The sequence below is a fragment of the Chelonoidis abingdonii genome, chromosome 8, assembly GCF_003597395.2.
Source record: "Chelonoidis abingdonii isolate Lonesome George chromosome 8, CheloAbing_2.0, whole genome shotgun sequence".
NCBI lineage: Eukaryota > Metazoa > Chordata > Testudines > Testudinidae > Chelonoidis > Chelonoidis abingdonii.
In genome coordinates this window covers 76,102,100-76,390,457 of record NC_133776.1, presented here as the reverse complement: position 1 = coordinate 76,390,457, position 288,358 = coordinate 76,102,100, and the positions used below count along the sequence as shown (strand labels likewise).

Here is a 288,358-nt window from a genome sequence, read left to right as displayed (position 1 = left end):
TGCACCGGCCCTGTATGCTTCACAGCCTTCCCCTCCCACTGCATCCACCTGGAGGAGACGTCGAGGGGGCTTCCGGTGGGATACACTACAGGATCATCTGCAGTGGACCTCACTCACCTGAGCAGCTGCTGGGGCTTTGGTGAGCGTTTGATCCTGTGACCCTCCGCACACACCTCCAGCCACCACTCCTGCAAACACTGGGCAAGGGGCAGCCCCATCCCGCACCCCCAGTGATGCTATGGCGAGGGGCAGCAGGAGAGGAAGAAAGCCATATGTGATGACAGTCACCCCCAACCCCAGCACCCACCACTCCCTCCCAGAGCCCTCACCCTCTCTCCGGTCCCCAAACTCTGTCCCAGAGCCTGCACCCCTTCACCCATCCTGCACCCCACCCCATGCCCCAGCCCAGAGCCTGCATCCAGCACCCAAACTCTGTCCCAGAGCCTGCACCCCTCACCCTCTCCTGCACCAAGAGGCCCTGTCCCAGCCTAGAGCCTGCTCCCAGCACCTAAACTCCATCCCAGAGCCTGCACCCCCACCTCTTCCCACACACACTCTCCTGCTCCCAAACTCCCTCCCAGAGCCTGCACCCAGCCCTCCACATGCCCTCCCAGAGCCTACACACCTCCACCCATCCTGCACCCCGACCCTGTGCCCCAGCCCAGAGCCTGTACCCAGCACCCAAACTCCATCCCAGAGCCTGCACCTCACACTCTATCCCAGAGCCCAACCTCTCAGCTGTCCTACACCCCAATCCCCTGCCCCAACCCAGGGCCTGCATCCCAGACCGCCTCCCCCACCCAAACTCCCTTGCAGAGCCTTATGCAAGTGGGAAGTAGAGTTCGGGGAGAGGGGGACTCTGAGCATTCTGGGCATCAGCACCACTAACATTTCTACAAACCTGCCACCCCTGATGCTCAGAGGGGGGTGAGGAGGTGAGCGGTGCGTCGGTGGATGTAGGGGGGCATCCATTTTCAGTATTTTAATTTTTGGTATTGCATTAATTGACTGCTGTGTGCATTAATATAGTGATCCCCTGGGTCTTTAAATGAGGCTTTATACTTGGGGTGGGGGGAGGAGGCAAGTGGCGAGTCAATGGCTGGAGAGGGGCAAATCTCCCAGATTCAAAATCTGGGACTGCTTTTCTCTGGGCTGAGGGTTGCCCCAATGCTGCAAAGAGGGTGTTACCAAAGGAAGGTGCTTGCTCCTAACCCCCGAGGCCATCAGTTCTGCTCTTCTCTAGTCAGCCCACTTGACAAGTTTGATTGTCCTTGGTCTGGCTCCCAGTCCCTCTCCAAGGGTTGCAGCTGTCTGGAGGTGCCTGCCTTCCATGCTTTCCTCAGTCACACCTCATTCATTCAACAGGGCAATTGATTACAAAGTGGAGGAAAGATCTCATTCCACTTCTAGCAATGAGACATTTTTCTTTTACTTTAATTATACTACTTAGGGGCCACTATAACATATTACCAATGTTCAATACAAAGTCATAAAAGTTATACAAAAATGTGTAATGCAGAGATTTATCTACAACTGCATTGATTGACTGCTGTGTGCAGTAATATAGTGACGCCTGGGTCTCTGAATGAGACTTTATACTGGGGGGGGCGAGCGGCAAGTCGGGGGCAAGCGGGTGGGTAAGCGGCGGGTGGGCAAAGAGGCGAGCAGTGAGCCAGTAGGGGTCCTAGTATGTTACATGCACTATGATGCACACCTTATATGTATTAGTTGATTTTGTACATGGAATTTATCATTAAAATAAATAAATGTTCTATTATCATTATTATTCTTGTTATTAATGTATTTTTCTTTTTTTTACAAAGTAACTACTATGAAATTATATGGAGGGTGGAGGGCGCTATTTTATATTCTCGACTTGGGCACAAAAATAGTCAACAATAGTACATAGGAATTACTAAAGAAAGCTTGAACAAAAACAAATGTAGTTCATCCATTCAAAAATAGGAAAAAGGGGAATTTAAGTTGAAAATCATAAAAAAACCTGGACTGTGAAAATACATTAGCATTATACATAGCTTTTCAAACATAGATAATAAACAGGTTGCTTAGCATAATTTCAGCAATGCCCTGTGTAAAGATGAAATTTATAATGCTTTTCTTTAATACTTGCAATGTAATTAATATAATAAAAATTACTACTGGAACACAAAAAGATATCTTAAAGTACTATCTGGTTTTGATCTCATTCCAAAAGCAGCCCCTAGCTTTTATAAGGTTCATCTATCCAATTCATAATCCGTTTATATAAACAGTACAAAAATGATATATACATTTCTTATATAAGAACAACAACAGAAATCCCAGGACAGATTGCAAAACACTTTTAAATCTAATTATTTCACCTGTTACAGTTCTCCACTGCAGATAATCATCAGTGCTCATACATTAAATCAGTCCCGTTTACATCACATTTATGAAGCTGTCACACATATACAGAACACTTTTCCAGATTATCTTTTCTCTGTATGTCAACAGCTCTATGGTGAAAGCGGAACATGCCACTAGTGAACGCCAGAAAAGAAAATACTCTCCTATTCAGTTTGCAAATCTGTTTAGAAGCATAGTAGCCCTTGTATGACTCACTTCAGGAAGTCCAGCCACATAAAGGGATTTTGAATGTCAAGGGTTTGCCAGTCTCTCAGCAACAGTTGTGTAAAAGAGCCTGTGCATCAGTGACCCCACCCACAGTGTAACCAGTCAGTGCCTCCCCTCACACTGTAACTAGTCAATCACCCCCCCCACACACACACACACAGTAACTAGTCAATGAACCCCCCCCGCCGGCACACACCCACACCTCAGCAGGAAGTAGCAGAGGTCCACGTCCACAGGAGGGGGAGCCGAACGAGCCCTCGGCCACGTCCCGAGGGCGGGAGGGGAGAAGGGGAAGGAGGACTGTGTACCTGCTGAGGCGGGTCGCGGCTCCAGATGACATGCTGGTGGCCTGGCGCATTCTCCAGCGGGGACACCGGCCTGGGGGAGCACGGAGGGAGCTCCAGCACCTGCACCCGCTTGCCCCCGGGGCAGCTATAGGTCCTCACCCGCTCGTACACCACGTTGCCGTCCTGATGCTGGTGGGGCAGCGCCTCCGGGCACTGCTGGGGCCAGCTCGGCAGGGGCTCGGGGCACGGCCGGGGTCGGCTCTGCAAGGGAGGCGGCTCCGGGCACTGCTGGGGCCAGCTCGGCAGGGGCTCGGGGCACGGCCGGGGCCGGCTCTGCAAGGGAGGCGGCTCCGGGCAATGCTGGGGCCAGCTCGGCAGGGGCTCGGGGCACGGCCGGGGCCGGCTCTGCAAGGGAGGCGGCTCGGGGCTCGGTAGGGGCTCGGGGCAAGGCCGGGGCCGGCTCTCCAAGGGAGACGGCTCGGGGCACGGCCGGGGCCGGTTCTGCAGGGGAGGCGGCTCGTAGCACGGCAGGGGCTCGGGGCACTGCCGGGGCCGGTGGTGCGGCAGAGGCAGCGTTTGGTAGCAGGGCTGGGGCCGGTGGTGCTGCAGGTGCAGGGGAAGCGCCTGGGGCTGCAACTGCTGCTGGCCACCGTACATACTGCCCGCGGGGCGCCCACCCGGAGACGGGGAGCTGGGCACAGCAGAGCGGCAGCTGGGACGCGGGACAGCAAGTGCGAGCGAGCTGGACCGGGGCGGGGATTAGTAGCCGCGCGGGCAGCGCCAGCACTGGACACGCCTTGGAGCGGCAGCAGCTCACCTGACCCCGCAGCAGGGAGCGGCCGCGCCGCCTCCGCGGGCAGGTTGCCAGCTCGGCCTGGGGCGGGGAGCCACACCGCGCCCCCTGTCACAGAGCTGCCGCCGCGGGCAGAGCCACAGCGACCTGGAGGGGAAGCCGCCAGTTTCCCTCGAGTTTAGAATTGTTCGCTCCAGAGTGGGAATAGTAATTTTAGCCTTTAAAGGCGCTGGAAAGGGGATAGTGCTATCACCCGTTCCCCTTCTGTTAAAAACAGACTGTACCATTGATGCCAATATCAGGGTGACAAGGAAGGAGTTAGTATTAAATAATGAAAATATGTGGAGTGAAGGAAAGCCTAGAATATATTGTTAACATTACTTATAATTCATGGCCTAAACTAAATTTTGTTACAGGCACTAGGTACAAAAAGAGAGGTTAGATAAACATAAAAATACTCCTGCTGGAAAATGGAAGGAATTCAGAATAGTAACACCTGCACAAACCAGAAAGACACAAAGCAGACTGCTCTCAAAAACAGACCACAGCTTACCTTGGTCTGGCTACTGCCAGGCCCAGATCTCATGCTTCACTAGGAAGACCCATAGGGGCAAGAAGGAGCAGGAAATTTGCAGACCTTTGATAATTAAAATTGTGATTTATTACTTTAAATACAACTTTCAAAACACCACAGTTTCCAATAGAGATAACCAACATATTTTCAAATAGGAGTCTATGTATATTTGTGCAGAATAATCCCTTTATATACTTGTTGTCATCAGCCTTGGTTGAACATTTCCTGCAGCTGTAATAAAGCAAAATGAATTAATATGATTCCTGATGTGAGTCCACCTACACTTCCCCTTTGGTGTCTTAATGTGTTTCCAGTTTGGGTTGAAGGGAAGGGGGAGTGTAATAATCATTCAGTTATCTGCTACTGAGTCACAGCCAGTTAAATCACTCACCTTCTCACCCATTCACATTACAACTTCTGGCTACTACAGCAATTACTTATATAGAAAAGTGATATTAGGCAATCATTTTAATATATTTGTAGCTATTTTTAATACAGTTTGGGGGTCGGTGTCAAGGAAGAGAGCCAGCATCGTGTAAACAGCTTGCTCTTTAGGGATAGACCGCCAGTAAGTTCTCTGTTGATTGTTTGGGAGTCAATAGCCTAAAATTTCACTCCATAGGAAAGAATGTATGTTCCACTGAATTTCTCAATCCAGAATACTTTCTCTGGAGCTCCGTTTTCACATTCAATAACCAGATGGCCCTGTCCCCTTTTCTTGCAAGTTAGTGCACAGGATAGTAAAATATTGTATAAAATCTCAAACATATATATATATATATCATCCTCTGATGCTCCAGATTGGTGCACCGTCACCCTATAAGCTTACTAGTTGCTTTCGGGTCCCACAAGATAAAGGTTGTATTATTACTAATATATACCGATGATGATTTTATGATGAATATTAATTGTAGCTAGAAGTAGCTGAGAGAGCCTTCAGACACATGAAAGAACAGTCAGACCGATTGAAATAACTGTTTAAGAGGCCTTTACCTCAGGAACCCTGACTTACAAGCTCCTCAACTCAAAGTCCTCAAGCGATGTCTCTGAGCCTGGTCAAGCTCGTCTTCTGTAGCCTGAAAGAGAGATGAATGTTCTGATGGTAATCCATGCAGCCAAGAGGAGAGAACAGAAGGAGCAAGGATTTAGGAGATGTTGCTCATCCCACAGGAAGCACTTGACAGACCTAAGATTTTCAAAGCAATGAACAAAAAAATTGAGTTATCCACGGAACTCTCATTCTTATTAACGGGAATTTTGTCTGTAACTTCCTTCTTAGTTACAGTATTAAGTGCCCTTTCGTACTAGAAGTTGTGTTTGTTGTAGAAAACCATTTGTTTCTTTTGTTGGCTAATGGAGGAGGATGTTTTCCTAAGTTTTTCTAAAAGCTAAAAAAATATGCAACAGAAAAGGATGTAGAAGGGCCTTCAACGCCAAAATCTACAGCAGAATTCATCATTTGTGAGACAAAATAATGCAAGAGATTTGCTGTTGTGGCACGATATTCAGTCTGTACTCATAAGACTGATAAAAAAATGTTAAGACAGAAATAATCTTTTGAATGCTATTATTACCTCTACCAGTGGCCACTCATAAGTGAAGCTATGGTCACTTTGCATTGCTACAACCCTATGTCCCCATTTTCCACAGCAGGGCACTCTGCTGTTTTTCATGTCAGCTAAACCAGTAAACAAATATGGCCCAATGTATTTTTAAAAGCAGCGCTACATATCATATGCGTAATTCTGAACTGTAATTCTTCAGTTATGATTAATAATGCTCTTTGTCAAAAGTGCAGCAACTATAATTGCTGTTCTGCCTCTCCTGGCAGCTCCTTGCACCATCTCTTAGCTCACTTTACAGTACAAATAAGCAAAGCAGTGAGTCAGTACACCCGGAATTTTGCTTTCTTTCATCCCTGCATATATAATAAGTAGTATTTGTTCCTTTGATTCCAGACCAACATAAAATCTAGTGATTAACAACATCTTTTAGATGTTGCCAGATATAAGGAGGTTGTTTAAAAAAGATTTAGGGCCAAGTTCATTCCTGGTTTCCAGTCACTGACTCCAATTGTTTTTCTGTTGATGCATTTTACTGAACATTTTTCTGTGAATTCAGAAAAATGTGACCCAGGTATTGTGAAAGTAAGCTTGTGTATAAAATCAGATGTCTTCTAGAATGTTTACTTATAGAAGAATTTAATAGGACACACATCGTAATGATATTCTTAATTTCCAATATATCTGAACTCTATAAAACTACCATTTGGGATAGAACTGCCACTTTCAATAAAATAAAAATAAAACATTGGTTCACTTGCAGTATACAAATTAAGACTCTTTATTCCATATAATGAAAGAAGAGAAACAGTACTATGAAAAATGGGATTTACATATTTCAGCTTGAAGTCTTCACTAATATCCAAGTTGAGCATAAAGAACGTGGGTTAAGGTCTTTGCACATTTATTAATGAACATTGGTTAGTTAGCTATCCTTTAACATTAAATTAAAAATCAACATATGAGGGTTATGTGAATCAAACAGTACACAATTTCTTCCCATCTCCCCCTCTTTCTCCCTTCTGTCTCATGCAATTTTTCAGCAGGTTTTGTCTCTCTTTTTGTGTTTAATTATTATATATTGTCTGTTATGATGACTTAATAGCAAATAGTAAACACCACAAGCATAATAGCTAATGGGCATACATCGTGCCTAGTGTTGGTTTCACCTTTCTCCTTTTGGGATGGGGATTCTGCAATCATGGATGAGGATATCATTTTTGTTTGATTTATATGTTGATTCTTAATTCAATAAAAAGTGGGTGTTCGCAGGGGGTGGGAGGGAGGAATAAGGAATCCTTTACTATGTAACTGATGTAACCATTCAGTTTCTAACACATTACAATACTGATTTCTGAGTTTTATTGGTTTTTAATATTCTCAGAAGAAAATGCACCGTTGGGGCTCAAATCAAAAAGGTGCTGATCACCCTCTGTTCTATGAGCACCCTCATCTCCTAATATCAGTGAGATGTGACACACCTCACATATAACATATGAAGTAAATACTCAGCATTTGAGGGCTGAATCCTAGATTTCCATGAAAAATTAAGGACCATTATTTACCAAACCTGATAAGAGCAATAAATACAGAACTTTATATTCCACAGCAAGAAAACAGAACTTTATCTACCTTAAATCTTCAACATAAAGTAAGTGGTAAACATGTTGCTGAATCTTCCTTATTTTATGGTACATGAATGTTATTTGAATATATACCACTGTTTATGCCACCTGGTTTTAATTTACAGTCCCAAGCTATCCTAGGAAAACGCATAATGAAAAAGGGCCTGCAATTATCTGGAACATAGTAGGGCAATTGTTAAGCTAAAAAGCTTGGCACTGCAATGGGAGAGTTTTATGCCATAAAATGGTATTATGCTTATTGTGACCTGAGAACAGGAAATGAGCTCAACCTCATAACAGTAAATTTGCTTTTCCCCTCCCAGAGAGGTTGTTTGATGAGCAATTCAGGTATTGTTATTAGACTTAAGGAAGATGGAATCATTAAATGTTTTGGAACAGCTGCTGGTACCATTGATTTCAAGAGGAACAACATAAAGCCTTTAAAAGTATTTTGTATACTTTTAATTTATACATTACACAGGGAGAATTATGTCAAAGAAGCAGCAGTAGTGTCATTTTTTTTTTAAATTACTCTTCTGAAATCATTAGGCAAATATCTTTTATACCTAAAACTTTAAAATCTGGACAAAACTACCAGAACGAAGTAAACAAATAAACAAAAATCCAAGGTGTTATTTTTATGGGCTAATTTTGCTTTTTATTTTCCCAATAAGTGGAAAGAATGGTTTAAAATAATACTTATTTTACATGCTTCTCTGTATTATTGCATTCACATGATTCCACACTACAAAATCAACATGGTGATGTATAACAGATGATAGTCATTTAAAATCACAACAGTAGAATTAATGGGCCAGATCCTCCACTGATATAAATCAATCAATTTACAACATCTGAGGATCTGGCCCAATGCATTAAACAGGTTATGGGTTATAGTAAGTATACATATATCTGTTATAAAAGTTATAGAAATAATTTAATTTTCAAACAGGGCTTCCCACCTGGAGTTGCATCAACTTTGTTGTAGTCCTTTATCTTGTATATCTAATGCTTTTTAAAAAAACAACTTATGTAAGATAGCTTATGCAATTCTGTTTATCTTTAATGTTTCAGTCATTAATTTTATTGTATTGAATATTTTTCTAGGGTATATACTTTTGCATTCTCATATTTAACTGTTAAAAGTAAACTAGTATATTTTGGCAAATAATGAAGAAATTTTTGTGTTAACTTTTCAAAGACCAAAATTCACTTATTTTGTTCTGTAATTCAACAAGAAGAGTTAGGAGTAAATTCATGAAATTCTTTGATTAAAATAAATCTTTGCCCTTTCCTGCCATCTGGGGGTGAGAGGAAGAGAAGGCTCAGATTTCGGGTCAGTGGCTGATTGATGACACAAGAAACAAGGGACCAACTCTTGTTAGTCTATAGTTAAACTACAAAGAGAAGGAAGAAGATGCAGAACTCATTATGATGAGCTGTCTAATCCTCCCACTTTAATACACATTTGTTTCGTCAGCTGATTGAAATTAAGATCCACTGCAACAGAACACAGTTTTGGCATGTGGGAGTTGCTTCAGCCAACACCCTTTAGCTGGGTAAGAACTTTATGCAAGATTAGCAACTTGACATCATAAACAACACAAAAAAAAAGAGGAACTGACATTTTGTTTATGAAAGTTCTATCTGACAGAAGAATTTATGGCCGTGAAAAAGTCTTTATGAAGTCTAGGTTTTTGTACCTTTTAAAATATCTTTGCAGCAGGAAATCTGTCTTCATATGTGTTTGTGCATCACCTAGTACAATGAAGTCCTGATCCTAACTAGACTTTAATATAATAAAATAATGATAGCGGCTAATGTAGCTTTCTCCCAGATAGAGTGGTAAGCTTTGTATATGAAATCTGAAGAAAAGTCTCCTCTTTTTAACTATTTTCCCAGCCCCAAAATAAATTAGGGCTTTCAACTTGTTCTGATTTTCTAAAAATCAAGTATGCTGCTGCTTGCATAGTTTGCAGAGGTAACTACCACAAGTTCACATGCAAACTGGTATTTGCATGCACAGTGTAATTGCCTGCACAAAATTAATAGAAGTAGTACTACTGCTGTAGCACCAAGAGCCTCCAATCAGGGCCCCATAAATGACTAGGCTGCCCTCATCCCACCTTGTGTCTGGAGTTCCTCTGCGCTGCCCTGATCTTTATTCTGCCCTCCATTCTGTTTTACAGATTTCACATGCTTGCTCAGCCAATCACCACCCTTACTGGGGGCTGGGTTTATTCAGACAAAATGAACTCGAACGTCAGGCCATGTCTACACTATAAAATTAAGTCAACCTAACTTAAGTCGGCATACTGCCAGCACAGTAATTACTTTGCTTGTGTGTGTCTACACTTTGCTCCTTGTGTCAGCCATATGCATCCTCACCAGGAGCACTTGTATCAATTGTACTGTTAGTGTGGGGCATTGTGGGGAGGCTTCTGAAAACCAGTAACAATCAACATAAGCAACACAATGTCTACACCAACAATGCATAAACCTAACTACATTGACCTTGACTCTATGCCACTCAAGGAGATGGAGTTAAGTCAGCATAGCTTGGCAGTTACATCGGCAGGAGCAAAATTTAAGCGTAGACATTTCCATATTTAGATTGAGGTAAGCTTCCTTGTGTCAACCTAACTCTGTAGCATAGACCAAGCCTAAAACTCAAAAGTTCCAAAAGTCTGTCCTGGGGCCTGTCTCTGACCTCAGAGCCTGAGTGACTGAAAGATCCTTCACAGGGTCCTTTTATCAGTTCTTCAGAGGTGATCCATTCTGGGTTCAGCATACAGCTGCCCTGCTCAGATATGCCTCCCTGACAAACTTTCCAGAGTCAGCCTTCTTCAAGAACTGCTTCTGCTGTTTTAAAAGAAACCAGCTGCTTGAGGTTCCCTCCATGCACCAAATGTCTCTGGTTAACTCATTTAGCAAGCCTGTTGCAGGCAGCTCCCTCACTCTCTCTGCTCTCTCATCATATGTCTACACTGCAGTTAAAAGCCCACGGCTGGCCTGTGCCAACTGACTTGGGCTCACAGGGCTCAGGCTGTGGGGCTGTTTAATGGTAGTGGTGTCTTGGCTTGTGCTAGAGCCCAGGCTCTAGAACCCTGGGAAGTGGGAGGTTGTCCCAGAGCTCAGGCTGCAGCCCAAGCTGGAACATCTATACAGCAATTAAACAGCCCCATGAGCCTGAATCAGTGGGCATGGGCCAGCTGCAGGTACCTAATCGCAGTGTAGACATACCTGTCACATACCGACTCTACTCTGTGCAGGCCTCTCAAGGAACTCACCGTGTGTCTCACCATATTCATTCATCCTGGACAGAGTGGTTCTTGCTGGGACTATGCTCTGTATGAAAACGAAAGTGCTTTATGGCATGGTACATTACAGGTAACACAGACATTTGAATTTTTCATTGTTTGGAGCCATTGAAACACTGCGTGGTAATTGACGAGAAGAAAGGAAGTCCCAGACAAATAATAGTGCAGGGCTTTCACCACCCATTGTATTTCTAGACACTCCTTCTAGAGGACCAAATACCAGATTTCACAGTCCAGGAGTTTCCTACCCATATTCACAATAGGATGTTCTTGAATGTGGAATTACTGGGACCACCCCTAGGACCTGGTACGGGGCATCCATTTGTAAAATAAATTCTTGTGAAAAATCAGGGCTACGCAGTACTGTTTTATTACAGAGAATCCTTTTAATGTCTTGGAATGCTTGGTCACATTGGAGAGACCAAGTTACCTACCAAGGAGCTGCTTTGTTAATGAGATCTGTAAGAGAAGCCACTAGAGATGTAATCTTGGGTACAAAATCACCTGTAATACCCTGCCAGCCCAAGAAGTGCCTAAACTCACTTTTTTGTTTTCAGAATGGATGTGTTAGCTAGGGTTCCACTTTGACGGCAAAGGGTTACATTTTATCATTCCCTAAAAGATACCTTAAGTATGTGGTAGCTTACTTCACTAATATGCATTTCTTTGGGTTTGTTGTTAAATTGGCATCCCATAGGGCTTAAAGGACTGTGGCTAAGTCCCTGAGGTGGGTTGGCCAATCCTAATTATAGCCTACCATGTCTTCAAGTAGGCCACTGCGTAGGATTGATGTGGTCCATTACTCTTTGAAAGGTGGCTGGGGCTTCACGTAAACCAGAGGGCATATTAATAAACTGAAAAAGGCCTATGAGGGTCAAGAAGTCTGTCTTGGCACAGAAATCAGGGGAGAGCAGATTTGACAATAGCCCTTAGTTATGATGCGTTGGCCTTAGCTAAGTTGATCGAACAGGTCATTAACTTGGGACATCTGGTGGGCATTGATGTTAGAGTTTGCATTGATTTGGTGGAAGTCTATGTAGAACTGAATAGTCCCCTTCGGTTCAGGGATGAGGATCTCTGGACTACACCAGGGACATCTCAATCCTGCAGTCATGCCTAGCTTTAACATCTTCTCCTGTGTGAAATGGGACTTAAACCCCTCGAGGATTGGATAGGTCTTTTGACTGGACTTGGTTCTAGGTTTTATATGAATTTGATGGGTAACTAGGGAGGTTTGTCCTGAAAATGGGGGGAAATACATCCTGATATGCTCACCTCTTTGGCCTTTGGACAACCACTTCCCCCGTGGGACCCCTTTAACTCCTACCTCAACCAGTTCCAGGAGCAGAGTCTTAAATCTTCATCATCTCCTTCTGGATGGATAAAGTGTGCCCTCTTGGGCTTTAGCAGACTTTCATAGTAGATCTGCTTTGTTCATCACTGCTCTGAGCAGCAAACCCTATAATCAACTGGACCTACCCTCTGAACGAGTTTATAGGGGCCCTGTCCCATGGATGGACATTTTTCTCCATGCTAGGAAGCAGTAGGACAACTTGGTTGCCCAGCTGGAATACCCTCTTCCTAACTCCCTGATTATACAGCTAGGCCTGGCTCTCTTCGGACTGGAATAGGTTGGCCCAGACAAAATACCCGAGACACTCCAGCCTCTCCCTCATTTGCAAAAGTTAGTGGAGGACGTTCAATGAATGGGTAGGCTGGGTGTCCAATGACACCTTGACCAGATCTAAGATATCCTGGGGTTGTCTCCTGTAGATAAGTTCAAAAAAGGAGAAGCCAGTAGATGCCTGCAGCACTTCTCGTACTGTAAATAAAAGGTACAGCAGCAACTGATCCAGTCTCTGACTTCTGTCCCAATAAACTTTCACAGCATTGACTTAAGGGTTTTAATAAACTATTTGACTAAGTCATTGGTCTGAGGATGACGGATCAAGATCCAGAGCGGTCAAACCTTTAAGAGGGACCAGACCTGTTGAAGCAGTTGGGACATAAAGTTTGTCCCCTGATCAGTGATCAATTCTGAGGGGAGACCTACCCTGGAAAAGATGTGCAGGCACTCCTAAGTGAGGGTGAGCATGAAGGCATTCCATAAGTAAACAGCCTCTGAGTGCTTTGTGGCATAGTCAACTGGTACTAAAATAAATTTGAGGCCCCAAGCACTCTTCTCAAAGTGTCCTATGATGTCAGTCCCTACCCTTTCAAGCAGGGTTGTTATAAGGAGGAGAGGAATCAAGGGACCCCGGCCATGTCTACCTTCTTGCAGTCTGGGCAGAACTGGCAAAAATCTGCTACTTCCCAAAAAATTCCCAGCAAAAGGAATTGGGCCAGTAGTGTCAAGCATCTTTGCCTTACCCAGATGTCTGGCCATCAGGACAGAATGTGCTAGTCTCAACAGTTGTTGTCGAGCAGGCTTGGGAACGTGGAACTGGATTCTGGCTCTTTCGCATAAGGCTGTTACTCCACCTAGTAAGGAATTTCATTGCATAACTCAAAATGGGGAAATAGTTGGGTGGAGTGTTCCAAGGTGGCTTCCCCATAGATTACAGCTACCTGGTTGAAGCATTCCTGGAGGGTCTGATCCTCATACTGAACAGTAACAAGATCAAAGATGTCATCTGGAGCAGGGTTTCTCAATCCGTGGGTTGGGACCCAAAATTGGGCCACCAGAAAGTTTCAAAGGGTCATGTGGCAGCTCCTGTGGTTCCTGTTCCATGGGGCTGGATGGCCTCCCTGCTCCAGGCACTACAACCTGTGAGGTCCAAGCACCATTCACGTTTGGCCCAGCCTTTTTCATGACAGCATTCCAGATGGGCCAAATTTGAGTGGGTGGCACTGCAACCCCATAAGCCAGGTCACAACTCCACTCACACAAATTTGGTCCAATCATGGGGGTAGAGCCAAACCTGAGCAGTGCTGCAACCCCGGAGGTTGCAATGCCTGGAGCAGAGAGCCAAGCCCAGATAGCTGCATAGTACAGGAGCTGCCACTGTGAGGCGAGTGCTGGGCAGGATCCAACCCCTCTGCCTCCAAACTATTTACTGGGTCGCAACAGGCCATAAAATTACAAATAGGTCTTGAGCTCAAGAAGGTTGAGAACCATTGATCTGGAGGATAGTATTCTAGGGTTGGTAGGGTCTTTGCCTCCCTTGTGGGAGGAGATTGATCAGAAGCATTTTGCCAGGTCCCTTCCATGGAGTCCTCTTTTTGAACGGACACTCTTCTGACCCCATGGGGGTACCCCAGCACAGGCCCAAAACAGACTCAGCCCTTGACAGTTGCCTTTTGAAAAAAATCAAGCCTTTAAACAAATACATCAGTAGTAACAACACTGAGTCAGGTGTAACTAGTCAGTAAAGGAACTTTCTGATTAAAACAGTTATAAAAAAAAATCTCAAAATAGGGAAACAAATATAGTCCATATAAATACATTAAACAGGTTCATGTAACTATGGTATGCACCATGATACTCAGGCAAAACGCTTGTAATATAAACGGATATTTTAAAACAATTATGGTATACAGCAAACACAAGGATGTGATAGATAAATGAATGCTGCTTTTTGTAAAATCTCTGGCCAAGACAAACCTTGGTGCCTTGAATAAGGCACCTAAATCAATGTATAGACTATGGCCTGAACCAGCCCCCGCTGAGGTCAGTGGAAAGAGTTCCTTTATTATTTTTTTTTGGAACAGAATGTTTGATTTTCAATTTCAAAATGACATTTCAATTTTTTAAAATGTATATTATGATACAAAATAAAATTAGGTCAAAATCAGAATGAAATATTCTGACCAACCTGAAAAACTTTTTATCTAAAATTTTGCTTCACAGAAAATATTCAAATTGTTTTCATGCCATTTCAGAACAGAGATTATTTTTTAAATCATTGAATTTCTCATGCGACAGAAAATCCAGTTCCTGCCCAGCTCTGCCTATTTACTATTCTTAGGTTTAGTTTGTTCATGTAGGCTCCTGCATGTTTTATTGCTACATCTGTGACCTTTTATTTTGCCACTCTAAACACACCAGAATTCAAGAATGAAAAATGGTCAAGGCAAAACTAATCCCATACCAGGTTTAATATAAAACTAGTCATTGCCTCTGGCCATTAATTTTTATCCATTGTTAAAGATATAAGCTTTAGGAGGTGGATGGAAGGCTTAAAACCCAAATACTAGCATTCTATCTTGCTTCATTTTTCCCTCAGTATCTTGCCTTCAGCATGAGTTTGTGAAAATGAAATCAAAGGCAGGATGATTAATTACTGTACTGGATTAGAGATGTAAATGCATGTGTATCACAGAAGAAGGAATCAAAGCATCCCCAAGAGAAAGGCAAGAATCTATTCTGCTATGATACCAAGTACCCAAATGTCATACATTTGTTTTGGTGTTACCTCTCTGGCACTAAATTTCAGAATTTATAACAAATTTTACTGGATTATCAAACCTAGGCTGTCCCAGTAACATTTCAGAAATTATGTGTGTGTGCGTGTGCACATGCACGTGCGCTGCATCAGCGGGACAAGGATTCCTCCCATTCCTACTAGTTATGTTTTTCCCGCCATTGACACAATTCCCAGGTTGCAGCCTGATGCTCGCCAAGCACCTCTGTGAAGGATATTTGCCAAATTTCTATTAGAAAAGATGTCACATTACGCCTCCCTATCATGGAAGAGCAACAACAGAAACAGCCCATCTGCTGAATGTGATCAAGATTATCCAAAAGTAGAATGATCGTTCTTCATAATGAGAAACATTTGACTCTGTATCAAAGTGGAGATGATAACCTAGATTATCAACACACAGAATAGCTGATTGAGGTTTTGTAGACATTATAGTAGAGAAAAAGAAAACTTTCTTCCCTTTCACCACAGAGATGACATATGAATTCACAAACTATTTATACTGTGATCAATCAGATTCACAGTGCCATTTCCAGCATTCTAGCCTTCATTCATGTGTCTCATTTCACAGGTCAGCTGAACATCCAGATGACCTATGAGGATGGCACAGAGCAACCTTTCATCCCCATAGTTGAAGACACAAGATGATCATGATGTTCCTCAAGCTATTGTTAGATGGCCCATTGACTGTATAATATTAACATCATTTTTCAGAGAGCTCTGAAATCCTAGTGGGTGCATCACTATCCAGGTTAAAGCATATAAGAATCAGGAAGCACATGACACAATCAATAATTGTGTCACTAAGAAGTTTTTCCAACTGTACGAGAAGGAGAAATGTAAACTGGAGTCACCAGTTCAAACTGGTTTCACAGAAACTCCACTCACTAAAGATTAAGGAGTAATACTAATTTGCAATCATTATACAGACGTAAGAGCCTAAACCTGATCTCAGATACGTGATGCACGTTTCTTGATGTCTATCTAGTAAACTGATTTCTCTCCACCCACAAATTAGCTGAATTTACAATATAATTACACACTACTGGGTTGAAATTGAAAAGCGACTCCCATCTGCTGTAACTCAGGACAATATTTGGACTGAGTAGGCCATTTTGCCTGTTGCAAACTTAACAGAATGTGCTGGTCTTTGTATTCTGACAAAAGCTGTTCAGTAAACACAGAACAAAGACCTCTGATTTCACTACTCGCCTAGACCTGTGAAGGGAAGCTTATTCTGCAGTCTCAGACATGAGATATACTTGAATATACTTAGCCATGAAAAAATATAGAACAAAACTTCCTCAATTCAGCAAAAGTTTGAGATAGGCTTCATGGGTGAGAAGCTAGAGCTCGGAGGGGGCACTCTCAAAGTTTACATTTGGAATTAAATAATTCAGGGGAAAATATACTTTAGCTTCTTAAAGTTAACAGCCTCTGAGTGCTTTGTGGCATAGTCAACTGCCTAAGAGAGTCTTGAAGTTATTAATTTAGGTACCCTCCTCTGTGATGCAGACTCCTCCATGTATATCTTTAGGGAGGTGCTGAGGTGTGTGGAGGAACACTTGGCTGGATTGTTTAATTGAAGACATGGTGACCTCAGAAGCACTGGATGCCCCAAACCTCTACACAAATGGCCTTTGCTTCTAGAGGATCCTCAAGTACAGCTGTGCAAAGAATAGATATTTTGGTTTGCTGGCAATTCCGATTAATGTTTTAAAATTTATTGTCTGTTGAATGAAAACTGAAATTGTTCCAACTTTTTGGTGACTCAAAAATTAAAAAAAATTAATTTGAGGTTGTCACGGAGTTACCGGGTGATGCTCTGGAACTGCTCCCCGCCAAGCCAGTCAGGACATTGGGGAGTCTCTCACTTGAGCTAGACTTGTTCGGGGCAAGAAGCTCCACACGTCTTCCTCCTGGGTCTCTCCTTGGAGATTTCGGGCAAGCCTCTGCCCCTCATGTGCACTTCCCAGCAGTGAGCCCGCCGCGGGGTCCTGGGAAGTCACAGGGTTCCTGCACCCCGCTTTGCAGTCAGACATAGAATCTCAGCAGCCATAAAACAAGGTTATACGATGAAGGCAACAGGGTCTAAACAGAGCTTGCAGAATACAGCGAACCAGACCCCTCAGATGGGTCATTTCTAGGCGGGCTGCGAGCCAGACACCCTAACATCTGCACTCAACTCCTCGTCCCCAGCCAGCTCCAGACCTAACAATCCTCCAGCCCTCCTCTCTGCTCAGCCCCTTTCCTGACCAGGAAGGTCACCTGATCTCTTTGTCTCCAACACCTTCAGCTGGCACCTTTGCAGAGGAGGGGCCCAGGCCATCAGCTGCTAGGAGACAGAGTGTCAGGCATTTAGGTGCACTGGCCCCTTCCTCTGCAGCAATCACACACCTTTATTCCACCACCTATATATTAAGAACTGCATAGGGGACACTGAGGTACCAACACAGTATTCAGAGAAAACATTAAGAACATTCCCAGTTCATCACAGGGGTCAACTAAAATGTTTTGTTCAATCCAAAATAAAATGCTCATGTTCGATTTTGAGCCTTTTAAAATTTTTTGATTGTTTTAAAAAATAAAATGAAAGGAAATTTGAAACAGGTCATTTCAAACTGAAAAATGTAAACATTTCATTTTTAAAATCTCAAAACAAAAGGTTTGAATTTCCTTTTTTTTTTTTTTTTTTTTTTAAGATTGAAGCAAGTTAGCGAAACCAGCACTATTTACAATATGTTTCCGCGGCACCACATCTGCATTTTTTTCTGGAAAAAAAATCAAAGAAAAAGTTTTGATCAGCTGTACCCCCAAGTTTGATGTGAATCTCAGGAAAGTCATGTGTCTGGGAGGGCCAGATATCTTGGCTGTTCTGTAGAGGAATTGCAGGGAATGATCCATAAACTGTAAGGGAAGTTAGTGGTGTTTCCTAGCTCCTACATGGGAAACTGGGCACAGGGCAGATTTTGCTTGCTCACTTCTTGGTCCCCTTTAACATGCTACATGCAAAGGGAAGCATTCAGATAAAACCTATGTTTTAGAAATTTGCTCCAATTTTTTATTTGGATGGAAAATAGAAAAAGTGATCACGTTTGTATTCGACATTATGTTCCCCAATCTCCTTCCTTGTGATGAGAAAACACAGTAGCATATTCTGGGTGTAACTCCCAATGTTCTAAGAAACTGGGTTTACTATTTTCCCTTTCTAAGGGCTGGTCTACAGTACAGGGAAAAATCGATCTTAGATACGCAACTTCAGCTACGTGAATAACGTAGCTGAAGTCAAAGTATCTAAGATCGAATTACTCACCATCCTCACGGCGCGGGATCGATGTCCGCGGCTCCCCCTGTCGATTCCGCAACTCTGTTCGGCTTGGTGGAGTTCCGGAATCGATATAAGTGTGTTCAGGGATCGATATATCGTGTCTAGATGAGACGCGATATATCGATCCCCGAGCAATCGATTGCTACCCGCCGATACGGCAGGTAGTGAAGACATAGCCTAACAGATGCATGCTGCCTGGACTTGCCACAGGCCAGCAGTATCCAGTGCATACCCTTCACTAAAGGAAAATCAAGCAAACAAAAATTGCCACCAACATGAGTCCTGTTTGACTCAGTTGCCTCATGTCTCCCAGGCACATACAGGTGTGAAATGCAAGGTATTTCCTTTACTTCCCCAAAGGCATAGGACTTTCTCCATGCTATGCAAAAGAGATTAAAATAATTAAAATTTACCACTGGTTTCATTTCTATGCACTGCCATAATGAAGCTCATTCTCATGAAGTACAACAGACTGGCTTATTCCCCTGTCCTTGGAAGTAGCCCTGCATTTAGAATGAGGAGTAAGAAGAGAAGAAAACTATCAAGATCTTTTCTGGCAATATCCTGGAAGAATGTCTTTCTTATGAAAAAATAATAAGAGGAGGGAAAATAGATAGATAGCAGTTTTGCTGACTGTGTGAGTGGGACAGGGAAAGAGTTTCAAAATTCCCATTCCATGTTCACACCCAAACAGATACAGTAAGATTTCTCTCTTGCTCTCATACCCATCTCCTTCATAACAGTAATGAATGAGAATAGTGTTGCTGCGGCACCAGTTCACCTTACCATTTCTTACCCAAGAAGGATAATCAGATGCCTTTATGGATATCTAAAACAAAACCTTATCTTGCACCTACTGAAATCAATAGGAGCAAAAGCAAGCCTGTGCTCTGTGAAACTCTGTATAGTTTGTAACAAAGAACATCTTACTAATGCTTATTTGCTAACCATGCTATGGCCCATGTAACATTTATCAGCCTGATCTAACTGATCAGAGGTATATATTTGCTGAAAGAGGAATCCTTTTAAAGATAAATCTTAAAAATATTGTTGTTATAGAACATAGAAGCCATTACTTCCAAAAGTTGTTGAGTCGGTAAAAACTTTACTCATGCAGTAATTAATAAATTAGCATCTTTATTATAATTTCACCATTTTATAGCTCCGCTTATGTTATTGGTATTGCAAAATGAACAACAAAGTATAAAAGTTGTGGATCTCAATGTTCCTTTACGCTCACTAAACACTACAAATTACAATTTATGCTTTATGTTCTAGGCCTTATTTCTCACATTTGGATCAATTTTCCACTACAGTCTTCTGAAATTATCTGGCTTTGTGGTAGCTCAATATATGGACAACATTTTAGACAATACCAATTTTTAAAAAAGATCTTCATTCAAAAGTGGTCTTATCACTTTGTGTTTTTTATTGCCAATAACTGACTTGAAGTTGCAATATAAGGAGAAGTAAATGAACCAAGAGAAGAAATAATAGTAAAGATAAGCACATTTTACAGAAAACAGAACAGTATAATATCTGCAAAATGAGAGAATGATTCAATATATTGAAAACTGTATCCAATTGAGTAATTTCACCCAGATATTCTAATTTAATTTTGTAATTTCAATTTTGTAGCCTAATGGCACTGGAACAGTAACCAAGTCAAATAATTACATACTCTCCTTGTTTGCCATAAAAGAATGTTCAATAGCAGGTTATCATGCTGCAAAAGTATTAATAAGTAACTAGATAATTTTGATTTGACTCAGATTGATAGTTTTGGTGTGTGGTCTTGTTTTCTGAATTTCTGTTAATTTCCATTAATCTTGTGAAAATACTTTATAGAATGAATTATGAGCTTAAGTCAGGAAGAGGGTGCTTTGTAAGGTGGAGCTAAATTTCAGTGAAAGCAGAGCATGGCAGAGTAGTCTAGAGTACAGTCATCACTACACATAACAGCCTGAATTTGCTTTGTAATTAAACAGAATATTCATTTGCAAGAGTTATTAGCATTAGAATACATTAATCAAAATAATAAAGGGGACACATCAAGGTTACATGCCTAATATTCAATTTACTTTATTGTATGCGAAGTCTTCTGTATTCTGAACACCAAACAAACCATTTTAATGAGAGGTAGGATGGTTTCCTGCCTATATAGAACAGCTCACTATGAATGTTTCCACTTCTGGCTCATTACCTTTCCTTAATAATAAATGAATAGTGATGATGAGAAGAATGACATGACTTTGCATTTATATAGCACCTTTTATCCAAGGACCTCAAAGTGTTTTTTTAGAAACAGCATTTAATTGATTAAGCCTCACAACACCATGCAAAGCTGGCATTATTATGCCACTTTATAGAAGGGCAAACTAAGCACAGGGAAGTTAAGTGACTTGCCCAATGTCATAAAGCAAATATTGTAGTTGCAGATGCAGAAATGGAATTTATGGCTTTACAGGCCTGAATCTTGTTCTCTCATCACTAAACCAGTCTCTCTTCTCCACAGACCTTGAGTGGGATGGAAGGAACTACTAGTGGCTCAGGTACTTCTTTCTTCTGCATTATGGTAGGATTTATTCTGTTATTCTAAAATCCATCCTTAATAAATGGGAATATTAAATATTTACAATCCCTTTAATTAAACCCCCCCTACTCGGAAGTTTAAAAAAGATGAGTAGAAGGCGACTTAGACAAACACAGCTGCTGTAGAATTGCTGCCAACCAGAGGTCACATATGTAGAAAAAAATCTAATAAGTGCTATAATTTAGGGTTTTGCCACATGGCCAGTGCTTTAATGAGCCAAATGGAGATCCTTTCCCATCCCCATATTTTGTTTTATTTACAAAACATGTTCCTGATTTGCTCTAGGACAAAACACTACCAATATTACCAAACTCAAGCATTCAGACCTCCCCCCAAAAACTCTCATGATTTTTACACCAATGAATAAACTTGAGGTACTTATAATTTGCCTCTGTTTTCTGAGCCATGAAGGTGCACACACTTCACATTTTTGAGGTTTTCTGCACAACCATGAGGGCTAAAAATTTACTTTAAAAAAAAAGCTGATATTTTCACATATAATCTCTTGATTCCAGTAGGTGGGGCTTTAAGAAGAATACCGAATATCATGTAACATTTTAGAAACTAGTTTAATTTCACAGAAACACTGGGAATCATAGAAATTAAAGATGGAGAAGAGCTATCACAAATCTGAAAGACTGACCAGGGGGGTGGTACCAGACTTCTATGGGGGGACAGGGCAGAGGAGAGGAGCAGAGCAGCAGACACAGGGAAAAACAGGTGCACTTCACTATTCATTGCAAACATGTTGAAAGGTGTTGCTATGCTTGGAGAATCCTTAGCTACCTGTTTGAAGGAGTTTTAAGTCCTCTTTTTGCACTGCTGGAGTTGTGTAAAGGGGATTGAGGCAGGGCTATGGATTTGGTCCTTCGAGAGTACATTAGCTGCATTGGAGAAGAATGGACAATCCTTTAGGCCACCACAAGGAGCTCATGCCTTTGAAAAGGAAGGTCTGACCAGACTTCTTAAGAGGGTGAAGATAATAACTGCGATATCAGTCATTAAAAGAAAACATCCCCTGAACTTTACTGACAACCATGAAGATACAGTGTAAGCAGCCTTCTGAATCTTGATAGTTACCTGACAGAGGAGCAAACTCAACCCTGGAAGAAGCAGTGAGAGCAATCACAGACAGTTGTATGCACATTCATCTAGACTAAATTTGGCCCAGAGAACCTACCAGAACAGTCCAAGCAGACAGGAAGCTTGCCAGTCAGTTCAGGGTCACAAAACACCAACTAGTTCAACAACCAAGAAACACTAACTCCTAGTCTTAACATTCCTCCTTCCAAAATGGTAACCTCTTATCAGAAAAGATTTTTCTCCTATAAGAGCTAATTAACATCTCCATGTACTATTGGAATGACAAAGAGATCCTCTAATGAGGCTGATCTCTTGTCTTTGGGCTACTCAATCAACTAATTATCACTAGCCCCTTCCTAACCATCTCCAGGTCATTTAGAATTATTTCCTGTTTTATTATGTGCATAACACCCACAACACTCCATTTTTGCTGGATGCTATTTCTCACATTTTGCACTGATGATGTATTTGTTAATTAGAACAAACCAATATTGTTCCTGGAACTGTGCCTATAGAAACTAGTGCAGTAGTTTGTTTATGTTACATATAATTATGTGCATGGTGTAACCTGTCCACAGCCACTGCAGAACAAGTTGCAATATCAAAAACATAAATTAACCCCTCAGTTAATCATTCTGTTTGGCGTACCTCCCTGTCTTTAGTGGCTAAACCTCTGAAGACAGACTGGATGCACGAAAGCAAAATTCTTAAATTTGAATGTACAAGACTAGATGGCTAGACTTATATTTAGGCCCCTAAGAGTATGTCTATACTGAAATAAAAGACCCACAGCACAAATGAGCTGGCCCAGATCAGCTGACTCAGGCTAGCAGGGCTCAGGCTGCAAAGCTATAAAATTGCAGTGTAGGCATTTGGCCTTGGGCTGTAGCCTGGGATATGAGACCCCAGAAGGGTGGGATGGAGTGGAGACTGGGCTCCAGCCCAAGCCCAAACTTCTACATTGATATTTTAAGCCCTGCATCCCGAATCAATTGACCCAAGCTCTGAGATCCAGTGCTGCAGGTTTTTTATTGCAGTGTGAACATACCTTAAATGGCCTGAGATTCAGAGTTACTGAGTACTCACAACCAGTGATTTCCCCAGGAATTGAAATTAGGAGGGATGTTCAAATTTACAGTGGGAGGTGTCAGGACCGATGAGACATATAAAAGAGATATGTATAAAGTAAATGTTTTGTTAAGATAATGCAAATTTAACATAAGGACAAGTTACACGAAAACATATAACAGGTCTAGATTTCTAAAAACATATACATTTTTTTAAAAAATGTGTTTAATTTAAATTGACTTTTGAAAAGTAAGCCATCATGGGATAAGAGGGAAGTCCTCTCATGGATCAGTAACTGGTTAAAAGATGAGAAACAAAGGGTAGGAATAAATTATCAGTTTTCAGAATGGAGAGCGATAAATAGTGGTATCTCTGAGGGGTCGGTACTGGGACCATTACTGTTCAACATACTTATAAATGATCTGGAAAAATGGGTAAACAGTGAAGTGGCAAAATTTGCAGATGATACAAAACTATTCAAGATAGTTAAGTCCCAGGAATGCTAGATTTGTGACTGGGAATGCGAAACTTATTCTGTTAGTAGGTTCAAGATTTTTAAAATGCATTATTTGTAAGGCTTGTTATCTCACATTGTTGCCTATCTGGAAAGGTCATTATGTTGGGAGTTTCTGTACTAAACATTTTTATTATTTATAATTAATTTTACACAAGAATGGCCCATACTGGTCAGACCAATAGATCCCATCGAGCCCAGTATCCTGTCTTCCGACAGTGGCCAAAGGCCAGGTATGGTGCTCAGATGGGATGAACAGAATAGGTAATCAATCAAGTGATCCATCCCCTGTTGCCCATTTCCAGCTTCTGGAACACTGTGCTTAGGGACACTCAGAGCATGGTGTTGCATCCCTCCCGCATCCTGGCTTAATAGCCACTGATGGACCTATTCTCCTGGAGTTTATCTAGTTTCTTTTTTTAATCTTTTTATAGTTTTGGTCTTCACAGCGATCCTCTAGCAAAGAGTTCCACGGTTGACTTTTTGTGTGAAGAAGTATGTCCTTTTGTTTTTTAAAACCTACTGCCTATTAAATTTCATTGGGTGACTGCTAGTTTTGTGTTATGTGAAGCAGTTAAAATAATATTTCCTTATTCACTTTTCTTCCACCACCAGTCAAGATTTTATAGATTTTCTATCATATCCCCCTTAGTCGTCTCGTTTTAAGCTGAAAATTCCCAAGGTCATTTTAATTTCCTCCTCCGGCTCATACCCCTACATCATTCCAGTTGCCCATTTCTATACCTTTTCCATTTCCAATATATCTTTTGGGGAATGGGTGACCAGATCTGCACACAATATTCAAATGTACATGTACCATGGATTATAGGAGCAAATGATATCTTCTTCTTATATATCTTTCCCCTTCTTAAAAAAGCAAAGGGTTTCAGAGTAGGAGACTTGTTTTGCCTGACTATCTGCGCAGAAAAACAGGTACTTGTAGCACCTTTAGAGACTACAAAATTATTTGAGCAAGAGCCTTTCAATTGGGCTACAATCCGATGAAGTGCGGGCTGGAGCCCCAAAGCTTATCTCAAATATTTGTTAGTCTCTAAGGTGCCACAAGTATCCTGTTCTTTTTAAAAAAGCAACAGAATGTTGGAATCATTGACTGCCGGCTGCACAGTGAGTGAGTTTCAGAGAACAAATATCAACAATGACTCAAGATCTCTTTTTGAGTGTTACAGGCTAATCAGACTCCTTCATTTTGTATGTCTATCTCTTTCCAATGGCATACTTTGCATTTATCAACATTGAAATTTCATCGCCATTTTTGTTGCCCAGTCACCCAGTTTTGTGAAGATTCCTTTGTAACTCTTTGCAGTCTTAACAAACAAAATGTTTATTTAACATGCCCCTCACTTTTCCCTCCACCCACACCACCAGAGTGTTGTCCTTGGTCAGTGGAGACTCAGAGTTCAGAGGTGCTTTCACGTGAGTACACCTCCCAGGTGGGGGGCAAGAAGCACTTGCTGTTCCTCCAGCTGCTCACTGTTTGCTCTGGCACTGCTGTTGTTGTGCCACTGTTCACTCACCACTCTGTTGCAATGGCCCTGCACAGTCACCTTCTGCTGCCACCTGCCACTGTGACCTCTGCGAGTTGGTCTCTTGAGGTTCCACCCAGCTCTCAGTGATTTCAGCTGAGCTCTCAGTGGGGGAACCTTGCTGCTAGTGCAGTCTGGGCTGTCTCTTACACAGAAACACTGTACCCACAGGAACACTGTCCCCACAGCAGGACTAAGCACCTTAGACCTGATCTATCAGTGATTTTCAGCTGCAGTGGTCACTTAACAGAACAAAAGACTATCTATGGAGCCTAATCAGCTCTGTCTTTAAACAGTGGAGAGGACAGGTCCCACCACTCTCTCTTGATGCCTTCAATCAGCACAGGCTAAGTACAGTTCTACTGCCTTTACTCATACATAAAAGTAACAACATTTATCCCCCCACCCCCCCACATTCAAGTGATTTGTAACCCAACCCCAGCCAAAATCTATCACTTGGGCACACAGCTCTGTTTGCTGGAGACTAGGTAGATTAGGTGTGAATGTAAATACAATCTGGTCCTGAAGCCTTTCCCCCGAGCCCAGCTCATCATTAGCTATGGGTGGTATGTGTCTTCCTCAACCTCGGGTCCTCTACCAGAGGCCTGGGAGTTTGAGGGTTCTGCGCAGTATCTTAGCTCCTAGCACTGCACTCTTCTGGACAGAGAGCTCTGATGTTGTTCCTGGGATCTGTTGGAGCCACTCACCCAGCTTAGGAGTCACAGCCCCGAGTGCTCCTACCACCACTGGGACCACTTTGGCCTTCACTTTCCACATCCTCTCTAGTTCCTCTTTCAGGCCCTGGTACTTCTCCAGCTTCTCATATTCCTTCTTCCTGATGTTGCTGTCACTTGGCACTGCTATATCTATCACCACCGCTGTCTTCTGGTCCTTGTCTATTACCACGATGTCTGGTTGATTGGCCAGTACCTGCCTGTCCGTCTGGATCTGGAAGTCCCACAGAATCTTAGCCCTGCTATTCTCCACAACCTTCTGTGGAATCTCCCATCTGGTCTTGGGAGGGTCTAGCCCATACGCTGTGCAGATGTTCCTGTACACAATGCCAGCCACTTGGTTGTGCCGTTCAGTGTATGCTGTTCCTGCCTGCATCTTACATCCTGCCACTATGTGTTGGACTGTCTCTGAGGCCTCTCTGCACAGTCTGCACCTTGGGTCCTCTCTAGTGTGGTAGACCCCTGCTTCAATGGATCTGGTGCTCAGTGCCTGTTCCTGTGCTGCTATGATCAGTGCCTCAGTGCTGTCTTTTAGTCCAGCCCTTTCCAGCCACTGGTAGGATTTCCCAATGTCAGCCACCTCAGCTATCTGTCGATGGTACATCCCATGCAGGGTCTTGTCTTGCCATGGCACTTCTTCTGCTTGGTCTTCCTCCCATGTCTGCTGCTGCCTCAGGCATTCTCTCAGCAGCTCATCTTTGGGGGCCATCTTACTGATGTACTCCTGGATGTTCCGGGTTTCATCCAGGACAGTGGCTTTGACGCTCACCAAGCCCCGCCCGCCTTCTTTCCGGCTGGTATACAGTCTCTGGGTGTTGGACTTGGGGTGGAAACCTCCGTGCATTGTGAGGAGCTTCCGGGTCTTCACATCGGCAGCCTCCATGTCCTCCTTTGGCCAGCTCACTATACCGGCAGGGTATCTGATGACCGGCAGGGCGTATCCGTTGATGGCGTGGATCTTGTTCTTCCCACTGAGCTGGCTCTTCAGGACCTGTCTTATCCTTTGGTGATACTTGGATGTTGCTGTCTTCCTTGCCTCCTCATCGTGGTTTCCATGTGACTGTGGGACGCCAAGGTACTTGTAGCTGGTCTGTATGTCTGCTATGTGGCCCGCTGGTAGTTCCACCCCATCAGTCTTGACTACCTCCCTCTCTTCACTACCATCCGGCCACACTTCTCCAGTCCGAATGACATCCCGATATCCTCACTGTAGATCCGCGTCAGGTGGATTAGCGAGTCGATGTCTCGTTCATTCTTAGCATACAGCTTGATGTCATCCATGTAGAGGAGGTGGCTGATGGTAGTTCCACTCCTGAACCTGTACCCGTATCCAGTCCTTGTGATTATCTGGCTGAGGGGTTTAAGCCTATGCAGAACAGCAGCGGGGACAGTGCATCACCTTGGTATATGCCGCACTTGATGGCCACTTGTGCAAGCTGCCTTGAGTTGACTTCCAGTGTTGTCTTCCATAGTCCCATTGAGTTCTTGAGGAAGGTCCTTAGTGTCCTGTTGACTTTGTATAGCGCCAGACATTCACAGATCCACGTGTGCGGCATTGAGTCGTAGGCTTTCCTGTAGTCAATCCAGGCTGTGCTCAGATTGGTCTGTCTAGACCTTGAGTCTTGGGCGACTGCTCTATCTATGAGCAACTGGTGTTTTGAGCCTCTGGTGTTGTTCCCAATGCCTTCTGAGCTGTGCTCATGTACTGGCCCATGTGGTCCTGTAGCTTGGCAGCTATGATGCCTGATAGGACTTTCCATGTTGTGGGGAGGCAGGTTATTGGCCGGTAGTTGGACGGTTCTGTCCCCTTGCAGGGGTCTTTCATGATCAGCACTGTCCTTCCTTGTGTTAGCCTTTGGGTGGGAGCCTGCTGCTAGCAGCTGGTTCATCTGTGCTGCTAGGCGTTCATGCACTGCTGTTAGTTTCTTTAGCCAGTAGGTGTGGATCATGTCTGGTCCAGGTGCTGTCCAGCTCTTCATGTTCTTGTTCTTGACCCGCTGCTGGATGTCTTCTACTGTGATGGTGACTGGTTTCTGTTCTGGGAGATTGCTGTGCTCTGTTCTCAGGTCCTGCAGCCACTTTGCACTGGTGTTATGAGTCTTCTCTTTCTCCCATATGTTCTTCCAGTACTGTTCAGTTTCTGCTGCTGGTGGCTCTGCTGTTATTGTGTTGTTGCACTGCAGTTGGGAGTACACCTTGGATGGTTCTTTGGAGAACAGGGCATTTACTTTTTTGGCCTCTGCTTCTCTAGTGTATCTCCTTAGCCTGGTAGCCAGTGCTGTGAGCCTTTGTTTAGCAGTCTCTAGGGCTTCAGATGGAGTCAGGCCCTTGTATTTTTTCAGTAGCCGAGTCTTATCCTTAATCTCTACACCTTCTGTAGTTCCACCAGCTGACTAACTTCTCTCCGAGTCGCCTTGATCTTATCCTCCAACCTCATTTTCCAGGGTGGGTACATACTGTTGTTCTTCTTGATCGTGTAGCCAAGCATCTCCAGGATTACAGAGGCTGTAGCGTATACCAGTTCATTGGTTTGAGTTATGGTGGTAGTAGGGATTGTCATGAGGGCTCTATTGGCATCTTCTAACATACTATCTGATGGTACTTCTCCACTGAGCCTTGGTAATCGGTCTCGAGGATTGACTGTAGCTAGTTTCTCCATGATCTTATGCCTCATATCAGCTGCTGTGCTCTGCAATGGAGGGGGTGGCAGTGAAGTTTCAGCTTCAGGTGTGGGCTGCACATCCACTTGTTCTTCCAGGTCTTCTTGAGTCTGGGATGTAATGTGGAGTTGGTCTATCTCAAGCTGTGAGAGCAGCTTCCTCTTTTACTATGTTGAAGCGTTGGGTAACTAGCTGTTTCTCAGTAAGTGTGGATGTAGGTCTTTTGTCCATCCATAGTCCCCTCATACAATGCTAGATTGTGACTGGAATGGAAACTTATCTTGTTCCTAGTAGGTCAAGATTTTTAAAATGCATTATTTGTAAGGCTTGTTATCTCACATTGTTGCCTATCTGGAAAGGTCATTATGTTGGGAGTTTCTGTACTAAACATTTTTATTATTTATAATTAATTTTTACACAAGAATGGCCCATACTGGGTCAGACCAATAGTCCATCAGCCAGTATCCTGTCTTCCGACAGTGGCCAAAGGCCAGGGCTTCTCAGATGGGATGAACAGAATAGGTAATCAATCAAGTTATCCATCCCCTGTTGCCCATTTCAGGCTTCTGCAAACATGGCTTAGGGACACTCAGAGCATGGTGTTGCATCCCTCCCCACCTGGCTTAATAGCCACTGATGGACCTATTCTCCTGGAGTTTATTCTAGTTCTTTTTTTAATCTTGTTTATAGTTTTGTCTTCACAGCGATCCTCTAGCAAAGAGTTCCACGGGTTGACTTTGTTGTTGTGAAGAAGTACTTCCTTTTGTTTTTTAAAAACCTACTGCCTTTAATATTTCATTGGGTGACTGCTAGTTTGTGTTATGTGAAGCATTAATAATTATTTCCTTATTCACTTTCTTCACCACCAGTCAGATTTTTATAGATTTTCTATCATTATCCCCCTTATCGTCTCTTTTTTAGCTGAAAATCCCAAGTCATTTTAATTTCCTCCTCCTGGCTTCATACCCCTACATCATTCCAGTTGCCCATTTCTATACCTTTCCATTTCCAATATTATCTTTTTGGGGATGGGGTGACCAGATCTGCACACATATTCAAATGTACATGTACCATGGATTTATAGAGAGGCAATATGATATCTTCTGTCTTATATATCTTTTCCCTTCTTCTTAAAAAAGCAAAGGGTTTCAGGAGTAGTAGACTTGTTTTGCCTGTATCTGGCAGAAAGAACAGAGTACTTGTAGCACCTTAGAGACTACAAATATTATTTGAGCATGAGCCTTTCATGGGCTACATATCGATGAAGTGGGCTGGAGCCACCAAAGCTTATCTCAAATCATTTGTTAGTCTCTAAGGTGCCACAAGTATCCTGTTCTTTTTAAAAAATGCAACAGAATGTTGGAATCATTGACTGCCGCTGCACAGTGCAGTGATGTTTTCAGAGAAACAATATCCACAATGACTCCAAGATCTCTTTTTTGAGTGTTTAACAGGCTAATCAGACTCCTTCATTGGTATGCATATGGATTTTCTTTCCAATGGCATACTTTGCATTTTATCAACATGAAATTTCATCGCCATTTTTGTGCCCAGTCACCCAGTTCTTCTCGTGAGATTCCTTTGTAACTCTTTGCAGTCTTTTGGTCTGGACTGAGGTAGATGGTGGGATGGAAATTGTTGAAATCATGGTGGAATTCCTCAAGGGCGTCTTTCCCATGTGTCCAGATGATGAAGAAGTCATCAATGTAGCGCAAGTAGAGTAGGGGCGTTAGGGGATGAGAGCTAAAGAAGCGTTGTTCTAAGTCAATCATAAAAATGTTGGCATATTATGGGGCCATGCGGGTACTCATAGCAGTGCCACTGACTTGAAGGTATATATTGTCCCCAAACGTGAAATAGTTGTAGGTGAGGACAAAGTCACAAAGTTCAGCCACCAGGTTTGGCATGTAACTAGTTCACAAAATGGGGAGGGGGGAGGGGTTGGGGAAATTCAGGGGGGATGTAGAGAAATCACAGCTCACAATTCACCACTGATTTCAAGCCAGTTTCACTGGGAGTTGTGGATGCTTAGCACCTCTGAAAACTGGGCCACTTGTTAAAGTGCTTAACTTCAGGCATGTAAAGTTTGAAAATGTTGACAAAAATGAACATAGGAAACATAGGTGCAGGATGGCACTGACTACATATATCTGAATGAATCATAGCATTCAATTAATTTAACCTACCAACCCAAATCAAATGGTAAAGTTTAGTTATATTCCAAAACAAGCCTCATCTTATTATAGTCTTTGATTTAAGTATTGTATCAAGAATAGTCATTTATGATTGTAGCACATACATCTAGGAAGGAAAAACCATTTACAGCTATAGGACTTTCTAAATTAAATGGAATGGAGGCACATGTAACGGTTTAATTTTTGTAATACTTCACATAAATACTTTGCATCTCTTTCATATATTAAATATGTTACATTTTTCTCACATCAAATATCTAAACAACTGCTTGGCAAAAACTGTATATAAATATTTACAATAATTTTCTATTTATTGTATTATTTAATATTTTCTTATTCTTTTATCTAAACTCAGTACATTATCAAAGGGGACATTATAAATTAACACAATATTTTTAAATACTTTATTACTCAAGATTTCAAATATCTGTTTCTTAATAATGTGATGAAGATAGACACACTTGATATACTCCACTTTATAAGGCTTTTATCACCAGCTACTATAACATTTAGTGAATATTTTTAAATAATATTTTATATATTACAGTATATTGAAATTAACCCTTTCCATGTTTGAAAGTTATAGGAGAATCCTAGATTGAAATTTTTGTCTCTTTGAAACAGACTCTAATGGACACATTTTCAAAATGTGAACTCTTTCTGTGTACACAACTTTAGATGCAGTTATTTTTGTGCACATGTACTACTGCTAGTGTAACCCACACACCTTCTGGGTGTAGTGTTCTGGCCCATCTAGTGGCACCAAGACCATTTAGAGAGCAATTAATAAGTCTGCTCTACACCCTTAGCTAACAGCCAGTTGGCTTCTAGCTCATGCAGTAGAGGCTCATGCACTAAGCTACGATCTGTCGGCATTACACTTGCACATACAGATGATTCACAAATAGGTGCCAGGTAAAGCCTTCTGCAACTCTGGTCTGAAGGATGCCCCCCTGCTGAAATTATCCTGATATCTGGAGCTTCCTTCCTTCCTTTCATTAGCACAATCAGTAACTATGGTAAGAACATGGAAGGAGATCTTTCAAAAATTTGCCTTAGAAAATTTCCAATTCTGGTAGCAAACAGATTTTTTTTGTCTGGAAAAAAATAATCAGAATTTGTATTTCTGGGGATGAGAGGGGGGAGAGAGGGGAAGGGAAAAGGGAAATTTAATTCATTCTAAGTCCTTCTGACTCTGGCACTGGCCCCATCTGTCTGCCCCTACTCCAGTTTCTTCCATTTCATCTCCACCACTGTCTAAGGCTGTAGCTACCTCATATGACCCATGTCCCACTGCAGCTTGGACTATTGTCTTTAACTACTGTTTTTTGTGACCATTTGATAGTTGGACCCAGACCTGATCACCTGTACATAATGGCATCAGGTCCTTGGATCTTCTTGTGTATAATCCTGGCTACTTAGCTTGGGAATCTTCTTAACTTCATCTGTGTACTCTTTACTGTCATTACTCCACCAAGTTGCAGCAGGCTAACTCTTCTGGAAAGCAGAATCGTGATTCTCCAGCCTATCAGTCCATGAGCTGGGCTTCTATCTAGTCTCTGGGAGAATGTATTGCAGTGATGTTTTCCTATTTGTTTTGCTTTTACCATCAGTCTCTTTGCTGTCTTTACTACCAACTTTGCCTTCCCGCTGCTTTGTGAGTACCTGGGGGGGAAGATGTGTGCTCAAATTCCCATTTATTGCTGAACTGCTTGAATTCTGCTACGGTGTACTGTGGCTCATTGTCTGAGAATAGTGTGTTAGATATACCATACCTTAAAAAATGCTCCTTCAGTTTTCTGAACACAGTTCTTGCCTGAGTGTCCTGCATATAGTCCACCTGGAGTAGTAATCTGCTGTGACATGTAGTACAGATCATTAAAAGTGAACAGGTTTTTTCTGACCTTTTTCCAGGGTCAGGTAAGGATTTCGTTGTAGCATCTCCTTCTGTTGTAGATGACTATGCTGTTTGCACACGTCACACTGTTCCATGTACACTATCAATTGGGCATTCATTCCTGGCCAGTAGATATACTTCCTGTCTCATGTCAGTTGATTGGCTTATTTTGCAAGAACCAACTGCTGTGCAGCAGAAGCTGTCTATGCATTGCCTATGCTGGACCTCCTCTTCCCCACCTCTCCACGTTCCTGCCTTATCTTCTTCATTGTTACCTTGTTTGTAGTAAATAGTTCCCTGGGTGTCCTCCCTCTTATCATAGCTTGTTCAGACATCCTGGTTTTTTTAGCCCAATGATCTATTTACCTGCCAAATTCCATTTTTCAAGAATGGGGCCTCGCTCCATTTGTTAATCTCTCATGTTAGGCCAGGCCTCAGCTACAACTGATAGACTCTAGCTACTGTTCCAGAGAGCCATCTGCATTGTACTCTGGAAGGTATGCCCTGCTCAGTGTACCTGGGCATTACCTTAGCCTCACCTCACAGTGCTACAGTCTCAGCAACAGGTATTGCAGTCCCTTGGGCACACTCACCAGTGGATTCTTCCTAATGCTTTTCTGATGGCTTGTGATCAGCCTGCATGTCCACCTTATGCCCAAAAGTGAACTGATGGAAACATTCCACTCCAAAGGTCACAGCCAGTAGCTCCTTTTCTATCTGAGCATATCTCCTTTTAATATATGTCAAAGCTCTACTAGCGAATGCTATGGGCTGGTGGCTTTGCATCTTTGATGCTCCTGGGGCCGCCATCTGAGGCATCACACTGTAGCACTAGCAGTTCCGCAGGGCTATAGCACTTTAGGATTGGGGTCTTTCTTTCTTACTTCATTTTCCAAATGCCTGTTCTTGGGTCTCCGACCATTCCCATGCTACATTAGTGTGTTAATGGTCTCAAGGGTTCACAGGCTTCCGATAGGTGTGTACAGAATCTGGAAAGGCAGCTGGCCTTCCTTATCAGTCACTGCACTCCCTTCATATCTTTTGATTTGGGCACTTCCCTGATGTCTGTTTCAGCCAGAGTCCCTCAAGAGTTAACAAATATCCAGTGTAAGGGACTTCAGTTCTCCTCAGCTTCAGCTTGTCTGCATTCAGCCTAATATTCCACTCCTGGCATCTATTTTGGAGTTCCTGCAGCCTTGGTATTATAGTCCAGGATTACCTCTTCTTTGTTAGCTCCTACAATTAGAATGTCACCAATGGCAACCTTGATGCTTGGGAATACTTCTAGTGCCTGGTTAAGTTTCCACTGGAACACCTCTGGGACTGAGCTGATGAACATTGCAGGGGTATTCATCCTCAGCAGTACCTGGCAATGCAAAAGTTGCCAGGTGACTGGATGGCTTATTTAACTCAGTATGCCAGAATCCATTCTCAACATCACAAAAAGCAAATGCTTTTGCCTTGAATAGATTGGACAGAATATTCCTCAGTCAAGAGTAATGCAGAGTGACTTCTTTTCAAAGCTCTGTTATGTGGTTTTGAATCAATGTAGCTCCTCTGCTTATGGAGGTTCTCTCATAACTATTAGGCTTCTAAGTATCAGAGGGGTAGTCATGTTAGTCTGTATCCACAAAAATGATGATGAATCCTTAAAAACTAACAGATTTCTTTAGCCATAAGCTTTTGTGAGTAAAAAACCCACTTCTTTGGTACATCTGAAGATGGGTTTTTTACCCACAAAAGCTTATGTGCAAGGAAATCTGCTAGTCTTTAAGGTGCCACCGGACTCCTCGTAGTTTTTACTAGGCTGCTGGTTCACTCTGTGCTCATTTCAACAGCTGTTGTGATGCCTCTTCTTTTCAGGATTGCCAGTTTTTCTTCAGTGGTTCCAACAAACCTCTCACTGACTGCACTGCACAGTTTATTTCTAACTTTAGCTTTCCCTCTGGGTGTCCTGAAAGAGATATTGTGGCACTGTACTGCAATCAAATCCATCGCTCTCACTAGCCTGCTGCCCATCAGTGGGTGATACTCCAGTGTAACAGCTATTATAAACTCCAACCAACCATATCTCTTATTCTGTGGGTTTTTTATTGACAGCCTTTAATTTGCCCACTAGTTTCAGAATAATTTTATTGTACGTTAACAGCACTTGGTCACATTTCTCCACAATTCATCTGGGATTGAATTGATCCAATAGCATAGTTGCAAACATGGGTATGGAATGACGATCAGCCTTTTTCGGCAGTGCATTTATATTGAGTGTCTTTGGATCTGTTAGTCATATCCTCCATCATTGCATGTATTGCTGCTTTTTTCTTCCTGGGCTAGCTGCGATATTGCGATATAAAGTGGCTCTATTTTCCACACTCCTTGCACTGTTGCACAATGGCTGGGCATTTTTCTTTCTGCCTTTCATAGTACATCCACTGGACCATGATACCCGCATGCATACATTCTCAGTCAGTCTGTCTCCTGGCTTCCTTTAGTTTCATCCTATGTATTTGCTCTGTACTAGTGGCTATCATTGTTGTGATGCTTTCCCTGGACAATTCACTGCACTTCTTATTTGGAGACAGTATTCTAGGGATACAGGGGGGTCCCTGTATACATTGGGTTGCGTTCCTGAAAAAGGCGATGGATACTGAAACAACGTATACCCAATAAGAAACAATGAAATAAAGAGGAGAGGAGGATGCATTCACAACTTCACCACACTCACCTATGACAATGCTCTTTTCACCTAATCAGTGTACCTTTTTACACTGACAGGCTATAGAGTACACATTTTACCCATAAAACATTGAATAAAATAATGTAGAATTCTACTAACACCGTTCAAACACATTTTAATACAGTAAATACAGTACAGTAATATAGTATAAAACAGTGTCAATTATGCTAAACTTAGGTAGGGGTTTTCTTGGGCTGGCTTTTTCATGGCTGGCTTTTTAGTTGCAGAAGTCTTAAAAAAGGATTTTATTGATGTCTGCTCTCCTGCATGAATCTTTGAATGATAGATCTCCCTGTAGCAAGGCACTGCATCATTGAGAGCCCTGAAGACTTTGGAAGACTGTTCACAAAAAGGATCACCACTCTGTATGATTTCCATCATCTCATCCAGCAATCCAAAGAAACAGGAGAGATTCTTTGTCATCAGACTCCTGGCTTCCTGCCCTACATCGTCGTCATCATCGTCCTTGCTTTCTTCAGATATCTATAGTTGGTCCAGCTCAATCAGTTCCTCATTTGTCAGTTGCTCAACGTCCTCCGTAGATATAAGCCTTGAATGTGGCCGGTGGACACAAGTACAGAACTGTACTGTACAATAGGGGAATGTGTTCCAATTCACGTCTGTCCTGATCCCTGCAAATGATGGATATACTGATCAGGACCTATATAAATTGGAATGTGTTCTCCTGTTGATGAGCGATGGATGTCTGAAACAACGAATAAGGATAACGTTTTTCTCAACAATGTCTTCTGTAAGCTGGAATCATGTGTTTCTCAAAGAATCCTGTCTCTAATTAGTGAGTCTTTTATGTCTCCAAAGTTAAATGTGGACACCAGAGTTCTCAGCAATGTAAGTTTCTATACTCTCTTCTGTATCTTAGTTTGGGATTCAAAAAATCCTGTATCTCTGTATAGTTTCATTCTTTCTGGAGTCACAATACGCCTGATGCACCTTTTGAGGTGTTCCAAGGTTTCAGGTATTAGTCCTGGCAATAGTGTCTCTCTCACTTCTCATTCTTTTTTCTTCATTTTTATCTGCTATGGTCAGCTCTCTATATATAGAATTTCTTGCTTCCATGCTTGTGCAAGGTTTTTTGTCTGAAAATATAGCAACCTTGGTGGTCTGATTCCTTCCCTGCTGCCTGTTTGCTCTGTTTCTAGCTGCTGCTTTGTCTTCCTGTTAATCACACACTCTTCCTTGCTCTGAGTCTCACTGCTGCCTCCATGTTTCATGAACCACGTCCTGGGTAATAACATGAGAGGACTACACGTGCTGACTTTTGTTTTTGCTGATGGGTGTTCCTCTCTGCTCCTCTCCCCATGCAACTGGTGCGCAGGGCCTCAGGGGAAAGAGGCTGGGGCATGGGCAGGGGCTTGGGAGAAGAAGCTGAGCTTGGGAGGGGCTCAAGGTGGAGCAGCAGGTGGGGGCAGGCCCTCAGCAGGAAGAGGCTGAGACAGTGGAGTGCATGTAGTGGAGCCACGGTCCAGGCATCAAGACTCATAAAAGATTAATCTGGTCTTTTAGGTCGTGAGGACCCACTATTTTTTTCAGTAGGCGCTTGAGCCCTGGAGCACCCAGAGAGTTAGTGCATATGAAGAGGACCAGGCCCTTTCAGAGAACCACTTCCAGCTTTTGAGGTCCCCAGCCATAATAAAAATAAAAAATGACAACACATGGTCTAATCTTGTGCCATCAGAACCAAATATATTTTTATTAATATTTATGAACATTTTTAACCCTTTAACATGACAAAATCTATATCAGTTAACAAAAAAATTATGTCTTTTACCAAATCACATCTCTTATTTGCTTAAATTTGCAGCTCTAAGCTGAGACTGTGTGTCACATTTTGGTCCGATAGGTATGTGCACAAAAACAAGTTTAGAAACCTATAAAATGCCAAAAAATTAACAAGTGTCTAAATTTGAGGCCCTCTTTGAGCTTGAGGCCTAGGCCAAATGGTCCTCCTGGTCCTCCCCTCTGACTGACCCTAGAGAGGACTTCAGGCTTATAAAATTAAATGGCACTTTACAAACAATTTACAAAGGTGCTGCTACTGCAGCTAGCATTCATGCCATGTGCAAAAAAACTAACTTTCTGGTGCCTCCTCCAAACTCTTCTCTCTTGCAATCTGTGCTCCTCTCTACAAGTTCCATGCAGTTGCTACAATAGTTACAGATATAATGTGTATCAGTCTGAGAAACCCCATCTTATAAATCATTTTTTAAATTTCACTTTTAATGTGCATGATGACATGAATGGTGTTTCTTTGAAAATGGCTCTCAACTTTCCCATAATTATAATATATTCCTAACAATGATAACTTATTTAATTTTAAATATGTAGAAAACTGTAATTTATATATGTTTCACTGGATAATTTTTCAAAATTATTCTCAAACATAATATTGTTTGATAACCTCCTGGGGTATTATGAGAATTATTTTTATAGCAATTAAAATGTAAATATTTTTCTGCATATTTTGGGTATAACCAAAACTGTTAGTTTCATTTGGCAAAAATTAGGATTACAAGTAAAAGGTTCCATCTAAAAGGACATATATTTCATTGAGCGTGCAGGTCCTTTTGAGGGACAGATCCATTAGTAAAATGAGAATGTATATGTGATTCTTATCCTATGGTGAAATGGCTATATGTGACGATGGACCTCTCCCACTGAGGTTTTCACTGTAACAAATTTTAGTTTACCCAAAGGCAGACTTTGGGCTTCATTGCCTATATTTGATTGCCAAGATCAGTGTTTTGTGTCAAAATGCTTTAAAATCACATCATTATGTCTCAGGTTATATACTCACCCTGCATGTATATATAATTCCCAAAATAGACTGTAATTAAATATATTTTCCTGAAGTATTCAAAGGTTAGGATCAAAATCACTTGCTCCTGGCAGAACCACACATAAAACTCCTCCCCTTATGAGTGAACCACATGGGGAATTTTACAGTAATATTTAGTAATGAAATAGTGTACAGGATGTGCCATATGTTATTTTCAAATTAGTCATATTAATTTGGCCTTGTATCTCAAGGATTATTAAGACAGAAGGTAATTCAGGGTAATCATTGTATTTATGAACAAGTAAATAAAAGGCTGTTCAATTGATTCTACACTTTTTATAATTATGTATTAGTTTTAATAAGATGTGTTTCTGGAAGTTATTTTCTTTGATATCTTTATGACTTGTGGTTCTAATGTTGATTAAAGCAAGCTAAGATTTGCTAATCAAGACAATACAAGTGTGTACAAATTTGAAACTAGTTAGATGGAGTGTCTCTAATATCTATGAAAACAGATTTTTTGTAGTTTGCAATTAATTTTCTGAACTCAAATTATCTGTAGTTAGGTCTCATATGAAATGAAATTTGTTCCCTGTATAATCTGGACTTTCACGGTTTAAAAATCCATTCCACCGAAGACTGTGCTGTCACTGGGGTCTTAGAGCATCAGGAAAAGTTTCATAATTTCTGAACAAAAATATCACAAGATTAAGCAGAAATGTGTTTTGACCAGGCCATGTCAATGATGTTATCAAATCAGTGTCAGCTTGTTCATGCACTTGGCACAGGTGATGGATGAAGCATATAAGGAAAGTTACCTTACTGTCCTTGCACATCCCATGCTAATACCAGTGACAACATGATTTTTAAAACTTAGTTCTGTGACAGACTCAGGCCAGTGGGGTACGGGAGTCTGGTAGCGGGCAAATATACTGGTCACTGGATGAGTAGTTTTCTGTTCCCTGAGTGATCAGAGAAGGAGCTGCACTAGAGTAATCAGGAACCTGCTAGAACCAATTAAGGCACACAGGCTGATTAGAACAATCAAGGCAGGCTAATCAGGGCACCTGGGTTTAAAAAGGAGCTCACTCCAGTCAGGGAAGTGGGGAGCCAGAGGAGAGGAAGTGTGTGTGAGGAGCTGGGAGCAACAGGTACAAGGAGCTGAGAGTGAGAGGGTGTGCTGCTGGAGGACTAAGGAGTACAAGCATTATCAGACACCAGAGGAAGATCCTGTGGTGAGGATAAAGAAGGTGTTTGGAGGAGGCCAGGGGGAAGTAGCCCAGGGAGTTGTAGCTGTCATGCAGCTGTTACAGGAGGTACTATAGACAGCTGCAATCCACAGGGCCCTGGGCTGGAACCCGGAGTAGAGGGCAGGCCTGGGTTCCCCCCAAACCTCCCAACTCCTGATCAGACACAGGAGGAGTTGACCCAGACTGTGGGGAAGATCACTGAGGTGAGCAAATCTGCCAATAAGCACAGGACCCACCAAGGTAGAGGAGCAACTTTGTCACAGTGCTTACAACTTAATTAGAAACTTTACAAACAAAAGGCAAGATATTGTAATAGAAATACATAACTACAACTCAAACTCATAACTGTGATTCAACTCAAACTGTGAGTCAATTGTATTGATAGATATTTAGATGGAATTGGCAAATCAATAGAAAAAAATCTTATTAAAAATTGTGTTTTCTAACACCACCACCTAAAACATTTCCCTTTAACTTATCTTCAAACAATTATGTCCCCTCTCTTTAATTAACCTTGATGGAAAAATTTGCCCACTTCTGAAATTAATAATATTATATAGGAGAGGTGGATATATATAAAAATTATAAAATAAAATACTAGCTAATTTCACATGCCTTAGTGTACCCATTGACCCACATCATGGCTGGTGCTTCCAGGAGTCCAGGCTTCCAGAGCAGTAAAGACCAGAATACTTATAATATCCTGGGATCAGTCCATCTCCTCTCTCTGAATGTCAGAATGTTCACTGGGGGAGGGGGCTGGATGGTTCAGAAGACTGGAGACAGGATATGGAGCCACTCTTATCAGATCAAACCAGCAGTAGTCACCAATGATCAAAAAGGATTATTGGATGGCTGATAATTATCTGTGTGGACTGAGCAGAGCTGTGAAAAAGACATACCTTTTCAGGAAATTTCAAGCTGAAATTTTTGTCCTATAAAAGATCCATCCTTTCAGTTAATTTAATGCCTGACATTTAATTCTGAGCAATGGTTATTTTTCACTTCAGAACATTTAAAAATGAAAGCAAGTCTCTTTGCTTATAATGTTATGCTTACAATATTTTGAGTACAAATAGAAATGGTACCATATAATAACCATTTTCAGAATGTTGGCAAGGCATGGGAAGAAAAAGAGAAAATGTATCACACTGCTGGATGATTGTATTGATTCTAACCCCAAATCCTGCCTCTGGTTCTTTTCCCAAAGCTGATCTGGTCAGCGTTCACATGCATCACAGACCTAACATACATTAGAAAACATTTGCCAGTATAGTTGCCAGCGTAGATGCAGCAGGTACCGTCTTTTGCCAATATAGCTTATGCAAGTTCCCATTCAGAATAAGATATACAGGCAAAAGCATTTTTTGCCAGTGTAACTGCATCTAGAGTAGGACTTTTACTGGGTTGAAAGTATTGTAAAAAAACTAATCCACATTCCTAACCCAACCTTACTATACTGGCAAACCTTTTAAGGGCAGACTTAGCCTAAATGAGTGGTCTCATTATTAGCAAACATGTCTGGTGCATGTGTGGATTGCCAACATTTTTGCCAGGTCAGCATTCAGCAAGAGGGCCCTGAGGTGTATTGTGGAAATTAAGGCGGCAGCAAGAACACAGAGATAAACAACAATCAACATCAATTACTAACAGCAAGATAAAAAAAAAAAAGGCAGAGTTTAAATAAGTATATTCACAACTATATGCAGAGACCATAATCATCAGCAGTAGTAACAGCAAAAGTCACAGACAACCCAAAGCATTACTGATTTATGACCAGTGCACCGGATACTGAAAGTCTTGGGAGTAATAATCCTCATCACCTGTAACAGCTGTGATAAACTCACAGGAAGAGCAGAATGAAACTGACTTCCTGGCTTTGTTTCCCACTAGGATCCAGTTGACTATGTAAAGTTACAGGACTACTGAATTTGACCTCTATTCTCAGTCATTTATGAGCTGCACTGAACTAACATCTTAAGTACATAGTGAGGGTTGAATAGTTTACATGCCCCACAGAGCTACTTTTATTAGTGCTGGCTTTAATATTTCCTTGCTCAATTTTGAGTTCCATATTGAAACATGATGATGCTGAATAAAATAAATAATTTTTATTTTTCCTTCTCTCTCTGGACCTATAGAGGCCTTCATTGGTGTTCTCAGCTTTCCATCCCTTAAAATCTCAGTACTCTCCCAAAACTCTATAACAGATCTACCTAATGACAATTTCTGTCACCCTCTGAGTTGTTTTCTTGTTGAGAAGGACCACTGATTGGCCTTCCTTTGGCAAATGGCAAGCCTGCTCATACTTTCAATGTCCCCTCCCCTGCCCCGGCCACAATCAACCTCAAGGGCAACCCTCGGCTTACAGCATGCCTTGAAAGACAACAAAATCTGCTCTGACAGGACCTATGGATCAAGCAAATTCCAGAGCATAAAATCCCATACTGATAATTCTCCAAACATTCAAATATAGGAGCTCTTACCAAAAACAGTCCAGCTCAGCTCACTTTTGGTGTGGACTTCTCAAGATCCTTCTACACTAGAGAGAAAAACTTATTTCCATCAATTTAGGGGCCTTCTACACAGGGGAAACACTTTGGTCCTTATGCCAAAGTTAATTTTTTTTCCACAAGCATTGCCAGTCATCTTTTGAATGGATCTTTTTAGAGCAAAACTTGACAATGACTCCACCTGTACTGATTCAGCTCACACTAGTGCATGTGTGTGCCCAAGAACAACAGTCATTGCAACAAAATCATTTCAACTGTTCCTTTCACATTCATCCTACAATACTGGGATCCATACCTTTTAGGGAACTGCGCTGTCCCTGCTGCACTCAGCAAATCCCAATTCTCTTCTCCTGCTTAAGCAGAACTGGCACCAACTAAAGCACTCAGTTGTTTGGGTCTCACCTTCAAAAGTACTCTAAAAACAGATGTAATACACGAATGTAATATAACATAAATGTTAATCAAACATAAATGTGATAGGTAAAGAGATGATTTAAAAATCTGGCCTCGTCATCTTCTCCAAAGGAAAAACAAAATATATTAAAAATTATAATATATTAAAAACAGCTCACTTAAGAGAAATATTTTACAAGAGGAATATAGGAGGAAAACTATAATTAATGACTGTTCAACTAGAAATACATACCCTAGACCAGTGGTTCCCAAACTTGTTCCACCGCTTGTGCAGGGAAAGCCCCTGGTGGGCAGGGCTGGTTTGTTTACCTGCCGCGTCCGCAGGTTTGGCCGATCGCGGCTTCCAGTGGGCGCGGTTTGCTGCTCCAGGGCAATGGGAGCTGCTGGAAGCGGCGGCCAGTATGTCCCTTGGCCCACACTGCTTCCAAGAGCTCCCATTGGCCTGGAGAAGCAAACCGCAGCCACTGGGAGCCGCAATCAGCCGAACCTGTGGATGCGGCAGGTAAACAAACCAGCCTGGCCCACCTGGGGCTTTCCCTGCACAAGTGGTGGAACAAGCTTGGGAACCACTGCCCTAGACCAATCTACCAATCCCAAAAAAAGAAATCTGGAACCTCAAATTTATCAGGTGATGCTCCACCTATCATTAGCTTTCACACAACTTCTGAATAACTGACAAAGGTACTGCAGGGGCAACTGCCACTTACATGGCAGGGGAAAGTGGAAAACTGGTTGGTGTAAAGGGCCTTTCCCAGAAGGATATTTTCCTTCTACATGAAAATTGATAGTACACACAAATTGTATACAATGTGTGCAAATGCAAATACTTATTTATGTATGCAATTATCTGACTTGTATAGAGCATCTGGTTAATGCATGCCTAAATCAAACACTCTTTTGCACACCTAATTTGTCTGAAAATCTGGCCTTGGTGTTTAATCAATAATCCTATTTTCACCAGGTCACTTGTGGGAATTTCTCTGGTTTCTCTAATGCTGTGAAGTTAATATTATGCAATGTTTTAAATACGGTGACACATGCATCCACTCCCAAAGTGGTACTTTAAGTTCAACAGGAGACTAACCAGGGCCTTCAATCACTCATGGATATTAAAAACAAAGGGACAACAGGAAGAAACCCTTTTCTGTACAAACAGTACCTTGAACATACAACCCTTTGCATCACTGTAACATTTCTCTCTCACAAAATATGAGAGAGATTTGTTCAGAAATGCTCTGACTGATGTATATATCTGAATGTCAATTAAAGATCATTCATAGGGAGTCATATTTTTAAACGTGATTGTAGAATGAAACTTTATGCTGATTTTACATTTTTTGATCTTAAAGAGAATGAGAGGTACATTCTTAGAGTGGGATTTCTATACCTGCAAGTCTAGAAAAGAGGTAGGAACACAAAATCCTAGATGTATGTGTTCAAAAACCACTCATATGAAAAGTGATTCCTTTCAGCAAATCAGTTTATAACTAGGGATAAATATAATAGCAAAATATAGTTTGATGAATCAATAATAGCAGCCTGAAAGAACACTAGCCTGGCATCCACTGAAAGAACTAAGCAATGATGATAATTAATTTATTTGGTAAATATGTGACTAGAATAAGTACTTCCATAAGAAATCCATTATAATACTATAAAAACAACGAAGAGTCGGGTGGCACCTTAAAGACTAATAGATTTATTTGGGCATAAGCTTTTGTGGGTAAAAAACCTCACTTCTTCAGATGCATGGAGTGAAAATTACAGAAGCAGGCATTATATAATGACACATGAAGAGAAGGGAGTTACCTCACAAGTGGAGAACCAGTGTTGACAAGGCCAATTCAATCCGGGTGGTTTTTTTCTAGTTCTTTCTTTGCTCTGAAAAATAGATGAGGTATGTTCTCTCTCTTAAAAGGAAATAAAGTACTAGACACAGATGGTCCAACCTGCTACCAAAATGACTGGAAAGTTATAGCTGTTCAACAGATGATAATTTCCCATCCTGCCCATTGGAGGACTGATGTCAAGCTGTCAGCAGGAAAACTCAAGCCAGAAATTCCTACTCTGTATTTAAAATGGGGCTTATGGTAGAACGGTTGATACCAAGCACATCCTGAGAAAGGCCCTACACCTACTGGGCCAGAACTTCAGATTCTTAGATTCCCATTGACATCAGTGCAATTTGCACATGTCCAAGAGCTGCCTTGTATGTTTTAGACTCATCTGGCTCACGCAGCATAAACCAGACATACTGATGCACGTCATGTTGATGCTAAGCGATACCTCAGGAACTCTTAAGGTCTGAAGCTCCTGCTCAAAGTGCCACATTTTGGGCAATGATTCATGTTAGTCCATCCTTGCTCCCAGGACCAATAGGTTAGCACTGTGTGAATTCATCATCACTTCAAGAAAAGTAATATTAGCTACTTAACAGAAACAGACTGAACCCCTTAGTAAAACGAGGTAATTCATTAAGGGGGTGTCTATACTGCAATCACAGAGTGTGGCTGCAGTTTGTATAGACATACCAAGCCTTGCTTTAATGTAGCTAGGTCTGGTATTGGAGCGGTAACAGCACTGGCTTCACCATGGATTGTAAAAGCCCACCAGGAAGCCTACGTAATTACTCATGGGGCTAGGCCGTACTGAAACCCATGCAGCCGCTGCTCCATGGCTCCAGTAGCCAAGCTAGCTACATTAAAACGAATTCAGATATGTCTACACAAATTGAAATCATACCCCAGGATTGCAGTATAGACATTGTGACAGGGTCCCCATGGGCACAACCTGAACTGTGGGACCAGTGAGCCCTCCAAGCCACCAGCCTCGGCTGGCTTTCACACTGTAATGCTACTGTCAAGCTCCAAGCCTCTGACAGGCACTGCATTCACACAGCCATCCATAAGCAGGGACACACCCAACTGAGTTACACGAAAGATCTCCCAGCCAATAGGAAGGATTCAGCCAATTCCCCCCAGCTCCCCAGCCTTGCACCCCAGAAATATACCATCTAGCTCTGCTCAAGACTCCCTTATGCAATGTAAGCTCATTAATAAGTTTGCCACTTCTTCATAGGAAAGTGGATAAAAATGTTGGCATACTGTGGGGCCATGTGTGGGTACCCATAGCATGTGCCACTGGACTTGAGGTTAATTGTCCCCAAATCTGAAATGGATTGTGGTTGAGGACAAAGTCATAAAGCTCAGCACTAGGTGTGCTGTGGCCTCATCTGGGATACTGTTCTTAACAATACACCGTTACCTCGATATAACGCCACCCAATATAACATGAATTTGGATATAACGCGGTAAAGCGGTGCTCTCGGGTGGGTTAGGGCTGCACACTCTGGTGAATCAAAGCAAGTTCAATATAACATGGTTTCACATATAACGCGGTTAGATTTTTTGGCTCTCAAGGACAGCATTATATCAAAGTAGAGGTGTACTATGACCATTAGTGCGCTATTACAGTTGATACTGGGTAATTCAATTAGATACCAATATGACCTAATCTTTTGTGTTAATCTGGAATAAACTGTTTGCCAAGATCAATTACTTGTAAAGAAGAAAGTATAATTTTTGTTGAATGAATTTGGAAAAAATAAAAATAAATGATCAGATAACAGTTATTCTATGACGTGACATTAACACATACTACACCTCTACCCCGATATAACGCAACCCGATATAACACGAATGTGGATATAACCTGGTAAAGCAGTGCTCGAGGTGGCGGGGGGAGAAAGGGGCTGCGCACTCTGGCGGATCAAAGCAAGTTTGATATAATGCGGGTTCACCTATAACACAGTAAGATTTTTTGGCTTCCGAGGACAGCGTTATATTGGGGTAGAGGTGTATCTACCTGATTAGAACTCATTTACCTAATCACAAACCTAGGGCTCTTTTTAGACACTGAAGTTGCACCTGTTGGAGTGGTTTAAAAATGCTTTTGTTAAAATGGTGCAAACCCACGTGGGCACTTTTATATTAGTCTAAAACTAGTTAAATTAGTTTGTATTGTAAGTTTACAGATTCTAGCTACACAGATATAGGTCAGGCTTAAAAATGATTTAAGAGTGTCAACATAGACTTTTACAGTGGTTTAAACTAAATCAGTTTAAAAATAGAACTTTGTAAATAGTGCAATTCTGTGTTTAGACCAGGTCTATAGAAAGGAATTAATATTTCTAATTATGGATGACTGATAGTTGGTCCATAGTTAAATTTAGATCAAGCTTTTTTCCCTTTGATGGGAACTTAAAAACCTCTCTGGAGTTGAAACATTAGCTTGATTTAAAAAATGAAAATCAAAACTACTTTTTAAGAGGCCCAAATTTTTTTAGGGTATTTTGATTACTTGCAAGTGTTCTTGGAAAATGAAGTAAATGGCCCAAAGTCACTTTTCAGAAATGTTGAAGGGTGTATCTCATGAAATTTTTTTATCCATTTTACACAAAAACTGTAGCATCCTCTGACTTCAAAATTTTCACAGACTTCAACATCCATCTTCTTTTATCTATAAATCCCACAATCATTTAGCACTTCTCTTTTTGACAATTTCCAAATAAGTGAAAAGAAAACTATCACATCAAAGCCACCAAATTTCAGCAATATTGGCTTATGGTTCCCCAGCTGGGAAAGCGCCTGGCCCTCTGCAATTTGAGAGAGAGACAGACATCCCCATCAAAATACCCTTTGACGAAGAGACAAGCACACTGGGCTGGGAGCCAAGAGTCCCTGCTTCATAGCTATTACTGAACATAGGAGGGCAGCAAGAATAATTCTCTCCATTTTAGAGATGAGGTGACTGCACAAGGAACACTTTTGGAGACACTGGGAACAGAACCTGCATGCTTATTATGACAGAACCAGTTTTCATGTGCTTAGCTACACTTCCTCTTACAAAGATTAGTACAAATCTATGTGCTTGGTTATGCAAGGACTGCCAATCCTCACAACTTTATCACAAATCTCACTCTTTTTGGGTTTTGTTTTTGGTTTTTTGAACTTCTCATGAACTATTGCAGTTTTCTAGTGAATTTTCACTACTTGGCTACTCCCTCCCCATTTCTCTCAATGGACTGATGTCACATGTTGCCCTTAGATTTAGGCCATCGCTGAGTACTTTTGAAAATCTCACCATTAATCTATTTGTATTCTGTTGCCCTTAGACAAGATGGCCACTATTTCCCTACAGTTCTTGCATGTGAAAGTGATGCTGCTGCTCCTGAGATGCTATACAGCCTCTTACTGTGCCCATTAGGACAGAAGCCAGGTTGCCACCTATGTTTTCCATTAGAAAACTGAGGGAGAGAAGGAAATACAGAAAGAAGAAGGGAGAGAAGAGAATATGAGTGGGTTTGATGGAGACCGAGGGGGACCACAGGAGTTTGGGAAGTCATGACGAGGCCGAGAAATGCAGTGGAAAGTGCAGGAGGACACAGACTGAGAAAGGCAGGTGAATATGAAGGTACAGGGGACAGAGTGAGGAAAGAACAAGAGGAGATGAGGGATGGGAAATGTGGGGGTGCAAAGCAACGTTGGGAGCAAGGAAATAAGGGTGGGATAGAGGATAGAGGAAATATAGGGGTAGGTTAAAACGGAGGCATGTAGAGGAAGAGAGGCTGTTGGGGGCAGTCTCAAAAAGAATGTTAGTGGGGCAATTGACTGGGTAGGACAGAGAAAGGAACAAGGAGGGAAGAGAGACAAGTAGAGATAAAGAAGAGGATATAACAATAGTTGACTACATCATAAGGAATAGCAAAAGATAAGTAGAGGAAGGCCTGCATTTTTGTATATGATATAAAGGTTGAACTTGAACCTGAAATAATCACACACAAATTGAAGGTAAGTGAGTGACTGTTTTCTTCCTGGAGGCTCAAAACTAAAAAAGCAGGCCAAAAATAAATCTAATAAAATATGATTAAGAGAATCTCAGCATGATTTTTGAATGCATCAAGTTTTTCTACAGTGTGCGCTCACTGTAAGTGAATAGGAAACAATCCATATGCATATAAATGAACAATAAAAGCTAAGTCTCAGAATATATGCTAAGCACATTTGGATTTTAAACATACATTTTCAGCTCAACTGCCTTCAAATATCTCTTAAAATGTAAATAATAAAACGATTGTCTTTAGTTATCCTTCAAATTTTAAGAAAACAAATTATTCTGATATCTGGATATAATGCAGCATATCTGGTCTACTATGTAAGAAGCAGAGATGTATGGGGCATCATGCTGTAATAACTTTGCAGCTAAAAGTCCACTGTACAACATTTCAGAAACTATAGTGAACAATGCCCCTGTGTGTAGGAGAGTCAAGTTTAAGCCCCTCCCAGAGAACATCTTTTTACCTGAATAAGTTATGGTCTATTCAAATTGTGCATTTTTCCGCAATACGTAAATGATCATTTTGGTTCCAGATTTTTAAAATAGCAACAGATAGCAAGAAAGTAAGAAAACAGCTCCCTCTGCTGTTTCTTTTTTTATGTGTTTTCAAAATGTGCCTTGTTAATAATTTTCTCTTAGGTGAAAAGCTGCAAATACAAATGTGTTCAGGACCACATCAAAATACTCTACATTGTTCATTTAAAATATGTTAATGGTAAAAGTATGCCTTTTTAAAGCAACAACACATGACAAATGTTCACATCTCAGGGTCATAGGTTAAAGTAAAGTTAGGAAAAAAGTGATCATAAAGTGGGTTGAAAAGTGTAGGCGGGAGAAACAAGATGAATCTCTGAGAAATAGTGAGGAGTGTTTTTGGAGTGTGTATGTCTATTAACATAGTATAAATGATGGAGATTCCCAAATGAGGCTGCAGTTATCTAGCTTGTATTTTATTACATTAGTCTAACCTTTCCAAACTACTACAGCCCTCTGAAGAGTCTGATTTGTTTTGTGTAACCCTAAGTTTCACCATGGAATTCCACCATGATTTTAACAATTTCCATCCCACCATCAACCTCAGCCTAGACCAATCCACACAAGCGGTCCATTTCCTAGACACTACTGTGCTAATAAGCGATGGTCACATACCTACTACCCTATACTGGAAACCCACTGACGTCTATACTTACCTATATGCCTCCAGCTTCCATCCAGGACACACCACACGATCCATTGTCTACAGCCAGCTCTAAGATACAACTGTATTTGCTCAATCCTCAGACAGAGATAAACACTGTGATACAGCATGGCCAGAGGGCAGCAGGAGAGGGTTAGAAGGGATCCTTATTCCCTGTAAGGAGAAGAAAGTTTGCTATAGATTAACTAGAGCACCTGAAGCCAATTAGAGCACCTGCAGTCAGTCACATGATAAAAACCCTGCTTCAGTCAGACAGTGTGGGAGTTGGAGCAGAAAGGATTGGTATTGGAGCAGAGAACAGTTTGAAGAGAAGCAGAGGAAAGTTTGGAGAGTGCTGCGGTGGGCTAAGAAGTCCAAGACCTTAGGTAAGGGGCACTTGGCTTGTGCAGAGGGGGGCTGGAAGCCCCCACAAGCTGAAGGGCAGGAGAGGGAAGTAGCCCAGGGGAAGGAACCGCCAGTTCAAGTGGTTCACCACTATCGTCAGGGCCCCTGGGCTGGGACCTGGAGTAAAGAGCGAGCCCAGGTCCCTCCCTCTCCATTCCCCTCCTTAAGGACACTAGTGGGACAATTAATATTTCAATTCAGGGGCAAGAAATGGCACCCTGAACCCCCCAAAGAAGAGAGAGCGCAAGACCCGTCATAATAGTGCCGGCAATTTGCCCAACACCTACAAGATCTCTAGCAATCATTCTTAAAACTACAGTACCCGCCTGCTAAAATGAAAAACAGATTGACAGAGCCAGAAGAGTACCAGAAGCCACCTACTACAGGACAGGCCCAACAAAGAAAATAACAGAATGCAAGCCATACCCCTCACAGCCCCCAACTAAAACCTCTCCAGCGCATCATCAAAGATCTACAACTATCCTGAAAGATGATCCCTCACTCTCACAGATCTTGAGAGACAGGCCAGTCCTCACTTATAGACAGCCTCTCAACCTGAAACAAATACTCACAAGCAACCGCACATCATACAACATAAACACTAACCCAGGAACCTATCCTTGCAACAAAGCCCAACGCAGCTCTGTCCACTATCTATTCAAGTGACACCATCATAGGACCTAATCACATCAGCTACGCCATCAGGGGCTCTTTCACCTGCACATCTACCGATGTGATATATGCCATCACATGCCAGCAACGCCCCTCTGCAATGTACGTTGGTCAAACCGGACAGTCTCTACGCAAAGAATAAATGGACACAAATCTGACATCAGGAAGCGTAACATTCAAAACCAGCGGGAGAACACTTCAACCTCTCTAACCATTCAGTGACAGACTTGACAGTGGTAATTTTGCAACAAAAAACTTCAAAAATAGACTCCAAAGGAGACTGCTGAACTCGAATTAATATGCAAATTAGATACAATTAACTGAGTTAACGAGACTGGGAATTGTTGGGTCATTACACTAATTGAATCTATTTCCCTATGTTAAGTTCTCCTCAACCTTCTATGGGTCATCTTAATTATCACTTCAAAAGTTTTTTTTCTCCTGCTGATGATAGCTCATCTCAATTGATTAGACTCTTCCTGATGGTATGCATACTTCCACCTTTTCATGTTCTCTGTATGTATAAATATCTCCTGTCTGTGTGTTCCATTCTATGCATCCGAAGAAGTGAGCTGTAGCTCATGAAAGCTCATGCTGAAATAAATTTGTTAGTCTCTAAGGTGCCACAAGTACGCCTGTTCTTTTTGCGGATACAGACTAACACGGCTGCTACTCTGAAACCTAAGTTTCACCTTACTTAAAAACTACTTGTGACACTTCCTATTTGTGTCTGTTTTTGTAAACAACAGTCTATTAAAAATAGCTTACTTTCTCATTTTTACCATTTAATTATAAAATAAATCAATTGGCATATAAATATTGTATTTACATTTCAGTGTATAGTATATAGAGCAATATAAACAAGTCCTTGTCTCTATGAAATTTTTGTCTATGCTGAGTCTGCTAGCGCTATTTATGTAGCCTGTTGTAAAACTAGGCAAAAATCTAGATGAGCTGATGTAACTCCTGGAAGACCTCTGTGTACCACCAGTGGTATGTGTGTGATGTTACACTCCATATTCTTCATAGAAATATGGTTATGATATGAATATGGCATAACTAAGATTTACTTTATGCAAAATGGCTCATGTAAGATATCATTGGAAAGGTTACGGTTTGCTGAATGTGATTATCCAATTTGTATGCATGTATCATTTCTGTATCTGAAGTTAGGAATATTGACTATGTAACAATTACAACTGTGTGTGTACTTGGGGAAACATCCACCAGACAGTAAGCAATCAGCCTTAATGGGCCATTAGAAAAAGACAGTGAGTCTTTGAAGATGTGGATCTCCCATCTGTTTGGAGTTCCTTCCTGTGGACATTGCAAATAAACCTGGTTTCATAGCTGCTTTGACACAGCAAGGTCAGGTGATAAGATCACTTGATACAAAATACCACCTTGGACACTGCTGGTATTTTTCCTCTGTAGGAGGATGGGGATCAAACAAAGGTTTCCTGCCTTAGGTAAATCCTTTTTAAGGCCGGGGAGGGAGTTAATCTGGACTCTCTTCCATTGCCTATCCAAGAAGAAAGACTGCTTAAAGTACATGAAGGGACAAAGGAACTAACCTGAGGGGAAAGGCAGGGGTGAGTCCAGATTGAGACAGGGGTCTTGTCTGTAAGAAGAAATAACTGCAGAGTTTCAGTAGCTTAGAGTTCCAGTTTGCCTAAAGTAACATTTAGGATACGAAATTACTTCTTGAAACCAGTCTCTAAGATCTGAAGCTTAGTATGCATGTTTTGTTTTGTTTGCTCAGTAATCTGCTTTGTTCTGTTTGTTATCCATTATAATCATAAAAATCTGCCTTTTATAGTTAATAAATTTGTTTTGTTTATTATTAAACTCAGTTTGTGCAATTTCTAAGGGGGGGCGCAAGAAATTTTGCATCTCTCCCTTCACATTGAGGGAGAGGACGAATTTTTATGAGCTTGTACTGTGCAGATCTTTCTATACAGCGCAAGACAGTATTATTTTGGGTTTATTCCCCAAAAGCTGTATGCATGTGCATGCTTGGGTGAATCCTCTCACAGAGATCTGACTTCAGTCTGTGTCTGCAGCTGGGTGTGACCCTACCTGTGTGTGTGTGTGTGTGCTACAAGAGGCCGGAAAGCCTAATTCAGCAAAACAGGGAGAGGGAATCCAGGCTGGTGGAGCAGGAGGCACTGAGTGAAACCCCAGGACATCAGGTGGCATCCCAGATAGGAGGTCTAGCCCATCACAACGTGTACGCCTGGTTGAGAAATATTGACTTAGTCCACACCCAGCTAAGTTGTTACAATGGTTAAGTACTATCACTGCTAATACTTTGTACCTATTTCTAGTTCGAATTTGACTCTCTTCAGATTCCAGCCTTTGGAAATAACGAGTGCAATCCCCAGCTGGGTCATGTGGAAAAGTAGTGTTTACATTGGAGCACACACAAAAATAAACCCCACTTATCAACAGAATACAGGTAGGTGTATGTTGTTATGTTCCTAAACTGAAGATGTCAGGGCTTTTTTTTTTTCCTAAACATTTGGAGCAAATTTTATGCCGGTGACAGGTGATAGATAGAAAACTCTGTTTTCTTTATTTATACACAGAACAGATATAGCTATTTAAATAGTCTGGTAAAAAATATGTTTTGTTCGGGTTTTATTTTATTTTATTTTAAAATTCACCTGCCTGAACTTCAGGTATCTTCAGGATATCTGAAATAGAAGCCTTTATGGACAAGCTAAGCAGTTAGGCAATCAAAATTTTTGCTTCATATTCACACATTCTTATGTGAATCAAATTATTAAATTTTGTCTGAATTCAAATTTATCAGCCAAAATTCAGCTCCTCACTTAAAAGGAAATTAAATAGCCTGTTTAAACAACCTCTTGTTAACCAAAAGTGCCCATTAAATGAAGGATGATATCCTTTGATAGCAATGTTTATTACTGTGTGTTACTCCCCTGTTCATTTCAAACCTAGTTTTTCTTCAGATCTCTTTGGTTAAATGGAATCATACTGTTATTAGTAACTTTCCCTTTTCCAAGCATACTGAAACGCTTTTACTACTGTAAAACCACTGTAGTGGTAACAAACTGAAATCACCCAGAGGAGCTAAGACTTATAGAATTATGTTGCCCAGCTCAATTCTGAACATAAACTAAAACTTAAAATTGCGAGTACATTTTCAGAAAATTCATTCCATTTTCAAAGCGTTAAGTGTTGTAAGCCTGGTGAGGGTACACAATATTATTTATAAATAACTGAGAGATCCAAATATATGATTTCAGAGAAAAAGCTATGCAACTTTAACTAGGGAGCAATTACTGCACATAAGCAATTCAAAAAGAAATATAAACAAGTGAAAGTAACTGCTGCTTAAAGAAAGCACCAGTGAAGAATGTAGCAAGTGTCTACACAGTACAGCACTACACAGGCATAGCTGCAGCACCACTGCTGTGCCATGGTAGCACCTGTAGTGTAGACAAACCCTAAGAAAAAGAAACTGGAATTGTAACAGCAGCTGCTGACATTTGGGAAGAGGTTTTGGCAGAGGTTTCTCCTTCTGGGAGAGGACTTTCACAGAGAGAGTTTCAGTGCTCACCTTGATTTGCTTTACTTATACCATGATCAAAATGTGGACTTGTTGGAAATATGCTGATGGGCAAACCATTTCTGATAAAATGAAAAACTTTTTAAATTTTGGTCATTTCCCTTCCACCACTCAATACTGCACACACCATTTTAAAATACATCTGTTTGTATCAGAAACAATGAATTTCCTTGAGTGTATTTCTGCTTTCACTGAAAAAACAAGTAGTTCCAGCAATATCATAATATAAATCCTAGCTTTATAAATTACTAAGGTGAAATCTTGTCTCCATTGAAGTCAAAGGAAGTTTTGCCATTGACTTCAGTAAGGCCAGGATGTTATCCCAGAGGTTAAGATAGTTTATTTTAAACTATTTTATGATAATGCTTCAGGTGATTTTCCAGATCAAATTAAAGCTTGTTTTGAGTCTTACCATGCCTGTCAAAAGAGGAAAAATAAAAATTACAGCAGTAATTTCTTTCTTGATGAAAGGCTAGGACATCTATATATCCCATAATAGATGTGGGGCATTTGTTCCTTAAACCAAGATCCAAATATGTAAGTTCAGAATAAACTACCCTAAGCACTATTTAATTTCTTGCCTTTCCTGGTGTTAAAATGACCCAATGAAAAGTATTTCACATGCAAAACTATATTTTATCTTGAATCACATCAAATATGTAAAAAGAAATTCCAGAATTTTAGATGTTATGAAATGATTTACACATTCCAAAGGGCCCCTGGGCTGGGACCTGGAGTAGAGGGCTGGCCCAGGTCCCCCCACCCCCACTGATGCAATTGCAGTTCCTACTCAGGAAAGATTCCCTTTAACTTCAGTGCGAGTTTATCATGCATTAAGATGGCAGGAATGAGTTTTTAATATTTTACATGTAATTTTATTTTGGAATCCCAGTCTCCAAAGCAAAACTTTGCACGTGAGATGAGACAAAGGTGAGTTTCCTAGGGTATGGCTACACTTGCACTTCAAAGCGCTGCCGCGGCAGTGCTTTGAAGTTTCGAGTGTGGTCCCAGCGCTGCACGTACTCCACATCCTCTATGGGTGTAGCTTGCAGCGCTGCATCTTGCAGCGCTCAGGGAGGTGTTTTTTTCACACCCCTGAGCACGAAAGTTGCAGCGCTGTAAAGCGCCAGTGTAGCCACGGCCCTAGTCAGCTATCTTGTCTCTCTCTCTCTTCCCCTTTTTAAAAAAATTGCAGTTTTGAAAGATCTGTATCCAATATGCCTAGCGTGAACTCCACATTTTCATCAGCTGCAATATCTGCAATCACTCAATTATGCTACTAACTAGTACGTCATAACAGAACAGATTTTGGTTAAAGTGAAGTATAAGCATTAAGGCGGCATCTCTTCCACAAGTGTAAGCAGGCTGATTTTTGCTGCTCTCAGTTTTCCTAAAGTAAAGTAATTTAAAAAAACAAGCACAAAGACATAGGATTTGCATTGCACATTCAAGGGTAGAAATATCTGAAGAGATGTATCTTTAGTAGTTATATAGGTGGGTCTCATTCTGCTTGATAGAAAACTTCACCTCTGGATAGCCCCCACCCACTGAAACCAATGGTAAAACTCTCACTGATTTCAGTGGTGACAGTTAGGCCCATCCTTGACTGCTTTTGAAAATCTCACCTTCAATTTATTTCTTTACATTCCAGAAATATGTTAAAGATTTTCTTTTGCTGCTACACTTTTCCTGTTTTCTTGGCCAAGTTACACAGGGAGTGCATGTCCAATAATCTTTGAATTTATTTGTCCATGAGGCAATAGGGAATCTTTTCCAACACCATTATGTTCAATTAGTAGCATTCTACAAATGCATTTTTTTGGGTCACTTCAAAGCCAGAATCAATCTCTGTACACTAAGGGCCAAATTCCAACATCACAGGCATGCGGTTCCCACTGACCTCAATAAGAGCTGTATATGTACACCTAAGGCAGAATTTGGCTCAGTTTTTTAAAATACATTTAATACCTTTTATCTATGACAATTACAGAGAAATCTTAGGCCTAGTCTACACTGGGCCTTTCATGGAGTTGCTGGAACCATTACAAATTCATCTTAAATACAGTTACTGAAAAAACAACCACCATTTAACCCTATCCATACTGGCCAGCTAAACAGTATCAAAACCATTTAGCTGGAACTATATGCATTGTGAGCTTTAAAACAGTGTGTCAACATTGGTTCAAGGCCCAGCATAGACAGTGTGAAATACTCCAGGTTGTCCCTGATCTCCCCAGTGAATTCTGCCATTTTCCTTGGAAACTGCCATAACCATAGCTACCAGGCTCTCTGATTATGTGAGATATAATAAAGTTCTCCATGTGTCCAGTAACTGGCAAATTGCAAATATAGGTCACTCATAATTAATGTTTAATTATCACAACTTTTACACACTGAATTAAAATGTAAACAAACAGATCTATAAAGATTATACAAAAAAACCTATATAGAAAGCAAATTGGTCTCTAAAAACTCCATAAACATCAGCAAAGTTAAGCCAGCAGAGAATTTGCCTCCTATCTGTAAGCCTCCATGTTTTTCCATACATATAACACATATGGACTATGTTTTCTTTCTAGCCTTTATTTATTTTATTTCTTTGGACTTTATAGGAGAAGCCAAAGCTACAAACAGTAATAGAGTCCAAAAGAAAAGATGGCAAAATTCTAGAAAATTCCAGTGTACTTATTCTCCTCTGCCATTGAAAGGCATGTAAAGTAAAGCAGTGGGCTTACAGTACAAGTTAATAGGATGCATAGTATGAGTCATAGATAATCTGTTTACTTCAGACAGGTGCTACAGAATGACAAGACTGTACAATGTATGCAGTGTTATTGTAGCTGTGTTGGTCCCTGGATATTAGAGAGACAAAAGTGGAGAGGGCAAGATCTTTTACTGGATCAACTTCTGTGAGTGTGCAAGTGCAGCTTTGGAGCTTACACCGGGGCTCTTCTTCAGGTGAAGACTGTGCAAGAAAGTTAAAATCCAGCCCTTCCCAGCAGGTGTCAGTATAAGGCAGTATAAGGCAGTGCTGGTTAATATAGGAATTAACATTACAATTTAAATACAACCTCTGAATCACAAAACAATGTTTAAAAGCTGCTTTTTGGCAACACACCATGACACTATTAGGGATACAAATGAATAGAGGCATTTCCTGACAAAAGTAAGGGAGAGGAATATACAGAACTTCAGTAGGAGATTTGCATCTCTAAGTCAAAGGTAAGTAGTACAGATCATCCAGAAGATATTGTTCCAAGGATGTATTTAGGGCCAGATTTTCAGAGGGACTCAACCAGCCTCTATAGTTCTGCACAGAATTCTCCAAGGAATTCAGTCAGTGAATGTTTTATTTATTTTAAAAATAGGAATATGAGGCCCTGAGCACAAGAACACAGTTATTAAAAACACACATTATTGGCATGCCAGCTAAATAGACCCTAATAATCAAAATGAATGTCACTTGCTCACAGTCAGATTCATCTTGACCTTATCTTTGTACCAGAAAAAACAGAGGCAGTTTAGTGACTCAATTGACTGAAATTAAAGGAGTATAAGCATTAGTCACCACTACCCTTGTTCTATATTACACAGAAAAATATTAAAATAAAGTTAAGTTGCAGAGTCAAGCACTCAAAAACAGGAAAAATCAGAATTAAGGTTATACACATGCATTATCATTCCATCTTTAATTCCACAACACACGCTATTTTTTCCACAGGCCCCCTGCCTCACTTGACACACAGTGGCGCTCAGCTAATGAGGCAGCTATTTAATATTTTTCTTTTAATCCTCCGAATTCACTGTGTGGTCCCATTCTTTCTTTTCTGCAAACACATACACGTTACTCAACAGATTTAGTCACTTCCTCAGAGTCTTTTCTATGGGGCTCATCACCACATTTTCTACATGTCTCACAAATGATAATCAATCTATCTTTTCAACTTCCATAGTAGATAAAATAGCATCGTTGTCCTCCATTTTAGAAAAGGGGAAACAAACAAAGTGATGTGCCTGAGACCAGAGTGATCTACAACCTATCCTGAAAGATGATCCCTCACTCTCCCAGATCTTGGGAGACAGGCCAGTCCTTGCTTACAGACAGCCCCCAGCCTGAAGCAAATACTCACCAGCAACCACATACCACAGAACAAAAACACTAACCCAGGAACCTATCCTTGCAACAAAGCCCGTTGCCAACTCTGTCCACATATCTATTCAGGAGATACCATCATAGGAGCTAATCACATCAGCCACGCCATCAGGGGCTCATTCACCTGCACATCTACCAATGTGATATATACCTCATGAGCCAGCAATGCCCCTCTGCCATGTACATTGGCCAAACCGGACAGTCTCTATGTAAAAGAATAAATGACACAGATCAGATGTCAAGAATTATAACATTCAAAACCAGTTGGAGACACTTCCATCTCCCTGGCACTCGATTACAGACCTAAAAGTCGTAATTACAACAAAAACGTCAAAAACAGACTTCAACGAGAGACTGCTGAATTTAATTAATTTGCAGATTGGACACCATCAAAACTAGGCTTGAATAAAGACTGGGAGGTGGAATGGGCCATTACACAAAGTAAAACTATTTCCCATGCTTATCCCCACCGACCCCCCACCTTACATCTCCTTGTTAATTGCTGGAAATGGGCCATTTTTATTACCACTACAACATTCTTTTTCTCTCCTGCTGGTAATAGCTCACCTTAACTGATCATTCTCCTTATAGTGTGTTTGGTAACACCCATTGTTTCATGTTCTCTGTGTGTATATATATCTTCCTATTGTATTTTCCACTACATGCATCCGATGAAGTGGGGCCGTAGTCCATCAAAAGTTTATGCTTAAATAAATTTGTTAATCTCTAAGGTGCAACGAGTACTCCTGTTCTTTTTGTGGATACAGACTAATACGGCTGCTACTCTGAAATGGGTGTATACAGTGACCAGACAGTCCTCTTAAAACCAAACTATTGTTTAATTTTAACAGTAGGAATAAAGCCTTTAGAGAAAAAGGGTTTTACAAGAAACAGACTTCCCAAATCTTCTTGTTATTGTGGCCTAAGAAAATCCAACTGCAGACATCCCAGCAGGTACCTGGGTGAGTCTGGTTCCCCAAACAGCACTCAAACTTCCTCAGCCCGACTTTCTTTGTTCCTGTCAGTACCCAGGCTTCAACCCAGCTGCTCAAAACCAGTTAGAAAGTTCTGTAGGAGCTCAAACCAGATCCTCAAAGCCAACAGTTCTTCCATTATCCCATCACCAACTTAATTGTTTGCTGAGGGGTGACTTGAACCACTGTTTTGGTTTTCTGGTTGTTTCTTACAACCCTCCTATTTAACTAAACCAACATTTTCATGCAATAAACATCTCAATAACCAGGTCACATACAAAATTCAGAAATTATTACAGAGCAGCTCCACTTCTGTCACACCAAGTATGGAATTATTTGGCCTGAGATGATATAGGCATTTTGGTCTGTTTATAGTATTATGAGATATTGCTATTACCAACTTAACACAGCCCACTGAATTTTACTGAACTTTTACAAGTGATATGCTTTTCAAAAAGCTATTTCAGGTTTATATAAAACTTTTTATAAATTATTTTGACAATATAATTTAATTAGTTCATGTAAATTCTGCATTCTTAAGATAGCATTATGTTCCATGTTAAGGTGATTAGCAATTTGACTAAAAGAAAATTTATTAGTATTTGGAACATCATTTGTAAGCATAGTTTTTAAAATGGTAATATTCTAATTATTTTTAATGAAATTAACGTGTGTGATTACATTTGGGAAGAAAATTATGAGATAGCTGATTTGGGGTATTTGTGTGATATATATCTTGTACTTCGCCGTGTTAAATCTATATTTAATACATTGCTCTTGCAATATGCGATTGTGGTGGTGATAGTCTAACCCTCATTTTCATGGAAGTGTTGATAATTTTTGCTGAAGCCTGTAGACAAAAATGATTTTTTTCTCTGTAATGTACAGCATATATTAATAACGAACAAAATAATAATGTAATTTTGTGCTCCTCTTTTTTCCACTTAATAACCTAATTCTATTACTTAAAATTCGGGGCAAATTAAGTTTTACAATGTCATTTTAAATTTATGGAATATGATCTAACATTACTCACTACTTGCCACAGGTAGCAGATGACAGAGTGAATCTAGTGAAATGTTCATTCCTTGAAACCTTATAAAGTGAGCTTGGTTTCTTATTTTAAAATGCCAAGTTTTATGTAACATTTGCAATTTTTTGTGTGCAATTGACTATTTTTGGCATTTTACTGCAATAAAACTCTAGGTACACATTGTAGACCAGACTTTCAGACCAATTAGGCATGCAATTACATGTGCAAAAGGCATGCACAATTGTGCAGTTAATTTGTGCATGAAATTACTGTGATTGCACATACTAATTGAGTAAATGTATGTGCAAATGCCAGTAGTCATTTGTGCTAGCAATTATCCAATTTGCATATACAGTCATGGCATGTGCATGAATAAATTAGGCACACTCTTGCACACCAAACGGACCTTGGTTTTTTTAATCAGTAATCCTTGTTTTATTAGATCACTTAGCCAACATATTTTGGGGGAATTCCTTTGCTATTTTATGCTTTTCAGACAAAACAATGGAATGGTCTACATAAACGAAGCAGTTCCTTTGATTTCTTAATGAAAGGCACAAGGAAAAGAAGGAGAAAACCCTTTTCTGTTATGTGCAGCAATATGGTTCTTCTGTGAATGAAGGACAAGCTACAGAAAGTTTGCATATTCTTCATGCTGGAGAATGCATTGCTTTAATACCTCTCTCCTATAAAGCATGAGGGAATCTTCCTCAGATACACTGGGACTGATGTACACTTCTGAATATCAATTGCAGAGATAATTTGTAAGAAGTAATTTTTAAAAGTGAACATGGACTGAAAAAATGATCCTCATTTTACATTATTTCATCTTCATATAAACAGATATGCAAAGCATATCAATAGGATGTGATTTCCATGTTTGTATGCCTAACTTAAAATGAAGCACTTACAGCATAGTTCTCAGTATATTCTGCTTAAAGAGAACCTTTTCCACTCATGGAGAACAGGTTCCAGTTAAAGTTGATAGCAGGTCAAATCATAAACAAATTAGTTCACAAGTCACGTAAATGATTTTTTTTTTAAAAAGTGTCAGTTTCTTTGATAATCCCAGCCTAAAGAGATAATGAGCAGGATGAAGAAAGTCAAAGAAGTCCAGTCAAATTAAGAAGTGAAAAGCTATCATTAATACCATACAGCGTTGCTACAGATAAGCATCAGGAAACTTAAAAAGAATTTGTTTCTATGGTAAAACAGCTTCTGTTTTGTTATGAGAAAGTAAATCATAATTCTATTATGTATATCAATGATATACCCTCCCTTGGAAAATCTGTTCAGTTCTGGTCAAAATCTCTCAATAACATACAGAAGAAACCAAAGGGGTCCAGAGAAGAGTAACAAAAATGATCAAGCTGTGGAAAGACAGTTATATGGGGAGAGATTGAAAATAATGGTGCTGTTTGGTTTACAAAGGAAATGAATTAGAGAAGACATAATAAAGGGAGATAAAGCAGTGAATGTTCGAAAGAAGGTAAATTCATTGTTTCTATTTACTTTTTTGTAATACAAGAACAAAGGGACATTCAATAAAATAGAAAAGAAGCATTTTAAAACTGATAAAATGGAATATATACATAACACAACCTGTGAAAGTCATTGCTACAAGGTATCATTGAAGCCAGGAACTCAGAAGTATTAAAAAAAGTTTTATATGGATAACAAAAACATCCACAGTTCCACTGAATAAGATTATTTATTTTCAAGGCATATAAATCCACATATTTCAGATCATAAGCCAAAAAATTAAGGGCTTATCTTCACTTAAAAATTAGATTAATAGACTCTAGGACTGGAAGGGACCTCGAGAGGTCATCGAGTCCAGTCTCCTGCCCTCATGGCAGGACCAAATACTGTCTAGACCATCCCTGATAGACACTGATCTAACCTACTCTTAAATATCTCCAGAGATGGAGATTCCACAGCCTCCCTAGGCAATTTATTATTAGGTTATATTAGACTATGATCTTGAGGTCATGGTAACTAAAAAACAGTGACTTGGCTTATAAGAGTTCTTAGAGATATTTTGTCCACACAGATCCCACTCTGAGTGCACATATCGCATGGCCATGAGGTCAGGTTCCTTTGGGCCGGCAGTGTCTACTGGTAATGAGCATGCACCTTGCATGTTCTTGAGTCCTTCCCCATAAGGCATAAAGAGCAAGGTGGCCTCAACCATCACTCAGTTCCGTAGCTAATACAGTATCCCAAAGACTAAAGGGCTCCATGTTAGTGAGGAAAGGGCCCAGGTTGTGGGATCTGTGCCGTCAAAGCATCTTGACAAACCAAACAGTTACTATAAGGTAAATAACAATTTTTATTTCTTTGAGTATTTGTCTACATGGACCCCACTCGAAGTGACTGGCAAGCATTTGTCTTTCTAAGGTCAGAGGTGGCAGCAGTCCTATTTAAACAACTACTGTAAGATTGCCCTGCCAAACTGTCCATCACATCTAGAGGCTGTTACTAGAGAATAATGCTTTATAAAGGTATTCATGGAGCTTTAAGGTCTTGACTATATGAACAGTTAAGATGCAGCAAACTGAGGTATAAATCTACTTCACACTAGCCTGCCAAGCTCTAAATGTCCATGTGGACCCTGCTGTCAAGCACTAGACATTCCTAATGCACTTTGATCTACTCCCATTTCAAAGCGACATAGACCAAAGTGCACTAGGAACCTTATAGAGCACAGCAGCAGAGTCACTGACTTATAGATTTTAAGGCCAGAAGGGACCATCATGATCATCTAGTCTAAACTCCTGCACATTGCAGGCCACAGCACCTCACCCACCCACTACTGTTATAGACTCATACCTCTGGCTGAGTAACTGAAGTCCTCAAATCAAAATTTAAAGACGTTAAGGTACAGACAATCCACCTTTTAAACCTGCAAGTGACCCGTGCCCATGCTGCAGGGGAAGGCAAAAAAAAACCTCCAGGGTTTGTACCAATATGACCTGGGGGAAAATTCCTTTCTAACCCCAAATATGGCAGTCAATTAGACCCTGAGCATGTGGGCAAGACCCAACAGCCAGTCACCCAGAAAAGAATTCTTTTTGCTTACTTAGAGCCCTCAATATTTGCTGCTAGTAGTCACAGATTGGCTATATTCCATTGTAAGCAGTCCCACTGTACCATCCCCTCCATAAACTTATCAAGCTCAGTCCTGAAGCCAATTAGTTTTTTTGTTCTCCAACTCCCAGTTCTTCTTGGAAGACTGTTCCAGAACTTCACTCTTCTGATAAGAAATTTTCATCTTATTTCAAGAATAAACTTGATGGCCAATTTATATCCATATGTTCTTGTGTCTACATTGGCACTTAACTTAAATAACTCCTCACCCTCCCTGATATTTATCCCTCCAAAGTATTTAGAGATAGAGCAATCATCTCTTCCCTCAGCCTTCTTTTGGTTACGCTAAACAATCCAAGCTCTTTGAGTATCTTCTCATAAGGGAGGTTTTCCATTCCTTGGATCATCGCCCTCCCTCCCACCACCTCCTGCATGCCGCGGATCAGCTGTTCCATGACATTCAGGAGGCGCTGGGGGAAGATGGAGGAGTGGGAATGGGGCACGCTCATGGGAGAGGAGGAACTGGGTGGGAAGAGTTGGGGTGATGGTGAAGTGAGGTGAGGGGGAAGAGGCAGGGTGGGGGTGGGGTGGGAAGGGGTAGAGTGGGGGCGAGGCCTGGGGCTGAGCGGGGCTTGAGAATCCTTAGAAAAAGGAAGAAGCCGGCACCTTCAGAGCATATGCATTGAAGACAGGCATTTGCCAAATGGAGGGAGGAGACTGTATAGATTTGAATGAATTTGTCCAGCACTCTTGTCAATATCAAATCACAGTGCAGTATTGGGGCAATTGCAATCAGCAGTACAGAAGATGACAGTATTGATAGACATAGACGTGATAGAAGATGGAATGGTACTGAGTTGTTACCAAAGTCGTCATCAGATTTAGAAGGCAGAGGCTCCCCTCAGGTAGATCTTCCCTCTCTTTTTAGCTGGTGGCAGGGATAGCGATCAGTGCCAGAATAGTTTTAAAACTATGCTCTTTCCTATTATGGGCAGCGGGAGTCACTGACTATCCCAATGGGGATCTGTACTGGAGGATCAGCAATGTTGACGAGGTGCTAGGTCTCTTTGAACCCGAGAAGACTCAAGATACATTAGTGACCTTGTGTGAAGGCACCTCTCTGGTGCGTCTATAGTAACATAGAAGCTCTAGGTACAAGGTCGCAAAGGACAATGACTCAGTTCCATCTCATTGCCATGAGTAGTGAGAGAAGGAACTAAGTGGCAGCTGAGGAGGCCTCACCCTCACAGCCTCAGGGGAGGGGACACGCAGTGCCCCAACAGACACTGCTGGTCAAAAAGAATCCAATTTTGTGCATATGGGGCATATGAGCACCTAGAGTAGGATCCCTGTGGACAGAGGTAGCCTCAGAAGAACACAATGTTAAAAGTTACTGTGTGTCACGTTTAACATCATGGCATGTGGACAAGGGGTTTATCCATAATTATGAAACATGATGTTAAACATGACATTTCTCAGTTTATGCTGACTGCAAGGTCAGTGACTGGGTATATCTAGACTAAGAAAATGTGTGTTTAATATGTGCTAACTAAAACGTGTTTGCTATCAAGTTTCAAAACACCATCTATTGTTCCAGCGTACGCTGCACCTTAGTTAACACTAGTCTTCATGGTCATGTTCTAACATGACCTTATTCTCTAGTGAAGAGAAACCTAGTGATGGAAGCTAGGAAAAGTCTCCTAAATGCCACCCACCTGCCTCAATGGGTGGGGGAACTTGATGGGTCCAGCCATAGGCACTAACTCCATGGGTGCTCCAGGGTTGGGGCACCCATGGGAAAAAATGGTGGGTGCTGAGCACTCACCAGCAGCCTCCCTCCACCAGCTCCTCCCCCTCTCCTCCAGCACCTCCCACTGGTGGCCCCTTCATTCAGCTTCTCCCCGTCCTTCCCAGCACCCCACTGCCTGGCATGCAGGAGGCGCTGTGGGGGAGAGGGAGGAGAGAAGGTGGGGCACACTTGGAGGCAGAATGGGGCAGGGCTTGGGGGAACGAGTAGAACAGAGTTGGGGCGGGGGCTTGGGTAAGAGTTGGAGTGGGCATAGGACCTGGGGCAGAACCAGGGGTCAAGCACCCCTCAGCACATTAGAAAGTTGGCGCCTCTGGGTCCAGCAGTGAAGGGGGATAGTCCCAGCAGCAAGGGGGGAAGAGAGAGAAGGAGACTCACCAAGGGACATGAGGAAGCTCCTCCCCTCAGGAGTACCTGGCACACATTGACCAGCTGGGGGAAAGGGGTGCTGATTGGCCAGCATTCCCCAGCTCCCACATTTTAACCCAGCATGGGGGCCATATAGAACCTCTTTTGGTGCCATTCCAGCAGCCCACCTTTACCCACCTGGACTGGAAATGGGAATCCAACCTGACAGATGCTACTAGTCTAGCCACTCACCTGTTGGAGGGTCAGGAAGGAATTTTTTCTCCCATGGGCCAATTGGCAGAGAACCAGGGAGTTTTCTGTCTTCCTTGCAGTATCTTAAAGCCACAGCCTGTTAAGTAGGAATGTGCTTGGTACCTAACTGAGATACTTGGGTTCAGTTGCTTATTCATCACAATTTATGGACAGTTTGCAGTGCAGTTAAAAGAATAAAATTAACAGTTCCCAGAGGTAAAAGGCCTGGGACTTGGGCCCATGGATGAGACCTTGTGGCCTTCATAGACAGCAGTCCCTACACTTCTGCACCCTCTGTCCCCCTCATGGGGAGGATGGTACTAGAATTCAGAAAGCTGAGACTGGGGGGGATAGACTGAGGAGAGTCTACCCCATGTTATAGGTTATATAGTAAGGAGCCCTGTAACCCCCACACTTGAACCAATTAAATGCCTGGTATAGTAGAGAATGGGTGATGAGCAAGTAGTGCCTATCCCCTGTGCTAAAGTTTAATAAAAGTTGAAGCCTTCCACTTAGTTCCATGCATGTGTCTGTCCTCATTTTGCCACTATTTGTGCATTAAGGACAAGTTGTTCCATGACAGCCCAGTGTGAGGTTTCTTGCCCTGTCCTTGGAAGCCTTTGCCTACATGAAATAAAAATATGCCTCTCATTAGGAGAAAGTGACTCCTTTGCCACTTGTTGACATTGAACTTCAGAAGTTTCAATTTTTTCATTGCCTAGTTTAATAAAATAAATGGTGACATCGTGCTGGCAGCCATTGAAAAAGCAGTGATCATAATCAATGTGTTTGGTAATCATGTGGCTGTAATAAATACTTCCAGAAGAAATCTTTTGTAATACTATACACCATTAGTGAATTATTACCGTAGCTAGTGGATACTTAAATGAATTAGATACCCTAGTGGCCTAATTTTGTGTGTAAATCTGGGATAACAGTTTGTCATAATCAGTTACTTGTAAAAAGGTGACTGTCATTAAATGGATTTGGAAAGTCTGATTAGGTAGTGGTCATTGAGAGAAGTGATATTAAGATATCATTTTATATCTTAACTAAATAGTTAAAACTCAGACTTAATCACACAGGGTTCCAGTCCTGCATCAAGTGAAGCAAAATGGAATTTTACAATTGATTTAAATGGGACCAGGTTTGAGTCCCCTGGTGTTCTTCTCTTGTACTCTCTATACCCCCGCTTTCAAAAAAAATGGTTTTTATATATAAACACAAACTCCCGATAAAAATTATTTAAAATTGGTTGAAAAGAAAAAAGGAGTATGTTGCTGTCTAGTGTTTTCTTTAGATTATGTCTCAACATTTCATTCCTAAATAAAAGAATGACAAGAGGGGGAAAAAACTGCTCAAAAATAAGAATTAGCAAAATGCACAAAATAATCTGTATGGACAACGCTCATTTCCAGGTTCAGACACAAGAACAGAGCAGAAAGACTTAAAGGCCTCTCTAATCATATCCTCTTGCTTGATCTATGAACATAACAGCAGACACTACTTTTCAGGAAAGCTTACTCCAAAAAACATTTTATCCATATGAACTAACTCACACTGACTAGAAATATTTTTTCAGAAATCAGTATATTTACCTCTATGTAAGAGAGAGAGGATCGGTGGTCTGAGTTTATTGATGGCCCATAAATATATACATCTGTTTTGCAGGCATGCAGTAATTGATCACAATTCTTTATAATTAAAAAACATATCTACAAGACTATATCTCTAAAGCAATAAAGCAACAAGTATGAGGTCACACTTCCTCCAGATACTACGATATTATTATTTATTTGGATAGGTTTAGTTTATCCACATAAAAGATCCCAAATGAAATGATTTGTGTAAATTCTATAAAAAGAGAAAAGAATCCATTAATATCTTGCAGTGAGATAAGAACCTCAAGAGGAAGGATGATACAGTGGTTAGCCTGCTAGCCTGGAGACTTAGGTTCAATTCCCTGCCCTGCCATAGGTTTCCTGTGCGACAGTGTGCCTTAATAACCCACCTGCAAAATGTGGGAAACAGTATACCCTACCTCACAGCATAGTCATGAGGCTATACTAAAGACTGCAAGGCACAGATCCAGTCATGATGGGGACCATGTAAGTGCTTAAGACAGATAGCAATCTCTATTGAGTTTGAGCCAGAAAGGGTTTTCCCCCTTGAAGTTAGAAATTCCTGATTTTGTAGAGAAGGCAGTGGCAATGTGGACTGAGCAATGCTCTGGAAATCAGAAGATTGAGCTCTCATGCTGATTCCTTCTATGACTGTGGGCAGATCACAATCCCCTTGTCTAGTTCTGTAAAATGGGGATAATACTTGCCCTAGTATGGGCCATGTGTGTACAAAGTCTATCGCAGATGTGTACTAGCAACAGTGTTATGAAATGGCCTTGGACAATTGGCCATGGTTTGCAAATAAGCTCCTTGATGTTAATGGAGTGAAGGGGATGTTTTGATTTTTGATGATAGATTATATATGACAGATAAAAATGGAGGGACTGTAGTTTTGTTACTTGTTGATATGCATGGAACTTCAGGATCTCCTGTTATTTCATTGCCTTGCATCTATCACGGCTATTCTCTTCCAGGGCAGAGAAAAATGATTCAGCAGAAATTGAACTTCCTCATTGCTATGCTGCAAGAACTCATACTCATTTTCAGGCTGTTCACTGCTTCAAAAGATAGTTATTGTTAGCTTGGACCCTTCTTGAATCCTGACATGCCCTGGTGAGGACACTCCATCAACTAAATCACAGTTGTATTGGTCTCATGTAAGTGATACCCTGCTGTCCTCATATCCTATTAGGCTGCTCCAGGAAAATGTGTCCAGTGTCACTTATGCCTTCACACTCTGAATTTTTACTTGTCTGCAGTCATCAGTTGTAAGAAGTCCCTCTATTTTGAAGATGGCAGTATTCTTTATGAATAGTAAAGTAAAAAGCACCCAAAAATATTCACTCTATTGGTTACATTTCCATTTTTAAGAGATAAACATTACTATAAAAATCCCCTAAGGCTTTTGTCTCTTTGATTGCCTTTCTTTTTGTTTATAGCTTTAAAGAAGCATGACATTAGTCTCCTGTTGCAGCAGAAGTAGTTGATGATGAGATGGGAGAGACTTTATTGTTCACTTTAGATCACAAGTGACTGGTTGGTTTTCTGCACATTGAATACTCGTACTCAGATTCCTTCTACTGAAATGATGAGCAATAGATACATCTAAAGTAAAAAAGCTCTATTCTAGTGATCATTTACAGCTACAGCTTCAGTGAGCAGTTTTCCTGGGAATTTGAACTCTTAGGAGAGTCCTAATAGTTACAGATAAAAGATTTGAACTAACCCCTTAGGTTCAATCATAATCTTTTGCTTGGAGTTCAATTCATTGCTTCAGGCAGAGGATATGGAGGTTTCTGCTATAAGGGAATACAGTGGGAACCTGTCATGCTTACAGGGCTAACTGCACTTGTGTCCCGTTTGTGGTCTCTGAGTGCATGCCCCTCAGATGTTTGTTCTTGTGCCTTTATCTATCCCTTTGTGGAATTTCACAGTTCTCCCACTCAGAGACCAGGGCCTGGACTACAGTACCCTGTATATTAATCATTATTACTCAGAGGTCCAACTGAGTTTGGACACATATGGGTCTTCCCCCTGGAGTCTGATCAGTAGCATAATGTGATAAAAACAGCCTTCTTAAACAAGAGTACTGTTTATTTACAAGTAGAAACAAAGCTTTTAGAGAAAGGATTTTAAAACAGTCTGTGTGTCTGTTTTACCGCCCCAGAGTGGCAATTTAGATCAGCCTAACTTCTACAGGCACTCCTCGTGGGGTCCTGTATCTCAGTGTGGTCCCCCCCACAAATGACCATCACCTTTCTCTTTAGAGAGAGTTCCTTTTAATTCTGCCAGAGTTCTTTTGTACTTCGGGGTTCACTGGCCTTTTCCTGTCCTGGCCAAAGCCACTTTTGCAGGTTGGCTGGAAGTGAAGCTAAAGTCATCAAAGCTAATAGTTTTGATACTGTCCCTTAACAACTGTGAGGAGCTTAACTGCTGTGAGGGGCTCTCTTGAGCCATTCCTTTCCTTTGTGCCTGATTTCCAAGACAACCCTCTATTGAATTAAACCAATATACTCAAAGTATACAAAGTATTCATAAACCATCATAGGACATCTCCAAATCTGTCACAGATCCCTACCACCAAATACACAATCACAAATTAGAACTAGAAGCTGGTACTTGCATACTATAATCAATCACTGGTCAAATACCAAAATAAGGTGATAAAATTAATAAATTATTTCAAAAGGCGGCAAATAGTATAGAACAGTGAATAATATTTAACAAGCTGTAAATAGCAGTGATAAAATGCATTAGAAATACCATAGATTAGACGGGATTAAAGAGAAATGTCACTGTGCAAAATACCAAGTAATATGTGAAAAGAAAGTACCATTAAAAATCACAAATGACTTCCTGCTAAAAAGCGCAGAAGGAAAACGCTCTATATATTTCAGAAGTATTGAAAGGCTTCAGAAACTGGTTCTCAAAAAGTAGCAACCTGCCACAGAATCAGAATTGGACACCAATAACAAATGAAACACTGGATCAAAATCTACTTTCAGTCACTTGTGTACATAAGAGAAGAATTTGAACCTTGATGTATTAATTCTTACAAAACTTGTACACACTGATATCCAAAGTAAGATTATTGTAATTGAAAACATTAATTCAGTATACTGAGGAAACTCTGCATTATATTTTGAAACAAACCTGTTTTTCTCAACCATCCATTTATCCCATTGAGCTACTATTGTTGTTTAAACTGTTTTATGCAATGAAGTAAATTTGTCAATGTGCACTCGGAACTGATGGATGCTGTTTTGGTATTGATGAATAAAATAGTACATTTGTGTCTGAGGATTGTGCAGTATTTTCCTACATTTAAAAATATGATTTCTTATTCCTTCATCAGAATACATATGAAATTTCTGCTGAAAAATGTTGTTAGCCAAACCCCACCAAGATGCCAATAAGCATCCACACATTTTTGTCATTCCCTTTGAGGAACACCATGCAGACAACACAGCCATCTGGCCAGGGAGAGAAAAATTGTGTAAAAATGAGATATGCGTCTGTAAATAAAATATTGATGAATGAAGCACTGGAAACTGAGATGAAAGTGAAGCAGAACAGACAAGTAAATCATTCGGATACTTATGTTGATGCTGAAATTATGTTCCTCTACTTTGTTTTTTTCTGCTGACAGCAGTGCAGGTGACAATACTTTCAATTTTGCTGCTTGACACAAGTGTTGAGGATTTGCAAACAGTTTTAGTTTTGCTGCTGAGAAAGCAAGCTTCACTCAGGAGAAAATGGAAGAAGTTTTGTTACTTCCTTTTTAATTACCAGGGAGGCACTCAAATACCATGGTAATGATAACCCTATAACTACATAGATGAAAAACTTCAACTTCAGATTCATTTACAGTGGAATCTGGGATGGTTTGTGTTTGAACTGAGTGTAGTTAAAGAAAGAAAGAAACCAAACTTTCCTCCATAACTCAAATGGACATGAACTTTTCAAGGTTCAAAAAGAGTTTATGCTCCTTCTCCTCCATGATGTCTTTATATTTCTTGGTCTTAGGCATGGGGAGAAAACAACAAAGAATCTAATATTTCCAGGCTAAATAAAATCAAGAAGTAGAAATCCCACAAGAAAGTCTTATCATGCAAGATTCTTATCCCTTTTTTATATACCAAGAAGGATTAGATACGCTTTGGACAAGCATCTGAAATTTTGGACACACAGCAAAACTAAACTTCCAAAGCTTTTATTGCTTGACCATCACTAGAATTTTGGTATGCCAGTTTAATGTCATTGCCTATATTGCCCTCTACACTACTGCTTGTTTCTCAATTTCCCTTTTAGGGACAGTAGGAAAAAATTTCAAAATCCTTCTGTTCTCTTCTTTTATTCCCTCTTCAAATGTCAGTTTGTCTTTTCAGCCAGTTAAGACTGACTTGAGGGAGAAGCTGTAATTAATTTTCATTTTTCCTGTAACATATTTACTGCTGTTTCTGTAACAGAAGTACAAATTCAAAGATAAAAGGACAGAAAGATAGAAGAACAGTATAAGATTGTATTGCAAGTTATCCAGAGAAAAGAAGAGACACTTTTCCTAGACTTTTTCTGAATGGGTGGATTGAGGAAGGAGAGGGGTTTTTTAAATGGATTGGTAGTACGTTACCAGTGGACACTGGGTTGAGATTCTTTATATATATTTTCAAAATAAATTTATGTCCACATATAACTAGAAGAGGTGGATTTTACAAATCAAAAATTAATTAAATACAAAGAACATAGAAAACTGGGATTTTAACAATTGGTATATCTAACTGTGAAATGTGAAAGTCTCCGAACGTGCAGTACTATTGGGTCCATATTTTCCGAAACAGCCCAAAACTCACTCCCACAATTTTCTACATGTAATGTCCAAATGAAAATTGCACAAACAAACTGGTAGTTAGACATTGCACAAAACTAGTGTATGCTCAAAACTGTGGGCTTATTTACATGGCGAGTTAGAGTGCAGAAAGCCAAGGTATGAATCTACAGTACACTGGCTTGCTGTGCACTAACAGGCCATATAAACCCTGCTGCTGCACACTAAAATCTCCTTAGAGCGCTTTGATGTGAAATAGAAGTTTAATGATACAGTCAAAATATACAAAGAAAAACCTGTGATGGAGACCTTGACATATTTGGAGAAAGTTAAAGGAACAAATGGAGAAAACTAGGATTATTAGATAATCCACTATAACCTTTGAGTACTTATTTGTATTTTAAATCAACAAACCTTTGAGAAAATTCAGTGATAGGTTAATATTTCTAGGAGGTTTTTAAACACTAAATTCTCTCAACACAACTGGGATCCAAGAGAGAGATGGAGTAAGGGCCTAACCTAATCTCCAATGACTTTAAGAGGGGATGGATTGGGCCTTAAAAAAAATTGTGGCCATTATTTTACATATGGGAATCCCTTCAGTTTATATTAAACATGCCCTTCCCCATTTTTCTGTGATTAACCTGCTCACTTCTAAACTGGGACCACAACCTTTAGATAACTAAGGAAAAGTGTTGATGAGCAGGCAACAAAGTCATCTTCCCTCACATTTTACATAAATGATGCTGATGTTTGTTATTACATGAAACTTCTTAGTTGGATCTACAACATCACTATATAAAGAAATAAATGCCAAAAACTCTTCTCACTTCTGAAATATTTAGTGTAGGTTTCTCTCTGCTTATTTCATTGTGTATTTGGGTATCATATGAAATTAAATCTCAAAGCTGAAAAAAAAAAACCAAATAAGCCCATCAAAAATAGTACCATTAGTTTGTGAAGCTTTTCACATGCTATAGTAACCTAATTTTAACTTAATTCAGTAACAATTATGCAACACTCATTTTACAATTCAATAATTTCAGTCCTATTTCTGGGTTTATTGAATGTCTCAACATATTGGGTTGGAGTTTTGTATAAACTGCATACCCAGTGTCAGCTTATGTAAAATGTTGAACTTTTTATGAACACTGCTTTCATATGCTATTGATTCCCTTATCCATCTGAGATACAAAACACAAATAAAAATAATTCTAAATGGGAAAATATATATATTATAAGAAATCTGTTGCCACCTAGGATTGGACAGTTATTAGTATTCGGCACAGCATGGCACTCAAAACTTCAGAGTAGTAGAATTCAGATCTTCCTGCTCCAAAATCAGAGACCTTTACCACTAGAGCTAAAGGAGACTTTCTCCTAGTTATCAGCAGCATAGCACTTCTGACGCAGCTGCAGTTTTGATTCTATCTAGTAGATGACTTTGGGACACGTACAGATTAGATCATTACACTAAAGTTTTAGGAGGAGATTTTCGATGACAGTAATAGGAATTAGGTGCCAACTCTACTTTCAATAGGAGTTGGGCACCTAGCTTTTGGGCTTTTGGAAAAAAAAATCTCTCCTTTAAAGCATGTGTGTTAAATGATCCATTCACCTATTAGTTTATTAAACTACAGTCTCACTACAGTCTTTGACTTTGATCAGGCTGTCACAAACCAGTACCAAGGAGCAAAGTTAGAAGGTAGAACTGAGGAAAAAAGCCCACTGAGCAATACCACATACCAACCAAGATTAGATTCAGTGACCCTTGTGGTCAGGAAGAAATTGTACAGTGTTGTGAACACAGAAGATTCCTTATAGAGGAAATTGAAGACAGAATAGTTATCCCTGGATAACATTACTGACTTAACATAGCCTGTCACCAAAAAAGGTGACTAAATTGTTAGGAAAGGGATAGCTTTATACAATGCCCAGGATAAGTATTTGCCAGTTGAAGAAATACATCAGATTTATCTGTAAGATAAATCTATTTATCAAAATATAAATGTCTTAGCTATGTAATATCAATGTATGTTCACATCTTATGTAGAGAGAAGAGACATAACTGCTAAAAAATTCTAAGTGAAGGGAGATAATTTGGCATGTTTGATGGCAGGTGTTTAAAAGAAATTATGGAGATAGGTAGAAGCAATAAGAGATTTTGACAGAGTGCAAAGCAGCCATGCAGTAATAGCAGACATTCTGTATGGGAGACGAGGCCCATTTTGTGACTCCTGAGTTTACCAATATACTTCTTGTAGCTGGAGAAGCAAATGAGGAAAGCACAATAGATGGACTATTGAACATGGCAGATAAAGTGATGGACATCAAGTGGTTTAAGATCTAGATCAAATCCAAAACACATCCATGTGTCTCTAGAAAGTAAAATGAACTTGGCTGTAGCCTGAATCAAACTGTCATCTGCGGCATTACCTATCAAAGAGAGAACACTGCATAATCCTGGAGCAGCAAAAACTAGCGACAGGAAAGTGGTCCTGATGCAGTAACTTTGCTACTGATAGGAGAGCCTGGGCTGCAAAGTTCAGATATAAATTAAAAAAAAAAGTTTTCCAGAACTTGGGAATGTTCAGATATGGGATTTAGGCTGACTCAAACTGTAGACATGGGAATTAAATGTTAAGTTTGCATGCAGTTGCAAAACTTTCCTAAAGTTTGAAGGTGCTCTGTGCCAGGATTTTGGTTCACACCCATTTTTAGTAAGGAGAATTCTACCAGTATTAGAAGAAATAATTTAAGATTTTGGCCAGAAATTGGAAAACAGACTAAAGTACTGTAAGTTAGCGATACTATACCTCAGCTCAAAAATATACTCAATAAATGACAAATGCCCACATGAAAGCAGTGGATAATAAAATTAGATATGTAGGCATCATTGTATCACTTAGACTGGGGGAGATGTTTAACTTAAATATTGAGCTACTGTTGCCGGCACAAAGTGCCCGAGGGGGGCAACAGCAGGGGGGTCCGTCGCCTGGTGTGCACCACGCCAATAAACACACCAGGGTAGAGAAGCAAACCAAGTTTATCTGAGATCTCAAAGTGGTGCTGGGAGACTTGACATGCCTCAAATCCAGCACACCTAAAACAAGCAGTCTGTTCCTTTATATCTATGAGAACTTTTCTCGCTGACAAGCAAGCCCCCCATTTCCCCTCCCTCTTCTGTCCGGCTGCAGCATTCTTTTCTCACACACTTGTTTGTCTTCCCCCTCCCTCTTCTCCTTCCTTCCCCTGTAGCAGTTACGTAAGCGCAGGTGCATTAAGTAATCTTGGCCACGGCAGCTCATTAGTAAGTTTTCCTTCTGCAAGTTATCTTGTCCTTCTGCTAAAGGTGCACAGGCCTCATTATTTCTGCTTTATACTAGTTTGAGCTGTATGGCAACTGATAAGGGACATTGCACCTGGCCTTTTCTATTTATTGGCCTGTTAGGTCAATTAGAGTTTAAACATGGAAGAACTTCTGCTCATCTGAGGCCTAAACAGGGAGACTGTATATCCTTATTGCCTTTTACCTTTTAAGTTACTTAGGATTATCCTTAGTGACACCAACACCACTAGTACAATTATTTATAGTAATCTAGAAAAGTAGACATTGTCATTGACTTTGACAGGTAGAATTTCTGTATTTAAAATGAATATCCTGCCAATGTCTTTGTATTCTATTTCTGTGATTCCCTTTACATGTCCCAAAAATTCTTCAATACATTAAAAAGTTACTTAAATATTCTTATGGTTAAATCAGAAGCCAAGTATCAGAACAGAATGGCTGCAACATCCAGTGGAGATGGGAAGTCTAGTGCTACCATATGTTATGTTACCATAGGGCAGCACAATTTAGAGTTGTACTGGAATGGATTGCTAATAGAGAATATCCCTCATGGATATCGATAGAACAGAAACTGGTTAACCCATATCATTCTATAATTCTGTGCTTGACTCCTATCTCAAAATTCTGGAACCCATGAAACATTAGCTGCTACACAAAACTGCTTAATTAGTTGGGCATCCATGAGGCACCTGACCAAACAAAAAGAACAGATCTTGGAAATATAAAAATTAATAATAGTACTTTCAAACCTGGGCTGAATAAGGAAGTCTTTAGATGTTGTGGCAAATATCACTATAAGTAGAAGAATTTCTTTAGGGATGGATAACCCTTAAAACAAGCAGATGTAGTTAATATATGGGGAAAAACACAAAGAAAAGTATGCTCAATATGAGTTTACACAGATTGCTTAATTTATTTAAAAATGCTGGAAAGGAACAAACAAAGCTATCTGTATTAGAATGTTTTACACACAGGCTTGAAGTTTCAGCAATGAAGATTCTGTCTAGAATGTATAATCTCGTGACTGTTTTTAAAGGACAAATGGCACAAAGCTATTAAGTTTCAGAGCACAGACTGTAAATAACAGCCAAAAAATGGAATCAGATAATGCAGACAATATATACCGGCTCTAAGACTAACTAAATAGTGCAAGTTTAGTACTATTTAGTTCACAGAATGTAGGTTTGCCCCTGATATCTGTATGAAATGTAAACAGCCAGGACATCCTTTATACACATGATATGGGCTGCTGGATGGCAAATAAAAAAAATGGAAAATGTATACTATTCATAAGTCAATTTATAATATGGATAAATACATCCAAAGATCAATGAACTTGTGTTTCATCCACTTCAGTTTATTGAATCCTGAATTCTATGTGTAGATTAGCAAGGTTCAAAGAATATATCAATGTTTAGGGATAGGTTTGATAGTTATCAGGGAAAATAAATTGACCTAAGCTACTAAGCAAGCCTAACTCTCAAGCCATCACCTTTTTCTATAGCTATTTTAAATTATACACAATTAAATTTAAGGATCCACAGCTATAAATCTTTCTACTTTTGTAGCTTATTTTATTTGGATACTCACTAGACATCAATGTTTCACATTTACAGAATGGTATATGGTTAAATTCTTTCGAAATATAGACAAGTGGACAGAATTAGTAACTTTCTAGATCTTACAATTTATAATACTGGTATATTTGTTAACAATAAGTAGAATTAACGTGATCAAAGTCACAAATGCACTGTTGCAGCAAAAATGGTGGATTCATAATGAGACTACCTGGAGGATCACATGATTTTGTCATGAAACCATGACAAAATAATGTAAGTATTTTTTATGTGCCCAGATTGGACCAAAAACACCAAAAAGCAAGATTGTATATATAAAGAAGGATTAACTAAGCATGTTTTCAACATAGCAATTCCAGTTGCATCTATTATAAAGTATGTGCACTATATTGCACATCTAGTGACAAACCATAAAGTTCAGCACTTGGATCTAGTATTTCAGTCCATCCTAACTCATGCTATGTTTGTGCCGGTCAACTGTATGCTAAAATAATTAAATGACTGTTGGCCTATAGGATAGCCAGTGCTCTGCATTACACATCATCTTTGCTCTTGAACTCTGCAGAAGCCGAGAACAAAGTTGTGTGTTTAGAGTGCTTAACTATAGAGTCCACTGTGTGCAAACAAGTTAATAGAAACCACGTTTCCTTACTGTGATATTCAGACAATGCAAAGGAGTCAGTGTAACATCTTAAATAGTGCATATAGCCTTACTCAGGGATCTCACTGCTGCAGTGAATTCCATCCTTAAATAGAATTACAGTAACTCTTAAATATTAACAGTTCCCTATGAGTCAACAAAATCACAATGTACAGAAGCTTTTCTGAATAATTTTACTCTATAGAACAGTGAATCAAAGCCATCATATCATATAACTGACACATACAGCAGATAGTTGTGGATGACATCAATAGAATCAGTTTACCAATGCATGAAATGCCATATCCACAAAAGAAAAATGACTTGAGCAGATGTCTGTCAGTTATTCTGTCTGCTTATTTGTATATTCTTCTTTGGATATTTCTTTATTCATAATGCTACATTACAGTAAATATCAAATATTATTGCTACTTTTCGGATGCTACATGCATATTCCATTTATACTGCAAAGTGTCACTACAGAACACATGTAGAACATGGCAAGGTGATCATCAGAAAAGAAACTTATGTTCTCATGAAAATTATGTCATCTCAGAAATTGAGGATGGACAGCTATCAGGTATGAGAGAAGTCTAAGCCATTTTTGTCAAAATTCTTTACTACTAAGTTCTTTATGTATATCTAGGACAGAGAAAGTGTTCACTCGTGCACATGCTCCCCCTACCCAATGACAGAAGCTTGGAAAGCCAAAGTGCTACTCTTCATTTCCTATTGCCTCCACAATCCTAATACATTAAGTCATTTTTTAAATAATACTGTGAAGTAGAAGAACTGGATTCTATTCTCAGCACTCACACATACTGAGAGAGAGATTTGGGGAGCTGCTAATTCTCTCTGTGCTGAAGTTTCCCCATCTGTAAAAATGGGATAATGATACTTCTCTATCTCACAGGGTGTTAGGAAGATAAACTATTGAAGTTTGTAAAGTGCATAATAAAAATTATAGAATCAGAGTCATATATGGTGACCAGATAGCAAGAGTGAAAAATCAGCACGGGGGTCGGGGGGTAATAGATGTCTATATAAGAAAAAACTCCCAAAATTGGAACGGTCCCTCTAAAATTGGGACTTCTGTTCACCTTAGAGTCATAGGACTGCAAGGGACCTAGGGAGGTCATCTAGTCCAGTCCCCTTCACTCATTGCAGTGCAGTTTGTGTAACCTGCTCTTAAAAATCTCCAGTGATGGAGATTCCACAACCTCCCTAGGCAATTTATTCTGGTGCTTAACCACCCGGACAGTTAGAAAGTTTTTCCTAATGTCCAACCTAAACCTCTCTTGCTGCAATTTAAGCCCATTGCTTCTTGTCCTATCCTCAGAGATTAAGAACAATAATTTTTCTCCCTCCTTGTTGTAACAACCTTTTATATACTTGAAAACTTGTGTCCCCTCTCAGTCTTCTCTTTTCCAGACTAAACAAACCCAGTTGTTTCAATCTTTCCTCATCAGTCATGTTTTCTAGACCTTTAATCGTTATTGTTGCTCTTCTCTGGACTTTCACAATTTGCCCACATCTTTCCTGAAATGTGACGCCCAAAACTGGACACAATACTCCAGTTGAGGCCTAATCAGCGCAGAATAGAGCGGCAGAATTACTTCTCATGTCTTGCTTACAACACTCCTGCTAATACATCCCAGAATGATGTTCGCTTTTTTTTTTTCCCCAACAGTGTTACACCGTTGACTCATATTTAGCTTGTGGTCCACTATGACCCCCAAATCCCTTTCTACAGTACTCCATCCTAGGCAGTCATTTCCCCAGTTGTATGTGTGCAACTGATTGTTCCTTCCTAAGTGGAGTACTTTGTATTTGTCCTTATTGAATTTCATCCTATTCAGACCATTTCTCCAGTTTGCCCAGATCATTTTGAATTACAATCCTATCTTCCAAAGCACTTGCAACCCTCCCATTTGGTATTGTTCACAAAAATATTGTTTGTTGTGTATAAAAATAATTACCACAAAGGACGTTCAAATATTCAGCAGCACTAGAGGTTTACTGTGTTGGCCATCCCTGTGCTCCTTCCAACTATGCCTCAGCATTCAGATCAGAACAGGGTCCAGAAGAGAGGCAGCCAACTCTCCAACTTCAGCAGGAAGGACAGAGCGGTCTTATAGGGTGAACAAATTCAAAAATGTTTTAAAGCGCTCTAGCACATATTCCTTCTATGGCCTTGGTTAAGTCAACTAACCTCCTTGCCTCATTTTCTGGGGATACTTGTACTGACTACATGAGGTAAATTAGATAATTATAAACGTAGATTGCAAATAGTAGCATTATTAATCTGGTAAAATGAGAAGGGAAGAGAGCACTCTCTAATACCATGAAACAGATACAAAAAGGATCATTTCCTTAGAGAAATGAAGTGAAAAGGTATGTCCTTGACTAGCCTTTGATTAGCTGTTTGAAGAACCTAAGGCATATATTATTATCACAGTACCCAAAACTTTGCTGGGCACTACCAAAACAGAAGAGGATATGATCCCTTCCTTGAAGAGCTCACAAACTATTGTCAGACATGATGTAAAAAGGAATTAACAAAATAGAAGGCAAGGTGGGAATGGGGCTGGAATGACAGGGTAATATCCATAAAACAACGTTACTTAGTGAAGGTTTGAACATAGTATGGAGGAGTAAAGAAGTCTTTTTCTGTTTGGAAATGAAATAAAAATAAATGTCTTAGTTGACTAATTGATTGGATCTAGAATGGGCGGGGGAGGAGAATAGCAGCCTTGCAAAGCAGCTCAGGAAGGGTGTTTCATGCATAGGAATCTGCATACAAGAAAGCTCAGAGATGGTTGTGGAAGAAATGGACAGAGTAGCAGGCTGGTGTCATCAGCAGAGAGACAAGAACAAGGAAGGGAAGGGAAAAGTTGCAAAGGGTCTACAAGGGAAGTGTAAGTAGCTTGAACGTAATGTAATGAAGAACAGGAGCCAGTGGAGGGATTGAAAGAGGGTAATGATATTAGCTCAATGAGCAAGGAATATGATCTATTTTGCTTGGACTGCAGGGCGTGATGTGGGCATCAAGGAAGGCAGAGAGGAGGAAAAAGTTAAGTGATCAATCTGAGCAACAATGAGGGCACTGATAATGTTTTTTACTATTTGGACGGAAAGAACAAGTCAGATCTAAAACTTGGAGGAAAATATGGCCATTTTAACACATCCTGGATGTGAAGGGCAAGGGAAAAGTATTGTTCATGTGCATGTAGCTCTTGAGGTCTCAGTGTGCTGGACGCTGAACAAGCATACAGAAGGACATGTGGTCACAACCCAAAACATACTATGATCTATGTGGGCCAACAGCTTATGAGCCTGAATAATTAGGAGGATGGTGATATGACAGTGAAGGAAATGCATGGAAAGGATTTTTGAAGAAAGGACCGTGGAATTCAGTTTGTCATATTAAGTTTGAGCTGATGGAAAACATCCTTGAGCAAATATTGGAGAGACAGGCTGATATGCAAGACTGGATAGAGGAAGACAAAAAAAATTAATGGAGACTTAGCTTTTTTAAAAGTCATCATGAGATATCATATCTTGTTATAAAATCATGTGCAATAGTGAGAAATATTGAAAAACGAAACCACAATTATTTGAAACATAGGTAAAATACCCCCCTCTCAAATGCTGCGTGTGTACTGTAAAAGAAACTAGTGTAGTGAATGAGATGTAAATAAAGGGCATGAAAAAGGAAGGAAAACATGGTTTGAACAGACCAGCTGCAAATGGAATGTTGTTATGGGAAAAAGCATGTAGGTTATCATGGCAATAAAATATATTTTAAATTTAACACTGATATGAGAAAGCAAATATGCATTTATATTCTTACATGCATTGAGCAGGAATGAGTAAGTACAGGATTTGATCTTGTTTGCTTACTGGGATATCTTTTTCCTCCAAACAACAATTAGCACATGTGCAAATCTTTGATGCCATAGAACTTCTCAAACCACTTTTTTGTTTTGTGTTTTTTTCTGAAAAAGAGACTTTGCTTACTACTCTTTTAACCTGTGGGCAGTCATGAAAATCTGCCAGAGTACTTGTACGAGTCAGGCCTTTCATCTCTTTAGTGTGTGAAAAGTATACAGCTACCTTTGAGGCAGAAGAGGAATAATTTCAGTCTGGCGGACTAGTGGGCAGAAGACCAAATAAGGAGATGAAATCACTGACTTTCACTTCACTGGACCAAAACAGAAACTAAACAATTAGACTGACATCACACATCACACTGTCAGAAAACTGTTTTGATGACTTCAGGAAATTGCTCTAAAAATAAAATGCATAGCTTCAAAGAAGATTGTAGAAATATAACATTCTACACTGAAAGATTTTGTGAATTTATTTATTCTAAAAAACTGAAAAGTTTGGCCTCTGCTTCCTTTCCTTCCTTCTCTTTCTTCATAGTTATTATTGCCTCATTATACAGTCATTTGTACAATGTTCTGGTAGACATTTACTATTGCATAAATTAAAGTCGCTGAATCTAGTTTTGCCTACAGGTCTTTATGAAAATACTAGCAGCATTTTTATTTGAATGTCAAAGTTTGTCAACCATTAAACTGATTGATTTTTCATTATACAATTCAATAGAAAAGGCAATCTCCAGTCTGTGTGCAACATTACTCTGAGAAAGAAACACTCATCTTTGTAAAACCTTCCTGCTTATGCTGAAAAAATTATATTCTCTTCACAGAGAATATAAGCTATCTTTACACATTAATTGTTCTGTTAATATGCCAGAGAAAAGAACAATCCTGTAATTCAATGAAAATGAATGAGTTCACATGGCATAATCCCAAAATTTACTTTTCCTTTAAAAGACTTATGTGGTTTTAAAGATAAATGTCTACTGACTTCAGTAGGTACAGGATCAGGCCCTTAAACTGAATATACCATAGTGCTCATAAAATGAACCAAACTAACAGCTCCAAAGAATTATGTTCTCTCTTTTTCACAGAAACAGCATGGATAGAAATAAGGTTTTCCCCTCAGTGATAGTTTGTCTCAAAATCCTGACCTACCAAGTTGAGAAGATAATTTAAAATTCCAGGTGTATTTAGTTCTCAGCCTCTTCACCGGTACTGCTAATAAGGAAGGTAGTAATGTTGGTGTTTTGTGATATTGATAAAAGTCCTCTAGAAAACAGACTAAGATCAAACAAATTTAATAACTTTCTCCAAACATCCATCTGATGCCAAAAAAGCTACCATTAACTGACTTCGGCCAGATTCAACCCTCAATGCTCTTTAATGCTGCCTTGAGCCAGGCCTGATAGCAGCCATGAATTTCTGGAAACAAGTTCCACATTTCTAGCTTTTTAATTGTAAGCGTTTGCAAACCCACAGGAACACTTCTGACGAGTGACATCTGTCTGTTTTTGAAATGTGTCACTTCTCTTTGTGATTTAAAGAAAGTTATACTATGCCAACCCTGCTACTTTCCAGCAACACTTTATGCTGCTGCAAGAAGACTCACTAACGGTGTCCCAAACTCGCTCCTGGCTTTCTGGAATAGAAGCATTGAAGAGGCCATACCTCACATTTAGGGTTCCTACCTTGCCAGTATTTGACCGGCCTGGCCGAGTTTTTTTTAATGGATTTGCCAGTTGCCAAAAAAAATAATTTAAACTGCTGGGTTTTTTTTTAAATTGGGTCTAAATATTTGCATCATCATCACAATTCACTGAGATATGTAACGTTAAAAGTTTGTGTCCAGATAAAGATGCTGCAGTGTTCCCACTTCCACAGTTTAAGCACTAACAGATCAAAACTGCTGAAAATACAGAAGCTGTGTGCCCATCAACCTGCAGGTACAATGTGCATGTATGTGAAAGAGAGTTTGAATCACGTGAGAGTGATGAGACATGCAATATTGTCAACCTTATCTATATGTATTATCTCTCTACATACTATAAGTGGTGGTTGCGGAGTTGCCTTGTGGTGGGCTTGCCTTTTGGAGGAGGAGGTAGCTCAATTTTTTCATTTCAAAGGTGGCAACTTTACTCACCTTTCACCTCAATAATTCCAGAAGGGGCATCGACATTTTTTATATGGGAGCATGGGGAAACATCTGTTCAATAACACTGGGCGTATAACTTACTTTTTTATATATAAAAGACTAAGGAGGACAAAATGAAGGAATAATGGAGGAAGAGCCTAAGGGAGTTTTGTGTGTGATAAGTTCTCTCTTACTTACTGCTTATTTCATAGTTGCCTGATCAAGAACTTATGGAAACTGCGGCATATCAAGTTCAAACCTGTAAATAATGTGAGAAGTTCAAGTATTTTTAAAAGTATTCCTATATTTACAAGTAAAATAAAGACTCCTATCTTTGAAAAATGTCTTTCTGCACATCATTATGGTTGGAACTACCACAGTTCCAAAACTAAATAGCTACAAAGAAATACGCACTTTAAAAATACTATTGGTTATCTTTTACCTGTACTTGATAGCATTCTGTAGTCTCTAAAACTACTGAAAAATGTTTTCCAATTAAACTAAAGTATCCTACATCAAAAGTTGCCATCATTTGTAAGGCTCATATAATTTAAAGAATATTCATGGGATTTATAAATGGCAAGAACTCATTTCAGCCAGTCTTCTACTGAGTAGGAACACATTTATTCAGAAGCAATAGTGTTTTAATCTTTATTTATGTGCTCTGATTAGGAGGTTCATGAAAAATAAAAGGAAACTGTAAAAGAGTGTGTGTGTAAATGTATTTCCAATACAAAAAGCAGACAGTGTGCACAAGCACTTGTCAGTCTGATATATGGATTTGAAAATTTATAAGCAAGCCTAGCCCAATCTAACATCTAACCATTTTTCTGTAAATTCTGTTAAGATATAGCTGTTAAATATTTGTTTCTTGGCAATAAAAATAAGTTTGTACTAAGGAGAGCATTTATTACAATGAAGGGTCAAATCTGGCTAGATGATCCAGTGGATATGGTACTGCACTGGGAGCCAGATCTGAGTTCTATTCCTGGCTTGGCCATTAACCTGATGTGTCATCTCAGGCAAGTCACTTCTCCTGTCTGTTTAGTTTGCAATGTCTTTGGGACAGGGATGGCCTCTTACTATGTGTTTGCAGAGCACCTAAGACACTGGAGTTCCATTGTCTCGCAGGGTCTCTAGATGCAAACAAATAGTTGCCTTGCATAGAGTTACTTGTCCAGGCACTACTACAAAAGTCAGCTGTGTTTAAGAAAACAGTGCTATATACAGCTTCTCCCCTGAAGAGTTCACAATCAAAAGGAAGGCAAAAAGAAGAAAGGAGAAGAGAAATCTCTGTTACAGCTGTGCAACCCATTGGCTTAGTCAAGCACTGAGTTAGACCCAACATGTGCACTTCACACCTTTTCTGTATGGACAAAGCAATTGTACTTTGTGAAATTCAGTGTTCATTATTTTTATTAATAAGTATGTTCAAAGGTGCAAGACAGCAGGTATCAGTTTGTGGGCAAACAAAGCACTTTGACTGTGGGACCAGTGTCTTTGGCTGTGAAATATTTACACAGTAAATTACTATAAAGGTTGATGTCACAGCCAAAAAATGAAGCAGAGGTCAATATGTTAAGAGTTTCTCCCAGTCCTCTTTACTTTTCTTTTTTCCTTCCGCCTTTGCTCCCCCTGCTAGTGTCTATGGAATTGCCTCTGTGACCCCCTAGCAGATGAAACCATGTGCGCGCTATCCCTCACCACTGTCAACAGCCAAATCTCTCCCTTCTCCAAACAGGGTCTCTCCCCTACCCTCGTCTTTGGCAGATTCTGCAGTTCCGTGGCAGGCCTGTTCCTGGCTTGGTCTTAGGATATCCAGTAGCTGTGAAGGAAGCAGCAGAAAAAAGAAGTCCAGATGGCACTCTCCTTCAGGGTTCAACTCTCCCTGTCCATGCCCAGGTCACATCTGCCTCTGCCTCTTAGCACAGGCTCTCTGAAATAAAGTCTGAAGCATTCCAGCAGCTCTATTCTGTAAACTATGAAAAAAGCAGCTCATAGGCAAGACTGGTTTGCACTGACATTACCACCAACCTATCCAAAAATTTTCTCCTCCCCACATGAAGTCTGCTCTCTTCTCCTTTGTTCCCCCTCCCATTTTATTCCTCTCTCCTCTCTCTCCTGAAAGCTACTCCTTCTTCCTCTTACCCAATCTCATTTCCTGAACGCAGTTACTCCTTCCTCTCACTTTCTTCCATGAAAATTGTTTCCTCATCTCTTTCCCTCTCCTACTCACTTTCAATTCTCCAGGCCCATTGTGTGTCCTGATCCCACATACTCTCCTGAAATTTCATACTGCAGTGAGTTCTCTTGAAATTCCTGCACGGCAGCTGGTGTGAAAGAGAAGAAAGAGGAATGAGGGACAGCACTTCAATAAAAATAATTTGATTGAAATTTTTACTGGTTCTCTCATTACTTAAGTATTATTCATTTGTCTGTTGCCTGGTATTAGACAATCCCTTTGATCATCTTCTGTCTGAATCTGAAAAAAAAAAAAAGAGACTTGTGGAACACCCAGTCAAAGCACGTTTAATCAGACTGGGTCATGTTACAAGGTGTAGAAAGTAAAGTCTTAAAACAAAAATTATTCAGGGTGTAAGTAGTATGGATTATGAAAAGAGCTACAAAAATTTGACCGTTCTGTGGGAATGTGGGAAGACGTCAGGAAAGAAAGGATGTCAGAGATAAAACACTATTTACAACAGGCTCCTCACAGAGCTTTAAACACCTTGTAAATTACAGTTATTTTATTAATAGGCATATCCATCCTGTTCACCACCACAGTTACAGAGTTAGCAATGTTCTATGTCCTTGAATTCTTGTTAGAAAGAAAAAAATGATTTGTGCAAATAAGATGTTTACAAGAGCTACTCATTCTAAACCATGCTCAGGAAATGATTGTGTAGAAATAGAAGAAAGGCAGAATGTCTCTACACAGATGTGCCTAAGACAGGGAACAAAGTCAGCAACAGAAGAAAACTCTGCAAGTCAATTCCAAACAGATATCCGTGCTTGAATGAAGGGGCACATATATGAATTCAGAATGTATGGTTTGGAGCAGTGGTTCTCAAATTTTAGCAACCCGAGGACCCCTCATTTTAATTTAAATTTTTTGTAGACCCCTCCAAGCTGGCTTTTAATTTTCCGTGGGGGGTGCTCAACCTCCGCTCAGCCTCTCATCACACCGCCACTCCACCTCTTATCCCAAAGCCCCACCCGACCTCTTCTCACCCCCATTGCACCCCTGCCCCTCCTCATCCCCACCTCTTTCTGCCCTTCCCTGCTCCTCCCTCTCCCTCCCAGCACCTCCTGCACACTGCTGAACAGCTCTTCTGTGGTGTGCAGGAGGCACTGGGAGTGCAGGGGAGGAGTTGATCAGCATGGCCGGTGGCCCCGGACATGACTCATGGACTCCCTGGAGTACCTTCGCAGACCCCAGTTTGAGAACCGCTGGTTTAGATGATTAAATATAAGTTGATGGATATTATCTGGATTTATAAACACTATCCTAGAATAGTATGCATTTGATTAAATCCTCATTCTAGTGAACTCAATGGCAAAACTCCCACCGACTTCATTGTGGCTAGGATATTATCCTTTGGTTCTCAGTTTTCAGAGATTTCTGTGCAATGCTATCCATTTCCCTATTCTTACTTGAGGAAAAGTTTTACACAAATAAAAAAAGCATTTAATGCATATGGCAATAATTTTCAGGAAAACATTTGACCACATTTGACACAGATAAAAAATATATTAGGTTAGAACAACTTTAATACTATTTTTAATTAATTTGCACAGTCAGAAGTCCTTTGCTACAAAAAATGATGACATTCTTCATTACCTTGCCGTAAATAGGTGACTTTATGGATTATCACACAGAATGTTAATGACTTTAGTATTAAGTCATAACTAAACGATGAAGCAATACATATTCCAAACTGTCAGCAAAATATACCCACAAGCAAGACATGTTTCAGTAAAAGGTCATTTTGTTACACTTAAATTACTTCTGTTTTTATTAAGCACCAAAGTAGAGTTTCAGGAGGTCAGTGAAAACTACTATTAAGTACAGAACATGTTAATTATAGAAAATGGAACTTGGCCTGCTGAACATCTGCTATCCCATCACATATCATTACAGTTATATTTGATTTTCCACACAGAAAATTGTTTTCACCTGTCCTCATCTGTTTACTGTAAATATTTGCAGCATATCAATAGCACTTACTACCCTAAACAACACTTCATGCTGTTGAATTGGTGCTGCAGTTTATGTCAGAAGTACTTTCCACCATTTATCATGTTTTAGAAGTGTACATATACCTACATTCAGGTATCATTCGAAGATAACATCAGCATATGCTACCTGGACTAACTATTGTCAGCCAGATTTCTCAATTATACTAAGTGTTGTAAACATTCTGGAGCTCATCCTAACAGAGATGAGATCCTAACAGAGCTGAACATGCCATCTGCAGACTACCAGTCAGGAAACCTGAGGTTCTGTTTCCCACTTTGCCATTCACTCATAGTATGATCTTGAACAAGGCACTTGAGCTATCTGGGCCTCAGTTTACTCATCTTCAAATAAGGGTTAATGGTACTTACTCACCTTTGTAAAAACATTGAGATTTTTAGGTCAATATTAAATATTGGAGGGAATATTAAAATAATACATTAAAAGCTCCATTTAATAGTTTAAAACCTTTGTGACAAATATATGCATGTTCTTTTTTTTCAGAAATGACCATATAATTTCAAAAACTAGTTGTGCATTATTTTGCTTGTACAACTAATTTATTGTATCATACATATACACACACACAATTGTCTTCTTTGACTCATTTTCCATTTTGCCTCTCCTGGCTTTTCTGGGTGAAATTGACATTGCAATACAGGAATATCAGGTCATTGAACACCACGGTTTTTAAAACTCAGCACAGAAAAAAGATTATAATAATTCAGAGAATATAATTTATGAAAGCTTTACACGGGCTCTTGGTAAGGTATTTCACTCAGAAAAAGGCATTTATGCATGATTTATTGATTTCATTACTATATTTTTTCCTGCTGACCTCATCTACCCAATAAATGCACAGTTTCTCTCAACTCATGATCTCAGAAGAAGGTGGCCAAAAAAAGCATTCCCATTCTAAAAGGCATTTCATGCCTACTGTAAATAATTTACAAAAACAGAAGGGTAACATTTGCAGCATACTGTTGCCTTGTGCAGCCATGCATACATTTTACTGTGGAGTGAGTATAAGTATTGAAAGCTTCAATTTGTGTTTATGGAAGGATGATTAGAGGTTTTAAGAAGGCTGTCTTACTTCCCCTGAAGAGCTGTCATGCCTAAATGTTTACCTGATGCAGGAAGTGGAGTAGATTTTCAAATTCAATCATTGCCATGATGAAACAGCGGTTCAGAAGTCACAGATTTCCAAATTCTTACAAATTCTACAGAGCGACAGTATACCATAGCCTACAAATGCCAAATCCAATTCTTCTACTATGGCTCCTTTAATGGAAAACAAACATGACCTCTATCAACCATAAAAGCACTTTCTCTACTCTTTTGTCATTAAAATTATTCAGACACTACAGATAATAAGTAAAACAATAGAATTGTTTGCTTTGTACTGTGACAACCTTTAATCCCCAGCCACACATACGATTTGGTGGATCTTTTCAACAGAAAAGTAATAAGAATAATTTAGTAATAACAAAAATGTAAATTTAAGAGTTTACATTTTCCAGTTATCACCCTGGATCCTCTTTTTATATTGAGTGAATGCTTAAAAGGTGGTTATATTAGACTATTCCTCTTTTTAGTATATTACTATTGTTATCTTTAATAAAGTAAATAAATTTCCATCCACGGTAAGGGAAATTAGCCTGAGATTCTTATATAAATTTTATTTTTCTTTCAGCCTGGTTTACTTTAGAAAAAGCTAAAATAAATCAGACTGAAAAAAATTATAGCAGAATCACAATTTAAGCATACAAAGGGAAAAAAAAACCTAAAATATGTTGAATAGGTAATCAGGTTCTTAAATAAATATAAACTAATCTCTCTTACCCAATGTCTGCCTTAAGAATTGGAGTTTCTCTTTATTTGTAGTCTCAGTCAAGCCTATAGCCTAACCTGAGTTTCCTTAGCATTGGCATAAGACCAACAAAATATTTTCTGGTACTGCCTATTAAAACTTCTGATGCACACAGTACCATAATACAATAATTATAACAACCAATAATACAGGAACACGCAGGCAAATGAAATAGATATATTTGTTTAACCCAAAAGTAGGAGTCAGGAGAGCTGAATTTCAGTTCAAACTCTGGCACTGACTTGAAATGATACTAAGGTCTCGGCAAATCATTTAACCTTTCTCAAGTCTAGTTTCCACATTTATAGAATACATATCCACAAAGCATTTCAAGATTTGGATTTATGTGGGTAAAGAATAATGACTAATGATTTCAGAGGAGCAAAGAAGGAAAGCACAAACCAGAAAATATTATTAGTCATTCCCCATTCATCCCTAAACCCTAGAATAGAAAGATCATGTGAAATGTGATGTCCAGTTATTAATGTTAATTATAATAGGTAGTAGGGCTGGTGGTTTAGTGCCAAAACAGAAATCAAACATTTGTTTCTATTCCGGATCCCTGCCTAGTTCCACCAAATTTGTTCCTTATATTTGTTAAACATATTTTTGTTCTCACAAATGTTTGGAGGATGGCTGTTCTCCATAGGAATACTCACATTTACATAAGAACAAAACTATTTCTGTACAAGCATTCTCTATTCATTATTTGCTATATGTTTTTCCACTATTCTTTAGTCATGCTTTGTCTACTTAAACTTAAGCAGGCCAGGAAAAGAGGGGAAAACAACATGAGAGTAAACTAACCAATCTTGTGTAACAAACAACAGTCCTAGCAAACAGTCTATGATTAATCTATAGGAACAGAATTATTTGCCCATTCTATTCAGCAAATGCTTATGAATATACACATTTACAGAAATAAACAGAAAAAAACCTGGCTAAATTCACTGTCTAGTTTATTCACAATAAATGATTCAACCATGACTAGCAGTGATTTTCACCCTGGTGAAAAGTTCCCAGTGCTGAAAAATATGTTTAGCTACAGTGACCTGTCAGCAGGCATCTCGTCATAATTAACTAGTCTTCTCCAGAGTGAAGTCAAGGAACGTTTGGGCTGGAAGCAGTACAGCATTTAAATGTCACAGTGGCCACTATGGAGCATCTAAGGCAATGGTTCTTGACATTTTGGGGCTCAGAACCCATTTGTAAACCTTGATGGCCTGTTGCGACTCAGTTAATAGCTTTAGTGCAAAAAACATTTGCCTTACTATATATTTCTTACCAACAGTATACACATTAATGTAATAGGCACTAAATAAGTACACTGTGCACACTGTAGTGGGGGCTCCTGCAGCTCCTGTCCTGTGGGGTTGGCTGGGCTCCGTTTCCTGCTTCAAACATGGAGACCACCTGAGTTGTTGCACTGCTCAGGTTTGGCCTGGCTCTCCTGATGGGGGAGTTGGCCAAGCCAAATTTGTGAGAGTGGCATTCCAATCTGGCAGATGGGGACGCAGTGCCTCATTCAAATTTGGCCTGGTCAGCATTCCCGTGACATCATGACAGAGGGAAGCAGTGCTGCAGCCCCATGCGCCAAGGTGCAATGAGTGGGGCTGGGAGTCAAACCTACCCAGTCTCATAGGACCAAAGCACAGGATGAGTTTTGCAACATACACCCCCTAGGGCATCCTACACAACCCTTGGGCACATTTCCATAACCCAAATTTGTGTCACAACCCAAAGGTTGAGAAACCCTAATCTAAGGGAACATTGAGTCTAGAGCAAAGTCTAGATAGGACCAATAAAGAACTTACCTGTAACTCTGCTGTCTGCAGATGTTCTCTCACAGGATTGTCCCTTTTGGGATCTCAAGTGTTTGGCACGAGATTCACCAGAACTGAGGCATCTATGCAGCAAGCTAGGGACTTGACTGGGGTATTGCACCAAGCTGGTGTTCTCACAATGTAACTAGCTGATGGCCTCTGAGCATGGTCTTGAGGCATCAAGGCACACAACTATCTAGATGCTCTGTTGCTGCATCAACAGGTTGTATCATAGAATCATAGAATATCAGGGTTGGAAGGGACCTCTGGAGGTCACCTAGTCCAACCCCCTGCTCAAAGCAGGACCAATTCCCAATTAAATCATCCCAGCCAGGGCTTTCTCAAGCCTGACCTTAAAAACCTCTAAGGAAGGAGATTCCACCACCTCCCTAGGTAACCCATTCCAGTGCTTCCCTACTCTCCTAGTGAAAAGGTTTTTCCTAATATCCAACCAAAACTTCCCCCACTGCAACTTGAGACCATTACTCCTTGTTCTGTCATCTGCTACCCACTGGAACAGTCTGATCCTCCTTCTGGAACCCATCTTTCAGTAGTTGAAGAAGCTATCAATTCTCCCTCCATCTCTCCTTTCTGCAGACAAAACTACACCATTCCCTCAAGCTTCTCTCATAAGTTATGTGCTCCAGCCCCCTATAATTTTGTTGTGCCCTCGCACTGGACTCTTCCCAATTTTCCAATACTCTTCTTGTATGTGGGGCCGCCAAAACTGGGACACAGTCTCCAGATGAAGGCCTCACCATGTCAAATAGAGGGGAATGATCACGTCCCTCGATCTGCTGGCAATGCCCCTACTTATACAGCCCAAAATGCCATTAGCCTTCTTGGCAACAAGGGCACAGTATTGACTCATATCCAGCTTCTCATCCACTGTAACCCTTAGGTCTTTTTCTGCAGAACTGCTGCCTAGCCATTCGGTCCCTAGTCTGTAGTGTACTGAAGTGGTGGATCACAGGACATAGGGTTAGACACACAGATTGTATCTGACACAGTATCATTAACTGGCCTAACTCCATGTTCAGGAAACCTAGAGTGATAGAGCAGAACGTAAATGTAAAACTGTGTGATGCTCCCAGGCAACAAGATGAAACCTTATGTCTCTAGGGAGTTGGAGCAGCACTGACTGGAAGTCTGTAGCTGAAAACATGCACATTCTGGCATCTTGGAAAAGTTACTATTATTTGTACTAGTAAATGAAACCCGGTCTCCTGGCTCTCCCCATCCCTGCTCTAATCACTAGGCTACACGGACTATAATGGAAGTATTAGTTTTTGCCTATCCTTTATATTAATAACTTTAAATAAATATTTGCCTATTAAGAGAAAAACAGAGACCAGGTAAAAACTAGAAATCCTAATAAATTAATCAGTTTAAAAAAATGAAATGTCTGTAAACAGTTTCTCCCAAAGATTGAGAAAGCATCTCTATAAAACAACCATTTGATCATTGTTATAAGCACTGGGAGTCAGCCATTGTCTTAGAAAATGTTTACATAAATACATAGATTTGGGTTTGACATACATTCAGGATGGTATCTTCCATCTTTTTTGTCAATGTATGCAACTAGCTTAAAATGTGTGTTAGAATTATGACATGAGGAGTATTTTCTATTAAAGTCTCCTTTGATTAGACCACCCATGCAGTCAACAAGTGTATCTTCTTGATACTTCATTGTCAATTTTCTAAATCTTAAATGCCACTGAGATTTACAATATACCTGCAAGCTTCCCATGAAGATTTTGAAGAACCTGTCCCTGTTATAAACAGGGACTGGCAGCCTGTAAATAAAGTTAATGGTGGAATTGCTAGCAAGCTTTACTTCCACCAAATGTAATTTTATTGCTAGATCTGAAGCTGTATTCATGAATTCCATATGGTTGACAATTTCCTACTTCTTATAAGACAACTGGAGGTGTCTAAAATTTGTTTGCAATAAAAAAAAGTTGGTTTTGAAGTATGTTCATAAATAACTGTGTATTTAGTTTCTATATCACATTTTTCCCCAATTATTAAACCACCACTAAAAAGAGCTGAAAAATATTAACCAATCTCTCATGTTGGTCAGCCACATTTCCAATGTCACAGATGCTCCCACTTTTCAGTAAAAATGCTTACTACTACCTCTTTTAATGAGAACACAAACTTCTCATTACCAAAACTGTGAAATACATTTTGGGGGGCAGGAGGGTAGGGGGAAGACCTCCTTGTCTTTAGACCTAACAGATTGCTATATTTTACTGATTGCAATATTTTTTCTTTACATTATTTAATAAACTTTCATGAGGACCCAAATGATGGAAGACAAACAACTAAAACCAGAAAACATATTGATGTAAGCAGGGTCTGACTAAGTGATGAGCTGGGATAGAAGACTTCAGGAACTGACCTTGTTTGCGTGAACATACCCACTCTGCTGAGGTGCACAGCGTAAAGGAGATGCTTTGCCCGAATGATCATTTTTGGCAGGTGCTGGATTGCAAGTCCCTTTATTATCAGGTACAGGGCTAGTAAAGTGGTGTAATCTTTGTTGTATAAATAAAGGGCAGCAGAACTGTTCTTGGCATGAACTGGTTGAGGTGTTCACCCTATACTCAACTGTGCTTGCTAAACTGGGACTTGTAGGAGTGCCAAAGTCCAGTGGAGACAAGAGGAACACCTGTCCTTGCCTTCTATCTGGTGGGGTGGGCTCTGGTAAGAGCCGTAAATGCCACTTGACCCTTCTTCCCTCCACTGTTTAATGGCAGAGCTAATTAGACTCCATTAAGAGTCTTTTGTTATGGATCACTAGAGATGCTAAGCCTTAGGCCTGCTGTGGGACAGTGTCTCTGGTGGAAAAGACTGCTCAGCCTGCACTAGCAGAGAGACTCTCTCACGGAGAGCTGAAATCACAGAGAGCTGTGCTAAGTTGTGGGACCTCAAAACATCCCAGAGGTTGCAGTAGAGAGGGTAGTAAATGATAATGGAGCAGCCACCGGCAAAGCAAACCACGGTATAACAAGCAATGGGAGAGTGAGCGGCAGCAACGCAGAATGAACAGCACAGCAGGTTGGGATTTGAACTCACAAGAATGCACAATGCACCTCCGGGTCTTTGCTGACCAAGGACAACTGTGAGTGGTGTGTGGGGAAGGGAGAGGAGAGTGGCATGTTAAATAGACATTTGTTTTTCAGACTTTCACACTGCAAGGCAAGAGACTGAGGAAAAGAACAATGCCCAATGTACTCTGGGGTGGGTGTTTTGCTCGTGGTCATATTTTTGAACCAGGCTTGTGGTGTTTTCCCAAATTAATGCCAGGTTCCTCTCCCCCTTTATTAAAAGTTTTCCTTTCCATACACATACTCAGTGCTTGCGAACGTGGATGTATTGCCTCTTAGAGGCACCCAGAGGTGGTGTGTAATTCTCCCAGATTACTGGGTTGGGGCTTGAGCTAGTTCTGTTATCCCCCCCACCATAATCCTAGTCCTCGTTGCTGATGACTCCATCAGACAGAAGGGTTACACTAAGGATATCCCAGATATAAGAAAAATATTTACCAAGAATTCTGCTTCTTTGAAGGTTTCACCTCATAAGATTCTTGTTCTTGGTCTCAAGCCTCCAGCTTCTGTGCAGTAGAGGAAGATCATGCTATAGTACAAGTCAGCCTTTCTGGCAGAGAAACGCTCAAGCCAGGACTGCAGACACAGAAGTGGTCTCAGAATTGCAGCATTATGAAGGGAGGTGGAGGGAAAGGAGGAAAGATGAGGCCCTGCATAGACCACCCCAACCTTCCAGTGTCCCCTGGACCCACAACTGTGTAGGGGTGGCCCCCCTCCTCTCCAGTGGGACTAGGACCCATGCAGGCCTCCTTCCCCTTGTGGCTGGGACAAGGACACTATTCCAGAAAAGAGACAGCCCCCGGGCAAGCCAAACTCTCAAGTGGGCAGAGAAGCAGCCTCTGTAGGTTTCTGCAGCAGGGACCTGTGAGCACTAATCAGACTGCGTTCCACCGAATTCTCCGTTTTCTCCGCCTGCACTGACTGGCTGTGGGTGCTGGCTTCCTCCCTCACAGCCTCTTTACCTCAGCCTCCCTCTACCTGCCTGTCATCCTCTCCTCATTTTGCCCCTCCCCTCTTCAGCCAGGGGCACTCTCAATCCATGTGGAGCCATTCCCGCCACAGCCCTCTCCAGGCTCAGCTCCTACCTCCCAGCCCAGCCCGCCGGGTGCAGTGTCACTCCCCATTGCGGAGAGTAGACATGGGTGGCTGGAAGCAGGACAAAGCCAGGTGGGCCCCTGCAGAAAGCCTAGTACAGGAGCTGGCCCCACAGCAGCGGCAGGGAAGATCAGCCCTGACTGCCCCACTATCTACTCGGTTTTGGCCCGCCTCTGCTTTGTCATGATGGGGAGTGTGGGACCAGGGCCAGTGCAAGGATGTTTCACGCCCTAGGCAAAACTTCCACCTTGTGCCCTCTCCCTCCCCCCACCCCCGCCCTGCTGTTTGTCTCCTCAAGCAAACAGCTGTGAACATTCCAAAGCCTTGGCTCGCTCGCTCGCTGCAGCAAAGAGCAGCTGTGTTTGTNGATCCCCCACCACTCCAGCTCCAGGCACGAGCACCCTGAGCACACTGTTGTGCTTCACTTCTCCTGCCTCCCAGGCTTGCGGTGCCTAAGCTGATTGGCGCCACAACCCTGGGAAGTGGGAGAAGTGGAACAGCTCATCCCTGCCCCGTCTCCTCCTTGAGCACACCGTGGCTGCTTCACTTCTCCTGCCTCCCAGACTTGCGGTGCCAATCAGCTTAGGTGCCACAAGCCTGGGAGGTGAGAGAAGTGAAGCAGCCATGGTGTACTCGGGGAGAAGGCGAGGCAGGGATGAGCTGGGGCAGGGAGGTCTGCGTGCTGCCCCCCCCACTTGCTGCAGGTGGCCCTCCCCACGCTCCCCTGCACCAGCTTCCTCCGCCTAAATGCCAGCAGCAACCGGGGTGGCCGAAGATCCAGCCGCCACAGTCACTGCCGAATAAAATGGCACCCCCCAAATGCCAGTGCCCTAGGTGATTGCCTAGGTCGCCTAAATGGTTGCATTGGCCCTGTGTGGGACCAAAACTGAGGGAGTGGTGTCGTGACCTGGTGTTTGGTGTTGCAACTGGATGTGCACCAGGTCGCTAAATTTTGTCTCCAAAGCTCCCACGCCATAACAGAGGGACCACAGATCCAAACCTGAGCAGCACTTGGACCCTGGGGCACCAGGTTGCAAAGCCACTTGTTCAAATTATGGCCCCCTGATCATGATGGCTGGACAGTAGGGCCAAATGTGAGTGGCAGTGGGGGAAGGGGGACAGTGCTGCTTCTCCTCACCGCTACCAATAGTACTCACTCTGCATAACCAACACGCATACAGCTGCAGGCAACCCTGCCTTCAATGTTCCTTCTCCCTTGGTTTTCCATTTAGCTAATCTTTCTCACTAAACTCCACCCCAAAAAATAACAAAACAAAATACTGGAAGTAATATACTGTTTATGAACCACCACTCTGCTTGTATGTTAGATTGCTTTTATCTATCCTTTATCTGTCATCTATTTAGACTGTAACCCCTTCAGGGCAGTGACTGACTGTTACTCTGCTTTTACAGTGCCTATTAGCATAAAAGGGCCCTGGCTGGTCTCTAGGCACTACTGACCTAAATATAAAATAAAAATAACCACATTCTCTGAATTACTCTCTTTTAATTGCCTCACTAAGAGAGTGCCTAAGCCTGCCTTTAGAATTTTATGTTTCATAGCATACAAACAGAGAAGTCAGAAAAAAAACATAAAATACTCTTGCTGGAAGGTTGCAACGTAACACTATATAATTTCTGAAAATTCAGAACTATAACAGATATTAAACAAACAGACACAAAGCAGGCAACTTCCTTAAAAAAAAAAAAAAAAAAAGAGGAACCTCTCACCCCACTTTAGTTTAGACTGTGTGTCTGTAAAGTGACTCATATTAGGCCCGATTGCATGCTTCCCCGTAGAGCCCCCTAGCCTGCAAGCAGGACCAGGAAAAACCCCAGGGTCCGTACAGTGATGGATCACAATTTTAACACAGGTTTCAATACACTACAAAGAACATAGGAGGCTCTTGTTCTCTGCTTTTGTAGCAGGGGTCTTTTGGAGCCCACATTATAGAAAGGGTGACCAGATAGCAACTGTGAAAAACCAGGACAGGGGGTGGGGAGGTAATAGGTTCCCATATAAGAAAAAGTCCCCAAAAATGGGACTGTCCCTTTTAAAATGGGACATCTGGTCACCCTACGTATAGATAGGGCTTCTGTGCAGACTGGCCTTCATGCCTCAATACATATAGAGATTTTGGCACAAGGGTGTAGCTGGCCTTACTAGAGCAATACCTCTTCACTACTCCTTAAAGGAATTTCACTATAGGGGAGGGAGTGCTTCAGAGTACAGAGATACTGAAAACTTCTCAGGGTCAGAATCAGGCAATGCAACCAACCTAGGCTTCCTTCTGTCCCATGCCAACTGGAAGTTGTGAATCTGGATTCATTCTAGAATCCACTCAACTCCATGGCAAAGTTGACACTCAAGATTGCAACAAAGGTGCTGGAACTGGGGTGCTGCCAAACCCCCAGGTTGAAGTGATTTCCATCATATCCAGGGTTTACAGTTTGGTTCAATGGCTCTCAGCACCCCCACTATACAAATTGTTCCAGCACCCTTTGGGTTGCAATGAATCCTCTAGAGTCCAAAAGTGCTTGCATAAGTCAGTCTATGAAAGCTCCAACTGTTCAGCCACCTAGGGTAGGGAATGGGTTTGAATACAATTTGGAGAGAGGAAACTCTTTTGCCTCAGGGTAAGCCGACATGGGACCCTCTCCTGGGTAGTAGCCGGGATAACCCTCAGAGGAACTGAAGGCATTGTAGAAGGCAGAGAATGGGAACCAGCACAAAAAGAAAGGAAAAGAACCAAATGGCAAGAGGAAACAGAGCCTCCTGGCAAATCCCAGAATAAATACTATCAAAGCACACTGCCAGAAAATAGATTGCAAGACAATTACTAATGTAAATGCATTTAAAATCCTGTGGCCAGCCCAGGACTAAGGATAAAATCATGCAAACAGCTGAGCAGAGAGGACCACTTGCAGCAGAACTCATAGGGAGCTCACCTCAGCAGCAGATAGCATCCCGAAAGAAACAGGGAAGGAAGCTATTGGATTGTACCACTTACACGGTAGGGTTGGAATGTCCCACCTGCTGATATTAGAAAGGAAGGTGTAGCCCTCCAATAATCTCTAGCTTTTGGAGTTGGGTCCTGTCTTACATTGGAGTGAGGTTGGGAACCCCTTGAAAGAGCCTGTTACTTTTTACAGTTAACAGCACACTGCTGCAGCCAGCCCTGATTAGTAACAGACAATTTCTGTTTGGATAATTAGGAATTAACAAACAGACACAGGGTCCTGTAAATTTCTGAATGCCTCCAACGATTGAAGTCCTGGATACTCTCAGACGGTTGCAACAACAGCCCTTTTACTCACTTAGAAAAATACTGTGCATTAACTCATTTTTCAATTTCCCTCATATATGCTAGTAAATCCTTCCTTCCAGGACCAAAACTTTCCAGAGAAATGCTCCTGAAACGCCTTGAATGCATACCAGTAATGACAAAATGAAAGGTGCAAAAAACGAGAGTCAGACCCCCCCCATCCAATCATTAATTTTTTTTCCTAAAGATTATATTTTGTTTTTTGGTTGGTTTTGTGATTTTTGTACCCCTCCTGCCCATCCCCATGTGTATGCATGGGACAATTACTGTTGCCCATTCTCCCACATTTATTCGGTAAGGTGATTTTGACACGTTGCAGGGGCTCTGAGCCCCACTGTTCAATGTATAGCAAGTAATCATAAAACTGCAAAGGAAATGGGAGAGATTATGGTCATTAAGAATAAACAGGACATCTAAAAAGGATGTAAAAGCATGCCCATTATTACCTATTCCAGTTGTTAGGCTCTCTCCTTTTCAGGTAGTACTAAAATACTCACCCAAAGAGTATAGGTTGATATATGGATTCCATACTCAGGTGGTCAAATTCGATGATCACTGTAGCCTTTTCTAGAATCTGTGACTCATTTTTCACATCCGCAGGTTAGCTCTGTGAACAACCTATTTAAATCTGGTATCAGTTGTATTTAGGTAGTCATAAAGATAAGAAAGCACAGGGTAGGGGCCTAGAGAGCCCAATGAAATATGAGACTGGCCTTCTTAACACTAGTTAATGTTAGATATTTTGAATTTATGCATTTTTCCTTCTATGGTAAATTCTATTTTACTAATGTGTTGCTCCACCTTAGACACTGCATTTGAGAGCTTCTGCAGATTCCTGGAATGAGCACTGGTCAGTTTGACATTGGTCACTCTCAAATTACATACAAAAATGTGATACTAGAATGTTATTTAGGTTGCAAAGTCAAGCACCTGAAAGTAACTCAGTTGCCCTGTGCAAATTATTCTGCCCACATGTGCACCTATCCTGTAGCAATGAATGGAGACTAGGATCCTGTGGAAAAATAGCATGTTTTCATAAAATTAAAGATACATACACATAAAGGGGCAGATATAAGCTTGTATGGACATGCATAAAACTAGCATTTTTAACTTCTGAGTGACTGATGATGGAACCTGAATATTCTTTTAATGTATTTTAATGTAATTTCTTAATATTTTTAAATGGAAAAAAAGATAAAAACAAGTTATGTACAACTAACAGCCCCCTCCATTCATACATCAGCAGAGTTCAAATCCTGATCCTCCAGCACCACAGCATAGACTGATACTGCTTGAGCTACACGATGAACTGCTTTAGCTGGCAGCAGCAAAGGGCTATTATCCCAGAGTGGAGATTGACTGCTGGGTCCAGCTACAGGGTCCTGGGGGTGGCCTATACCTGTTAGCTCTCTCCTCCCCCAACCTGGGAGTTGTGTAGCACTAGTCCCATGATATGGGGAGAGAACAACTGCTGGGTCAGGGATGCGACCGTACAAGATCAATCAAACCCAGTTTCTACTCATGTGTTATACCCAGAGAGGGTGTAGGCCATGAGGGCCAGATGCTAGGTTGGAGGAGGGGAACCCAACCCAGCTCCCTTTTGCTTCCTGCACTACAGGTTCTCTGATGGCTCCCAGACATTCCCCCTACAATGTCTGCTGCTGCAGGAGCAGTGGTTGTAAGCTCAGCGTTAGAATGTTGGAAATGACGTTATTTTGAAATGATGACATTTTCCTGATGAACACAAACCAGAGATAGTAATTGTTAACAGTTTATATCTCAGCAAAAGCTGAACAAAATTTCATAGTAAATGGGCACTTGTATATTTTGAGATTCTTCCCCCTATTGCATATGAAAGGGCTATTGTAAGATAGGGAGATGAGAGTTTCTGAAAGGAAAGATTTATATATAATAGAAAGTGTTAGGCAATCTATATATAGGAATTGGTACAATCTCCTCCTACAACTACTTCCTTTGCATGTGGGCACAATGTACTGGAGGGCATTCAATAGTTGTTTGACCAGCTCAGACATTCCACTTATTCCTGAGAAAACAGAAAGTCCAGGTAACAGCCCTGATATTCCTCAGAATTAAGTAGAACACTGCAGCGTAACAAGTCTGTCTCCTCATGGCTAATGTGAAGGATATAAGAGTCTGTCATGGATTCCCAAAAACTATGGAAAAACTGCAGTATTCAGGAAATTATTTTTTCCTAGTTGTGGGATTCACTTATTTAAAAATTGTCCATTTTGTTAGTCTAGTTCCATAGTTCCACTTGCTTCCACACACACTTCTGAAATGTTAGACTATTTGAGATACTACTCCTCTTAAAAATAAATGGTGTGCCTTGGCCTTCTATGCCAACTGAAATATGAAATTGGGTAAAAAAAAATCCATTTTTAAAAAGACCAAATATTTTGAATAGCTAGTTCTATTTTTTTTTAAAAAAAATAGATCACTGCACTGCTGATCATTTAGAAAAACAAAATGGCCAAAACTTCTGTAGATTCTACTAAACCAATGTTTAGTGCTCCTTTTGCGTGCTAGTCAATGGATTGCTTATACACTGTTTCTAAAGCTTTCCTGACACAAATGACATTGCTCATGTACAAAGATTTTTTGGCAGGATATAAGGCACCATGAAAGTTGAAGCTGTTAAGCAAAATCAGCAATTTTAAGATGTATAGAAAAAAAACGATGTTAGCTATATGGAAAAAAGACAAAATTGCTAGAGAAAATCTGTCATTATGCTACAAAAGTATAACAGAAAATTAAAAGTAAACGCACAACAACATTAGAAATTCCTTACAAACGTCTTAATTCCCCACTTCCTACTCCTGGCATTCCTCTGAGAAAGCAGAGTGGTGGCATGTGTCTCAAATTTCAGGACTTCATCCAGGAACGGGTAATTCTTGAACACTTCTGCATCAGCAAGTCTAATACAAAGGGGATTTCTATTAGGGGTCAATTTTCCGATTGATACAAGAAAGTGTTACATATGCAAGTCCATTAGCATTAATGGGAGTTACCCACATAAATCCCCTTGCAATGATAGGAGGAAAGACCCCATAGTCTGCAAAGATCCAAGTTCTAATGATTACCTGTCAAATGGCCCTAAGCATCATCATCACCAGAAAAAGCAGACACAGCAGCTCTTTGGCGGAAAATACTTCCCAGGAAAGGGTAACTGATTGCTGTCAGAGATCAGGCAATACACCACCATGAAGGAAAAGTGGCATCAAATTGCAGGTTTGAATATTAAGGGTTAATCCAATTAACCAAAGTTAAAAAGAAAGTACTCATTAAAAAAGGAATTCAAACATATCAAAGCACTTGTTAGAAAAAAAGGTGTGAATATTGTATGAGCTCCAAGGTGCTTGAAGGATAATACAGCTACTTGTTTAAAAATTCAATTAACCTTATCTTTCTTTAACTTGATTTATTAATAATCCCACAGATAAATCGCTGGTTCTTAAAAAGTCATGTTATCTTTTGAATATGTTCTGTCTGACAAGCCTCAAAAACTACTTCAAATAAGCCTAACCTTCACTTTGTAGGCTTAAATCATTTAATTTGAGAACAAACCACAGTTCAATACATGATTTCTATATAACAGAAGAACATCAACAATCTTGTCTATTCCTATTCCAAGTGAGCTATTGGGTGCTCAACTACCACAGGAAAAAATACATTTAAGATTTCATTCACTATATGAAGAAGACATGAAAAGAGTTTTTAGGCAATCAATGTAGTGTAAAATCATAGCTTATGACTTGTAAGTTGCACATTGCACACCCCTTGTTTTATCTAAAATGTGTAACGTACAAACCTTTTACTTTACATTGACATGAATGTATGAAATATTTTTATTAAGCAAATTTCTTAGGATGCACATAAACTTTAATCACATCACAAATAGCAATGTGACAAACTGACGTTAAACAGTTCAGCAAAACTTTAGAAGCTAGCAGTAAAGTGCTTTTCTTGCACAACTGAAAGAAAATACAGAAACAAACGCACATGCAAGCAAACTTTTAATTTTCAAACAACAAATGTTATTTTCTTGTAAACATAAAAGATGAAAACTCAAACATGATTCCTGTTACTGAAAAGCAAATAGAAACCAGGTTTTTGTCTGAGTTTCTTTACAGATTTGTAGATGTTAACTATAATTAACCTACATTCATGCTTTTTGATATATACATAGGAATGGTAGCTGAGAATGAAAAGGCAGGCAGGCTACTTGTTACCATCTGTAATTAGCTGCTTAACTGCAAGCATACCAAGGATCACTATTATTTAGCAATCAAAATGGATTTCAACTACATTTTTTCTGAGGACTTTATGATTACACAGCATGATGCCTATCTAGTAAAAACAAATGTGATAAAATGCAAACATTAACACACGTTTAATAAATGCAATCTGGATATTGTATTATGATGCATGACAGAAAATAAAGTTCTACATTGTGTTGACTATGTTGTAAAAAAATAAATAAATCAACCTTTATGGCACAAAGCCATCTCCAAGGCAGGCACATTTACTGAAAAACTGTAGAAAATCCTAGCTGTGTCAATAATTTCAGTCAATACCAGACAAAAATTATTTGATGGCATTATTTGTATTGATGTACAGTATTTAAAACAGTACTATAATTTGTTGTATAATGGTATAATCATATCTAAGCTTATGTAGCAGTTTAAATTCTGACAATCATCAAAATTTGTTTACTATATATATGTATAGATATTGGCAAATTATATTGTATATGTTTGACTTCAGGTAAAATGTTTAGATTTTATGGTAAAACTTCCACCACTCAAATTTCAGTTTTTTGTAATTAAAAGCCCATATGTACGTCTTTCTTTCTTTCTTTCGCTAGAGTGAGAGCCTATTTACTATCAGTAACCTTTTCAAGATTTTTCTGGTTTTGTAATTCTGTACACAAACCAAGTTTACAAATACATTTACAAATTCCCTTGTATAAATATGCTTTATGATTTATCATTACAAAATGCATAATTTACAACTATCTCACTACTTTTAGACTCATCATTTTGGATGAAGACAATTGTAATTACAACCAGTCCAACATTTTCCCTCCAAAACTATGGCCAAAATTTTCTATTTTAACTATTTAAATTTTACAGACTCTAGTCCTGCAAACCCTTATGTACATGCAAGTTTGGGGCCTTAATCTTGTTTAAACCAAATATTTACAGAGACTCAAAACATGCTGTATTTCTGGTGGTTCTTAATTATGTAAGAAAGTCCAGCAGTAATTTTAAATAATTATATTTTCTTCCTGACTAGACTGTAAAAGTCATGTCACTGGCAAATATAGTTAAATTCTTGACATCAGTCAAAAAAGGAATGTATTAAATCTTTTTAATGTTTTAAGTACTAATATACTTGGTTTCAACTGAGACCAATGTATTTATTATATACAGTTTATTTCTGCTTAATATGACTAATGAACCTATGACACTAATTTCAAAAACTAATATAGTATCAGCAAATATAAAAATTATCTGCTTGAACAGTCTAGAACTGTCAATAGTGTTTAATGTTCCCTCCTTATATACAATTTAAAGGAGGGAAAGATTTTGGGGCAGATTGTCAGCTGGTGTAAATTGAAGTCAATATAGCTATTACAATTTACATCAGCAGATGATTGTCCCATTGTCTATTATATTTAACTAACTCACAAGTTTTGTTGTTATTGATAATCTTGAAGTGTGTCTCTGTTTGTAAGGTGGAGAAATCATTACTAAAAAACAAAAAAGTCTTCAAGGAAATTAAAATCAGATTTGAAAATGAAATGTTTTATTTTCTGATTCTGGATCCAGCTCTGATAACCTCCCTGTGACAGGTTGAGTATTACTCAATTATAAGCAGTCCCACCAAAATCAAATGAAGCTCCTTAAAAAGTAAGATAGTATTCAACCTAGGGAGATCACATATAATAAATACAACTGTTTGTATTAACCCCCCAAGTAAGTCAAACTCTTCCACTAAGATGACAGCAATACTGGGTTCAATCTCAGTATGTTCTATTCTTCATGATGTTCTTCTGAAACTTTACAGCTATCTCCATCACTGCTTTCCTTGGGTGAAGGCTCTGTTTTTGTATTGGATGAACTACTGAATCCAGGATCTTCTGGCTGAGTCCCATCTCCATCATAGATAATATCTTCTGGATTTGGTGGTGGTGGACAGAATTCCTCCTTAGGAAACATTTCTTGAAAAAATGTCTCAGCCTATTCAAGGAAAACACAAAAAGTTAACTTTAGGCTGACCTTTACTAAAACCAGATAAAAATCCGAAAGAAAACCAATGGTGTGAAAAGACAGATTCTGTGGTTTTTAGAGCTTCTCAGCAATTGTTGGCGCATTCTACAGTATACTGCAAATGAAGCCTTCATTTACAAAATGTATGAATCTTTTTCCACTGAGAATACACACCTGGTTCCAGTCCAACAACAGAAGCAGCAAAAGGTATGAACTTTAGAGGCCCACTGGAGCCATTAAAATGTTAACATTTAACATAGATCATCTATCCTCCCAAATACCTCCTTTTAAAAACAGCAAAAAAATCATAGCTGTATTGCTTATATGTAGTATTTACTACTAATGTTTTTCTCATTAAATACATAGCTCAATATTAATTACTATTACTGTAAAATGTACTATTTTTGATGGCAAATGTATATGCAGTTTTGCATGATTTATTTTTATATTTTACAAAAACAGTTATAAATACTTCTCTGAAAAGGTGTCTATAAACGTAATACATTATATTTTAATAAGAATAAAGTTGCTATCAGAAGTAACACAATGATTTCATTATTAAACAATTTATTCCAGACACTGTTAAGGTTCAGTAATTAAGTACTTAAAAGTGACAGTGTTAAGCTGTCGACTGTCACAGTGATTGATGTTAAAAATGCTTACTGTAGGAAGAATCAGGACACATGCTATAATAATGCATGGATTACAGTAGTAAATACACTACATTTTGGGTAAGCATGGAACGGCAAAGGAACAGTAATTCCTGCAAATCATAAATTTTGCATAGATTCAAGATCTCGGGGACCAGGGGCAAAATCCCAGCTAGCCATAGCTATGCAAAAGGTGTCATTACTTATCTTATTATTCTGTTTACATTGCTTAATTTGTGAATAGCAATCCGCTTATTACTTAATTTGGGAAAAGCAATCTCCTTTTATAGGCCATTTAATGATTTTGATTTACAAGGAGAGCTAAGGAGTCTTACAGTTTGGGGATTATTATTTAGATAACACCAAATGATATACACTGTACAGACAAACTGAAGACAAGTTCCCTGTCCCTAAGAGCTTACACTCTAAGGCAAGTGGATCTGGCACTAGCACACAGCCCCACAGAAGTCAATGTGTTCTACAAGAGCACAGAGATCCACCTGAGTGCATCTCTTTGCAGGATCAGGGTCTAAATAAAGTTGGAATGAGATGAGATTTGTACTCTCCACTCCCATTACCACCTCCACCTGTCAAATTAGTGGTACTCAAAGGAGCTGGATTTTCAGCTTGGAAATAGAGAGTGAATGGATCTATTTATTCACAGAGCAGATACAGCATGGACAGCGGCAACAGAAGATTCCCCCACTCTCTCCTTTCAATATACCTCATCCTGATGTGTAGCTATCACTTCAAGAGATTAGAAGATAAACTTAGTTTCTCTGCCAATCCAATCTCTGGCATTTGCACTGGCCAACAATGAGGTCAATCAGTACCAATTGCAGAGGTGGGTTTTGTGGTGGGGGTACTTGTCCTCTTAGGAATTGTTCTGAGATTAACAAATGCACATTAACCAAAGAGCCTTCTAACGATGAAGTTCACTCACCTCTGACCAGCAATGGATTTGAACTGAGATTTCAAGGATGAAGGATTCCATTACTAAGCTTGTATCTAAGTGACACAGACTCATTTCGGTATCATTGTAAAATTCTGGTTTCCCTAATTTACATTTTTTCTCCTCTTTGAAAACTGTTTTCAGTTACAAATGGGGAATATAGCATGTCTAATACACGAATTCTATTTTACAATACAAACCATGCCTTTTCAATTTGAAAATCAGCCAAATGGATTTTTTGATTGGGGAAAAGAAGAAAAAAAAAGTCCAAACTCTGTATATCAACTCTCAAAGGAAAATTTGAAAGATAAGGTAAGAAAACATTTAAAAAATCCCCAGCATTTCTATTTTAACCCATAGCAAAATTTTATCAATGGTTACTCTGGTGACATTACTATGATGAAGAAAATGTAATAGCATCTTATATTTAAAGAAAAACACCAGCTAAAACAGACCAACATTTGCAGTACATGTGCCTTTGATAGTCAGTATCAAATTAGGCAGCAAATACCCACTCTAAAACTTGGTCAGATAATTATGAGATTGAACATGGACAGCATTTCTCAGTATGCTATGTAGGACAGCATGACTTTGATTGTAATTGAACAATTTAATAGTATAGAGTGCTTTCAGGTCTACCAATTTAAAGTTAACCATATTCAGTTGAAATCATGCAGAATAACCAATAATAATTTAACAGCCTCTTCACAATAATACTCTGGTATTCACAGTAAGTAACTGATATAGTAAATAGTTTCTTTGATATTAAGTTGTCATGGGTAATAGCATTCCAATCTGTAAATTTCTAAGCTAAGCAACATACACTACTGTGTAGAGAAACTACAGAGATATTGTAGTTTAACAACAATTACACTGTTTAAAAAAAATTAAAATGACAATGTACTGTATGGTGTTTTTCTATATTCTGGACATCTACCTTCAATAGCTTGCACAGAAGCTATATAACCTCTTTCTATTTAATAACATGTATACAGAATCCCGTTGAAATAACAGGATGAAATACAGGATGACCAATACATTTCATAAATCTCAATACTTCCAAATACCACCAGATAATGGGGAAAAGGCATGCAGTGCCACAAATGTTGACAGGGTCTTTAGTGTATACTATTAACTTGAGATGAACAACATCTTATACATTTTAAATACGGTGCAGGTATATTATACTAAATATGAAAACTTGGATTCAACCACTACACTGACCTACTACACTATAAAACTCTATAAACAGGTTATGCTGTTGAACAAATAAATTTTGGAGCCAAATTCTGCCCTTGGTTTAAACTTAGAGCTCCTGTTGACTTTAGAGGAAGTTCCAAATAGCACTAAGTCCTCTCTTTAGCCTTATCCCAGAGGGAATTAAAATATCACATCAGATTAAAACACAATATGATATACTAGAAAATTAACCAATTAAAATTGAGATTAAATAGCCTGGTTATTGGACTTTTTGGCAGTAAAACCTGCAAAGAAACTGTGGTACTGTCAGTCATATAGAGCATACTACCAGTTATACAAAAATCAGACCACATGATTCACAAGAACTGGTAATACTCAAAAGTAGTGCAAGTGGAACTCATGGAAAGCATCACTAAGAGCAAACATGGAATCAATCACCTATGTTAGAGATAGATCACCCAGACCTTCATCATGCTAATTAGCATGTCCCCCTACAGTAAATTTTCTAGTACTTTTGTCCTATGCAATTTAAATGTATCCTAAGTGAGGAAACTTCTACTACATTCCTCATTTTCAGGAAGTTTGTCTTATGTTCAGCCTACATTTTCCCAGTCTTAGTTTAATCCCATTACTATTTCTAGTAACATCCTTGTGTTTCATACTAAAATATTCCTCTCTCCCCTTGCTGTTTAAATCCTTTATGTATTTGTGAACTATGTTCCACTGAAAGCTAGTCATTGCTTAGGTAAACTAAATATATTATTTCCATATGTCAACCCTCCCAGCTCCTGATCATTTCTTTGGCTCTTCCTCTGAGCTCAATCCAGTTTACAAATAGCTTTTCAGTGGTCACTTGCCCAGAACAGAATACATACTTCTAGTTGCAGTCATTTCAGAGCCATATAGAGGAATTACAGCAACTTGAATTTTTAAATTTGAAGAATAGAAGTAGTTTCCAGTTACAATAATATCACTCCTATTGAAATGGAGTTGAGCGAAAAACAACGATGGCCCTAGAAAAGGTGGTGGATAATAGGTTGTGAACAGAATGGTGTGGACATGGTATACCACAGCTCATCATTAGGTAAAAAGTGTACTGTAAATATGCCCCACATTAACTTTTAAATGTAATTTAAGCAGCTTTTAATTTGCACTCAGTTTAAAATGGTAAAAGTTTAAAATTCTCTTTTAAACAAGTCATTTAAAATGTAATAGTGCTATCCTAATGTTTTGCACTATTTCTCTCTGTATAATCCGTTCTCCTCATAGTTTATCCTTTTGGGAAGCAAATTATTGCCTTGTAAAACGAAGTGAAGAATACTATTAGCCCTTAATTATACTGTTCTGACACCACAGTTCAGGCTGCATCAGCCATTCCATTATAAAACCGTATAGTTGGCCCTAAAAAACTGCAGCTGAATAAAAGTTTTCCATTCATGTTCTCTGGCCAGAGTCACTTAAAAAAACAACTTTTAAAAAATACTAGTCATTTAACATTATGTAGCTGTAAAAACCGTTCATGTGTGCTGGCACTGAAAGCACTCATATCATGGTGATAAGTGCAGTATATAGGTCTAAACTACCAACTTATCTTACTAGGGTGGATTCTTGAAGGGAACAGCAAAGAAGAGATACCTCTGAGGGTCTTTTTTTGGGTGAGGCAGGGCCTGGACACCAAGAAGATCCATTCTTCCTCTGCTGCATGGTAGTAGAGAAAGGAGGCAAAGAGGAGCTAGGATATAGCAGTACTTGAGGGGCAACCTGCCTGCAGCCTGGATGATTGGGCTGCCATTTATTCCCCCCATAGTTAAGGTTATTTCCACTGGTAGGCAAATGTAGATTTGCCTAGTAACTTTTTTTTTTAATCTTCTCCAAAGCAATGGGAGGCCATGCCTTCAGCTGAGCATTGGTGTCTTAAACCTTTTCATAAAGCAAACAGAAGTTACATGACTACATCCACTGTACTTTGAAAATTTACTCTGCAGTGTGAACTCTACTTTTAATTTTTTCTGATTAGTGATGCTTTCTTTTCTACAAAGACATCAGAATTCACCTTATTCTCTTTATCCCTAGTGCCAAAAAATTGTCTGTTCTCTGGTTATTTCCTATGTGATTAAATCTATCCTGTATTCTTTGGTCTTCCCATCTTTCACCTGCAATATAGCCAAAAATCTTGATACAAGGATCATCCTTTTCAGTTATGTCTGCTTTCTTGATTCTCTAGCTTCCCTTCCCCACCCCCATTATGTTTAAACTTTCCCTCTATTGTCAAATGACACTATAGCTCTGTCCATGTCTAAATTATGCCCCTATCTTCTGTTATAACCCAGTGTTCCACCACAGTGTCTTCTAATGATTCCTTTCTTTTTCTCCCACTCCTACTTTCAAGTCTTCAAGTATTGCACCTTATTAGCTGGCTTCTCTATGAACTCCAAATTTTCAACTTCTCTTCCAAAAAATTTCTCAACAGTCACCAGTTCTATGAAGCACATTACAACTATATTGTCAATGCACTCTATTTGTTCTGTTTTATAATGTACTGTTTTATACTCAGCATCACTTGAGGCCTTTAAACCGAAAGCTTTCAAAGTTGAAAAATATGAGTTCCCTTACCTGTTTGACAGCATAGTCATTTCCTAATGCATAATCTGGCCCAGAACAGACATAGACGTTTGAGGGTAAACAGTCATATGAATTCCTGTCAATGCCTGAAGAATCTCTCATGTTGAAGTATACTGCCCATAGGACTCTGGGCTTTCCCAGTTCTCCTCCATTTTCAGACTCTAAATGGCAAGAAATGTTTTCAGTGGCCAGCATTCAAATATAATAAGAGACTTGTATAACTCAGTATAATAAAACAGTCAATTCAGTTATTAGCATGAAATTACTGTAATAGAATATAAATATATATATTTTAAAAGGCACTAAAGCATATCAATAGTGCTTTTAATACTTCTTCTTCTTATAAGGTTTCAAGAAAGGAATTTCCTAATTAGCCACTTAACATTTTAAATCTTGCTGGATTATTACAATTTTTAACTTTTGAATAAAGTTTTTTGTTAAAAGTAAAAAAATTCAAGTTAATTTGAATCCAACATGCCTTATACTGCTCCTGATTGACCCCAGAAGAGTCTTCTTACAGTATGTGCTAAACTGATCACCTTATTCTGGAGTTGCTGATTTTGAAGTTCAATACATTTCCTAACCCTTTTCACTAACTGGTGTTACCCTCAGTGCTCCCTTTTTAATTTCAAGAGCAAATCACATTAAATGTTTATCCATGACTTGTTTAGAAAAGGGCTTCTCTGTGGAAAAAAAAAGTGTAGTTATGGACTGTACATTTGCCTATGCGTAAAACCCAAAAGCCAAATTTTACACTGATATGACATTGTACTGCGCAAGACAGGTGTAAGTGGTAAAACAGTCTATCTATCCATCCCCTTATTTCATCTTACCTTATACCTACCTATTAGTTGCTTTTTCTGTTTCACTTCCCTTTTCCACCCCTTTAGTATGTATGACAGTTACACTTGTTTTGTACATCAACCAAATGCCAAATAAATGCAAATTACATTGCTTTTCCATTTAGACCTACTGTTTTGACCAACTGATAAAGACATATCACTGTTGAGTTTCATCCAGAGATTTACGTAGGAAATATACATGCTTGTAGAAGATCTGAATTTAGCTCCCAAGTACATTTTCACCTTACCCCATTTGTTTCCCCTGACCACAAAAATGAGAGCATGGAATTTATTCCTGAATACAGGTCCTCTGTATGACACGTCAACTTGCTGCTTTCAAGCAACAGGGCCCATCTCAAATGTTGCTTCACAATATACATTCTATTTTGTCATTTCCCACTTAACAATGACATAGCAGTTATACAGCACTTTTCACAGGATAACAGAGTGTTTGACAAACCATAAAGGGCGAGATTTTTAAAAGGGACCTATGGAAATAAGGTGCCTAACCCCCAATGCAAAAGGGAGGTCTTATGAAAGAACTGGCAACCAATACAGAAAACAAACAACAATAACCATGGATAATGGAGAACAATAAAAATAATAAATTACTCCAATTCAGATAGCTTAGTCATTCTATTTTGTCTTTTTTGTTGTGTCATTGTTAAATGGAAATCAAAGGTAAATTTATCCATTTATCTCTGTTTATCAAAGAGAGCACGTTATTCTTAATGCATGAGAAACCACCAATTTCTAATTCTTCCTCATTTACTATCTGTATCTTTTTCCTGTTATTCAGGAAAACCAGCAACACCTCTTAGAAGATAGTGAAGCAATGCAAAAGCAGAATGTATAATACTGATACTGAGATTTTTAGATGCTATTTTGTTTCGAAAATTCATTCTGTCCCTTTTTGGTATTCCACATCCTCTATAATAAATGCTGCTAGCATTATTATCCTGCATAAAACTTTACTCCTTGCAAAATAATCTGTTAGATTTATTCTTTTTCCAAGAACCAACTGTCCTGCCAGATAATGCTGACATTCAGAAAAACATAAGCGACATAGTACTGTAAACAAAATAGCAAGAACATAAGGATAAATCTATATTATTCCATCAGCATCTATTTTTTATGACTATCAATTTATTTAAAAAATAGGTGTTAACGCTACTGAATAATTTGAAAACAAATTAAATCCATCAGCCTGTGAAAGCATGAACTTTAATACAGAACAAGATGAATTTTAATATATTAAAAAGTTCATACTGCTCATAAAAGTTACTTCTTCCTCATTTAGGCAGGAAAATAAATGGAGTCCTCCTCTCCAGGTGACTTTCTCTCTTTGACCTGCCATGGCCCAGTGCTCACTTTATCTAGTGATTCATTTTCAATAACTCCAACAGTATTTGTTCTGACATTTTAATTAAAATACGACCACTACCTCATCCTGATGATAAAAAGGTCTGTGTGTCAGTGAAAACTAGCTTTTCAGTGCCTCAGTGCACCTGAGGACCCCTTCTGATCAGAGTTCTTATAGAAGAATTTCATTCAGGTTCTAAATAATACATCACTTCAAAACTGGATCACTTTAAACATTAAGATTAATGTAAAAAAAAGACACTGAACTGCAAGCTAAACATTTATTTACTATTTGATACTCTAAGGAGGCATACAACACTGCTACAGATTATACATCTAAGCTTAGGTCTCTAGTATACAACTTTGTGGGCTTTAACTTAATGAGCACACTAGTAATAAAATATCTGAATGCAAGAAATAAAACATACAGGTAACTCCCTACTTTACAAACTTGTATTTACAATCCTTCTTTTTTCTGTCCAAAATCTGTCTTCCAAAGTCCAATAGGTAGATAACTGCAGTCTCCTCAAATTTTACAAAAACTTGATTTTCCAATTTTGTAAAAATTTTGTAAAAATGAGATTTGCCTGTACTATAAACTGAAAAGAAAGAAAAAAAATGTTTTGAAGATGTATGTAAATCAGCCCTTCTGATGAAGGCAATAGCAGCTTTTCCTCTTTTTATTATAAAAAAGAAACAGTTTATCAAAGAGCCTTGAAGCTACAAAAGAGAATTAAGAAAAGGGGAAAAGAAGAAACAGGAAAAGAGTGAAAAATTAAATATCAGCTGTTCACAAAACATGGTAAATAGGCTGTGAATCCTTAGCTACACAGTGAACATTTTATAAGTTAGTAGGTCATCAGCAATGATTGTTAAAATGATCTACACTAGTTAGTTTATGTGTTTGGTTGCAAAGTAATACTCCAATTGACAAAAAAAGTTCCAGTGTTTTGGTATGAGAAGGCAATTCACTATAGTTGAGTATGAGTTCTCCAATGATAAAAAAAGCTTTAATTCGTTCACAATGCGGCAACCACCAACAGTACCTTACCCTGCTGCTCCAACCTTCTACACTGCCTCCACATAAAGTACAAGGTTACATTCAAAATTCTGGTATTGATTTTTGAGGAGCTTTGATGAACTGGCTTAAGATACCTCAGAGACCAATCGTCTCTTTGCAACAGCTACATTCTTCAACAGCTACATTCCCCAGGCACTATGAAGCTGTCCATGTCAAGGGCAAAGCTCATGAAAACATCTGCCAGGGTTTTCTCAGAAATAGGGTCAAGGCTTTGGGACTCATTACTGGGAATAAGAGTGACTAGAAATCTCATTATCTTCAGGATGAAGTGTACAATTCACTTCAACTTAGAATTTGTACAACTGCAGTTACAAACAGCAAACAAGAGGAGAAGTGGAGGAAAAAGATGAAGACAAGAAGCAATGTAAGAGGAGGGATAAGAGAAAGGAAAAGAACACAGCCCTGACTGCGCTGGGGAATCAGACTGGAAAAGTAAATCATCATCCTATTGGGACTTTATTTTATCTTGGGAGTGCCAATACTAAAATGATGGCCAACAGTATAAGAAATAAGGAAGGATAAGAAAAAGATGGGATACAAGTAATGCATTGGAAATTGCATTCATGTTTCAGCAGTAGTGTCTGTCTAAGTCCTTTTGAACAAACCTTTCCCATGCAAGGAAACATTTGTTAGAAATGAAAACACCAGAAAATGCTTTCAGGCCTCCCATGGTTTCTTCAATGCTGGACATTTATAGCCAAAGTCTTGCTCTGCTCATTCAGAACTGTTGCACCTAAACAATGTTTGAAGCTCTACCCATGACCATTCGATCATAGTCAAGGAAAGACTTATCTAATTATGTTCTCTCACTTTTTTTAAAAATATATTGAATCCTTTACTTTAGAACATGGATACCCAAACAGCCGACCAAGCGGAGATCACTCTGTGTTTTCATCTTAATGGTGGATTCAGATGTTCAGTAGAAGAAACGTTAAAATTCAAAAGGTAAACATATTTGTAAAATTTTTCCATAATACTTTTCATCTATTTTTCTTACCTCTCTCTGTTTCAGCATTTAGGGAGAACAGTTTCTGTACAACAGGCTCTAAATCTTCTTTAGCAGTTTTAGTTGATGAGCAGGTAAAATGAACCAAGTCTGTTGGAGGGGGAAACACAGATTGATGATGATTGTTACCACCCCTTACATACAAATATTAATTACAACTTAAAAAAAAAACAAAAAACCACCAGCGCCATGAAATGACTTCTCTAAACAGATGTCACTTCTCTCAACTAAGAGAAGAGCTGCATTTTTGGAGCAGAGAAGTTCAGTTTAGGAAGAGTAATGATAAATTTCTGAGAAAGATCCCCAAACATAAAGTGAAACTTTTTGGGGTAGACTATCTTTTTATAAGCATTACTGGAACCAGTAACTCCGCTATCCACGTCTGACCCTTACAGTGCAAAAATTTAGCACTCTCTAATTCTTATAGAGCAAGTCAATTAAACATTTAACATCTGCTTTTTAAACTTAAATTACACATAATATAAAAATCTACCTTAAAAACAGATCCACAACAGTACATTTCCTTTTTTAGATCTTTATGAATATGTTCAATCTCTTCATTCAGACACATCGGTATTTGTACCCGAGAGCTTTTAACTTCCAATTTCCTTCCTTTCCTAAACCTAACAAAATAGCCTGCAAAACCTCAAAAGGAGTTCAGAGAGTGAATGTTTTTTCAAGCAATTTAATCCAAAGTCTAAGGCGATGTTTCCATTCAACACTGTACTTAAAAATATCGGATCATTTTCTTAACAAAGCAATACTGAGATAGCAGTTCATTATGAAGGTTTATGTGTAGCTCAGTCACATGTTGAACAAAGAGGTGTGACTACAATCATTAGCACAGTATTGCCTGTAAAAGGTTTAACTTGCCTCTTGAGTAACAGTCTTACTAGCATGAGTGGAAGTTGCAGACAAACAGTTATTTCAATATAGTTCTGATATAATAGTTTAATATCCAGAGTTTTGTCTGTAGCAACCTGCAGGGAGTTTGGAGGGAGGAGCACAGGCTGCAGGAAAAAAGAGCTTTGAAGAGGCACCAGACAAATCAGTCTGAATAGAAAGCTAGAACTCTACCAGAAATTGCAGCATCTCTGTAAACTATCCTATTTAAAAAAAGACCACTTCAGTTTTATAATCTTCGAGTCCTTTCAAATTATTACCTAGCACATGAAACTGTGCATTCCAAAAGAAGCCAATATTAATTTTAGGGCCAAATTCCCTTCTCATATTATGTGACATATCTGTGCACTGTAATCTGTTCCATTTACATTAACAGCTCTCATGTTCATGTAAGTTTTTTGTGCATACTGGGAGAGCAGAATATCATTTGAGATCCATGGGGTCGATACAGAGAAGAGATTTTACACTTACAGAAAAAGGCTTCCAATATCAGGATATGACCACATTTAAAAATAACAGCAACAAGAAAAAGTGATGCATATACTTGGCACAATGTCAGCTATGGTGTCTCTCTAGACAGCTTGTAAAAGCGGAGGATGGATCAGAACATGCCTCTGAAGCTTACTGAAACTTACAATAAAAAGATCCCGTCAGAGTTTTCAACTTTTAGAGTCATTGATGTCAACAAAACTATATTCACAACCCAATAATTTTGAACCAGATTTTCAGAAGAGCTCAGAGACCCTAATAGGTTCTATTTAGGTATCTAAATAAGGTCCTGTCTAAACTATTGCAACAGGTTATATCTGAAAACACTTGTTAGCCAACATTTTAAACAAGACCTATTTCCTCTTGTCCATGGCTTCAATGACTGCTTTGTCCCTATGCTTCCCAAAGAGATTACCAACAGAATATCTGGGAAGGATGTCATCAACTGTTAGTCTACAAGTCCAAATTCCACAGATGGAGCTGCAGTTCCTCTAGGATTGAACAGCAAATCTTACTCAGGTGAGAGATCACTCATGAAAGATGCTGCTAGGGAAATTCTATTTTAAAGTAGATTTTATGCTGGTTTTTGTTTGATTTTGTATTCCTAATGTCCTCCCCACATTGAGAACAGCCACACAAAAGATGTTGCAGACAATACTCTCAGAGCTGAGGTGACTATCCAAGTTTTGTCTCAGTGAAGATGCTATTCTCTTGTCCGTGAGTTCACCATCCTTTTTGTTTTTTAAAAACACAAGAGCATGTGAAATGAGATCTCCATCTTCTTTGATTCCAGCTCAATAGCAATAATAGAGCTGAATAAAGTCAGTCTTGTACCAGCTTCATTCATCTTTAAATCTTTTTGACCTATGTCATTATTTACTGTGTCTATCCAACACATCTCTGTTTTTAGTTCCTTGCATAGTGGCATGTGTTGCTATGTATAGCATCCTTTCCAGGTCCAGTCTTGACATGTCTCCAAACCGTCACAGAGGACTTTCTTTAATTTTCTAGGACAGAGTTAATTCTTGCCCTAGACTTTTTCTTATCTCTTCAATTTTTATTTTCTGCAGTCTTGAAACTCTCAGTATTCCACTGAGCCAGTTCATTTCTGCAATCAAAATCTATCTTCTTAACTCCAGCATTCCAACCTGAAAAACAGTACCATCTTGAAAGTTGTCTCATCTATCTTGACTTTTGTTTTTGTGGAATGTCTTTTAGCCTTCCAGATTGTGCAGACTTTTCTGAATGCAGCAGCAATAAGTCTGAATCTTCTTTTTATGTCATCTTCACAATTCTCACTCTTCGATAACAGTACACAATTTTTTACACTTGTTCTAATTTTTTGTCAGTTTGATTTTACCTTTCTTCCAGTTCCCATAATTTGTCTTCTACATGCAGCTCTTCAATCACTTTTTCTGCTTCCCCAGTCTGCATTGTCAGTTATTCTCTGTAAATCCTCCTTATTCAATGGTGTGATGTCAAAATCATCTGTGAATCTAAGGTTGTGCACTATTCTACCACATAACATGAGTCTTCTTGTTTCATCTCAGTGCCACAGCCACTACTGCTTCCAGTACCAAGCTGAACAAATCTGGTGACAGCATGCAGCCCTGTCTCACTCCTTTGGTCATTCTGAATCATTCCATCAGCTTTCTGTCTACTCTCATTGTACTTAGCGATTTGGTGTACATTTTTTCTTATCAGCTTTGTCAATTTTCCGGGGACACCATACAATCTCATAACTTGCTATAATCTTTGTGCCAAATGCTATCAAAAGCCTGTTTGAAAATTTCTAAGTCAATTCAAGTTTAATTCTGATGTTTGAGAAGGAGCGTCACAAGGGAAACAACAAGGACAGAGGCTGACGTCATGTATCCTGCACACTTCGTAAGTGATTTTGGGTTATGGAGAGGACTTACAGCTCAGAGAGATGCCTCCTTATATGGCACAGGTGGAATTTAGATTATAAGTAATTCTGGGCAACTCAAATTTTCACAAATTTGAGGTGCCACATATCAGGGTACAATCCAGACAAGTGAGGTGTGTCATCACCTGCCCTGTATCTTGGGTGCTTCACAATGTTTTGCTATTGTAGCTCCAACCAGGCCCACTCACAGACAACATAACAGCATGCAGATCACATCCTGTGTGTCTGCGCATAGCTTCAGCCCTGGTCTAGCAGCTCTGACCACAGCAGGCTGTCAGCAGTGCACTAGTCACACACTGGCTTCCATCAGCTTTGGTAACCACTTGCAGGGTGACTCTCACGTACTCCCAGTCCTGAATTTTCCCCCAAACATGTGTTCTGCACCATCCTGCCCTCTCATTGACAGTCCAGACATTAAAGGTCCATTGCTCATATAAAGGGTCAATAATCAACTGTTTGCTATTCGAACTGGAGTTACCAAAACAGTTCAGTTTAAACACAAACACTTGATTAGTTTAGATTAAAAATAGTTTATTAAAATCTATCTCTAAGTATTTAAAGTGACTAGAAGCATAAGGTGTTAAAGGCAGGAATGGTTACAAGAAAAACAAAGATAAAACAATTCCTAGTAGCTAAATCTTCACAAGTTAGGCTTGGTTCAAGGTAAAATCTTGATCACAGATTCCCAGCAACATGACTGACCAACTTGGGAGGGATAGCTTAGTGGTTTGAGCATTGGCCGGCTAAACCCAGGGTAGTGAGCTCAATCCTTGAGGGGGCCATTTAGTGAACTGGGGTAAAAATCTGTCTGAGGATTGGTCCTGCTTTGAGCAGGGGGTTGGACTAGATGACCTCCTGAGGTCCCTTCCAACCCTGACATTCTTTGATTCTCAGGTTAGGATCTCCCCTCAGAGTCAAAGGGCTGGTTCCTAAACAGTAAAGGCAGCGACATGGGGTCCAGGTGTGAAGGACACTGCATGTTCTTTCTTCTTACTCATGTTTGCTGAAATGCAAATGTGCTTTGTCTCCTGCCATCTCTTCTCCCTGCTATCTCAAGGACCTGTTTACCTCAATTTACATACAAGTAGTAAACACAAATGCCTTTGTTTAGCATAGACCTGTTTAACAACTTTTGCCTAGTCAGAGCTGGGTGGTTTTGAACATGAGCTATCACCACCACCCCACAGGGGACTTCATAACTTCACATATAATATTGTTACATATATTTCACCACGATAATACTGATCAGTGAGTTATTAGTTTTCAAATGATACCTCACAAGGCATCTTTTGTACAAAGTTTATTACAACAGTATGCAAAGTGTGAATACATGGGTACTTTCAGTCACAGAAGGGAATTCATAGAAGAGCACCAAACTGTTAAGGATGAGAGGAACTGGCTTTTGATTCAAGTTTACAAGAACTAAATACATACATATATTTGATTAAATATCAAATAATACTGGACTGTGAAAATTTATTTGCCCATTTTTTTATATGTGAATAAAATATCATAAGTTGCCATCAATCATCATGATAAAATAGTGCGTGGGGACAAACAGATTTTGCTTACGGTCTGGTAAATATTCATGACAATTTTCAAGGCTGTACTACGGGGATAGCATGATTTCAAGTATCTAAAAAAGAGACTGTATAAAGCTCTGAGAAATACACTGTAGAAAGCTATCTGACATTGACAGTGGAAAAATTTGATTGTTAGAGATTTTTTCCCCTGTGGAAAGTATATATTTATGGCCCTGTATAATTAATCAAAACAGAAAATGCTACATACTGTATGGACGAGTCAATCTTGCTACTGAACACAAAACTATATACTTCCTGCATGTGATCAAATTTGCAACCTTACTGTATGAATATAAGTTTAGTATTTAATTTTCTTGGGTGCTGGATATTTGTTTTTTATGAAAAAAGGGATGGAATTTTTCACTGATCTCCCATGGGGCAGCTATGTGGTCTCTTTCTCTGCTCCCCAGGGTCGTCTTTTTGGATGGGGCCAGGCACTGTACTATATTGTCCCTATTGGACTCCATAGATCGCTGTTCAGAATTAAAAATCTTGAAGCAAGCATTAGCTCCTGCTGGACTCCTCCACTGGAAAGCAGTTACAGGGGAACTCATGGATCACACAGTTCTCAAGAAGCAGTGTTGCTATGACTGGAAGCCTTTTAGTGGTACAAGACTTTTGCGGCAATGGATGGAGAGGATATGCACTCTGTTCACTATCTCCAATTCTTCCTACCCAAGTGGATAGTTACCTCGAACTCTCAACCACACAGTATTTTCTGGCTCTTTTGCCCTCTCAGTTTCATCAGAGAACAAGACAATCTGTCTCAAGGGAGGGCAGGGAGCAGGTGGAAAGGAAAATGCTAGTTGCAGCACTGTGGAGATGCAGCACTGTGCTGTGAGCATCTCCACAGATTTTCAACTCAAACTGAATAGGTTTTCAACTTACCATTCTCATGTCACTATACATTACATATAATTTTTGATCAGGCCAACAGAATGAAAGGAAATTACTTAAAATTGAATAAAAATGTTACCGCACATTCACAAACCCTATTTTAAGAAAACTGTATACAGCTTTGTAATTTTAAATTTTTTTTTCTTTTTAAAGAAAAACTCATGGCATCTTTTTTTTCAAAAAGAAAAAAACCCAGCATTTCAGCATAGCATTAAAGTTAAGTTATTTCATTTATAAGTGCATCAAAAACAAACATTTTCAGTGAACTCCTAGCCCCATCAAAGTCAAACAGAGTTTTGAAAAAAAGTAAACCTTTTCTTGGGTAACAAAGACCAAAAAACCCAACATTTTCTTGAATATAAAAAATTAATTTATCCTTTGGCTCAACCAAGAATGGAATCTTTCAGCCCAAAAAGAGAGTATATCACAAAGATAAGTAAATTAAAATATGTGGTGATAATGAAAGTCATCTTGCAACTTTAATTAAAATGTTTTACTATCTCAAATGTTGTAATACAATTTATTTTTCTTAAAAAAACAGCTATAAATCACTGATGTTCACATCATTTACTTTCTATAAAATCATTTTTATTACCTTTGAGGTTATGGTTATGAGTCACGAAGTCTCATCAGTATATATTTTGATTATGTTTGATTTACTCAGGTATAACTGCATTAGTTACAGTGGTTGCCAACATTTGTCTTCAAGTAATTCTTCTAGCAGGAAGAACGATGAGTTTAGTTCATGATTTCATCATTACAGTCTCAATTTTTAGGGCAAGTGAAGGAGTTTGGTTCCACTCAGCTGGCAATACCGATTATGTGCCTGTCATTTATGCACTATGATCAAAGACTAGATGCATTTGTATACTTATCTTAAGTAATTGTTTGAGGGAGAAATCAGTCAGGTTAAAACCCATTACAGATAATGATGTAAAAACAAAATAAGAGATTTATGAAATGTGCTCTGCTACTAGAATTTAGCTCTCCCAAATGCCACCATGTTATTTCAACATTCTGATAAAAAAAATTAACAGTTCATCACTAATTGAGCATAAGAACAAAAAGCAGAGTTGACGGGGTAGCCGTGGCCATCGATCCAGTGCCATGAGAACGGGAGGTAGGTCAAAATAAGATATGTTGACTGCAGCTACACTATTCTTATGGCTGAAGTTGTGTATATTACATCAACATGCCCCCCACCCCCGGCCCCATGTAGACCAGGCCTAAATAAAGTATCAAAGTGTGCAATTTAAATCCATCAAAACAAGTACATTCTGAGGAAAGGCTACAAAAATTCTATGTGAAGTGGAAGTAATGTGGAGGGGCAGGATGGAGGAAATTGTTTAAGATTTCATCATGCTCTTGTGCTAGATTTTAACCTCAATTTAGACTCTTGCTTGCTTGTCAGTTTATAACCATTCTGAACATTAAATGCTTTCTAGGTTTGACTTCCTGTTGTGTTTCAAAATATATTGAAGAAACCAAGGCAACAAATCTGTCATTTAAATGAATGAGCATTAGCCACACAAGTGACCTAAAGTATTCTGCTGTATAAATACATAACAAAATGATTATTAAAATGAATTTTATTAATTCTATACTGTAAACAGTTTTAAGGGACTAGGCGGTTCAATGGATAAGCTCACCTCCTTTCCCTTCCGAAGACCTGAATTCAGATGTAGTTTACAGTGCATGAGTCAGTTATTATTCAGTATCATTCTACTTATCTCCTTGAAGTGTCTCAAACTGGTAAACCCTTATAGCAGAATTTAGAAAAGACCAACAGATTACTGTGAGATTCAATAGGAACAATTTGTTCAACTTTTTCAGGCCACATCAAATGTTAACAGTTCAGACATAAACCCTTATAAATAGGAAACTTAATGGAAACACTGGAAGGCCCCTTCTAGTCATTTCATTCACATACATATATATAAAAAAACTAAAGGATAATGCAGAAATATTTAATATAGCCATACAATTCTGATAAAATCTCATTTCTTTTGTAATGTTATTATGATGGAAAAATCCCATTTTCTAATATTGGAGCTATATTCTATAGCTACAAAGAGAAAAACTTAATATGTGCTTGATACAATATTTTGCCTTAGCAATTTGTCCTTTCAAGAACAAACTCCAAAAAGAGGTGTTAGATGAGATTCAGACGGTTAGTGGTTTATTTATTGACAGTAGGAAGTTTGTTATGTTGGATTAATTGTATATATGAAAATAAATCAAATAGAATTACATCAATTGCACAGTATACACAGGAACAAAGGGAAAAGATGGAGATCAACAGGACCACACATTTAAAAAAAACAACAAAACAGACTGTTTCCAAAATATTCTGTGAAAAAAATCCCTCCTCCTAAGTATATTTGCTACCTCTGTTGAAAGGCTGTGCTTATAAAATGAAATATTTGTAATCCTGTGTAGAGTACAACATATTGCAATACAGGATTGGATTTATGATGTTAGGCTTAAAGGTAATCTAAAAAGGCAAAGAAGTTACAATTGTGCCATTCCTTGCATCTTTATGATGCATGAAGAAGCACTGAAATTCATGTCTGATCTTCCTATTTTGCTGGAGGATTGCTTAGATGAGTCAGAAGAGGCTACTGGAAGGTATTTCAGATTTAAAAATCCAGGGTGTTTAATTCTTAAAAATTTTCTCCCAAGATTTTTAGTTAAGTGGTCACAGAACTCACCCCCATTGCTCTCCCTCGAAAAAACAAAACAAAGAATTTAAAAAAAAATCACTTCTCTCAATAACTCATGTTTCACGTTTTTTTGGTAACAGTGATATTATAATCCTGCTAATTCTTCAGGTCTTCCAGGATAAACAAAACCTGAATTTCCAATGTAAAAAATAAAACAGAAGGAAAAAAGCTCTTTGGGGAAAAAAAATCCACCAACGTTGCAGGCCTTGCCTTGTACATGGGAACCAATGCACGGTGTAAGCCCACTTCCACACTCACCTTTTGCAAGATTTTTCATAAATAATCCACACAACCTAGCTAATCTAATCTTGGTTCTCTCATGAGAAAAGATCTTCAGGTTTAATAGTGATATTGTAATGCACACACATCTCTGGAGACTAAGTCTAACTATTTATTATTGAGTTTTAACAACAGCGTGCAAGTCTAAGTGGCAAACAGATCCACTATTCTACTAAAGATAAACTTGTATTGTTTTTATAGTTCAACTGCCCCCTTTACAATGCAAAGATGCCCCCAAAATTTTTCCTCATTTTTTCTCATCTTATTTGTTAACTCAGAAATATCAGCTCTGACTTTCTCATTTGACAGAGGACTTCGGCAATAATTTAGCACCTGGAAAGTGACATCACAGCTTCAGGCTGAAATTGAACTGCAGTTCTCTCACCTCCATTTGGGAGCACAGTAAGTCACAGAGCTAATTAGTCCCTTTCACTCAATCGGTGACAGAAGCTGTATCCTCAATAGATTACTAAGTCCTGGAGTATGCAACCGTACTTACATTATAACATTCCTTGGTGGTGGCAGTGGGTGCCCATTAGTGGAAGACAACTAAGTTGCAAATGGAGGTCCCTAGCTGCATCAGTGGCAAAAGCTGAATCAACACACCCTGGCCATGTCCCATCTTTGGCCAATCCTGGCCACATTTGTGGCAAGGCTAGCTAGTTATTGTGCCACTTGAGGGAACAGGAATTGCAGATGCATTGCCCCAGACCACTGGACTAGCAAAGGCTGGTTGCAAAACAAAAGTCAGTACAAGAGCTTGTTGAACATTTTGCATCAGAATGATTATCCAATTAATAATGCCCTTTTTGAAAGGTTTAATCCAAAACTTTTGAGTTTTCCTCGGTAAAAATCAAAGTGATGCCTTCCTGGCTGCTCTTCCGAAAAAACTTTTACCAGTTTTACTTTCCACCAGTGCTCTCTGCCTCCCACAGCTCCAGGGGACAGAAAGGCAGGGGCGGCTCTACGTATTTTGCCGCCCCAAGAACGTCAGTCAGGGAGCCTTCGGCGGTGGTTCTGCGAGTGATCTGCCGGTCCCATACCTTCGGCGTACCCGCCGCCAAAATTGCCACCAAAGCTGTGGGACTGGCAGACTTCCCACAGAAATGCTGCTGAAGGCTGCCTGACTGCCGCCCTCACGATGACCGGCATGCCCCCGCCCCTCCTGTCGCCCCAGGCACAGGCTTGCTGCACTGGTGTCTGAAGCCGCCCCTGCGGAGAGGCAGAGCACCTGGGCTCTGTATCCTGAAGCTGCAGGGGCAAGCTAAATATCAGGGTGCTCTGCTTCTCTGGCAGCCAGGCTGGAAGGCTCTCACAATTTAACAAGTAATTTGATGACAGCCTTGCCAGTGGGCAAACTGGACGCTGAAAAATTCCATTTTTATGCTTCTGAAATGAAATTTTTTTCTAAATTCCCTTCCATGAAAAAATTCACATTTTTGGCATTTCATCCCAATATGGGAAAATTAAAAAAAAAAAAAAAAGTGCAAAATTTTTCCTTGGAAGGGGATTCCCTTTTTTCAGCCATCTCTACTCAGGACCTCTATTTCTGAGAGAGAAAAAAATGTTAGGAAACGGGGGATTTGGGGAACATCTTTATATCATGAAGTAGCCACGCAACATTTTAAATATTGTTCTGAATGGGTGGGGTTGTAATCTACTTTTAAAGTCTCCTGGTACATAAAGTAGAATATTTTCATGAACTGTGTTAAAGAAATAGGCAAGCACTATTTTATAATTAAACCAACAGGGCAAAATCCTGCTTGATCACACACCATCAGTGACATCAAACTTAGTGACAGTAATGATATGAGTCAAGGGGACAAGATTTGGTCTTGGGTATTTTCTATAGCAGAATATACACTATACTACACTATAGTGTACTACACTTATCTCATTTAACTAACGAGATATAAACAATATGTGGTCCTAACTGCAAATGGATGTGAGGACTATACCTACATGATCAGCTTTCCCCAGGGACTCTTCTGGAAATAAGGAGCATTAGAGCAAGGAGTTTACATAAACAATTCTAGTACCTGAGTTTTTCAAAAATATCTTTTTAGGTAACTAAAAGCAGCCCACAGAAGCCCATGAAATACTAGGTACATGGTATTGAATAAGATACGGGTGAGTGGAATTATTTCTCTTTCCTATTGGCAGCAGAAAGCTATTATAGATTATTTTGCTCAAGCAGGTATCTGACAATTTTTTAACAGAAGAATGATTCAGACAAATATTTTAACAATTTGTTTTCATAGCTGATGGAAGCAAAAGAAAAAACAGTCAAAATACATCTATTCTGAACTTACAGGTGTTTCTCATGCATGTCATGGTTGAAGAACACAACTCAATGATTCGAACTGCTGGCTGCCCTTGTTCCACTGGTGGCACTGTCAAAATGGAAATCTAATAGAAAGGAACAGAAAATTCAGAATATCAAATTAGCCAAAGAAGCAATTTGATCTTTGTTTCATTATTCTACATTATAGAATAATGCAACTTGTCACACTGTTAACAGACTATTGACTACCTACATAAAAATGCCTACTGCCATAAGGTATCAAAGTGGGAACAAATCTTCAAGCACCCAAAAAAGTAAAAAAACCAAACACCCCAATAAATATTGATATTATCGTATACAACTATTTCTTTAATATCTCCACAGCATATAATCTTGAATATATAATACATATTTTAACATTAAATATACACTTGCAAAATCTTAGTCAATAACAGCATCAACTTTGAGTATCAAGTTTCAAAATATTCATTTTTTCTAAAATAAGCTTGATTTGAGTCCCACAAATCAGTTTGAAGAAGTTCATACTTGAGTATTTATATCGTCACAAAAAGAGTTGTTACAGACTAGTGGGTAAATAAGCATGCAATCTATCAACACTATAAATATGTATTTATGCAATAGACTTAGAAAGCTCCAGAGAAGCTGATGTCAAATCCCATACAAAGTGTACATGACAGATTTATTTCCTTTTATGAACTGCTTTAAAAACTCATAAACAAGTCTGTTCAAATAGAGTAACATGAAGGATCAAACATCCCACAAAATCTAGGCAATTCCCAGTTAAGGTAAAAAGTAATTGGTGACACTTAATACTACTTTCAACTACTTTCATGTAATTTTATTTTCTGGTGTACTCTTAAAGCTCCTTTCAGAAAGAAATACATGCATCAATCCTAACCTTATTCACATGTATAGTGCCACAGAGACTACTTTTGCTAGTAAGATCTGCAGGACAAGATGTACAATAATAAAAAAAAAAAAAGAAATCTACACTGTAGCCATTTTTTAGAAAAATGGTTCTTAACCTTTTCCCACATAGAATCCAACAAACCTAAGTATTTTCTTGCCACAGCTGACATAAACACAATACTTTAATTTGGAAACTGCCATTGGTTCATGAGGATGGAAATAAGTGGGGAAGCCAAGTGTCTAGTAAAGTCTTGATTCTATATGGCAGCTGTTGGTTGTCAGAATAGTTGGAAGAACTGGGAGTCTATAAAATAACATGCACACAAAATGAATGATGTAGAGAAAAATGATAGGAACACAGATTCTCCCTTTCTCATAACAGAAGAGCATGTGGACACTTAACTTAACTGAAGGATAAAGGAAATGTTTTAACCACACAGTAAACATGTTGCAATAAATTCCACAAAGAACTAAGCACAATAGAGGACTGTATATTTATATGGATAATAAAAATATCTGAGTTATAATAGTCAACATTTAAAAGTTTTGGAAGGGATATAAAGAAACTTTCAAGCTTCATGGCCAATCATTATTATGGATTAGAATGAAACTTCCCTGAGGGACAGACTACCCCACATCTGTTTACTGTAGGTTCTCTTTCGCTTTCCTATGCAGGATTTGGTGCTGCCTACTGTCACAGATAAGATACTGGATTCTGTGGACCTGGGTCTAATATCTATGTCCAGGGCCGGCTTTAGCAAGTGCAGGGCCCGATCTGTATTCACTTGGTGGCGCTCCGGGTCTTTGGCGGCACTTCAGCAGCGGGTCTTTCACCCGCTCCGGGTCTTCAGCAGCACTCAAGGACCCACCACTGAAATGGCGCCGAAGACCCCCCGGAGCACCGCTGGGTGAGTAAAAATTAAAAAGGCATCGGCACGGGGCCCTCAGACACAGAACCCGATTCCGGGGAATCGGGCGAATCGGCCTAAAGCCGGCCCTGCCTATGTTCCTGTGACTGGAGGCAATAACTGGCTGTTGCGAATGCTCCTCTTCTCTCCTATATTCCACTTATGTAACACTTAACTCTGGACACAGCTGTTGCAATAGGCTGTAAAGCTGGCACCACAGCTTCTAGAATTGCTGCTACACCTTCCCTAGAGCTGACCACTGTGCAGGTGAGTTAAAGGCTGCAATCTGATTAGATTTGGGAACAGAGGAGCAGCAGGATGGATAAGGGAGAAAGTCACTCCTTTCTGCCTTCCATTGGGTTCTAGCTACATGGTTCTACCAATTTTGCTTCAACCTCTGGGATTTGATTCAGTGAGCATTCCATGTGACCAATCTGCAAGTTGCACTCTATGGGTTGAGAAGCACTAGTGTACAGTATTTGATTTAAACTAAATATATTATGCTAATTAAAATGGCTTTTTCCCTTAAACATTAAGGGTATGTCTACACTGCAATTAAAAACCTATGGCTCACTTGGGCTCACAGGGCTCAGGCTGAGGAACTGTTCAATTGCAGTGTAGACATTCCAGGCTCTAGGGCCCTGCGAGGTGGGAGGGTCCTAGAGCTTGGACTGCAGCCCAAGCTCAAATGTCTGCACTGCAATCAAACAGCCCTGCAGCCCCTGTCCTGTAAGTCCAAGTCAGCTGGCAAAGGCTATCTGAGTACCTAATTGTAGTGTAAATATACTCTTAGTGAACAGAACATGAAAGGCACCAGATTAACAGTGCCAAGGTCTATGCAAGATTCCTCAAATAGCTCCACAAATAAACACCACTCTTGGCCTAGAGGAACCTCTCCTAGGGATAAGCTTGATGTTTAGTCTCAATTCTGATTCAATTCTTGGTTTCTCTGAGACTACTAACAAAAGGTGTCAGAATGACTATTAACAAACACAAAAATATGTCAGTCCCATTGCTAGCTAGTAGTTTTCCATTTTGACTGATTTTACATTTAATTTGCTACTTTAAGGAGAAAAAATGGGATTAAGACAATATCAATAGAATCAATTAACTGGAAAGCTAGATTCAAATAGAAGCAAAAATACAAATTAATTCTTCACAGATGTTTAATTTGACCGTATACAACTCTTTAAAAAGATTACAAATACGGAATTGATACATACCTGCTGGTCTGAATCTGTCTTTAGTACAGATTGATCTGTAATGAGCACTGCTCTGGAGATCTGCCTACAATTAAATAAAGTAATTATGCTACTTCACAAGAGAAAAAACATAGCCATTTGGGTTCAGGTCTTTTGAAAATAATTTAGTTACAATATTACCACTGTGGCAAATTATTTTTGTTACTTAAATATAAGCTATCATGATTACACATTATTAATTACATATTTTGTGTTACGAAGTAGGCCCACTTCTACAACCTCAATTAATGCACTACAGCCATTGCCAAAATAAAAGGACTAATGTGAGTAAAAGACTAAAAGATCAGGCTTCAGCTTCTTTTAAATGAACAAAAATATTTTGTAACCAGAATATTATAATAGAATTCTACATTTCAGAGATTCTATAACATTCTAGTTACAAAATAAATAGCATTTTGAGGCAATTTTATATTTTTATGCAAAAATGCCTATATTATTGACATTTCATATGCATTCAGTGGGAAAAATCGAATGAGAAAAAACATTTTTAATTTTAGAAACATGCAACTCATCATATAAATTACAAGAATCACATGGCCTCAATGAACCATATTCAATGCCTAAAAACTGTATATTTGAGACATTTCAATTTATTGCACTTTCTGCGGCATCTGGGACAAGCTTCCTGGCTCTTGCGTAAATTGGTCAGGCTAGTCAGCAACAAAAGTCATGGTACATAAAGCAAAAATGGTATATGAATACTGCACCTGGAGCACCAAAAGGCTCCCCGAAACAATGTTCTGACACAATTTTTTGGGGACGGGAGGGAGGGAATGATGCAACAATCACCACCAATAAGGCTACAGAATTCCCGCTGGCTGCCAGCATCATACAAAGATGTGAGCTAAACAAGAAAAATCTCAAAAGGGAGAAAAGACGGTTACTCACCTTTGTAACTGTTGTTCTTCGAGATGTGTTGCTCATATCCATTCCAGTTAGGTGTGCGCGCGCCGCGTGCACGTTCGTCAGAAGATTTTTACCCTAGCAACACTTGGTGGGTCGGCAGGGCGCCCCCTGGAGTGGCGCCGCTATGGTGCCGGATATATACCCCTGCGGACCCAGCCGCCCTTCAGTTCCTTCTTGCCGGCTACTCCGACAGTGGGGAGGAGGGCGGGTGTGGAATGGATATGAGCAACCACATCTCGAAGAACAACAGTTACAAAGGTGAGTAACCGTCTTTTCTTCTTCGAGTGATTGCTCATATCCATTCCAGTTTAGGTGATTCCCAAGCCTTTGTAGGCGGTGGGGTCGGAGTGAGATACTGCAAAAATGCAAAAGCGCCAAGCCAGAGGGCTTGCAGCATCCCTGGACTGTTAAACCATGAGCATAATGCGAGCAAAAGGTATGGACCAAGTGACCATGGAGCCGCGCGAGAGATCTCGTGGGTAGGGACACGAGTCAGCCAGGCGGCAGCACGATCTGAGCCCTGGTAGAAGGCATAGTGATGTGGCTTGGGGAAGTGAGCCAAATCATAACAAGTGCGGGTGCACGTTATCACCCAAGATGAGATCCTCTGAGAGGAAAACGGGTAGTCCTTTCCTCCGGTCTGCTACCGCGACCGAGAGTTGGGCGTGTTAGGAAATGGTTTTGTCCATTCAACATAACTGCGAGCGCTGTACAGACGTCCAGAGAGTGCAACTGTTGTCCCCATCGCGTTGAGTGTGGAAAACAGGAAAGGCAGACACCACCTAGGGAGGAAAGCCGCGTGAGGACGTAACTGCACCTCGTCTTTGGGAAAAATAGTGCATGGTGGAACCACCGTAAGAGCCCTGAGCTCGGAGACTCGTCTGGCTGATGTAATGGCGACGAGGAAAGCTGTCTTCCAAGACAGGTATGGCAACGAGCAGGATGCTAACGGCTCGAATGGGGGAAGACATAAGTCTGGTTAAAAACCATGTTGAGGTCCCAGGTTGGGGCTGGGCGGTGTACCTAAGGTGTAAGCGCTCCAAGCCCTTGAGGAACCTCGAAACCATAGAGAGTGAGAACACAGAACGATCACCGCAGCCTAGGAGGAAGGTAAAGATGGCTGCCAAGTGTACCCTCAGCGATGACACCGCTAGGCCCTGCTGCTGTAGGCCAGAGGGTAGTCCAAAATAGAGGGAATCGAGACCTCAGCAGGAGTAAGATTAAGCGTTTCACACCTGTAGAACGAAGTCCTGAGCCCTGGGTAGAAGGCATAGTGAGGTGGCTGGGGAAGTGAGGTCCAAATCATAACAAGTGCGGGTGCACTTATCCACCTCAAGATGAGATCCTCTGAGAGGAAACAGGTAGGCCTTTTCCTCCGGTCTGCTACCGCGACCGAGAGTTGGCGTACGTGGAAATGGTTTGTCTGCTCATCATAACTGCCGAGACTGTACAGACGTCCAGGAGGTGCACACGGTTGTCCCCATCGGCGGTTAGGTGTTGGAAAAGCAGGAAAGGCAGACACCACCTAGGCGAGGAAAAGCCGCGGTAGACGCTAACTGCAACCTCGTCTTTGGGAAAAAGTGCAATGGTGGAACCACCGTAAGAGACCTGAGCCTCGGGACGTCGGTTGCTGGTCGATGTAATGGCGCACGAAGAATAGCTTCTTCCAAGATACGAGCGTTATGGCACGAGCAGGATGCAACGGCTCGAGATGGGGGTAGACAACGTCTGGTGTAAAAAATAAAAACATGTGGAGGGCTCCCAGGTTGGGGCTCGCGGCTGTACCTAGAGAAGGTGTAAGCGCCTCCAACCCTCCTGAGGAACCTCGAAACCATAGAGAGTTGAAAGAACAGGTTCTTCATGGAGCACATGGCCGTTGTGCTGGCATAACACTGTTGTCGTCACGGCCCTCGCAGCTGCTGCTGGAATCCCCTGGCACGCCAGCGGACTGCCGTCATGCGGATTGGGGCGGATCCCTGCTCTCATCGGGAGAGGGTTAGCCACGGTCTAGGTAGAGTCAAGGTGCATCGAGAATTGGTGACTATTGTGACCATTAGGGCCCCTGTCCAGGTGGAGTTTGCAGCTTGGCATTGATCAGTGCCCATTGCCTGAAACCGCGGCTGTGGTAAGCAGGATCGGCTTCGCCCCTCGGGAGTCCCAGGATAGCTCCTTGAAAGTCTACCCCATGCGTGGGAACCAGATGAGAGGATGGTCTCCATAGTGAGATCAGGCCTAGACTTGTATATATGGTCCCCGCGATGCCCACTATGCTGAATGTACTTGGTGTCTTGGGTTCTCCCCAGATGGGCAATCCGTCCAGATACGGAAACGCATACTTACGTCCATCGGTGGAGATTGGGAGGGCCCTATGGCCACGCACCCTGGAATGCCTGTGGGGCTGTTGAAAGCCAAACCAGCAAAGACCGTAAACGGAAGTACCGACCGGTTGGCTAGAAAGTGGAGCCATTCTCCCGTTGACAGAGAAGATGGCATTGTGAAGTAACGCGTCCTTCATATCGGGCGTCATACCAGACTTCAGGATCCAAGACAGGATAATGGTTCCCAGGGATACCATGCGGAACTTCAACTTATCAATAAGCTGGTTGAATATTGTGGGTCTTAGACACGGTTTGAGATGTCGTATGTGGTTGTTCGGATTTAGGGAATGAAGGTAAAGTAACCCCTTTGGCCCCTCCGTCATCTCACGGCTGTCTGCAACCGCTTTGTAAGAGGGAATTGCCGCCGAGAGGAGCCTCTGAAGAGGTGCAGAGTTGGAAACAACAGTGCGAGTGGCCCATGGCTCGCACCATGTGTAGAGACAGCGGGACTGAAGTTTACTGGGGACCAACATGCCAAGTAGAAGTGGAGTGGGATCGGCTGTAACGCGTACGCACCCACCCTCCGGGTGCACCTCGAAAGATTGTTTGTTCGGGTCCCGTAGCGTTGCGAGGGACCTCGATCTTGGCCCTCTCGGGGTCCTATGACGGTCATCCTGCGACCACAGTCAAGCCGCGTCGTCTGCCAAAGCCCTAATCTTGTGGCGAAGCGCACAGAGAGTGTGGCGTGTGGCTTGGGGACGGAAGGGCCGCAGTTAGGACGTTGGCGTATGCACGCCGAGCGAGATTGGCATGAGGATCACCGTTGTTGTCTCAGCTTCCCCGTTCTGGGGTTGAGTTTCACACGCAAAAGAGGTTTCAACCTGATGTCATGAGCATGCTCCTTATGGTAACAAGGCCTGGAGGGAAGCTCTGCCGCCGTTTTCCTTTCATTCAATGGGGCAGTGAGCTCTTGGCGGGAGTCTGATGGAGAAGCTTCCATAATTTATGCCATCGCCAATCCGGTGGGTACGGATATAGGGACTTAAGCAGGGTTCATGATTGCTAGCGTAGGGCTATAAGGCCTTTGCAGAGTACCACCTTGACGATGGAGTAGGGTACACTTCGCGTAGCCCCTTACAATTTCGGGGCTGGGACGCTGCTGGATGCCCGTTCATGTTCTTTTAACCAAACTGGATGACGCATGAGCAGAGGGAGAGGTACGGCAAGCAAGCAGTCGAACCTCCAGAGAGTATTGGCATCGCTCTGTATTGGTCGAATAAATGGGTAGTGGCCCTCTAAGTGGGGCCAGACAACCGATAGAAACACCACGTACCCGGGTTCCATTCTCTCCGGGATCCTCCTGACCTGGAGGTCCACATTGAGCGCTACCCTCCATTGGGAGGTCCTGATGGGCCTTAGGGTGTTGTGGGGCACACCAGAATCGCGGGTCTTGAGCATGAACAGTATGTCGGCGTGGGAGACAGGTGCCTGTGACCGGAAGGGCCAGGACGGTGACCTGAAAATCTATGGGTCGGAGACCTGTCTAGACTCTAAACAGACCTTGCCCAACTGTGGCACCTGGGACCGGTACAGGAAGGCGCATCCGGTTACCTGGAAAATGTGATCCGGACTCCTACTACAGCGGTGCCGGGAGGTCGACCGAGACCCGAGGACAGGAGCGGTACGGCAGTCACAGCGCCTGTAGCGGTGATGGGAACCAGAACATGCCGGAGATTATCGGGTCGGTGAACGGGACACCGGACCGGTGCGACGATGCGACCGTGCCGAGGATGGAGCGCGATGCATCAGGAGGCTTGCCAAGAGACTATACCCGCACCGTCAGCGCGGGGTTCAGGCAGCATCTACTTGTCATGGCAATGAAAACCCTCGCCGGTGTGGATGCCTCCGGCGTGGAGGGAACAGTAAGCTCGACCAGAGTGCGTACCAGGGAGCTGTCAGGCACCGGATTCTAGTGTCCCGTGGGAAAGTATCGACGGAGCTGACCGCGCCAGTGGTTCGGCAGGTCGGTGCCAGGGCGATCCGGCTTAGACAAGCTCTCTGTCTGCGGTGCAGATTGCACAGGAGCAGTAGGAGCAGGGAGCTCGATCACGGGCGCGTGCCGGGAGCTTCGGCACTGGTAGGAGGAGTCGTGGCTTCCTCAACCTCAGAGAGATGAGCGGTGCCGAGTCGACTTCGGTGCCGGCAACGGCCGGTGCCAGTGGGGTCCGGTGCCGAGGAGGCGCTTCTGTCCGCCGAGTAGCCCGCGCTTGTGCAGAGGTGGATTATAACTGTATTACACAAGAACTACGAGTAGCTAGGGAAGCGGAGGTCAGCTAAGCTGCGCTCCACTGTTCCAACGACCGACACGGGCGGTAAGAAGGAACTGAAGGGCGGCTGGGTCGGCAGGGGTATATATCCAGCACCATAGCGGCGCCACTCCAGGGGGCGCCCTGCCAACCCACCGAGTGTTGCTAGGGTAAAAATCTTCCGACGAACGTGTACGCGGCACTCGCACACCTAACTGGAATAGATACGAGCAATCACTCGAAGAAGAACTGTAACTGCATCTACAACATATTTAGGGTAAAAAATACCTTTAAAAGGAAGTAACAACAAAGACTAGTGTTTTTAAGTTTGTAGAGAAAACAATTGGTGTTTGGATTGGAAGAGCGACCCCAGGTGGACACTACTGCATCAAGCTACATTGTCTATCATTTTTCCAATTTGAAAAGCAAGTTTTCCACCACAAAACAAACCCATGTGTGTCTGTACACAAATATAGAGATAGACATCACTGCACAAGATAGATGGTGCTCAGGAACTGAGATATTTAATATTTATTTTTATACTCAAAGTATGCCCCCATTTCTTATTTACTGTACACCATCCAAATGCTCCATGAAACAAAAGACAATTATTTTTCTCATCTCCTTTCCTACAGTACTAATTATTGTAATATGTGAGCCTAACGCACATATCTTCGCAACACCTGTATGAGATTGGGAGAGGTTTCAAAAATGGAAAACTGAAGCATAGGGAAATTAAAGCCAGATTTTGCAAAATATCTCCACTAATTTGGGCACCTAATTTTCTACATACCTCAATTTGAGACACGTATGGCCTGATTTTTCAGAGTTCTTAGCAGGGCTGGTTGAAAACTGCCAAATAAATATCTCCCCTCCAGAAAACAGAGTTCTAGCTACATTGTAATTTTGCACAGGGAAATATAGTTTGACAGAACTTTCCATTGGGAAAATTGAAACAAATAGCAAAGCATGATGACAGCTTGACCACAAGGATAGATGACAGCATATGATGCAAGATATAGTTTGGCCAGGGAACAAGGCACACAGAGGAGAATGGGGGCATAAGAGACCTGGAATACAATTCCCATAACACATCATGACAGCTCAGCTGGATACAGAGATTAATATTAACTCAAAACAAAACTGAGATGAAAACAAATGTCAAAATATTGGTATTTCCTGTAGAACAGACACTTTTTTTTTTATCAGCTCTCTTACTTAGCATTTTTATAGCAATTTATATGGTCAAAAACACTCTAGCAAAGACTCCAGCCTAAAAAAAGGAGCACTGGGTTGGGAACTAGGAGATCATGAACTCAAGTCTTAATTCCCCAACTGACTGGTGTCAATAATTTGATATTGTACCTGATACATTTTGCCTGTCCCCCCATCTGGAGCACATTGAATACATAAGGGCAGTATATGTGCAAGGCTACAGGAACGACTTTTTCTTTTTTCTTTTAATTTCTTTGTGACAAGGAGCCAGTAATGAACTCAGATCAGCAACACAGAGAAAAATGATGATTTTTCAACACTCATACAAAACTGAACAGGCACCACTCTAAATCAATTAATATCCCTCTGACAAATATTAAATTACTGCTGCATGAACAGAAATGTTAAGAGTTCTTCAATAAAAACCCTTCAGAAAAAAAATGTATAATGAAAATACTAGGGGAGCTAAATATAGGGTACATAGTGCCCTCTATAATATGTACACATCAGAGGAAAAAAACCACACAGGATTAGGCTATATTACCATGAGGTTGCCCTCTGCATCAAGCTGTGAAGTTTCATTTGCAACATATTTTATATATTGGAGGTTTTTAAAAAATAGCACTTACTGTGCTTCTTGCTGACTATTTACCTGTAACACACATTTGTGCAAGTTTTCTCTGAAAGGTAACTGTCTTCCACCACAAAATAGTTAGCACTTATTCTTTGCCCAAAATGATCTATGAGTGCTTTACATCTGTAAAAGAAGCATGACACAATAAGAAGAGATCAATTTCATGACATAATTTTTATAAGAAATTTGTTAGGCTCATAATGCTGAACATTTTTTTGATGGATTCAACTGAGTTTCCAACAATTAGTAATAAATGCTATGTATTTTACCTATAAACATCTAGAAATAACTCCTTAGCACAAATCTGATTACTTATAACACGACCTTACAAGAAAAAAGAAACATATAACGTAGTGCATGTAATTCTTTGTTCTAAATTATACCAAAAATAGTATTAGAGCATTATATAGTCATTTCACAAACAAAAATCATGTATTACATCCAGATTGCTAACCCTGGCTCTTTATGGCAACTGCAGGCGATGATAACTGAAAAAGTGAAACTTAGAATGATTTCCTATAAGGAACCTTCAGTCCCTACTCTTACTACGCGTCCAAACCCATATCACCACGGTAAGTTTTCCAGTGGTACCCTTTATCAAAGCAAGGACAAGGTTACTGTAGTAATAAAGCTTTAATGACAAGTTAGAAAGAAAGTTAGTTTGACTGTTGTAAGAGAATAGTCTTGAGAAATGTGGGGTTGTGAGAAGGGATAAACTGAGTGATCCAAGTGATCTTTTCTGGCCCTACTGCCTATGATTCTACAAAGCATTTGTGATCTAACTCTTTAGTTGTATTGACAAAGCACAATAGATCATGTTGTTCTAAGAGTAGAACAATGATCATGATAGATAATACCCTTTTAAAGACAAATTATAAGAATTTTAAAAGGTAAAAAAATTATTTTAAGTTTGCTTCAGGCAAATGTTTGAAAATCTAATATTAAGAACCTCTCTAAGGGCCTTGTCTACACTGGTACCAGCATGTAAGATATGTGTATAAGTTTTGATTTTGACTGTGGGGAGATGCTACTATAATATAAAAATAATGACAAATTAAATAATAATTTATACCTAAGACCTGGGATCCCTTGGAAGGCAAACACAGATTCAGCCCCTATGAAATATGGTCTAACTACCTTTCTGCGAAATACTTCCACACTAGTTATTTTCTAGAAAATGCCATTGGTGTTAGTCTTCAAGGTAGCCATTCACTCATTTACTAAGTAAAAAAACAGCTGCTATCTATATAAAAAAATTGCGATACTATTGTCTGGCAATATCTGAGGTTATAATAATCCTTCATATCTTCTGTTAAAGTACAATGCAACAAAGTAATGTTTCTTTATTTATCAAGGCTGAAAACTGAGTCCAAAAACCAAAATATGTAACAAGAATACTAGTACAGGAAGCTAAAATGGTGGGGAATATATGCTGAAGTTTAGCTATTTTACTGAAATATTATACAAGCAGAGAAAAAGGATCTCAAAGAATTGGAAGTTATTTACCCATAACTGGAGGTTTTTTGAGAAGTGTGATCCCTATCCTGTGTTCCATGCATGAGTACACATGCACTGCTAATATATCATAGCTCTCCTTGTGCTCCAAACTGAGCACATAAAGGGTGGTGCAGACCACTGCCTCTCCAGTTCCTACTCTTGCCACAGAGTCCAAATAATCCATGGCAGAGGGGATGGAGGGTGGATGGCGGCATACAGATAGACACCACACATGTCGAAGAATCTCTAGTTATAGGTAAGTAAACTCCATTTCTTCAAGTGATAGTCTCTATGTATATTCCACATGGAGGAGATTCAAAAACAGTGGACAAACTGATGGTGAGTGTGGGGAAGCAGAAGCGACAGCTGACTGTAATAATGAGGTCCCACAGCTATGTACACAGTAGACAACTGGACCCAAGCATAATGTCTTGTGAAGATCTGCAAAGATCTCCAGGTAGTTGCTCTACTTACCTCTACTAAGGTTATGTCTCTCAGAGATGCAGCAGAGCCTGTTTGTGCTCTTCTGGAATGAGCCTGCACGCCCCCTGAGGGGGGATGTGATCTAGTTAGTAAAGGATAATACAACCAGAAATCTATTTTGAAAGTCTGAGCAGATATAAACTTGACTTTGATCTCTCTGCTATGGTAACATGTGGTTTATGTATCTTTCTAATGCCTCTTGTTCATTTTAGATAAAAGACCAAAGCCCTTTGGACATCCAGAGAATGCAGGCTCCTCTCTTCATCAGAGGCTTGAGGTTTAGGAAAAAATACTAGTAAGTTAATGGTTTGACTCATGGAACTTAGACACTACTTTAGGGATGAATCTGGGGTGGCTGCATAACAAGGCCTTTTCCTTATAAAAGAAAGCATATGGAAGGTCTGCCATAAGAGCCCCCAGCTCACTGACACTTCTGGCTGATGCTACTGTGATTAGAAAGGTCACCTTCCTAGACAGATAGGCCATAGAACATATCACCAGAGGTTCAAAGGGAGGTCTGGTGAGAGACAACAGAATGAAATTAAGGTCCCATTAAGGTATGAATTTCATCAGTGGTGCAAAGAATCTAAGAAGTCCCTTGGGAAAAAAAAAATCTAGTTGTGACAGGATGACTGAAGATCACACTATACTATAAAACCAGCATAAGAACATAAGAACGGGCGTACCAGGTCAGACCAAAGGTCCATCTAGCCCACTATCCTGTCTGCCGACAGTGGCCAACACCAGGTGCCCCAGAAGGAGTGAACCTAACAGGCAATGATCAAGTGATCTCTCTCCTGCCATCCATCTCCATCCTATGACAAACAGCTAGCATTCTTACCATCTGGTAATAGCATTTTGACTTAACCCTGTTGGAAGAGATGCCTGTCTGAGCATTGGCTCTTAAGCTAAACCAGGTGTGGTTCAATCCTTGTGCAGACATTAGGAACTGGGGTAAAAATCTGTCTGGGAATGGTCTGCTTTGAGAAAGGTTGGACTAGATGACTCCTTGAGGTCCCTTCCAACCACTGATTTCTATGATTGCTATTTTATCCAGTTCCCTTTTAAACACTGTTTATATCTAGCTTCACAACTTTCTCAGGTTAACGGTTCCACGTTGACTGTGCGCTGCGTGAAGAAACTTCCTTTTATTTGTTTAAAACCTGTCTCCTATTAATTCATTTGTAACCCTAGTTCTTGTATTATGGGATAAATAGATAATTTTTCCTTATTCCGTTCTCCATATCACTCGTGATTTATATACCTATATATCCCACTTTGTCTCCTCTTTTCAAGCTGAAGAGTCTAGCCTCTTAATCTTCCTTTATATGGGACCCTTCCAAACCCTAAATTTCGTTGCCCTTTTTGAACCTTTTCTAGTGCCAGTATATCTTTTTTAGATGAGGAGCACATCTGTATGCAATATTCGAGATGTGGTGTACATCGATTTAATAAGGCATATAATTCTCAGTCTTATTCTCTATCCCTTTTAATGATTCTAACATCTGTTGCCTTTTTTTTTTTTTTTTTTTACCACCTCGCCATGCGTGGCCATCTTCAGGAACTATCCACGATCACTCCAAGATCTTGTTCCTGAATCGTAGTTAATTAGCCCATCATATTGTATGTATGGTTGGGGTATTTTTCAACATGCATTACTTTACACTTATCCACATTAAATTATTTGCCTTTTGTGCCAACTATATTTTGTGAGATTTTTTGAAGTTTCTTCACAGTCCGTTTGGTCTAACTTCTTGAGCAGTTTAGTATCATCTGCAATTTGCACATCCTGTTTACCCCTTTCTCCAGATCATTTATGAATAAGTTGAAAGAGGATTGGTCCGAGGACTGACCTTGGGCCAACCTAGTTACCCCTCTCCATTTGAGAATTTGTATCATTAACTACCTTTGTTCCCTGTCTTTAAACCAGTTTCTCAGTCATGAAAGGACCTTCCCTTTATCCATGACAGCTTAATTTACGAAAGCTTTGGTGGGGGACATTGTTTAAAGGCTTCTGGATCTAGTACATAATCCATGTCCCCTGTCCATGTTTGTTGATCCCTTCAAAGAACTCTAATAGATTAGTAAGACACGATTCCCTTTACAGAAACCATGTTGACTATTGCTCAACAGTTTATGTTTTTCTATGTGTCTGTCAGCAAAACAAACTATATACAATATATTTACAGAAATGTTGCAACAGAAAGGAGCTGAGGGCTCCGAAGATTCTAACTCAGACCATGTAGCAGTGAGAAGGAACTGGAGAGGTGTTCTCATGCATCACCCTTGATGCCCTTGTTTCAGGGTACAAATAAATCTATGGTGCATGTATAGGTCAATGGACACTTCCTGTAAAAAAAAAAAATCAAACTTAGGCACATGTGTACCCAAGAGTGGAATACACATAAAGACCATCACTTGAAGAATAAAAACAAAATAGTTACACTTAGCAACTAAAGATTAAAACATTGTTAGAAACAAATTAAACAATGTTTCCTAAGGGCAATAATTAAAACTAGCCACTATTGACCAGCTGACATGCTTTGAAGCCATGTTTGTTTATATTTTTTCAAAGCTGAGAAGTTGAACATACTAGACAAGACTACAGTTTCAGAGGATACTCTTCTTAATGACTGCTGTTCTTAGTTCAACTTCAAGAAGGATACACGTTCTACAGTTTCTTCCTTTGCGGCTAATTTTTTTTTTTTTTAATGTCACAAAGATCTTTAAGGTTTAATCCTGAATTCTCAAAAGGATTTTTATGGCACTTTATAACGTCAGATCATTTTCTGTATAAAAACATTGAACACTTTTTCATTGAACTTTTTGGCTGATGTGCAAAACACCTCCCACTTAGAAGAGTGAAGCCTTTTTGAATGGGCTACCCAAATAAGTGACACAAATCAGTTGCCTCAGTGGAGCACACTCCAGAATGTATTACTCATCTACCAATAAAATATCTGATTACAAAATAAGCATAAACATTTTCTATAAAACTAGTTATTAGTCAGTTTTCATACTGTAAACAAACCTAAAAATCCCACAAAAGATGAAATCCCGGCCCTATTTAAGTAGATGGGGTTGGCATTGTCTTCAGTGAGACCAGGATTTCACCTCAACTTTCTATGGAAAGTCGGTGCTTGAAATGAGAGTCAGAAGAGAAATACAGATAGAACAGACTCACAACTTAGTTGGAATGATAGCAAGAACTTAATAGTGACAAGGGTATAAAAGCTGTAAAATCTAAATATTAATTTCATAATAATGGACAATGTGTGATTTGCATACCACCCATCTAACATTCTAGCTCTGTCTAAATTCAACAGCTTCAGTGCACAGTCTATTTAAATATATTAAATATTAAAATTAAATATTTAAAATAAATGTTTAATATTTTTATTATCAAGTTTAAACATGAAATACCATATACATATAATGTAAATCATTCTACTCAACATGTATTTCACTTGTTACTTAATTTTTTTAAAATGTGAGCTGAACTAATTTCACTGTAAAGCACTCATTTAAATACTGCTAATAAACAAGCAAGTCAAGCTGGCACAGTTCATATCTAATTATAACCTTTTATACTGTTTATGAAACAAGTTCCCCCCATCCCTCCCAAACATTCTGGAGGAGGAAGGTAGATTAAATGTCATGTTGCATCACTCAAAGCCAGCAAAAGCAACCATATAGGCTTTTTATTTTCCTGTTAAGTGTTGTTTTCTCTCCTTTGTTCAGGAACAGCTATCAAGTCATATGTCTGATAAGGTTTTAAACAGAAAAAGCTTCGTGCTTCTCTTAATATCAGTTTCCACTTCACTTCAAAGGATGATCATGAGAAGATTTCTTTCAAGTGCTGCTACCAAATAAGGAAAACACTTATGCACTGACATTATCAGGTCTCTGTCATCTGATATGTGTTGGGACAATGAATCATACAGAACTCTCCATTGACCTTCTTTCAATGTGTCTAGATAAAAGGATGAAAATTAGAATCCATCTCCTTGCAGTGCCATGAGTTATAAATGTACTTTATAGGGCTCATTATCCAAACTAATGGACTAAAGGCGACATCCTTGAAATGGACTTAACAGCACTGACAAAGCCACTATGCAATATTTCAGGAAAGATATGTAAATTACTATGTGTTTGCTATATCTTTTTTTATAGAAATATAAATTTATATTTGTCATATCTTTTCAGTTTTTGGGCCAGAATTATTTTAGTAGAAACATTTAAAGTAGGCTCAACGTAAACTGTTAGCAATTATTTTTAATGTAACCATACTTGAAATAAACTTGATGTGAATTAAAATACCTTAAATCTTACCAAATTAAGCAAAATGAGCAATCTCTACTAAACATATAGGAATTAAAAGCAAAAGACACTAAAAGGATAATAGTAATGAAATTCAATTTGCATTTCCCTTAGGGCAAACAGCATAATGCTCTTTCAGTTTGCTAACACACAACACCAGAGTTAAGTCAAGTTTATAGTATCTAGCAACATAGTATCTTAACGAATTAAACCTTTTTTAAAATTGGTGATTTACATTAGATTGCTTGTTTGTGTAAACTTTTCAGCTTTTTTCCTTCCTTTCTTTACATTTAATTGAAACAGAATTGCTTATTTATCCACCACCGTTCAAAGATACATAGCTAAAGTGAAAAACCTTTTAGTTGCATTATTCAAGTCTTGGAACAGCTATATCTAAAAGATTCCAACTTTCTATAACCTCTTCTTTGCAGATTATTATAATGGTTCATATATAACGAACTACATGTAAAGGGCTATATTTAACAATTATATTCAAGAAAGCCATTCTATTATATAAGATATGGACAATAATCTAGTGAAGATGGAATTTCACTGGGTACTGTGGAAGGCAGTATTGATCCTTAGATGTGCTTCAGAGAAGGTGGGTAATGGCCTGAGAACTTGTTTTACTGATAGAGAGGCTCCTCATGTGTATCCTTAAACCATCATGACAAACAGGACCAACTTCGTTACTCATACAAACTTTCTGAGCTGTTGGCCATGTCAGACGATAGCCAACCAGCAAATAAAATCACTTTATTAAACTCCCAGGACAAGTCTATTTTATTCCTTGTTCTTTGAGTGGCCACTTTGCTGGTGAACTTGCAGTAAGTTGTAGGGGAGTTATACAACTTCTCTTGATCAGCCTGTGTCCATTACAAAATCTGCCACACACAGATCACTATCTATCTTCTGGATGTGTGCCTCAAATGTTAGACTATACTAATTCAGATGAATATAAAGGTTTTTGTATGCTAGTACAGATGTGATCAAAAGCCAATCATTTGAAAATGAAAACACCCATGAACTATCTAGATATGCTTGGAATGATAGTAAACTAGAAATGCTGATACACAATATACACTGTATGTTTATACTCAGTGATACTGAAGCCCTAAACTAAACTTCTAACAGCAGTGACAGGTAGCTCAAAGTGGAAGACACAGGTAACTCAAATCAAAAGAACAAAAATGCCAGATGTGAAAATTTAGCAGGGAAAAGGGAAATTTCTTGAAGGAGATTCAGAAAGAGGTCCTAGCTTTGAGAGTGGCATCCTGGATTGCTCTAGAATGGCACTGTCACAATGAAAGGTTTTGCACCATTTCCTTTAGATGGTCAAGTTCTGGATTCACCTAACTTTCTCCGGAAGTTTGTTCCATAGCTGTATTGTGTCAACCGAGAAAGCTTTGTCCCCGTGTTTTACACTGTCACAGTTGTTCATAGATTGAAATTTAGTTTTTATTTTTCATATAGCCTGGACTTGATCAACTTGATAAAAATTAGGATGAAGACCTTAAAACTGGCATTGGAAGCCTGGTAGCCAGGAAAGGGACTGGAACATGAGCTTAATGTGTTCATGATTGCCCAAACCATGGAAGATGCAGGTAACCACATTTTGGGCAGCTGGATTTTATGCCGTATTTTCATATAAAGCTTCAGATAACAGTAATTAAATGACTGTTCAAAGGTGAATTATTTCAAGAAGGAGGAATCTGGTAAAGACAGTCAGCGAAAATAGGAGCAGATGCCCTATAACGGTATGAGTGGGCTAGTTAATTAGGCAAATGGGCTAATCCAAGCACATACAGGAAGTATGAAGACACAAACTCTGATGAAGTGAATAGATTATTTATTCACATTATTTAGGGCACACCTAACAGGCAAAGAGTGGTAAGTTCGAGAGTCAAGTTTCTAAGGAGAGTCTGAAATGCTTAGCAGTGTGATGGTGCATGGATTCTCTTTCCAAGAAAAAAAAAATACAGAAAAGAGGAGAGATCCAATAGTAGAAATAATTGGCAAGACAAATAAATAAGAGGAATGTTGTGGCCACAAAAGAGCCAAAGATGGCACCAATGGTGGATAAATTCTGATAACACACCGCATTTGGGCCATGCTGGAAAGAAAAAAAAGAACTGTATTCTGTGAAAAAAGGTCACCAGAGACTAAGAGTAATTAGGAGAGAGATGGGGAGAATATCTAAAAGATGAGAGACCAATTGGATAGGAAATGAGGGGGCAAAAATCAGAAAACTGGGGGGAGGGAATTACTAGGTAACTTGATCTTAAATAAATGGGTTAAAGAAAGTTTTCCAAGTTTTTCACAGAATGCACCACATCTTAATAGAGGAGTGGGCAAGGAGTTCTCCCCCCTCCTCTTTGAAACCCCACATATTACATTTATCATCACATGCTGCCCAGCCATGTATCTATTCCTTGTCTCCCTGAACACTGCTCTCCTTTTGGTGGCTGTGAGTCATAGCCCCACTGGAGGTTTGCTCCCCAAAGGTGATTTTTCCCCCCCCTCTTTGTCCTCTTGTTTAGCAATAGCTATGTCAGCTTCTCCTCTTCATTTCCAGTTGCTTCTACATGCACACAAGGCTTTAATTTGAAAGTTCCTGGAGTCATGTAGAATCAGCTGGTAACAAGGAGGAGAATCAGCATCACTGGACCAGTTAGCCATCTGTGGATTACTAGTGGTCCATCGACTGAAGTTTGGGAACTGCTGTGTTAAGCAATTAATACTACTGAATCAACTGTGAAGTAGTTAGCACTGAAACTGGCAACTCTGTATGTTCCTAGAATTTCAATGGCCTACAAAGAATTGGTGTTACGTGCATATGTAAGCACAATATGGTAAGAGCAGCAGAGAATCCTGTGGCACCTTATAGACTAACAGACGTTTTGGAGCGTGAGCTTTCGTGGGTGAATACCCACTTCGTCAGACGGTTCAGTTTAGCTGTGAGAACCATGCAACATAAGTGAGTTGTGTCAATTTCAATTAACATATTAAACAATTATTCTTATTAAAATGCTATTGCACAAGCCCATCAACATTGTCTAACAAACAAGAACTGATTTTCAATATCCTCCTTACAAACTCTGAAATATTTGTCAACAGAAACTGAACAACAATTTAAAAACACAGAGTTACAAAAGCTCACACAAAGCACCTGGAAACAAAACAAAACAAGAATTCCAAAGAATAAAAATCCCAAAACACAAAAACCAAGAATTTCCATGTACAGTTTCTTTCACTTGAAAAGAAATCAAAACATTTTACAAATCATTTATAGGAATCACTTCAGCCACCACCGCTAAGTTACCATACCTCTGGCTTAGAACTCAACAGCTGTTGAATGCTGCACAGCACCTCTAAAGTAGTAACTTACACTACTTTATTTCCATTCCAATAAACTTAAAAATGTCCAACTTAGAAAAATTACTCTTTTTTTGTTTTGTTTTTAAAATTAAGTTTACTCTCAGAACAAGATTTAGATCATCAAGTTTCAGTTTGTGGCCATTTTGATTTTAAATCCTTGGGGAAAAAAAAAACACACACACAATGGTAACTATAACAATCCACAGAGGTGCAAGCAATGTCACGGGGGGGAAAAATGTGGTACAATTTTTCTTCACTCAACTTTAGAGCTGCCTGCAGGCCTGATACTGCTATAAAAGAATTTATCCTAGGATAACAGGGCAGCATAGTTTATGACAACAATCTACCTAAAAACTCATTAAAGTCTTTTCTCTTGGAGTGACATGCATTATCAGCAAAGATTAATATGATGAGTCTTTAGGTGAGCTCCATTTTTAAAAATGTAATAACAGAGGGCTTTGTTGTCATCTGATGAAAATCAATTAGAGTAGGTAAGGCCACAAGGAAAACTAACATCACTCATCACTAGCCCCTCGGCAGCTGAAATGATTTGTCTTCCAAGCTTGGGTGATCAGGAGCTGTAGTAATATCACAGGGAAATTAATTTAGTTTCTAAATTCTAGACCCACTTTCCTTGTTCTGGAGGACCTATACACAAATTACTTTTAATCAAGGTTGATGTGTTCTTAATACCAAGGAGGATCTTTGAAGAATATTTTTTTTAAATCAATTTCAGCATTTTTTAACTGTGTTTTATGTATAAAGGTTACTTGTATAGCATACTCTTACCGTCCAGATTCTTTGTCCACTACAAGGCACTGTACTGAATGGCGAAGACAATAGATTCCACCGAATACGGCACACATCCTAGAAATATATTAGGAAAAAATAAAAGATTCATTGTGACTGATTGTAAAGAACTTCTATATTGTGATAAGAAAAGGAAAGTGAAGTAAGTACAGAAATAAACCAGAATTTAACATCCTGAGAGACAGAAGTCTGAACCTCAGAATCAGAGAGATCTCTCTGTATCAGATGAGCCATATCATATACTTTCAGAACTGTACTCAGAATCATACAACTGAATTATTACTAGAGCCCAGAGACTTTAGATCAGATAGCAGTGTGCGGACACATACTAGTACACTCAAAGGGCTTGATCTAGAAGTGGTGGGTGCTAAGCACCTCTTACAATGTGGCCAAAGTCAGACCATGTTGCAAGTTCTGCTGCAAAAGCCCTGTTTTAGAATATAAACCATATCTTTTGCTGCTGTTGAACACTTAAAAGTGAGTATCAGAAGATTATTATAAAAGACAGCAACTTTAATTTAAAAGATTTCCTTCCCCCACAGAAACCAGTATCTAAATCCAGATAGTCTTTTGACCACGTGAACCTTCCTATCTTGGATCAGAGCACCTGCTGTTCTTGAGGTTCTTTCTAGAGGACTTATATTTGAAGCTGAGAAAGTCCTGGGGAGAAAAGTATTTCTTTTAACTGTTACCAAGAGCTTAATAAGGCTCTTTACAATTCTGCGACACTCAACAGGATCTCTACTATTGTTATTTAAAAAAAAAAATGCTTATTTCTCTATTATACATCACCAAAAAGAGTCCCTTCTTTACTGAAAAGATATACTAGCTGTCAGGCACTTTCTTGTAGAGCAACAATAATAAAATTCTCATATTCTGGTGGTTAACAGGCTTAATCTGAATTGTATTCAAAATATTAAATTACAAAGGCCAATAAAGAGGATTACATCTTTTTTAATTAAAAGGAAGTTAACACATATTGCTCATTATATGATAGTCATTGTATTTATCTTACATTTATGTCAGCTATCTATGACTCATGGTATGGTAAATTCTCTTAAGTTTACTACTTTCAAGGTAAAACACATTAGATCTCTGTGGGAAGGCACAATGATACTAACACAAAACAGAACTTATGTTTAACTGTTAGTAGGAATAAATGACACAGTATGAGGAAAACAGAAGATTATGTAAACTTTGTTTACTGGGGCAGCTAGTAATCCTCAAAATATGGGAATATTCAGTTTCCCAAATTAGGGAACATACTGCCTATTGTAGAAAATAAGGGCCAAATAATCTCCCTGGTGCTCAGTTTGAACCATCAAGGCAGTGCAATTCTGAGTAGCTGCAGTAGCTATATGGCTGACGTACTGTATACTAAAACAGATTTAAGTAGATCACAGATACTCTGGTTCCACCAGACTTTCAAATGAAGAAACACATCCCTAGCAGAGCTTTGAAGCATGCAGGTGGAATTGACCTTTTGTATTCTTTCCTCCTTACTGCCTGTGCAGGAATGTGCTGGTTCTACTATAGCAAAGGTCTTCTATACCAGTGGGGGCTGTCAGGACACCCTCTTAAACAATAAATACATAAGTACAAAAATTATTATAAAGCCATAAATCCTGAAAGAAACCAACATAATTTTATATCCTGTTATCAAGTTATAAAGTGTTTAGTCTATCAACTCTCTTCTAAAATACAAATTTGAAGAGAATACTCTGAAATGCTGATCAGGTAAAAGTGATGACATCTAACTCATAGGAAACACTGTATTTTTAGACTGACCAGTGTCATATTACCTCATTTCACATTCAGTTTACATTAATGTACTACAACAGCTATCTAAATTCTGTATTATAGCTGGAACTGTCCGGGGTGCTATCACTATAATAAAAAGAACAGCTTACATTTATTCAGTGCCTTTCATCCAACAGATCAAACCTTACAAATGTATATAGGTAGGGATCACTTCACGCCCACCAGAGGCAGCTACAATCCAAACTAGGCACAATCTGACATAGGTTAGGAGAAAGAAAAAAAAGTGGTGTACTAGGGGAGCCTTATGGACTACCAGCAACTAGGGCTTTAGTTTTGCATTTTATTCAGCCACACAATGGTACAATTAGGTGTTCACTAAGACAGAAGAGTGCTCCAACTGAATTAACACTTCCCACCACAGACCGTGCTTAATGCATAAATACAAACGGTGGCATAAATGATCATGGCAAGAATTTTCCTCAAAAGACAAATGGACCTTTTGAAGTGGCTATGGGGATCAATGATTAAATACTGCAGAGTTCCAAACAAGGCAGTATTAAGAGGCTTTCCTTTAAAACAAAAAATGCTGCCATTAAAAGCAAGTAAAGAAAATTAAACCACTGAAAATATTAAACCAATATTACTAGTCTGCTCTAAAACTGAGAAAAGTCACAGCTTAGAGAGAAACTCTAAAACAATTCCAGCACATTTCTAAAGTTCCTTAAAATGTGAACGTCCCAGAATAAACAATCCACTGTAAAGACTTCTGAGCAATTTGTGATCTTACAGTATCAATATGTGCATGATGGAGATTTCTTTGAAGATAGTTTGATGCTTACCTATGAATTAAGGTTCCAAAATAAAGTCAGGTTTTAGTCATCACTTTTGCTCATACTGAATAAACATTTGGTATACATTTGGTATATAAACTACAGGTAAGGTTGCAAAATATTCACGTTTTAGGATGAAGTGTTCCAGGGTCCTGATCTATGTCACAGAAGAATTAAAAATAATGACTGTTTGATGTTTGAGAGAGAAATGAGCCCAATCTGCAACTGAATTATTGACCTGCATGGCAAAAGATGTGCATACAGAGCAGGTGGTGCAGAAGTCCTCCTCTTCTTGTGTTTCGGGAAGTTTTGCTCACTCAGACTCTGGAAGCACTCAGAGCTCTAAATTACAACCGGCAATTTGGCCTCAGATCCTTCTTGGGATATACAGCATTTCTTAAGAAGATTGTTAGGGCCATAATTAAGAAGTTATATGTGAGACTGATATTTATTAGGCAGGATGACTATTCTCTTGTTTTTAAATCAATATTTTTGGGAAATATAGTTAAGGAAGAAAAATTCTAGAATTCCTTGATCTCTTTTAAAGATTTGCTTTGTGAGTGTGAACAAATTGATCGGTCTTTACCTTCAGTAAATCATTAAGCAACTATGGTGATTTTTTTATTATTATTTTTTTAAAAGATCTATCAGCAAATTTTGATATCACTGACTGCAAGGTTCTTTTGACATGCCTGGAAACCACAGCAGGAATAGCTAAATTGTGCTTATGTGGCTCAATTATTTTCTCTCAAAGAGAACTCAAAGTAATACTGGACAATTTGCTTTGCAGAACAATTGATACTTTGATGACACACAGCTCTCTGTCCCAGTTTTTCCCAGTGTCCAGCCTTCAACCAACTCTTGGATGATCTGTAACAATCTGAGGTTCAAGCCAGAGAAGACAAAGAAAACTTTGGTAGTATGGGGGAATAGATATTAAAAATAGAAATGGCATTTGTCCCTTGATTAAAGGAGTCTGACCAAACTTTTTCACTTAACAATTAAAAGTTGGGAATTATTAGATCCTCAACCTCTTCTGTATTTCCAGAAAGCAATGGCAAAGAGTTTCCCACCCTCACCTGCTCCTGTCAGGAAAGTTGAGACATTTCCTTTCTGATACAAGCCTCAACAACCTTATCTTTGTCATCTTGAGCAAGACTCAATTACAGTAAAGTGTTTTATTTGGGGCTACAACTGAAGAAACATCAGTTGATACAGAACATACCTATCTGCATACATAAAAGGGGGATGGCCCTTCCCAGACAAGCCAAATTATGGGTTGAGCCTGGATGGAGCGGGGTACGGACTTACACCCCTGGGTCTATGATGCAGTGTGACTGGATGCTGGGACTGTCAGTCTGACAAGCTGTTTGTCTACATATGAACAGGAGCAGACAAAGGTGGTCTTCTGCAGATTCATCATCCACAATCAATTTTTTCTTCTGGGGTTACTGATTGCATATACCACTTTGTCACACTACGTGTATGGGGTTTTTGCTGAACGTTAGGTTAACCAGGAGTATGGCATTCATTGCAGTTCGGGCAGGACCACCAGACATCTGGACTTCGTAGCAATTATGTTATTTGTATTGCATAGGCAACCTCAGACTTTGAAGTGTCATCACAATGACATGGTAGAATTCATCTGTCTTCATCTCTCTTCTGAGAGCTGGTCCTGGCAGTACTGGAAACAAAATTAAATGGGAAGTGGAAGGCAGGAAGTTGGCATATCCAACCCCAGAGGTCAAGAGTTAGGGGTTTTCTTTTTCCTCTGAATTTGGCATCAGCTCAGCTTCAACAAGCTCACCTGTTGCCTCCAAATTTCTAGTGTAATGGCCGCTGACATACACAAGCATACAATTCTTGACCACGAAATAAAAAAAAGAAAATCTGGAAAAGCAGTCAAACTTGAGAGGGTGGTGGGTTTTCTACAAGCACATAGGAAACAATGCTAAAAAAAGTAACAGCTAAATTTGCAGAATATGGCAATCAAAAGAGGCAGGCAAGACGATTAAGGTTGTGTTTCCAGCCTTAACTCTGCCATTTTGCAAGTATGCACTGCAATACAGTCAAAATTACATGACCACAGGTTCTAAGTACACATGTAAGTAAGGCGGTAGAAAAAAACTGTACTGCATAAGTAAAGGAAGTTTATATTAGTCCCTTATTCATATGTTCTTATTACCTTCTAATGCATCACCCTTTTCTGCTGCTTGGTCTATGATTTCATGTGAAGTTATCTGCACACTTGGAGCAAAAAAATCCTTCATTGAAAGCTTTCAAGTTATAGAAATATTTTTTAAAGATGATAAATTAGTTCAAAGCAACAAAGAGTCCTGTGGCACCTTATAGACTAACAGAAGTATTGTAGCATAAGCTTTCATGGGTGAATACCCACTTCGTCAGATACATGTAATCGAAATTTCTAGGAGGCAGGTATAAATATGCAGGCAAGAATCAGTCTAGAGATAATGAGGTTAGTTCAGTCAGGGAGGATGAGGCCCTCTTCTAGCAGTTGAAGTATGAACACCCAGGGAGGAGAAACTGCTTTTGTAGTTGGCTAGCCATTCATAGTCTTTGTTTAATCCTGAGCTGATGGTGTCAAATTTGCAAATGAACTGAAGTTCAGCAGTTTCCTCTTTGAAGTCTGGTCCTGAAGTTTTTTGCTGCAGGATGGCTGCCTTTAAATCTGCTATTGTGTGTCCAGGGAGGTTGAAGTATTCTCCTACAGGTTTTTGTATATTGCCATTTCTAATATCTGACTTGTGTCCATTTATCCTTTTATGTAAGGACTGCCCAGTTTGGCCAATGTACATAGCCAAGGGGCATTGCTGGCACATGATGGCGTATATAACATTGGTGGACATGTAGGTGAATGAACCAGTGATGTTGTAGCTGATCTTGTTAGGTCCTGTGATGATGTCACTGGTGTAGATACGTGGGCAGAGTTGGCATTGAGGTTTGTTGCATGGATTGGTTCCTGAGTTAGAGTTACTATGGTGCGGTGTGTAGTTGCTCGTGAGAATATAATTAAGGCTGGTGGGTTGTCTGTGGGCAAGGACTAGCGTGCCTCCCAAGGTCTGTGAAAGTGAGGGATCATTGTCCAGGATGGGTTGTAGATCACTTGTGATGCGGTGGAGGTTTAAGCTGAGGACTGTAGGTGATGGCCAGTGGAGTTCAGTTGGTTTCTTTCTTGGGCTTGTCTTGCAGCAGGAGGCTTCTGGGTACACGTCTGGCTCTGTTGATTTGTTTCCTTATCTCCTCGTGTGAGTATTGTAGTTTTGAGAATGTTTGGTGAAAATCTTGTAGGTGTTGGTCTCTGTCTGAGGTGTTGGAGCAAATGTGGTTATACCTTAGCGCTTGGCTGTAGACGATGGATCGTGTTATGTGTCCGGGATGGAAGCTAGAGGCATGAAGGTAGGCATAACGGTCGGTGGGTTTTTGGTATAGGGTGGTGTTTATGTGACTGTCACTTATTTGTACCATGGTGTCTAGGAAGTGGACCTCCTGTATAGATTGACCCAGGCTGAGGTTGATAGTGGGGTGGAAGTTGTTGAAATCATGGTGGCATTCTTCTAGAGTCTCCTTCCCATGGGTCCAGATGACGAAGATGTCATCAATGAAGCATAGGTAGAGAAAGGGGCGTGAGTGGACAAGAGCTAAGAAAGCGTTGTTCCAGGTCAGCCATAAAAATGTTGGCATATTGTGGGGCCATGTGCGTGCCCATAGTGGTGCCACTGGTCTGGAGGTATATAGCATCATCAAATTTGAAATAATTGTACATGAGGATAAAGTCACAGAGCTCAGCAACCAGTTGTGCTGTGTCATCAGGGATACTGTTCCTGACAGCTTGTATTCCATCCCTGTGTGGTATGTTTGTGTAGAGAGCCTCCACATCCATGGTGGCTAGGATGGTGTTTTCTGGAAGATCACCAGTGCACTGTAGTTCAGATTCCTTAATTCGCATTATGTGGTATAAGTTTTTTTATACACACAGTATTTCAGTAAAAGACTATGGTCATGGCACTATATTTAAGGTTATGCCAAGTTTCTTCTGTTCAAAAACAAAAAAAAAAGTCACCATCTCCTAATTTCTTCCATTTCATATTGTCCACACCCTTTTCTGTTCTATGTTAAGTTTAATGAATTCAGTGTTACACTCCTTTCTGAAGAATGGGACAGACTGAAGACAGACATAAGAATGGCCATACTGGGTCAGACCAAAGGTCCATCCAGCCCAGTATCCTGTCTGCCGACAGTGGCCAATGCCACATGCCCCAGAGGGAGTGAACCTAACAGGTAATGATCAAGTGATCTCTCTCCTTCCATCATGTCCACTCTCTGACAAACAAAGGCTAGGGACACCATTTCTTACCCATCCTGGCTAACAGCCTTTAAGGGATATAACGTCCATCAATTTATCTAGTTCTCTTTTAAACCCTGTTATAGTCCTAGCCTTCACAACCTCCTCAGGCAAGGAGTTCAACATGTTGACTGTGCGCTGTGTGAAGAACTACTTCCTTCTATTTGTTTTAAACCTGCTGCCCATTAATTTAATTTGGTGGCCCCTAGTTCTTATATTATGAGAACAAGTAAATAACTTTTCCTTATTCACTTTCTCCACACCATTCATGATTTTATATACACCTCTACCCCAACATAACAGTGTCCTCGGGAGTTAAAAAAAAAAAAAAATCTTACTGCGTTATAGGTGAAATTGCGTGATATTGAACTTGCTTTGATCCACCAGAGTGCGCAGCCCTACCTCCCCGGAGCGCTGCTTTATCGCGTTATAGCTGAATTTGTGTTAATCAGGTCACATTATATCAGGGTAGAGGTGTACCTCTATCATATCCTCCCTTAGTCTCCTCTTTCCCAAGATGAAAAGTCCTAGTCTCTTTAATCTCGCCTCATATGGGACCCATTCCAAAACTCTAATCATTTTAGTTGCCTTTCTCTAAACCTTTTCTAATGCTAGTATATGTTTTTTGAGATGAGACCACCACATCTGTATGCAGTATTCAAGATGTGGGCCTACTATGGATTTATATAAGTGCAATAAGATATTCTCTGTCTTATTCTCTATCCTTTTTTTAACAATTCCTAACCTCCTGTTTGCTTTTTTGACTGACATTGCACACTGTGTGGACGTCTTCAGAGAACTATCCACGATGACGCCAAGATCTCTTTCCTGATTAGTTGTAGCTAAATTAGCCCCTCTCATATTGTATGTATAGTTGGGGTTATTTTTTCCAATGTGCATTACTTTACATTTATCCACATTAAATTTCATTTGCCATTTTGTTGCCCAATCACTTAGTTTTGTGAGATCTTTTTGAAGTTCTTCACAGTCTGCTTTGGTCTTAACTATCTTGAGCAGTTTAGTATCATCTGCAAACTTTGCCACCGCACTGTTTACCCCTTTCTCCAGATCATTTAGGAATAAATTGAATAGGATTTGACTTCCACTTTTTAAAAGATGCCTTTTTCATCTCTCATTGCTTCTTTTACATGGTTGTTAAGCCACGATAGCTCTTTTTTAGTTTATACTGTATTTTTTTATTTGGGGTATACATTTAAGTTGGGCCTCTATTATGGTGTCTTTGAAAAGCGTCCATGCAGCTTGCAGGGATTTCACTCTAGTCATTGTACCTTTTAATTTCTGTTTAACTCGCCTCCTCATTTTTGCATAGCTCTCCTTACTGAAATTAAATGCCACAGTGTTGGGCTGCTGAGGTGTTCTTCCCACCACAGGTATGTTAAATGTTATTATGTTCACTATTTCCAAGCGGTTCTGTTATAGTTACCTCTTGGACCATATCCTGCGCGTCACACAGGACCAGATTGAGAATTGCCTCTCCCCTTGTGGATTTCTGTACCAGTTACTCCAAGAAGCAGTCATTTAAAGTATCGAGAAACGCTGTCTCTGCATTTCATCCTGAGGTGACATATACCTAGTCCATATGGGGATAATTGAAATCCCCCATTATTATTGAGTTCTTTGATAACCTCTCTAATCTCCCTTAGCATTTCATAGTCATTATCACTGTCCTGGTCAGGTGGTTGATAATAGATCCCTACTGTTATATTCTTACTAGAGCATGGAATTACTATCCATAGAGATTCTACGGAACATGTTGATTCATTTATGATTTTTACTTCATTTGAGTCTACATTTTCTTTCACATGTAGTGCCACTCCCCCTCACCCCACAAAACCTGTTCTGTCCTTCCAATATGTTTTGTACCCTGGAATGACTGTGTCCCATTAACTGTCCTCACTCCTCCAGACTTCTGTGATGCCTATCAATATCCTCCTTTAACATGAGGCATTTTAGTTCACCCAGCTTATTATTTAGACTTCTCGCATTTGTGTACAAGCACTTTAAAAACTTGTCACTGTTTGTTTGTCTTATTATATAGGGAATGTGATACAGAGGCAAAACATTAATAAGACACACCTTGTATAAGGGATTTGTTGAAGACAGATTAGTTAAAGTGATTTTCTGTTTAATAAAGGAAATGTGGGGGTTGTGTGGTCTGGTATCCACCTGAGGATTTGAATGGAAGATAATGATATACATATCTATTGGCCAAATCTTGCCTCCAGGTCTAAAGCGTCTATAAAGGAGATTAGCATTTTGGCAAAGACTTCCTATTCTGAAACCTATTTTGCCTCCTTTAAAAAGGAATTGTTTTTATGTATAGTTGAAGAGTCTTTTAAGGATTTGAAACAAATTCAACTGCTTTCAACATAAAGAAACACATGGAGGTCTACTTTCTATTCAAGGCTCAGAAGCTAGTGCAGAGGACTGGGACCCAGGATTCACAGCTTTGCCAGTGGTCTATGGGATGACCTTGGGAAAGTCACTTCAACTCCCCATGCCTCACTTTCCCCATCTGTAAGATGGGGATAATGATACTTCTCTCCTTTGTAAAGTGCTTCGGGGTCTATCGATGGAAAGCACTACATAAGAGCTAGGTATATTATTAAGAGTCTATACTATAAATTTTCACATATGACCATGCCTACAGCTCCAAGACAGAGGCATCAATGCTCATTTGGTCTTAGTTATGTATCTATTCCAGCTACAGCAACAACAGCATTAGAAAATTCAAGATGGCAGCCTCCCATACAGTGTTCTCCAACGTTTCTTGGAGGATAGCATCAAACAGCAAATAGGTTGCTGTTCAGTCAAATATAACTATAGTTCAAATAAAATTAGATGGAGTAGTTTAATAAAAGTAGTATTTTTCCTTTTTCAAAGTTATCCATAAAAATGACTACTCCATTTTCTTTTAGATCTACAAGAGGAACATATACTGTAACTCCTCACTTAATGTTGAAGTTATATTCCTAAAAACACGACTTTAAGCGAATCCAATTTTGCCATAAGAGTTAATGTCAGTGGGGGGTTAGGTTCCAGGGAATTTTTTTCACCAGACAGAAAAACACACACACACACACACACACACACACTGTAAGTTTTAAACAAACAATTTAATACTGTACAGAGCAATGACGACTGTGAAGTCTGGTTGAGGTGGTGAAGTCAGAGGGTGAGATATTTCCCAGGGAATGCCTTACTGCTAAATGATGAACTAGCACTCGGCTGAGCCCTCAAGGGTTAACACATTGTTAATGTAGCCTCACACTCTACAAAGCAGCACAAAAGGAGGGAGGGGAGACAGAACGGCAGAGAGAGACAGAGACACACAGTGTGTGTGTGCGAGAGAGAGAGAGAGAGGTGCATTGCCCTTTTAAGTATACTGACTGCACTGTAAGTACATTGCCTTTTTATGTAGATCAGCAGGTTGAGACAGCAGCTGCTGCCAGTAACCTCCCTCCCTCCTGAGCCTTGTTGTTTTCTCTTCTCCCCCTCCCCGCACCCGCTTTATGGAGATGGGGTAAGCGAGGGGGGGGGGGTAGGAAGAGCAGGGGGGAGGGGTACCTTGACATTATCCTCCCTTTTCCCCGGCCCCGCACAGCAAGCAGGAGGCTCCCAGGAGCAGCTCTAAGGCAGAGGGCAGGAGCAGAACATGGCAGTGGGGGGGAAGGACAGTTGAACTGCCGGCACTTGATAGCCTGCTGGGCAGCTGCAGTGCAGGGGACTTAGGAGAGTGGGGAGCTGATAGGAGGCTGTTGATCTATCCTGGTTCCAAGCCCCCACCACCTCGCTCCAACGGGCTGCTCTTTCTGCAATCAGTGGACAAAAGCAGGCGGCTGCCAGACAACGTGACAAGGGAGCATTGCACAACTTTAAACAAGCATGTTCTCTAATTGATCAGCAATGTAACAACAAAACAACATTAACTGGGAAGACTTCAAGTGAGGAGTTACTGTATCTGAATAGCCTCTATTTCCTTACTCAATTTCTCTTCCTCTTTCGGAGTACCATCCTAAATTAGAACACGTGCTATTGAAAAAAGTTTGAGAGAACTATACAGACAGCATAAATACTAATTTCTAATTGTTGAATCAACATATGCTGAATTTTAATCTGCTGTTAAAGATTTCATCTGTCATAAAATCTTCCACATGTCAAATAAAGACAGCAAGTGAAAACAGAGTAAATACGCATGAGCCTTTGCTTTTCAAATGTTGTATTTATTCTCTTTGCAAATCAAAATTTCTATCCTTTGTAAATTTCAGTATTTGATATATGGCAGCAACTGACAAAGAACAGAATGATTATTGTATGATATATAACTCTGATTCTTTGAGATATAATCAGCATGGACCTGAGTTTTTGAATAGTTACGTCCACAGGGGCTGCACATACACCTCCTCATGCTTTCATTTGAAAGCGTAAAGATTGGGGTGGCCAAGACCCTCTCTCGGTTCCCTCACAATTCAAAGCCCATAGGTACCGAGGACGTCAACAAGCAGGGATGGAGGGTTAGTCATGGGAGCCACACTAATTACAACATCTAAGAACCATAACTGCTGTAGTGTAAGTAATAGTTCAATCCAAGTATTTGTGTGAATCTCACAATATGCAACTTGTCAGCAGTATTCTCACTGTATGGTGGGAATGAGGCATTCTAACTGCATTACTTGGCATCTGACCTAGCTGGTAAGTCAACGGCATAATGTTGGACAAAGGTTAATGAGTTGCTTGCTCCGCGTTGATGCTTGCAGATTGAAGACAAATCAAAACATTTCTGAAGGAGGCTGAAGATGTTGCCTGTCTTCTGGTGAAGCCACTTGAAAAAGATGGAAATACAGTGTGTGATCCATTGAGTGATTCTTTGTGATGAGATGGCCCAGCCTTTTAAAAAGCCAGATATGGCCACAAAACGGCGAGGAGAAGGCCTAAAGGGCTTGGTCCTGTCAAGAGCAATAGAGTGAGGCTCTGGAGATTTCCAGAGTGTGTAACTTTTCCCCTGGCATCAAGAGCAGTTTCAGGAAGATGATTAGATTGACTGGCTCTGAGGGAATTCTGAGAACTACCATAGGCTGGAACTTGAGATGCAATGGACCCAGGAATCCTGGGTCTCAATGGAAGAACATAGATAGGTTTAATCAGGAGGGCCTCGAGTTCATTGACCCTCTTTGCCAAGGTGACGGGAATCAGAAAAAAGGTTTTAAGGGTAAGATGATATAATGAGCAGCCTGAAAGTGGCTCAAAAGGAGCTTTAGGAGGACAAAATCTTCAAGAAAGTTATGTCAGACATAAGAAATGCAATTTAATCAGAGTATGACATGCCAATACTGCTATAAGTTGGACCCGGAGAGCTGAATGCTCAAGTGCACGGGAACCTCCACTGGGCCTAAATCATGTTGGGGCTACCCATAAGGCAAACCTTTTCCATTCTGAGTAGATCTTGCAGATAGTTTTCTGATCTGTGTAAGAATTACCTCAATATGTCAGGAGAAGCCTGTCAGTATTGTTCAAAAAACCAACATCCTAGCAGTCAGGTGCAATGACCGTGGATGTGGGTGCCATGTGAGACACGATTCTCGAATATTATGTCTTAACAGGCTAGGAGATGGATGAGGGCCAAATGGACATTTACAATAAGTTGGCCAGAACTGGAACTATGAGGATCAGTGTGCCCTTGTTCCATCTGACCTTGACCATCACTGTGGGTATTGGAGGGATAGGTGGAAAGGCACATATGAGGCCTTAAGCCCACTATAGCATGATGATGTCTGGAAACCATTCCAGGCTCAGGAAACCAGTGGAACAAAAATGAAGACGTGTCAAAATCATTGATAGCAAAAAGGCTCCACAGAGCCAATGAACATTGGCTCTATGGTGGATTGCTGCAGTGAACACCATGGTTGGTTACTGCATGCCTGTTCAAGAAGTCTGCCAGATAGTTGGTAACCCCTGGAAAGTATGGAGCCAGCTGGGTTATTCTCTGTTGATGTCTTCCTGTTCATAGCTTAATGGCTTCCTGGTAGAGGAGTGATAAACAAGGTCCTCCCTGTTTATGTCGTGCATTGCAGAGGTATTGTCCATCAACATCTACATTGGGGAGTTTTGCAGGACAAGTAGGAATGCCATATGGGCCACTCTTATGGCCCTGGTTTCTAATAATCCTGAAACCAGAACCTCTGCATCTGCTGACGCATCTGTAATAATTCATTGTTGGAGAAGGAGCACAGAGTTGAACCCCTTTTAATCCATTCGTAGGATCTATCCAGCAACTTAGGTCCCTCAGGACATGAAACAGTCCTGTGACCTTCTTGTAGATGTTGTGCTTGGACAAGGAGTACACCATCCTCAGCTACAGCTGTGGAGGCCGTAGAAGTATGATAAAGGATGAATATTGACATGTGACCTAGTAGTCCTAGACAAGTTTGCACCATCATTGTTGGAACTTATATAAGCATACAATCTAAACTCTCAACCCTATTAGACTGGGCAACATCTAGATTAAGCAGTTTTTCTCACCCCACTGGATATTGCAGTCCTTAATATACAGGTTTGTTCCTTAGACCTGGGCCAATCTCCTCTGTTGGAGTCTTTTCTTCTCTGTGTCTTAGTTGACTGTAGCGAAGGTGGGGGCTGGAGAAGAGCCTAGTATGTGTCCCCTCTGTTTTATATCCTCAGTCCACATGCTTGGGGAGCACAAGTCCAGGCATGTTTGGGGGGCATTACTGAGTCTCTTCAAGCAAGGTTGAGCAATTCCCCTGGTGTGGCTGCATGAAGGTGAGTCACTGCATTGTAGCTCCCTTGCTGGCTGATGGTAGGTTGTTTGACACCCCGCCCGGGCATTGGTTACTTTCCTTGCTGTTGCATCTGGGGAGCCAATATCTGGCTAATTCCCCAACTTACAGCATGTTTTAGTGACCACTATACAACACAATTCTCATAATTTCATATGCATTAATGATACACATAAATGGATAGAGAAATGACTTTCAGCAGATCATAACCATTCCCCGATACCTTACAAGGCATGCTTTATATACAAGATCATGATTATATGAAAATCAGGAATATGGAGGTTCCAGTATGCTCCCCCAAGGTATAGAATATCACACTGACATCGTCGGATATACATGGCTTTTTACTTAGAAAGATAATTGGGCCTTCTAGTGTGCTATAACCAGTTTCTCTGAGGTTGGTAGAGGTATAGTTTACAGTAATGGGCAAGGATACAGACACACATGGAGCACAAGCTAGCTTTCGAGTTCTTAAGGGATTGAAGAGTACTGTCACTGTGTCGGCTGAACAACTCCATCCCCTCAAAAAGTAGGTTCTCTCTTGCGGATTCCACCTCCTTGGGAATTCCTGAAACCATAATGCTGCTCATATCATCACTGCCAAAGCCCTGACTCTTGCTGCTATATCTGAGGCCTCCATGGCGCCTGTCTTAGCCTTTAACTGGCCCTTCTTGATGACCTCTTTGAGCTCATCCCTGTAAGTGAGTGGGACTCTGGGGGGAGGGAAAGGGCACCACTCTATCCCAAGTTAGAGAATTACATTTGGCCAGGAGAGCTTGATAGTTTTCCACTTGAAGTTAAAGGGAGGCAGAAGAAAAGACTTTCCTCCCAAACAGATCAAGCTTCTTTGGGTCTTCATCCTTTGGGATGCTTCTTCTAGAGTTTGATTTTTCTTCTATTGCTCAGACAACCAAACAGCACAAGTTAAGAGTGGGCAACAAAACAATAGCTTTTCCACGAAACTTGTTACTGCTTTTCCAGTCTTTCTGCTGCATCCAGGATAGTGGCAGGTTCCCGGTAACGGTGAAGTGAGAAGGCATGGCCTTATGAAGGAGGAACAAAGTTTCCTCTAAGGGAGGCATTGAAGCACATGGTGCTATTGGCTCCAGGGTTCACACTGGTATGGTGGCTGTCTTGGTCCTGGGGTTGTTTCTGACATGGGACTGGAATCCTCCAACAATGTGTGTGTTTGATCAGCAAATCTCTGGCTAGAGTGAACATTGATGGTTGCTCAGTTGTCAGTGCCAGGTAACTTTTGTCAGTGCCATTACGCTAGATGGTGACTTCTCACTAGTCCTGGATTTAGCATGGGGCTTTGAGATTTTTTTTTCCTCCCAGTGGCTTTATGCAGTTTTTCCTCCATCAGTAGAAAGTGAGCTCCCCCTAGAATCTCCAGCTATATGCTTGGAGCAGTCAATCTCGGTGTCAGGGGGCATTTGAGGATATTTTCTCTGGTATCTAGTAGAACACTTCTCTTTTTACTTTTTAAAACTTGTCAAATTATTTCAGGGATTATGGCTAGGTCAGCTGGGGTGAATGACAGGCCACAGAAGCAGCTGAAGGTTGTTGCTAACTGACCTCTATTCTACAATTTACATGAAATCATTTAGGAGTCTTAGACCAGTAATTATGGGACAGGTTGAGTTGTCTTTGTGATATGGACATCTAACTTGCAATTTTGTTGGTTGTTTTACCAAGACAATCTTGAAATACCCTCTGTCCTTTGATCATTCCAAAGGTTGGAAAGGTAGGGAACTCACACAGTTCTTACACATGTGCTTCCAGTTCTGTGAACAGAAAACTTCAATCCTCACAGTTGTTAATCCAACACCATTCACAGGCACTAAAGCCACCACAAATACGCAAAATAATATTTTATTAAAGGCTCATACCTTTCTAAATTATAACTAAAAGGAAGGCCTCAAATGGAAAATGCAGGAAATTTACACCCAAATGAAAAAGTAAATTATGCAAAACACACCATGCAAGTGTCTAAGTGCGGAATGGAAAGTTGGACCTTCTCTTTCAGAAAGTAAATATTTCACTAGTTAATCAATTTGTTAACATCACAGAATGCAAAATATTTATCAATATAATTTAACAAAAACATTTTTATTAGGCAAATACTTGTCTAAAAGTTATAAATATGTATTAGTATGTTTAATGATAGCATGGTACACATGACCCTTCTCAAATAAATGTACCAAGAATTTTTTCCACAGGTTAGCCAGCTGAATCAATAACTGATCAACTATTTGTCAAAGATACATATTTTTGTCAAGTTGTTTTAAAAAATAAATACAGTTGGCTTAAGTACATTTTAAATTGTGCCTTAGAGAGAGGAAAAAGTGAGAACGTTCTCTTAGACATATCAACATTAAATACAAAAAAGAAATTACAGCAGCATTAAACCTGGATTGAAATCCACAGATACAATGAAATTCGGAAGCATGAGTACTGTTCTGCCTTTAAATCTCAAGACACCCAAACAAGACCATAGCTCCACTGTGTTAGGCACTGTACATACACATAAATAAGAGATGGTGCTTGCCCCAAAACGCTTACAGTCTAAAAGAGAAAAAAAAAGGATGAAGTGGGGGAAATGTATTTTTATTTAGCAGGAAGGGAATTGAGGCACAGAGAGACTAAGTGACTTTTCCAAGGTGACTCAAAGTATGTGGAAGAGCTGGAAAACAACCTCAGATCTCCTAAACCCAAGAACAGCGACTTAGCTACAAGATTATCCTATCTTTATATATTGTACTGATTCCAACTTTCCTTTGTGGTCCTCCAACCCGACCACACTTCGGTAAATATACCAACTGTGTTGCCCTTATTAGGCAAACAGACTGCTCCAAGTCAGCCAGTTATGTAATATCTCCAGCCTTTAACTCAAAACTTTGTTATATAACAATCCTGTAGGCTAAATCAGATACCACCAGAAATTCTTATTTTAATGTGAAACAAATATACTGTGGCAAAAATTGTATCATATTAAGGCCAAACCAAATGTGATAGTTGCTATAAATATTTGTAATGAAATAAATAATAGTACAATTCAACCCAAGCCAAAACTAATGGTGAAAGAAATTGCAGGGTATGGCCTACAGCAGAGTGTTGCCCTGGTCACCTGGAGAGGATTGAAATGGGGGTTGTAGTTTCTCAACCTCACTCCTCGAAGGCCAATAAGAAAGGCAGACTATGTACCCAAATTGGTCACTCTAAATGTGACTCCTCTAATTGATTTGGCTAAACCAGTATGACACCTGCAGTAATACTCAGTAACTGGCAAGTAGGAGGTATATTGAATGTAAGTGATCGTAAGCATCCAGGGTTCTGCCAAATTGGATTCCACTTTCTGCTTTGTTAAACTTGGCAGTAGTCAGTTGCCACTAGAAAGGATTTTTCCTATCAGGGCAGATTAGCCTGAGGGCTTGTCTACATGGCAAGTTACTGTGCTGCAAGACACAGTGTGAATCTATAGGGCAGCAGCTTGCCATTCAAAGAATGTTAAGCTACCTTCTGGGACTCAGTAGGAGGGTCTACATAAGTCACTGAGTGGCAAGCTGGCATGTTGTAGATTCACAGATTGCTGCGCAGTCACCTGCCATGTAGATAGGCCCTGACAGAGTTCTTCCTCTGTGCACTTTACAGGTTTCAAATAATAAAGAAGATGACACCTGAGCATTTTTAATAATGACAGAGTTTCATCAGTGAGCTGGACAGTTTGTCATTCTTGTTTTGCCTGAACTTCGTTGGCTGAGTCTGACAGTGAAGAAGGAAAGAATTCCAGCCCTAGCATCCCAAAATTCAGGTTTACATTGGAAAAAGAGAGTGGAGTCAGGCAGATATCAGTAACATCACTTAGTGCTAGGCAGAAAGTACAAAACACTGGCCTTTTAGGGAACTGATTCCCCTCAGAGGGAATAACTTGGGTGAAGAGACAATTTGTACCCCGTATCTGTTTGAAAAGTTGGCTGACTTAGCAGATAAACACTGACTGAAGGATTGTAGGGACCTAGACCACTGGGTTAACAATACTCACAGGTTTTATTTAACAGTAAAATTGCAACCAGTTAGCTTTAACCATGGTAGAGCAGGTGTTTTACTTTAGGGCTTTCCATGGTGGAGCTCGGCAATATTTCTTTCATGATGGTTCATGGTAGAAATTAGTTACAGTTTAACTTAATTAAAATAAAGCTCTCTTTGTAATAAATTACATAATTTTTTTCTTTGACTTCTACCATAACCTGAGGAGTAAAGTGTTTTTTGATAAACGCACCTTACTTTCTCAACATGGTTTGACAGAACTGTGCTGCTTGACTGCACAAAGGTGTGAATGGCTCTTATTTCCAAGAGTAGTCTGCTACCCAGAGGAAAAGGACATGACCTGTTTTCAAAGCATGCAGGTGGAATACAAGTTAAAAAAAAGGAAAATGACAAGGAATTTTGATTGTATCATGTTAAACAAGTACAAAGAACTGGAATTCCTATTAAAATAGCCTTGCATGAAATATATGAATTTGGAAGCAATCCAATATTATTTAAATAGTGAAGCTGAATTAAACTAAATGAACTCCCAATAATTTATGACAAAATCAAGTAAAAATCATCATGCCAACATTACCTTAATATGTTATTCAAGATGATTTGACTATACTAGAAGTACAAGGTAACTCTTTGATACCATTAACCCTAAATGACAGACGTTTAAACTGATATTACTCTAATTAACTGGCTACTGCCTCCACCAATAATTCAAGTTTTGCTGAAAGATAGCACCAACACTGTACTCAAGTTCAACTTTGCCCTGGTGACATCAAATCACATTACAGCTAAATTAACAGGTGTGAAAATTTTCGGCCTGGTAGACCCCATCATACATAGCCTTTAAATGCCATTTCAGTTCCTATCAAGGCAGGAATCAGCAGATGTAATTTTTAATACAGCTGCAAAACAACAGGACCCATTAATAGCTGAACTTTTGACAGCATATTCATGATGATTTATGAGTTTTTATATAATTTGATTATTCTATTAATTCTACTGATTACTGTTTCAGCTAATACAGTGAAGGTCACTTCCAAAATAAATCTTCATTACATTTCACAGAAAGTAACTGCCTCCAACTAGCTGTTTTCTTTAATTAAACACTAATGTAACAAGAAAGAAAATAGGCTTTAGGGTTGCTGCATCCGTTGCTACAAGAGGAGTATATTGCTTTCATGTAATGCTCCCTGATCCTAATTTTTTTAAAGAAATAGGGCTCTTCATCTGACGTCTTGATTTTCAACATAGAAATATCAAACAAAAACTTACATTTACAGATTACCTTCAGTTCATTTTGAAACTACAGAAAACTACTAAGAAAAATACATCACAAGATAATATATCCTTCACCACCCAGAAAAGCTCTCATTTATAGTACATGTGTTTTTTATTTTCTAAAATTTGTGTGTAGTGATGGCACAAGAAAAGTCTTTGCCCTAACAGTTTTTCCTACAGCAGGATATACAATTTTTTCCCCTCTTCCTTAAAGAGGACTACTCTGTGACCATGAGAGGGAAAGCTTTGGAGAAAGATCAAAGACAAACATGCCAAAGCCCTGAATTAATGCATTATCCTCTTTCAATTTATTTTTTACACACAGGGCAAGCTGTGTCCGGGATCTGATGTTATATTCTTTGTTTCCTCCAAGTCTCTGGAACGTCAACATTTCCTGAAGTATAGTATTATATGTTCTAAAAGAACCCTGGAAAATAGGCTATGGCCAACACAAACATAATTCAAACAAGGCCATATCTCCATAAATAGATTAATTTTCCCATCAGAAAGTTGCACTACACAAAAGCAAATTTTAGTATGCTTATTTTTTTAAATGTCCAAGTGGTCTGTAATCAGCTCTTTCAGTTAATAATTCTCTCTAGGAAGACCATCACACCATCTATAACTCTCTTGTGTCAAGGGAATTATTTGGTGTTGGGATGGACTCTTCACAGTAGGAGCACAGGGCAAGGAAGAAGCATACTAGATACAGGGGGTGGGGAGAGATGTCTGGGGGACAAAGTAATCCAGCAAAAAGCAATACTCAGAGCAAATTCTATATCTATTATTCCCCAGGATCCTAAGGGCTAAAACCTGTATTATCATCATCTGATTTTATTTGTTAAGAAATAAACTCTTCCTCCCATATAAAACCAAGTCTGCTATTTAGGTAAAAATTTGTGGTACAGTACTGTACACTTGATTTTAATTGAGAGCAGGTATGGTTAAAAACACAAACCTGGGGGTCAGGCAACTGGGTGCTATGTCTGACTTTGTCACAGATCCCTTTGTGACAGCCTCTGTGCATCAGCTTCCCCAAGTATAAAATGTTTATAATTCTAACGTATTGCAAGGAATAATGCATTTCATATTTGTGGTTTAAGATCCTTAGATGGCAATCTACACCAAAGTGCAACATTTTATTAGGATTTACTAGGATTAGTAAAGAATGATGTAAAATTCTTAATATTTCCAAATTTTAATAAAATGACATCCATTTTAATAGCATAAATATGAAACTCCAGCAACAAAACTGAATAGTTTAAGTCAGAAACTTGGATGGCTATGAACCATTTAAATTCCATGCAACTTTTGCCTTTAATGATAAAAAATGAAGTTTTCCAGTTCATAGGATTTTGGCATATTCCTTGGCTCCAATCCTGCAACAAATTCCACACAAGTGTAGGATCTTAAGAGCTAACTCAACAGCTAACATTCAGTCAGCAGAGTCCTGTAACACAGTAAAAACACTTACGCTAAGCTCTGTATTTAGCATCATATACAGTTAGTTCACCAGGGTAATTGAATAATATATTAGTAAGATTATTAATGCATAATGTAACTCCGGCAGAACGTGGCCGATAATTCAGAAGACTTAAGGGGAAAACAATTAGTTGCACCCATTAGTACACATTGCTGAAAATATCAATCCCGAAAGATAAAAAAATCAATATGTACAGCTATGCTTTTTAAAATAGTCATTTAATATTAACTGTGGCATTGCAGTAACAATTTTTTATAATTAAATGTACTAATTAATAATTTCTCCCCGCAAAGTTTAAAACAATTTGATATGTCTAATACACACACATCGTACTTAGGAAATTAGCATTGCATCTGTACATTTTATAACAGTAATAAGCACAAGGTGCAAATGTAATACAAACTGTTAGTTCTACAGTATGCACAAACACTCATTGCGGGGTCATCTCTTTTTCCATATGTACGAATCTCAGCACAAAGAGGAAATTCTTGGAAGTCAGAGATAAAATTGACAGACTAGCATCACAGTTCACTACACCACTTTGAAATGAATACAAGAGGAGTTGCTATTTTAGCTTCCTAGAGGGATGTGTCTGAGCAATAGTGATAAGGAAGGAGGAGGGGTCCTCCTAGATTAAAAGGAGGGACAGCTGGGATATCCACCTGGAAGCAAACTTCACTGCAAAAAAGAAACAAGGTCTCCCCTGCAGTAAACTGACAACCCACATGAATCATGAAAACTACCATCAGGGTGCTTTTGTGTAAATCTATCCTAAGGATTGCCCCTACCATAGGCCTAACTCTGTATGTCCTCCTCCTGAACTGTTTATCAGAAGTCACAGAATAAATGTGACATCCTAGGACTAAAACCTGAAAGCGATAAAACTCAGGCTCAGAAAAATATGACAGAAGCTTGTTCCATAGCTCTGAACACTCCACCAGCTCTGCCCCATACCTATGGAGGTATGCCCTGGAAATTGTCCTTTTTTACCACAGCTGCTGTTAAGGCATATAGTATGTCCCTCTGAAAGCTGGAGTCCAGACCATTTGGAAGTTTTGCATGTTAAATAGGGGACCCTGGTCTCAGTAATGTAGCCCATGTAGGAAGTTGTGCAATATACCCTTGCTGCTCTGTCTTGCTTAGCAGGCAGGCACTGCACATTATACTGGCTTTAATTTCCAAGTGGCCTTTATGGTTAATCTCCAGGCAGAATGTGTTTAAAATAGTCTCTGCAAAAGCGGAAGAGAAAGATTTCTTAATTTTCCTCACTGTTTTACAATAGGATTTATGAGGAATTCACTCAGGTACCGTAGAGTTTTCACACAAACAGGAGAAGCTTATCTTACAAAGGATTCTGAAAGCTTATCATGGTAAAAACTTATTTGGAGTGAGTCACAGAAATTGCAAGCCTTCTGTCATCTGTTAAGTATAAAGGAAAATTAATAATCTAGGCTTTATTTTAAACCAGAAATTTATTTACTTCCAGAAATTGCAAGGTAAATAAAAACTAGGTGCAGAGGTAACTAAATACTAGACTCTGCACCAGCATGAAAGGTCTTTTGAGGACCTCTCCCAACACTCCAGAGAAAGAATTTTGGAACTGGCCTGAAATCAGTTGTACAACCAAGAAATCCAGTGTGTTCTATGAAAAACTATCAGCCCCCAATATGAAAACTACTCAGCCTTAAAATAACTTAGGAACAAGAACTGAATTTACCCTGTAATAAGGAATGGCATAAAACACCTCTTTAGCCATTCAGGGGTCTGGACTGCCACTTTACACACCTACATTTAAGAAATTCTCCAGAGGACTCCACAGAGTGAAGCACAGGGTGAAAAACTCGGATTAGAAGCACACAGCACACTTGGCTGAGTTTGGGGAAAAGATCAGAAACAAATTAGAGAATTATTATTTTAGATATTAATAGTTATAATATACAACATTTTGTAACTGGAGAAAATTAACAGGAGTTTCAAAGCAAAAGTTGCTTAAAATAAGCTTGCTAATGGGCAAAAAGATATATTCAGTCATTGGAAGGACAACACATTACGTTCTGTATCAAAATGGATACTGGCTCTTAGGGTACGTCTACACTACGGGATTATTCCGATTTTACATAAACCGGTTTTATAAAACAGATTGTATAAAGTCAAGTGCACGCAGCCACTCTAAGCACATTAATTCGGCGGTGTGCGTCCATGGTCCGAGGCTAGCCTCGATTTCTGGAGCGTTGTACTGTGGGTAGCTATTCCATAGCTATCCCATAGTTCCCACAGTCTCCCCTGCCCCTTAGAATTCTGGGTTGAGAGCCCAGTGGCTGATGGGGCAAAAATCATTGTCGCGGGTGGTTCTGGGTAAATGTCGTCAGTCATTCCTTCCTCCGGGAAAACAGCAGCAGACAATCCTTTCGCGCCCTTTTTCCCTGGATTGCCCTGGCAGAACGCCATAGCACGGCAACCACGGAGCCCGTTCAGCTTTTTTTTTTTTACAGTCACCGTATGTGTACTGGATGCCGCAGACAGAGGCGATACTCAGCGCTACACAGCACATTCATTGCTTTTGCATGATAGCAGAGATGGTTACCAGTCATCCGTACCGTCTACTGCCGGAGTAAACTGGTAATGAGATGACGGTTCTCTCTCCCCCTCTGTACTGTCACAGCTATCATGAGTGCGCCTGGCTGAGATCGGCCGGAGGCGCAAAAGCAAAACTGGGAATGACTCCCGATCAATCCCTCCTTTATGGTTTCTAAAAATAGAGTCAGTCCTGCCTAGAAATGGGGCAAGTGTACTAGAGGACCAGTGTTTCAGAGAGCACAGCTGCTCCGTGTCAGTATTCACAGGGGGTGCCCTGCAACAACCCCACCCGTTGCTTCCTCCTCCCCCAACCTTCCTGGGCTACCGTGGCAGTGTCCCGCCCATTTGTGTCATGAAGTAATAAAGAATGCAGGAATAAGAAACACTGAGTTTTTAGTGACAATAAAATGAGGGGAGGCAGCCTCCCGGTGCTATGATAGTCCTGGCAGGACATTAAGCGGTGTGGGGAGAGGAACTCAGCATCCCACTGCTATGATAGTCCAGGCAGTACAGAATCTTTTCTTACACATGAAAGGGAGGAGGCTGCTTGAAGCTCAGCCCCAGTTGCTATGATGAAGACGGTTACCAGCCGTTCTGTCCCATCTACTGGGAGTGACCAGGAATCATTCCTGTTTTACCCAGGCGGCCCCACCGGTCGGCCTCATCTCAGGCCAACATGTTAGGTATTCAGCAGTTATCAAGCACTGGAGCACTCAGGGGTTGATGAGGACAGTTACCAGTCCTACTGCACCGTCTGCCACCAGAGAGGGAGAGGAGCGAATACTGCTCTCACTGCTGCACCATCGCGTCTACCAGCAGCATCAGTACACACAGGGTGACATTGAAAGAAGTCAAGAAATGATTTCTTTCCTTTTCTTTCACGTGGTGGTAGGGGGAGTAAACTGAGGAGCTATTCCCTGAACCACGCCAGACAATGTTGTTTGAACCTACAGGCATTGGGATCAGCCAAGAATGCAAATACTTTTCAAGAGACTGCTGTGGACTGTGGATAGCTGGAGTCCTCAGTACCCTCCCTCCATTAGCGTCCATTTGAGTCTCTGCTTCCCGTTACGCTTGTCACGCAGCACTGTGTAGCCTGGAGATTTTTTTCAACGCTTTGGCATTTCGTCTTCTGTAACGGAGCTCTGATAGAACAGATTTGTCTCCCATACAGCGATCAGATCTAGTATCTCCCGTACGGTCCATGCTGGAGCTCTTTTTGGATTTGAGACTGCATCGCCACCCGTGCTGATCAGAGCTCCATGCTGGGCAAACAGGAAATGTAATTCAAAAGTTCGCGGGGCTTTTCCTGTTTACCTGCCCACTGCATCCGAGTTCAGATTGCTGTCCAGAGCGGTCAGTGGTGCACTGTGGGATACCGCCCGGAGGCCAATAACATCGATTTGCGGCCACACTAACCCTAATCCGATACGTTTATATCGATTTTAGCACTACTCGTCTCGTCGGGGAGGAGTACAGAAATCGATTTAAAGAGCCCTTTATATCGATATAGAGAGCATTGTAGTGTGGACGGGTACAGCGTTAAATCGATTTAAACGCGTAGGTGTAGACCAGGCCAGAGACAAGAGACTTAGGGAAACAGAAGCAGAAAGAAAAAGGCATTTTGGCACCCATCACCTGGGGGACAAATGGGGAGCAGCACCCTTTGAGGTCATGAAAACCAAGAGCAGCTAAAACTGACTACAGGTGAGAAACCTGCTTACCCAAAGATGGTAACTTGCTGAAGTTACGTTTTAGTCACTAGAAAGTATGTTTTGTTTTACTTGTAACAATGTGTTCTTCTGTTCTGTCACTTAAATATCTGTTAATAATAATAAAATCAATTCTTTCAGTGAGTAATTCTCTCCATGAATACCACCACACCACTAAGCTTATTCCTGTTTTATTACAAAACCACCTCAGTGCTGTGTATTAAACTGAAGGATGAAGTCCTCAGCTAAAACACACTGGTGTGTACTCTCTCTCTCTTTGGAGGCAGAAAACTTAATTTCTGAGGGTACACCCACATTACCCACTGGATCAGTGAGTAGCAATCTATTGGGGATTTATTTATCATGTCTCATCTAGACGCGATAAAATCGATCCCCGAACGTGCTCCCTGTCGACTCTGGAACTCCAGCAGGGCGAGAGGCGGAAGCGGAGTCAACAGGGGAGCCGCAGCCATCAATCCCGCGGCCCAAGGACAGGAGGCACGTCGAACTAAGATATGTTGACTTCAGCTACGCTATTCTCGTAGCTGAAGTTGCGTATCTTACATCGACACCTCCCGCCCTCCCAGTGTTGACCAGGCCTGAGAGCATCCAATGAGAGGAACTGCATGCTGCAGGGGAGACTGTTTTGGAGACTCAGAACTGGAAAGGGTGTTGGTATCATTCTCCAAGGAGTAACTTGGCTGGTGGAAGCCAAGATGAGGCTTCTGCGCTGTGAGCAGGCTGATGGTATCAGGGCTCTAGCCAAAGCAGCACAGCACAGAAGCACCCGGGGTTGCAGGGCAGGCAGTGACAAAACCCCAAAGCATCATACCTTCTTCCAACAGGGATGCATTTGGCCCATTCTGCAGCTTGTGTTTTTGTCTGGACATATTATTCTAACTCTTGAGGTTTATTAAACACTGGAACAAGGAATGAATGCAATGCTGGTTTAAGCAAGGTTAGCCTCAACAGGAGGTGAAGATTATTATCTTCTATTTTCCTTTATCCTTTGAAGGCAGGAGAAACAAATATGGAGTAAAGAAAAGTAATCTGTAAAATATTTTAAAACAGAGTGGCAAAAATATGTATGCATTCTCCCCACTTTGTCCTTAAAGAATCAATGTAATAAAAAATAGGTCGCATTTTTATTAAGTTAAAAGGATTAAAACAATGGTATACAATATTTTCACTATGACAAACATGGAATAGGCAAAAACTGTTTAAGTTGGAAATTATGGGAAATATGGGGGTCTGTATTCCTCTCAAACCACATGCCCCATTCTCATTATGGGCTATATTAACAGATTGAAGATGAAAATAAACACTTTCAAAGTAAGATTTTTGGGAAAATCAGAAAACATAATGGGAGAAATGGGAGACATTGGAGTCCCTGACAGCACTTCACTAAACCCAGCTTCAAGGACCCTTACAATTGACTCAGATAAAACCACTAGTGCCCACCAACATAATAGCAACTTAATCTCATGTCCATCTAGCCTCCCAATAGAATTTAACATATTGTATAGAAATTACTATTGTCTGTGTCAGGAGCCACCTAACACACACGGTGCACAGCTCAACTAACAGAAGCAGCCAGAGACAGAAGGCGGCTTCACCCATTCCATCCTCCCTCCTACCACCCTCCCTCCTCAATGGTGGGAGAGAGGGAGCATCTGCCATCCACTAATCCCTTCTAAGCCCACTGGGAAGGAAAAGGGAGACAGAGTCCTTGGCGTGGTGGAGAGAACACGGACGCTGGTGTGGGGGAGGAGGAGAGAATGAGGAACAAACAAGAAGGTCCTGGCATGAGGGAAGGAGTGGGGAGTTACAGGGAGTCCCTGAACAAGAGGGGGACAGGAGGGTATCACACAGGGAGCTTTTGAGGGAGAATGGAGGGATGCAAGGAGCTCCCAGTTCATGCAAGGAGTTCAGCCTACAGAAGTAAAATGTGCGTCCTAGTACATTTTTATCATATGTTTAATTGAATATTTCAACATTTGGTAGTAATTACAAGATTAACTTCTATGTACAGACAGATTGAAGTTGAGGTTTTTCTAGCTGTGAATCCCACTGACCTCATAATGGAGAATCCTGTTCCAGGATTAGACCCTTAGGCCTCAAACCTGCAAGCAGTTCTGCCCTCATAAAGTAGCTTGCATGAGTGTCCCCATGTAGACAAGCTGTTAGGCCTGGTCTACATAGGGGGACGGGGGGGGGGGGGGACGAGGGGGGGGGATCGATCTAAGTTACGCAACTTCAGCTATGAGAATAACGTAGCTGAAGTCTACGTACTTAGATCTGCTCACCGTGGTGTCTTCGCTGCAGTGAGTCGACTGCTGACACTCCCCCGTTCACTCTGCCTGTGCCTCTCACTCTGGTGGAGTATCTGAGTCGACAGAAGAGCGCTTGGCAGTCAACTTATCGCTCCCCACTGGATTGATTGCTGCCCACCAATCTGGTGGGTAGTACAGACAAGCCCTGAGTCTTCGCTAACACTATTTTAGGGCCCTATTCATCACTCCAATAGAAATGGGAGTTTTGCTTTGGTACTGAATAGGGTCCTTAAAGGGGCGCTGACAAGATAAAAGTAATATTTTAGAAACAAACAATCTTGTCTTGTATTAACTGCCTTAATTATCAAATCAGAAATTGTACTTTTTGGATTTCAGGTTCATTATTTGTATAATGCAATCAGAGTGGTAAAACTATAACTATTACTATTGTCAGTTTCACTTTCTCAGTGTTATGCAGCAGAAATGCTACTGGGTTGGTGTTTCCCATGCTGCAAGGAAATATTTAAATCCTCTCTCAGTGCAATAAACTGCTTGTTTTTATTGAAAACATTTCTATTGGGTTACTTAATCTACATACTTTTAGCCTAAACCATTTGACAACATCCTTATAATCACCCAAAGAAGGATTCCATACTGTATATTCTAGTATTCTGAAGAACACCAATTATTCAGCCAAATTAATTACTTAAATAGCTCCAATGCTTTCAAATAACTTGTTTAAACAGCAGACACACAGAAGCACAGTTCGTGAAGAGAGTTTACTTCTAAGAGGGATACTGTTATTCACAAAGGTCTTCATATACTTAGGATGTATGTTTCAACATAAAGGTTATCTCCAAATTAAAAGTCTCTTACTGTCAAAACCTGAGAAATGATGTGGGTAAGGACACAAAAAAGCATTCCATAGCTTTATTAACGACAATGCTCACTGATCTGTGAATAACCTGGAAAAAAAAACAGCAGGGATTATTGAGTTACTTTACCAATCTATCCATCCATCACAAGAGAACAGGCCTCAGAAATGATGAACTCTCTCACCTCCCTAATGTTTATCCCAAGGAAGACACTCTCCTCAAGGGAAAAACAGACCATACAAACAATCATGCTAACTACACTTACCCATGTTGCATCCCTATGCCAATATGAACTGTAACTAAAGAAAAATAACAGTTTTTTTTTAAAATTGCTATGTTGAGGGCCCTATTTAAATTAAATGCAAGTAAAGAGTTCAGAAAAGAGGAGCAAAGTAAATATTGTTCACATTTAGCACTTAAAGAAAATGTGCCTAAGTATTGACTTGATTCATATTTACAGTACTTTCAAGATGAATTTTCAGGTCAAAGTAGTTCTCTTAAAAATTTATACAAATATGAAAATTACACATTTTAAAATTTAGGCCTCAACTCACATTTTAAATATGGATATCATATCATATTATCTAATAACGTCAGCTGTTCTGTTTTCACAGATATACTCCATGGCTGATTTCATAAAGCTCAATGCTATCTGCCTACATATCTGACACCATGTTAGGTTAACAAGTCTTAATTTCCAATATTTTATTAGCATGCCAACTTTTATGCTCACAGGTTTACAGAGGAACTATGTAAGCTGCTCAAGGCAATTAATTCTATTGCTTTACAACTACAAATAAAAAAATAATTACTCAACACCAAATTCGTTGCAAGTCTTGAGACAAACCCGAAAGTTCTGGGACAAATGAATCATGAGTATTGTTCTAATCTATAGACGCTGGGAAAATATAAGCTTCTCAGAAGACATGAGACAAACACTATTGGACTCGTCCTGGAAGGCTTGAACAAATCACATGGATATCTCAAATGCAAGAGCACATTATCTCACAATCTCTGAACCTCTGGTTTCTTACAAGAATTTTTTAGATCCATCCTACAAAAACAACTATACCCTAAACTAGATTCTCAGGCTGTATATAGATTTTGGCAATGCATCTTAATCAGAATTTCCCACTCATCACAAGAGAAACAGCAACCATCATTATTTTCATGATGGGACTCTAATTTCAGTTAGGATTCCCAGGGACCACCTGTATTTTCTCCTGGCTCTCTTAATGACAAACTAAGATCAGAGCCAGAACAAAGAACAGATGGCTGAAGATGAACCCAGATAAGATTAAGGTGATGTTGGTGGAAATAAATAGCACTTCAAAGAATTCTCCTCCTCTACAGAAATTTCACCCAGTGTAATCTATCCGCAGATTTACCTTAGTCCACAGCCTTAGAGAGCTCTACTCTTCACTCTGAAATGCAAATAGCCTTAATGGCAAAAAAATACTCACTTCTGTCAGCAGTTGGGTCAGAAAATTGCACCCAAATCCCACTGGTCTCAGGATCTGGCCATAATGATCCACTTATTCTTAACATCTAGGCCAGGGATTGGCAACATTTTGCACACAGCCCATCAAGGAAATCCACTGACAGGCCAGGACGGTTTGTTTACTTGCAACGTCCGCAGATTCGGCCAATCGCAACTCCTACTGGCCACAGTTCACCGTTCCAGGCCAATGGGGGATGCAAAAAGCAACGGGCAGCACATCCCTTGGTCCCCGCCACTTTCCGCAGCTTCTATTGTCCTGGAACGGCGAACCACAGCCAGTGGAAGCTGCTATCAGCCAAACCTGCAGATGCTGCAGGTAAACAAACCATCCCGGCCCACCACTGGATCTCCCTGATGGGCTGCACGTCAAAGGTTGCCAATCCCTGATCTAGGCTTAACTATCAATTCTCTATATCTACAAAAGGAAGACTTGTCTTGAAATAGTATTAGTTACTTCAAAATGCAAGAGCCCACCTGCTTATCAACACAGGTCATGGGGAACAAATCACTTTAAATTACTGCTTTTTGTACATGTTCCCCATTGAAAATAGGAGTCTTCCTCAATTTTCAACGTCCTGAATGGAATTACTCCAGGCTCCCTGAAAAAGTCTCTCTCCACAACCTCTCAAGACAGCTTTGTTCCAAATACGTCAACCAATAGGGAGCCATGGAACCTTAACAGGACACAGACTGTAGAACTCACCACCAGAAGTAGTAAAAAATGATCACTAGACTCCACTCATTCAGATGGAATGCAAAACACACCTAAGCTTTCTAGCAATGGTATCTTTCTGCATTACAACACTCTCACTCTATTTTCAATAATAATTTAAAAACTCAAGCTGGCTTTTGCAGTCAAGAAAAGAGTCATCATTTTTACTCTTGGAAGGTGCTCAGATACTTCGGTAATGGGTGCTAATAAGTGATCATAAGTAGGTATCGAAGTACACAGTATTTTAATAAAGTTAGTATGGAACAATACAATGCTATTCTTACACTGAGTATTTCTCTAGGTAATTTTCCTCATTAACTCGTAAGTATTATAAACCCACTCACTTCCATCCTGCAAGTATAGAATAGAAGCTTTCCATGAAAAAAACACACTTCAGAGTTGCCTGCTTTTATATCAATTATAGTCAGGGGTGCTGGAACAATTTGTAGAGTGGGGGTGCTAAGAGCCATTGAACCAAACTGAAACCTTGTATATGATGGAAACCACTTCAAGCAGGGGTTATAGACAATTATTTCTGAAAAATTTGGGGTGAGAGGGAGGCAGACAAGCTAGACTAGAAGTCTGGAGCAAACTGTTGCTCTGAGCCAAATCTCATGTCTTTCAAAAAAGTCTGAAATAGAAAACAGTAAATTATTGGGAACTTTCACAGACAAAGTAACTACAAATGACTCATCAGGACATTCTTCTAAAAACCGAGGAATCAATGTATACCTCATTCATCTCCTTATAATATAGTTAGATGGGATTCCCAATCCTTGTCTTCTCAAAATAAAGTGTCCACCTCTATCAAATTAATTTAAGCCTCCTTTCTGCTATTGCTGCCATTTGAGTTTAATATTTCAACTACTGTATGTAAAGAAACTCTGCCTGATTCAATTATAAACTAGCCCCTCACCTCTAAATCATGTTCTCTGGTTCATTAATGAGTTACTACACCAAATGGCTAATTAACATACTTTCTGGATTTTAAGATGACCATGAAAATCTCCTATAATCAAGTTACCGTATTGGCCAAGTCAAGCTAGTAATTCTTGCAAGTTAAACCTCCCAACCCAGGAAATATTTTGGTTGTCCTTTAATGGTTTCCCTACATGCAAAGACCAAATTATACTAAATATTCTAAACACTCAATCGCTAATGCCTTATACAATGTAGCAGCAAGAATAATTTGTGTTGCATGTTGATTGTGATCTTGGCACTCTCCCTGTTTCCCAGAAGATGCTGAAGTGCTGCATTACTTTGCGTACTGTATTTCCAAGGTACAACTAGGCAGAAGCACGCTGGTGCTGTCTCGCTAATGGAGAAGTTTTCCTTATCAGTTCCCTATCCTTATGGCATATACCTCACATTCAACTGGTTGGGAATATAAACAGCACTCCATTCTAGAGGTGTGAGAAGCTTTTCTTCAAGGTATGGGATATCATTTTTTTTGTTCAAGCATAATTCCAGATACTGTCTCGTAAGAAAGGAAGAATGATTTTGGTCTCATATCAACATGTTAAAAACAAAGGAAGCTATAATAAAGGCTGGACAAAGTTTCTTTGCTTGTCAGCATGGAACAATGTGAAGATTCCAACGACCTTTCTTGCAGCACAAATCCAATTTATGGGGATGGAAAATCTCACATCTCTACCTTGGCATACTGGGAGGTTCATAATAGTGATATAAAATAGTTTAGTTTTCTCTACTAAAACATAACTGTTTAAACCAATAGAGAATTAATGCTGCTTTTATTCACTCAAATGTCTTCAGTACTTATAAACTGTTGTACTGTTTATGCAGAATCCATTTAGAATGCAAGGATGTGACTTACAAATGTCTTTGAATCATTCACATAAATATGCATGTATGCCATTTATAACAGTAGCCTTGATGAGAACACAGTGTAGCTGGCTGCAAGAAACGCTTAAGAGGCTTACATTAAAACAGAATATAGAACAGTGGCTAGAAATCACAGAACAGGTGACACCTTATTCTGATAACCTGGTGATAAAAAGTGTAGGATATGATGTATAGGTAGTAGAGTTACCACTTTACTATACAGACTGAACAATATACTTCAGATATTATTCAGTTTTAGCAGACAATACCTGTGGTAGATCTATAACAGTCAAAATTAAATGAAGTTGTGACTGATTTCTAAATTGTTTCAATATTCACTTAAACAAGAAATGTTAAGATTTCAGATTTTAGTTTTTATTACAGTGGTACTTTAAATCTTATAAAAAACTGGTAAGCTTGCAATTTGACATAAAGCCCCACAGATATAATCTCCTTACTGCAACTATAAATGTTGACCATTACTTGAAACAAAAGTACCCAAAATAGTGGAATACAGTGGGCACAATCAAAAAGTTTGCCCAATTTGAAGAATTCTTATAGTCCCAGAGATATTAACTAACAATAGGTACAAAATTGCCAGAGAGAAGTGTGTTTAAGACTATGCGGTCCCTTTAAACCTAATCATAGGTGTAGAACACAATACTGCCTGTCTGACCATTGAGCCAGCAACTCCTTGGGTCTTCTGTAAAAGGTGTGCCAGTGAAATTGTAGCGAGAGAATCCCACCTTTGATGGGAAATGAAGAAAATATTTATCTCACTGTTTGTTTGAAAATAAACTACAGTAACTTCTCCCTTAAAGTCATCCCGGCTAACGTTTCGTTATGTTGCTGATCTATTAGAGAACATGCTCGTTTAAAGTTGTGCAATGCTCCCTTCTAACGTAGTTTGGCAGTCGCCTGCTTTGTCCAATGCTTGAAGGAAGAGCAGCCCATCGCAGCTAGCTGTGGGGGCTTGGAACTAGGGTAGACCAGCAGCCCTCTCCATCAGCTCCCTGCTCCCCTAAGTTCCCTGTGCAGCAGCTGCCCAGCAGGCTAGCAATTGTACCTGTTTCTTCCCCCCACTGCCATGTGCTGCTCCTGCCCTCTGCCTTGGAGCTGCTCTCCGAAACTCCTGCTTGCTGGGGTGGGGGGGGGCAGGGAGGGAAGAGGAGGGACTAATGTTAGGGTGTCCCCCTCCCCCCTGCACCTGCACCCTGCTTATCCCATCTTCCATAGAGCGGGGGGAGGGACACGACACAGCTCAGGACAGAGGGAGCTTGCTGGCAGCAGCAGTTGTGGTCTCAGCAAGCTGATCTAATTAACAAGGCCATGTACTGAAAGGGGAAATGTGCATCTCTCTCACACACACAGTGTGTGTCTGTCTGCGATGCTCTCTCCGTTCCTGCTGCCTTGTAGACTGTGAGAGTTAACCCTTGAGGGCTCAGCCAATTGCTAGTTCATCATTTAGCAGTCAGGCATTCCCTGGAAAATATTACCCTGACTCCTCCACCTCAAACCAGTATTAAATTGTTTGTTTAAAATGCATTGTGTGCGTGTGTGTAGCTATAGATATATCCATAGCTAGTCTCTTGTGTGGTGAAAAAAATTCCCTGGAACCTAACCCCCTCATTTACATTAATTCTTATGGGGAAATGGGATTCACTTAACATCATTTCGCTTAAAGTCACATTTTTCAGGAACATAACTACAACGTTAAGTGAAGAGTTACTGTATCATCTATTTGAAGGTGGCTGGTGGTTTAGAATATTAGAAGACATCACAGCAAGACAGATTAGTAAGCAGAGTATTAGAGTAGCTAAATGGTGAGAAGTCATCCCTGCAGTCTGATTCCCATGCACAGATCTCTCAGCCCAAGTGAAGTTCTGTTGAAGTAAAGTGAGCATAACAATCTACCCACACTGATGCAGCTACAGGATTGAGGGCCATAATGTCTAAAACAAAAATATCTGCTTAGTTAAGAAGTTGGTGAACGGTGTATTTTGTCACCCAAGATCATCAGAAATTTAGAATAAGCCATTTTGCAAAGAACATCCTAAAAGCCTATTGCACACATTAAGTTACTGAATTCTCATTTCCAATACAGGATTGGATACTTGCCCAAGAAACAAACTGGAAAAACAACTGGCAAACCCCATAAACAAAATTTTACTGAAACAAATTATTGAATTGAATCAAATCAAAAAGCAGAATTTAGAAATTTAGGCAGAGGGCTGTTACTGCTACAAGTATACAGACATGCTCCTGAGGAACTCAACCCAGAAATGGTACAATGGAATGTATTTTTCACATTCAGTGTTTATGCAAGATAAATATATAACAACTATCTGGTCACTTTCTCAAAAGACGTTGCAAGTTAGTTTGTCTGAACTAAATGAAAAGGTCTCAGACTTAACTGAAATTGAATTTATCTGCTTGGGTTGCAGAAATCCTGACACCAGTAAAGAAGTACACCGTTTGCCTGTAATGGCTGCTGCCTTTTTTTCATGCATTCAGTCACCTGTCAAACAGGGTTTTCACATAGTCACAGATGCTAGGGATAAATCAGGACATTCTATACTGATGCTAGCTATCAGTGTCAATACCACCATGTTCTCTCTGAGAGAAGAAGGCCCTTTAATTCACAGCAATGGCAATGTCTATTCAGAGAGAATACACCTCCCTATCCCCCATCACAGTGGTACTGAGAGATTATGTCAACCCTCTAGACAGCCAAATTTGAACCCCATGCCGATAGGATCATCCTTCTAGCTGTGAGTGGCCTAAAAGCTGGAATCCTCTTTAAAGAGAAGAGAGATTAAGACTCCATTCTTTAGATTAGAAAGGAGGAAAGTGATCGATCATTGAACACTCTCAAAGGAAACAATGGCAAAGTATGTGTAAAAATTACCACACCCACTGCAAACAACCACCCACATCAGACCTTGTAATGACATTTATAGAAAACCCAGTCTCAGATACCATCACATACCCAAAGTGTCCTGTTGGTGCTATACTAATAATTACAATATACATATTTTTTACTTCAAATACACAAGTTACTACAGTAGCACCTGCACAGGGTGGGTGAGAAAGTGGCTTGCATATAAGAAGAGATTCCTATATGGTGTCATGCTTCCAAAGGCTATCTGAACTCTCAGGAAGAGGGAGTAAGCTGGTGGTCAGTAGCGCCCATTTAAAAACATAAGATCAGTCATAGTAGGTAAGACCAAAGGTCCATCTGTCTCAGTATCCTGTCTTCCAACAGTGGCCAATGCCAAGTGCCCCAGAGAAAATGAACAGAACAGGTAATCACCAAGTGATCCATCTCTTGACACCCATTCCCAACTTCTGGCCAACAGAGGCTAGGGACACCATCCCTGCCCATCCTGGCTAATAGCCATTGATGGACCTATCCTCCAAGAGCTTATCTAGTTCTTTTTTGAATCCTGTTATAGTCTTAGCCTTCACAACATCCTCTGGCAAGGAGTTCTGCAGGTTGACTGCGTTTGTGTGAAAAAAAATTTCCTTTTGTTTGTTTTAAACCTGCTGCCTATTTATTTCACTTGGTGAGCCCTATTTCTAGTGTTATGAGAAGGAGAAAACACTTCCTTATTTACTTTCTCAACAATAGTCATGATTTCATAGATCTCTAGTCGTCTCTCTTCGAAACTGAAAAGTCTCAGTTTTATTAATCTCTCCTCATACAGAAGCCGTTCCATACCCCATATCATTTCTGTTGCCCTTTTCTGAACCTTTTCCAAGCCCAACATATCTTTTTTGAGATGAGGTGACCACATTTACACACAGTATTCAAGATATGGGCATAGCATGGATTTATAAAAAAGCAATATGATATTTTCTGTCTTATTATCCATCTCTTTCTTAATGACTCCCAACGTTCTGTTTGCTTTTTTGACTGCTGCTGCACATGAAGTGGATGTTTTCCAAAAACTATCCATAATGATCTTCTTCTTGAGTGGTAACAGCCAATTTAGACCCCATCATTTTATACATATAATTGGGATAATGTTTTCCAATTGCATTACTTTGCATTTATTAACACTGAGTTTCATCTGTGTCACCATTTTGTTGATCAGTGACCCAGTTTTGAGAGATGCTTTGTAGCTCACTGCAGTCTGCATGGGACTTCAGAATTTTTGTATCATCTGAAATTTTGCCACCTCACTGTTTACCCCCTTTTCCAGATCATTTATGAATAAATTGAATAGGACTGGGCCCAGTACAGACCCCTGAGGGACACCACTATTTACCTCTCTCCATTCGGAAAACTGGCCATTTATTCCTACCCTTTGTTTCCCATCTTTTAACCAGTTACCAATCCATGAGACGACCTTCCCTTTTATCCCATGACAGTTTACTTTGCTTAAGAGCCTTTGCTCCAGTCTGACTCCCTTGCCCCTCTAGAAACATGTACCCTAGTAACATGATTAACCATCCTATAAGCCAGACTTTGGAGCTAAAGAAATGAGTGTCACTATCATGGCCCCAGCAATGTTTCTACAACAAGAGGACTGCTGTGTATTGTCAGAGAAGTATTATCAACAAGTTTTTATTTTAGAATCAATGCCTCTTATCTTAAATATTTTCAGGGACTGTGTGTAGTACAGAAGTACAAGAATTTTTGAAGTAAGAACCCAGAACTGCAGTATTGTACATTCTGTGAACAATGCAGTATCAGGACTCAGAAAACTGGCTCAACAAGGAACGTTAAATGCAAGTGCTATTTATGTTGCACTGTGAATTTGGATTTCCAAATACTGTAGAGATTTTGTGAAGAGAAAGGAAGGACACGTCTTTATTTCTTCTCCAGTATGAATAAGCATAGGATTTAATATAAAGCAATATAATGACGTAATGTCATTGCTTTTAAAATGAGCAGGACTCTTCTATGAGAGCAACATAATTATGTCAAATCAGCTTGTGATTGCCAGTTTGGATTTGTTCTGTCTGAGGGGCAAGTCCTTGAGTCCGCTTTTGAAATTGAAAACAAAGCAATAAAATCTTCACAGCAGCCATGGAGATTTGCCCCACAGATGGAGGAAAATTCTTCACAGTTAGCCTATAGAGCTGGCCTGGTTGCTTGCCTATATCTTTTCTAATGGGTTTGATTATTTATAGGTTAATATTAGACTGTTTTGGCTGTAATGCAAGGGACTTACAGTACTTTCTGTATGTTTAGCTAAGGAAAAGTTAGCCTACATGTGTTTGGGACCTTTCACCTAGATAGATAGTGATGAGCTAAAGCATAAAGTCTATATATGGTTGCGACCTTTAACATAGATACAGGATCATTCAAGCAGGGTGGTATATGCAGGCTACCTGAATTCATACTCTCTTTAACCTTAACAGGTACAACACAATTTGGAACTTTGAAAGAACCAGTTAGGACAGAAATAACAGACATGAGAATGAGCTAATGTCATTAATATGTATGTATGTCATCAATACATACAAACATAACAGCCTATGGAGTAAGTGTACCCTAACATTTTGTGGGTGAGGAAACTAAGTTTGAGCTTTGAGCCCTCCTTCTGTGCCCAAGCTCTATGAGAGGGGTGACCCACCACCAGCGGCGTATTATCGCCTAGGCCAACAAAACCCAGGCCTAGGGTGGCAAATTTGCTCGCGCCCCCTCCCCAGCTCCGTCCCTTCCCCAAATCCCCGACCCACCTCCTCCCTCAGGCGCGCCGCTCTTCCCTCCTTCCACCTCCCCCCCAGGCTTGCCGTGCCAAAGCGCTGGGAGGGAAGGACAAGCAAGTAGCAGTGCGCTCGGGGATAGCGGAGGTGACCTGGGGCCAGCGGGTGCAGGGAGTAACTCTCTGGGGCAGGGGTGAGGGGGAGACCACTCCCTGCCCCAGCTCACCATCACTCCACCTCCGCCATCCCCTGAGCACGCCACAACTCCCCTTCTCCCCCCACTCCCTCCCAGGCTTGCTGTGGGGAACAGAGGTGAGCTGGTGCCTGGGGGGGGGGGGGTTGCAAATATTTGAGGGCCTAGGGGTGACAAATTTGTTAATCTGCCACTGCCCATTACGCCAAGGAAGCTTCAAGGCTTCTTCATTCTTAGTTCCCCTTTTGTTTATTAGTGTATTCATCTGTTAGTTCTTAATTATAAATTTTAAGTCAGTTTAGTTAGCTTTGATAGCTTCTAGCTCTTTAAACTTCTCCTAAGCTCTGCACGTTCCACTCAAGAATTGAGAAATCTGAACTCTCTTGGCATGCCAGAGGCGAGGCTGGTCCTTTGTCTCTTACCACCAGGTTATCAAGGAAGAGTGTGAGTATATTAATCCAAAGCTTTATAGTGCATAATATCACATCTACCTTTAGAACAATATTATTGCCTTTTAACTCCAATTATTTTACCATTTGATTACTATTCCATTTATCTCAAAGAAAATCTTTAAGCCTACATTTGTCTCAGTCTGAACATATTTGTCATACATCCAGAGGGCCCTTGCAAACCCTGTGTAGCCTGATTCTGGGACAAGACCCTTATCTTCTGATCAGGTAATATGGGTTATAGGCTCGCCAATTAATTTAACATAATATTAACCTCCAAAATCAGGCAACAATAGTGATTATGAAAGAATTCTTACAGCTGTTTTTGAAGAAGCTGATACTGGCCCAAGAACCAAACTGAAAGTGCATATTAGCCTTCTTGCATAGCCGCCAGACTTATTTTTATTCTAATTACGCATCTAGGAAATTACCAATACAAAAATTATTAACTTTCATGTGTCTTTGTGGAATCTTCATTCAGTTCAATAATCATGACTACCATCTGATAACTGTGCCCAATAACGGTGTTCTTCATATTATATTGTCATTGCATGACCCCATTCAATATGAAAAGACTATCTAGTAAGCAATTATCAAACAGACACAAAGGGCAGAGTACTGTGACATTGCACTCTATATGATTTTATAAAAATATGCTAATATAACTGGAATATGCTTCATGCAAAAATACCTTACAAGGGACCTATTACAAAGTTTATAATCTACTGAGTGTGATCATCCTATTTGTATAAATGTACCACTCTTATCTAAAACTAGAAATTGAAATATAACTCTGAGGCCCTATTGTAATTATGCAACGTGTGGGCCATTAATGGTGGTTTGGAATCTTGACTCCCATTAACCAGGACAATTGACTGCAGATGGCTCTGTTCTACCTGTAAGTCTTCCTGTATACCTGTGTGCTGGCAAGTGGGTAATGAAGTCTTACAGTAGTATGTGATCATGTCACCTGAACTGTAATCCATGTGATCATGTCACCTGAACTGTAATCCATCTTTAACCTGGTGCTTTTCCACTCGGAGGGGGGGGGGGGGAGGAGAAGACCCAGAGGGACAAAGGATTCCAGCCTTATGCAAAAGACATACAAGAAGGTGGAACAGGAAAAAGGGGAGAGCCATCATGAAGAATCCCCTAGCTACCACCTGAGCTGGAACAAGAGCTGTACCAAGGGAAAGAATTGTGCCCTGGCATGGAAGGTGTCCAGTCTGAGAAAAAAATTTACTGAAGCATCTCTAAGGGTGAGATTATCTGTATTCAGTTTGATTAGACATAGATTTACATGTTTTATTTTATTCTGCTTGGCGACTTACTGTGTTCTGTCTTTTACTACCTGGAACCACTTAAATCCTACTTTCTGTATTTAATAAAATCACTTTTTACTTATTAATTAACCCAGAGTATATATTCATACGTGGCGGGCAAACAGCTGTGCATACCCCTCTATCACTGTTATAGAGGGCGAACAATTCAATTTATACCCTGTATAAGCTTTATATAGGATAAAGCGGATTTATTTGGGTTTAGACCCCACTGGGAGTTGAGCAACTGAACGTTAAAGACAAGAACACTTCTGTAAGCTGTTTTCAGTTAAGTCTGCAGCTTCGGGGCAAGCAATTCAGACCCTGCGTCTTTGCTGGAGCAGATGGGCGTGTCTGGATCAGCAAGACAGGGTGCTGGAGTCCCAGGCTGCCAGAGGGAAAGCAAGAGCAGAAGTAGTCTTGGCACATCAGGTGGCAGCTCCCTGGGATGGGGTGGGGGTTCTGTGATTCACCCCGTCACAGTACTTTCTGGCAACTGTCTCACCTCAAGTTAAGTGTGTGGAGGACTGAAGCACAAATTCCTTTAACTTACCTATGACGTTGCACTCCAAATGTTTTATGGAACTACGCTTATTAGTTTGAATATGATGCAACTGGAATATGCTTTATGCAAAACTAGGCAATCAGTCAAAAAGTTCTACTTACAGTCAGTCATTGCTAAATTTATCCCATAATATTTAATTTATCAAAATCTTAATTTCTGCTTTTTAAAAACAGATGAACTTCTGCCCCCTTCTTCTAAACAGTCAGACTAAAATGGCCAGTTCAATGTTACACTGCTCTAAAGGAAGAAATCTCTTTTCAAATAAAAGTGTAAAAATGATTTGAGAATTTTCTAGTCTACAAAAATACAAGGCAAACAAAAGTGATGTTATTACAGCCTACAGAAATGAGTTAGCTCTCTGTGAGCTCAGATCATGTTTAGATCATCAAATATTTCCACTTACTATAAAAAAAATAAAAAGTCTGCTTACCTGCAGAAGCATTGTGGGATCTCTCCTTGACCATACAAAGGAAACAAAAAGGGTGTATTGCCATAACGGCCAAGACACTGAAGAAAGTGCTTTGTTGCCTTGAGCCCATCTATGGTGTCACTGTCAGCCTCCGACACCATTGCAATAGAATGCAGAATAAAGTGCTGCAAGTTAGCTGTTAATTTCTGGGTTTTCAAATATTCTGAAAATGTACATTCCTTGTAATCTGTTAGAGGAAAAAAAATACAATTCAAGTAAAGGATGCAATTTAACACAGCAATTTTTCTCCTAGTACAGTACCAATTAAAAGAAACATTCTTACATTTAAATATTTTTAAAGGTGAACACAAAAGAAAATATTACAGTTTAGTAATGACAACTTAATTTTTCAATGTGTCTGATTGGAAATGGGTAAGCCAAAATGACGGAAGTTAAAAATGGATTGTCAGCCTTGACTCTGAATTAAAAAAGAATCTCATAAAAAATTAACTTTTAAGAATGACAGAAATCCACTGCCTGTGAGGAGACTCCAGTAGTCTGGCAGGTTTTAGGAGAACAGAGTAGTAGTGACACACCTAAAAATGTTTTCATCTATTCAATGAGTTAGGCCTGATCTAAATACATTTTTTGTACAATTGGGCTATTTCTATTAGGGACGCAGTTTCTACCAAAATAGTGAAATTAGTACAATCCCTGGTATGGACAGTTATAGCAGCATACAGGTGCCTTTACACTAATATAGCTTATTCCCATAAGTGAAAAGGATAAGCTCAAGAGGGATGAGGCATCTTAAAACAAGTTGCATCACTTGGGAGATGCGAGTGTTGTAACACTTTAATTATATGGGTGTAGTTAAAGTATACAAGCCCTTAGAATAGCATTTTAATCTTGAATGCTGAACACTTGGAATATATTGTAAATGGCTGACTTTTTATTCATAAAAAAGCAACAACTGAGTGGAGATGGGATATACCAGAGAATGAAGAGCAGCTGATTAGGATTTACTTTCCTTTTCTAAATATTATTGTTGATGCACTTGTAGATACACAAGTCCTTAAGAAACTATCTGAATGCAGATACTGCATGTCTGCAACACTTCTCATACTTAAAATAGAAAATTCAAATATTGAGCTAAATTTAATTACCACGGTTAATACATTTTCTCTCTCTTTTAAATGGAACCTGCTGTATTTCAGCTACACATGTCACTCTATATAATTAAGAAGTCTCTTTTCTTAGGCTTATTCTTGACATTTCAAAATTCAGGACTATAATTTTTTCTACAGTTCAATGACAAATATTACAAAAGTATATTTTTATTTGAGCTTCAGCCACTGTTTTATTACAAATATATTTTACTACCTATGTATAGCCATGCAACAAATCATAAAATACACTTCATTTTCTTTTATTGTATTGTCTTTATAAAAAAAGGTACCTCGGCCTTTCTGTATTTTAGGTTTCCTATATATTACATTTTAGAGAAAAAGCTTTTAAAAAAAATGCACTGCCATGCACTCCCCATTAGAAAGCTGTCCTCCCAAATGAATATAATAGTCTCAAGAGGAGGAGCTTTAAACTTCTCAAAAATTTCAATTAGTTAAGTTTAACTAAAAATATATCCATTTATTTCAAGGGTGGCTTTAAAACCTGGTAACAAAGTCTGTGTAACCATCTCTGGAAGTAAAACAAATCGAATGTCATGCCAGTATATGAATCAATGAATTGCATCTAAAATTGATGTGGTGTCTCCTTTTTGGTACCTAATACATTTTCTAAATACCACCTTATATTCTCTCTCTGATCACCTCTATTTCTTCCACCAGCAGCAAACCTGAAATTGCCTGTAATCTATAAAGCACTTTGGCCTAATGAGTTTTTACCTTCAGGATCTCTCAGAGTTCATCACTAGTCCGTCACATACTTCCCTCTGCTAGTTTTATCATTTCATTATCTATATTGACCAATTCTCTTTTTTCTGGTACTTGCTTGGCGTCTTGCCTGCTATCATTTCTGACACCCAATCCAATGGTCATATTCAGCCAAAGCAACTCCAAATTCACTTACCCTCCCTTAAACATATTCCTGTGTGACAAACCTACTCAAATACTTCTTTTGCTCAAAAACAAAGCCATTTTACATTTTCTGTTGTCTATTAAGGCACCTGGATTCTACAGTCTTTGAAATCTTTGTAATGTCTTCACTTCCTCTCTCCACTGTTGCCATTTTATTTTCCACATATTTTGTAACTCAGCCCCTAAACTTTAGAGGGCACAGAATGTCTCAAGGAAACTACTCTCTCATTCCAGAATTGGAGAGCATATACTACATCCTTTCACACCTTCAGTAGCTTCCAGATAGTCACAAAATCCAAAATCCAATTCAAATGATCGAAAATAAGATGAATGCATTATCCAAAAGAGAAAGAAATTCATGTATATCGTTATCATATGTAAGCAAATACCTCAGTTAAAAGTGACTTTATAACATTTTGCAAACCAGCAGCAATATTCTATGGAAAAAAGGGGAAAAAATTAAGTGAAACTGAGAAAAATAAAAGGAGTGGGAGTTTGATAAGCAGAATTTAATATTGAAGTGAAAAGGTCAAAACATACTTTGAAACTGAATCCATAAAAGTAAATGGGTGAAAACACAGGAGCACTATCAAAACTACAGTAACTGAATGAACACATAGCTCTGTAACTTTTCAGTGAAATGAATTACCTTGGTATTCATCGGGATGTTGTTCATACTCCAAACAAAATGTCAAAAATTTCATTAGCATTCTCTTTTCCACCATAGTGAGCTTTTTGCTGTTGAAGACATCTGCTCTGGAACAAGGTACCTGGAAAATAATATTTTACTAGTTTTTCAAAGGGAAGAAAGGAAAGAGATTATTTGTTATATTGATTACCTGATGAACATTTTAAAATTCATTTATTCCCAATAACCAGAATATCCCGATACTTTGTTTTTCTTTATTTCCTATCAGCTTCAATAGCATCTTTGCTAACTGCAGAGATGGTTAAATATGAACAACTTTTCTTAACTTTGCCAAATAACTCCCGTTGCCATTATTAGGCCAATGGCATTTCCCTCCTAACCAGGACAGATCAAATCTAGCTCTGTAATCTGAAAACTTAAAATTGGCTTTTTTCTGAGATTTAACTGCTGAGTCAATAGTAGTTTGACTACTAAGGCAGTAGTCTACTCAGTTCCATTTGCTTCTTTCAGCGGAACAATACCCTAACATTTAATTTATGAAGTGAGACAACAGAAGTAACTGCTCATGACACCAGAGTGCAAATAGAGACATTTTCCAGGAAAAATACTAACAAACAGCTGCAAAACATCTCATGAATATCAATTTCAGCTCATTTATATTTAAGAAATTGATTCAACTTATATAGTGGATTCTTCTACAGTACCTGTTCCACTCTTCCTTCTTGAAATGCAAGAATCCTGGTGACATTTTTGAACTCCGCATATCGGCTAACATTAGACTTAGTTAGGAGGTCAATTAACAGTCCCCGGGAATAGAGCAGCTGTAGAAATCAAGAAAATAAAATACCCGAGGATAAAGAAAAACCAAGCACTTATATCAAAATGAAACAGTTACCTCAGTCATATCAGATTGATAGCCTCTTTCCCATAATTGTCTATAAGTAAGTACTGTGAAATAGGTTATGAAGAAATACAAAGACTCCAGAATAAGACAACATTTTGTCAGTGGGAGGAATGACACATAAAAGTAGCTGAAGGATGGCATCCCATAAGTATGTTCCTACTCAACAGTGATATGGTTTGATTGGTTTGGCAAAATCAGCATATCGGGTTCAGTGCATGGGGAAGAGGGAAGCTCATCTGTACTGCACAGGGACTGCTGGCTACCAGATAACACTACTGTATGATTTCAGTAAAAGTTGTGGACATTCCCTTGCATTTTGTTTGCCTTACTACATCATCAGAATGGCTATAGAAATGGTCTTCTGCTCTAGTCACTTGGGATTTGAAAGCTATACCAGGCTCTGTCCAAGGCCACTTCTTTTTCTCTCTTCACAACCTCTCACTGGGAGATCTTATCCACTTAGAGTTATCTTTATACTGGTTGGCTAACAGACGTTTTGCAGCATGAGCTTTCGTGGGTGTCCTGCGTCTGATGAAGTGGGTATTCACCCACGAAAGCTCACGCTCCAAAACGTCTGTTAGTCTATAAGGTGCCACAGGATTCTCTGCTGCTTTTAGAGATCCAGACTAACACGGCTACCCCTCTGATACTTTATACTGGTTGTTAACAAAAATCAACCCCTTTTTTGGCTTCAAGTCTATCTTCTTCTGTCAAGCCCTGCATTTCACGCTCACCTTTTTAATACCTCATGAATAGCCAATGAGCAGCGCAAAAATCAACGTAGCCGAACATGAGCACCTCATTTTTTTTCCCTTTTAAACTCTCCCTTCTCTCCTACTACCATGACCAAAAATATGCTCCACAGCACTCAGACCCGTGACTTGGGTGTCATCTTAAATTTAACTCTGTCTCTAGACCAGGGGTTCCCAAACTTGGCTCATGACTTGTTCAGGGTAAGCCCCTGGTGGATCACGAGACGCTTGGTTTCCCTGAGCATCCGCAGGTACAGCTGCTCGCAGCTCCCAGTGGCTGTGGTTCGCCACGCTTAGGTAAACAAAGCATCTTATGGCCCACCAGGGGCTTACCCTGAATAAGCCGCAAACTAAGTTTGGGAACCTCCTTCTCTAGACTATATTTTAGATGTCTGTATAGCTCCTAGCACAATGGGGCCCTCTACTAATATAATACAAATAATAGGCAATTTAGTACTGCACTGCTGCTTTCTATAGAAGAGGCTACGATCTCATTTGATGTTGACCACACATTTGTCCCAATTTACTTGTGTTTTCAAGCTGTTAAAATACCATAAATGCCTAAATTAAAGTTACATTTCTGTAAGTGTAAATTGTAAAATGATGAAAACAAGTTCAAGTTTTTCCTTTTGCCTTCTTCTGAAGATCAAAACTTCCTTTATGTAGATAATTATTTTCCCCTTATATCAAGAATTAATCAAAGAGCCATGAGAATTTTTCATTCTTAATCCTTTTGGTGACATTGAGTCAATTAGTGTAAGGGTGAATTTTGATTTATATGTAGGACATATAGGCCCATAGTAATGTAGACATTAAACTTGTTAAAAATATGGCAAATTAAAGTTATGTTAACAGGACTTACTTTTGAGGCAGCTTCAAGCTTTGACAGAACAAAATAACTTTTCACACAATTCCCCAGAAAGGGTGACAGATCAGTAATTTTTTATTGTGGTCATGAGATCTCAGAGGTCTTGAGAAAGTGTAATCATGAGATACGTGAATGGATAACGAACATCTTTTCTAAGTCAAAGTTATGACCAGGAAAGTGGCCAGGCCTTAAAGTTCAAAAAAGCCCTACAGGAGCCCTGACTGTTCACCAGAATTACCTCAATTCCCCTTACCTGGATCAAGTCATCCTCTCTTCTTATTCCCATTATTGGTTGCTTGGGAAAAATATATGGATTTGTGGATGTGGCAAAGAAAGCAGTACTGCAGAAAGGAAGGCCGCAAGATGGACCCAAAGGTCAGAATGACTTCACTTGACCAGGATTAGAAAATACAATTGGGGTTTGAAATGTCTGATACACTGAGAGGTCTTGTGGGATGATACCAGTCTGAATTTCACTCTTAAAAGACTAACAAGGAAGAAGTGTGCTCTCCAAGGTCACCATAATGATAACCAGATGGCTTATTTCCCTGCAGTTCCAAACTGACTCTGAAGCTCCACAAAGCAAGTGAGCCGAAGAGACAATCCCTTCCCCCCCCACACACCCCCTCGGCACTTGACTCCCCACCCAAGTAACTTATCTTTTTGTTTCCTTAACCAGATACCTGAATACCTATGGAGGGAACCCTGCCAGGAAAGACCTGTCACTGATTTTTGGGGGGGATCGGGGTGGAGAATGTATGTGTGGCCAGTAAGAGTATGTCTACACAGCATAGTTACCCTCAGACTGTTTTAAGCCCAAGCCCCCTATCATCCACACACAAATCAGTCTGACTCAGGCCTGCAATCCCAATGCAACTCGGGTCCAAACCCTTTCATTCTGCAGTGTCAACACAGCTCAAGCAGCAGACCCAAGACAGATGGTCTGTATAATGCTGTATGAATGTTTGGATGGGAGATCTGGGTCCAGCAACAGTAAACCTAGGCTTACAATGCAGAGTAGGCGCCCGACTGAGGCTTGGCAACAGAGTCCACAAACACAGGCCCCATAGACTCAGTTTACCATACAGCACAGATATATCCTAATAACATGAACATATAACCCTATAGTACAACCTAGGCTGAAAGCAAATCTTACCACTGATTACTAGAGGTTGCCTGGGATGTGTGATGATTCCAACCTTAACCTCTATTATATCCCAAGAGAAAGTAAGCTACTAAATAAACTGCATAGAGACTGAACAATTTACTTAGCCTATCCTTACTGTCATCTTAATTTTGTGGTTTTATTACCGATTATGCTCATGCAGTGATTTGAACAATTGTTGTTCTCAAATGGTTCTCTTTTTAAATTAAAGAATTTTAATTTGTATTATGGTTAACTCCTTGATTTTGCTAATTTGATTTACATTGTACTCTTAATCTGTTTCTCATATTATTTACTGCTTTAGGGAAGTATAATAAATTAGTTAACTTTACAGTTCCTTATGTTCTTAAATAAAAATAAAAAAATATGAAATTAGTTCTCTCTGATCAAATGTTGATTAGGTAAATACAAGCCTAAAGGAACTTTTAAGTAAACATTATTAAACATTTGACTCGGGTCCTGAAAAGCCTATCATCACAGAGAGAATGTGCATTCTCTGTATCATGCATCATGCTTCCCTAAAACTTTATTTAACAATCTATTTCCAAACATAACTTGGCTTTTCTTGAGTAAACAATTATTTATGTCTCTCCTCTATGAGTTAAATATAATTGTGTCATATTCCCCAAAATGCATGTCCCGTCAAATTAAAAAATTCCTTGAAGTTTTTCAAAAGCGTAGTCCCTGCTTTTGTGTCATTCAATTGCTGAATGAAGCTAGCCATATTTAGCCATAAAACCTTATAACCCGCTTTGTTTTACTCTTGTATAACCTAAAAATTTATTGCACGCTGTTGGGGGGACATGAATATAACCACTAGTACAAGATGGATTACCGCATTGAAAAAGTAATGCCCCACTGGAGAAAATTACATATACAGTGCTTTCATTCTAAAAGTTTTGTGGCCCTGAGTGCAGAAATTTGTCAAGTTCCATAGGAGATGCAAAATCCTGGCTGCCATCTCAGATTTCAAGTTCTGAAGAGCCACACCTTTGGAGTGAGTTTTAATGATTCCTTTTCAAGATAAAGGTCTACTGGAACACTACCTTGGGCAGCTTGGGACAGTCTTAAAGAGTCTCAATGTCAAATGTGAACAGCTGTGATTTACTGTAGCCTTTTGTTGCCCTTACCCCTTATGTCTCCCTCTGCCAGACCATTTCTTCTACTTTTGTTCTGCTCCTTCCATTCTACCTTCATTTGTCCTACACTGTATCCTAGCTTTAGATCATTCTTGAGACGTTATCTGTTCAGGTGTTTCTCCCTTGCCTGTGTATGTCCCCCTAGAGATCCAATTGAGACAGTTGGGTGCTCTGGTGTGTCCACTGCCTGTCAATCACGAGCTCTGGAATTTTGTGGAATTAGCATTATCTGCAATATATTTGCCAATATTTGATGTCATATCACAATGCCCAGATCAATGTGCTCTATAAAACAATATTCTCTATTCAGTTACTGTAAATTGTTAATCATAGAACCTTATATATCATTGTGACAGCACATAATGGGGAAATCTGCATTTGAAATGCTGAGAATCTAACAAAAATGTTTTTTTGTAATTTTAACTCTAAGCTTTTAATATGTTATTGAAGAAATTGTTTATTTTCCAGCTCCCGATATTGAATAATAAAATTCAGTTTCTGAATTAGGAAACAACTGCAACATACACTATGGATGTGATCCAAAGCTCACTGAAGTCAACATAAAAGCAAACATTTTTCTATAACTTTATGTATACTGTACATATACTGTGAAGTAGCCAAACAGCAAAGAACCTAGTTTTGGAAAGTAACTCTGTGTTCTAATTAAAAACAACACAAGAGCAGGAATTCAGAACAATGATGAACACACTGCTTCAATCAGCTTAACTGTTATATTAAGGACTAATTGCCTCTGATATTTTTCAATAGGCAAGTTATTACAATCCACTGTGTCAATGGCATGAAAACTAAAAATTCTTTAATAAATACTTCTTAATGAAGAACCATGACGGCTTCAAAGGAGCAATTTCTTGGGTTCAGGAAAGTGTGCTTAAAATAACTCCATATGATGGATATGAAAAATACTCTGCATCTTGAAAAATTCTGAAATTCTCATTTGTTGCTAAATATAGCTTTGTTCCTTTTTATCTTAAATATTGCAGTCAGAAAATAGTTTTAGATCTCTGACTTAAACTCTCATTTGCAGGGAAATATGCTTTTACAGCTTTACTTCTGAGCTAATATTTTTTGGTTTCCTTAATTTAAAACACCCAGGCCTTCAAGACCACACATTTGATGTGTTGCTGACATTTTAGAAGAAAGTATAAATGTACACCACTTTAGAGCACAAATTCTTTCCCCCAGTGATGTTATCACCTTGTTAAACCCTTAAATGTCCACGAAGTATATTTAATTTTTTATAATAAAGTAAATGTATTTTTATGAAGAAAGTCAATTAGTTCCTACCTTGGAAACTAAATCAATATTAAATCTCCTGCCTTCTTTAACAATTTGCGCGTAAGTAATTTTCTTTGGTTCCAAGGCAGCAGCTTCTGCAGTTGATACATTTTCTGCTTTTCCTGTTTCCAAAGCAGACTGATCAAAAGTTGCATCACAGAGGTGCTCTCTCTCAGAGGTCATTTCTGCATCCTTCCTTTCTGTCGTACTCTCCAGATCATTACACGTAACACTTTCTGGATATGTTTCACAGCTCTCGGTCCCCAATGACTGACTTTCCACAGGCAGGCACTCTTTTTCAGACTCCTGAGCAGCCTCACTAGTATCAGAAGCTTCAAAGGCAGGTAGCTTTGGCAATGCACCAGCTTCTTTAACATCTTCAGCTAATTCCTGACTGATTAAAACACAAAGAGAGTCTTTAAAATAGTCTTAAAACTGAACTTATTTCTAGCAACATGATTAGTTACCGCAAGGAATGGAAAACGTCAGCAGTCCTTTCATGAAAGCTGTTAGATTCATCTGACCGATCCAAATCGGGTGTCTTATTTGGATCAGCTGAACTACTCTGGTTCTCTGATTATAAAGCTATTACTCATGTGGGTTACTTTAATATATCAAATAGTAGACTTCCAGACTCCACATCTGTATTTCTTATTTTGCATAAAACACCAAGAGACCAGGCAAATTAACTGAACAACTCTTAAAACTCTCAATGTGATAAACAATGCAGCAGATGTTAGTTCCCAAAATAGAATAAGGAGTGTGATATTAAAAATAAACAGATACTAAAAGGTAATTTGAAATGTTTTTATATAGATACAAAAACCTGTTGGAAAACCTAAATCATTAAGTCACTGAAGATATTAGAAAATCAAATAATTTAAGACAAAGGGACTACTCTCAGAATAAGGCATGCTTGATTTGAATAAGATTATGATGACTATGAGTCTATCAATTCTTCAGGAGAAATACAAAATTGTGAACTGAAGTTTTGGCACATAAGAGCTTTCAGTATATTTTTTGGCCTTAATTCTGCAATCTGATCTATGTAAACCAGCCCTTATTCCAATGTGGAGTCTCACTGAAGACACATTTGGTTCAGATTTCAGTATTCAGGGCTTAAGAATGTAGAATTCAGTCATTTTATACATAATTTATAAATGAGACTTTATTATAAAGGATTAATGAATCAATAGGCAATTTTCAGATTCTTACGGAATCCAACAAATACATTATAATCATGATTTACAATAATCCATTACTGTTTTTGATGTGCTTAACCATCTATAATACATACTACTTGTGTATGTAACACATTTATAACATCTATCAATAATTTATTAACCCTTTAATAACTATGTGTGACCTATATAACCATGCAATTTTCAGGATGTGTGTAGTCTGTAAACCTAGGAAATGCCCAAGGAAAAGTTCTACTCTTGCTTCGTATCAGTACCATGCATACCTTGGGCCCCCATACTTCCTACAAAATGTGGCTCATCCCCACCTTCACATGAGTTTTCTCCCTGTGAGTGTGTGCTTTGATCTTCTGAAGGGCCACCACTTGTCCAAGTAGGCATAGAGCCTCATTCTTCCAGTCTCCCTGCTTTCAGCTGTTGGCTACTGCTAACATTAGGTCTAACCCACCATGCCCCAGGCTCCTGCTGCAAGCTCATTCTGCTCACTACTCCTGTATGGGTTGAGAATAAGGTGGGACCTAGAAACAAAATAGGAGAGACCCACTAAGAACACCAGTAAGCAGCAACAGAAAGGTTCCTGGCAGAGAAGTAGTATGACTAAACAGGACTCACTGCAAGCAGACTCCCAAACTGTCCCTGCCTCCCAGCAGCCATAGATTCTTCTTCCTCAACATCTCCTTAACAAAACCCTGGAAATTAGCCACTCAAGTGATAGGAACATGGGAAATGGCCAGTCTCCTCAAGTATCAAAAATAATTTTTTTTTTTAAGCAATATAGTTCACTTGTTAACTAAATACAAACATGCACCCAGAATGCCATTAAACTTAAGTTGTAGCTAATCATCAGGAAATAAGCTTAAGTAAAATATTATAATGAAGGCATGTCTTTGTACAGTTCTGATTAATCTGTAATATGCCTATAGTAAAGGCTACCTGGTCAGAGAAGGGAGGTCACCCTAAGTAGCAAGTATTTTGCTCAGTCTTCCTCATTTTCATAATGAAAAAATTCTTTAAAATTCCCCTTATAAAACAGAATTCCACATTTAATCTCATCTGTCTTTTTTATCTTGGACTTCATGAAGTCTAACTAATACTTTTGAACTTGAAATTTTAGTTTATGCCACCAACTGAGATGAATCAAATCAATGTCATCATAAGTGAAAGAAATTTAGCAACAATTTTGCATTATCTTTTTATCTTTCTACCACAAGCCATTAAGGCACTGAATAAACATTTTAAACTCAGCTGAAAACTAATGAACTGTGATTTTAAAGGTGACCTGCAAGGGTACAGTTTATAATTCCAGTGGTTATCGATGTGTGTGCATATACACACAGACACACACACACACACACACATTTTCTTAACTGTATGGGGGCATTCAGCACAGTTACCAAAATGCAACTCTTTCCTCAGAGGTGGGGGCACTTTGTCAGAGTCAGCATTGGAAGAAAACCCTAGACCCTTTTCAGGATTGCAAAATCCCACCCTACGGTCTTGAGGAAGGTTCTGTGTCTGATTGGTTGTACAGAAGTGCAACATAAACCTACTGGCTCCTGCATAAATAAGGAGATGGCTTATAAGCCCTTCCCTAAACCTTTCTGGATTGGGAAGAAAAGGCTACTGCTAGGAAGCAGCAGACAGAGGAGCTGGCATGGTTACATGTTGTCGCAATTCTCCTGACTGCCCACCTCTGAGTTTGAGAGTGCCAAGGAACCTTAGACACGCCCAGGGACCCAAGTCATAAGCACTGGGTCACAATCATCCCCAGCATAGCAGCAAAGACAGCAGTGGTAAGCATCTTGGCAGTAGGGTTGTCAACTTTCTACTCACACAAAACTGAACACCCTTACCCTGTTCCCCGCCTTTTCTCTTCTGGGAGGCCCCACCCCAGCTCACTCCAACCCGTCTCCCTCTGCGGCTCACTCTCCCCACCCTCACTGGCAGGCTCACACTGAGATGTGGGAAGCGGTGAGGGCTCTGGCTGGGGGTGCAGGTTCCAGGGGTGGGATTGGGATCGAGGGGTTTGGAGTGCAGAACGGTGACGTGGGCTGGGATCGAGGGATTCAGAGGGTGGGAGGGGGATCAGGGCTTGGGCAGGGGGTTGGGGCCCGGGAGGACGACAGGGGTGCAGGCTCCAGGCAGTGCTTACCTCAAGCAGCTCCCAGAAGCAGCAGGTATGTCCCCTCTCTGGTTCCTACATGGAGGCATGGCCAGGTGGCTCTGCACACTGCTCCATTCACAGGTGCCGCCCCCACAGCTCCCCTTGACCATGGTTCTTGGCCAATGGGAACTGCAGAGGTGATGCTTGGGGCGGTGGCAACATGTAGAGCCCCATGGCTGCTGCTACAAGTAGAAGCCAGATGGGGACATGCTGGCTGCTTCCCATGAGCCACACAGCAGAGGCTAGCAAGGAGCCTGCCAGTCCCACTGTACAGCAGTGCTGCCAATCAGTGGTCAACAACCTGGTCACCAGGATCCCTTTTCGACCGCATGTTTCAGTCGCAAACCGGATACCTTGTCACCCTACCTGGCAGGGGAAGGGGAGGTAGCCCCTTATACACAGTGGAAACCAGAACTTTTCCCTTGTGGAAGTGACACAACATAAGGAGAGGAGGGTGGGAGCATCTGTGAGTGTTTACTTATTGACTTATGCTCTTTTTTCTTATTTTAGACCCTCCTAGCGCCCATCCCTGCTGTAGCTGGCCAGCTCATACTGAAAAGGGATATACTAGCGAGCACCATGCAGAGTTCTTTAGCTGTCACCTAACCCTGTTGAAGCCAGTCCACAGGAAGTTGAGTAAATCGGCATTTTAATATAGAGTATATTATTCAATTTTTTTACTATTCATTTATATTCTAAATGGATGGGCTAGAGGCTGTGGAACCTGAGAGAAAAAAGTTTTACAGATAATATGCTGAATATTACAGTTAAAATTACTACAATTTTGTATCAGAGGGGTAGCCGTGTTAGTCTGGATCTGTAAAAGCAGCAAAGAATCCTGTGGCACCTTATAGACTAACAGACATTTTGGAGCATGAGCTTTCGTGGGTGAATACCCACTTCGTCAGATGCACGTAGTGGAAATTTCCAGGGGCAGAGATATATATATATTATGCAAGCAAGCTAGAGATAATGAGGTCAGTTCAATCAGGGAGGATGAGGCCCTGTTCTAGCAGTTGAGATGTGAAAACCAAGGGAGGAGAAACTGGTTTTGTAGTTGGGAAGCCATTCACAGTCTTTGTTTAATCCTGAGCTGATGGTGTCAAATTTGCAGATGACCTGAAGTACAGTTTTGTACTTTACTTTTGCTGGTCCCATGTAGACATCATTCTGTTCAATATTAGACTTTTTCCATGTTTAGTACATCCACTTCTCCCACCCAAAGTAGGGTTGGCTAAGTAACACACTGCAGAACCTTGTGGTATATCATATATACGTTTGACTAAAAAGCTAAAAAACTGAGCAGATTTCAAGCTGTCATTTTTCTTTAAAATTCCTACACAAACATTCTTCCCTCATGGCCCCCAGACCATCATGGAAATTTTCCCCAAAGCTATACATTGAAGCATAATAGAGAATATTCAGTCCTCGACCAACAGACAGGTTTATGGTCCCATAATCACAGGAAAACGTCAGTTCTAGAAAGAGGTTCTGGAAAGATGGTAATATCTCTCCCTCTGCAAAAAAAATTTGAGGCTTTATGACAACTTTATAGAACAAATGTAATTTTAGAAATTTCTGATGATTATTTACTTTTCTCTCTGATACCTGCACAGTTGGTATGGTATTAAGGTGCCTTATGGTATTATGTCACGTGATTCTGAGTGTAAAAACAACAGCTAATCACATTGGAAATTCCCCAAAATTTGTAAAAGTTTTTCTATTAAACGGAGCATAATAAACACCAGTATGGTTTGGTAGAAAGACACTCATTCTGGTCCATTTGTAAGAGTCACATACAGCTCTAGTGCTCACAAACAATGCAGTTATTCTCAACCTATATCAATAAAACTTTTACTATAGCATTATATACCAGAATCCATCATAAACGTACAATATACATAAATATTTATACATTCACTTATACTAGAACAGTCAAATGAAAATAATTCCACACATGAAAAAGCTGAAATGATCATGGTTTTGCTGTGTCATTTTTATTTTGATTTACATTAGCTTTTTATAAAATATTCTGTTTTCTCTATATAGTGTTAAATGTCTATCTACAATATCTTAAATGATACAGTATGATGACTTTTTTCCATAGAAAATATTTTTTAAAATTCATCTCAGCTAACTTGTATTGCTGGAAATCAATTCAATATTGTGGAGATATTTATTCATATAAACAGGATATAATGTTTGTGTAAACTTAATGCATAAGCTATAAATATTTGAACATTAAAATGAAGGTCTTACTTCATCCCAGCTATAACCTTACATATGCAGTTCTGCTCTGTCAACATACAGATGTTGTGCAAGCCTCAAGTTGATGTCACAGAACTATTTCATTTTAAGCAAAAATTCTTTATAACCCAAGTTCAATTTGGACTTTGCAAAGCATTCAACCTCACTCTAAATGGAAGTTTGATAAAGTAACTATATAAGGAAGTTGCACTGTACTGATGTATTATAAAAATCTATTCAACTTCCCCCTTAATGAACATCACAATTTGTATGATTTTCAGGTCTACTCATTTTATCACAAAAGCCCAGCCCCTTTATATAAAACCGAACTCATGACATCATTCTTATAGGAATAACCATCCCTGAATAATGTAACAACTGTGTCTATAAAAAATGAAAAATCACTCAAATTAAACCTTTGGGCAGACAATTTTCTACTAATTCACAAAAAGGATACATCTGCAGGCAAATTGTTGTGTAAATTTTGAATATTATCTACCACCATTCATCAATTAATGGTAGTAACAAAGGAATATCTCAAAGTGAATGTGTCTTATTAATGCCTTGTAACAGCCACCCCTTCAGATAGGTCAAATGAAAAATTGCCAACCAGCTGGTTAATTTATTCAGCACAGGTGTTCACTATTTATTTTTCAGCCATTTTCCTTTTTCCAATACAGCTTGTTGCAGAAACAGTATTCTTTTCCTTTGATGGATGCACTTTGTTCTGGGGCCATTCATTTCAGATTTGCACAGTATATATTATACTGCTACCCAGCTGTTTATTCTTTCAAAATAAATGTTTAATGGTTACTTCATAGGCGTTATAAAGTTAAGAAACAACAACAAAATCCAGACAGAACATGTAAGTTGTCAGAAGTACCATAATCAACTCAAGTTGTTTAGGCAAACTTTTTCTTTGCTATTTTTATCCAACTCCCCGCTCTATTTGGAGGCAGAAAGAAGAGCAAACACTATGTAATTAAATGACCTAGACTTCATCAGGTGCTTAAAAGAAATCTAGAACTAATCTGGAAGTTCAAATTAAGACTCTCTTGTACAAATTGTGAAATATTTGAAACCCATTTTTGAGTCTGCTGTTGGTCAGAGCCATTTTTCAGCATGCAACCTCTTTAGCAATTAGTTATATCTGAGAGAGATTAAAACTTTTAATCCTACTTCAGTACTAGTTTTGAACATTTATTATGATAAAGTTATGGCAGTGATTATATGACTGGGATTAGACACAGTAATTTTAAAAGAAACGGAACCTTTACATTTTATCTGGATCATAACCTACCGTACGTACCTCAACTTCTAAATATTTTACACAATACCCTGTTAAACATTTTATCACTTTCAGTGCTGAACCAGTATTAAAAGGTACATATGGACTGGTTTCTGATACTTACAGTAGGCTTCCAAATTCAAAGTAGATATACCACAGGAATGCTTAGCTGAATTTACCCTACATTAAAAAGGGACCCTTCATTCATGACAATTCAATCTAAAATATCATGCTAATCTTAGATTTGTTTATTGTCTGAATTGTTAAGAACTGAAATTGGTTATCACTCTTGCAATTTTTGTATCAATGTTAATTATATTACTGAAGTGCTGTTTGGACACATTCATTTTACCTATGTTCTTCTATTTACAACTGCCATGAAAAGAGATATTTTAGTTAAAAACAAAGATTCTCTACGGCATCTTTGCAGCTTTTCATTCAGCTAAAGTACAATAAATAAATATAGTAGTTCAAAGATGGTGAGCAGCTCTAATCACACCTTATTGCTAGTTTCCAATCAGAAAAGAACTATTAGCCTTTTATTCACTAAATTGCCCAAAATGTTTATTACATGTAAACCGAAGCAAAGCCAGTAAAAGATCTGCCAGTTTCAGTTAAGTACGGGGGACTTAAGTATAGGACTTTTGGAGAGCAATTTATAATTCTTATTTTTGCTGTTAACCCAAAAGGATATAGATGAAAGAGAAAGAAAAAAAATCACTTATGCTGAGATCACAACGTAATTAATCATTCACAATATAAAAAGCTATACCAAGGAATTTTGTTTATATATCTTCCATACTATTTATGCTTACCTAGCATAGCAGACATCTTCTACATGCTGAATGGTGTTATCCTTCTTGTTAAGAGAAATAGCTTCTTCTGTTTCAAGGATCAATTTTCTCCAGTCTTCACTGTCCTCTCCGATATCAGTTTTTTCCTTACAAACAAATACAAGATGATAGGAAATTTTTTGAACTCTACTTTAATTTTTTAATTAAACTTAAAACGTTACCAACCTGGATGCTATTGTGAACTGAAATAAACTTCAGTTCCATCAATTCTAACTTTCTAGTGATGTTTTTGAGGAAAATTTCCTTTTTATGCCACTGTATAGCTTAAATGTGTAGTTTCCTATAGCTAGATATTAATTCAGTTTAGATAGGAGCACAGGTCTGCACTAATAAAAGTATTTAAAATGAGAGCTGCTATTTATAATTTGTGATGAAAGACGAGGTTTCAAAGTACCACAATACATCTTTTGACTGATTCAGTATTTGATGACTTTTACTGGAAGTTTATCAAGCAAGTTAACATAAAAAACAGAGACTATTCATGCATTTTTTTTTTTCCAATTTGTAGACCTATTTACGTCAGGTAGATGTTGACATGGTACGTTAAAGTGAAAATTCACTTAGCTTGCAAGCAATATCAAATAGGCTATTTAAAAAAGAAACTAGTATTATATCTGGCAGGTTAGTTCCCATAACTGTAACTCAGTCCAAGGCAAGATTGCAGAATGGATTGGCATATCCACACTAGATTTAATCTAGCTAGTACAAGTAAAAATATCCATGAAGACACAGGAGCACAGGTTTCAGTGTGGGCTGTACAGGCATAATGGGAACCTTAAGTATGTACTCACGATGCTAGCTCTTGCTGAAGCCTGTGCTACTGCAGCTTCACTGCCATTTTTGGCCACTGTAGCTAGATTAAAGCAAGCACTGCAGCACAGGCTGGCATACCAATCGCACCACCAACTCAGATGTAGCCATACCCTAAGAGAGAGTCTGATCCCTCAATTCTGGCTGAGAACTCTTGTATTAGAGACCACACCTAGGAATGAAATGATTTGAGAATTAGCTAGTCAGGCTAGACATTTACTTAGGTCATATGATGAGATTTTAGGAAGAACCCTCTCCCTGGAAAGAAAATGAGTGCAACAGTCTTTTCCCAAGAGGTTAGCTCTTGCTAACATCCTGCTTGTTTAAGTAACAAGAGCCATTAGATTATTTTTGGAAGAGCACCTGAAACAAAGGACATTTGTCAAATGTGGCAAACAGATACAAACTACTCAGAGACTAAGCAAGATTCCTCTTGATCTTCAATCTGGGCACATACAAGTTCTCTTTTAGCATCACAGAGAGAGAAGAAACTCATCTTTCCATACAACTATCAAAAGTGGTTAAGAAATGTACAAAACATTTGTCTTATTGTTAACTGAGCCCTATGTGACATATTTCATCACTCCCCCAATCACTATTAATAGGTTATGAAAGATCTAAGATATGAGAAAGCATCTTCACAAAACTAAGAATCCCTTATTGGCCCTTCTAGTGCAAAGTACTCACTCGGTCTATGCAGATGATTTTCAACCTGTGGTCTGCAAACCCTGGGGGCCTAAGTCTAAGATTTCCAAAGGGGTCCACACCTCCACTCAAAATTTTTTAGCGGTCCACAATTGAAAAAAGGTTGAAATCACCAGTCTACACAATTGTCTCCAGCATAATAGTAAAACAGGCATGATATACTGCTGATTGTTTAGCATGCTGTTATCCTCAGTTGTGCTGGCTGTTTTGGTGATCTCATTATGAGAAAAAGAGCTAGCATTTCCTTTCAAGTCTTGGTAACTCATTTACTTTGTGCAGTTTGTATGTATATGTCAATTTATTTATAAAGTGGAGCTCTTGGAGAGAGCATTGTGGTTTCTACTGCTTTATTTGGGGGTGGGGTCGTCTGATCTATTGATGTAGCATACTTATCTACTATGGAGGAGAAGTAGGGGGGTTTTTTGTTTTTGTTTTTGGTTTGTTTGTTTTTTTGTTTTTTTTTACAGGAGGAGTACTTCCCCTACTCCTTTCTAAGAGAAACATAATGGTGGGAAAGTATTTTAAAAAGAACCTACCTGCTCCAGACACTTTGTAAAGCTTGCTTTTGTAAAATAATTAGGAGTTTACTCACCTTACAAATGCCTTTGTGAAATAAAGAATTTGAACAGTCACACAGTTAAAGTGAAAGGTAATGGAAAAACAGACTGCGCTGTCTGTGCAAAAGGATATGGTCAGTACAACAACAGAGAATGGGGCAAAATGGTCTTCTGCATAAACTGGGAGTTGAGATCAGCCTAGCAGTACCATAGACTATGAGGACGACCTTGAGCAACAGACTTCTCTCCATTTGTAACTGGGTGGACTTAGTGTGACACAGAATTTGAGGTCTTTTCTTGTATTCGTGCTCACTCCTAAATAGGGGAGGTTGCAGATGAGATTCAGCTAGGATTGAAAGTGTAAAAGAAACAGAAAATATAGAATTATGGTTCTCAATTTCTGCCTGATGGAGAACGCATGTAAATAGTAATTACATTCTTACACAATACTCTAAGCATTTGGGACAAATTTTTCCCAGTGGATTTGATGCTGTAGCTCTGCACAAAGTGCAATTCTGAATTTTTTTCAAGAATACGGAAGGCATAGAACAAATTAAAAATGATAGTCTCTCAAGTTAGTCACAAATGTGGGTAACCTGTGTAACTTTCCAGTACCTGTTGGACATAATGCAGTGTCACAAGAAGGCAGTCATGCAGAAGTTCTTGCAGCTACAACAAGTAGTATCTAGTCTGTGGTTGCTAAATAGGGGACAAGTGAAAGAAAGTGGATAGCAAACATTGTTAAAAGGCAAATATATTAAGATATTTGAAGTCATAAGGATAAAATTTTGAACAGATTTCCTTATTAAAATAGGGATATTTTTACATTTCCTGATAAGGCAGTTGGTATGCATGGGTTATCTATTTGGTGTGTATTTATGTGATGGTTTATTTTACATGATGTTTTAAAGTGTCATTTGATTTCAACATTTTAAAAATTACTGAAACAGTACAATTTCAAGAATTAAAGAAAAGAGCTACCATATATAATTTCTACTACTATCTGCTAATGTTACAGGGTACTAGAGTCAGGGACACTTGAAAAAGCAAAAGTCAAATAAAAAAAGTGATTGTATTTGTACTTCATCAAACCTGAAAAAAGTTAAAGGGTGTTGTCTGGTTTCCAAATTAATGCAACAAAATCCCCAAGAACGACTTTAACTACAGTAATATTAAACAACAGATTTAGTCCAAAGATATTACCTCGCCCACCTTGTCACCCTGATTGAGAGCAGAGCTTTACCCTTTATCGAAAGTTTTAATATTTAGGATCTCTTATTGTTCAATGTACACTTCCTCTAGAGACTCTTGCAAAAACTGAATGAATGGGAAGAATGCTTGGTAGGTTAGCTAAAGCTAAAACTTAGCTAAAATGGTTATTCTCTGTGATAGCTATATTACTTACTAAAAATCACAATGTACTGTAGTAGATTGAAGTTTGAGTTAGTGTGTACACTGTTATGATTGGGTTTGGGTGAAATCTAGTTGAAGCTAGTGGGCAAAGGGAGGAGTTGCCAGTGTGGAGCCACCCGGTGGCCTCACGTTCTGCTCCTTTCCCTGTTGCAGTTCCCGAGAGAGCCTTGCAGTTCAGGGCTCTCTCAGGAACCATAGCTGGGAAGGGAGCAGAACATTGGAAGCTCATCCGGTATGGCTGTACTGCCCCCAGCCCTGCCTCTGAGCCCTGTCCTCCAAATGAGACATGATATAGAAAACGCACAGAAACAGAGAGAAGGCAAAAGGGAAGAACTTAAAACAGCCAAGAGGAAGACATGCAGCATAGCCCTAAGAGAATTTTTAGAGAGTTTGCTGGCTGGAAAGAGGCTTGGAACTGTGAGGAAAGAAACTGACTCATGCATTTAACTCCTCCTGTGTTAAGGGAAACAGGACTTCCTACAATCTTTGTAAACAGAGATGACTGTACTTAAATTCCTGACTCATCATCATCAATTCCTCCCACTAACGAAAACAACCTGCTAGACCTTGAGGGCTGGTCTACACGGGGGAGAGGTGGGAAGGGAAGAATCGATCATTACGAGAATAATGTAGCTGAAGTCAAGGTACTTAGATCTACTTATCGAGGTGTCTTCACTGCAGTGTGTCGACGGGAAACGCTCTCCCGTCAAGTCCCCTACAGCTTCTCATTGAGGTTCAGTACCGGAGTCGATGCTGGAGTGAATGGCGGTCAATTTATCGCATCTATACTAGACATGATAAATCAATCCCCGCTGGATCAATCACTGCCTGTCGATCCAGCCAGTAGTGTAGACAAGCCCTGAATTTTGGCTAACTTCTTGGTTCAAAAGGAGTAAGTGTTCAGGAATAAAACCATGAATCAGAGAGACGACTGTGTGACATATATGAAAGTGGTGATCTCACTTCCAATTTTAAGTTGTGATATTGAACAGCCCTATTACAAAGTGTTTCCTTTTAGTATAATCAATATAAATAGACACATGTGACTAAACTGGAGAGGTTATTTCCTATGGATTAGCTGGCTTCACAACACTTCAGTAGATAATCACAACAGGAATTTAAAAGCAATAAAGCAGTAACTGTGCATATCCACTTGCTAATATAGTTCAAATGCCTGCTTGTTCTAAGCGAGTGCCCTTTTTAAAAAGCTTTGAGTGAACAGTCATGAATTACATAAGCCTCGGTTATAGAAAAATGCAATATCTGCGTTCAAATTAAAGTGTTTGTCTTGGCTACATGATAAGTTTCAGAGGTAGGATCTGACAAGTATACCAAAAACTATGGTAATCTGTCCAAAAATAAATTATGCCAACAACTGGGATTATGCAGTTTATATTTACTTATATTTTTGTATTTATTTATTTTTTAAATATACACACACACACAGCCCACTATATATACACACACGCACAGACATGCGCTAATAAAGTTTGCAGATGACACAAAGCTGGGAGGTATTGCTAACACAGAGAAGGACTGGGATATCATACAGGAAGATCTGGATGACCTTCTAAACTGGAGTAATAGTGATAGGATGAAATTTAATAGTGAGAAGTGCAAGGTCATGCATTTAGGGATTAATAACAAGAATTTTAGTTATAAATTGGGGACAAATCAGTTGGAAGCAACAGAGGAGGAGAAGGACCTTGGAGTATTGGTTGATCACAGGATGACTGAGTCACCAATGCGATATGCCCGTTAAAAATGTATGCGGTGTTTAGGATGCATCAGCGAGTATTTCCAGCAAAAGATAGGGGTGTTAGTTATATAAGGCACTGGTGAGACCTCATCTGGAATACTGTGTGCAGTTTGGTCTCCCATGTTTAAGAAGGATGAATTCAAACTGGACAGCTTCAGAGACGGGCTACTAGGATGATCCGAGGAATGGAAAACCTGCCTTATGAAAGGAGACTCAAAGAGCTTGGCTTGTTAGCCTAACCAAAAGAAGGTTGAGGGGGGATATGCTTGCTCTTTAAATATAAGAGAGATAATATTAGGAGGGAGAGGAATATTTAGGCTTAGTACCAATGTAGACACAAAACAAATGGTATATAACTGGACACTAGGAAGTTAGACTTGAAATTAGACGAAGGTTCTAACCATTAGAGGAGTGAAGTTCTGGAACAGCCTTCCAGGGAAGTAGTGGGGGCAAAAGACATATCTGGCTTTAAGACTAAGCTTGATAAGTTTATGGAAGGGATGGTATGATGGGATAGCTTAATTTTGGCAACTGATCTTTGATTATCAGCAGGTAAGTAGCCCAGTGGTCTGTGATGGGATGGGATCTGAGTTACTGCAGAGAATTCTTTCTGAGTGCTGGCTGGTGAGTTTGCCCACATGCTCAGGGTTTAGCTGATTGCCATATTTGGGGTTGGGAAGGAATTTTCCTCCGGGGCAGATTGGCAAAGCCCTGGAGGTTTTTTGCCTTCCTCTGCAGCGTGGGGCATGGGTCACTTGCTGGTGGATTCTCCGCAGCTTGAGGTCTTCAAACCAAATTTGAAGACTTCAATAACTCAGACATAGGTTAGGAGTTGTTAGATAGAAGTGGATGGGTAGGATTCTGTGGCCTGCTTTGTGCAGGAGGTCAGACTAGATGATCATATTGGTCCCTTCTGACCTGAAAGTCTATGAGTCTATCTCAACACACACACACATACAGGATACAGACTGAGCATAAAGAGCTATGTTCCCACATGATCCCACAAAAGCATATGCAGATTGTATTCTTAGCTCTGCCATAGCTTGTCTACATGGTGGTTTTGTCCGCATTAGAGGGGTGTAAAATTGTAATCCATGGTAACTTGTTGCACACTAAATGGCCCATGCAGACCCTGTTGGAGCACACTAAAAGTCTTATAGTGAGCATTAACATAGTCTGGTTTCAAGCTATGTAAACACATAAAATAGTTCTGATATTCTATAAAATACTGATAACACTTTTCTTCACTGCAGTGATGTGAGGCGTAATTCATTAGTATCCATAAAGTGCTTTAAGATCCTCACTTGGAATGTTCCACAGAAGTGCAAATTAGTATTTTTATCCAGTAATGACAGTGAAATGGAAACACTTCTTACATACAGATAAAATGAATTCAGAATATATCCATGATGGGTGAAGCCTATAAAAGCTCATTTAATAAAGTATATCTATTATGTGGCTGTATGGTCTCATTTATACTCATAAAACAGTACTCTCTTATTTTAAGATATACTTCAGAGATGCCCTTTTTGATAACATGTATTATAATTAACACAGGGTTTCTCAAACAGGGGTCACCGCTTGTGTAGGGAAAGCCCCTGGCAGGCTGGGCCAGTATGTTTACCTGCCCCTTCCCACAGCTCCCATTGGCCCGGAGCAGCAGTCCAAGGCCAGTGGGAGCCACAATCGGCCAGACCTGCAGACAGGGCAGGTAAACACTCTGGCCCGGCCTGCCAGGGGCTTTCCCTACACAAGCGGTGACCCCTGTTTGAGAAACCCTGAATTAACAATTATAATACTGAGGTTACCAGATGTAGTTTAATTCAGGAGCAGTGGTAGAAGTGGATTCCATTTCTTACTGGTATGGAGGGTAGGTGAGGGAGGGGCGAGAGACAGCTAACCAGGGGGGGCACATGACCTCCTCACGTGACCCTCCATAAGAGTCCTCCCTGTCCCCAGTCCAGGGCTCCCGTGCCCTTCCCATTCTCTTCCCATGATCCTTACCTGGAGGGCGGGGGGGAAGCTCTGTCCTTCTCCCACTGCGCCAGAGACTTCGGAATTGCAGCAATGAACGGAACGTGGGACTGCTGGGTGGCTCTATCAGCGAAGTTGCCAGTGTGGGGCTTCCCAGTGGCCCCATGCTCTCCTTCTTTCCCTGCTTCAGTTCCCGGGGGAGCCCTGCAGTTCAGGGCTCTCCCAGGAACAACAGGGAAAGCAGGAGAACATCAGCAGCTCCTCCAGCACGGCTGTACTGTCCCCAGCCCTGCCTCCGAGCCCTGTCCTCCAGCAGGGCTGCTGTACAGATGGAGGAGACCCTGTGTGGAAGGGCTGAGGGCAGTACTACCGCAGCAGAGGAGTTGTCAGCATTGGGCCACCCAGCGGCCTCACATTCTGCTCCTTTTCTGTCTTTCTGGTACACTGTATCAGCTTTAAATATCTTACTGGTATGGCGTGGTGTACCAGACCGCCCTACCTGCACTGCTGTTTAGGAGTTATCTATTTTAAATAAAATTGTCCATGTATAAAAATGAGATGCATGGTAGTTCGGTTTTGCTAGCTTTAATATTTATTAAATATGTAATACCAAAGAGTACTAGACACTTCCTAAGTTCTTGGTTATGTAAGTATTTTTTCACAAAAAATAGAATATAGTAACTCCTCACTTAACGTTGTAGTTATGTTCCTGAAAAATACGATTTTAAGCAAAATGATGTTATGTGAATCCAATTTCCCCATAAGAATTAATGTAAATGAGGGCGTTAGGTTCCAGGGAAATTTTTTTCACCAAACAAACAAGTGTATTTGTGTATATTGTATCTATCTATCTATCTATACACACACACACACACTCTACAAGTTTTAAAAAAATTTAATAATGGTACACAGTGACGATTGTGAAGCTTGGTTGAGGTGGAGGAGTCAAAGGGTGGGATGTTTCCCTTACTGCTAAATGATGAAATAGCAATGGACTGAGCCCTCAAGGGTTAACTCTCTCACTCTGCAAGGCAGCAGGAATGGAGGGAGATATGTGCATTTCCCTTAAGTACACTGCCTTGTTAATTAGATCAGCTTGCTGAGAGCTGCTGCAAGCTCCCTCTGTCTTGAGCCCTGCTCTATGGAAGATGGAGTAAACGGGGTGCAGGAGCAGGGGGACACCCTGACATTAGCCCCCCTCTTCCTTCCCTCTCCCCCGGCACAGCAAGCAGGGGTCTCGAGGAGCAGCTCCAAGGCAAAGGGCAGGAGCAGCACGTGGCAGTGAGAGGGGGGAGGGACACAGCTGAACTGCAGGCAGCTGCTGCACAGGGAATTTAGGGGAGTGGGGAGCTGATAGGGGGTGCCAATCCAGTCTGGTTTCAAGCCCCCACCAGCTAGCTGCAAGGGGCTGCTCTTCGTGCAAGCGGTAGACAAAAGAGGCAGCTCCCAAAAGAGAGCATTACACAACTTTAAATGAGCATGTTTCCTAATTGATCAGCAATATAACAACTAAACAAGGTTAACCAGGATGACTAAGTGAGGTGTTACTGTACTAGAAACCTGAGGAGAAAAAAAAAAAAAAAAAAAATCATTCTAGTTCCTTACCTGGTTTTCCTTAATCCAGGACAATAATCCTGAAAAGCTAAAACTGGCCCAGTTTCCGCCATAGTAATTTCTCCTGCAAAGAAAAAAAAAAATAGCTACTGAATACCTATAATGCTGTTTATGGGACTGTGCAGAACTTTATGTAACTCTGTTAATAAAAATAATTCTCATGTTCTATATTCTGAGCCAAAAGAGCCAATTTCTCACATCTCATTGAATGCTCTCCAATATACTTGCTCTTTCCAACTTGAAAAGAAGTTGTCAATTTACTAAGTTCAACACAAAAAAGTCAGTCATAGTTGTGCTTTTTTCCTTTTAGTAGTTGGTCCTCTGACTTCCCTTTTTAAGTTTTTCCTATTGACACTTCCTAAACATCATACTAACTAGTGAACTTTTCCATTATATGAATAAGAGATTAAGTAAAACATAAATGTTACTTTTATGGGAAGGAAGCAAGCACAATATAAACATACTAATAAAATGAAAGGATTCTACCACACCTATAATAAAAGATGCTACCTCACAGGATTTAACACTAATACCAGTAATCTAAAGCATGTTGGGACTTTTCAAGAGTGACCAAAACCAGAATGCGTTCTTCAATGGACCCGTAAAGTTACATTAAATCGCACTTTATTCATTTCTTTTGTAATCCCCCCACCCCCACCATGGAGAGATATTTTTAAAAATTCTATAACAGAAGCTTAAAAACTCTGAGTAAAAATTTATTTAAACTTTTCAGAAAGATAAGAAAAAAGGCAGTTTGCATTTTACACCAGAGATAATAAAATCATACAATTCCTCCTAGATCGAATTCAGCAACTGAAAAGTTTAAGATGAAGGTTTGAGTCCAACTCACGTGTTTAAAGGAGGATGTTTTTCACAAGAGTTATATGTACTGACAAAGACTTCATTAGGAATGTCAGTGTCTTTGTAGAACCAGAGGGTGATGCTCTACTATGTTGCTTAGTTAACACATGAAGGACAGATGTCTGCTAAATGTCTAATTGTTCATGACTAGAAACTGACCTAAAAAAGTCCTTCAGCTACTTCAGGGAAAGAGCAACAAAAGATTCCTGTGGCATCTTATAGACTAACAGACGTACTGGAGAATAAAACTTTCGTGGGTGAATACCCACTTCACACGCATGTGGTGGAAATTTCCAGAGGCAGATATAAATATGCAAGCAAGAATCAGGCTAGAGATAACGAGATTAGTTCAATCAGGGAGAATGAGGCCCTCTTCTAGCAGTTGAGGTGTGACCACCACGGGAGGAGAAACTGCTTTTGTAGTTGGCTAGCCATTCACAATCTTTGTATAATCTTGAGCTGATGGTGTCAAATTTGCAAGTGAACTGAAGCTCAGCAGTTTCTTTTTGGAGTCTGGTCCTGAAATTTTTTTGCTGCAGGATGGCTACCTTTAAATCTGCTATTGTGTGTCCAGGGAGGTTCAAGTATTCCCCCACAGGTTTTTGTATATTGCCATTTCTAATGTCTGACTTGTGTCCATTTATCCTTTTACGTAGTTTGGCTGATGTACATAGCCAAAGGGCACTGCTGGCACATGATGGCACATATTACATTGGTGGACATGCAGGTGAATGAACTGGTGATCGTGTGGCTGATCTGGTTGGTTCTTGTGATGGTGTCGCTGTGCAAATATGTGGGCAGAGTTGGCATCGGAGTTTGTTGCATGGATTGGTTCCTGAGTTAGAGTTACTATGGCCCGGTGTATGATTGCTGGTGAAAATATGCTTAAGGCTGGCTGTGGGCGAAGACTGGCCTGCCTCCCAAGGTCTGTGAAAGAGAGGAATCTGAAGCCATGATGTACTAGTAGAAAAACCCAGATTATCTTCTGTAAATTCTAGGTAACCATGCCTGGCAAAGGAATGTGTTGGCTCTGGAAAGGGTTTGAACTGTCTCATCTGCTAAACCACGTACAGGATATTTTCTTGGTTTGCCAACTACCATTTTATCTAGGGTCTATATGAACAGTTTAACAAATCCCAGACCAAAAATTCCCACTGAGAATGTAAATGATTTCCTGCCGATCAGCTTTCCTGGCCCTCAATCTAAAGGTAACACCAAGCAGCGTCATTCCAGGAAATGGATCAAGTCAAGAAACTCAGAGCATCTATAAATGCATGCAATACAAAAGCAACAGCAGGTAACATCTTTTGTAGAATCACTTTCTGTTAGGCTGGCTGCCTTTCTGAATGTCATGCCATAATAGCTGTGGTAAAACAAGTCAAAGCTGCTGACGCTTCATGATTTCTCCTGAGAGCTGCCTGTATGTGTCTATCCTTTATTTGATTTCTCCGGAAAAAAAAAGTCTCCTCCCACCAAAATAGCTGTCTTCTGCAAAGGGAAGCTACTGCCACATTGATTTTAAGAAGCTGATTACAAGATGACTTATTTCATGCATTACCTGTTAAAACTCTTGTGTTTGTTAGTTCCCATTCTGCCGTAGTTACATGCTCCAAAACACAATTAAATAGAACGACAGACTCCTTTCTTGGCTCCCAAGAGAAAAATATTAACCATAACCACACTTCATTTCTTTTGGCAAAACTCTTGCCATTTAGTCTTAATTATCAAGGTTAAAAGATATATGAATTAAATCTTTTGACCCAGAGAACCAATTTCCTCACTTTTCTTGGAGAGGAATCAAAAGACCAATGCATTACTGAAGGGTCCTTTTCCCTCTCTCGTTTACTATTTATTAGCTTCATAACTTCACATAAGTAAAAGGGTAAAGAGGAAGGATAAGAGTTAAACACAAATAATGTGAGTTATATTATATTATAAATCTTACCCGTTCAGATAAATTTAGATAAAGAGGCAGGACAAACTAAAGAGATTCAGATGGCAGAAGCGTACAGGGGCCTACCACACTCTGGGATCCCATATAAAATAGGAATTTTAAGGAGAGAGGACACTGAGTATTTGACAACTGGAGCAAGGAGAAAAGTGAATGAAGATGAAGGCGGGAAGCAGAGACAGAAGAGCAACAACATGTGAAAAGAGGATGGTGCAAATTGTGGCATGGAGGAATCTGATGGGAAATACAATGAACATAAGAAAAACCTTATTGCGTCAGACCGAAGGTCCATCTAGCCCAGTATCCTGTCTTCCGACAATGGCCAATGCCACATCCCCCAGTGGGAATGAACAGAACAAGTAAGCATTGTGAGGATGAGAGGTTTGAATTTTATGCGGAAAGATTCAGGAAGTCAGTGAATGATCACGTCACACATCTTTCGTCCTCACAGTGGCAGGAAAGAACTTTAGGCGCAGAATGTTGGATGCGCTGAAAAAAGGAGAGGCAATAGTGCAGGAGTCTAAGGACAGGAATGTTACAGGTGAAAGAATGAGGGCATGAAGCAGGATTTTAAGCACTGGGCACAGAGGGGAAAGGGTAGATCTTAGAAATATAACAAACAGAGAAGCAACAAGATTTGGTACAAGCTCAGAGCCTCAGATGTGAAGAGTCAGAGTTCTCAAGTTTTGCGCTTGAAAAGGAAGGATAGCAGTGTTTTCAAAAGTACTGCAGAAAATAGGGAGAAAAATTAATTTTCTGTTACTGGTGAGAGTTGGATTAAACTTCTTTAAAAGTAGGGGGTGCATCGATTGCCATTCATTTAAGAGTTGTAAGAAGCCCTTGTGCTCCTTTATAGAATAAAAAGAGCTAAAATGATAGGGCCCTTCACCTCCCAAACAGGTGCATGTCACCATCTAAAACAAAGGTACATGCAAGGCATAGGTGCAGGGGTTTTGTTGGCTATTGTTTTGTGTAGGTTTGTACATCTGTCAGAGAAAGAGCATAAAAACCATAGAAGCTGAGAGAGTGGGCAGCAAGAAACCCTTAAGCCAGAGAAGGATTTGCAGCATGACTCAGAAAAAAGTTGAGAAAACTTTTGGGTAGAGTAGTGCCTGGAAAGGGGCTTGGAAGTGTGAGCAAAGAAACTGCTTCCTGCTGCTTGAATCCTCCTGTGTTCAGGGAAACAGGACTTTGTACAATTTTTTTTAAAAAAAGCAGCAGCATTACATCATAAATTCCTCTTAACTGAAACAACCAGCAGCACATTAAACTTCAGCTAAACACACGGGTCAAAAAACAGGTAACGTGTTCATTTTAAGAAACATACAGGAAGACATATCAGAGAGACAGCGTTAAGACCTAACCCTAGACAGAGGGGCAAACAAACGAAAAGGAAAACTAATGTAATATATTGAGAAAGGTGGAGTTCCTGCGTGTGCTTGACTGACACTTATTCTTTAGAGCAGTGGTTCCTAAACTCGTTCCGCCGCTTGTGCATGGAAAGCCCCTGGTGGGCCGGGTGGATTCAAACAGCAGGAGCTCCAGCTCCAGTGGCTGTGGCTTGCTGCTCACACTTCCAAGCCCCTTTCCAGGCAGTACTCTACCCAGAAGTTCTCTCTCAACTTTTTTCTGAGTCATGCTGCAAATTCTTCTCTGGCTTAAGGGTTTTTTGCCCAGTCTGGAGCAGCAAACCGCGGCCACTGGGAGCCACGATCGGTCAAACCTGCAGATGCGGCAAGCAAACAACCAGCCCGTACCACCAAGGGCTTTCCTTCCACAAGCGGCAGAACAAGTTTGGGAACCACTGCTTTAGAGAGACAAGGTGGGTGAGGTAATATCTTTTATTGGACCAATTTCTGTTGTGGAAAGAAACAAGCTTTTGAGCTACACATAATTTACTGTTTAGGAAGATAAGACAGCTCTTTAAGAGTTCAGTGCATAGTCTGATATTTCTCTTTGCTCTGCGAAAAAAGAGAAGCTCTCCAAAAAGAATTTTAAGTAACTCATACTGCTAAAATGCCCAGAGTCACTGGAACAAACAAAACAGGAGCATTTGAGATAACTACCACAGTCCCTTTACAAAGGCAGAACATTTTTGGTATCTTCTTTTACCTACCCTTGACTGACAGCTTTAGAACTACCTCTAAATCTCAACAGGAGGAGAAGCAGCATCTTATCTGCAGAGTGTGTGTGTGTGTGTGTAGTGGTGAAAAGGAATATATTAAAAAAAACAAAAAAAAAAAAACAATAAAACTCTGAAATTTCAGATAAGCCTTTCTGTGAAAGACAAGGGAACAATTTAAATTGAATTTTCATTCCAGAAACAAAGCTGATACGAAGAAAGTTTTCCCCCCTCAAGACTTCTATCTCCACCATCCACCCCAATATGATCAAAAATTAAACTTAAAATAAGCAGGGGTACAATAAAAATAGAACATATGCTAAGAAAAAAAGTCCCATATGCATGACCATTTATTGCGGGAGCTGTATTCAGTGCAAGTAATCAACTTTTAGTTTTATATACTTCCCTTTAGCAACTTCAAGTTTAAACTAAAGGCCAACCTCCTAGTTTTGAATTGCAAATTACTTTTCTAAATCACTTAAGATCTATCCTTGAAATTTCACATGTCAACAGCTCATTAATATCTACAGTAAATGTAGCTCTCTGAAAAGAACCACAGATTTTACATTTATTGAGACAGATAGCTGGCACACAGAAATAGGGCTCCTTCAATTACACTTTGGCAGAAGCTAACTTGAGTTTAAAATCTGTCTACAGGAATTTATGGCAACATTGCAATGACATGACTATTTTAAATAAGATTAGCTGCTGTTGATTTATAAACACTGTCCAAGCATCATCATCATCAACAGAGGCTAATACTTAGGATTTTATAATGGACCACTTCAGAACCATCTACCATTATCACCTATGCGGTATAGTATGATCAATACAAACAGTGGTTGGAGATTAAAAGTGGTACAATGATCAACATATGGTAATAAATGCAAGCAACACACAATATACTTCAAAATTTTACTTACACCTATTCCATATTTTATAACTAACTTCTTTAAATATTTGCAGAGAAAGGCAGATATACACTATTATGATGAATGTCTATGACACAAATAAGCATTTCAGTAGGCTCAAATTCTCATTTTTAGAGAAAATTTAATCCATAATCCTAAAGACAATAACCCAAAATATAAAACACAACAACATTTTGAATATAGATTATTTCGATTGGTTATTTGAATAAGATTAAATAATTTGTAAATTCATCTAGAAATGAAGATCATAGAATACTTCACCAAAATAAAAAGAATACTCCTATTTCAAGTCAGAAAAAAATCCTGAAAAGTCTACAGAACTATAACTCCTCCCAAATAAAATCTAAAGTGCCCTTGACAATGGCTTTTTACATAAGTGATTAATTTTAAGATTAAATAGCAGATAACCATTGTAAAATTTGTAAAAGCAGTGAAGAATCCTGTGGCACCTTAAAGACTAACAGACATTTTGGAGCATGAGCTTTCGTGGGTGAATACTAAAAAGCAACAACAGAAGGCTGGAAACTTCAGACTGGTCAAGACCAAGCTAGGGAGGCTGTGATAAATGAAGAGGGGCAGGGAGAACTCCCTTTTATGAGCCCAGCCAGCCAGCTACCTATAAAATCCCTCTTAGCAGCTGTTCTTTAACTGCTTTACCTGTAAAGGGTTAAAAAGTCTCACTGCTATGCACAGGTAAAAGGAAGTGAGTGGGCACCTGGCCAAAAGAGCCAGTGGAAAGGCTAGAACTTTTTAAAATTGAAACAAGATTCCGTTTTGTCTGTTGTTGTTCTTGGGGAAAGGCACACAGGGAGCAGGTATGCAGTGAGAAGCTTGGGCCAGGTATGAAAAATTATCAGTATCACATCTAGAAACTACTCATTTAAAAATCCAGATATGTAAGTAAATCAGGAAAATGTTCAGGAAGACGCAATTAGGTTTATCCCTTTTATTTCTTTATGGCTTGTGGATTCCTCTGTGCAAACCCCAGGTGCTTTCGTTTAGCTTGTAACCTTTAAGATGGACCTCAAGAGAGCTATTCTTCATGCTTAATCCTTGTAATTTATTTTTTTTTAAATCTAGCAAAAGCCTAAGTCCCAGATTTTTTTTTTTATAAATACAATTTACCTTTTTTAAGAACAGAATTGGATTTGTGTGTTCTAAGAGGTTTGTACACATGTTGTTTAATTAGCTGGTGGCAACAGCTGATTTCCTTTTGTTCTTCTCACTCTTCCTGGAAGCATGGGGGGATGGGGGGGAAAGGCTTGAGTACCCCACAGGAAGAAATTGTCAAGTGCGTCTTCCTGGGTGTCAAAGACGTTGCCACTTGGGTGATGGCAGCTTCTACCATTGAAGGTCAGAGAAAAGCTGTAACCTTGGAGAGTACAAGCCGTGGATGACAGTATTAATTTTTGAGTCATTGTGGGCCCCCACCTTCTGCACTCGAAGCACCAGAGTGAGGAATCAGCCTTGACAGAGACCAAGTCGACAGTTGTTAAAAAGTGATGAAAGGGGGGGGGGGGGAGAAGGCAACCTCGATGTAGGAGTTTTCAGGATAGTCTGACCAAGTCTCCAGTTGGCTATCTCATGGTAATCACCTAAAAGATAGCTGACACTTGTGCGTCCCGTGTCTCTCCACGCGGTAACCTTCCTTCCCGCCACTCTCAAATTTTCCCTTCACTCCAAGGGGACTTGAGAGGTATTCTGGGCCTGGAGATCTTTGGTGTGTATGGTGAGTGTAATGACTTGCACCCGGTTGGGTTCTTTGGGAGTTGGCCTTTATATGCCCAGTTCATTACAGTCTTAAAGCATCTTCCAGCTGATGGGTCACTGGGTCGAGGTGAGTTACTGGACACTGGTGAGGGTGGAAGAATAGGCTGTCTGTGGTTTCCTTGGGTTGTAGAGGGGTCTTGGGTTGCCCTCGTTGTAGGGTTTTATTGTCGGTGTCCCCCTCGGTATTCATTCCCCTTACAGTAGCTTTCTTGCTTGTAGCCACTTCCATCCATTTGGCTCCAATCTCCCCCGCCTCGGTGAGATCTTGGGTTTTCCGTCCTGTAGTACCGGTGTATGTCCTCAGGAACACCATCCAAGAACTGCTCCATTTGTATGAGAGGTGCCAGTTCGTCCAGGGATTTAACATTGGTTCCTTATATCCAGGACTCATAATTCTTTCCAACGTAGTAGGCGTGTCTGGGAAATGACACATCTGATTTCCACTTCTGGGTTCTGAAACGCCGACGGCATGATCCGGGGTTATCCCTCTATTCTGAATCTGGCCTTGCTTTGAAACAGTTTCATAATCGTTCATTCTCTGTCCTTTGGCATTTCAGCCGCACCTCTGCCAAGGTCCACTGAGCTTTGACCTCACTCTACCATGCACTGGTCTTTCAGAGACGCTGATACCCAATGCAGGTCTTTTCAAAATTTCTAAGAAGGCCTCAGTGTCATCACCTGCCTTGTAGGTGGGAAATTCTTGTGCTGTGGAAATCATATTGGTGAGGTGTTGTTAGGACTGGTCTGGGTTCTGTTCAACTTAGCCTGTTTCTACTTCCAGTTCATGGCTTTCTCTGTTTTTCCGTCTCTTCACTTTCTTTGTTGTTGTTTTCATTTCTTGGTGGTGTTTCTCCCTCTCTTCGTTGGAGGGCTGCCTCTTTGGCTGCTTCTTGTTTTTGTAGCTGTTTCCATCTCTTGTTTGTAGTATGCCTCATCTCCAGCATTTGTGGCCTTAGAAGTCTATCTTTGTTTCCATTGCTTCCAGCTGTTACTGCTTCTGTGTTTTCGTGACATCCTGGTTCCTCTGCTGTTTGTGTTAACGGGTCCCTCTGCTGCTCAGTGCCGGAATGCTTCAGACACTGCTGTTTACTGCCTGAAAGGCTGGTCTCTGTCTGGCTTCCTGGGGTTGCTTAGGCAACTCAGACAGTCCTTTTTTAACTTTACTAGCTAATCTTTGATATAGTATACCAACCCAAAAAGCCATTTTAGTGCATGTGTGTTCGGCCTGCGGTACTTGACTGCACAATGGGAGTTCATTGCTTAACAAAAGACCCTTTGTCAAATTAATGGTTCCTTGCTGTAAATGCAAGCCAACCAGTGAGAGAAACGAAAAAAATAATTTCTCTCTCGGTTCCTTTTATAAACCAAACCTTCTCTCTGCTTAAAAGCCCTAAGCAGAGAAAAAGAAAAACAATATCCTACTGGCTTCATATCCCAACCGCTAGCCAGTAATAAGCATAAGTCCCAATTCTGAACTTTAGCGTCCATAAATGTGGGTGGCCTGCCTATGAAACCTTGCGAAGCTTTAATTACCGGCTGGGATGATAGCCGTATGCCACAGCCGCTGAATCCCAGAGACCATGCCGACGCGCACTCTGGTCTACACTGTCCCACAAACCTTCCCTGGGGATCCAAGACTTCAGATGCCCCTAAGTCTACAACAAAGGGAAATAACCCCCCTCCCTTGTAATGTCTCCTCTTTATTCCTCCCAGCTCCCCCACCACGGCGGAAATGGCCCTGGAGATCACCATTGATTTTCACAGTCCTTGAAATGCAAAACAGAGAGATCAAATTTTCTTCACCCCTCAGTCCGCAGAGACCCTGCAAAGGAATGCTTGTTGCAACTCTAGACACAAGATTTCCTCTTCCACCCTGTTTCCTTCCCTCTTACCCACCATTCACTCTGCTGTATCTATACTAGAAAAAATCCAACAGGTCTTAAAGAAAGCTTAGTTAAAAGAAAAAAAAGACAAACTGGTCTCTGTATCAGGTTGACAATAATCCCAAGGGGTCCAATTGCTTTAAAGAAGAAATGAATAAACAGCCTTTATCAAGAAAGATTAGTACAATTAAAACATCAGCATAACTCACACATCATGGTACCATTACAATTACAAATATAATAAACCTATGTCTTCTCCCTTTGATACTTACACTATATGAACAGACAAGCTACTAGGCGAGAATGGAGATGAGATTCAACTCACAGAGCCAGAAGAAGAAAGAAAAGATCAAAAAACAACACCCTAGAATTTAGGCTCCCTGGTGAGACTGCTTCAAGAATATCCGTGGCTTTCCCTGAGTGATCCTGCTGGGTCACCCGGCGTTTGTTACGCCTCCTTGGCGGTGAAACATAGACACTTAACCCTAGTCTAGCTAGCTAGTTCGTAAGTCAGTTGCTCCACTTGATCTGACCTCTTCTGGTCGTTACAAGGTACTGGGGCACAGGTCAACTCCCAGTAAGCTTCAGTCCACAGCACCAACTTGTGCCTCAGAGCACTCCTGAAAACCGAAATCATCTTTCTAATGTTAGGTCTGGTATACAACGGAAGTACCATCAGTTTGAACTATGCACTCGGATGTTGAAAGGTTCACAACCATGAGCGATGCATGCCCTAATAACTGACTCCAACTACGACCCAAGTGTAGACAATTGCTAGTCACAGGAGAATTCTCACCATCAACCTAGATACCTCCCTTGGGTGAAATGATTCTCGCCTATGGCCCTAGTGAGATGCTTCTTCTCTGAAAGTGCTTCAGTGAACTGCTAGAGAGCCACAGTAGCGTTATGTGTGTATACAAGCCCTTGTGTCTAGCTTTATCTGCACCACCTCATCATTGACTCACTTGAGAAACTGCACTTGAATTCAGACACTATACTTTTTGCCCTTCATGATAGATATGTTAACTTGGATCACGCGTGTGTTCATGCTGCAGAGATTTTCAGCAAAGCTCTCTCCCACCTCACTCACCTCACCGAAAAGAAGAGAATTTGCAACATTAATTTTGGCCTACATATTATTAGAATCATTTAATCAGTTCATTTAGTTATGAGATTTGTAATCTTCCAAACACTGAAATGATCAATGAAGTATATCCACTGGAGACTTACGCGTCAACATGTAGACCTCGTGGCCACCTTCTTGAGCATGCAGATCAATGATGATCTCAGGCAAACCTATAGAAATATGGTTAACAGGTTAATAGTTTGATAAGATGCATGGTATAATAGAATAAGAGAAGTCTACATGTCAGTGCCCATACAATATTTAGCCAAAAAAGGCTCAATCTTTTAATAGATTAAGCCTTACACTTACATCGCTAAAATCACAGATACAAAATTATCACAGTGTCAATTAAGCAAGGTATTCATTAAATATCTAATAGAACTACAGACATAGCCACAGAATTATTATTATTGTTACATTACACAGCATTTTTGGTCTTTGCAAATGCTATTGAGGTCTCTTTGCTTTCACAGACTCATAGTACAGAAGGGACAACATGAATATTACTTGCCTGAACCTTGCACAAAGCAGGCACAGAATCCTAAGCCCATCACCTTCTATAAAAACCGCCCTTAACCTCTCTCGAGTTAATTGAAGTCTTTCAATTGTGGTTTGATGACCTCAGCAGAGTCCACCATAGCAAGTGACCATGCCTTGATGCTGCGGAGGGGAAGGCGAAAAACCTATCCAGAGCGTCAGCCATCTGCCGCTGGAGAGAAATTCCTTCCCAACCCTCACAAGATATAGGATGAGCATAAACCTCTTAGCATGTGGCAGGCTCCAGCCAGCTAGTCAGGAAGATATTCTCTGGCAGTAACTTCTTGATCCCATTCCCATCCAACACCCATCGCAGACACATTGAGCAGAACCTATCTGCTAAAATCTCCATGGCACTATTCTGCAAATATTAAATTTCCAATCATATCATGCCCTTCCTACAATATCAAGCTGAGTCTTAAAGCAATAATGTCTTTTGACCCCATCGTACTCCCCTTGGAAGGTCTCGTTCCGAATCTTCACTCCTCTTATGGTTAAAAACCTTCTGGTCTCAATTTCGTCCTGACTCCTAATGTCCAGTTTACCCAGTATCCCTTGTGTCGAGACATTAGTACTACCAGCATAATATAATTCCTTCCTCCCGTATCCCCGATTATATAAAAATGAAGCAAGCATACCCGCCCGTATCCCCGAAGTATATTTTTATAGAGCAAGCAACCCCCGCAGCTCTTGTCTTTAGAGCAGATCTGTCTCCTTACTATGGCAGGTGTTTAGCTTGCAATCGTAATCCTTTCACTATACTCTATTCACATTCCTCGGAATCTATCCTAGTAGCTAACGCACAGCTTAGACGCTCTGTCCTCTTGTGGAAAGATGCTGTCCGTCCGCCCTGCTCCTAGCATGCTGATACGCTAGCTATGGATTCATTGCTCTCACGAGCATATCTATCATGATACATATCCCTGAGTTAAAGGTTGAAAATAAACAAGTGATTAGTCTTCCCACACAGTTATACTATCTTCAGAAAAGCCAGGATCATAGCTGATGAAGATGTGGAGATTGAGTCACAACACACTCTGCTTATACATGAGAATCATTTCTAATGGAACATCGACCGGAGTAATTAGGCAGACATTTAAATCAAGACTAATGCACTTCCCTAGACTCTTCGACCCCCACCAACAGGCTACTCGTCGACTTGACTAGATTCCTTTGAGCATCAGCCTTGTATAAGACACTATTTGAATAATGAAAGGCAGTTCATACCGAACTACTTGCTATAAGATTGGTCTGGAGTGTTCAGGTCTTAACAAAGAGGAGGATAGTAACGGCCATTAGTTAGAACTCAAAAAAAACTGAGAGCCATGTCTTCACTACAAATCGGCTGTGTAGGCTCATAAGCCAGCGGTGCTGTGAACCCACGCACCAGCGCAGTCTCTCCAATGTTATTTAAAAAAAAAAAAAAAAACCACACCATCAATACATAAACAATCACCAACACCTCTCCTCTCATGAGGGGAGTAGCTCCCAGCGCTGTGCCATGTGTCAACACTGTCTATTTACAAGCACTAATAACTTAGCAGACACTAGGGTGTGTTTTTTCTACCCTCCCAAGTGGAAAAAGTTGCATAGCAATTAGTTAAAGTGGGCAGTGTATACCAAGGCTGAGCTGCATCTCCAGCATTATTATACTATAGATCTTAAAAATGAAGCATTCACAGCTTTGGAGAGCAAAAGTGGTAGACTAGAGACACTAGGTAACCTGTACTTGTCACATACTAGCCCATATAAACAATTCATTTCAAATTTTTGATCCCTAGATTAAGGGGACCTCAATAGATTTAAATACTACCATATCGTTAGGAACAGTGACCGATTTCTGTTAGACTATTGCAACTACGATATTGATCAAGACTCGAGAGATAGAGAAGAGAGAGAGTAGAGAGAGAGAGAGCAGAGAACTAAGAGGAAACTATAGGTTCTCTACATCGGTACTTCCCTATCCTCAGCCAACAGACCAGTTCTGTCCCTTCCAAAAAGGCACACATGAAGATATCTTCATCTTCAGAACCTGATCATAGTGCACTTCCAAATACTATCATGTAGCATCTTAAAAGAGGTCTATAACGACAAGTTAGTTACTACTTTTAAAAGTGTCTTTTCCTGATTGATCCTCTGGTCAGGTGTTTGGTTACCCCTTTGCAGGTGAAATAGACATTAACCCTTAGCTATCTGTTTATGACAGTGACCTGGTGTTACAGGCTGGGCACTCAACTCCCATTAAAGTCAACAGCACCAACTTGTGCTCAGCACTCTGAAAACCAAATCACTTTAATTTAAGGTCTGGTATACACTAGGAAATACCTCAGTTTAACTATGCCACTCAGGGATGTGAAAGGTTCACAACCATGAGCGATGCAGTTAAACTGACCAACCACCAGTGTAGACAATGCTAGGTCAACAGGAGAATTCTCCCATCAACCTAGCTACCGCCCCTTGGGGAAATGGATTCTCCCATTGGCCTAGGTAGCATCTTCACTGAAATGCTACAGTGGCACAGCTGAGACTGCCACAGTAGCAGTTTGTGTGTATACAAGCCCTTAGTGTCTAAGTTTAGGCACCTACATTTGTACTCAGTTCAGCAACTTGCACTTGAATCCAGACACTATCTTTTGCCCCATAAGATATGTAGCTGGGTAATGGTTCATGCTGAGATTTTCACAAAGCTCTCCCCCTCACTCACCTCCCGAAAAAAGCAGATTTGCAACAGTAACTTTGGCTACATATTTTAGAATCATAGAATCAGTTCAAGTTAGAGATTTTAATCTATTTCCAAACACTGAAATGATCAATGAAGTATATCACTGGAGTAACTTACGAGTCAACATGTAGAACCCTCTGGCCACTTCTTGAGCATGCAGATGCAATGATAGATTCAGGCAAACCTATAAAATAATGGTTAACAGTTAATAGTTTATAAAGTGCATGTATTAAATAGAATAAGAGAGTTACTATGTCAGTGCCATACAATTTAGCCAAAAAGGCTCATCTTTTTAGATTAAGCCTTTACACTTTCATGCTAAAATATCAAATACAAAATTTCAGTGTCAATAAGAGGTTTTTCAATATTATCCTAATGAACTTACAGAACATAGCCACAGAACTTATTAATTTATTGTTACATTACACAGCATTTTTGTCTTTGCAAATGCTATTAGCGTCTCTTTGCTTTCACAGACTCATAGGTCAGAAGGGACCAACATGATTACTTAGTCTGACCTCCTGCACAAAGCAGGCCACAGAATCCTACCCATCCACTTCTATAAAAACCCCTAACCTACGTCCGAGTTATTGAAGTCTTCAAATTGTGGTTTGAAGACCTCAAGCAGAGAATCCACCAGCAAGTGACCCATGCCTCATGCTGCAGGGAGCCGAAACAAACTCCAGAGCGTCAGCCAATCTGCCCTGGAGGAAAATTCCTCCCAACCCCAAATATGTCCGATATGAGCTAAACCCTGAGATGTGGAAGGCTCCCCAGCCAGCAGTCAGGAAAAGATATTCTCTGCAGTAACTCTGATCCCATCCCATCCAACATCCCATCGCAGACCATTGAGGCAGACCTACTGCGATTAATCCAAAGGACAATTTGCAAAATTCAAACTCATCCTATTCATATCATCCCTTCCATAAACTTATCAAGCTTAGTCTTAAAGCCAGATATGTCTTTTGCCCCCACTACTCCCCTTGGAAGGCTGTTCCAGAACTTCACTCCTCTAATGGTTAAAAACCTTCGTCTAATTTCAAGCCTGAACTTCCTAGTGTCCAGTTTGTACCCATTCGTCCTTGTGTCGACATTAGTACTAAGCTTAAATAATTCCTCTCCCTCCCGAACGTTAATCCCCCGATATATTTATATAGAGCAAGCATATCCCCCCGGAGTCTTCTTTTGGTTAGGCTAAGCAAGCCAAGCTCTTTGAGTCTCCTTTCATAAGGCAGGTTTTCCATTCCTCCTTTCCTTCCATTTCCATTCCTCGGATCATCCTAGTAGCCCGTCTCTGAACTTGTTCTTTGTGGAATCTTGTCATCGGCCTCTCTCCTAGATGTGATACTGCCTGAAGCTTTATGGGATGCTCAGAAGCATCTAACTCACTGATACATACCCTGAGTTATTTGAAAATAAAAGTGATTTTCACTATACTTCAGCCCAGGAATCAAAGCTGATAAATGGTGGAAGAGTTCTACTAAACACTCTGCCTACATGAGACATCATTTATGACATCACAGATTAGGCAGACATTTAAAATAAGACTATGCACATTCCCTAGACTCTACGCCCCACTCAACAGGTACTCTGTACACTACTAGATTCCTTTGAGCATCATTCCTTTGAGTAAGCACTAATTGAAATAAATAGGGCAGTTCATACCACTTACTGCTATTCTTTCAGGTTCTTCAAAAGCAGGAAGATAACGGCCATAGTTAGCTTCAAAAACAAACTGAGGGCATGTCTTCACTAGCAAAAATGGCTGTGTAGGCTCCCAGCGCTGGTGCTGTGACCCCGCACCAGCGCAGCTCTCCCAGTGTTATTAAAAAAAAAAAAAAAAACCACACACAATAACAAAACCACCACCACACCACCACCTCCATGAGGGGAGTAGCTCCCAGCGCTGGTGCATTGTCTACACTGTCATTTTACAGCACTATAACTTGCAGCACTCAGGGGGTGTTTTTTCACCCCCCAAGTGAGAAAGTTGCAGCATTGTAAAGTGGCAGTGTAGACAAGGCCTGAGTGCATCTCAGCCATAATACCTATAGACTTAAAAATTAAAGCTAAAGCTTTGGAGAGCAAAGTGGTAGCACTAGAGACACTGGTATACCTTACTGTCACATACTAGCCCAATTCAAACTCTTTCAAATTTTTGATTCCCTAGTTACAGGGGACCCAATAAGATTTACTATCACCCATTCTTAGGAATCATGACCTGATTTCTGTTAGAGCTATTTCAACTACATATTCAGCTCGAGAGAGAGAGAGAGAGAGAGAGAGAGAGAGAGAGAGAGAAACTAAAGAGAACTATAGGTTCTCTCTCTTCTCCATTTCCTCAAGCACAAAACCAGTTCTGCCCTTCAAAAAGGACACAGTAAGATTTCTTCATCTTAGCAACCTGATCATTCACTTCAAATACATCATGTAGCATCTTAAAAGGTTATAACGACAAGTAGTTACTAACTTTAAAAGTGTTCTAAGGAAATTAACATCAATTCTGCTTGAACTGGTGTGAGGAACTCTTAGGGCATGTCTACACTACAAAATTAAGTTGACTTAAGAAGTTAGGTCGACCTGCAGCCACCACAGTAATTAAATAGGCTCTTTGAGTCCACACTGCGCTCCTTCTATTGTCTTTGCACACCCTCGCCAGGAGTGCCTGCACTGACTTAAATAGGGCACTCTGGGGAACGGACAATCCTGGGGCACTGCTGTCAGCCCTGGGACAGTGGGACTCCAGCTGTCAAAGGCAGCAACAAACGATGTAAGCATCACAGTGTCTGTACGGACACTGTGTTAACCTGACTACATTGATCTCAGCACTATGCCTCTTGGGGAGGTGGAGTTATTAGGTTAGTATAGCAAGTGAGTTAAATCCACATGAAACACACTACACAACGGTCCCCTATATATATTGTGATTGCGTTCTTGAAAAGGGGGATGGATACTGAAACAATGTATATCGTGGAATTTCCCCCCCCCCTATAAGAAATAACGGAATAAGGAGGGGATGTGTTCACCACACTCGCTTATGACAATGCTCTTTTCACCTACACAGTGCACCTTTTTACGACAGGTTATACAACACACATTTTACACATAAAACACTGAATAAAATAATGTAGAACCTATGACATTATCTGATTAAAATATGACCATGTAGATCATTGTTGCTACCACTAATATAACTGCAACAAATATTGTACAAAGGTTGTCAAATAAGGTGTCTATGGAAAGGTTAGGATTTGTTGAATATGATAATGCTATTTATATGCACATATCATTTTTGTATTTGAACTTTGAGTATTGGCTCTAAACCTGGATTTCAGATGTTTACCTTGTGGGCGTTAGCCCAGGAGTAGTTAGCCAGCACATCTTAGAGGGACTATTCAAATTGAGTGGCCCATCAAAAGAACATTTAACTCACAATGGAAGATGCATACTGTGCCACTCTATCTCAGGGGCACACCCTGCACCCCCATGTTCATCCTTATAACATGATTGTGTGGTATCCAATGCAAAGTTTGCCATGTCAAATGTCTTCAGAAGGCTCATGATGCACTGAGCATTGTTGTTATAATAATGTTAATGCTATAGGTTGTAATTTCATGTATACAATTATGAGGCTGAAAAATGTGTCATCATGGCTAAAACAAGCCCAAGCAAAACTATCCAGGACCAGAGGGGCAGTTCACACCTCATCAGGGCATGTATGGGACAAATCCAGCCCAGCCTCACAGGAACAAAGGACACTGGCCCAGGCAGCAACAAAGGATCTGTTGGACTCTCGAGTGAGCCACCCCCACCTTCCCTTGGTCAGTCATGGACTTTGAGGAGGTAATGCTCACCTTACCCTGGGATGGAGGGCAAAGCCAAGAGGGAAGAACATGATAAAAGGGAGAGACATTTGCCATGCTCTCCCTCTCTCTTCCACCTCCAACTACAGACATCACCACCAACCAACTGAAGCGTTGATCAAAGGCGAAAGCCTGGCTGAAGGGCAACCAGCCAGCCTGTGGTGAGAAGCACCCAAGTTCGTAAGGGCACTGAAAGTGTTAAGATCAGCTTAGAGAGCGTTTTGCTTTTATTTCATTTCACCAAATCTGTCTAGTGCTTTGATTTATAATCACTTAAAAATCTATCTTTTGTGGTTAATAAATCTTGTTTATTCTACCTGAAGCAGTGTGTTTGGTTTGAAGTATGTCTTTGTTAAACTGACAAACTCATAAGTTTGCAGCATTCAGTGGGTAAGCCTCCTGGCAGGCTGGGCCGGTTTGTTTACCTGCAGCGTCTGCAGGTTTGGCCGATCACAGCTCCCACTGGCCGCAGTTCACCGCTCCTGGCCAGTGGGGGTTGTGGGACGCGGCGGACAGCATATCCCTCAGCCCGTGCTGCTTCCCGCAGCCCCCATTGGCCTGGAGCAGCAAACCGCGGCCAGTGGGAGCGGCAATCAGCCGAACCTGAGGACACTGCAGGTAAAAAAAAGTGGCCCAGCCCGCTAGTGGGCTTACCCTGGTGGGCTGTGGGCCAAAGGCTGCCAATCTCTGAGACAGCTCAAACCCTAGGAAAAACTGAAGATTTGTACTAGATTAAAAAATGCTAAAATATTGCATATTATGTTTAAAAATGTTTTGCCTAGTCCTGGTTAACCCTAGAACCCAAGACTAGATAACACTAGGAGGATCTAGACATCAAATGCCATATTCTATGGTCTTGAACTCAGGTCTAGTCCATGCTTAAAATCTACACCCGAATACCATGGCTATGCCAACCTAAACCTCAATGTAGAAGCAGCTAAATCAATACGAGAATGCTTCTGTCGACCTAGTTACTTTCGCTCAGGAAGGTAGAGCTCCTACATCAACAGAAAAACCCCTTTTGTCACTGCAGGCTGCAACCACATTATGGAGTGGTGCCGTAGCTATCCCACTATACTTCCCATAGCGTAAATATGGCCTCAAGTCCTTATTTAGGAATAGGTCACATTGAAAACAAATTATTTGCCAGAATAAAGACAGCTGGATTTGGAACTATAGAATGCAAACTCAATTGCTTCCTTTCCCCTGGATCCTAAGACATTGATTGGAACATAACTCTTCTACTCTGCTCAGGTTCTCTAGGGCAGGTAAAAATTCCTCTGTTCCCCCTCAGAACTAAAATAGCATTATCATCCACTTTATTCTCATAAGTTACAAAAATCAGATTACAGGAAAAAAGCAGAGAAAAAAGCATTACAAAATATTTAGCTGGCCTAAACAGAAAAATACTTTCCCTTTCAAACAGCTTCATTTTCCTTGAAGTTTCTTTTGCCCAGTACAGTTAAATACTAAATACAGTACGCTGTCTGTATAACTTAAAATACTCAGTTGCAACCAAATGCCTACACCCAGTCTTAAAGATGATCAAATTAATGACTTTTGTACAATGTCAACAAAATATGACAGGGTCTTCCTTATTCAGGAATCAGCGTGAACCATGGGCTATTCTATTTCAAATCATCAATATGCACTAAGGTAAAATTTCAGATTTTCTTGCAACCTTTTCATTTTTAAGACCTACCACTTTGAGGGATGGTGAAAATTGTCATCTTAACTAGCAAAATAGAAAAAGTTATGAAGATTCAGTGCAACTTTGCTGTGTCACTGACTACTTTACTATGATGAAATACCATGCTATACGTTGCTTTTATCTTAGAAAAAAGAACAGTTGCATCCATTCTGGGAAAGTTCATTCTGTTTACTAGACAATTCCATAGGTACAGGGCACTTCAAATAGTAGGCACTGAGCTTCCCTGTAGCAGTGTTTCAAACTAACAAGAAATGTTCCATTTCTATGTGCACACTGAGCCAATTAGCATATTGATATCCATTTACAAATCATATTATGAATAAGCTTCCAGCTCTTTTTCACTGATATACCATGCAATGTACCAGAATATCTTATTTCAAAAGACAACACCTGTACTTTGCACCATTTGGCCCCACCACCAGTTTCAGAAGCCTCTAAATCTTAAAGCAATGCATACAAAGATTTCAAAACCAGCATTTGCAATCTAATAATCTTATTTTACATTTATTACCTTACATACACACACACCATACATCCAAAAACCATTTTACAAACTATAAACATGCAGGCTCACCACTGAAGTGCAGCACCCTCCAAGGTTGAAAGTAACAGCAATACTAGGTAACTAGCACAGCAGATGACTACTGTATTCAACTCAAAATACAGGGCTAGTTTTTGATGCACAGAATGTAATTACCCACATGAAATTTGGCTAGAACAGCTGTCCTAAATTGATCTTGAGCAAAATGCACAGGGTGCTTTAATAATTAAAAGTGGTCAAGACCTTGGGTTTACGTCTTATCTGAAAGATGCTACACCTCCAGAAACAGTGCACGTAATGCAATACCAGGGGAACTACTTCAGAATTTAATCAAAGGAAGAAGTACCATCTGAAGAATCATGAACCACTATTTTAGATTTATGCTTGAAATTTTCCATCCAACTACCAACTAAGCCTGAAGAGTTTGCAAGATTTGACAAGATTATAATTTGAGGAGGTATGGCAGAAGTTTTTGTTCTATAAGAAAAGCTAATTATTGTAAGATACCCTCTAAAAGATGCCAGGATCCAAGCCTTTTAAGTATCAATCATCATGGCTACTTTCATAAACAATAATTTAGGTGCCAATTCCAATTCAACTACTTAACACTTTAAATGACATGACTATGTCAAATCATGTGTTTAAAACTGTTTTGAACACACTGACAAACTTGAATGACACAACTGACAAATAGGCTGTTTTAAATAATTAGTAGTAGTAGGTATATTTTATTCCTAATTAGTAATACACATGTAGATTAAAAATCTTTTCCTACTTCTTTTGTCCATTTTACATCAGTTAACTAAACAATTTACATAACTTTTCCATGCTAGCTGTGCAATTTATGGATCGCCAAAGTGTTTTTCATGAATCATATACTGCCCTGATACTGCATTTAACATTGTATGACCTAGATATAGTCTCAAAAACATCTATCAGCTATTCCAGGGTGCTGCAGTTAAGTATCCAATCTGAAGCTCCACCTATTGCTACGTGCTAATAGTGACAGATGATGAGGACAGCACACGGCTTCATGTTTTGCTGCAAGAGACAAAGTGCTAGTAATCTATAAGTAAATAATTTCTGGGCAAATGTAGTCACCTGTGGACAGTTGTGGATGAGATCAAGTTACAAGGGATGCAAACCCACATGAAAAAAGAATTAAGAAATACTCTGTTAAATAATGATTGCTTAGCTGTTTTTAAATTCTCTCCTTCCGAAATGGTGGATTTATTTTTTGTCAAAGATGACAATTCCTTGTATATTAAAATGGACATAATAGGAAAGACAGTGAAGAAAAAGATACATCATGAGCTATGAAATATGTGAGAATAGCACTGGTATGTTATTATTAAATGTAAACTTAACAAGATCTCAGAGGTTAGGATTACTCCCCATGCTGCGCTTTAGGATTTAGAGATATTCTCTCCGATTTCTATATGCATCACTGGCCCGATCCAAATCCTGTTGAAGCTAATAGAAAGATTCCAGTTGACTTTAATGGGCTTGGGATCAGGACCCATGTGACAGTGGAGATCAGCTGAGATACTTCCCATTCTCCCAGGAGCCCCTAGATCTCCGCTCTTGAAAACCAAAAGGTTGCTTTTTGATGGAGCATCTCTAGCTGTGGAACTTGCGCTGTTATTAAGACAGAAATAGAGGTTTACATTAAGTAAAGCACACAACATCTGTTTGATCAAGCATTTGTTCAACTGTGAAGTATTTGTCTCATTAAGATTTTAGTTATACTGCACTGGGGCTACAAGTAAGACTGGAGTGGTTATTTGTGCTGTCCAATGCAGAAAACAATGAGATATTGTTTTTTGTTTGTTGTATACCTAAATGTCATGGTACTGGCCACAAAAAAAAAATTAAATGAATAAACAGTTTCAAATGAAACAACCTTGAATTCTAAGGAAATTATTTTCAGCTTTTTAAAATGTATTTACTCTAAAACTTAAGTCTTACACAAACTCTTAATGTTTTGGCAATATACTATTTAATATGTTTTTAAAAGCTTTTCAATTTATCTTTAATACTACATTTCAGATCTACAAATTTTAAAAACTGAAATCTGCCTACTTTTCAGGGTCATTTATACCTTTCCACTTCAAATTTAAGTAAAAAGCACTGCTTCCTTGTAAAGTATTCTGCAATCAAATTCTAGAATTAAACACAGTGAAAATAGGAAATTTTCGTGTGAGTTAAGATGACATTTTATTATAGCAGAAAAGTCTGCCGATCCATTACAGCAAGTCTTTCCCCGTGCTTGCAGCTCCTTGGAGGCAGAACCAAATGTGTCTAGCACAGTAGGCCAAGAGCGGCCACATCAGAGAAGATCCAGATAGTTCAATGTACTTCCAAAGTTACTTCATCGAGCTTAATCTTTTAAATTTTAATCCACACATTATTGGATACAAGAAATTCATATGAACATTTTACTCCTGGGGGGGATTCTGCAGGACTGCATGCCCGCAGAAAACAGCGGCCCCGCCCCCTGCAGATTTCCTGTTTCCCTGAAGAAAACAGCAGACAAGCTGCTCATGGAGGGGAAGGAAGGGGAGAGGAGAGAGGCAACCATTGGTTCAGTTTGGGGAGGGGGGGGGATTGCTCCCCCTCCACAGATGCAAGGGCTGGGGTACAGATGGGGTTACGTGCCACTGCCCCCCTCGTTCTGCAGGCACAGAACTGCCCAGCTGAAGGAGGATGAATCTCAGCTCTGCTGTCTCTGCAGCTGAACATCGCCTCCTGGTCCTAGTGCCAGTCACCCTCCCTCCCCTCATTTCCACCATCTCCCATTACCCAGGCCCACTGCAGGCAGGCAGGCACTCTTGAACAGAAAACAGGAGGGCTCCCAGCACACAGAAGGGGAGTATAAGGGGTGGGGGAGGCAGTGAGGAAGGAAGACGGTGGAATAGGGCAGGGGGAGGGGAATGTGAGAATGAGGGGTGGGGGACGGAGAATAAAAAAGAGGATAGGGGAATCGCAGGGGGAAGTGGAAGCCCAGCACGCAGCGTCCCCTCGGCGGCAACAGCAGGGCTTCTTTGTTAAAAAGGCCTATCGAACCCTCACCCTGACAAGCCACATGCGCCTACACCTGGACCCTCCGATGCGCCCCTCATACCCAGATCTTCACCCCACTGATTCTCAACTGCTGCACCTGGACCCCTACCCCATCAATCCCCAATGAGTCCCAAAACCCAGACCCATTTCCTCATACCCAGACTTCCACCATCTTCACCTGGATCTCTTGAGTCCCACTGCCATGCCCCTGCACCCAGAACCCCCCCAAAGAGCCTCTGAGAATCAGACAAAATTTCATTAATGGTAATGTGATGTGATTCATAAGTAAAAATACATAATACCTGTATATTTATTGTAACTAAATTGCCTCAAAGTTATGTATTAAATATGGCATGGTCATTAAGGTGCCAATATCAACTGTAGTTCTGCTTACATGAGGAAATAAAAGTTAGGTATGACTGAATTTCAATTCAGCGAGCTTTCTCTGTTCAATTTTCAAAACTGCCCAGTCAAATCTAGCAAAAAATTAGAGCTGTCAATTAATCACAGTTAACTCACGCAAATAAAAAAAATCAATCACTATTACTCACAGTTTTAATCACACAATACCAATTGAAATTTATTAAATATTGTGGATGTTTTCTACATTTTCAAACATATCGATTTTAATTACAACACAGAATACTAAGTGTAAAGTGCTCACTTTATATTATTTTAGATATTTGCACTGTAAAAATGATAAAAAATCATTTTTCAGTTCACTTCTTACAACTACTGTAGTTCAATCTCTTTATCCTGAAAGTGCAACTTACAAATGTAGGGGTTTTTTGTTACATAATTGGACCCTTAAACACAAAACAATGTAAAACTTCAGTGCCTATAAATCCACTTGGTCCTACTTCTTGTTCAGCAATCCACTAAGACAAAACAAGTTTGTTTACATTTACGGGAGCTAATACTGCCTGCTTCTTATTTACAATGTCACCAGAAAGTGAGAACAGGCATTCATATGGCACTTTTGTAGCCAGCATTGCAAGGTATTTACATGCCAGATATGTTAAACATTTGCATGACCCTTCATGCTTTGGTCACCATTTCAGAGGACATGCTTCCATGCTGATGACGTGTGTTAAAAAAAATAGTGTTAATTAAATTTGTGACTGAACTCCCTTGGGGGAGAATTGTATGCCTACTGCTCTTTGTTTTACCCGCATTTTGCCATATACTTCATGGTATAGCAGTCTCGGAGGATGACCCAGCACATGTTCTTCATTTTAAGAATACTTTCACTGCAGATCTGACAAAATGCAAAGAAGATACCAATGTGAGACTTCTAATGATAGATCCAGCACTCGACCCAAGGTTTAAGAATCTGAAGTGCTTTCCAAAATCTCAGAGGGACTAGGTGTGGACCATGCTTTCAGATGTGTTCAAAGAGCCACACTCCGATGTGGAAGCTACAGAACCTGAACCATCAAGAAAAGAAAAGATAATGAAAATGAACATGCACTGGTCCGCACTGTTTTGGATTATTATTGAGTATAGTCATTTCCTCTGGAATGGTGGCTGAAACATGAAAGGACATATGAATCTTTAGCACATCTGGCACGTAAATATCTTGCGATAGCAGCTACAAGAGTGCCATGCAAAAGCCTGTTCTCACTTTTTGGTGACATTGTAAACAAGAAACAGGCAGCATAAGCTCCCACAAATGTAAACAAACTTGTTTGTCTGAGCAACTGACTGAACAAGAATTAGGACAGAGTGGACTTGGAGGCTCTAAAGTTCTGCATTTTTTTATTTTTGAATGAAGTTTCTTTTAACATAATTCTACATTTGTAAGTTCAACTTTCATTATAAGGAGATTACACTACAGTACTTGTAATGGGGGAACTGAAAAATACTATTTCTTTTGTTTTTTACAGTGCAAATATTTGTAATAAAAATAAATATAAAGTGAGCACAGTACATTTTGTATTGTGTTGCACTGGAAATTAATATATTTGAAAATAAGGAAACATCCAAAAATATTTAAATAAATGGTATTCTATTATTGTTTAACAGCGCAAGTAGTTGAGTTTTTTTTTTAGTCACCTGACAGCCCTAAAAAATTCTATAGCAAAAATATATATATAATTGACATTAATATAATCCAAAATTTACTTTTAGCTTTCCCACTTCACTCTCCGTTTGATTAGCAATTATTTATTATTACACAATGCCCCACATGTGCAAGGCTCTTTCCAGTAATTACAATGGACAAGTTTCCTGATCCAAGCTCCTTATGTAACATATACAGCTGCAATTGTTTGTAGGAAATGTCTCAATTCCTGAATTACTAATGGAAATTGGATCTTTCCACTGTAACTAATATGCTTGTACCAAATTATACAGGACATTTGTAGCAAAAAGTTTAAACATTTAATTCAGTTAAATATCTCTGTTAAAAAAGCCACGAGAGGCACTTTATAATAAAAAAAAAAAAAAGTGTTGGAGGGAACCATTAAGCAAAGGAATGCGGGAAGCAAGCAGGCACTTTCAATACAAAAGTCTTCTGTAGTCACACAGCTGACCTACTGTAATACATTTATTTGTATTTAAAAGACTGTAGCAGGTAATTCTGGGGGTGTTCACTGGATAATCCTAATAGCAAGATCTCTGCAATAGTTAGAACTTGTAAGACATTCATGTACAGTAACTCCTCGCTTAACATTGTAGACATGTTCCTGAAAAATGCGACTTCAAGCAAAACAATGATAGGCGAACCCAATTTCCCCATAAGAATTAAAGTAAATGGACGGGGGGGGGGGGGGGGGGGGGGGTAGGTTCCAGGGACATTTTTTTCACCAAAGACTATATACACACACAAGTTTTAAACAAACAATTTAATACTGGTACACAGCGATGATGATTGTGAAGCTTGGTTGAGGTGGTTAAGTCAGAGGGTGGGATACTTCCCAGGGAATGCCTTATTGCTAAATGATGAACTAGCAATCAGCTGAGCCCTCAAGGGTTAACACGCTGTTAATGTAGTCTCACACTCTACAAGGCAGCATGAATGGAGGGAGGGGAGACAGCATGGCAGACAGAGACACACCGTGTGTGTGTGTGTGTGTGAGAGAGAGATGCACATTTCCCCTTTAAGTACACGGACACCACACTAACTACACTGCCTTTTTTAAATAGCTAGTAAGTTGAGACAGCAGCTCCTGCCAGCAAGCTCTCTCCGTCCTGAGCCCTGTTGTGTGTCCCCCCTGCCCTTTGGAAATGGGGCAAGCAGGATGCAGGAGTAGAGGGGAAGGGGACACCCTGATATTAGCTCCCTTCTTCCTCCTCCCCACCCAGCAAGCAGGAAGCACCGGAGAGCAGTTCCAAGGCAGAGGGCAGGAGCAGCACAGGGCAGCGTGGGGAGGGACAGCTGAATTGCCAGTAACTGATAGCCTGCTGGGCAACTGCCACACAGGGAACTTAGGGGAATGGGAGCTAATAGGGGGCAGGGCCAGCTCCAGCTTTTTTACCACCCCAAGCGGCAAAGCCAGAAAAAAAAAAGATAAAGCCACAATCGGCAGCAGCTCTACCGCACCACTTCATTCTTCGGCAGTGGGTCCCTCACTCCCTCTCGGAGGGAAGGACCCGTTGCCGAATTGCCGCCAAAGACCCAGATGTGCTGCCCCTTTCCATTGGCCACCCCAAGCACTTGCTTCCTTTGCTGGTGCCTCGAGCCACCCTGGTTATGAGACCTGACCAACTCGCTCCAATGGGCTGCTCTTCCTGCAAGCACTGGACAAAGCAGGCAGCTGCCAAACGACATTATAAAGGGAGCACTGCACAACTTTAAATGAGCATGTTTTCCAACTGATCAGCAATGTAACAACGAAACAACGTTAAGTTACTGTATTGTGGTGACAAGCAATGTGTAAATGCCTAGATTCAAAATGTAACTAGCTTGTAGTTTTTACCAAAAATATATATAAAGTAACCTAAAGAGGTCTGGGGTTTTGTTTTTGGTTTGTTTGGTTGTAGGTGGTGCTACAGAACAATAAAACAAGATATTTCTGGTGCTACAGCAGCCGCAAACTGAGTAACTGAATGAAGTATTTAGAAAGGAAAGACGATTCGTAGATTTAAACAAGATCCTCTGATTGGTCAAAGGGAGAAGCACATGCCTTTTTAGCTTTTTACTTGATAAAACAGAATTAATCAGCCTCACCAAAGGCTCTTATGCAAAGTAAGCTGTCACGGCATAAGAGGGAAGGTGCTCTCATGAACTGGAAACTGGTTAAAAGATAAGAAACCAAGCGTAGGTATAAATGGTCAGTTTTCAAAATGGAGAGAGGTAATCAGTGGTGTGCCTCGGGGTCTGTTCTGAGACCAGCTCTATTCAACATATTCATAAATTATTTGGAAAAAGGGGTAAACAGTGAGGTGGCAACATTTGAAGATGATACAAAATTACTAAAGATAGTTAAGACCCTGGCAGACTGTGAAGAGCTACAAAAAGATCTCTCAAAACAGGGTGACTGCACAACAAAATGGCAGATGACATTTACTGTTGATAAATGCAAAGTAATGCACATTGGAAAGCACAAACCCAACCATACATATAAAATGATGAGGTCTAAATTAGCTGTTGCCACTCAAGAAAGATCTTGGAGTCATTGTGGATAGTTCTCTGAAAACATCCACTCAATGTGCAGCAGCAGTCAAAAAAGCAAACAGAATGCTGGGAATAATTAAGAAAGGGATAGATAATAGGACAGACAATATCACGTTGCCTCTATATAAATCCATGGTATGCCCACATCTTGATTACAGTGTGCAGATGTGGTCTCCCCATGTCAAGAAAGATATATTGGAATTGGAAAAGGTTCAGAAAAGGACAACAAAATTATTAGGGGTATGGAACAGCTTCCGTATATGGAGAGAGAAATAAGACTAGGACTTCTCATCTTGGAAAAGAGACGTCTAAGGGGAGATATGATTGAGATCTATAAAATCAGGACTGGTGTAGAGAAAGTAGATAAGGAAGTGTGTTTACTACTTTTCATAAAACAAGAACTAGGCGTCATCAAATGAAATTAATAGGCAGCAGGTTTAAAACAAATAAAAGGAAGTTATTTCTTCAAATAACGCACAGTCAACCTGTGGAACTCCTTGCCAGAGGATGTCATGAAGGCCAAGACTATAACAGGGTTCAAAAAAGAACTAGATAAATTCATGGATGACAGGTCCATCAATGGCTATTAGCCAGGATGGGCAGGAATGGTATCCCTAGCCTCTGTTTGCCAGAAGCCGGGAATGAGCAACAAGGGATGGATAACTTGATGATTATCTGTTCTGTTCATCCCCTCTGGGGCATCTGGAACTGACCACTGTCAGAAGACAGGATACTGTGCTAGATGGACCTTTGGTCTGACCCAGTAGGGCCATTCTTATATTCCTGATGACACGGAACTACCAAAGAAGGAACATTAGAGGGAAAAATATAGACAAAGGTTTTGTTTGGAAGTGACTAAGCTGAATACACATGCAGAATAGAACAGCCTCACACCCAGCTTCAGTTCAGACAACCTGGCAGGGTAACATGAGAGAAAACACCACAGCTTCAGTAATTTGCTCTTTTGTTCCCAATGTCTGATCTATTAAACTTAAAAATTGAAGTGAGAAACAAAACAGTCAAAGAAAAATATTCAGGAATATACATACATCAGCTTTCAAAAAAAAAAAAAAAAAAATCAAGTGTCAGATGACTGAAATCATGATCAAGTATTATGCAAAGCTCTCCCTAAAGCGGTATCATAAAACATTATTTTACAGTGATCATAATAAGCATATTTGTCCATTCCACTCCTCTTTTAGAAGAGTCTCAGGGCCCATTAACTTTGTAGAACCAATAATCATGGTTCAGTGCCACTAAAATGCTACTCACTACTTAAATTTTATTTTAATGATTTCTTCTTAAGTATGATTTAATTCTATTGCTCTTAGCAGTACCACTTTTTAAAAACTCACTGGCAATTAATAACAGTTTAACAGGTCGTCTCTGCATACAACTTTTCGGTCTTTTGTGTAGTACCAAAATTATTCTTCCTGTGATTTACAGTATTAGGTTTTATCCAAGTAACTCACCAGAGCATGTTATAATTTCAAAGAAACTGGGGCGATGAGCCACTGTAGCATATACGCATGCCCCACACACATAAAACATATACAGTTTTAGTTATACTAAAAACTTTTGCATAAACAATTGGATATCACAGAGTAATGATGCTACGATTGTCTTGAATGGCCAGTTCTCTAAGTACTTACATCTACAAGAGATTAACAGTACTATTTATACACCAAGGACCACAGGGGTTTGATTAAGGACAAAAATGTCCTGGGAACACTAGATTTGTAGAGATTCTATATACAGCATAATAAAAGCATAAATGCAGACAATATTAAACCAACCGTTCCCAAGATAGGAAAAGAAAAGTCACACTGGACAAAATCCACAAAGACAGTTTTGGAGAGCAACCAAAGATGTAGCTATTTTTGTTTGACTTGTATCCGAGTCTTCCAAAACCTCTCTCCCTCTTTTTTTTTTTGCTTCCTTGCAGAAAGGTGGTCTGATCCTGCACTATTAACGAAGTTATCTTTATACTGGGGCTTGAAGCAGGGTTGCAGATTACTGGAGCCTCTGTTTTTACCCCACTTCAGTCTTGGTAGCATCAGGACCCTAAGTAAGATGATCCGAGAAGTAAAGGGTTCACAGAATTGCCAAACACTCATACTACATGAGGGAAAGGAAAGAAGCAACACAGAATATCTGTGATAATGTCCTGTGCTAAAGATTTCTGAAGCAGAACCCTGTCCATTTTAAAAGGACTCTGAAAAGGCTTCAGTGGCAGTTGCATTGTCTGAGAAGTTTTTGGATGTGATGTCCAAACTAATCAGGAATTAAATCAGTAAGGGCAAGCACTTACTCAAAGCAGAGACAGCACTTGAAAGGCAAAAAGAGTTAGTCAGGTGAAAAAGTCACTGAGAAGGCAAAGAAAAGGGATATCAAAAACTTTAGGTGTGGCTGTGAAAATCAGTTTTGCTCTCTTGACACTTAAAAGGATAGAGAATTACTCATTTACAAAAAATGTAGCTCTGTCCCCTGATTTATAAACATTAATACGACAAGTCAATGCCACTCTGCTAACCTATGAGATTAAACAAATATCTTTAGTCACCATTTATTTACAAAGATGACATCATGAAACAAACATAGTATTTCAGAAGTTCATGGGAATATCATGTTTTCATAAGTAACCCGGTCCAGCTTTTCCCTATCATGTGCCTAAATATTAACTTGTGTAAAAAGAGACTGTTTATTTATGAAAAGCAGAGTAACCAAAATATAAAGGAGAGAAAGCACATTATCAAGTTACAGAGAAAAAATTCCTGAGGAACACCCTAATAATATCTTGCAGCAACATTAGGAGTTACTCATTTTTCAAAATTCTCTTTTAGATCAGAATAGCTAATGTTCATCTTTGTAATTCACATCTACAATTTTTAGGTAAGTTTTACAGGATATATCTTAAAAACTGTATTAGTATCCGGAATTGATTTTTTCTAACATTATACTTGCATAAGATAAACATAAAATAAAATACTTACACCACTCCCAGCATATTGAATAATAAATAATAGATTCCCCTGACAGGACTTTGATGACCTGGCAAAGCCCGAGTGCTTTCAGCCAAAATCATATGAAACCATAAATCACTCTTTATTTTATAGAATATTTCAAAATGGATTCCTGCTTTCTACCTTGAAAGTCATTTCATGTGTTATTTATAACCGACGAAGAGCAGAATGGAAAGAAAATTGCATAGAACTAGAAAATTTACTGTGACTGCTTTTATAAAGAATAACTTTTTAAAAAAAATTAGAATTACTGGCAGACAAAACGTGAATACAACCACCTTTTAGAGAACAACATCCTTTATTTTACAACTTAAACAGATGCCAACACAGGCCTTCTACAATAACCAGACAAGTTTATGCAATGTTAATATCACAGTATATTCCAACCAAACAAGGCAATTCAATTTAAGACAAATACTATATGCAATATAAAGGTATTAACTACGTTAGAGATAGCATCAGTCTTAACTCAGAATGGTTTCTACCATAACTTCAATGTTATTGAATTGGTTTGTCTACAATTTTCTCTTTTTAAATCATCATTTAAAGAGAAGTGTATGAGCCTGAATACTTGACAGTACCATTCTATCATGTAAATTAAATTAACAAATTTATGCTTTTTTCTGAAAAAGTGTGATTTTATCTAAGAGCTCATAATCTCCTCCTCCGGCACTAATAAGTATAACCAGTCTTTTAATATGTCTTAATTCAAAGACTGATCCTGCAAACACATATGAATGTGAATAAATTTACTCAAACGAATAATCCCATGGCCTTCAACGTATTACTCGAGAGAGTAAAGTGCTTGCAAGATCAGGCACTCTGAAATACTATTCTCAGACAGATTAGGAATTCCTACTCGTTCATTTAAAACACAATTTTTTAAAAAGCACAGACTGATCAAATTGGCAGTAATGGCTTATGGAATGAATGACATGTATAATATCTGTTAAATAAATGAGGTTTTTCAATTACTAGATAATTTAACCAAAATAAAACTGCATTCAAAATATAATGATATTTGAGTGGCTTTGATAGGATGTTAAATAGCCTGACTTCTTAAATATTATGACTGAAAAAACAGAACTCACAAAAAAAGATGTTGCTATAGCAGGACAAGCTTGCTTAATTTCTTAACCTGGGAAATTCAAGATGTGGTTAGCTGTTTTGTATCCTTTGATATCTAAAGTCCTAAGGAAAAGGGGATTAAGTTTACCTTCACTTTGATAATGAAAGTTTTGTTGCTGATTTAGACCTACAGTACAGCCAAAAATATAGCATACATTCTTATATTACACAGCTAATTATATAATTTCCTTTAAAAAAATGAAATTATCTTTCCATTGTACCAGGACAAAAACTCCCTGCTGTATTTAACTGGAGATCAGGGAAGCCAGTTCCTTCAGTAAATGCAACATTTCTCTTTACTTCATGAGTATCATGGTATTAATTCAGAAGCTATGAGGAAGAGGAGGAGGAGGAAAAGAAGTGAAGTATTAGTTGGAGAACTGATGACCAGAATTTAGCGTAAGGTTCCATTTTAATTAAGTTCACGATGGGGAAAACAGTTAAATGAATCTGAAATAAGAACAAATTCAAATCTAATGTCACCACTTAATTGAATCACTAAAATTACCAGATGCACAAATTATATAATCAAAAACAGGAAAAGACAAAGCAAGGGTAAAAGGTCTTAATTACTAATATGCATTAAAAAGTCAGCATAAATATTTTAATGTCTTACAAAAATCATGTTTTTGACAATTAGATATCAATGGCTACATATTAAAAAGTTAACATTAAGTCAACACCAAAAAGCAGAGAAACACAGAACTAAGGCAATATACTAAAACTGACTACCCACAACAGCCTCTATCTTTTGCATCTTTTGAACAGGAGCATTTCGGTTTGATAATGTTTAGTCATACTGCTATTGCAAAGATTCGTAGATTTATATGATGTTATATGTTGATAAGGATTGTTTATCTAATCTGATTTCCTACACAATATTGGCCATAAAATTTCACCCGGAAATTTGTGCATCAAGTCCAGTAACTTGTGGTTCAATTAGAGCAGTGGTTTTCAACCAAGAGCCCATGGACTCCTGGGAGTCCGCAGACTATGTCTAAGATTTCCAAAGGGGTCCGTACCTCCATGTGAAATTTTTGAGAGGTCCACAAATGAAAAAAGTTGAAACCACTGAACCAGCACATCATTTTTAGAAAGATATCTACTTTTGATTTAAAGATTAAGTGATGGGAGAATCCACCACATTTCTTGCCAGCTTTTCCAGATGCCTTACTTCTAATATGAATGAGTCTAGCTAATTAAAATACAACGTATGTGCAATATCTGATCTCTTCTAAAGTACAACAAGGAAAAGGTAACTAAAACAAATAATACACCCCCTCCAAGCTGCTAATCTCTTCCTTGTCTTTTGCCCTGACCATAAGGCCCACCTCACTGAATCCTTCCACTGACTTCCTGCTTTCCACCACAACAGACCGTACATCTCTTCAAGGCCCGTCACAACTCTGCCCCTTCCTACTAACCTCGTTTCTTATTGTGTTTGCCGCAGCATGAAAGATGCCTGCCTCCAGCACCCATTTTTATGCCTCTCACTAAATGCCACTGTACATTTTTCAGTTCACCCTCATGCACGTACTGTCTCCTTCTAACCCCTCTTCAAACACCCATTTCTGTCAGCCAACAAGTATGGTAAGGGACATTTAGGGATAGATTATGGTTCTGAACTACTTAAATATTTTATTTTAAATAAAAAACGTTTTAGAGAGAGCTAATCTAAGTAATTTATCTCAGTCCCCTTATCTTCCCCTATCTCCATCTGTTTGCTAGACTAAAGTATTCAGGTTAGGGACTGAGCCTCTATGTAATTGTAGGGTGCCTAGTACACTATGGCCCTAATCCTACTTCGAGTCTTTGGGCACTAGAAGCACACAGGCAAATAAGAGAACGTTGATTTGCTTTGAAAACCCCATGAAATTCCATTCCTACATAACATCTAAACTTCTGTACTTGATTATTTTAATCTTTGTATAAATACCTATGGCTTAGGCTCTTTTATAAACTGAAATAGATAAGATCCAATAAAAACCCTCAATTTAGAAGATGAACAGAGTAACTCCTCCTTAATGGCAGATCTATTATATCACTAACTACAGGTAAAAGCTTCAATGCAGCAAGGACTAAACTCCAAAGGGCAGGGCCTTTGTCTTACAGCACATCAATTACTAATCCACAAAGATTAGCCTTCACAACATCAAGGTATTACAAAGATTAAAATCTCTATTTACTCAGTCATATAGCAAAACCCTAGCTGTACTGTCCTCAGGCAGTCTTCATCTTCTAGTAACTTCCAGCATTCAAAATAATCTCCATAGTACAACCAAAAGTGAAAAATGGAGACACCTTAACATTTCAGTCTAGACATGGCAAATTGTAAAACAAATTATTTGCCATGTACAGCAAGTCAATCTTAAGGTTTATACTTGTTTCTGTATATTGGGATTTTATGTTAAACATGAAAATGTGATGGTGAGCAGCCATAATTGATTTTAATTACTGAAACCTGAGTTATCTGAAACATCACAGAGTCACAAGAGAAAATGACATGAAGCTTGGGAGATCATCATGATGTGGAGGGAATTGCAGAAGGGCTGGCTAGAACTTGTGATTTATGGACAGGAGCTAGCTGCTCCCTGAAGTCACAACTCTGCTCTTCCGGGGTCTGAGAATTGAAAAAACAGACTTCCCCTTCAATGCCAGGCTTCAGAAAGCACTTTTCAGAGCTATACAACATTCTGGACTTCTTACATTTTTCTGGCCTCTCTCAGAGTGAGAGGACAGAACTTGTTACTAACTAAGAAGAGTTGATAGGTTAAAACCTGTCAGCAACACTTTTCCTCAGAAAGGGAAATATGCAGAGGTGAATTTACTAACAAACTGGAAATTCTGCAGCAACATGAGATGAATGGGAAAACATTTGGAAAATGAATATGTACAGAAATAGTGATTATGCATGTAATTTTACTTACTATGAATCTATAGACAATGACAAATTTAATTTTATTAATGTACCAATTTTTTCTACCTACATCATCTTGGCAGATATTTAGTCTGTATTTCTTTTTAGAAAATATATATTTATACTATGAGATTTTTAAAGTCAATAGTGCTCATATTAGGCATGTGCCTAACCCAGGGGTCGGCAACCTTTCAGAAGTAGTGTGCTGAGTCTTCATTTATTCACTCTGAGTTAAGGTTTTGTATGACAGTAATACATTTTAATATTTTTTGAAGGTCTCTTTCTATAAGTCTATAATATATAACTTAACTATTGTTGTATGTAAAGTAAATAAGGTTTTTAAAATGTTTAAGTAGCTTCATTTAAAATTAAATTAAAATGCAGAGCCCCCTGGACCGGTGGCCAGGACCCAGGCAGTGTGAGTGCCACTGGAAATCAGCTCATGAAACGCCTTCAGCATGCGTGCCATAGGTTGCCTACCCCTGGCCTAACTTAAGGGTGAGGGAGATACCTGAAGTATACAAGCAAATAGCATCCAACTGGCTCTAGTCATGCACATTAGGTATCTATAAGTTAGCCACAACACAGTAAGAAAAATGAGAGAAACCCTTAGGCTTCAGAGTATAAATCAGTCAATAATTTACTAGAGTCAGGAAGACTTTCCCTATGGGAAGATTATTCCATAGTTGGTAATTATATGGTATTTTTGCACCTTTCATCAGAAGCATCAAGTACTGGCCACCACTGGAGACAGGACATTTGCTTGGACAGACAATTGATCTGAAGCAGTGAGGCAATTGCTTTCCATGTATTTTATGTCATATGACCATGAAAAGCAATAAAACTCCATCATAGGTTTATACTCTGTCCTACCTATACTCTGTACTACCACCATCAGTAGTACTCTGGTATCTGAGAGGCAAGATGGGTTAGCTTGGTCAAAGACTGATTTGACTTTCAGGAAGAATTTTGTTTTTTAATTGCTTATACATCACAGATATGCAAGTAATATGATTAAGCTTTTTCACTGTATGTGAAAAAGTGTGTAAACTAAAACTGAGTCTTGGCTGCTTTTCAATCACTGAACTTTCACAGGAAACAAATGGAGTTTTGATATACCCTGACTACCATTCCCTCTCATTCTGCTTCACAGTATCTGACCACCAAGAATTGAATGGCCAGGGAAACTATTACAGTTTTTTCATTAGGTCCTCAATCCTGCTACTGATCTACACGAATAGCCCATAGAGGTCTCTTGGTTCACCCAAGGATCTCGATTTGGTACCTTTAATAGCAGTTATGTTCACCAATGGAAAAATACCCATGTTTTACTATTTTTTGCTAGCCCCTATATTAACTAAAATCATTTAACTATAATGCACACACAATAGGAATGTGGTTTTTTGACCAAACCTTTTAAACGGGAAATATTCCCAGAATATGCCATTCAGGTATATCTACCAATAAAAATCTCCTTCTGTCTCTCTCACACCCCCAGTTTAAAGGTTCAGAAGACTGCAAGTTAATTTGAATAGCACACAATTATTTCATAAAAACAGAATGGATACAAGGATTTTTTTTAAAAAAAAATCTGATTTTAATTTAAATTAAATTAATTTTTTTAAAAATAAGCCTATTTAATTTAAATTATTTTAATAGACCATAATAAATTTAGGCCTTAACATAGGCTGTCAATTTCCAATTTAATTTTAAATAAAAAGAATACTAAGGAGTATGTTTTTGCTGCAAAGTTTTAAAGAAAGTCAAATCCTGAACTGGTGGAAGTCACTAGCTAAGCACGTGGAACCAGAATTTATTAAAGTACTAAACCAGCTTTTGATAGCAATAGCCTCTTCTGTGGGTGCAGAAAATATTTTCTTCATTTCTGTTCATTCAACTAGTTCAGTTCAATCATTAATTCATTTAAAGTTAAGAAACCATTGGAAGTTGAAAAAAGGAGGAGAGCTTGTTCTCCTCCCATCTATGAATAAAAACCAGATGCGAGAGGATGAGATCTTCTAGTTCTAAAATCCTGAAGGACACAGTTTCTGGTCACTATCAGTTCAATTCACTAACTACAGTTAAATAATTTAGATACACAGTTTTAATACACAAGATATATTTTGATAAAGTTTTTTTAAACCTAACCAGAGCGTTTAAATTAGTTTTATTTTTTAAATGATGTTTTATGCTGTTAACTGAATTTGAATTTCCATCCAAAGAACATGACACAAATTGCAAGTCAAAAATTAATCTTCTAGTAAATAAGATAATTAACATAATAAGAAATGTAAAAAATATGAATGTGAATAGATGTAAGTCAAGCTATATATTTGGTTAAATAAATATGCATAGATATAGTGTATCCTCCTGTTTTAGCAAAAAGAGGCACCAAGTTCAGTATAAAGGCTATATTTAGCTGCAAATCAACATGTTTTCATGGTTACCGACCCAGGAGAGTCAAATTCTCATTAGGAAAATAATTAAGTACAAATGCAAAACTTTATTAAAACTGATTTAAATCAAAATTTCCTTTTTGCTGATTTAAATCACTGTTTAAAAAAATCAGTGATTTCAACTGCTCTATTTAAATCACTCCTCCTCAATAAAAAAAAAAAAAAAAAAACACAACAACAAACATGATTGCTTACTTCAAAAGAGAGAGAAAAATTACAGGACTAGAAGGTTCTGACTGAAGAGCTCAGGTCAGAGCAGACCCCATGAAGCTTCAGCAAGGTACTTGGATCCACCCAGCCAGATCTGATTGCAGGATTGGGCTCAAAAGCTGGTGAAACTCAAGTAAAGAGGATATATGGGATGGGAATAACCTTAGTTTTGTACAAAATAATTTTAGGAATAACCACACTAGTTTAAGATTTTCTATAATAAGAGCTGTTTCAGCTAAGCCAATATCACCACTGAGTTCTATGAAACAGCAAATATTTAAGCACATCTGCTCTCAGTTCAGTTATCTGGGCAAAAAATCCCCTTCAAAATGAATACAAACGGAGAAAATTTTAACAGTTTGTTTTCCTGGTAAATATTTTGCTGTGTTTCAATCAAATATTTTAGAACTATCTTAAATTGCCTCAAAGTAAAACATCAGCTCGTGTTTATGTAAGTGAAATTTAGAGAGATTGTCAATATCACCACATACATTACCTAAGGAGATCTTGTCACCTAAGATTTAATTTTTTAAAAGCTTTAAAGGCTTAAGGATAATATTTTAACTGAACCAGGAGGAAGATTGCTTAATATAGATCTGGTCACAGGTGTATGGGAGTCTAAAAAGACTATAGATACCAGAAGAATATCTGGTTCTGGCACCAAGACTTGAGCTCCCTTCTTCTGAGGCACAATTCATGCCTTTTGATTCCCAGTCGCTGACCCCAACCCATGCCTCAGATTCATAGTCCATTTCCTTATTCATCTCCTTGTTAAGTCCCAGACCCATCCTTACCTCAGAAACATGTCCACCGCCTCATTCCCTTGATCTCTGTTCCCTAGCAGCAGCACCTGTCCTTGGTCCCAGCACTATAGTGTACAATTCTTACCTTGCTCCATCATCCCCTCCAACATCACCCCAGCCACCTGCTCAGCTCCCCTACTTCAGCCTCGTTGTTCTGATTCCCACCCCACAAGTACAGACCTGGCACCCCGTCCTCCCTCCTCCTTAGCCTCAACTCCTCCGACCGTGCCTGCACAGCTGCTGTCTCCTGCCACCGACCTCAGTCCCCCGAGCCCCCACGCACAGCTCCCGCCTCTCAGGCACCACCTCGTCCCCATAGCTCCACACAGCCCTTGAGACCCCCTGCCTCGTCCCCACGTCTGCTGCCCCGCGCACACAGCTCTGCCCCCGCGTCCCAGAGCGCTACCAGCCAAAGCCCAGATCCGACCCGAGGGTGCGACTCTCATACCGGTTCCTATCACCACCACATCAAACTCCGAGGGCAGATTGTCCGCCATCTTAGGAGGGGGTCGATCATGTGACCTACGCTGGCGGAAATAAGCCTGCAATTCAAGGCGAGCGTCTGGTGGAAGCTGCCGGGGCCGCCGTTGCTGCTTTGTGCGCCTTGCATTATGGGGAGTGTAGTTCTCGCGGGAGAGACGATTCCCTTAAAGGGACGCTGGCGATTTAACGATCCGGCTTCTGGCTGGCGGATATGCAGCTGCTGGACAGAGCAGGACAGGGGGCAGAGCCCCGACTGTCTGCTGTGTGCCCATCCAGAGCACTTAGGGCACGGTCAGTCTCATGCTCCTCCTGCACCCACTGTATCCTGATAGGCCATAGCATGGCTGAGAGTAGGGCGTCCCCCAGCATCAGCGCCGTCCGAAACCCGGAGACCTACCCCTGCTGGGTCCAGCCCTGCATGCCTCGTAATCCGGAAGAGAGACTAGCGTATTGCTGCCTGCCTCTTTCAGAGACTGTCGCCAGAATGCGAGGGTCTGTGTGGCTCTTCTTATGAGTCAAGATTTGCTGCTCTATCCTTAGTCTAACCGTCTCCTCATTGCTGCTTTCACTCAGACACTTCCCTCAGCAGTTTTGTCCTTTGGGGGGAAAGAAAAGCAATCTACAGTGGGAAGTAAAAACCTATAAAATGCTATCCCTGAAAACAGCTAGTCTCCTCTGTCCACCCTACCTTCCCCTCTGTGGCTCCTGATCTACAGTGACTCTACAGACTATCCCATGAACTATTCTGCCTGCATTTAAATCATCCCATTATATTTAGTTATACGCTACTTCAATATCTTAAATATTTGTTGATTATCATCATTCTTCCATTCTTTCACATGGCTTAGCCAGGGACACAGATTTAAGCATTTTGGTTGTACCTTGATTCCTCTAGCTCCAGAACAATTGTTATTCTTTCAATTGTCTCCAAAGTGGCAATATCTTTCTGTTAATGAGGTGCCAGAACTGAATGCAGTATTACAGAGGGAAACCCTTACTTTCTCACTTCATGATTTTATATTTATGCATATGCAGCCCAAAACTCCATCAGCCTTTTTTGCTACCATCTTGTATGTAATTTGAGGCCCAATTTGTTGTCCAATGTCACTCCAACAGAGACTCTCTTTTAGCATTACTTCTTTCTAGCGTTCTCCCTCTTTATGTGTTTTGGATTATTTTTCCAAAATGTGTCTCATTTTGTTATTTTCTTCCTATTTTGTATCCAGTCTCTTTAGGTCCATTTGTATTATTTGTTTTTCCTCACTGATTTTCCATCTCCTCCTAATTTAGTATCAATCGCAAATGTCATTGGGGTGCTGTTTAATCCCTTCTGTAGATCACTCATGAAGATACTAAATAAATTGGACAAATCACTGATTCCTAGAGCTAGTTCAATAATGGAAAAATAACGACTATTTTGTGAATGCTATGGCTTCAGATCAATTTGAGTGTACTCAGGACCTTTAACATTCATACATTTGTGAATTTTTGAAAATAGTATGAATCAATAATATACTCAAATTCAAAATAAAATTCATGTGCTTATATTCAAACACCTATTCTAAGTACAATGAATGTATTACACATTAAAATACTTGGGTGACCAATTCTGAACTTGGAGTATTAAATAATAGCACTAGATCATTCACAAAAACTCTATAGACTGATGTTTGTTTGTTTGTTTGTGATACCAAATCAATTTGCAAATAATGGGATTAATCTGTGTTGGGATTCCCTCTGAGAACTCTTTCCACTTGACTTTGCAGAAACTCAGTTTAACTGCAGATTGCATCACCCAAGTATCTTTATTTGGCATACAGCAAAGCTACGCTGAGTTGATCAGGTACAGGGCATACCACAAATCCAAAGTTACACAGAAAACCTGTTCCTTTATATACATTTACGCACTACATTACACTTGTTGTACATTGCATCATATGTTTTGGCACAGCTTGGTTAGTTTGTAGGAACTTATCTCTGCACAGCGTGCTCTATCCATGTGCTGTTCATGTATAATCTGACCTCTAATTTACATTTAGGTTTGTTTCCTAATACTGTATGGGGAGACTTTGGCAAACCAGCAGAGTGCTTGAAACCACTAAGGCTTATTGTTAAAGGCGGCCTAGTCAGCAAGCTGTAAATTGGCCATTTAGCAATCTCAGCTTGACCAAGGCAGAAGGGGACAGGGTTTGGGGTGCCAGAGAAAGGGCAGCTTGACCCTGGGTCCTTCCTGATAAGAATTGTTTTGAAGTTGCTGATACATTTTAGAAGAGCAGCATGTGCCCCAGGAGTGTCTATTGGGGTCTCAAGGCTGTAGACTTTGGAAATACCCACATCTGGTTAATCAATAATCAGAAGGAACTTATTGCTTGATCACTGAAATGCTTACTTAACAAGGTTTCTTTAAGGCACATGTCATTCTATTACTAATGTATAAATAAGGGAAAAAAGTGGAACTCATTTGGGGACTCTTCGGGATTGGTCTCTCCCTCTGGATGCATCTTCTGTTCCCCACCGGCAGAGGGGCTGCCTCTGTGTCACTCAAAAGCCACACTCAGCTTTGGTAATTATCAAGGGTTGGGGGTGTTTTACTAACTTGTTGCGGATGTGTGTAAGTGCTTGAGACTAGTAAAGTTTAGCTTTAAGTGAAAGCACTCTTGTGTTGTCCTGTTTGTGCCAGCCATCTATCAGTCGGACGGCCATGTCTCCCCGATTTATTTCCTGGCACCTCCTGACACAGAGTAAAAGTTACCAAGAGCTTTCGGTTGAAAGAACCCTCGGTACCAATACCAGGAAGTTTCTGCTGATCTTAGCTAGCCATCTTGATTCCAGAAGACTGCTTGTTATGACAACTTAACCTTCCATGCACTTTCCCAATCATGCCCACTATGAAATTGGCAAGTTACTTAAGTCAAGTTATTTATGTCAAGCCAGGCTGTGAATGCTTAAAAAAAGGTAAGAATTCATTGGATTGTATATTCTGTTAATACAATTTGACTAGCAGAATATCATTCAATTATTTCCAACTCACCTCTCCCCAATTTAATACTATGCATTTATCATATATTATAACTTTGACACATTTGTTTATGATCCTTTGGCCAGTTTCAAATAGATGTGACAATGTTCATATCCAGCTGATTTTATTTAATGCCGAGAATAAGATTTCATAAACCACTCTGCTGGATGCTTAGTTAAATTACAAATATGCTATTTCTATGGTACAACTTAACCTTATCCTCTAATTTAGAAATTCTGTCAAAAAAGTTGTCAAATTTGTTTGGTGAGAGGTGTTCTTTAACACAAATGCTGTCCATTTCTTATACTATAAAGTTTAGGGCTAAATTATTATACTCGTACTCAACATATCTTGCCATTTGCAATATTTAATGATTTTTCTCATGATGTTTATTTCATTATTTTATTAATGACAACATATATTTTATAAAGTGTACCTTAATTTTAATTGTCTATACTTATTTCATTTATTTTTCTTGTTGAAGATAGATTTTAAAAGGGAGCTTAGACTCTCAACCATTTTTTAATAATTAATTTAATTCCTTTCCACATTTATTAACAAGCCAACATTACTTCCAGTACTGGTATTACTTTGTTCTCTGTTATATTTAAAAATCCCTTCTTAGTTTCCTTAACCCCTTCAGCTAGCATTTACTCCTTTCTTTCTGTCATCATCTCTTCCCTGAAAATCTTAACAGACTCTTAGCACTCATTTGATTTCCTCCCTTCTTTTCCAGGGAGATCTAAGTAAAAGAGTGGTGAAACAAAAGAAAAGGTGGCCAGTGTACTATCAGGGTTCCACTGTTGCTACTTCAGGATGATGCACCAGGAATGACAGGAGATATAAACAAAAAACGTAAGTAGATACAGCTATAGTGATTAAGGGTGGGATCCCCAAAGAGACTTAGGAGTTGCGATGCTGAGTGCCTAATTTTTGTGTGTCTTGGAAAATCACAGGAACAACACTGTGAATGATCCACAAAGCAGGCAAGGAGCCTATACAATGAACTGGTAGAGATGGGCAGCTAAGAATGCAATCCACAAAAGCCAGTATGCTAGGCGGTGAGCCACCTAAGCTAGCCAATAGGAGATGCAGATGACAAGGGTGTGTGCTAAGCCCCACCCCTCTCTCAGAGGCACCTATCTTTCCTGAGTGAGGCACGAATAGGAACCCAGTGCCTGAAGCCAGGCAGCTTAGGCATCTAAGCTACTTGCTACAGGAATGAGTTAGGTGCCTGAGTCATACCACACAAAATGTCTGGCAAGCTAACAGGTGGTTATGGTGGCAGCCACCTTATTACTTTTAGCCCAGTGGTTAGCTCGCTTGCCTGGGATATGGGTGACCCAGGTTCCATTCCTCTCTCTCTATCAGAGTGGGAGAAAGAATTTAAACAGGGGTCTCCCATTTCTCAGGAGCGGGTTCTAACCACTGAGCTATGGGATATTCTCCCAACCACTGCTGTTGAATCTGTTCTACTGTGCATAAATAAAGAAACAGAGTTTGGAGCAGGGATACTGGACTTAGGGTCACCCAGCACCTGGACTACAGTCTCTCTCTCTGGAGGTTAGGCACCTACAGCATTCAGCAACAGTTTTGTGGATCACAGTGGAGAATGGGACTTAGGCACCTAAACCCGAGTCTTAAGCACCTAAGTACCTTTGTAGATCTGGGCCTAAGGGCCAGATCTTCAAATGCTCAGCACTCATAGTTGGAGCCAGATTTTCAAAAGAGCTCAACATCCAGCAAATCCTATTGTAGCACTTTTGGCCAGATTTTCAAAAGAGATTGGCATCAAATTTGCTGGACTCCTTTGAAAATCTAGTATTTATTATGGTACCTAAATGAAAGATGAGCAATTTTGAAAACCCCGGCCTTAATAAGTTAAGAAAGATTACAAAGAGCTAGAAATACCTACTCTAAGTACAAAAGGATAACGTTTAGACAGAGTTTCATTTTTTACTCTGCGTTTAATGCCTTGTGAATGTTTAAACTAAATTCTTAATATCTGAATGTGTGTGTGAATATATTCAATCTTAACACCTTAAATCATAAGTAATAATAAACCAACCAGTAGCCTGTTAACACCTTATTACAAGTCCCTTGCTCACATAGCAAAAGAATGGAAAAAAATAGTAGAAAACAACTAATGGAAAACAGAGACCACCTCAGCCCTAAAGTTCCACCAGACACATCGGGGCTTCTCAATAGGGGTCCCCAGTCCCACGGATTCATACACAACAGAATCCTTGTTGATAGGACACACGCCGGAAAGTTTAGGAAACACAGTGTTCTAGTGGAAAACTTCAAACAACATTAAAGACAAATATAAAATGTGTTCACACATCAGGGCTTCTCAATAGGCTAAGAAACAAATAACAGATGAAGAAAATCAATAGTTATAATATTTAAGGCTAAACAAACAATGATGAATTCTAATGATATTAAAGTAGTAAGACCAAATCTTATGTCCCTTATAATTATCCTAGCAGCTGTTTTGCAAAACTTTGTTTACAGTTTTCCTGTCCTGCAATCCCTGTAGCCCTATCCTATTAACAAAGGCTATCTTTTCTTTGTTTTTCACCCTCAACAACAACTGTTCAGCCCCAAGTACTTCACAATGTTGATCATCCCTGTCCTAAATGTTTAGAGATGAAAAGTAAATACCATCATATCATTGAGAATGTTACAATCTATAATGTAATATTTTATGAAATGTGACAGAAAGATTATAAATTCTCCTCTCAGACCCTTTTCTTGCTAAGAAAAGGAAGTGTGCATGAAAACATTTCAAGTATTTAAACTTGAGAATACGTTTTATCATTTAATACCATTCTAAAAGTGCACAGGGGCAGAGTGATTTCCCTATCAATGTCTTCCTGTATCCAAAGTGCCCAACTATTTATCCCATCACAAAATGCTGTTGTTTGGTTCTCTGAGCTCCTGCTAGCTTCATTCATAAGATGGCAATCAGTACAATCCTATTTCATGATGACAGTCATTATCCACTGGACCAGAAATTCTTCTAGTACTAGTTTATTTGACAAAATGTTCATCTAGGGTCCTTAACTGCTGGATTTGTCAAGCTCTGCAATGAAAAAAATACTTCTCTGTACTGTTCAGTTTTAGTATTGGCAACTGTAAAAACAAATAAAAGAGAAAAACAGTATATAAATATGAATAATTTTATGGGAATGTCATGGACCTTTAGAAAATGTTTTACCATGTTTTTCTCTTTAGCTATTTAATTGCAATGTCATAGTAACAGAAAGCAGCATACCCAATTCTGCACGGATGAATAACCGCATTCAATAAAGAAGATTTAACAGAGTAAATCAAACACTGGATTAAACATTTTCTGCATAACAGACCACAAAATGGGCATTCATTTTACCAATAGATCCTCTGCATTAGAAACAAATAGAAGTGCACACCAGCGTAATTAAATTGCACATTCAGTGGCCTCATTGCAGAATTTCCCTACATTATATTAAACTAGGACCCAGTCAATTAGAATTGCCTAAACACATTCAAGAATGCACACTGACAAGATTAAAGGTAAAAACTGTACCTATTTACATTCAATAAATTAATTTGTTTTCTTTGTTTTGGTTTTTTATCGACAAGGTTTGAACTAATACATAATCCAGCACAGCATTTTAACAACTGATTCAAACTACATCATTAAAATAATAAAAGTTCACAAAGACATTCAAATCTGATGTTATGATTTCATGTTTAGTCTTCTGATGTTCATAGTCTTCCATTTTTACCAATTATTTTCCATATTTTTGTTAACTTTCAGCAAAATACGTTTTTTCCTTTGTGCCTGATATTCGAGCTTTTTCATGTATTTACAGAATTTAACTTTTGACTTTAAAAGTCTGCCTTTCACAGTAGCATAAAATAATTATACTTAGTTCTCAATCTTTGTCAAACCACTTTAAAAACGCATACTTATCCTTGCAACAGGTCTGTGAAATAATTAAGTATTTTTGTCTCCATTTCACAAATGGAGAAAACTGAAGCAAAACATTTAAGTCACATGCCTAGAACCACAGAAGAAGTCATATCCACAAATTTTGCTTTTTAAATCCTTTTATGTAAACTGTAGTCAAAAAGGATTTGGATACCCCCTTTCTATTAGGAAACTTTCCTTAATGTAGCCTCCCAATCTTTAATATGTTTTATCCTTACAGCTCTCCTCGGAGGTACTATTATTCCCAATCTTAGGGTATGTCTACACTACGAAATTAGGTCGATTTTATAGAAGTTGATTTTTAGAAATCAATTTTATAGTCGATTGTGTATGTCCACAGTAAGCACATTAAGTCAGCGGACTGTGTCCTCACCACCATGGCTAGCATCGACTTACAGAGCAGTGCACTGTGGATAGCTATCCCATAGTTTCTGCAGTCTCCGCCGCCCATTGGAATTCTGGGTTAAGCTCCCAATGCCTGATGGGGCAAAAACATTGTCGCTGGTGACTAGTATCAGGGAAGATCCCTGTCAGCTAAACATTAACAGCTCAGCATGAATGGGCCTCCCCCTACCGGGTGGCTAACAGCAGGGATGATTTCTTTTCAGCCAAAGGCAAACAGCTCAGCAGGAATGAGCACCTATGAATGTCCCCTTAAACAAATTTCCTGTATTTCAACCAAGTGATCATGAATGATATCACTCTCCTGAGCAGGGGCAGCTCTAGGTATTTCGCCGCCCCAAGCATGGCAGGGAGGCTGCCTTTGGCAGCTTGCCTGCGGGAGGTCCCCAGTCCCGCAGATTCGGCAGCACGCCTGCGAGAGGTCCGCCAAAGCCGCGGGACCAGCGGACCCTCCACAGGCATGCCACCGAAGGCAGCCTGCTTGCCGCCCTCGCGGTGACTGGCAAAGCGCCCCCCATGGCTTGCTGCCCCAAGCATGCGCTTGGCATGCTGGTGCCTGGAGCCACCCCTGCTCCTTAGGCTAACACAGAGAGATAAAGAACGGATGTTGCTTGAATGGCACCAAAGCCCAGACCCATTCACTGCAATGTTTTGTTCTGCAATGATTCCAGACTACTTGCTACCGTCTTGACATGGTAAAGTGTCCTACCATGGAAGATGGAATAAGGCTCCCCTCTCCAGAAACCTTTTGCAAAGGCTTTTAGAATAGCTCCAGGAGAGCTTCATGGAGATGTCCCTGGAGGATTTCAGCTCCATCCCTAAACACGTTAACAGATTTTTCCAGTAGCTGGGCCGCGAATGCATCCCAAGTCTTCAGGGCAAATTAATCATTAAACATGCTTGCTTTTAAACCTTGTATTATATTTACAAAGTGTGACAAAGTTCTTCTTCTATCTTGGTGGGTCCTGCACTTATTGGCAGATTTGTTCACCTCAGAGATTCATCATGTGAGTCAGGGAATAGCCCAGAGACCTTCTCCTCTGGTAGAACCCACAGTCCAGGTCAATTCCTCTTGTGTATGATCAGAAGTTGGGAGGTTTGGGGAGAACCTGGGTGCACCCTATACTCCGGGTTCCAGCCCAGGGCCCTGTGGACTGCAGCTGTCTAGAGTGCCTCCTAGAACAGCTGCGTGACAGCTACAACTCCATGGACTATTTCCCCATGGCCTCCTCCCAACACCTTCTTTATCCTCACCACACGACCTTCCTCCTGGTATCTGATAATGCTTGTACTCTTCAATCCTGCAGGAATACACCTTCCCACTCTCAGCTCCTAGTGCCTCTTGCTCCCAGCTCTTCGCATGCACGCTACAAACTGAAGTGAGGTTCTTTTTAAACTCAGGTGCCCTGATTAGCCAGCCTGTCATAACTGATTCTTGCAATTTCTTCTTAATTGGCTCCAGGTGTCCTAATTAGCCTGCCTGCCTTAATTGGTTCCAGCAAGTTCCTGCTTGTTCTGGAACTGCCTGTGTTACCTTACCCAGGGAAAAGGGATCTACTTAATCTGGGACTAATATATCTGCCTTCTAACACTCTCCTGTAGCCATCTGGCCTGACCCTGTCACAAAAGGTACACTCACCAATGGTGCCTTCTCTGCTACATGGTCCGGAAGCCCGCTTTGAGAGGGTTGGAAGGGTATTGGCTCCAGGGTGATAAACAGTTCCTGGCTTCTGGAGAGAAGGGATTCTCTGCTTGCCTGCTGTGCACTCTCCTCATCATCATCATCTTCCTCATCCACAAAATCCTCATCCCTGTTGTATGCAGCTCATGATAGAAGTGGCATATATGGGACTCTGATCTGGAGGGACCATTTCCATCCTTTGTTTTTTGGTAGGCTTGCCTCAGCCCCTTAACTTTCATGTGGCACTGCTGTGTGTCCCTGTTGTACCCTCTGTCCATCATGCCTCTGGAGATTTTGGCAAATATATTGGCATTTTGTCTTTTGGAACAGAAGTTCTGCCTGCACAGATTCTTCTCTCCATACAGCAATCAGATCCAATACCTCCCGTTCGGTCCATGCTGGAGCTCTTAGGCAATTCTGGGACTCCATGGTCACCTGTGCTGATGAGCTCTGCATGGTCACCTGTGCTGATCAGCTTGCCACGCGGGCCAAACAGGAAATGAAATTCAAAAGTTCCCAAGGCTTTTCCTGTCTACCTGGCCAGTGCATCTGTGTTGAGAGCGCTGTCCAGAGCGGTCACAATGGAGCACTCAGGGATAGCTCCCGGAGGCCAATATCATCGAATTGCATTCACACTACCCCAAATTTGACTCAGCAAGGTCGATGTTAGCACTAAACCCCTCACCACGGAGGAGTAGAGAAATCGATTTTAAGAGCCCTTTAAGTCGACAAAACAGGCTTGGTTGTGTGGACGAGTGCAGGGTTAAATCAACCTAACGCTGCTAAATTTGACCTAAACTTGTAGTGTAGACCAGGGCTGAGAGTTGAGGAACTAAGGCACAGAAGGACTGATACAGCTCCCATTGAAGGTAATGGGAGTCTTGCCATTTACTTTAATGGACTGGGACTTAAGTGACTTGCCCAAGGTCACAAAGGAAGTCTGTGGTGGTAAAAATAATTGTACCTGGATCTCCCCAGATCCCAGGCTTAAGGTTAGAGCACTAACTACTCTCCCATCTTTCCTGCCTCTAGTTTGCCTGCACCTGATGACTGTCATAAAGACTCTTGTGCCCTAATCCAGCAAACAATTTGACCACGTGTTTAGTTTTATGGATGTGAGTAATCCCACTGACTTCAATGTCTTTGCAAAAAGCCTTTCTGATCGTTGGTCAAAGTCAGAGGTGCTCCTATCCACTACACGGATCCCTGCACTGATTAAAAAATATTTTATTTACTTAAGAATTGTCCTTTTAGAAAGTTTAGTTGATTGGCTAAAAGTCAATATTTCCCTATTTACTGATAGGTTAAAAAAACAGATGAAGGGGAAAATCAACCTCTTTTGTGACGGACAGGAAATTATTATGATGTCTCCTATGCCTCAGTTAATTACACATTAACAGTGATACCATACCACATTCTAAATACTTTAAAAAAATTCTTTAAAAGAATCCTGCAAATTATGAAAACTTTGATGCCAAAATCAAAAATATTTTTAGACAAAATCCTCAAAGAATTTCTTTTAAAAAACCTGTTACACATTGAAAAGGTCTTGAAAATATCCCAAGTGAACCATTCAATGCAAAAATAGTTACCCTTCCAAAAGAAGAAGAAGAACAAAAAAATGCAAACAATTGCAGTAATGCTTGTAGAGACATAATTAACTTTTTCTTAAAAAGAAAGAAGCAGGTATGGATACAATTTTTAAAATTTCCTGTCACAGACTGAGATAAATCAATGATGGAAGTGATTTCCCCATTAAGTTTTCTTTTATTTGACTGAGAGAAGAAAGAAACCTTTTGCTAGCTTATGGTGAAAGGCTAAATAGGAAAGAATTAAGTTAAAATCCTTATTTTTAATGCAAAAGAGTGGCTTAAACATATCAACTGCAAAGCTGCATCACCAGTGTAGAGCTTTGACCTGTATTTTTTAAGAAAAGTAAGCTCTAAGGCAGTAGGCTTAGCTCTGAGAAATCAATGGATGAAAGTCATTTTTTAAGAAGAGGATAGGTGATACATGTTCCATTCTCCTATTAAGGTTCACATTCACCAATTAAAAATAGCACTTTACACTACTCAGGTATGAGGTAAACTATGAGATTTTTTAGGGAGAAGGGAAAATCTCAGAACAGAGCTAGATTGTGTTCAGTAGTCCCTATGTGAGCATGCAGGGCAAGGAATCTCTTTCCTACATCTCTTCTATAATCACATATGAGCCAATGTGTAAAGGATTCTGCAGAGTAAGTGCCATAATCAATGCTACCCTATGCAAAGTGGGTACAGAGGGGTACTATAGCCTTGATCAGTCTGCACTAGGCCAGAAAATCTGACAGGATATGGAGGGGAGAATACACTGTAACCTCTTTGAGGATAGTATAGTGAATTCTTGCTGTAGGTGTGCACAAGGGAGGGCGAGGGGCTTTGTACCACAGCCAAAGCTTAGCTGTAGTTTATGCCACAGTGTAGTCCTTAATGTTTAAAAGAAAACCACTGAGAAACCATAAATGATAACTATACGGTGTTATAAAATAAAGGCTGCATTTTTAAAAAATGGGAGATTGATGTCTCAGAGATGTGGGGGAGATTAATTTTAGATATTACAGACAAGTAAACTTTTCATAATGGACAAAAGAGGCCCTGCTTTAGTTTTCTAGAACTATGATGTCATTGCATATTTTCTAAAATTAACAGTCCAGAAAATCATTCTGTGCCAATGTTTTATTCCTCTAAGAGACCACAGTGGAAAAGAGGAGTGGGAAAAAGAATTGAAATTCAATAGTGGTGATAGTTTACAGAAAGAAAAGAAAAGTGTCTAACAGAGGCCACTCTGAATGCAAGACAGATCTCTCCAGTTCAAAATCATTTTCCTTTAAAAGACTCTAAAGGTAAAAAATCATTAGGGCATAAATTGGTGATGGAAGGACATTCACCAGTAACTGTAGTTACATGAAGAGTAACAAAATCTTTAGTTATATGTACCTGTTGCCTGCCCCCAAAAAAAGTGTCACTGAAGAGCCAGCATTTCAGTAATGATGTTGAGTATGACCTCCTTTCCTTGACACTGTTGTTCTCATTCCTGGTACTCAGTAGTTATCTGATTTTTATAACCAGGATCATATAGCAACTTAGCAAGCAAGGTCTCCAGAATCACCAAAACCATATCCTGCAGTATTTGGGTTGACTAAAAGTCTCTCATCCAATTTTTGACCAAAACTCACCCTACTTAATTTGTGAATGAGAGGTCAATAGCAAAAGTTGTGAATTCTGATATAATTACAGCACAGGATGATATTACTGCAAGCCACTGAAGATCACTGAATGAATTAGGAATGTCTTAACTCTGTACAATGCCTACCAAAATGGGTTCCTAATCCTGATTGGGGGTTGAAAAGACAATGCATACCAATATAAATTATTTTTTAAAATGCATATTTTTTCAATTTATATGAGTGGGACAGTGAGTCTGGAAATTCTTTTAACATTAAAATTTATAAATCAGATCCTTAGCTTGTGTAAGTCAACATAGCTTCATTTACAGCATCTCAGGACCTAGCACTATATGCAACCAAGAAATGAAAAATGCTGTGGGTCTTTTTGTTTAGCTTTAAGGAATTTTCAGACATATTAGAGCTTACTCACACCTGGGAAGGGTTGATACATTTCTGCCTATCCTAACTGGAGCTTGAGGGCTTCCCACTAAAACTGCATTATGTGCCTCTTGGAGAGTAAGGTTTGTTTGTTTGTTCTGCCATTTTAATAATAAATAATAATAACTTCCAATTCTTATAAATACCCCAGCTTTGATAGACAAATTTAAAGGGCAGATGGCCATTCTCTGTGCAGTTCTGAATAGCTCAGATATAGACAAGTCATAGCATATAAAAGAGAAGCATATGTCCTCCAAAATTCCGCACCCCATCTCCTCACCTGAATGGAGAGAATGTCAATGAAAAATAATCAGTCATTTATTTTGCCAGTCAGGGATCACCATCAAAATGAATTCAACAAGACGTAGTTTCAGCTTGAGTATACATGGACATACACGTTTTCTGAAGCTTCCCACAGATAGAGACAATTTGGTCTCCTACATGTGAAAAATCAGAGATTAACTCACTTTTTGATTTAAAAAAACAGTATATTTTGTTCTGGGATAAACTCACTCACATACTCACATTTGCAAATCAAATATATTTATTTAGAATGTTAATAATAGCAGCAAGGAAATGCATCATCATGTTATGATTGGTAATAGAAAATACGAGATCTTGAACAGTCACAGCTCAGACTAGAGAGTACCAAAGACTGATTTGAACAGCAATGATGTTCAGCTACTGAGTTATTTGAAACATGCTATGTACAAAAATTGCATACCAGCTACTCATGATAGAACAATATTGCACCATTGGCCTGATCTAAAGCCCTGTGAAATCAGTGGAAACATTTCCATTTATTTTGATGGACGTTGGACTAGGCCCTATATGTCTGTGTATAACAATTTTACACTAATTTCTTTGTTTTATGCAGAACAAAAGTTCACAAATTACACCTTAATTTGTATCTGTACATAATGGCACAACTAAAACCAGTATAATGTCCTGCGTTTTACATATTTATATTTATCCATATGCTAACCTATAAATAGCCAGTAAAACACAAACAAATGATTAAAAAGAAGGAAAAACAAAAGAAAACAAAACAAAGAGATACTGTCAGGTGAAAAGTCATATATTAAAAACAAATCACCTTACCTGAGTTACTCTTATCTTAATTATTAAGACAGGGAGAATTTTAAAACTCTAATATACTTTCCATAATTTATGCTATTGTTTGTTGTTTTCACTGTATTCACAATGATTGATGAAACTGGATGATCCATTGTTATAAAGGCTTTCCACCATAAATCTTTCTTTAATATAAAAAGATTTTATTGATACTAAATATTCCATTCCTTCCTGTGCAGATGAATGCAAAAGAAATAGAACTGATCTTCGCACCTTACTGACCTAATAACACAAATCTTTGCCACTGGGTCTTCTGCAAATAGACTTTGTTTTAATTCTTCCCTTTAGTCCGTGCAGCAAGATACTGCACTGAAGATGGCCTATAACTCACAGCATAAAGATTTGAAAGTTACATGCTCATTCTGAAAGCTCATCCAGCTCTGAACTGGTTTATTTCCCACATGAACTTTTCAATACTTTCACAAGCTTTAGGCCAGACAGCTTTTTAAGTGTTATCATCCAAAAATCATGCTTTCTTCACACACATGGTCTCTTGCTACTACCATGGTCTCTTGATTGCCTACACTTATGTCCATCTGTTTAGATGACATCAGTTCACTGTACAAGTTGATTGGATCCCTACCAAAGACACTATACAATGGAGGGTTAAAATGGTCTGTATAACACAGCAAATGCCATCTCTCCTTTTTACCACAGGGAAACATTTGCATCACATGCAGTGGGTCACAGCTGTTCACACTCAGCCACAAATCAGCAAAAGGCACTCTCTTGCCTTCCTCATTTTTAATCTGCAGCACTGCTGTTTTCATTTGAAAGTATATGTATGACAGAATTGTGCAAATATTGTCTAAAGTTGAAAGACCTTGCTGCAGCTTATGGAAAAAACAAAGACTTCTTTGACTAAGCCAATTGGGCCCCCCTGGAAAAGTGGATGACCTGAGCCCTCCCATTTTTAAAAGTGATGGAGCCATGGCCTCTCGGGCCCCACCTCCTGTTCCAGTGCCCCTGAGCTGAAGCCCTGAGCCTGGGCACTCTCTTTCCAAGCCCCAGCAGAAGCCGCAGGGCTGAAGTTCCAAGGGTGGGCACTTCCCTTCCCCCTGGAGCACAGGAACTAGGTGTTGTTAGGAGAGCAGGGAAACAGGTTAGAGGTGGGGGCAGAAGTCTGATGGGATGTAAAGGTGGGCAGAAGGACTGTGTGCACTCCAGGGGAGGGTCCTGAAGGGAGAATTATGAGTCCGTGAGGAAGCAGAGGCAGAAAAAGGCATGTTGGGGGGTAACAAATAGGGGAGATGGGGGAGTTAGGGATAGAGCAGGAGGGGCGATTATGAGTCCAGGAGGCCGAGGTAAAAGGAGGGAGTTAACAGGCAGGGGATAAGGGGGGCAGTTAGAAGTAGAGGAGGAGAAAGGGATAGAAAGCATGGGGTAACTGGTAAGGGATATGGAGACAGTTAGGGGTAGGGGCAGAGGCAGGGGCAGAAGGCATGGGGTAATAGGTAAGGGAGGAGGGGCAGTTAGGGGTAGGGGAGGAGGTAGGGCACAAGGCAAAGGGTAAGTGCAGAAGGAAGAAGACAGTAGCGCAGAGGATGCCAGCCCAGGAGCTGGCCAGTGCATACCCTGGCACTTTGCTCAGCACTGCCTCTGGGACTGTCCATGTTCATTAAGGGCCCCCTACTTTTTACCCCATAATTCAAGCACTGCATACCATATTTGAGAATGTGCAGCAGAGGCACCTCTTGCTCTGCACTAATCAACAAGCCAGAAATACCCTCTCCATGAAAGCTGTCCAACAATTCTTTCCATTTTCTTAATTAGGATCAGGCTTTATGGCAGTTGAACCACAAAAGATGTGAGGAAGTTCTGTGACAGGACCCATATAAATTGAATTGTGATCTAGCTCGCAGTGCACAGATATGCAATGAGCTATAATCTGATTTTCTCACAGTTATCAAGAAAAATGTTTCTTATTTCTTAGACCTGTAGTTCCCAAACTTTTTAGTAATGTGGTTCTTACAGATATTTTCAAACTTAGTGGCTTCCGACAACCAAATACCTTTCTTTTAACTAACTCAGTAGATTAAAGAGTTCAGGATAGGAGATTCAAGACACTAGAGTATGGAGTTTTGCAACCTTATTCAATTACTGTTTATTTAATTACTGGTCATAATTATACTCAATCATAAGCCGGTTCATTTGTAAGCCAACCCTCCCAAGATGGATAAGTAAAAATGAAAAATGTTTATGACACGTTCATAAAATGACCCTATAATTCAGGGGTCAGCAAACTTTGGCACCCGGGCCATCAGGATAAGCCGCTGGCAGGCTGAGATGGTTTGTTTACCTCAAGTGTCCACAGGCACGGAGGTAAACCTAAGTAAACAAAGAGTCACGGCAGGCCAGCTGCTTACTCTGATGGGCCAGGACAGCACTGGTGGGGAAATTTTGTGGGGGGGAAGAAGCTGGGGTCAGGGCAGTAACCCCTGTGACCACCCCCCACGTGACCCCACCCCTAGCCTGGGATCCCCACACTCTCCCCATCCCATCCCTTCCCACCTTATCTGGGGAGGGCCAGGGGAGGATGTCTCTGGCCTGGCTGGAGCTGTTCCAGCAGGCTAGGCAGCACAGCTGCAGCCTGCTCTGGCAGGCCATACGGGTGGCGTGGCCGCAGCATGTTCCAGCGGGCTGGGCTGAGCAGCGTGGCCACAGCCTGCTCTGGGGGGCAGGGTCGAGCAGCACCGCTGCAGCCTGCCAGCCCCAGAGCTGCAGCTGCTTCGGAGGCTGGGGGGAGAGCAGCATGGCCAGAAGAAAAGAGACTCTGGCCCCGCCTCTGTTGGCTCTGCTGACTGTGTTGCCTCCCCTTACTCCCTCTGTTGTGGGGAGGGGCTGTGTCCCACCTCTCTCTCTTTATACCCATTCATAAGCCAACCCTCTTCTCTGGTGCTTCCCTTTTTTCCTAAAAAAATTCGGTTTATGAATAAGTATATACGCTATATAATCTAATCTGATCTGATCTGGCTTTTTTAAACTATCATTTGAAATTATGGATTTTTTCGTGTGTCCAGACACTGCCTAAGATTTTAGTGAGAAAAATGGGCCTGTTTCAAACTGATAGTTGCAGTGTTTGGCTGAATTTCTGATAAGCTGCAGATGTAAGTCATTTTCCAAGTTTAAATATTTCTGTGCTTAGTTTTCACAGAAATCATTGCTAAAAACCCAGACATAGAGATAACTTGAAGTGAATGGAAGCAACATTTTCATAGCTTCATCATTGAGTTCTTTGTACTCTTCTTTAACACAAATCTAGAATTTCTGGTATTTTGGATATGAAAACTTGGTCTTCAGCATGTTGATCACTTGACAATTCTTTGAGATTTTGTTGAGCCATACTTATGGTTGGAGTGGTGTTAACTGTTATCAAAAATGGGTTTAGAATCCAATAAGTATCTGGAGATTCACGTTAAACACCAGGAAATTATCCATTAAAATGGGAATACAAATCCAGGCACATGAGTTATTATTTGGTCTTTAGTAGCATTTTGATCCCTTTCACACTCTGTTCTTTTAAAAAGTCTGATAGTACTAGAAACATATCAGTATCTCCCTTTTCATGTGGCATCTCCAAAGACAAAGCTTCTTTATGACTCCCCTAATTTTCTCTTTCATATCTAGTATATTTGTATTCCTATCTTCAGGTGTTGGATTTAGTGCATTCAATTTGCCATCTATGCCCACCAGATAACCTGACATAGTCAAGAAGTCCACATTAAACATGTAACCTTCACAATCTGTTTTCCCAAGGAGGAAAATTCAAAGATGTGTTGTAGTATTTTCCCACAGGACAACCACCTGATTTCACTGTGAAACAGAAGCTGGGTGTTGTCAGAACACATCTCAGCACAGCATACTAAAACAATGTGTTCACTGTCCAGGATTTTCTAAAATTAATTTTAGTAACAATGTTGAGGGTCTTCTAATCTTCAGGTTGTAACTTCTTAGATGCCAAAGCTTGGTGATGAATCATGCAGAATGTCCAAATTGCTGCTGGTGCCATTTCCTTTACTCACGTTGCAACCTCACTGAGCTTTCTGGTCATGGCTACTGCTCCATCAACAGAGTCTTATACACATAACCAAGTTAAGATCTCACCCACAATGAATTTATTGAGGATCTTGAGTATTTCCTCACTTGTTGTTTGGGTTGGAATTTCACTGCAAAAAAAATGTTTAGCTATTATACCTGCTTTGATAAATCTCACATACTGCAGAATTGGAGCCATGTAGGCTATATCTTGGATTCACCGAGATGGAGAGCAAAATATTGATTATTCTTAACTTGTTTTATCAGCTAGTCCTGTACATTTTCTGCAAAGTCATCAATGCATCAACAGATGACATTATTTGACACAGAGAATGGTTTTCAGTGCCATGACTGCTTGTTCCCCAGTCATAATTCTACAGATGTCTATTGCTGCTGGAAGTAGAAGGGTCTTTCAAATTGTGTGCACTTGTTTGCATTTTTCAGTTCGCATGGCTGCAATATTAGATGGTTCTAAGGCTTTTTGAGGAAGAGTTGTTTCTTTAGACATGACTTCATTCTGCCACTTAAACTCTTCTTATTTCCAAAGGAACAGAAATCACACTCTGTTTATGAATTCCAGGTAGATGTATAGTTTCTAAATGTCTCTGTAGTTTCCCGGGCCTCATACTTTCACTCACTGACACTTGAAAACAAATGACACTTTGTGGCTGTGGACTTTTTTCAATGATATCAAGACAGGAAAATCCAAATATAAAGTAACTATCATCAGATTGTCTTTTCTTTCTTTTCTGTTTAACTTTATTAAAATCATCATCTTCTTCAGCGAAACATTTTCTACATATAGGTGAAAATCATTCTATTATAAAGATTAGACACACTTGTCTCTCCCTCAGGACCCCTCCGCCTCTTCCTCTATCCACAATTGCTGGTGCTGCCGGTCCTGGGAAACTCTCTGTTCCCTCCAGCAGGGACCTTTCAATAGAGAGATTTTCTGATGAATGCTTCCCCTAGCAGGAGCTCTCCCAACTGAAGGCCCCCTGCAGGAACAGAAAGCACAAAGGCACAGAACCTGAATGTCTCCCTGCAATTTTATAGCCAAGCCCCTGTGAGCCTGTCATAAACAGATAGTTAAGGGTTAATGTCTCTTTTACCTGTAAAGGGTTAAGAAGCTCAGTAAACCTGGCTGACACCTGACCAGAGGACCAATAGGGGGACAAGATACTTTCAAATCTTGGTGGAGGGAAGTCTTGTGTTTGTGCTTTTTGTTTTGGTTGTCTCGCTTCTTGGACTAAGAGGGACCACACGTACATCCCAGGCTCTCACAATCTTTCTAATCAGTCTTCAGTTTCAATTTGTAAGTAATAGCCGGCAAGGCGGGATTGTCTATGTTTGTTTTCTCCTTGTAATATGTTCTTTTTGCTGAAAGGATTTTACCTCTGTTGCGTGTAACTTTGAACCTAGGCTAGAGGGGGTTCCCTCTGGCTAATGATCTGAGTCCCTGTAAAGTATCTCGTCCCATGATTTTACAGAGATTAATTTTTACCTTTCTTCTTTAATTAAAACTTTCTTTTAAAAACCTGATTGATTTTTCTTGTTTTAAGTCCAAGGGATTTGGTCTGGACTCCCAGGAATTGGTGGGGGAAGGAGAGGGAATGTAATTTCTCCTTGTTTTAAGATCCAAGGGGTTTGGATCTGTGTTTCCCAGGGAACTGGTGAAGTCCCTCAAGGCAGCCCAGGGAGGGGAAAGTTTTGGGGGGACAGGTAGTGCCCCAGACACTGAAATTTCTGGGTGGTGGCAGCGTTACCAGATCTAAGCTAGTAATTAAGCTTAGAAGTGTTCAAGCAGGTCCCCACATTTGTACTCTAAAGTTCAAAGTGGGGGGGGGAAACCTTGACAGAGCCCAAGTCAGCTGACATGGGATAGCCATGCATGTCTTATTACAATGTAGACATACCCAGAGAGGTTCCCAGCCCAGGCAGCAGCAGCAGCAGAAGACACAGGCACATAGATAAGATGCAGATGATGTTTAAGGCTAGTTTACTAGCCTTTTAATTAAAAAAAAAAGATAAAAATGGGCATACTGATTAAAAATTTTCCCCAGTCTTGTAGTTCCCCTATGAACCTATAGCTGGCTCACAGTTGGTGATGCACCGTCTTGGAGGGAGATTCTCAAGAGCAAACAAACCAAAGTATAACATTCCCTCCAACAAATAATGTTTGTTTCTTTAAAAGAGAAGCCAGCAACCCTCTAACATGATAGCAGCAAAAGTGTTGAAATCTCCTGCCTTCACTCAATGATCCACTGATGAACCCAAGATATTAGTCTGTTGCTAGGCTGTTTTGTGATAGATGCTTTTTGACTTAGGGTATGTCTACACTATGAAATTAGGTCAATTTAATAGAAGTTGATTTTTTAGAAATCGATTTGATACAGTCGATTGTGTGTGTCCCCATTAAGTCAGTGGATTGAGTCCACAGTACCAAGGCTAGCATCAGCTTTAGGAGTTTTGCACTGTGGGTAGCTATCCCACAGTTCCCACAGTCTCCTCCACCCATTAGAGTAATGGGTTCAGCTCCCAATGCCTGATAGGGCAAAAACATTCTGGGTACATGTCATCAAGCCCCACTCCCTCCCTCCCTCTGTGAAAGCAACGGCAAACAATCATGTCTCGCCTTTTTTCCTGGGTTACCCGTGCAGACAGCATACCACAGCACGCATGGAGCCCACTCAGCTCACTGTCACCATGCATTTCCTGGGTGCTACTGGCAGACGTGGTACTGCAGTGCTAAACAGCAGTGTCGCCTTGCCTTGCTGGCAGCAGATGGTGCAATATGACTGTTAACCATCATTGTTATCTCGTGGGTGCTCCTGGCCGACCTCGGTGAGGTCAGTCGGAGGCGCCTGGGCAGACATGGGTGCTCCTAGCCGACCTTGGTGTGGTCGGTCGGGGGTGACTGGACAAAAATGGGAATGACTCCAGGGCATTCTCTTCTTTAAGTTTTGTCTAATGGAGATTCAGTCCTGCCTGGAATATCATGCCAGCTGGAGGCTTCTGCCTCAAGCTACTCTCCCAGCCGGCAGCACCGCGCGGTCGCACCTACTCCAGCCTACCGCTTGCTCCCATGGCTCATGAAGCCAGGACAGTAGTAAGGAGCAGTTCAACTATAGGCTGAACAAGTGCAGAATGGTGGTAGAATATGCCTTTGAACATTTAAAAGCTCGCTGGCGCTGTTTGCTGACTAGGCTGTTTGCAATTAGATTAGAAGAGCACAGCAAGGCGTGCTGAGCATCACAGAGGCTTTGAAAACCAGTTTCATGACCAGCTAGGCTTTGGGGTGACAGTTGTGCGTGTTTCTGCTTGATGAAAACCCGCCCACTTTGTTGATTTTAATTCCCTGTAAGCTAATCCTGTAAGCCATGTCATCAGTCGCCCCTCCCTCCATGAGAGCAACGGCAGACCATTGTTTCGCGCCTTTTTTCTGCACAGACGCCATACCACGGCAAGCACGGAGCCCACTCAGTTCACTGCAGCAGTTATGAGCACTGTAAACACCACGCGAAATATCGTGCAGTATATGCAGAGCCAGAAACTTCAACAGCAGGTGAGGAGATGATGGCAGCGCGGTGATGAGAGTGATGAGGACATGGACACAGAGTTTTCTTAAAGCACAGGCCCTGGACATCATGGTGCTAATGGGGCAGGTTCATGCTGTGGAACGCTGATTCTGGCCCCAGGAAACAAGCACAGACTGGTGAAACCACATAGTGTGGCAGGTATGGGACGATTCCCAGTGGCTGAAAAACTTTTGCATGCATAAGGGCACTTTCATTGAACTTTGTGACTTGATTTCCCCTGCCCTGAAGCACAAGAATACCAAAATGATTGCAGCTTTCACAGTTCACAAGCGAGTGGCGATAGCCTTGTGGAAGCTTGCAACGCCAGACAGCTCCCGGTCAGTCGGGAATCAATTTGGAGTGGGCAAATCTACTGTGGGGGCTGCTGTGATCCAAGTAGCCAATGCAATCACTGAGCTGCTGCTATCAAGGGTAGTGACTCTGGGAAATGTGCAGGTCATAGTGGATGGCTTTGCTGCAATGGGATTCCCTAACCGTGGTGGGACAATAGACGGAACACATATCCCGATCTTGTGACCGGACCACCAAGGTAGCCAGTACATAAACCGCAAGAGGTACTTTCAATGGTGCTGCAAGCACTGGTGGATCATAAGGGACATTTCATCAACATCAGCATGAGATGGCTGGGAAAGGTACATGACACTCACATTTTTAGGAACTCTGGTCTATGTGAACGGCTGCAGCAAGGAACTTACTTTCCAGACCAGAAAATAATTGTTGGGGATGTTGAAATGCTTATAGCTACCCTAAAGTGTAAGGAGTTCCACTTGTACTTGAAGTGAAGGTGGCAGAATGGTATTCTTACAGTTTTCATACATAGAATATTAGAGTTGGAAGGAACCTCAAAAGGTCATCTAGTTTAACCCCCTGCTTAAGGCAGGACCAATCCCCAAACAGATTTTTACCCCAGTTCCCTAAATGCTTCCCCCCCGCCATGATTGAACTCACAACCTTGGGTTTAGTAGGCCAGTTCTCAAACCACTGAGCTAGATAGTGTTTTGAAAAATAAAATATGTGATAAAACAGAGTGCCATGTTGTTCTTCTCATTCTGATCCTTAGCCTGCATTTCTTTCACACCTAGACCTCCCCGCCTCCCCAAATGAGCGGGCAAGAAGCTGTATTTTTGTGTTTTATGTATTCTGCCATGGAGTTTAGCAGAAACAGTTCGTAGGTTTCAGAAAATGGAATCTATATTGGTCAGGTACATTTAATGTATGATTTAGGGTGACCAGTCCGAAAATGTGAAAAATCGAGATAGAAGGTGGGTCGTAATAGGACCTATATGAGAAAAAGACCCAAAAATTGGGAATGTCGCTATAAAATTGGGACATCTGGTCACCCTACTATGATTACATTGTTTTTAAACTACAGAGCATGAACACTTTCTTAACACTATTATTTAAATATTAACAACTTTATAATATGTAGTAGAGAAGTAAAGTAGAAAACATTTGTCAATTAATTAAAAAAATAAAATATTTACAAGACATTTTTTAAAACAAAGTATACCTGCCCAATTAAACGGAATTTGAGTTGTGACTCTTTTTTAAAGTACTGTATGTGTTGAACATGGAGAATAATAAAGTGTTAATGTCAAAGCAACAATATTCTGCGTTTCTGCGTCTATATATATGGAATGTGAAGAAAGTACATGAGCTGAGGAAATGAAAGAGTTATGGCAGAGAGTGAGTGGGTAGTGGTATGTTCTCTGGCACAGGGTTACACTTGCTGAGAAACTTAGAGGAAGAGGAAGGTAGGGCATTTGATTCTGTCATTCATTATCCCCCTTTAGAACAATGACTGACTGAGAAGTCTCTGCACTGTGCCTTTCATTTTTTTCTGCTTTCTCTCAGCCTTTCCCAGTGGCCCTTCCTTTAAAGGACGTGTAGAAGGATTGCAGAAATCACAGATTTAGCTTTTCCATTGAGCTCCATGCCTTTTTTATTAACCCCTCTATAGTCAGATAAATGCTACCACCAGGGCTGAATGGGGGAGGAGTAAAAGAGACCCCCCTCCTCCCCGTGACCTTCCTGCAGGTGACAGTGTGTTTGTGGATTCTACCATCACCTGCTTTTCTGTAGACATACCGGTTTTTTTCCACACCCTGACCTGTTTACTTAAACTCATAATCTTAGGTCTGAATTAATGTAGCTTTTCCACTTATATATAATGAACTCTGCTATGTCTCACCCACAGAGGTAAGAGTTGAAGTTCAAGGGTAGAGCATTGTGGGAGTGTTGGAAATATTTCTAATCAAGCTGTACTTGTTCTGTACAGTGAAGTCCTCCATCCATAGAACAAGTAGAGCGTGGCAGTAGTTAAACCAAGATCATATTGGTAGGGCAGTATATCTTAAACTTGACGGATCACCCTTAGTGCTGAGCCTTTCTCCAGATCCAGTCAGTCCTATACTCTCCACTGAAACTGTCAAAAAATTGCATTTGGTGTCAGCTGGGGAAGAAGGGGAGGGTGTCTGTAGTGCATCTATGCAGTAGGAACATAGGCACTGTGTATGGCTATGGAGCTCAAATTTTATGATCCTGTTTCTGTGTACTGCATCTCTATATGTAAAATGTCTCTTTGCTTGATCACTGTATGAGTGAAAACATAACATAGATAGTGCAGCGGGTACTTAGATATACCGCTATGAAGGGTATGGTGAGGATTTCCCTCACATAGACGTCTAATGTAGAAAAAGTCAGTAAAATTTGTGCCGTACCCCAAAGAATCATCTCCCTAGTCCTCTTCAAAATCCTCAGGCTGACCGTCTGCACAGAGGGGCATCATTGTGGAGAACATAAAAGAAATCAGAGATCTCAGCTCCTGGGAAAGTTGGGGAGGTGGGGGAGACAAATCAGCCCCATTTTCCTAAGTTCTCTGCTGTAGAAGATCCTCATAGCACAAGCCACCTAGTTTATATTTAGTCATGCTATGCTGTTAGAGTGTTGCCTTGGAAAGTATAACCATGTAATAATAATGCTACAAGGATTAAGTCCTTCCAGTTTACATCTCACCCATGATATTTTGTTAGAATGCACACAAGGGATCATTTGGTCTAATTGCATTAGCTGTCAATATCATGCAGAAAACACTGTATTTTTGTTCAAATTGTGTAATATATATTTTGCTAAATTTCATACAAAAATTGCTTCAGATCATGTTAACATTTCAGGAAATGTAATTGTGATACTGTTGTTTTATAATTACAAAAATAGTTATCCTTCTATATTATTTCCATTTGAGAATCTCAAAGTGATCCGTGAATCAATTTAATCTTCCAAATCTTCTGTGTGGTTTGATACTATTACTCCATTTTATAGGTGAGGAAACTGAGGCACAGGCAGGTATAAATGAGTTGCCCTAGAAATAGGAAGTAGAATCAGAAATAGGGCTCGGCTCTTCCTGACCACCCCTGTGTCTTAACCACATGTCCATTCTTCCTCTCTGATGCTGTACATCTGCTGGGTCTTCAGATATTTTCTTGTAGTTATCTTTAATGCTGTAGTTGAAAACAGTACTTGAAAACATTATGAACAATCCAGATCTGAGAGAATACATGTGTTTATTATTTCTTAGGCAATTTTTTTCTCATTTCCTCATGCTCAGTGCATCTGCTTCACTTTGTAAATGTTTTTCAAAGAGACAAAATTGCTTTATGCCATCTGGGAAAAAAAAGGAAAATATCTAAAACTGCTTAAACACTAATATTTGTATATAAATATATATGCAAGGAGTGAGAAAAATAAATTACACAATACAGTTGGCTTGATCCTGCTCTCATTTAGGCCAACAAGAGTAAGGACAGATCTATTATGTTATTAGTATCTGTTAATGGTATTTTTATTCATTGGATTTCTCCATATTCTCCTGTTTCCAACTTTCTGTCAACTCACCAGTAATGATTATTTAGCCACTAAGGCCTTGTCCTGCACCATTAAAGTCAATAGAATTTTTGCCAGTGACTTAAATGAGAGCAGACTTTCAGTGCTATCATGTCTTTAAAAACAAACAAGCAAATAGTGTATCATGGTCTTTTCTGACTAATGGATAAAATGAATTAAAATACAGTTTCAAATGTTTATTGTTTTACACATGATATGAGACTTTACAGTATTTGATTGCATATGTACTTAAAATTATGTATCTATATAAACATTGCAAAAAGCTGTGCTTTGTCCAGGAAATGGATAATATGGCATAGCAAACACACAGATATACTCAGATTAGAAGACTGTATCTTTCATCTGAAGAAAATGAGTAAAAACCTGTATAAGAATCTGAAGTATTTAATTACAACAGACAACTATCATGCATTATGCATGGCTGAAAAGGAAAGTAAGCTGGAAAAAGAAAATTTGTTAATCGTTAAAGTTCTTGAAACTGAGAAAGCTCCTTTAGGAATCTCATCATAAATATCATCATATAATTAAAAGGGTTTAAGGTGGTCCATAAAACTGAGTGAATTGATGTCTCTCATATGCAGTATTTTAACCTGGACTTCAGCAGAGAAACCATAAACAAAAGGCTATAAAGGCATCAGATGAAATGAGTTCTTGCAAGCTCAGATCCTTGTGAAGACACACTTATCTTAAACTCACCAGGGACTCACACATGAAACCATCAGCAACAGACACCTGCAAGGTAAGAATGAATAATGATGAGAACCCAATTTACAGGTTAAACAATCTCTGAGTACTTTCAAGAAGCTAACAGTAGTATAAAGTCTAATGTCTAAATTTGAAGCAGCAAAAGTAGAAAACAGAGAAAAGCTAGCACTAGAGCAAGTTAAAAATATTATTTCATTTTTTTTAAAGCTTTGACAAACTGGATGTGTGAGTTAAAGCTGCCTCAGTCTGAATGCATTGTCTTTTAATGCTCTCATCAGACGTCTGTGGTGAGAGGAGAGATTGAGTCTGGGCTTTACAGCTAGCATAATGAGAATTTCTTTTTAAAGTTTCCTAGTGTAGACGTGACCTGCAGGGGAGCTGACAGTCACTCCTATTGTGTTTTGCCTTTGAGCAAAAAGGACGTATATAAATGGGTTTGTCAGCAGACAGAAGGTGACTTTGGGAAGATTGGTGGTGTCAATGGGGCCACAGCCAAAAAGGAAGACATAAGCCTCTGTTGTCATCTTACCTTGTTTGCAGAGAACAGGGACATGTCCATTCTACCTCTTGTTTTCAACAGATAAATTCACCGAAGCCTTACAAGGAAAATCTACTCATCTTTAAGTGTTTCCTTTACAACATTGCACCTTAAAGATGAAAATAAAAGAGCAGCATTTTGTGCATGGTTTAGAGAAGTTGCCTTTAGGATTTTAGGGCCAGAGTAGCAATGGTATTTCATTCTTTTTTAAAAAAGGAATCATTCTACTTTTTGTAGAAGGTTGAAGGAAATTATCTTCAGCTTGACACATGTAGACTTAGAGTATGCCCTTATTTCAACTTTCAGAAATTGTGAACTGACACCAAATTATGTGGAGTGGTGACTTTTGAGGAAATGAAACGGACATTATTAGAAGCTCCAGGTTGAGTAGATCTACCGTCTATTTTTCATCAATTCAAGCCATACCAGTACAATACACCTCATTTATAGTGACATCTTCCCTCTCATGCAGAAAATTGAGATGTGTATATTGTAGTTTATTAAACTTTTGTTGAATTTTATCTGGTTAGAAAGGGAATGCCCATGCCATAAGCAATTTATGCATTGGAATTATTGGTTATTTTAAAATGCATTATATTTTTTGTAAAAGTTTGTAGTTTAATCTGTGTTGTGGGATAGGCACAATTGAAAAATTAAAGAATCTGAAATCTCAATTCAAATGCACCAGTGCCATAATACCATGGTGTTCTCTAGTCTGTATATTCCACAGATACAGGGCCAGCTCCAAGCACCAGCTCAGGAAGCAGGTGCTTGGGGTGGCCAACGGAAAGGGACAGCACGTCTGGCTCTTCAGCGGCAATTCGGCAGCAGGTCCCTCAGTCCTTCTCGGGGGGAAGGACCAGCCGCCAAATTGCCACTGAAGAATTAAGTGGCGCAGTAGAGCTGCCGCCGAAGTCCCGCCGATCGCGCCTTTATCTTTTTATTTTTTTCCTTTGCTGCTTGGGGCGGCAAAAAAGCTGGAACCGGCCTTGCAAAGATAGAATGATAATGAAAAAAGTAAATAAACAATAATGGGTCAAATCTGTAGACTGTATATAAAATTCCCATTTTGTCTGAGTCAGGTGTATGCTGAATTGTAATATATAGCACTAATTCAGGGCCAAACTTTCCCCTATATGCATAACATCTTCTTGTAATTCTTCTATTGGAGTGCAGTGTGGGGTTTGGAATTTATTTGGAGTTTGCCCTCCCCTAGAAGACAGCGGAGTTTTGACATCCTAAATGCAACATATCCCTAGTTTCATACAGCCTCTCAGTGGTCCCCAGCCATATCTATTCCTCAGGGTTGTTCTGGTAACCTATTCCCCCAGATTTGGTTGTCTCTAGAACCACCCTGCCCCAACCACAGCAGGCTTTCCAGCACAAATTACTGCAGGCTCTGTTAGGTCTATATTTAGAGAGAGTGAAATTGGCAGAGACCTACGGTCCCTTTAAACCCTTCCATCTTATTTAGGGAGCCACACAGAGTCCCCATAAAAGAGAATGGTAGGAATACACTTTTGCACCCACTGAGCCTATATTAGCAGGCACAGGCAATCCTCTTCACTTGTGGAAACAGAGGGGAAGGTGGGGGCCACAGTGTTTCACATTTTCAAAGATGGAAGTACAAACATTAACACCACTTAGTTGATATATCCACTCTTTCACATAAGTTAAAAGCCAGGAAGGGGCTTTCACTTTGAAAGAATAGCTATATAGTTCCTAGTGTTGAGCAGATTATTAGAGGAAGGTTTGCAAGAATAACTGCTTAAAATGGTCACATTCAGATTAGACAAAAGAAATATAATTTGTATTTGTATAGAAGAAAATGGATGAATTTAAATTTTAGCTGATTATAATTATTGTCATCATAATCATCATCATTATCTTTGTATGTCTAAATGACTGACTCAAAGAAGAATTTTAACATATTTCACATGTCACTGTAATTCTTTTCTGTTTTGTGCTCCAGTGCTTCAATTTTTTTATTTGCTTTCTTCAGCCTCTGAACTTTTCATGGAAGCTATTGTCATGTAAGCTATTTCAGCAGACAGCCATTTAGAAGAGAAAAAAAAGCCCTTTGCAATAAAATAAAGACAAGAAGAGATATTCCATACTGAGTAATTTTTTTGCATTTTTGTCAGTAAAAAATAACCATCTAATACGGAGAAAACATATTAAGTGACAGCACCTCCATATGCACTCCATAAAGAATAGTAGGTTTCCACCCTGAGCCCAGTCTTTGTGACAAAACAGAAAGATGCTTTTAACAATGACTCAACTCTGATACAGATCAGTAGCAGGACCATTATAGGCTTTGCTTCATTCAGGTTAAGGCAGAATGAAGTATAATCTCCTATTTTAATTAGAGTTGCAGGAAATCAGGACTTATGAAACAGGCCCAATATACCCAGCAGATTAGGCATGTAAAAATGGAGGCACCCAAAATCAGTGGCCATCTTTGAAAATGTTGGGATAACTATATTTATGGACTCAATATTTAATCCGTGGTCTAGTGTGCAGTAGCAGTAAGGGACCTAATAGGAAAATGTCTTGTATTAAGTATCTTGTACTATTAGAATACTGAGCTATTACTTCATCATGAATATATTGAATCAAACCTAAAAATTTTGTCTAGAAACTAGTTGAGGTTGCTTAGTGCAAATGTAATTACTTCTCACATCTTACAAAATACAAGCCTATTAAAGCATAGAAATGAATAGTTACAGACATCATAGATCTTATATCACCAACAATAAACATAAACACAAATTTTGTACTATTTTGTATTTAAAGACTCAGACTCATAGACTTTAAGACCAGGAGGGACCATCATGATCATCTAGTTTGACCTCCTGCACATTGCAGGGCACACTCACTCACCCACCCACTCCTGTAATAGACCCATAACTTCTGTCTGAGTTACTGAAGTCCTCAAATCATGATTTAAAGACTTCAAATTACACAGAATCCACCATTTACACTAGCTTAAACCTGCAAGTGACCCATGCCACATGCTGCAGAGGAACATGAAAAGCCCCTAGGGTGTCTGACAATCTGAACCAGGGGACAATTCCTTCCTGACCCCAAATATGGTGGTCAGTTAGATACTGAGCATGTGGACAAGACTCAGCAGCCAGACACCTGGGAAAGAATTCTCTGTAGTTACCCAGAGCCCACCCCATGTAGTCCCATCACTGGCCGTTGGAGATAATTGCTACTAGCAGTAGCAGATCAGCAACATGCCATTGTAAGCCCTCTCATCATACTATAATCTCCATAAACTTATCAAGCTCAGTCTTGAAGCCATTTAGGTTTTTTGCCCCTACTACTACCCTAGATTAGCTGTTCCAGAATGTCACTCCTCTGATGGTTAGAAACCTTTGCCTAATTTCAAGCCTAAACTTATTGATGGCCAGTTTATATCCATTTGTTCTTATATTAACGTTGGCACTTAACTTAAATAACTCCTCTCCCTCCCTGGTATATACACCTCTGATGTATTTATAGAGCCCAATCATACCTCCCTTCATCCTTCTTTTGGTTAGGCTTAACAATCCAAACTCTTTGAGTCTCCTCTCTTAAGGTAGGTTTTTCATTCCTCTGATCATCCTACAAACCCTTCTCTGTACCTGTTCCAGTTTGAATTAATCTTTCTTAAACATGGGAGACCAGAATTGCACTCAGTATTCTAGACGAGGTCTCATCATTGCCTTGTATAATGGTACTAACACTTCCATGTCTCTGCTGGGAATACCTTGCCTGATGCATCCTAGGACTGCATTTAGCTTTTTTTCATGGCTGCATCACATTGGCAGTTCATAGTCATCCTGTGATCAACTAATACACCTAGGCCTTTTTTCTCCTCTGTCACTTCCAACTGATAAGTCCCTAGCTTCAAGCAAACATTCTTCTTGTTAGTCCCTAAGTAATGACCTTGCACTTTGCACTATTAAATTTCATCCCATTTCTATTACTCTAATTTTCAAGATCATCCAGGTCTTCTTTTATGATATTCTGGTCCTCCTCTGTATTGGCAATACCTCCCAACTTTGTATCATCCACAAATTTTATTAACACACTCCCATGGGTGGCACATATAAGAAGTCGGGGAGGCTAGAAAAGAGTCTGGCCTTACAATCCTGCAGATGTGATGTGGGTTACCCTCTAGAGGCCACTGACTCACCACCACCTTTGGAGCACCAGGAAGTGCAGATTCATAGAAGTGGGAGGGGCCACTAGTGCTTGGACCATGGCCCCACCCTCACTCTCCCTCTTCCCCAAGGCCCCGCCCTCACTCCACCTCTTCCCCTGAGGTCTCTTTGCCCACCATCACTCCTCTCAATGGCCCCCTGTTTTCCCCCCTCATTCTGGGAAGGGGATGGAGAGGAGTGAGCGGTGGGTGGGGAGACCTTGGGGGAGGGGGCAAAGAGGAGCAAGTGGCAGGCAGTGAGGGCTCAGGGGAAGAGGCAGAGAAGAGTAAGCGGAGGATGGGCAGGGCCTTGGGAGAGAGAGAGGGTAGAGGCTGAGGGGGGACAGTGTCACGCCCTAGGTGTCGGTGGAGCTCCCCACACTTTTAGGGAGCTTCTGGTGCTCACTTGTTAGCCTCTCTAAATGGAAGACTCATGCACCTCCTATGCAAAGTCATTAATAAAAATGTTACTTTCATTGATGACTTTTCCATAATGATTTAAAACCAATATTCTATTTCCCTAAAAACTTCGAAGTTGTTATGAAAAGAACACACTGTCTATAAGTAAAACATCACACCAACATGCAGCTGTAGCTCCTTAACGAACTTAATGAATTTAATTGGAGTCATGGATGCTCACCATCTCTGAAAATCAGGTCTTTGGCTGCTCATAAATTGGTCTTTAATGTTCATTCATCTAGGATGTTTCAAAATAATTGAAAATTAGTTCTTTCAAATTAGAAATCACAATAAATCCCTATCGCAAAGCAAAAGATTAGGGCCTGATTCTCTACCACCTTGCATATATGTAGACCTTTACACTTGTATAAATCAGAAGAGTAGCATTTTACATCCACTTTGCACTTGTGTGAAGGACTGCACAAGGGGCAGTGCAATTGAGAATCAGCTCTAGTCATTTATTTATTCTTTCAAGTTTAGGCCTCAGTCCTGCAAACACTTATGTACATTCTTAACTTTCCTCAGAAGCATAAAGTCAAGCATATGCATAAGTGTTTGCAGGAATAAATAGCAAAATAGTTAAAGACAATGGGATTGAATTCAGAGTGGTAGCCGTTTTAAACTGTATCAGCATAAAAAATGAGGAGTACTTGTGGCACCTTAGAGACTAATATATTTATTTAAGCATAAGCTTTCATGGGCTAAAACCCACTTCATCGGATGCATGCAGTGGAAAATACAGTAGGAAGATATATATATACACACACAGAACATGAAAAAATGGGTGTTGCCATACCAACTATAATGAGAGTAATCAGTTAAGGTGGGCTATTGTCAGCAGGGGAAGAAAAAACTTTTGAATGTAATCCTCATATATATGACAGTATGGAGGAGATTAATTTCAAGAGCGCACACTTTCCCTTGAGTAGGAGATATAGAATAGTAATATGGCAGCCTTAAATTCTACAGCTGCATGTTTATTTTTTCAATCTTGACTGGAAATATAACTTTTTTAATTTATGTTAATTTGTCTTCTGTTGATAGATGTTTACTATGACAGGTAGAGGGACCTTGCAGAAGGACTGGGTAACCCAGGGGTTACTGCTACTCCAGGATATCGGGGACTCCCTCAGCCATTATTGTGACTGCAGAGGACAACTCCTGCCTGCAGTCCCACAGATAACCCAGTTATTAAACAGCAGAGGTTCCTGAAGGGAAATGCTGCTCACATGTCTACAGCTGATTCTGCAGAGGAAAAGTGATCTAAATTGGCAAGAGGGAAAGATCAGGAGAGGGAAATGGGAGAGTTGCAGGGAGCTCTCCACCTTTGTACTGGAGCCTGATGAGTTGTAGGAAGGTTTAACTTTTGCCTTCATACTTTGCCTGATGGAATATTTACCTTTGTTGTTTACACTCTGGCTGAAGCAAGACTTATTTTTTCCATTTAGACTAAATTTGGTAATGCAGATTTCTTTTTTAATCAACTGTAATTAGTAAACTACTACCCCAGAATATTAATGTTGATGCTTGCTCTTGCTATACCACTTTAGGGTAAAATTAACATTGTTTTAAAGTTTAACTCCTAATTGTTTTACTTTCTCATATTTTTTTGTTATTTGACTGAAAATTAAACGATATCTAAAATATAAGGGACTTCCCAGCTTAAACATCTATGTGTATTTAAAATTATAGCTCATATTTACATTTTCTGAAAAAATTCTTTAAATCCAATGGCCTAAATGAAACTATGAACTGGGCTGAATTTAAAAAATACAAGATATAAAATGATGACAGACCTTGTCACAGCATACTTAATATAATGAAAAATATATATGCATCCTTCATTAAAAAGATATCAGAAGGCTTATTTGAATGCAATATTCTATAATTCTGAAATAATATCATGAAAAGCTAATTGCCAATCAATATTAACAATACTTTATTTTGCATTTAAAATAAATACTACTATAATGAATATGTTTTATAACATGTATCACATTCCATTCATCTCTATTTTCAGTGTGCTAAATTGTGCCAGTTAGGTACACTCTATAGTTTGGACACAGAGAGCATTGAGCAGAAAGGCAAAAAACTTTCAGAGGTCCCTGGTTGGGTAGTGGGGAGCAATCTGTGAGATATCTTTTAAGGGCTGCAGTACACTATTCCCAATGGGGGATAGAGCCATCGCTCCCCCTAATCATTATCCCTCCCTGCCCCCTTTTCAGCACATTGTTCCCAGGGGCAGCTCCAAGCCCCAGCATGCCAAGCACGTGCCTGGGGTGGCAAGCTGCGGGGGGCACTCTGCCGGTCACCACGGGGGCGGCAGGTAGGTTGCCTTTGGCAACATGCCTGCAGAGGGTCCGGTGGTCCCCCGGCTTTGGCAGACCTCCCGCAGGCTGCCGCCGAATCCGCGGGACCGGGGACCTCCCGCAGGCAAGTCGCCAAAGGCAGTCTGCCTGCCGTGCTTGGAGTGGCAAAATGCCTAGAGCTGCCCCTGATTGTTCCCACAAATTGTCATAAACAGATAGCTAAGGGTTAATGTCTCTTTCACCTGAAAGGGTTAACAAACAGTGACCTGCAACACCTGACCAGAGGACCAATCAGAGGGCAAGATACTTTCAAATCTGGGTGGAGGAAAGCTTGGGTGTGTCTTTTGTTCTGTCTGCTGTTCTTTCTGGTTTCTGAGAGTGACCACACGTACCTACAAGCTCTCTAATCTTCTATTCCAATTTTGTAAGTACAAAGGTAGAAAGGTGGTATAGTCTTTTTAATTGTTTTTCTTTATTTGCAAATGTGTAGTTTGCTGGAAGTATTTTAAATTGTATTTCTGTTGGAGGAAGCTCTTTCTCCAGTTTCTATAAGCTGCAAGAACCTGTAATATTACATCTTGAAATTACAGAGATTTCTTACTCTTCCTTTCTTTTATTAAAAACTTTTCTTGTAAAAGGCCTGATTAATTTTTTCCCCTGGTTAAAGCAAAGGAGGGAGTCTGCACTCACCAGGGAATTGGTGGGAAAAGGAGAAAGGGGGAGGAAAAACCTGCTCTCTGTGTTTCTCTCTGTTCTCTCTCTGGGATGGAGGAGGGGGAGGGGGGAAAAGGTAAATGTCCTCTTTGCTTTAGATTCACGGAGCTTGAACCTGTATTCGCTCTTGGTGAGGGAAAAAAGGGGAAGGGGGAGGTGGAATTCCTTGTGTGTTAAGATTCAAGAGGTTGAATCCCAGTGATCTTCCAGGGTACCCAGGAGGGAAAGCTGGAAGGCACTAGTGAGGGAAAGAGTTTACTTTCCTTGTATTAAGATCCAGGGGGTCTGGGTCTTGGGGGTCCCCAGGGAAGGTTTTGGGGAGACCAGAGTTTATCAGGCACTCAAAGTCCTGATTGGTGGGAGCGTATCAGATCTAAGCTGGTAATTAAGCTTAGAGGAATTCATGCTAGTACCTCACTTTTTGGACTCTAAGGTTCAGACTGGGGAAAGATAGTATGACATGCCTGCAGAGGGTCCGCTGGTCCCCCGGCTTTGGCAGACCTCCCGCAGGCTGCCGCCGAATCTGCGGGACCGGGGACCTCCTGCAGGCAAGTCGCCAAAGGCAGTCTGCCTGCCGTGCTTGGAGTGGCAAAATGCCTAGAGCTGCCCCGATTGTTCCCACAAATGATAGGAACTGCTCTGCTTCCCCAAGCCCAGAGCTGTGCTTCTGGGCCCCTGAGATAGGCTTAGAAAGTGTGGAGATTTCTTATTCCTTCCTTCTCCATTTCATGGCCACATAAGGACTTGCTATAATGTGGCCCATTATAGCCAAATTATTTTCTCAGTGAATACAATTTTAAATCAGGAGTAGTGGTTTTGACTAGTTACAGTATGGAAACTGGAGAATCTGGTTCCTTATCTTTATACATCTAACCACTTGATTTAGAAAAATATCAACTCAGAACTCTTGCATTTGAGGCTGAAAAATTCAATCACGATAGCCTCAGAATTTCTCACATCCTTTTTATTTCCCTCTGCCCTCCCCACTAACAGTCCTTGGCTATATGAATTAAAAAGAGTCTTTACAAGTAAAGTACTCCAGGAATCTCAAGATTTATTTTTAATGTAGAAAGAAAGGGTTAATACTTTCTGTCATTTGGGTACCTAAGTCTTTTTGTTGAAATAATTCCCTTTTTTAGTAAAAATCTTATGTATGTTAATGGAAATTCCTAATAAAACCTGAGTAATATGATCTTCATGCACCCTATTTTTTCACATCACTTTTAAGCCAAGGCTTGTGTATTGCTGAGAAATATGTTTACATGGCCTTGAAGTATTTCTGCAAAAATGTTTGCATCCTATAGCATATCCATGGCCACATCACACAGTACAGAAGGACCTCCACATCATAGATGGTTAATGATAATTTTTACAGAGACAAACTGAAGGAAAGAAGTAATTTCAACAATAGTCATGTATTATGAATGCTTTAACCTGTGCTTCTAACTCTGGGCCTGATACTGATCTCACTTACATGAGTGTAAATCAAGAGTAATTTCACAGAAGTCAGTGCAGTTATGTTAATGTAAATCCACTATAAGATCAGAATCAGGCATTGCATGTCTTTATAGGATATAGAAAAATGACCCGTGTGTAGTGTGTTCTTCACATTAATCTTGGTATGGAATAGAGGAGAAGGAATGCATAATGCTGTTCCTTTTCAATGGAGCTGTTCTTGACTCTGTTTTTAAAAAGTCATTGAGATTAACTGTCCAGACCAAAATCGTGGG

General features: G+C 40.0%; 2 protein-coding genes across 4 annotated transcripts in view; both read right to left on the bottom strand.

The window, feature by feature from the left end:
* The window catches only part of POF1B (POF1B actin binding protein), a 57,153-nt gene extending 53,533 nt beyond the window's left edge, over positions 1-3,620 (bottom strand). Inside the window, exon 1 of the mRNA XM_075068741.1 lies at positions 2,925-3,620. Coding sequence (XP_074924842.1) covers positions 2,925-3,560 — 636 coding nt within the window. The 5' untranslated portion in view covers positions 3,561-3,620. The remainder of the gene's footprint in view (positions 1-2,924) is intronic.
* A 99,820-nt stretch (positions 3,621-103,440) lies between these two features.
* On the bottom strand, positions 103,441-252,368 carry CHM (CHM Rab escort protein). Of its 3 annotated transcripts, XM_032765494.2 has the most exons (15): positions 252,285-252,368; positions 227,621-227,687; positions 213,591-213,663; positions 204,729-204,853; positions 197,025-197,409; positions 191,596-191,712; positions 190,892-191,012; positions 188,168-188,393; positions 147,464-147,541; positions 137,015-137,119; positions 129,579-129,642; positions 126,546-126,642; positions 115,424-115,522; positions 111,133-111,302; positions 103,441-105,687 (listed from the first exon to the last, which is right to left on the bottom strand). In XM_032765494.2, the coding sequence occupies exons 1-15, from the start codon at positions 252,331-252,333 to the stop codon at positions 105,481-105,483; spliced, it is 1,983 nt and encodes a 660-aa protein (XP_032621385.1). In that variant the 5' UTR covers positions 252,334-252,368; the 3' UTR covers positions 103,441-105,480. The 3 variants fall into 3 exon arrangements, with proteins under 3 accessions (XP_032621385.1, XP_074924840.1, XP_074924841.1); XM_075068739.1 differs by lacking the exon at positions 147,464-147,541; XM_075068740.1 differs by lacking the exons at positions 213,591-213,663; positions 227,621-227,687; positions 252,285-252,368 and adding an exon at positions 205,798-205,918.
* Between the last annotated feature and the right edge of the window lie 35,990 nt (positions 252,369-288,358).

Bases quoted from the DNA above. Each gene is read 5' to 3' on its own strand.
- CHM (XM_032765494.2), bottom strand. From the start codon at position 252,333: ATGGCGGACAATCTGCCCTCGGAGTTTGATGTGGTGGTGATAGGAACC. The intron at 147,542-188,167 runs GTAAGCAGACTT...ATATATTTCTAG, and splicing joins ATCCCACAATGCTTCTGCAG to GATGTGTGCCGTATTCGGTG. The intron at 126,643-129,578 runs GTATGTATCAAT...CCTTTCTATTAG, and splicing joins AGACAGATTCAGACCAGCAG to ATTTCCATTTTGACAGTGCC.